The 288,358-nt window shown below is 31.4% G+C and overlaps 6 protein-coding genes across 18 annotated transcripts; 3 read left to right on the top strand and 3 right to left on the bottom strand.

The window, feature by feature from the left end:
- Positions 1–6,274: 6,274 nt before the first annotated feature.
- LOC139517342 (interactor protein for cytohesin exchange factors 1-like) lies at positions 6,275–15,373 on the top strand. The gene is made up of 4 exons (XM_071308279.1): positions 6,275–6,517; positions 9,708–11,015; positions 11,139–11,764; positions 12,249–15,373. Exons 1-2 carry the CDS (start codon positions 6,329–6,331, stop codon positions 9,924–9,926), a joined length of 408 nt encoding a protein of 135 aa, XP_071164380.1. The 5' UTR covers positions 6,275–6,328; the 3' UTR covers positions 9,927–11,015; positions 11,139–11,764; positions 12,249–15,373.
- Positions 15,374–22,609: 7,236 nt separating this feature from the next.
- LOC139517341 (sodium/potassium/calcium exchanger 4-like) lies at positions 22,610–98,817 on the bottom strand. 3 transcript variants are annotated; one of them, XM_071308278.1, is made up of 18 exons: positions 98,545–98,817; positions 63,687–63,889; positions 60,459–60,610; positions 57,361–57,445; positions 55,508–55,611; positions 45,977–46,051; positions 43,268–43,347; positions 36,453–36,559; positions 31,079–31,184; positions 30,607–30,703; positions 29,733–29,836; positions 28,790–28,848; positions 27,636–27,726; positions 26,644–26,722; positions 25,843–25,957; positions 25,324–25,436; positions 23,750–23,815; positions 22,610–22,846 (listed from the first exon to the last, which is right to left on the bottom strand). In XM_071308278.1, the coding sequence occupies exons 2-18, from the start codon at positions 63,877–63,879 to the stop codon at positions 22,700–22,702; spliced, it is 1,773 nt and encodes a 590-aa protein (XP_071164379.1). In that variant the 5' UTR covers positions 63,880–63,889; positions 98,545–98,817; the 3' UTR covers positions 22,610–22,699. The 3 variants fall into 3 exon arrangements, with proteins under 3 accessions (XP_071164379.1, XP_071164378.1, XP_071164377.1); XM_071308277.1 differs by lacking the exon at positions 98,545–98,817 and adding an exon at positions 69,683–69,770; XM_071308276.1 differs by lacking the exon at positions 98,545–98,817 and having other exon boundaries at positions 63,687–63,981.
- Positions 98,818–111,534: 12,717 nt separating this feature from the next.
- LOC139517359 (zinc transporter ZIP9-like) lies at positions 111,535–133,985 on the bottom strand. The gene is made up of 7 exons (XM_071308316.1): positions 133,762–133,985; positions 127,965–128,070; positions 127,501–127,695; positions 125,922–126,002; positions 120,372–120,457; positions 118,612–118,746; positions 111,535–116,923 (listed from the first exon to the last, which is right to left on the bottom strand). Exons 1-7 carry the CDS (start codon positions 133,855–133,857, stop codon positions 116,678–116,680), a joined length of 945 nt encoding a protein of 314 aa, XP_071164417.1. The 5' UTR covers positions 133,858–133,985; the 3' UTR covers positions 111,535–116,677.
- LOC139517360 (enhancer of rudimentary homolog) lies at positions 133,979–143,244 on the top strand. 2 transcript variants are annotated; one of them, XM_071308318.1, is made up of 5 exons: positions 133,979–134,086; positions 138,682–138,769; positions 139,383–139,503; positions 141,571–141,660; positions 141,862–143,244. In XM_071308318.1, the coding sequence occupies exons 1-4, from the start codon at positions 134,084–134,086 to the stop codon at positions 141,656–141,658; spliced, it is 300 nt and encodes a 99-aa protein (XP_071164419.1). In that variant the 5' UTR covers positions 133,979–134,083; the 3' UTR covers positions 141,659–141,660; positions 141,862–143,244. The 2 variants fall into 2 exon arrangements, with proteins under 2 accessions (XP_071164419.1, XP_071164418.1); XM_071308317.1 differs by lacking the exon at positions 141,571–141,660.
- A 3,844-nt stretch (positions 143,245–147,088) lies between these two features.
- LOC139517358 (neurofilament heavy polypeptide-like) lies at positions 147,089–158,767 on the bottom strand. The gene is made up of 6 exons (XM_071308315.1): positions 158,628–158,767; positions 153,997–154,073; positions 153,001–153,042; positions 151,887–152,655; positions 150,603–150,682; positions 147,089–150,145 (listed from the first exon to the last, which is right to left on the bottom strand). The coding sequence occupies exons 1-6, from the start codon at positions 158,683–158,685 to the stop codon at positions 150,050–150,052; spliced, it is 1,122 nt and encodes a 373-aa protein (XP_071164416.1). The 5' UTR covers positions 158,686–158,767; the 3' UTR covers positions 147,089–150,049.
- Positions 158,768–161,972: 3,205 nt separating this feature from the next.
- LOC139517356 (cytoplasmic dynein 1 heavy chain 1-like) lies at positions 161,973–237,106 on the top strand. Of its 10 annotated transcripts, none has more exons than XM_071308305.1 (93): positions 161,973–162,328; positions 164,683–164,785; positions 165,749–165,922; positions 166,366–166,621; positions 167,190–167,376; positions 167,636–167,856; positions 168,436–168,656; positions 168,941–169,103; positions 169,410–169,501; positions 169,647–169,863; positions 170,169–170,255; positions 170,786–170,941; positions 173,032–173,166; positions 173,539–173,673; positions 173,901–173,972; positions 174,357–174,440; positions 174,882–175,061; positions 175,285–175,443; positions 175,949–176,095; positions 176,338–176,475; positions 177,507–177,610; positions 177,944–178,016; positions 178,209–178,319; positions 178,766–178,885; positions 179,203–179,442; positions 179,667–179,790; positions 180,461–180,606; positions 182,464–182,574; positions 182,991–183,200; positions 183,566–183,712; positions 183,855–184,021; positions 184,555–184,728; positions 185,447–185,612; positions 186,641–186,826; positions 187,209–187,412; positions 188,392–188,674; positions 190,183–190,283; positions 190,648–190,810; positions 191,137–191,371; positions 192,220–192,403; positions 192,793–193,005; positions 193,361–193,513; positions 193,691–193,776; positions 194,172–194,328; positions 194,791–195,009; positions 195,426–195,629; positions 196,067–196,234; positions 196,660–196,893; positions 197,140–197,314; positions 197,562–197,715; positions 197,895–198,060; positions 198,244–198,407; positions 198,988–199,174; positions 199,657–199,920; positions 200,460–200,672; positions 200,988–201,079; positions 201,887–201,980; positions 202,382–202,573; positions 202,840–203,019; positions 206,847–207,000; positions 209,845–210,040; positions 211,778–211,895; positions 213,053–213,268; positions 215,040–215,178; positions 215,463–215,563; positions 216,017–216,271; positions 216,596–216,742; positions 216,981–217,070; positions 217,759–217,819; positions 218,354–218,607; positions 219,219–219,353; positions 219,656–219,750; positions 221,148–221,250; positions 222,127–222,198; positions 222,376–222,451; positions 223,078–223,238; positions 223,628–223,739; positions 223,974–224,158; positions 224,904–224,924; positions 227,541–227,654; positions 228,205–228,375; positions 228,728–228,829; positions 229,228–229,346; positions 229,752–229,858; positions 230,270–230,436; positions 230,863–230,883; positions 232,638–232,652; positions 233,814–234,006; positions 234,364–234,506; positions 234,940–235,050; positions 235,465–235,519; positions 235,689–235,785; positions 236,929–237,106. In XM_071308305.1, exons 1-93 carry the CDS (start codon positions 162,085–162,087, stop codon positions 237,098–237,100), a joined length of 14,013 nt encoding a protein of 4,670 aa, XP_071164406.1. In that variant the 5' UTR covers positions 161,973–162,084; the 3' UTR covers positions 237,101–237,106. The 10 variants fall into 10 exon arrangements, with proteins under 10 accessions (XP_071164406.1, XP_071164405.1, XP_071164410.1 ...); XM_071308304.1 differs by lacking the exon at positions 209,845–210,040 and adding an exon at positions 208,712–208,907; XM_071308309.1 differs by lacking the exon at positions 224,904–224,924.
- Positions 237,107–288,358: the final 51,252 nt, after the last annotated feature.

The following is a 288,358-nucleotide window of genomic DNA, read 5'->3' as shown; positions in this document are numbered from 1 at the left end:
ATATACCAGGGTACCCCCCCCCCCCCCTTATCCTTTTCTGACTAACTCGTACGGGTCTAGGGCATAAGTGCTATGGACCATTTTAGAGGCAATACCAACCTCTACCTCTGGTATAATGGTCGATGTGGAGAATCTCTTAGTTTGGCCAGCCGGCAATAGTTCAGTTCGAATTCGTTGTATCTTGGATTCCATATCCCCCCTTTGAACCCTCTACTGACAAACTCGTACGGGTCTAGGGTATAAGTGCTATGTGCCATTTTAAAGGCAATAAGTACCTCTTCCTCTGGTATCATTGACCACGTGGAGAATCTCTTCGTTTGGCCAGCCGGCAATAGTTCATTTTCGAATTTGTGATATACCAGGGTACCCCCCTTATCCTTTTCTGACTAACTCGTACGGGTCTAGGGCATAAGTGCTATGGGCCATTTTAGAGGCAATACCAACCTCTACCTCTGGTATAATGGTCGGTGTGGAGAATCTCTTAGTTTGGCCAGCCGGCACTAGTTCAGTTCGAATTCGTTGTATCTTGGATTCCATATCCCCCCTTTGAACCCTCTACTGACAAACTCGTACGGGTCTAGGGTATAAGTGCTATGGGCCATTTTAAAGGCAATAAGTACCTCTTCCTCTGGTATCATTGCCCACGTGGAGAATCTCTTCGTTTGGCCAGCCGGCAATAGTTCATATTCGAATTTGTGATATACCAGGGTACCCCCCCCCCCACCCCCTTATCCTTTTCTGAATAACTCGTACGGGTCTAGGGCATAAGTGCTATGGGCCATTTTAGAGGCAATACCAACCTCTACCTCTGTTATAATGGTCGGTGTGGAGAATCTCTTAGTTTGGCCAGCCGGCACTAGTTCAGTTCGAATTCGTTGTATCTTGGATTCCATATCCCCCCTTTGAACCCTCTACTGACAAACTCTTACGGGTCTAGGGTATAAGTGCTATGGGCCATTTTAAAGGCAATAAGTGCCTCTTCCTCTGGTATCATTGCCCACGTGGAGAATCTCTTCGTTTGGCCAGCCGGCAATAGTTCATATTCGAATTTGTGATATACCAGGGTACCCACCCCCCCCCCCTTATCCTTTTCTGACTAAATCGTACGGGTCTAGGGCATAAGTGTTATGGGCCATTTTAGAGGCAATACCAACCTCTACCTCTGGTATAATGGTCGATGTGGAGAATCTCTTAGTTTGGCCAGCCGGCAATAGTTCAGTTCGAATTCGTTGTATCTTGGATTCCATATCCCCCCTTTGAACCCTCTACTGACAAACTCGTACGGGTCTAGGGTATAAGTGCTATGGGCCATTTTAAAGGCAATAAGTGCCTCTTCCTCTGGTATCATTGCCCACGTGGAGAATCTCTTCGTTTGGCCAGCCGGCAATAGTTCATATTCGAATTTGTGATATACCAGGGTACCCCCCCCCCCCTTATCCTTTTCTGACTAACTCGTACGGGTCTAGGGCATAAGTGTTATGGGCCATTTTAGAGGCAATACCAACCTCTACCTCTGGTATAATGGTCGATGTGGAGAATCTCTTAGTTTGGCCAGCCGGCAATAGTTCAGTTCGAATTCGTTGTATCTTGGATTCCATATCCCCCCTTTGAACCCTCTACTGACAAACTCGTACGGGTCTAGGGTATAAGTGCTATGGGCCATTTTAAAGGCAATAAGTACCTCTTCCTCTGGTATCATTACCCACGTGGAGAATCTCTTCGTTTGGCCAGCCGGCAATAGTTCATTTTCGAATTTGTGATATAACAGGGTACCCCCCTTATCCTTTTCTGACTAACTCGTACGGGTCTAGGGCATAAGTGCTATGGGCCATTTTAGAGGCAATACCAACCTCTACCTCTGGTATAATGGTCGGTGTGGAGAATCTCTTAGTTTGGCCAGCCGGCAATAGTTCAGTTCGAATTCGTTGTATCTTGGATTCCATATCCCCCCTTTGAACCCTCTACTGACAAACTCGTACGGGTCTAGGGTATAAGTGCTATGGGCCATTTTAAAGGCAATAAGTACCTCTTTCTCTGGTATCATTGACCACGTGGAGAATCTCTTTGTTTGGCCAGCCGGCAATAGTTCATTTTCGAATTTGTGATATACCAGGGTACCCCCCTTATCCTTTTCTGACTAACTCGTACGGGTCTAGGGCATAAGTGATATGGGCCATTTTAGAGGCAATATCAACCTCTACCTCTGGTATAATGGTCGGTGTGAAGAATCTCTTAGTTTGGCCAGCCGGCACTAGTTCAGTTCGAATTCGTTGTATCTTGGATTCCATTTCCCCCCTTTGAACACTCTACTGACAAACTCGTACGGGTCTAGGGTATAAGTGTTATGTACCATTTTAAAGGCAATAAGTACCTCTTCCTCTGGTATCATTGACCACGTGGAGAATCTCTTCGTTTGGCCAGCCGGCAATAGTTCATTTTCGAATTTGTGATATACCAGGGTATCCCCCTTATCCTTTTCTGACTAACTCGTACGGGTCTAGGGCATAAGTGCTATGGGCCATTTTAGAGGCAATACCAACCTCTACCTCTGGTATAATGGTCGGTGTGGAGAATCTCTTAGTTTGGCCAGCCGGCACTAGTTCAGTTCGAATTCGTTGTATCTTGGATTCCATATCCCCCCTTTGAACCCTCTACTGACAAACTCGTACGGGTCTAGGGTATAAGTGCTATGGGCCATTTTAAAGGCAATAAGTACCTCTTCCTCTGGTATCATTGCCCACGTGGAGAATCTCTTCGTTTGGCCAGCCGGCAATAGTTCATATTCGAATTTGTGATATACCAGGGTACCCCCCCCCCACCCCCTTATCCTTTTCTGACTAACTCGTACGGGTCTAGGGCATAAGTGCTATGGGCCATTTTAGAGGCAATACCAACCTCTACCTCTGGTATAATGGTCGGTGTGGAGAATCTCTTTGTTTGGCCAGCCGGCACTAGTTCAGTTCGAATTCGTTGTATCTTGGATTCCATATCCCCCCTTTGAACCCTCTACTGACAAACTCTTACGGGTCTAGGGTATAAGTGCTATGGGCCATTTTAAAGGCAATAAGTGCCTCTTCCTCTGGTATCATTGCCCACGTGGAGAATCTCTTCGTTTGGCCAGCCGGCAATAGTTCATATTCGAATTTGTGATATACCAGGGTACCCCCCCCCCCTTATCCTTTTCTGACTAACTCGTACGGGTCTAGGGCATAAGTGTTATGGGCCATTTTAGAGGCAATACCAACCTCTACCTCTGGTATAATGGTCGATGTGGAGAATCTCTTAGTTTGGCCAGCCGGCAATAGTTCAGTTCGAATTCGTTGTATCTTGGATTCCATATCCCCCCTTTGAACCCTCTACTGACAAACTCGTACGGGTCTAGGGTATAAGTGCTATGGGCCATTTTAAAGGCAATAAGTACCTCTTCCTCTGGTATCATTACCCACGTGGAGAATCTCTTCGTTTGGCCAGCCGGCAATAGTTCATTTTCGAATTTGTGATATAACAGGGTACCCCCCCTTATCCTTTTCTGACTAACTCGTACGGGTCTAGGGCATAAGTGCTATGGGCCATTTTAGAGGCAATACCAACCTCTACCTCTGGTATAATGGTCGGTGTGGAGAATTTCTTAGTTTGGCCAGCCGGCACTAGTTCAGTTCGAATTCGTTGTATCTTGGATTCCATATCCCCCCTTTGAACCCTCTACTGACAAACTCGTACGGGTCTAGGGTATAAGTGCTATGGGCCATTTTAAAGGCAATAAGTACCTCTTCCTCTGGTATCATTGCCCACGTGGAGAATCTCTTCGTTTGGCCAGCCGGCAATAGTTCATTTTCGAATTTGTGATATACCAGGGTACCCCCCTTATCCTTTTCTGACTAACTCGTACGGGTCTAGGGCATAAGTGCTATGGGCCATTTTAGAGGCAATACCAACCTCTACCTCTGGTATAATGGTCGGTGTGGAGAATCTCTTAGTTTGGCCAGCCGGCACTAGTTCAGTTCGAATTCGTTGTATCTTGGATTCCATATCCGCCCTTTGAACCCTCTACTGACAAACTCGTACGGGTCTAGGGTATAAGTGCTATGGGCCATTTTAAAGGCAATAAGTACCTCTTCCCGTGGTATCATTGCCCAGATGGAGAATCTCTTCGTTTGGCCAGCCGGCAATAGTTCATTTTGGAATTTGTGATATACCAGGGTACCCCCCCCCCTTATCCTTTTCTGACTAACTCGTACGGGTCTAGGGCATAAGTGATATGGGCCATTTTAGAGGCTATAATATGGACTGAATTAAAGATTAAAGACTCTTATTGATCTCCGTAATTTTGAAGAATTATGTCATTGAAATAGTAATTGACAGTTTCTAATTTTCTGTTTATTATATGTCTTCAATTAACTATGTTTCTTGTTTTTCTGATCTTTTTAATTGTGTGATACTATCATATGTATTGTATATTTTAGTTTTAGTATTGGACTATATTTGTAGACAACGAACAGATTATGGAATGCCCATATGACAATTAATTCCATTTAATTACCCTCTATTTAATCATCTTGTTTTAATTACTAAAGTTTACATTGATTCAATAATAACAACATTTTAATGATCATAATTGTTTTGTGTTGTGTGAGGTAATGCATTTAAACTTTTCATTTACTTTCATTTTAAATGACGCGGACCTTACAGAAGACACCTATTGGCTTAATATTTCTTAATTACTTTATATTGCTATAAATAGCATAACCATAATGGATATTGACAGCAAAATTTATTTTATTGTCACAATCTAATAACTACCCAAAACATTTCATCGAACGCGGTTTTGATCTCATGAATATTATTGACGGCTAGCCTCATGAATATTAACGCCGGCTAGATCCACACTAGTAAATATTTTGACTAGTTTGTGATTTTGAAAACCTTGGTGTAATTTTTTTTCAGTAATACACAGATTTCTTTCTTCCGTTGAAATCAAATACGTTTTACACACACAATCGAACACGCTGAGAGATAAATAAACACCATATATATAAGATGGTGATAAGGGAACGTCACCATCTAAAAATGGATATTAAATTAACAATAGGAAATGAAAAATCATCTCTTGTGTTCATGTTATTATTAGCTTTGTTTTAAGCCAGTTCAGTAGAATAAATCTTGAATTATTAAGAGCCAATATATCATGTAAATATCTAAATGTGTTATTAAATTTTTGAATCAGATGTTGTTTCCTGGAATTTGATGCGACTGTCATACAAGTGAGAGGTTAATCGCTATAGCACCAGATTCAATCCACCAGTTTCTCCTAATATGCCTGTACCAAGTCAAGAAAATGACAGTTGTTATAAATTCAATGATGTGCTTGAGTATTTGATTTTGTCATTTGATTAGGGACTTTCCGTTTTGGATTTTCCTCAGAGTTCAGTATTTATGTGATTTTACTTTTTCCATGGGTCTTTGCTGATATTATATAGTCATAACTTGTAACTCATAACAATACAGACACAGGTCCGCAATAAGTGGTGTACAGTTAGTCCCAATTGGAATTCCGATAACATGATGATATACGGACTCTACATAGCGAACAGCTTTGGTTAATTCTCGTCAATTGTATTATATGTATCTGAAAAATAAACGAAAAACAAATATGTTACACATAAAACAAACGACAACAACTGAATAACAGGCTTCTGACTGAGTTTAGTTTAGCTCCTGGTTTAGGACAGGTACATGTATAAGCCTTTCTCACGTTAACTCGAATTGAAGGAAAATGTACTGGATACGCAGTCATGGAAGTTGTTTTAAAAATAGTTAAAGTTTAAGATGTCCCCTTTAATGGGCCTTTAAATACAGGCATTTTGGTTTGTTTTGTTTGTTTGTTGTTTTTTTTTTTTGGTTTTTTTTTTGGGGGGGGGGGGGGTAAACCTTAATAGTATCATCAGGGACATGTTTTTCATTCTTTTGATGGGTTTGAGCTTTTGATTTTGCTATTTGTTTAAGGACCTTCCAGTTTGAATTTTGCTTAAAGTTAAATATTTTTGTTATTTTACTTTTTATCGATAGTCATGTTTATGATGAGTGGAGTTTTTTTTTTTAATTTTATTTTTAAGATATTTTCTGATAATTTTTTCATACCATGTCTACATAAACCGATCGAGCAAGCGGGCACACACAAAAAAGAAGAAAAAAAGCTTCTTTTTTTAAGCTTTTTTTCTATTACATAGTGTTTCAAATTTCGGATTTTCTCATCCGAACCGTGTAAGAATGGTTATTATATTTTAAAAATAAACAAAAAGTCAAACACACCCAGTAACTCCAAACAAATATGGCTTCATCGGAATCATCTGACAGCCGAACAAATAGTTTAAATACAACCAGTAGCCATAATGATGAGGCATTGACCCACAATGAATTGAAAGGATGGTTACTTAAACGATCAAAAATATCCAGAAAGTGGAAGAAACAATGGTTTCTTCTGAAAAACACTGATTTGTTATATGGTGACACACCCGAGGTAAAATTATGACATTTTGCAATATCCAAATTTGAAACGTACTATTCTTACATTCAGATTATTGTCTCAACTAATTACTCGAAAATAATAATTATGGCACTCAATACTTACCATTCCATATTGCATCTAAAATAATCAAAATTGTATCATTGACAAGAAATTACATCTCATTTTTTACACAATTTGTGTTGATTTTCAAAACAATATATATAACGTAACGGTACCCAAATTGCACCGAGTACCCAAATTGCACCTATTTAGCAAAACTAGCAGCGAAAATCTTACAAGATTTTCTAGAGACTAAACAATTTGTTTTTTTTATGATTTGATACTAAGCACATCTTTCAAAATAGGTAAAACTATTTAGATATGCACAAAACGTTCACAGTATCTATCAACAGATGAAGTATTTACTGAAAAAGCAAAATGTACTGAAACGTCGCCATGCGACGTCATCAAAACGTCATCTTTTTAAAATGAGCAAATACAATATGTTACAAGTATCCATTTAAAAAATAATGAAGAGTAAGCATGGACTAATATCCAATTGTTCAAAATATTTAAAGAAATTAAACAAAAGCTCTGTTATTAGACTTTTGACTATGTGAATTTAAGCATGGAAGCAATTTGGGTACTCCTCATTTCAGAATCATTGATGGTTTGGAGGTCAGTTTAGACCAATTTTTCTACGATTCCATATGGAATAAAAATCAAATTGGTGTACCTTTATAATAAAGAAGGATAGGGCTACAAAATAAACACAGAATGGACATTTTTGTTTTCATCATAAAAAAACGTAGATGAAAAAACTGTCAAAATAGGTGCAATTTGGGTACCGTCACGTTACATTGTAGGTACAACAATTTCCCTGAGAACTCCCCTAATCTTAATATGAATGAGCGAACTGATAGGTATTGCCTCACAGCTGAAAGATTACTGCTTTTACAGACAATAAATTCTATATTTTTGAGATAAATTATTCTACTCAATAAACAGATAAAAATACACTTTAATTTCATGCATTTTGTTTGTGGGTTTTATCCTGTAAATACTCTCGATTACCCAGTAAGGGGTGTTCCTAAGATAGGAAGCCTATACACAAGAAAGAAAGAATGCAAGTTCCGTGATATTATAAGTTATCTACTTTCATATCCGTAGATATGGATATTTTAACACCCTGAAGTACCCCAGTAAACCATGAGACGTAGTGGAAAAGATATGGATATTTTCTCACCCTGAAGTACCCCAGTACACCATGTAGTGTAGCCGAAGGGTGTACAGGGTACTGAAGGGTGTTAAAATATCCATATCTACGGATATGAACGTAGATAATGAATTTATCCCCGGTCTTAGTCCAAATCGGGCGAGTTTAATGGAAATTCGGGTACAAAGTGTAATGTGAAAACAATGTTTTTTTCATTATCTAAAAAAGTTTTATTGAAATTTGGAAATTTTACATGTTTTTTACGGAGTGTAGGGTATTACATGTACCTTTGGTAGAACCCTACAGGTAGTCAAATATAAGACGTTTTTAATACGGATACAGAAAACTGGATTGAGTCAAATTTGGCGCTCAATGTTGTGAGAGTTACATCATAGATGGTGTGACGTTAACGTGGGTCATTTGCATGGCTAAGTCAGTAGTCCCATTCCTTGAAAATTTGACAGTCAAGTGATGTATTTAATGAAATGAGTATAAATGATCGGCATAATAGGACTCAATTGTTAATGAATTAAATATTTAATTACAAACATCATGGATAATCTACAGAATTCAATCTTCCACAAGGAGCAATGAACTAAGGAAAACTTGCGTGAAGTTCCCCAGGATAATGGTTAACAACGTCCGGGGATATGAGTTAGCAACACCCAGGGGCTATGGGTTTTGTAACGACGTGTTAACCAATCAAAATCCTAGATATATACTAAGCCGGGGATAAAGCATATAATATGGCAGACTTTATCATTCAAACTTTATTTTGGACTGTGTGAGGAATGCAAGATGCTTAACTTGTGCATGGTTGGTTCCTTGTACATGTAGTTTCAAATTTTCCCAATTAAAACTTTAATCATATGTAGTTTAAAATATATCATCTCAAATTTATAGTCTCAATTATATTAAGATACAGTATGTATGAAACAAAACCATAAAAAATGAGTTTCAGGCCTAGGGTAATGTTTATTTGTTCAATATGATAATTGGAAATATAAATGTGATAAACATTGTCTAGCATACATGGCATAAGTTTTATCATATGATAATACATGTGTAAAATAAATTTAGGATGAATACTTTATAGATTATCATTGATCACTCTGGCTATGGAGAAAATGAAAAAAACAATGCAGTTGTCTGTTGAGAAGACCAATGATAATCTGCTTGTCGCTACTTTGCCTATGACGACGTTGAAATTTACATTGACAACAGCTCATGCTCCCTTAGTTTGAAGTGATAATTGTCATATCACTTTCCTGTGCTGTGTGAGGAACTTATCAGTCAGTTAGATCATAGGAAAACTTCGTGAAATAACAATAAAATGATTATAATATATACAATAAAAATGTACGAATACCAGAAGCTCCAATGAGTAATATGACACTTAAAAATCAAACAATATTTTACAATACTTCAAACATGGCAGTAAAAAAAGATACATGTACATATGCACTCTGGAAGCATGATTTCGCTTGGACACTCCATATCATCAATACCGGTACATGCATCTACACCACAGTTTTTCATCAGATCATAAAATTATTTAGAAACCTCTGACCAAATTAAGAATCTCCCACACATAAATGTACATGCATCCATGCTTAAGTATGTATACTGAAGTAAAAAAAATTTGATTAGCTACATTATATAGAATTAATCAACCACATTACAAGTCATGTAAGTATATAAATTTTCCTACTGGAATGACTTTTAATGGATCATCAATTCAAGATCAGAAATCCTTTATTTGGTTTCAATAGTAATGATAGACTTCCAGAATTTGTCTAGTATTGAGAAAAAATCTGCATCATTCGGTGATGTCAAACTGAAACCTTTAATTACATGTACATTTTACTCATTGTGACATGGATGGAGAGTTATTTCATTGCCACTAATACAACATCATTATCATCTTATTTCTATGTTTAAGTACAATTTTCTTTATTGTAAATTTTAAGTTTTTTTTATTTGTAGAATGCATCAAAAAGAATAGCACTGAATGATGCTGAAATATCTGAATCAAATATAGATAAGAAGGATCATACATTCAGGATAAAATCCAAAGACAGTAACAGGTCATTTTATATGCAAGCTGATAGTGAAAATACCCAGCATGAATGGATGCAGGCCATTTGCTTTGCTAAGGCTGCTGGCAGGGATGGAGACAATTCTCAAGCCTGTGTTATTCAATAGAAGACTTGTTAGTCTATAGATTTACAGTCATATTCTATAATGATATTATTACCAAAATGTTCTTACATTGTATATAAGCAGACACAAAAGAAAAACTCACAGAAGAAGAAAACAGAAAGGGATTTGGAATGCATTTTCATTTGTTTGCATATAAATACATATGCATTTTAGTACTTGTGTACTACTCATTTTTCATTTGTATATAAATGAATACTAGGTTTCTGCTTTAAATTACATTTTTGAATTTATACTGAACTGTATTATTGTTATCTTACAAAACATTTTGCTTTTCCCCCTTTAAATTTTGTTGAGAATTGCTATATTTTTTATTGCTCAAAGTTTTCTTAAAACATAGACATCTTTGACTTTGTTAAATGAATGTAGTTTAACGAATTGAAAACCTGGTGATTTATTTATGTATTCCTATGTATACAATATATATATAATTTATAAGTTTAATTTCTTTAACATTCCATTTAGGTGATCATGCCTGTTCTGACCAGTTCCTTTTGTTATAATGACGATGCAATGCTTTAATATGCATGTGAATTGTACTTTTACACATTAAAGTCCTCTTTAGTACTAGAGACAAACAGTCAAATAGACAATATATGCGGCTTTTTTTTAATGTACATTGTACCAGTAAAGTATTGTTATACCTCATTATTATTTCCCTTCTTATATTGTCTACAATATAATATCAAAGTCAGGATTTCTTAACTTTCATTTGTTTCTGGTAAATCATTGATGGATGTAAAATATTAATTATATAGTAAACATGGGTAATTTTTTTGGATATAGCTGGGAATTGATTTTTTTCAATATCGGAAAAGCTTTTGTGTTAGGAAAATGTTTCAAGCTGTTTATGTCAAGAGAGATTTAAGTCATGTGTAACAATCTGCATCACAATTGTAGCACACAATGAATAGTTTCAAATTATATGAAATTTGCTGTTACCATGTCTTTGTTGGAGTGTATTTAGAATTTCACTGTTATAAGGCAAGTAATTGCTAGATAGAAAAGGACAAACGGTTCTCAATTTTTAAAAATTATTCCCTGTTGTACACTTTTTCATAAACAATAATAATTGTACTTGCGCTGCAATCAATGAACAGAAATGTATGCACTTCTTTATGTTTTAATCCATGAGCATACCTGGAAATCGACAAATTTGCTAACACAAAATACATAATATGCATAAAACTTTGATAGCTTTGTAGTTTCATTGTAGGTTTTTATAGTACATGTATACAGTTGAGTTTTCTGATTAAATGTGACTTTTAAACTTAATATATATTTCAGATACAAACAGTACATATTGCATTTTCCATATGTTAACATTTTAAAATTTATATTTGCAATTGTATGTTTGTTACAAACAATTCCTTTTGAAGGCCTGTTTCGGTTTCTTGTTATTTAAAGTGCCTTCAGACCTACATGTGCCATATGCACAAAAATGTAAATATACATGGATATCTGCAAATGCTGTTAGCTAATAAAATTCTGTATTAAAATTAATTCCGTAATTGCATGTACTTTTGCTGTCCCATATTTATTATCATGATATAAATTTCTTGAAAATGTTTAAATAAGAGTATTTGAAAACAGTACTTTTAAAGTTCAGGTGAAATATGACCAGACAGAAAGTTAATTATTGATGCAATCCGGCATTAAGTGTATTTTCTATATCCCTCTCATAAAATAAACAGTGTACATTAAATTTGTGAAACTATATTCTGGAAGTTAAATTTTTTTTTTAAATGACACCATGTTAATGTAATCAGAAGCAACAGCCACCAACTTAAATGATTTGTTTACAAGTGTTTTCTTCATGATTTGTTTACAAGTGTTTTTATCTTTCTTTTTTTTATCAAATTTGGGTACCACACAACATCCAAATAGTTTAAAAGAAATTCCTTTATGCACAATATTTGATTTATATCTTATATCAGTTTGAGAGATAATTCATGCATCTGCAATAAGTACATGACATTTTTTTCAAAGAAAATTAATCCAAATTTTCACTTGATAGATACCTAATTATTTCGAATAAAATGTATAACATAGATGCATTCTTCAGCTATGACAAAATGATGTGTTCTATTTGTTTACAGAACACTCTCCTAATTGATTGTTATAAATGTTTTATTAATTATTAATTGATTATTAAGTTTCAATAGATTAAGTACTTGTTGATTATGTAAATTTGAGTGCTAAATTATGTTTATTTGTACTTGTGTTTTGTAACTAATTATCTTATTCAACTTCTTGTACATTACTTTATTCCTTTATGCACAATATTTGATTTATATCTTATATCAGTTTGAGAGATAATTCATGCATCTGCAATAAGTACATGACATTTTTTTCAAAGAAAATTAATCCAAATTTTCACTTGATAGATACCTAATTATTTCGAATAAAATGTATAACATAGATGCATTCTTCAGCTATGACAAAATGATGTGTTCTATTTGTTTACAGAACACTCTCCTAATTGATTGTTATAAATGTTTTATTAATTATTAATTGATTATTAAGTTTCAATAGATTAAGTACTTGTTGATTATGTAAATTTGAGTGCTAAATTATGTTTATTTGTACTTGTGTTTTGTAACTAATTATCTTATTCAACTTCTTGTACATTACATACTTGCCACCGAAATAGAAAAAAAATTGAGAGAAAACTATGCTAATGATCGCTTTTTTTTTTATTATATTGACTACTGGAAGGAAAAGAATATATTCAAAGGTTGTATAAAGACATATTTTTCAAATTAAGTACCTTTTTAATAAGATTTTTGTGACACACTGTTATCTTATATTTAAAACTAGTGTGATTGAGTTCCTTCAATTCTGATTGTCAGAATTTGAATCTGTCTTCTGGTATTAATATTGTTGCTATGTAAACTTTTGTATAACTTATGTGTCAGGATAATTTAAGTTTATGTTCAAGTAATTGAAGGACTCTGAAAATATCCATTTAAAGGATGCAAGGCCATTTCACTTGGTCTTTTTGAAATTGGAACCATTTACTACTGTTTATATTACATTACACAAGTTATTCCAGAAAGTAAAAATGAAATGATAATTTGAGTGAACCCTTGAGTTCAGTATAAATTGATAAAATCTAAATGTTGACAGAATGAAAATGATTTGTTGTGATGCTGAAAGATGAAGCACATCTCTCTGTTTCAACAAATAACAGTAAATGTGTTCAATTCTACTACATAATAACATTGAATACGGTTGATTGATTCATTTATTTTTGAAAATATTTGGAGGGTACCAATTTTGTGACATGAGGAATAATTGCATTTTTGTAAATATTTGAATTCATGGTTTTTGCTAGTGTCTGCATATTAAACATATTAAAAATGTGTACTTCTTTAAAGATTTAAGTTTGTGTTACACCTTTATCCTCAAAATCCAAGAAAACTGGTACCCCACAAATAATATTGAATCCATAATATCACACATCAAGGGGTTCTTTTAAGATGGACTAAATGTTGTATCAAGCTTATTGTACTTGCTGTATTTGCCAGCTTTTACACAAACATTTTTTAGTTTTGAAAATCTATTTCGTAAATGTGTATAAATCAATCTTCATTAAGATAAATTGAAACTGTCATTATGCTGGTACCTTTTTTGTGTACACATACCAATAAATGAATATGTAAGATGAAGTTAAAACGTATTATTGGTATACATTTTTTCACACTCAACAACATACTAGAGGGAACTATTTTTTTTTCATCACATATTAATTCAATTCAATGTACTTTTTGATAAAAAAAATATTTTTGATCTGTTTTGAAAATACACATTTAATGTATAGTTATAGAAATATATATCTGTTTATTAAATATTGTTTATCAAAGATTCTCTAGATGTAGTTTATTTGTATATGTACAGTGTACAAAGGAAGCAAAAAGTCATCAGTTAGGCAGCTTTATTGTACCAGTGGGGAAAATGTTTTAATGTTATTCTTGAAAAAGCCACAACAGAACTGTTTCTTTTGTAATCCCTCTCTCTTAAGAGCACACTTATGGTCGAAAATTTATTTAAAAAAGATTGTGGTATATGTAACATTAAATATATATATACTGTATGATATTTTAAAATGATCAAATGATTTGAAGGTAATAAAAAGCCTTTTTGTGAACACTAATACAAGGTTTTTCTCCCTTATTTTATATAACACAGCTTTTAATAAGGTCATCCTTTTTCCATCAGTTAGTTTTAAAAAAAAGTTAAAAAATAATTTTACACATTATAAATATATTTTTAAAAATTCTGAAGACAAAATAAGATTTCAGAAGCTATTGAATTGGTCAAGAGCTGGAAGTTGTCATTGAACATTTAAACATTAAAAATGACTCAGTTTATATTAAAAGAAAAATATGCATTGTTTCCAACTTTTCACTTTGTGACAATAGGTTTTGAGTTGGATAATGAATGACATAAGTGCTAGGTGTGGGAATTTCGGCTGAGGGATTGATACCAACTTTTGGTTAATCCAGGAATGGAAATATTAAAAAAGTATTTCCTGAGAAATAAACAACATAAATTCAATGAAACATTTAAAAAGACAGTATAGCCATGTTTTGAAACTGAATTTGTTGAATAAGTTAAGGAATATCAATTGCCATTTTATTTAAAGGCATTAAAGGACAATAGATTTATGTTAACTGTAAATCATAACCCTGGTTGTTTAACTCTTTCTTGATATTTTAATGACTTGTGGTACCAAATGACTTAATGCTTTCAGTTGATCTTATTATTATCATTTATAGAATTATAAAGTAGATTATGTTATATTAACATATAGGATTACAGTAATATCCAAGTGCTGTAATGCTTTTTCATTGTAAAATACTTTTGTTATGTTTTTCCCGATCTTTTTATCTCTCTTTTGGTAATATGTTTATAACAAGAATGACAATGATGTTAGTTATGTCATCAAAAGGATAAATAATTAATTTCTGAGTATTTTCATATGTATATGAGAAAACAAGGAAGTCATTTATTCTGACTTTTTGTGTCTTTTTTTGTTTTGCAGATTCCAATTTTGCTGATTGAGGTAAAATTATACTTTAGTGGATGATATTTGTTTTAGGGATTTCTGTTCTTAACCATGTCATTTGTTAAGGTTGACTTCAAAATAAGGGCATATTTTTATATATCAATCACAAAGGTATAATTCTTATCTTCAAATGTCACAGGGATAGAACATGAACATTATCAGGATTGATACAATGGTATGTGAAGTTCTTGTGACATAACATTATATTTTAACTGTTAATAGATTCTGTGATAGTTGTTTCTTGTTAATATTGTGGTTATTTAGACTATTTTTCATTGTCAATATCATTTTATTGTTTATATTGTGACATTGTATTTTAAATGTTATGCAAACTAATAAATCTCTGATTTTTATTTTACAATCTGGTGTCAGAACTTATTTCTCTTATAATTGGTCAGTTTATGACCAGTCCATCTACCCATCAGTCAGTCCATCATTTATGTTTGTTGCCTCTTCTTTACATTGGATTGTAACCATAAAAAAGGAATACCCCTATTGATTTTGAGTTCACTACTTCAAAGGTCAGAGTCAAAGTAACTAATAATAACTTAAATTTTTGCATAAGAAGAGTTGTTTCGTAAAGCAGTAATATATTGCAATTATGACTGAAACATTTCTTGGATATATGATCAAATATGAGAGGAATATTCGTATTGATGTTTAGATCACAAAGTCAGAGGGTCTGAATAGGGTTAACAGAATAATAGGCATAAAATGCAAAATAAAAAACCCAAAAATAATGAAAAGAGTAAAGAAAAAAGTAGGAAAAATTAATTTAGAATAGAAAAACATGTTTAAAAAGTTAAAGAATGAAGAATGAACAAAGGTCATGGTCATTCTTACTAATGGTAGACTAAAATTTGCAGAAAACAGTGGCCAAGATGCGAAGTTAAATACTTTAAATAGTATTGCATTACTTTGGTTTATTGTCTCATCACAGACAGAAAGATCCCTATCGGTTTTAAGGTTAATGCTTCAAAGATCGAGGTCAAATTTAATAAAACAGACTGTGAATAAAAGTCTCTTGAAGTTAAAACATATGGCTGTATTGTTTTCTGTCTTAGAAGAACCAACACGAGGTAACTATTGTTGTTTTTCATAATTCTTGACTAAATTATGGCGATCTAAAGAGAAAGCAGGAGATAACAACTAATATTCGTGAAGAAAACTGACAATAATCGTTAATCAAGATAGGATTTAAACACACACATCCATTAGCATGGTTCGACTTCACCATCCCAGACTTGACAGTCTACTGACCACTTGATGAATAATTAGGACTATTCGACCACTATTCGGCACACTGAGGATAGTGTATAAATCTGCAAGACCGATCCACATTAAATGAGGAATGCAATATTTCCAAACAAATCGACTTGTAAAGAATGATCCAAACCAACATTTGTTAATTTATATTCCTTATGTGCGAAATTTCCACCCGAAACGTATGCTTAAAAGAGGCCATCGTAACATTACCAAGTTGGGTTGGGGGTTATTAAATGAAAATGAACCTTAATTATACAACAAACCAAGAGCATAAACTAAAACAAAAACAAAAGAGTGCAGGTTTTGAATTTCCTTTCGAGTTCAGTAATTTTGTTATTTGATATTTATCAATGATAGACAGTGGTGTAGAATTGATTGTATATGACTGGTCAATACCGCTGCTGGTGGACTGGTTGTTATCGATGGTTACCATACACCCAGTAATCAGTGTCTGAGTTTGTCATAACTTGTCGTTCCTACATTCTTCGTTGTTGAATTAAGAATATATGCTACGATCAATCCCAACCAAGAGTACATCAGTTTTGGACTGGAACAGTCATTTAGATCTAAACAGCTGTTAAAAAGACTGAACAATAAATGTGTTAGTCATATTGAATCTTTTTTAAGATTGTACAGATACAAAGGCCGTACAAGACAAGGAATCATTTACTAGTGACTCTTATCAGGTAAAAGTGCCCTAAGTGGGTTTTACTATTCTAGTTATGCCCTTCCTTCTGGTCACAAAGCTCCCTCAAGAAGTATAGAAAATATATATACTTGGATTTAAATTTTCGTGTTTGAGCGTCCCTGATGAAGGTAAATCTAAAAAAGTCGGCGCACGCCCCAAATCTGTTAAGTGTTATTTGAATTTTTCTAAAACTGAATCAATAACGCTGCTAGCAAACTGTTTGACTGGGTATTATCAGTTCAGTAATTAGGGCTCGGCACTGACATTACTTCACTACAAAACGAATTGATTGAAGTTCAATTGAAATCAATGTGTAACAATCTTATTTTCTATAACATTCTTGAAACTACAGATGAAAACTGTCCCGAAACAATCAACGCGTTTTACCATGGATACTAAACTAAAAAATCGAAAATTCTGTTAGATTGCATATTACAGATGCATACCGTTTGGGCAAAAAAGGTGAACAGATTAGACATATTTTTGTAAAATTTGCTTCATTTGACAGTCGAGATCTAGTGAAAAAAGTGCTAAAAATTTGAAAGATTCAAATTACGGAATTTCGGAGCAGTTGCCAGTAGATATCCAAAAAAACGCAGGAAAGCAAAACTACCAACACTGAGTTTTCAAGTTGTTCCAAATTGCGGTTCAAAATTAAACTTTGTTTGATTTAAAAAAAAAATTGCATATATGGGGTTCTTTGATATATGCTTAATCTAACCATGTATTTAGATTTTTTATGTTTGGGCCTGGTTATCAGATTGGTCCACATTGAGGTCTAAAGGGTCAAAAATTGAACTTTATTTGATTTCATCAAAAATTGAATTCTTGGGGTCCTTTGATATGCTGAATCTAACCATATTTTTAGATTTGGGATATTGGACAATAATAGGGAATGTCCAATTTAAAATGTAAAGTTTTTAAGTTTTAGTACTTAGACCACATTCATTATGTGTCAGAAACCTGTGTTGTGTCAACTATTTAATCACAATCCAAATTCAGAGCTGTATCAATCTTGAATGTTGTGTCCATTGCCCAAATGTTCAGGGTTCGAAGTCTGTGGTTGTATAAAGCTGCGCGCTGCGGAGCATCTAGTTTGAATTTAGTAAATAGCTATGATTTTCTTTTTATTTGTAAAAATTGATAATAACATAGACGAAATAGATGGTTTTGTAAATGTATCTTGCATTAATCGTAGCAATAATATAGGTACAAGAAATGAAGGTGGAATTGCTATTTATTGAAAACATTTTTTTATGTAGTGGTATCTCGGTAGAAAGAAAATTACACTGTGGTATTGTCCTTATCAAATTGAATAAGCAATTTGTAATCATTGCTAATGATATATATATATATATATATATGCTTTTCCTACATTCCACATGAAAAATCAAAGTATTATCAGATCTGTGACAACGATTTTCATGAAATTATTGAAAACATTGTTCTTGAATATAAAGAGATGGGATCAGTATTTGTATGTACGGATTTGAATAAGCGAGTGGGTGAACTTAATGAAGTTTTGTGTGATGATAATTTAGAGAAATATGTCGAGAGCGTTCAGGAAGTAGAACACCCCTTAACATTCAAAGTAGACGTTCATTGGACAAATGTGTGAACTCTTTTGCATTGACCTATAATGGTTTACTTTTAAAATTGTTATTTGGATGGAGAGTTGTCTCATTGGCACTCACAACACATCTTCCTATATCTATCTTTTGGTCGTAAGCTTATTCAACTTTGCTATACTACAGGACTTATTGTCGCCACTGGTAGACTTAGTGACGATTCAGATGGAAAGTTTACTTTTTGTACAAGTAGAGGACGAGGCATGAACGATTACTTACTGGTATCGCCAATCGACTATAAACTTATATAAGTTACTTTAATGTGCTGCAATTTAATGAATTCTCAGATCATTCGCCATAAGTTTTTCAACTTAATTTTTCAAACAATCGTCCATAGAACAAATATCACAAGGTACACAAGTATATCAAATTGGATTCAAATAAGAATAGTGATTACATGGAAGTCTTACAAACAGAGCATAGTGCGTGGTTCTCATTGGTAGACAACATCTCTTTTAAAAAGATTTGAATACAGCTGTAGGGGAAATCACTCGTATATTATATGACAGTGCTTTTAAAATATTTGGTCGATCAGTCCTAGTTGAAAAGGACAATAATAATATAGAAAAAAAATAATTGGTTTGACGAAAAGTGTAAACCAGAGCGTCATATTTTTCTCCAAGTCCGAAAAAAGAAGGACAATCGTATATAGATGCTAGAAATCGATTTAACAGGATAAAACGGCAAGCCCAAGTAAACTATGAACGGCGAATGGGTATTGAACTTTTTGATATTGCAAAAACTGATCCACTAAAATTTTGGTCCACTATTAGGCCTACGAAAAGAACACGTTGCACAGTTGAAAATGATGTTATGTTAAAACATTTCGAAAGAAATCTCGGCGAAAATCCACCCGATCATTGTGATGAAGTATTGAACTTAATAAATAATGAACATTTTGAAAATATAGGCATAGATATCCTAGACTCTGAAATTACTGAAGATGAAATAGTGAATTCGATCAAAAAACTAAAATTGAACTAAATCGCGGGAGATAACCAAATTATCAACGAAATGTTTGCTGCAAGTCCAATATATTTTGCTCCAATTCTAAGTAAATTTTCAACTATACTTTTGAAAGTGGAACTTTTCCTGATACTTGGGCAGATGGTATTGTTATTACTGTTCCTAAGAGTGGACATTTGATCGATCCAAATAACTATCAACCCATTGTTTTAGTGAGCATCTTATCAAAACTGTTCACGTCTATCCTAACTACTCGACTACTAGAATGGTCCGAAGACGAAGCTTAACTAATCGACAATCTATTTTGCTTTCGTCCTGGACATTCAATTATTGATGCTATTTTTGTTTTACATGGTATAGTTGTACATATTCTTCAACAAAAAACGAAACTATACTGCGCTTTCGTTGACTTTCGAAAAGCGTTCGACAAATTAAGCAGCAGAATTTTGATTTATAAATTACTTCGGAATGGAGTCAACAGTAAATTTGTGGCCATAATTAAATCAATTTATACGTCTGTGCGTCTCCGAGTAAGATCTGATGGACTTCTTTCTGATGCCTTTAACAGTTTGATAGGAGTAAAACAAGGGGAACCTCTTTTATTATTCCTCTATTTTATTAATGATATTATTGAAGATATAACTGTCACAGATAATGAAGATGTAGTGAAACTGAACGGTCTTTTAATTTATTTGATACTTTTTGCAGACGACTCTGTTCAACAAAACTACGAAGTGGTACATTGAAACTTAATGTGGAAGTTGGTCGCTTCTCTGATATACCAAGAGAAATGCGTCCTTGTGTATGTTGAATGAATTCCATTTTGTATTGATATGATAAGCATATAGGGCACTTAGAATAGTGTTTATGCCACGCTATTATTGTTCATGGCCTACTATTTTTAAACTATCTTCTTTGTTGAAAACTAATCTAGATCTCTAACAATTAAATTCTGTAACTATTTGAAGGGTGCATGGAAAGCTAGATCTGATATCATTGGTTAGTTACAACATGTATGTTATTATTGTATTGTTCTCTGTTACCAGTCTTTTGTCACATTATGTATATATCATGTATTGCCATAGCATGTTCTATATGCTTTTTGCAAATAAAATATTCATTATTAACTTAAAAGATAAATTTGACCGCTGATTGATTTGGTTTGTTTCGATTTCGGGTTTGAGCAAGCAATTTCAGCCGCCTCGGACACAACGATTCAATAAAGTGTTATTTTCTTTTTCTTAGTTTTTGTCACTACCAGTGATGGTGGACTATTAGCTAAAAACTAAGGTCCTAACTCGCTCAGCGTAAATAGGAGATGGCTATTATCATTATATGTACTAACTTTGTCATATTCGACCCCCATGTAATGGATATTTATACATTTGTTTTTAATTTAATAACTTAAACACTCGTTTTCTAAATAAAAAAAAACTGACAAAGATTGGACCACAGTTCAGAAGAACTGATTTGCAAACGTCTTATATTGGCGTTTCTACTTACTCAGGCAAAGTAGGCCTTATATTGATTTGGCTATTTTTTTTAGGTATTTTTCTTCATATAGCTCTTCAAAAGAGGGTCGAAAGATACCAGAGAGACAATCAAACTCGGTTCTTATAAATCCACCGCTTTCAAATATTTGGCTTTGAGCTTTCCTATGGAAGATCCATCAAGGAATCTGCTTCGGGTATTATAGGGCTTATAGCAAAAATAAGAAAGTATCAGGACAATGAACATTATAAAGCAAAGAAAAATGGTACCAAACCTTTTTTAAAATCAATTATGCGCCCCAGTAGATTACATTTTTACTGATTAGAAACAATTACTTTTGATTCAAATTAATAACATACAAAATGAAACTTACAAGAAAGAAAGCCTAGGACGCATGACATTTATATCACGCGTTATTTTTCATTTTTTTTAAATTGATGTGTTGAACAGCAGTATACTACTGTTGTTTTTATTTTAGTTTTTTACCCGGATTTAGTTCTGCAAAATCGAATTATGACTATTGAGCAGCGGTATACTACTGTTATCTTTATACAAGGTCAACTTGTGAAAAAATTCAGTACAATTTTATTTAGGTTTGGGAATTATGTATTCAGGATAAACTACTAGTATCCTTAGTCAATATTTACGATTGGCATAAAAAAAGAGATTTGTACTTGCGTATAGAAAATAAATTTCTAATGCAAAGCCCAACCTGCACGAATTAAACTAATAAAACAAGTGCGGCATACGAAGACGACTTATATCAAACTGATAAAAAAATGTTTGAACCAAATCATCCGATAAAACTCCGATGTCGGTAAATGTTTAAATCATTCGATTATGAAAATTCGATTTTATTCCAGAAATAAGCCTCTGAATGAGCTATCAGAAGTCTGACTGATTTTTTTTACATAGTTTACTCATTATTAAATTCCTCTGTACGAATAATACACGATGGTCTACAGTATAAATTCGGAGTACTGACGTTGTTTATCCCCTTATCAATGTGTAATAGTATTCCTGTATTTGTCTTTGTAAATATTGCTCTTACTATTTAATATATAATTGACGTGGCTAGGTACTCATACATCCCGTTATTGTGTTATTGCTCTATGGTAAATATTTGTATTCTTGTCTTTCATTTTTGCAAATATGTAAGTCTACTTGCCTTTTTGAATTTCTTTGTACATATTTGTTTGTTTGTATAGTGATAAAGATTATAACACAATTTTGACTGCTGTTTCCCTATTTTTGACATCTTTTCCTATTATAATCTATGTTCTCTGTTTGTTTTTCTCATGTGACTGTCATACAAGTGAGCTGTATAGCTACCTATAAAACCGGATTTAATCCAACACTTTCTACATAAGAAAATAAGAAAATGCCTGTACCAAATCAGGAATAGGACAGTTGTTATCTATTCGTTTGATTTGATTGAGCTTTTTTATTTTGCCATTTGATTAGGGACTTTCTGTTTTGAATTATCCTCGAGTTCGTTTTTGTTATTTTACTGTTTTGTACTAGAACCATATATTTGAAATTGAAAATAAAAACCAGATTGTCAAATGTGGTATTTGTAATTCTATTGCTGCTGATTAATGACGAAATGGAATGATTTTGACATAACAACTGTGATATATGTGTTCTATTATTCACCGCACATAGGTGGATTGACAAAACCAAATACATTACACTCTGTCATTACAGAAAAGAGTACGTAAATAGCATAAGATACTAAAAACATAATGCCCATACGGCGTGTTAGGCGCCAGCCTGAATAACTAATTGATCCTATCTGAAAAAGAGAAAAAATGATTTTACAACAAAAGTAAGCATGCATATTCACAATGATTTTACAATAACTAAATATCGATGAAGCATAAAGGCACTACGCTCAGGTCCAGATATAAACACAAGCATTTAAATACATAAACTTCTCTCAATAACCATTTCGTGGATGCAAATTATTATAATGTTAAGAAGAAACTGACATTTATCTAAATAGGATACAGGGGGCCTTGTTAGTTATGTACATTTACTAAAACCATGGTTGCAACCCGGCAAAGTTGATCTTACATTGTATATATTGGATTAATTTGTTTATGTGGTTTTGATGCCTTTAAACGATTTATTCTTTGGCTTCTAGACGCATCGGACATGCCCAAACCACACGTTTTTGATTCAATGTGTGAGCAATAAATTGAGATTAAAGTTTTATTGTTCTTTTCAGAATATTTTTCCAGTAATTTGTTTTTCGATTACATTGCTTACTGAAAGTAAAAATAAAAAAATAACTTTGCATTTTTGTAATGAAAATTAAGATACAGTTTTATCATTATTATTTTTCATTTCTGATTTCGTTGACCATTATGAAATATCTGTGTCACATATGATAAGTAATACTCGTCGTTACAACAATCCAATAATCGTTTTCCTCGATGGTAGTGCCACTTAATTATAACAACGTCAAGCCATAAGCAAGACGACTGCGTCCGATGCTGAAGCGCCCGAGTTAACCATAGGTTCAATGCGGTTTGTTTTGCTCAATATTTTATTTTATGCGGAGTGTTATTATATCTTTGTCTGTTTTTCTCTTTTTTGGCTGAAGTACTAGTATTGAGTTTTTTTGTTTTTTGACTAATGGTTATTGATTATCACTTGGTATATTCTCCCTCTTTTTTTACAAGTTAATACTCACTGTGATAATAACTGTGATAAAAAGTAAAATGATTGAATACAGCATACCATTACTGTTGATTTTAACCTAAAATCACATTATGACACTAAATCAAAGCAACTTTTAATTGATAGATTATAATGCAAATTTAATCGTAAAAGAACTATAGATGACTGTTCTTTAATTAATCAAATCAGCTAAATAATGATAGTTTAAGGATAAGTGGCAGGATTGCAAATGAGACAACTATCCAATACAGTTGAAATGAAATGTATTTAAGTCACCATACGACCATCAGCAATGATTAAAACACATACTGTATATAATCAGTTACAAGTTATAAATAGCCTCGTTATGAGATAATGTGTAACAAAGCAGAATAAAACAAAACCGAATGACTTAATTCATGACAAAACAATAACCAAAAACGAAACATTTATTAGAAGTCAATAACATCCAATTTTTGTATTATGGACCACTGTATCAATCAGTACACATATTTCGTATATTGACTGTTGACGTCTTCAAGAAGCATGTGTTTAAATTGTTGAAATAACTTGAGTCTTAAAATGGTTTGTAAGACTTATTCATTCATACCATCAGGACAAAAACAAGCTTAACCATTTTTTAAGGCAAATTTTAAAGTTTTATTTGAACTTTTGAAATTGTTTACATAAAAGCACTTCATTGATATTTCGATTTTTATGTTGTGTTTTGTGTTCTATTATTTGTCTTTTGGTCTATTCTTTCTGAGCCATGGCGTTATTAGTTTGTTTTTGACTTTCGATTTTTGAGTTTCCGTGTAAGGTAACACTTTCATGTATTCACATATTAAAGATTTGAGTTCACCCATATATAACTGTATCAATCTTGCAACTCAGCAAGATCCAATTGATGAGTTTGATAGTAAATGAAAGACAATGTCAGTTCGATGCTAATTACACTTAATTGCTTAAATTCAAACATGTGACTCGTTACACACAAACATTTGAATTATATGGTTCTTGGTATTAACAAATTACAATTAGTTGATCCTCTTTGCAAACATCAATATTACTGTTCTTTAATTTTCATTCATTCGACGTTCATTTTTAGGAGACACACAACAACTATTTTTCATTCGACTGTACAATTAAAAAGAACATATCAAATGCTTCAAACGATACGTCAAAATTATAACAAAATATATATTCATTATACTAAAGGGTTATTGCATGAATATTGGAGAATTTTGTCCCGAGCAGAATTTTATATTGCACGAGCTTTCGAGTGCAATATATGTTCTACGAGGAACAATATTCCCTAATATTCATGCAATAACCCTTTTATTGTATAGCAATATAATATTTGAAAGTAAAAATTGGTTTAAACTAAGATTTTGTAGTTAATGACGTCATTAGTTTTGCAGATCTATTGCACTGGTGGTGCAATATTGGAATTTATTGCACGCTAACTTTTGGTTACTTTTTGTGGGAAATATTATATTGCAATGCAATAATATAGATTACATTCGAGCAATTTGGTCGCCGTTAGATATAACAATATAATGAAAAAATAAAAGAAGACGAAAAAAACAGTTGCCATTTAATACTTACTGTAGTTCCAGAATATGCTATTCCAGTTTTTAAAAACCAAGGTAAAGATAAACCTAAAAGGATGTCGAAAATGTTGCTTCCTAAACAGTTGGAAATCGCCATATCTCCCATACCTATAAACAGAAACAATTTTGCTCTTGGTCAAGTTATGACTATTATGTAAAAGTTGGCTTTGTTTTAAGAAGGAGAAGTCTTTCTGTGCTTTTTAAACAAACCTTCCGATTACCTTAGTATATAAATGAAATGAAGTTGCGTTTACATATGTGTTTAATATTAAAAAAATATCCATTGAAAATATTTTGTTTCGAGTCGTAATTTAAAAATGCAATGAATATGTATTATGAGTCGACTCATTCATTTTGATATCTTCCATATGCCTACTACATTACACAATTTCATGAACTGCTCCCAATGTTTAGAAAGAAGTATTACTGATTGATATTTCTCTTCCGAAATATTCTGGGTATAAAGGTGAGTTTTTCATTTTCTGTGCTTACTAGAATTACGGAATATACTTGCCTTGCTTAACTACAAAGACACTAGCCATTGCATCAGGTATACTAGTTCCGGCAGCTAGAAATGTAATACCCATAACACTATCAGGTATATCAAGTGTGAATCCGACAACTGTTACCTAAAAAGTTGATCGTATTGATAAACTGTTGTATTAGTAGGAATAACACATATTTACTACTGCCTTGTTAAAACTAAGTGACTCCAGTAAAAGCGCGTATTGATATATCACTGCAGTAGAAGCTATAACATGCATATATTTATAAAAAAAACATCGAAACTGAATTGCGACCCCTAGATTGCATCAGTAGGCATAATGTAGTATAAACTATCATGTAATAACTTTATGTTCCATGATTTTTGCATTTGTTTGCGAATATTTTGACATCCTCTTTCGAACATTTAACACACTGAGAGTAAAGTTTAAAGCGTGCAAAATATTTCCGGTTTGCACAATTTTGGTCGATTATTAGTTGTTTTAATGTTAATGTATAGTTGCAAAAATATCTAATAAAATGTCGTCGTATAATGTATTACAATATATATATACTGTGCCAGAATCATATATACTATATTTAATACAACAAAAAAAGCTGTATATACTATATTAATTAGTTACAGTTACAGATTCGTCGTTTAAACATGCTGGACTTATTTAAATTCAGCTGAAAGTTAGATAAATTTAACATCACCTGTTGTACATGCGTTTCATTGTTTGAAAATAGATGAATTATCTCCCTTCTTATAACTTCAACCTCCTACTTGATATGGTATTAGTATGTGTAAGTAAAAATAAAAAACACTTACCATCCACACCATAATATATGAAAACAAAGCTATCCAAACTATTGACATCACAAACGTCAACAAAAACCAGTTCTCCCATCTGAAACGTTTAAAGAATTAATTGTTGTTTCAATTCTTACATGAGCTCTTACAACTTGTTAAAAATATTATTAAAAAGATGAGTAAAGCAACATTGGTCTTTTTATTCAGCTTTTGAATTATAAGTTCAGTCCAAATTTTGCATTTAAAAAACGTTTGTCTGTACCAAAACGTACAGGAATATGACAGTTGTAATCCATTCGTTTGATGCATTTGAGCTATTGGTTGTTCCCCTTGCTCAGAGACTTTGCGTTTGGAATTTTTCTCGGAGTTCGGTATTATTTGTTATTATACTTTTAATCATCGATTTATTAACTGAACAACAGTGGAAAAAAGAGAAATTGTCAGCTTTCTCAAATATAAAAAAAATATATGAAATAATTTGCCGTTGAAAACATCTGTATGATTAAATAAAACACATTTCTATATCTTTTAAGTGTCACATTTGACCTATCTGTGACGAGTTTATTTGCATTAAACCGAACCTCAAGTAAGTAATCCCGACAGCTGTGCCCGATTGAGTATTGCCATTCATTAAGGTTTGATACGATGTGTGCGATTGAAAAAACCATATCATGTACACTTAATTGTATATTTGAATTAAGGCAACGGTATTTTAAATTTGACCAAGTCTCACCTAAGAGAGACGAAAAGTACCAAAGGAACATAAAAACTCATAGTCGAAAAAAAACCTGACAAAGCCTTGGAAAAAAACAAAAAGACAAAAATCAATTAAAACGACAAATCAAGGTAGCAAATACAAAATGAGAAATCGCATCAACTTTAAAAAGAAGTGATATCGGTTGCAATCCTAAAGAAAGGTCCTCCTGCAATGCATACAGTCAAAATTGCACAATCAATAGATGAGACGATTTTCTGGGATCTAAAGTTCTAAGATCTTTAATTTCAATTACCGTTCTTTTCTGCAATCTGGCACTGTATAATACAAAACTGTCTTCAAAGGGTAAGATAGTGCCCATTTAGTCATAACAATATAACCATCGTCTGAAAAATAAACAGGTTTATCTATTATATTTGGTTTTGCATGGTCCAAACATCTACTTATGATAATATGATAACATTCAATTGTATTTTTACGGTTTGTTGCGTTGTTTGGATGCTCTTTCTTTGACATTTAATCTTGATAAAAATTGCATGCGTTACATCATGCTTTGAAATCCTTTTACTCATATATTTCCGCTAATAATAATTTCCAAAATAATTTTCCTATGCTGGACATCATTAACCAAATAAATGGATTCAATTATAAAAAAAATCTTTCTCCCTTATTTTCACAAAAAAACAATTTTGCGTCATATAATGCTTTAAAATCTTTATACTCATACATTTCCGCTAATAATATTTCCAAAATAATTTTCCTATGCTGAACATCATTAACAAAATAGACGTATTCAATTATTTCCCCCTTATTTCGCAAACATCAGTTTTGCGTCATATCATGCTTTGGAATCTTTTCACTCATATATTTCCACTAAAAATGATTTCCAAAATAGTTTTCCTTTGATGGAAATCATTAACAAAATAAACGAATTTAATTTCTAACAATCTTTTTTTTTGTAGTCAATCTTTCTCCCTCATTTCCACAAAATCAATTCGTAATAGCATATCAAGCCTATAAATCAGATGTTGTTGAATTCATAGCACAAACAATGACTATAACAATTTGTGATTGGTAATTTGTTTTACATATTTGTTTGAATTTTTGAAGTACGTCATAGAAGTTTTGGCGAAAATACAGACATACATCAATTTCCATCCTTATGTTGAAACTTTTTATGAATTTAACGAACAATGTTATAAGAATAGAATCAAATAACTTGCCTTTGACATTTCAACACTTCCGGTGTTTATCAATTCTGTCACGGCAAAATACCTACATATGGTACTGCATTAACTTATTATTGATGATTTCAGTTTACAAAATTGGTTATTACTAAAATGAATATTATTGGTTTGATTAGATAATCGTTTTGTTGTCTCATTGACGCACATCACATATCCTTTTTTATCAACAACCGCAATATTATCTGAATATTGTATACTATACCTAAACTAGGAACTTTTCTCCAATAGTCCCAATCTTCTCCTTCCATCGTTATGTTAAACCTTCAATGATTTTTTAAAACAATGCAATAATTCGAAAACTATAAATTCTTTGTAATTCTTATGAATTATGAAATATGAACTTGCAAACTTATTACATAAATAATCTGTTTCTAATATATTCCACATTCAAAGTATCAAGTGAGGTATCGGTAATCATACACTGTAGTTATTACTGTTCATTATCAAAATGAATTGAGGTTTTGAAGTTTTTGATTGATAATGAGTATATAGTATATGGTTAATCGTCACCTGGTGTTGTTTTTGATTTTGATTGAAATACTTATAGCTTTAAGTTTAAGGGGTTTGGGTCTGACAATTCTTTAGTTTGTTCACTATTTGATATTTTTAAACATCTAACTTTTTCTTTTTTACATTGTGCTTTGTTCGATTATCTTATTCCAAATATGTTATTGTACCATGTTAACCAACCTAATTATCTGCTTATACGACTTAAATTTTTTAACAAGTTTTAACGAAGAATGACAAAACATATTATAACATAATATAAAACCTAACAATGAGCAAAAAAATAACAACACGAATAGCAGTTAAGGAAGAAAACGAATTTCCTGATCCCTTAGTTGCACCCGTTGTTTAAAATTGCTGATGATATGTGAAAACATATATTGTCTCGAAAAATGTAATCGTTGGGGTCAGCAGCATTATTTCAGATTTGACATGAAGTACTTTACGTTCTCCTATCATTAATTCCTGAAATTTTCCTTTGTATGTGGTTTTGAGAGTTTGTAATCATAGAAAACCCCGAGATATAGTCCGGTCAAATCATTCTTTTTAAAACATTGTCGAATTCCTTTTTAGACATAAAGCATTTTCGTAAAGATGTCTTTCTTCAGTGTTTTTACTAGTATTAAAATTTTACATACCATCCTCGAATCGATCTTGTATAAGACATAACACTTGATTTGTGAGCCATTTTTCTAAACTGTTGTCTTTTCAGGTAAGCCTCATCTTTGAGCATTCGTTTTCTCTAAAAAGAATGACAGAAAAAATCTACTTTTGAAACTTACTCTAGGAAGTATTCGAAAATTAAAGAATAATACACGTTTTTTTCTTCAAAACTTAAATATGAAGATGTGATATGAGTGCTAATAGGACAACTCCATCCAAGTCAAAATGATTAAAAAGTTAACAAGAATAGGTCTAAATACGACAGTCAACACGATGACTTGACCATATTCGTTTAATACAAGTTCAACTTCAATTATCTTAAAATAACTTTTAAAAGAAATTGAGATAACAGTAACATGATTTCTTTTTAATACAACTGTTTTTGTTGCCTGTAGCTGTAGTAGAATAGCTTGTTTTATTGACTTGCAATTACCAAAAAAACAACCTAGCAGGTAACACATACAACGCAAAAGAGCAAACTGTACTCAAGATATTTTTGCTTTGAACGTATGAGAAAGTTTTGAATGGCAATATATACAATCACACTTTGTATAGAAAGTTGTTTACAATATATTCTATGTTGTGTCGTGTGTGCTGTTGTTTGTTTGTCTTTTTCATATTTAGCCATGGCGTTGTCAGTTTGTTTTGGATTTGCGAGTTTGACTGTCCCTTTGGTATCTTTCGTCCCTCTTTTAGTTACTGAATTACAATGTTAACTTATGGAAGAATATTGATACTCTATTTGAATACATAGTTTATTGTATTTAGTATAAACATCAATTTCAAAATGTGTAAACATTATCGAGATTTATTTTACAAGTTATATGTTCTTATATCAAATTTACTTACATACGATATAATGAGACAGGCCGCAGACCGGAATCTTGTCAGAGATTTAAACTTCTTCATCATCATCATACGAAAGACAAAATCACAGAAATGCGGTCTGTAAGTAAAGAGATTTAAATGAAATAAAGTAAACTAATTTATGATATTTTTTTTGGAATGTTCACTTTACCATTATAAAAACGTAACTGTTAGATAATACTCTTACAGACCACAACTCTAAAATACACGAAAAGCAAGTATTAAAATAATATAAATTTATAATATCCAAGGAGTTATATTTTGATTAATGACAACTATCAAGAAGATATTTGATCAAAGAAAATTTGAGAACTTATCAAAATTTTGATGGATATACAATCGTGTACCAAGGATTCCGTAAATACACAAAATAATTTCGTCCCTTATTTTAGAATATATCAACCATCATAACTGGTATACCAACTAAACATTGTGTTAACAATTTCATTTATACTTGATTTGTGTTGATTTTGCATATTCATCTGGAGGAAGTTCTCTATCACGCCATTTCTTTGTTTCTATAGCAGTGAAGACCTCGTCATCCTCATCTGTGAAAACCTCTACAAAATAAAGCAAAAGTCAGTTCTTCAATTGTTCTTTTGATACTCCGAGTTTAGATTCATTTAAGTGTAAGATTTTATGATAAGATATTCAATATGACCAGCTATGAAATGTTAGGACATCAAAACATGACTACGAGCTAATTATGCATGCATCAACTTTTTTTGCGATAACTTATGTTTAGTAGTAGGTAACATAAAATTTGGAATGGACATGGGGAATTTGTTAAAGAGACAACAACACGACCAAATAGCAGATAACAGCCAAAGGACACCAATGGGTCTTTAACATCATAGTAACATACCTGATCATGACTCACCATAAGAGCTCAACAGAACTAGTAATAAACAAAACTAAAAGAATAATGACATGAATGCAAACTGTTCAATTATGTAACTTGTATAATCAGATATACGACATCATATGGCGGCCAGTATATTCGTGATGGTTGTATAAAACGTAAATTATATATCGATACAATTGGTTATCTTCCTAATATTGTTGAGGAAGTTGATAAGTTTAATTTACTATAGCTTGAGAATCATTTGTGGTAAGTTAACGCCAAAGGTCGAGATAAAGGGTTTTCATGGAAATTTTTGTTCGGTGGACAAAGTAGAGATCGAAGTTGAGATTCGACCACAGGAAAACATTCGCAGTCAATAACGATATTCATCAATAGTCATCCTAGTCATAATAGTGCTCGTAAATAGTTATCAAAAGTACCAGGATTATAATTTTATACGCCAGACGCGCGTTTCGTCTACATAAGACTCATCAGTGACGCTCAGATCAAAATAGTTAAAAAGCCAAATAAATACAAAGTTGAAGAGCATTGAGGATCAAAAATTCCTAAAAGTTGTGCCAAATATGGCTAAGGTAATCTACTCCTGGGGTAAGAAAATCCTTAGTTTTTCGAAAAATTCAAAGTTTTGTAAACAGAAAATTTATAAAATGACAATATAATTGATATTCATGTCAACACCGAAGTGCTGACTACTGGGCTGGTGAAAACTGTCAAAGAGCTTTAAATTGGTCATGTCATCAACGATCAGAAATCGTTTGATTATATGAAAAGGCATAAGGAAGTTGGCTATTATATTATGAATTTGAACAAATTAATGTAGAGAAATAATCTAAGATGTCTCTGAGGAATTATATCTTTTAAAGGAGATATTAATTGAATACTAATTTAAGGACAAGTTTTGTAACAATTCTTCGGCATTTTGTTTCCTAAATATTATTTGATTTTGGATTTGGTAAAACTGAAAGGCAAAGGCAAACAAATATATTATCAACAAATAGTTCTACTTGTTTTGCCTTGGATACATGATATTTAATTAGTTTTTATTGGCTTGGGACTTGATGTCAGTTACTGCAAGTATTCCCAAATCGGTACTCTGTGTTGTTAATTGGTTAGTTTGTTGTTTATTTTGCTTTGTATCGATCTAATCAGTTTAACCCTATTGAACTGATTTTTTATATTCTGTTCGTTGTGCTGTTAAACCAGTGTGCAAGAATCTGAGCCCGCAGTTATGCTAAACCTCGCCATATTCTGACTGTGTCTGTCGCAGGCCAGGAACCCGTTATTCAAAGATGTGGTATGTTGTTGTGTATCATATTGTTTTTTCGTTCATTGTTTTTCAGTTTCTTCTAGTATTGTGTTGTCTAAGGTTGAGCGCCCCCTTAAACAGTTTACCCCACTACGTTCTGCATATGCAGAAAAATAATAATATTTGTATTTAGATTCGCTTAAGGTGGTATGGGAGTCTAAATTCAAAATGATAGAATTTAATTTTGTTCATACTTTGCCAAAACGTAGTATTTATTGATATATGTTCAAAAATATCATAAAATTGAAAGGTCAGCGTGCATTTTCTCAAGTTACAGGTCGTAAGAAAATGACACATTTTGTATAGATCATACAGGAAAAATCAGCATTATGTGATCAGAAGCCCAATTAAATGATAGAACTGTAAAAAAAAAAAATACGCGAAGATAGCTTTTCTAAAATGCTTTGCGTTTTTTTCGGCTAAAATACGAAATATCAAAATTTCATTTAGATTCCTTCAGAAAATGCACAATTTCAGAGTTATCTGCCCTTAAAATGCCAATTTAAAAATATTAAAATTCAAGCAGAACTAATCACCACTTGCACAAATATTAATATTTATAAGTTGTAATCTTATAAATTTGTTCTTTAAATGCAAATTCACATTAGTTATCTGCATTCCTGCATCTAATTTTGCTAACTTGATTGAAAATCTGGACCTTAGATTCTCTGTTTTTTACAATCCAAGATGGCGAAAGACACCCACGACACCTTAAGTTGTAATTCTAAATAGTGGTCTGTAAGAAATCAGTTAAATAAGAAGAAAAAAGTGGTTTTTTTCAGGTTTACTGTAGTAAATTCAGGGAAGATGTCCGTTGCTATTCTGTGCTTAACATGTTGTCACATACTATTATATTATGTATTATTTATGTATGTAGTGCTCTCTGTCCATATTGTTCTTGTGTTTATTTGTACTGTATTTCTGTCCCGTAATGATGACAATGTGTTTTACCATTTCCGTATAAGCGGGAGGTTTGGCTAGCCATAAAACCAGGTTCAATCCACCATGTTTTTTCTTAAAAGGTAGGAATACGGCAGTTGGTATATAATAGTACGTTTCTATGTATGTTGGCATTTGTTTTTGTAGCAGTTCAGTGTTTCTGTTGTTCCGTTGTTTTCCTCTTAAAGTTGATGGGTTTTTGGTTTGTTTTCGCTTAATCGACTTTTGAACGGCGTAATACTACTGTTGTCTTTATTGGTTCAATAATCGATTGTTTTTTGCCTGAATTCTAGTGGAAATATGTTATGCTTATTCAGGACGAAATCAAATTAAAATTGAGGCAAGAAGTGAGTTCTACAAAGGTGGTCAAACGGAAGAAAAGTCTATAATTTTGACTGATATTAGAAAAATCATGGGTATATTGGATGACGTATTACAAGTATGTTGAAGGGTAGACGTTTGCTTTGCAAAACCGCTTCAGAAATGTTGACAGACTATTGATAGTGTTGACAGACTATTGATAGTGTTGACAGGCTATTGATAGTGTTGACAGACTATTGATAGTGTTGACAGACTATTGATACAGCATATTTCAAACTACTTAAACGAGTTTTCCACCGATACATAATAACAAGTACTAATTCTTGATCTCAGGCATGCATAAAACACCACAATATTAAATCGTTCGATTTGAAATTTCCAAATCGGATATTTTTCAAAACAGGGGAAATTTCTGAGGGTTTAGAAGATGTTTTAAAAAGAGCCCTAGATGAACGCAATGAAAGCAGATTGATACGATCTCCACATTATGCATCCTGCTGATTGCATATTGCGTGTCAATTTGATAAAAAAAAAAGACAATTAATCAATCTTTCTTGTATTACATAACGCAAGATATGAACTTTTGAGCGTGCACCTCACTGACTGTCATTTCAGCAGGAGAAAAAAAATCATGGACAAAGTTTTGAAAACTAATTTTCAACAAAGGTGCAAAGAATAAACAGAAATTGAGATAGCAAGTTTTAAATTCGTGTCTGTTACACTTCAATGTTGTAAAATTCAACAACTAGATAATGCAACAAATGATGTTGAAAATCTTATGAGTAGTATACAGAGGGGACATTTATTTATTATCTTTTGGATAATTATATTCCTATCTTGTTTATAGGAAAACAGCCAATTTTCACATGAAAGACTACATGATGTGAAGCCTGGTACCTTTGATAACCTTGTAATACAACATCTTAAAGCTAAATTAGCTCAATAACATATCAAAGCCAAAACTTTAATGGATATTATTGTGAACCTTTCAAACACTAAAACCAAGATGTTTGAAATCCTTGAGCAATTGTTTTAGGCGATTATGTGAAAGATTTTAAACAGCTCTCTAGGTCACTTATTCTTTATGTAACTCAAATGTGCGTATTTGTGTATACATTTAAGCATGACAAATGTATTTGGACTATCAGAATGAGGTAGCAATACGCAGTTAGAAATTTGGTTTCGCATTTTGGCCCCGGTGAATTTTTCAAATATAAAAGTTATTGTGTAATAAAATTCATTTTTAGACAGCTGAGTACTAATTTAGCCTTCAAAGATGGTTTATAAGAACATCAAGATTATATTTTTCATGTTTTATGGGCTATTCTGTTTGGCTCTCCGTATTTTCATAGCTAGACCGGCCATCGGTCATGAAAAAAATGTCTTGTTTACAAACACTTTTTTTTCTACACGAAGTTTTTGACGCAATTTTACAGAAAAATGAGATGAAAAAACATATGATTTTCATTGGATTCATTGAAAGATATATGTGCACAGTTTCAGAAAAGGTATTACTTCAAGGGATTTAAATTCTACTTTTAGCCAAATTTTGGGGAAATATGTGACATCTTTTCCACCCTTTTTGCAATATTTTATGACAAGTAAATGCAGATTGTTGCCATGGATACGCCCAAAATAAATTATATTTTACCATTTTATATTCTGGATATAAAATCTATGAAAGATTCTGATTCTATACATGACACAAACAGTAGGCTTAATATTGTCAGAAAGCACTGAAAAGGGGATGGTAAAATGTATTAGGGCAAGTTTTAATATTTTTTCCTAACTGTTTATTGCTACCATACTTATTGAACAATAGCTTGGAATCGAACAAGAATGATAGACAGCAATAAGTTATAGCGTAAGTAGATATCATTTCCTTGTTTTTGTACAGAAGGAAATACATCTATTTTTGACAACTATGTACACTGTGATTTAAATAACGGAAGTTTATTTTGTATCTTGAAATAGGAATAAATATGCAACTATTCAATACTTTAGCTTGAGGAATTTTATTTTGTAAGGTAATAAACTGAAGTCGTTTGTAATATTCTATGTCTTGAAAAACAGTATGTGATTCCTTCGAGACATAGCATCAGGGTATTGCACTTAGAATATTGCCATTAGATTAATTTTGGTAAGGCCGTATGTCAAAATGAACAATGCAAGCAGATAAATATGTATGTAATGTTTCTAATTACGTAACAGAAAATCGTTGAGTTGAATTAATTTATTGTCTGTAGTAATGAAGGACGACTAAAGGAATACGATGTTTTTGTCTGAAAACCAGTTATATGTGGTTCCTTATCTGTACTTCTGATCTTGCATAGTGAGTGGTTTGTTTACATTATCTTGAGAGGAGTCTAAACCTATGACTAACATGCTAAAACATACCATAATCTCCAGGAAAAGCTCTTTTAGCACCATTTATTGGTAAAATATTGGAAGACATTATTTGGTCTATCTTGTTAGCAAACCAAGATTGCAGAAATGTATTATATCTAAAAGAGAACAAGATCAATACGATTAGATAACAAAATGAACATAAAATAAAACTCAGCAACAATTCCTGTTTTTCTATTTTTTTATGCGCACTTTGGGGTCCTGTAGAACTAATCAACAATAAATCGGTTTTCCATGATAATTTTCTGAGATCTTTTAATACCCATAATGTATTGGGTTATTATGTAATTAATCATGCTATAGATGCAGACAAGTTGAGTTAAAAAGTCCAGATTATGAAGAAAGTATCATAGTCAAATCTACCGTATGAAACTAAATTAATAAAATATTCGTGTACTGTAATTACGAATATTCCCTAGATGTTAATCAAGAAACAAGCTCTTAGTTTGTTTTAAATAACATAAAAAAGTATGAGTCAGATAAAATAAACCGATCAACATGTCTATCGCTTTGGCATTACACTAATGATATACGCACTACTGGAAGCATAACTAGTATTCGAAACTGCATCAACATTTTTAGAATTCCATTTTATCATCAAATATACTTTGCTTTGATGCAAACATTGGTCAGATAATAATATATCAAAATATAACGTGTTCTTTTCTAAAAGTTCATTCGTGTTAATATTTAATTTCTTAGTTACGGGGAAATTATTTGCAAAGGAAAACAAAGGTGATGAACAAATATTTAAGTAAAAAAATACAACTCCAAGGAAAAACCAAAACGGAAAGTCCCTAATCAAATGACAAAATCTGGAACTCACCTAGTTCAAACGAATGGAAAACAACTGTCATTTTCCTGACTTGGTACTGGCATTTTATTATGTAGGAAAATAGTGAATTAAACCTAGTTTGGTATTAAAGCTAGCTAAACGTCTCACTTGTGTGACAGTCGCATGCAATTTCTTATATTAATAACAATGTGTGAACAAAACAAACCGATACAGTAGGTAATAATGTCAAATTAGGAGAACAGCAGATAACATTGTGTTGTAATCCTAAATGCTATAAAAATAAACATATGTGAAATCCGTATGAACAAATCACATATTGCAAAAATGAAAACAAGGATACAAAAAATTACCATAACACATAATGGTTTTACCATAATAATAAAAAAAAACAGAACAGTAAAGGTAATTAACAATGACAAATAAAAGCCCACTATGACACGTAATAAATATGATTAACAACGTCAGAACAAAGAATCAATACTGAAACCGTCATTATTGTGTAGATCGACGTGTGATATATCTGTCAAAGTTATGTTACATTTATTGGATTCACTATTCCGTCATCTATTCCTCGATTGCGACCTCAAAGAATAAGACATATTACTGAATGTGTTCTAACAATGAACAAACCGTAACTTTCCACATTTGTTGCAAGAGCTGATAACCCTTGTGAAACACCTAATATAAAAACTGAATTTAAAAAAAAATTGTTTTATAGTTTTCTGCGTTTGTCTTTCCTTCGTTTTTCAATTTTACATGGTTTGTTCGGTTTGTTTTTTCTTTTGGAATTTTCCTTGTCCCTATTTTTAAACTCACCATCATCCCATAAGAAAATTATCCTGCAATTAACCAACTATTGTAAAAATAACAGCTATATAAATAATTTTTTGCTTTATTTGCACTTGTACAAATAAAGTCTCATGTTACCCTACTTCCACGTTGAGCAAGCGATAATATGAATATTTCTGATTCCTATCCAGTTATTTTGGGGTCCTCTTCGCGGTCCGCGTTTCAGCGATGTCGATTTCTTTGAGAAATTAGAGATAATTATTTTGTTTTCATAACTAAAGTTTCAAGTGTTGGGAGTAATTTCAGGAAAAAAAACAATATGTACATTGTCGGAAAACATAAAATTTATTTGTATGAACTTTAGAAACGGGACGAAAAGCGAGGCTCTGCCGAGCTTTTCTCCTGTTTCGTAGCGAGTACAATATACATATATTGTATATGAATAATGAATATGCATTTCATTCATCATTATTTTGACGTTATTTGAATATAATTATATTAGATGTATGTTATTATAATACGTTATTTTGATTGGCTACACTGTAATCTCGCGTTATTCCTTAAGCAACTTCATTACACAATAAAATTTATCATTCATGATGACACGAGGTCCCACAACAAAGTGCACAGGTAAATCAAATAAAAACTTGATAAAAATCGTGTTTTCATTATCAAAGCTTAAAAATGTAATTATAAGTATTGAATGCTTCTTTTTGTTACTTCATAGGGTTGTAAAAGCGTTGACCGTGCGCACATTTTTAGAATGAAGCGCTCCCGCGTTTCATACAAAATGTACTTCGGTCAATGCTTTTACACCCCAATAAAGTTAAAAAAAAAAAAAAAAAAAAGAAGCATTCTATTCTTAAGTAATTTATTAATGTATTTATACATTGTGACCAATATGGATGTAAACCAAAAAAAGTCATATACTTTCGTCTTCAAGCAATGTATTCTCTTCAAAAAGTTCAGCTATAGCTCTCACAATTGAAAATGTATTTCAGCCGGGTCTTATTCTATTAGTTAGTTGTTGTTCATTGTGGAGGATCGATTTATTTGATTCAGTTATAGTTCAATAGCTATATTTCATATACATCATCGTAATTAAACGTTGTTTTTGTTGATACAAAAATATGAATTGATTTTAACTTAAGATTCATATATTCTGCCTGACAGTCTCAGCTTAATAATAAAGACCATACATCAAACCAAGTGTTACAGAATGATCGACACATACAATTAAGTGCGATGCTTCATTCTGGTTTCTATGTTATGGTAATGAAATACTTGTCAAGAAAGCCTTTAATTGAAAAGCAATATAACTGACTTTAGTTTGGAATAAGGCGTCTGTCATAAGATATCTATGGAACTAGAAATATGTTTATGATTGCACAGCAAAAAGTAAAATGATAAAAATACAAGTTTCCGAGGAAAATTCAAAACGGAAAGTCCCCATGTGAAATTATAAAATTGTTTTGTGTATTAAAACATTGAACGACACAATTCTTCCTATGTGACGTATACATTTTCTGACGTCAGACACGTGAAGCAATGAATGTGTTTTTGATTTGATAGATGCTTGTGTGCTTTTTTGTTAAATTGTTTGTTTTAAAAGAGGGACGAAAGATACCAAAGGGACAGTCAAACTCATAAATCTAAAACAAACTGACAACGCCATGGCTAAAAATAAAAAAGACAAACAGAAAAACAATAGTACACATGACACAACATAGAAAACTAAAGAATAAACAACACGAACCCCACCAAAAACTAGGGGTAATTTCAGGTGCTCCGGAAGGGTAAGCAGATCCTGCTCCACATGTGGCACCCGTCGTGTTGCTTATGTGATTACAAATCCGGTAAATAGTCTAATTCTGTAGGTCACATTCATGAAAGGGAAGGGGATTGTAGTTACGACGTAAGGAACATATCCGATATCATTTGTGAAACGGTTATTCCATAAAGGTCAACCAACTCGTGATGGCGTCCGTAAAATTTACGAAAGGATGATTTCAACTTCACCATTTGGAACTCTTGGTTTAATAGCTTCCTTGTGAGCAGTAACCCTCTATCAAGAAAATCATGATAGGAAATGCAAACACGGGAATATCGTATCAATTGGGAGATATACAACCCGTATGCAGGTGCTGCTGGAATGTTGCTACTTAGAAATGGAAAGTTCACAATTGGAAAGCTGAAATCATCTCTTTTGTCGTAAAGTTTTGTTTTCAACCGACCCTCATTGTCAATTTCTAGATGAAAGTCAAGATATGAAGCCGACTTAACTGTATCTGTAGTATCCTTTATCTCCAATTCGATGGGATAGATGCGTTCCACATAGTCACCAAATTTTGAATTGTTTAGTGAAAGAACGTCATCTATATAGCGGAAAGTAGAGTTAAAGGATATTGCTAACTTCTTATCTTTCTTCCTAAGAAGTTCCTGCATGAAGTCAGCCTCATAATAATAAAGAAACAAGTCGGCAAGTAGAGGGGCACAGTTTGTTCCCATTGGGATGCCGACAGTCTGTTGAAAAACACGTCCTCCGAACGTTACAAATATGTTGTCAATCAAGAAATCAAGCATCTTGATAATATCGGTTTCAGAGAATTTTTTGTTTGAATCAGAGTGATTCTTTACAAAGTATGATTTATCCCTCCCTAAGACAAGATACTTGTATCTACGTTGGCCATTCTTTTTTATGAAGCAAAGTAATACCAACTCTTTCAATTTGTCTTTTAGTTTGGAATGTGGAATACTTGTGTAAAGAGTAGAAAAGTCAAATGTTTTAATACTGTTACAAGATGAAAAAGAGTTAGATAGATTAAGATTGTAACACAGTGATGACTGCTGTACCCACATTTTGACTGTTTTATATATTATGTCTGTTTTGTTCACACATCGTTGTAAATATAACGGAATTTGATGAGACTGTCGTAAAGGTGAGAGGTTTAGTGCTATAATACAAGGTTCAATCCACCATTTTGTACATTTGAAAATGCCTGTACCAAGTCAGGAATATGACAGTTGTTGTCCATTCGTTTGATGTGTTTTGTCATTTGATTTTGCCATGTGATTAGGGATTTTCCGATTGAATTTTCCTATAAGTTCCGTATTTTTGTGATTTTACTTTTTCCCTAATCAAATGGCAAAATCAAAAGCTCACACACATCAAACGAATGGATAACAACTTTCATATTCCTGACTTGGTACAGGCATTTTCTTATGTTGAAAAATGGTGAATTGAACCTGGTTTTATAGCTAGCTAAACCTTTTACTTGTATGACAGTCGCATCAAATTCCAAAAACATGAAATGGTTGGAAATGTTCGTTATCACAGAAGCAATATGACGGGTGCCACATGTGGAGCAGGATCTGCTTACCCTTCCGGAGCACCTGAGATCACCCCTAGTTTTTGGTGGGGTTCGTGTTGTTTATTCTTTAGTTTTTTATGTTGTGTCATGTGTACTATTGTTTGTCTGTGTGTCTCTTTCATTTTTAGCCATGGCGTGGTCAGTTTATTTTCGATTTATGAGTTTGACTGTCCCTTCGGTATATTTCGTCCCTCTTCGGTAAACCTAGCATTAATAAATTTGGAAAATGTTATCATCACATGATCAAAATGTCTAAAGTGATTACCAGATGATTGATTAAATAAAAGATCAATGATGCATTTGATAGTGAGATGCATTTATCAATCATTAAGTTATTTACAAGCATGTGCCACTAATGTAATGTTATTAAGAACCATTTAAGTCTCAAAATTGAGACCATTTATGAAAATTCTTTAAGGAAGTTTCCGAATAATACTCAATTTCAATACTGAGGGTATGGTAGTGTTTGAATACACGTGAAGCTGTAAAACCAAATGATATGTAATAAAAATATCTACATCACGGGAGTCAAATCAATCGACAGTAAAATTTGGAAACGTTAGTTCAATAGAATTTAAATTACATTTGCACCCATTCGACTCTCCTGATATAATTGCGTACCCGTCCAACCCTGAAATGATTTACAATCAAAATCCACAAGCTAAATATTGGAGTTCATTTTGAATCTATATTAACTCATTACCAGAAGGAAATAATACTAGATATCAACAGGGCCTGAACTGGAAACGGTCTAGAAATATATTATTTTCATAGAACTGTCAATTCTGTCTACGGCTATTAATCGGTGAACATATGTCAATTGGTACAAAACTAATGTGGAAAAATACAAATGTTTTTCATTCGTTTGAGAAAAATCTGTTTGTTTATCGTGTAATGGTAATTATTTCAATATCTTTTAGAACGATTACACATCAACATATACTTCCAATAGACTGGCTCTGCAAAGCTGAACAACCGGGATAAAGGGTTAACATTCGGAGTGCCAATGAAAAAAGGAATATGTAAGATATGGACAGATATTCCTCGTAACAAAATTTGACTTATGAACCCCTGAAAAAATACTTTGCAACGGTTCTTTGACACGCAGAGAGCGCACCACTCATCTTACACGAGGCATCGGATTTAACATTAAGATTCTGACCGCAAATGCATGCGTTTTTATATATCTAGGACAAACAGACATTTATAATGGGTTTTATCGGATTGAAGAAGTTAAAGATACAAAGCCTCTATTACCGCAGTATATCAGTATAAAATCTTGAGAATGTCTAACAATAAAGGAGAACATTTTCTTGTCATCATAATTTAAAAAGCCAAAGGTCCCAAATTGTTCAAAGTTTAGTAACACTGCCAAAATGCCCGAATTGATTATTTTACAATCCTTAAAGGATAACTCAAGTTATCATCCAAAATCAACATCTCTCAACGAGGAATATATGCTTTTCTTTTATTATGGTTTAAAAAATAAAGTCGGGTATCAAGAAATCTAAACTGATATCTTAGTATTATCCATAGCCCTAATATACACCAAAAACTTTGCAACATTACTATTTAAAAAATTAGTTAAGCTAACCCTAGCTAACCTAGTATTGCTTTGTTTTAAATAACATTTCAAGAAATTTCATTTCATAAAAAAAAAAAATCCTTTAGTTCATGTTAAAAAAAACCATTGCGTATCTTGTGATAAATGAAATTGTTCAATATTATTTGCAAATTATTTTGATTTGTGTTAAAGAAATAATTCGTAAGCAAAACATACCAAGGTAAACTGCGGTGCAAAATAAAAAAATATGAAAAGCAACACGAGTTTCTATAGGAATATTGCTCACCTCATAACTACAATATATCCTGCATATAAAATAAGCATGATGAGAGATTCATACCACGTTACAATGCCATCTGAAACAACCTAAAATATAATAAACAAAACTAGTGTAACATATTGTGTGATATATTTTGCCGATATCTTGTGTCTTTTATATGCTCTTTGTACGGGGCGCCGAATGGGACTCTTGTGGTTTTGTACAAAATTCAATTCTGTTAGAACAAAATAATTTTTGTCTTACAAAACTATGTGATACAGACTTGTTTTATGAGAACTTCAATTTTGTGATGACAAGATTCATTTTTGTCATGACAAAATTAAATTTTGTCAAATAGGTATGTAAATATAAACTTATTTGCATACAAAATTGACTTTTGTGACACAAAATTAACTTTTGTGACAAAAATTAATTTTGTAATACAAAATTGATTTTTGTGTTAAAATTTCACTTCTGTTTAACAAAACTCAATTTTGTCTACACAATAATAACCACAAAATTCAGACAAAATATCACTTTTGTATGCAAATTAGTTCACAGAATCCAAACTAAACTAATTTGCTTACAAAATTGACTTTTGTCGCCCAATTTTCATATTAGGTAACAAAAGTTAAGTCTGTGTTACAAAAATGAATTTTGTCATGACAAAAGTAACTTTTGTCCACTGAAAGATTTTAACTTGTAGTATGCTACAAATTTTGTTAAACTGAACTCATTTTTGTTGAACAAAACTCACTTTTGCCCGTACAAAATTTAATTTCGAGTACAAAACCACAAGAGTCCTATTCGGCGCCCGTACTTTGTGTGTCATAGCATTTCATGTTTACATAAATTTTCGGTTGTTGTCACAGAAACTGAATAAGTCTCGTCGAAAAATTCTTTTCTTTCTCACTGCTTTTCGTCGACGTAACGAACATCAAAAGCCTGAAGCACATTCAAAATCAAGCAAGTTTCGCTAAAACGAATTTCAAACTTCAAGTCGATATTTAATGACTTAACATTTTGAAAATAAAAAACAACATGTTTCTTTACAAGATATAAAAAAAAATGTGATTTTGTAAGCATGTTTTATATCCTACAGACATACAGGCTGTTAATGTCCGCATCGAAATATGTCAAATAATAAATCTGACACTCATTATGAATATTCTATATTTTACAAAAGTTTTATTTAAAAAAAAAATACATTATATCAGTTCGTTTAAACTTGATAAAATTCATTCTTCGGAAGATAATGTAAAAGCTATATTGGTTAACCAATTGTCCATATTTGATTCTGTGTGGGATGTTTAAAACAAACCTTTTGATTTTGTGTGGGATGTCTGAAACATTCCTTTTTATTTTGTGTAGGATGTAGGAAACAAACCATTATTTTTACAGACTTAAAAGCCAATAAAATACACCGCGTCAAATTCAGTTGTTATGTTACAACGGTAGTCTGTTTAACTATTCAATATATTTTGGAAATTTATATTATCCGTTTTATGCATTACTTTGCTTATTCATTCTGTAGGTTTTGAGGTATCACAATAGCAATGGCTGAAATAGTTTAATAAATTGCAGTTTGGATCCTTCTCCCACAAACTGATTATCTGGTAATATATTTAAACAAATTGCTTCAGTGAAAGATTGTTAATATAAAGTGAGTGCAGCGAAATAAAAAAGAGATACTTATCATCTATCCTCAGTTCGATGATATGTTTGTCAAGAAATTCAAACACAATTAAAAAATATCCGAAAAGTTTTACTAAAGTAATATAATATAGAATTTTTCAAGTCAAAGTTAGCCCATTTTACACCAGTGACTTATATTACAGAAAGTTATTATTTTGTTTGAAACTCATGACAGACAATCACTAGTTGGAGTTGGATGGTAAGTATTGCTTTTTATTTCTCTGCAATCACTTCAAACTAGCAACCTTTCACTGAAGCAATTTGTTAAAATATTTTGCCAGTTAATCAGTTTGTGGGAGACGAAATCAAACTGCAATTTGTTAAACTGTTTGAGCAATTACTCAGTAACACATATCACATTCCCGACTTTGTACAAAATTAAAGCTTAACCTAAGGCAGATACATTCAACAAATATTACAAATTTTAGGTTTTTTGTTCTGTCTTAAAATTGTATAATTTTTTTTTTAGTTGTTTCATTCTCGGAGCCTGATATGTCATTATTGTTATTCGCTTATTTGTAGATTTCAGTTTTGAGTTTTAGCAATTCTACAACTTTATCTTAACATTAACCCCATTTCTAAATGTGGAAAGCCATTGTTGTGCAGTGATATCAAAACAACAACTTTAACAGAATGAATGAATCAGCAACATTTATAACGCAAAGTAACCAAGGGAAAACAAATCAATCTATTCATTTTACTAAATATCATAAGATAAACTTATCAAAGATATAAATGATAACATTTCGTGATCTGCATGACAGTAAAACATTAGGATAATTCATTTATATAGCATTAAAATGCTAGCATCAAATTAATCGTAGTGGTCTATGAAGCAGCAACAGAAAGTTAATAAGTAATTAAAAAAAACAACTGACAAACAAATAAATAAAAAGGGTTTCAAATAAAATCATATGTTTTGATGTTGTTATATGATACGTCTGAAACTCGACCATTTATTTTCTTCCCAGTCTTGTAAAACAAATAAATAGATATGAAATGTGATTTGTACATTACCATACTAACCTTTAATTGACTTACCAATATAAGAACAACGACAGACAATGAATAATAGAAAGAATCTCTACACATCATCCACCAAGACAGAGTAACTACCTATAGCAAAAATATTAAACATATATTGATAAAACAAGACAACATTTCTATTTATAGAGAAACAAATAACTTAAATTCATACATTGTCAACAGAATTCTGCAGTAACTACAGGTTCTACGATCAGAAAAAAGTCATTAAACTGTTTTTAATTTATGCTGCCTATGGTATTTTTGTTCTAATATAACTGGATATATTTACTTTTGTCTTCATAATCTTAACACTTGTATACCAGTTTTAATGTTTTCATATGACGGAGACCATTTCATTCTAAAACCATTAAAAGAAATAAATCAATTCATACTTAAATACTAAGTTGTAGCATTCCGTTTTATATTCGGTGTACACAAGTTATCATCATGAAAAGACACCAATATTTTGCTTCCTCTCCATTTCTACTGAATTGTTCATCAACGGCGTATTTGGTAGGAAACACATACAATTATCATAGATGTGTAACACTAGTTTGAGCTCAAGTTGTTATGTGAGTAAAACCTGCTTTTACAGACTACTTTTAGTAAATGATAATACTGAAACAATTGGTAGTCCTTCAACTTATAAGACATTCGAGATCTTGAATTCCTATGATAATTTGCTTGAATGAGGATTGCTGGTTACAATTTTCCAAAAAGTAAAGTAGACATAACTCCGAAAGTTTAACGGACGCCATTACGAGTTGGTGGAACGTTACAGAATATCTGTATCGAATATGACCACGAATATTTTCTGGTTGTCGAAACCACAAATCCGTCCCCTATTCCTTGATTATGACATCAAAGACAGAGACTTGTCGTCAGATTTTTACTCACACGAATACCAAGACAGATGCCATATGTGGAACAGAAACTGTTAGCATAATAGATCACCTGAGATCACCTCAGTTTTTTTTTGTGGGGGGGGGGGGTATCGATTGTGTAACGATATCGCCTCGTCTTAATTATAAGTTTTTGGTTGGGACTAGCTCAAGCAATAAAACACGTCTTACGTTCACGACATTTAATGAAACATGAAACATGAAAACTTAATTAAACGCCTATTTCTACATATACAATATGTATTCAATGGCGTTGTACATAAATGACATATAAAATACAAAAATACTATACAAAAATACAATATGTATGTACTATACCAAAAATTGAAAATATACACTGTGATACACAAGAAAAAAGTCAGAAAAGTTCAAAATAATTTTCGAAATACAATGTTTTCAACCGACATTTAAAAGTATCCAAAGATTCAGAGTTTCTTACATTTGTACCTAGTTCATTCCACAATTTTGGCCCAATAGTACTAAAGCTTCTATCTGAAAAAGTTTTCTTTTTGTTATATGGGACTGCATAACAACCAATAGATGACTCTGACGACCTTAATGAACGTTTCGACATTTGAGGATTTAACAAATTGATCAAATATTACGGTGCATTACCTACATGACAGTTGTACATATATGTTAAGATTTTGAATGTAATTCTGGCTTTGATCGGAAGCCAGTGTAAGTCAAACAATGCCTTCTTGGCACTATCATACTTAGAACGGTTTAACACAAGTTTGGCACACATATTCTGTATACGTTGCAATTTATATAAATCAGTTTGTGAAATTCCAAAAAGTATAACATTGCAATAATCTAAATGTGATATAACCAAAGATAAGACCAAAGTTTCAGTTGCTTCTTTCGATAGATAGGATCTTATGCACTTCAAAAAAAACAATTGGACATAGTTATATACATGTTTAAAAATGAAAAAAAATATATGTTTAATATGCGTCTGACTGGTGTAAACAGAAGTATGCTTCAAATGCTTTCGTTTTGCATTTAAAGGGCCTATTTATGAATATATAATACAGGTTCATTCTGAAATAATATTAAATTTACAAATAAATAATTAAAAATGTTTTTGTATATAAGGTATTCTGCCGAAATACCCGCATTGTTAGATGCCATTAAGGTGGTACCCAACACTTTCCCTAAAATTAATTTGGCTCGTTTAATTTTCATAAAATTTTGAAAAAAGTATTTACTTTGACCCTTTAACAAAAATATCAAAAAATCAAAACATTTGAACCAAGCGTTTTATCAGGAAAATTACACTGGTTACATAGCAGTTTGACAAACACTAACTTTGATCATTGAGACGCCTTACAATGCCTTCACAATGCAACGTAATTAAAACGTTTAGCTGATATTACAGAGTTATCTCCCTGTAGTGTTGGGTACCACCTCAAACTCTATTTAGTAGTAGTAAAGGATCTGTTATTAAAACTGTTACAATTGATGTCTTTGGTATATTCTTTCTTGTGAAGTTTGTGTCACAGTGAAAAGAGCATTACTAAACCAATTCTAAACTAAAATAATTTAGAGTCAAATGGTAGTGATCCAAACAGTAACTATTTTTTCTATAATGTATAGAAACAAGCTGACCACTGAGTTGTCTTGAAAGTCTCGTGGATGCAAACAACATTTATCACGGTCCAATTGATCACTCCACACCAATATTTAAAGAAAGACTTGTTTGTTGTTAAGGTAGTCAACAAGTTTGTGTTTTATTCAGTCCAAAGTGAAATGAAATCAATAATCTTTGAGTTATTAAAAAACCTAACTTTAAGCCCACTTGATTACGCAACATCAAAGGGTCATATCCATTTCATGTATTCCTTTTTTTCATATCGTCGCAAAATTTTTTCAATTGTCTTCATTTAAAAACTAGTCTCAAATTAAGACATTTGTACTACATTTTTCTTGAAATCTATTAAACTCGGTTTACTATTGGAAAGGGCATTGGATGTATCTGTTATATGTATTACAAGAAGACTTGTTAACATCATAATGCATATTGCTTAACATTAGCTATCTAAATTCGTGACGATTATTCTAGTGAGTTAAGGTTGACATTTTAAGATTAATTTTGTCAATCTGAAACCCCATACAAATTTCCAGGCTATAGTTTGGAACGACAGACGCGCGTTCAATATACATCAGACTCGACTTATCAGTGACGCTCTAATAAAACCAGTTGGAAGTTTAATCAAAAGTTGACGAGTTAAATAGCATTGAAAGTTGACATAAATGTGCGCAACACTTAATTAAGAGTCGATTCAGAACAAAATCTATATATTTCAAGGATGTTTTCAAATCTTTTTTTTTTGTATTTGAGATCTTGAATAACAAAATGTTTACAAAACTTGACTCTTGAAACTTGAAGCAAAATGGCATAAATAAACTCATCATAGATACCAGGACTAAATTTTGTATATACGCCAGACGCGCGTTTCGTCTACAAAAGACTCATCAGTGACGCTCGAATCCAAAAAAGTTAAAAAGGCCAAATAAATAAAGTACGAAGTTGAAAAGCATTGAGAACCCAAATTCCTAAAAGTTTTGTCAAATCCAGCTAAGGTAATCTATGCCTGAGGAAGAAAAGCCTTAGTATTTCAAAAATTCTAAATTTTGTAAACAGTTAATTTATAAATATAACCATATCAATGATAATTCATGTCAGCACAAAAAGTGTTGACTACTGGGCTGGTGATACCCTCGGGGAAATAAATCTCCACCAGCAGTGGCATAGACCCAGTGGTTGGAAATAAACTCATCATAGATACCAGGACAAAATTTTGTATATACGCCAGACGCGCGTTTCGTCTACAAAAGACTCATCAGTGACGCTCGAATCCAAAAAATTTAGAAAGGCCAAATAAATAAAGTACGAAGTTGAAAAGCATTGAGGACCAAAATTTCTAAAAGTTTTGCCAAATCCAGCTAAGGTAATCTATGCCTGAGGTAGAAAAGCCTTAGTATTTCAAAAATTCTAAATTTTGTAAACAGTTAATTTATAAATATAACCATATCAATGATAATTCATGTCAGCACAAAAAGTACTGACTACTGAGCTGGTGATTGCCAACTCATTATTATATAGGTCTGTAAGATATTGTCTCACTGGAAACTTTCCATATAATCAATGATAAAGTTTCTTAGCCGAAATATCGTTAATCCTGGACAATCAATTGGAAAATAACTTTATAATATCAATGCGTACATTCCCTTAAGCAGGCGATGCGGAAGCGATTCAAATTAATTATGATAGTCCATTAATGAAAATCTTCCACATCATGCACATATTCAAAAAAGATTAATGAGTTCAATTGATTAAAATATTTTAAATGACTTGGCGTTTATTGCTGCTGTTACTACAACACAGATTGAGCTACGCAAACACCATCAAACTTTGTGTCACCTCATGTGCTCTATAATGGTGAGTTGTTTTTTCATAATATGTGACACCGTTAAAATCTGGTAATAATATGTATTCGGTAATGTTACAATCGAGTGGAAGAGGACGGATACGTGGTTATGGAAAATTGGAATATATCGTCTGCGACCTAAGTATAATACAAGGGTCAACCAAATCATGATTGCATTCATAAAAACTTTCTCAGGATTTACTTCAACTTTGTCACCTTGAAACCCTTGTTGCAATAGTTTTTTTTTTCATGGAAATTATGATAGGAAATGTTACCCTGGAATATCGCATCAACCTGGAGATATGTAGCCTATATACAGGCCTGCTGGGATGTGAAAAAAGGGAAACACATTTACTCAAATGAATATTCAAAAAGGGGAACACATTTACTCAAATGAATATTCAAAAAGTGGAACACATTTACTCAAATGAATATTCAAAAAAGGGAACACATTTACTCAAATGAATATTCAAAAAGGGGAGTTTCATAAAACTAACAAAATCTGACGCTATCGATCAATAATGTTCACAATGGGGAAATTGAAATCATAATTAGAAACCTAGCATTTACAAAAGTTCTTGGCATTTCATTTGAAACGGTACACCAGAGTAATTACAGATTTGATGTTTATCCTTTTAAACCATGAACAAAAGAGTTACATTTTTATAACAGATTTTTTGTCATACTATTTTGCAAATCCATGGTTTGAGGAACGTGAATTATAAACACAAGTAATGTACTAATATAAGTGCCGTACAAAATGCTTTTCAACTGACTGCAATCGCACGAACAAAGCACAAACAGCGTACAGCCATGTATTTTGACCGAAAGCAACTTGACAAAATGGTTAATGTCTAGATTGGCATTATGCGAGATCTATGATATAGAGTTATGTCACTGGTACTGAGAAACAATTCACCTGACTTAAGTAGTAATTGAATAGGGAATACAAAGTTTAGCAAAGTGTCATAATGAGAACAAATTATCGGCTTTCATAACGACTTAAAAATAGCTTTAGGTGGGTATGTTACAAAAATAACTTCTTAACAATTGACAAACGGGTATTTGATATTACAGAGCCAATAACACTTAACGAATGTCAATAAAAAGTATATTCCAAAAGTTCATATAGTAGGCGTTTACATAGTTTTAATATAGAAACTTAATAAATTGATATATTATTTGACTATCAATTTTTTTTTAAATATTTTCGTTACCGTTATTATTAAAATACACTTTATTTTTAAAATGATAGTAAAAAATGCACTATTTACATGTGAACAGAGTTAAACAGCGTAATAAAGGAAGATTTCAATATTTAAATTAAACAGTATCGAAAAAACTCCGAAGATTCCTTTAGAAAGATTTACAAATGTCTGAATAAAATCAGATATATGATTAATGCCAATAATGCATTAACGAACTTCTTACAAGTTTCCGTAATAATTTATACTAATATTATTGGTATCCTTCTTACACTGGAGATTTCCTATTTACAGTGGCAGTGACAACTAAGTTCTACTTCATCTATGTCATTAAGGAAAATATTACCTTGTTGTTATGACTATTTATTAAGAAGATTAGAGGAAATGGAATGAGATCGAAGTTGACGGATGGCGATAGAATAGAACATAACCACTTTCCAATGATATATATTTCTGAAGGAGCCGTCAATGCAACCGCAACCCAGCAAAACATCTAAACAGCAGAGGAGAATAGAAGTCAAGTTACGGCATTAGACAATTGAGAAGCGTCCATATTGTTTGTCAAACTCTTGAGTAATTATGAATAAATTAAGACAGAACTAAATATTTGACACTCGTGTTTCTGTACATACAACAAATTAATAAACATTTGGCCAGGTTAACATTTGTGTGTGCTTAACTTTCTAGTTTCATGCAATCAGTTGACTTAGAATGAAACTTAAACAAAACAACAACCTATTATGCTATCATATCAGTATAACGGAAGAAACATTTCACAACAAAATTAAACACAAATACCATATCTCACACAATGCTCTTAGTTATTGAAAACAAGCTTTAAGCATTTTTATGTTGATTATGAAAATAAAAATAATCCAGTTTTAAAGGTCAGTTTGTACGTTCTGTATTTTTGTCTGTTTTATAATGACACAAAATCTAAGCCGATTGTTTACAATTTCTAAAACTTTCTGAAACCATGCTTAAACAGCTTAATAGTCTTCATTGTAATGTCAATTAGCTAAAAAGTCTCCCTTGCATTAAATCTGAACTCAAGACTTTCAATCTTATTCAGTATTTTTTGTCATTTGTTATAGATAGATATAGGAAGATGTGGTATGAGTGCCAATGACACAACTCTCCAGCCAAGTAACAATTTATAAAAGTAAACCATTATAGGTCAAAGTACGGCCTCCAACACGGACCATTGGGTCACACCGAACAGCACACTATAAAGGGCCCTACAAATTACTAGTGTAAAACCATTTAAACGAAAAAAAACAGCAGTCTAATCTATATAAAAACGAGAAACGAAAAACACTTTTGAACAACATAAAAAGACGACAACCACCGAGCAACAGATTCCTGCTTAGCTGTGTTGATCAACAACCGTTCCATATTGAAAATAAGAAAGGAAAAAGATGACGGAGTAAACAATCGAATACTTCAGGCGAAGAAATATTTCAACAAGTGTTTCAATAAAATTAACGGTACCAAATTTCTTGCACCAGATGCGCATTTCAACAATACATGTCTCTTCAGTGATGCTCGTGGCCAAAAATATTTGAAATCCAAAGCTTATATAAAAGATGAAGAGCTATAATCCAAAAGGTCCAAAAGGTATAGCCAAATCAGTGAAAGGAATCAGAGCTTTGCATGAGGGAAATACATTCCTTAATTTATAATAATTTCTATCATTTTGTAACAGTAAATTTTAATAACACAAAAAAATCTGTATTTTCATGCCAGTACCGAAGTACTGGCTACTGGGGTGGTGATACCCTCGGGGACTAATAGTCCACCAGCAGAGGCATCGATCCAGTGGTAGTAATAAAATTAACGGTACCAATTTTCTTGCACCAGATGCGATTCATAGTAACCAGACAAATACATATCATCAAAATACCAAATCAAATTAAGGAATGAGAAGCAAGAACCCAAAAAATTCCAAATTAACGCCGGTACTTCGGAAAAATTATCCTTTTTAGGGGGCAAGAAGAGATATTTTTGTATTAATCCTGTTCAAATCCATTGTTTGATCATAATAAGGGACTGAGTAAACTATGTAGGATTTAATGATAAAACTGTTGTAAAGGAAACTAATGTGCGATGTACTTTTTGACAGAAATTACTCTTTGGTTAATGATTTTTATTTGATTCATGAGAACTGTTAGAATGTGATTCGATTTTCCTCTGAACCATTAGCCATATATTGCTTTAAACAAGACGTCGATTTTTAATATCAATTACATAGAAAGGTTGCAATATTGCAGGATAGATTATATAACGATATCAGCTTTGGTAATTTGGCACAAAATCAGTCACGTGCGAGTTTCAATATGGCATCCCCTAATGACATATACTAGAATCGTATTACATTTTTCATTAATATTTTTACTCTTACTCTCTAATACTCGTCAGAGTGGTCGTTTACACTTAGACAATGGAATTCTAAATCGGGTTTTGACATTTACTCAGGGCCTTTTTATAATGAGAATCTCCGCCTTCGTTATGTAACATCTATTTGATTTGACCTTATTGTTTCGCATCACGGTGAGAAGCAATCAGTTTCATACGATCCTGAAATGATTACGTTACAAATATAATTTATCATTGGTTGCCTTATGATGTGGGAACGATTCTATTAGATAGAATGATATATCGAATTGGGAACATGTCTCAGACAGCAGAAAAGAGAGGCAAAAGATACCAAAGGAACATTCAAATACATAAGTCAAAAATAAACTGACAACGTAATGTCAAAAATAGAGAAAAAGACCAACAGACAACCAACAGTTCACAAAACCTACCATAACACACTATAGAGTGAGCAACTCCATCAAACACCGAGGCAGATCATAGGTGCTTCAGAAGAGAAAGCAGATACTATATGTTTATCATGTAAGTACAAACCAGGTGATAAGTCTAATTCGGTAGTTACATTCGTGGAAAAGAGGACGGGATTATATATATAGTTACGATAATTGAAACATATCCGTCAATATCTGTGAAACAGATATTCCATAACGATCAAATCATTATGGGGTCTGTTAAATAACAAAGAGATCATTTCAACTTTACCACTTCGAACTTTTGGTCTAATAGCTTCCTTCTGAGCAGCAATCCTATATCAAGGAAATCATGATAGAAACTATAAGCCCTGCCATTTTGTATCAACTTGGAGATAAATACTCCGTATGCAAGCGCTGCTGGAATGTTGCAACATAAAAATGAAGGTTCACAATTGGGTAGCTGAATCATCTCTTTTGTCGTGAAGTTTTGTTTTGACCGACTTTCACTAGACTTGGATTATTTAGTGAGAGAACATCATCTATATAGCAGAAAGTAAAGTTAACAAATACTGCTAACTTCATTTCTTTCGTCCTAAGAAGTTCCTGTATGGAGTCAGTTTTATAGGAATAAAGGAACCAGCCTTCAAGAGGAGAAAGCAATCAAGCATCTTGGTAATGCGAGTTTCAAACAATTTTTTGTTTGAATAAGAGATCTTTTTACAAAAAAAGATTTGTTCCTCTCTACGAACAGATACTTTTGTTTATAACGTTGGTCATTCTTTTTCTATAAAAGTTCCTTTGTGACATTCAAGTTCATAAAACATAAATAAACTGGCTACAAAAGTGTCTTTTACACAAGGCAGTATTTGGTACAACTTTCAGGAATGATTATACTTAAACCTCTTTAACATCGTATTTGATTTGACCTTAAAACTATTTTTGATTGGGATGCCACTGAGCATCCCGCAGACACGCGTCTGGCGTATCAAATTATAACCCTGGTATCTTTGGTGAGTATTTTCATTGATCGAAATTTTATGACGTTCTTTTGTGCTTTTTTGTTTATTGCTACGTAACCGAAAAGCGATCATGTCTGCTGTTGTTAAAAATTACCACAAGTTTTTTATCATTTAGAATTAAACATAAAGTATGTTTAATTTACCGTCTAAATACAATTGAGCAACTTTCAATATACCATAGCTATAGCTATATTTACCTGTCCAGCAAGTATTCCGCAAATTCCAATGACAAACAAAATATTGAACACAGCTGATCCTACAATTGTCCCTACGCCAACATCCCCTTTAGTTATAAAAACACCTGGAAAAAATTAAAACATTCAGCTTTAAACATTCTCTTTTATCAACCTCTTTTAATTGAATATATTTTCATTACATATTGTTCAAAATAAGACAGCTCGGACTGAAAGATTCGATAACAAAGTTAGCATGTTCGGTTGAATACTATTGTAAACATTCTTAAATTGTCTCTTTCTCATATATATTTTGACTTTGAAAAATATTAAAAAAACAATTTTCATATTATTCAAAGATATAGCTATATGATTTTTTTTCAACATACAAGTCTTTATGAAAGGAAAAGAAACAACAGTGGTGTGTTTTTTCAACGTCACTACAAACAAAACGTGCAAACACCTAGCATCTATGCTATTTGAAACTATTAGGGAATGTGTGTATAATTTTTGTTTTGAATGAATTAGTTTTGACTGATTCAAAAGCTAGTTGTCAATAATGTTTGTAGTTTTAAACAATTTGTCGTTAAACTATGATTCAAAAATCAAACTTCACATTGGTATTTTAAGTATATATTATCAATATGTATAAGACTGTATCCGTCAAATATAATCGACAGGTTGTACGATGCCATAAAGAAATGAGTTTAAGTTAATTGCAATATTGATATAATTGAATTGAGTAATTGTGGGCTTCTAATTTTACCTTTTTGATAATATTTTGGGTGAATTTATCTGTTAAAGTATTTTTAACCTAGTTGTCCACTTGAACAATTCATTTTCGGCCAAGTATAAATACCCTGTATAGCTTTGCAGATTTTAATTAATTTTCTTACACCATCATTTTTGCTTCATAAGATATTTGGAAAATGTTTGATGTTTAAAATAATAACTCAATTTACTGACTACCAATAAGACAAAACTGTAACTAGTACCAAATTATATGAACGAATAACATTAACGGTACCGATTTTCCTGCACCATAATACATGTCTCTTCAGTGATGCTCGTGGCCAAAATATTTGAAATCCAAAGCTTATATAAAAGATGAAGAGCTTTAATCCAAAAGGTCCAAAAAGTATAGCCAAATCCGCGAAAGGAATCAGAGCTATGTATGAGGGAGATGCATTCCTTAATTTATAATAATTTCTAACATTTTGTAACAGCAAAGGAGAAGGTCCGGTAAGGGCCGATTTTGGCCTCAAATTTCAGGTTCATCTAACGAAAGTTTTTGGACACTTTTTAAACACTGAAGTGTCTATTTCAATTGATTCGATTAGTTTATGTGAAAGATTTTAATTGATTTAGTCATTCAAACGCTCTGATTCAAGCTTAAATATGAAAAATCTATCAAATATGCCAAAAAACGTCACTTTTCAGATGGTTTTTGTCAAAAATGAAAGTGGCCGCATCCGTGTTCATCCTCATCCTTTATATATGTTTTGTATTATCATCAAATACAACTTACATTTCAATATTATGAATGAACACGAATGCAGCCACTTTCATTTTAGACGGAAACCGTCTAAAAAATAACCAAAATGCTAAAATTTTGAAGATTTCAGTAATTTAGCATGACTTAATGATGCTAGAACGCGATATTTTTTAATTGTATTGTCAAAAACAGCTCATATTTATGAAGCAGAAGCATTTTACTTTCCAAAATATAGCTTAAAGATTACATTTTCACAATTTTCTAAAACGGCTATATTTTTGTGCCAAAAAGGGGTCTTACTGAACCTACTCCTTTTAATAACACAAAAAATCCGTATTTTCATGCCAGTACCGCAACTGTACAAATTTCTAAAATAACTTACCTATAATAGCGGTAAATAGTTCTGGTGCTGAACTACCAGCAGCCATAAAAGTTGCCCCAGCGACATCTTCACTAAAACCAAGTTTCTACAACGATACATAGGATCATTTTAAGTTAATGTGATAAAAAAAAGTGCTACAGGGTATACGCTTGTAGACATCAGCCCAACAACACAACAAATACAAAACACGTAACTTACTATCATAGAAAAGTACCTGCTATGCCTATAAACACATGGATGTGTTAAAATTTTGTTTTAATACTAAATCTTCCCCATTTTAATCTCTATCAATGGAACAACAAAAGATACATAAAAAAAACGTAACATTAAACATATCTTTAAGTTTTCAAAAACAATTCTATATCTCCCTTCTTTTTTCTACATTTTTGGGCTGAACTAAGAGACTGCTATTTTGTTGCATGAATTAAATGCCAATCGTATCAACAATTTCCTTTAAATCGTAAATAAGTATAACATAACTTTTATTATACCGATTTGGTATTCTGTAGAACATATGACATTAATTGATTTTGCTATTCCTTTTATGTCTTTTTCGATCATTTAGCTCATCTGGTTTGCAAGTTGTTATGAAATCGGCAGCAAAATATCCGCGCGAAAGAACCATTGCTAGGGAGAATATACATATGGACAATAAAAAGCATATGTTGAAGTAATAATGACGACGCCATGTACAAATAAAATAGATGATCCTACAAACAACAGTCTATTTACAAAACACAGAAAAGTAGGGAGGAGCAAAACGAACCACACTAAATACTGGCGACAAACTCAGGTGCTCCAGAAGAATCAATAGTTTATTTAATATAATCAGACTTTCGAGCAGATTTCTCGGGACGATACTGGTGTGATTTTAAAAAGACATAGAACCTACACGATGTATTTTGTAATGTGCCATATTTCAAGTATAAATAGGAATAAGTGTAAAGATGAATTTCTAAAACGCGTCATTGATAGTTTATAATGATGTTGCCACAGTAATAAGTAATTATTTATACTTAACGCGTCATTTTATTTCTATAGGTCTAGACTGTTTATCTAGAACTATAAAATCGTCTATAGCTAGCAATAAAGATCTATTTTCTGTTAAAAGAAAGGATTACATAAAATGCAAGAGGGTTGATAAACTACACTTCTTACATTTCTAATGAAAGGAAATCGTTAAATGGCTAAATCAAGATAAAATATAATATATTCATCTTAATAGCGGCTAGGGAAAGTAAGATTGGAACTAGCAACTTAACTGATTACAATTGTCAAACACGTCGAAGACTAAAACATAATTATAGTAGTAGAGTTTGATTTATTCAATCTGCGAAATCGTCTGTATTATATTTGAAGTCATTGTAATTTGTTTCACAGTGTTTGATTCACCTACAACATGTCTGTTTTTGTCGTACTTTCGATTTATGTATACCACTGTTGTCTTGAGTTTTCTTTGTTATTTAAAAATATCCTGTCACTGATTAATTCAATGGTGTGTCTGCCATTTATATAAGTCAATAGAGTATTTCATATTATGTATTATTTTTATTCTGGATCCTTTGAATAAATGAAAATTTTGGATGGATATTTATTCGTGCAGGGCTGACTGACAACTGATAATTTTGTGATCTAAAACATTGAAAAAAATACAAATTCATTGATTTTTAAACTTTATTACTTCATCGCCATTATGTTTTCACGTTAGCATAAGATCATCTAGAACAGTATGTACAATAAACAGAATATGAATTGAAATAATATTACGTAATAAAGTAATTTAAATTTTAGCACGCAACACACTAACATGACAATCATTGCAATGAACAGTGTGCGTTTGAGATATCTTTGTAAGACAACTTAAATGGACTTATAGATTAATGCAATTAATGTTTTTTGAAGTATCAAAGTAACATGCTATAAGCTTGCTCAAATATAAATATACAGATATATTGAAAACATAAAGTCAATCCAATGACAAGATGATAACACAAGGAATGCACCTTTTTCTTCAAGACGTCATTTCAGAATTAAGACCAGAATAGGTTAAAACTTGTATCACGGGCGTAGACAGTTTATGGGGATATCATACAATTTACAAAAATGCAGATGACCATTTATGATTGAAACAATGTGTGGTCCTGGTATTACAAAACATTTAATTGGCCCTTAACAGATCCTTGTAATTTTCTAGATTAGAGTTATTCATGGTTAGGTTGTGGTTTCATCCAGGCAATGGTTAAGTTTTAGGCTTAAAGTTATTGTAAGGGTCGATTTTGGGTTTGGGTTCCCAAAGATATTTAAAACGCAAAGTTTTCATTAAATGGTTGTCATGTAAATGTATTGCGCACACTTCAAAGTCCAAATGTCTTTGTAGTTTTGAAGTAATTGTAGTCATACTGCTGCAGATACAAGTTACACAAAGGTTTATTGATATAAAGTTATTTTTTTTTACAATTCAACTTTGTTAAGGCTTGGTTTTTATTCTGATTTTTTTTTATATTTTGGTTATCGAACATTCAGATAAAATATATCTGTTCTAAATTGATAACAGAGGAAGGTTTAGTCCTGGATTCCACTAATTGAGTTTTAAAAATATGATAAATGAATAGAATGTTTACAAGTATTACACCAATCATTGTCATACCTAAAATAAAAATAGAATATATGTATAGGGAGATGTGGTATGAGTGCCAATGAAACAAGAATCCATCTAAATATCAATTTATAAAAGTAAACCATTATAGGTCAAGGTACGGCCTTCAACACAGAGCCTTGGCTCACACCGAACAACAAGCTATAAAGGGCTCCAAAATTATAAGTCTAAAACCATTCAAACGGGAAAACCAACGGTCTAATCTATATAAAAAACGGGAAACGAGAAACATATATAAACTACATAAAAAACGACAACTACTGTGCATCAGATTCCTGACTTAGGACAGGTGCAAACATTTGCAGCCGGATTAAACGTTTTAATGGTACCAAACCTTCTCCCGTTTACTGAGACAATAGTATAACATATGTTCTTATTCTACAAGACAATTCTCGTTTGTTAGATCTGTGTTAATTCTTGAAAAAAAATCAAAGACACTTACTTGACATATCCTGTCCAATGAAGTTACAAAATAGTCATCGCAGACGACAGCTAAGGCAGCGAACATATAAATAACAACCATCACATGTACAATTAAGGCGCCATGTTCTCTCTGTGTGTTGGTAAAGGCATCTGGTGGAAACTCATGAAATGCTGTAATGGAGTTTCCACAATATATTGTGCAGTTACTTAGTATAAAATATATGCAGTAGACGATAAATGAACGACAGACCTACGGTTATTTTTTCTTACAATATCTGTTCCGAGTGTATCAGTATAGGTATTCTGTTGGGTTTTTTTTCCATTGATTTCAGTTGTTTTATTTGAAAATGATTTTAATTTTAGGAACAGGGATTTTATACTTTTTCATAAATAACAAACATTTGGTGGAACGGCAAATTGCTTTTCTGTCTCAAAAACGTTAATGCACTATTAAATATACGAAATATAAAAGCATATAATGCTATATTAATGACAATACTATAAGGTTGTAACTGTTATCGGATTTTTACATCACATGTCCCGTTTTAGCTTTAATAAAGCCACGTTGGGTACGAGGTGAGTGATTTGTATTATTACAGCATCAGCTGAATCAGCCGTTATGAATAAGCCATTTACAAATTAACTCTAGAGTAGGCAGCATTAATACGATAGGATTCAAAGCTAATCTACTTACAGTTCATGGAAGCATCGACTTAGATTAATAGTCATTGCTATAAACTGACACATTTATCAATGCAATATTATTTTTATTTTAATATTTTGCATCCAAACAATAAAGATAGAACATTAACACCATTTTAGGTCAACAACATTTTAATCGGTTTTAAAACATTGAATTCAGACAACATACCAATAATTTTCTTGTTCTATTTTTAGTTCTTTACAATGTGTACTTTTTGTGCTTACGTGTGCTCCGATGGAATGGTTGATATTGTTTTTCTAGCTATTCGACATGGGTACGATAATAAACTATTAGAAACAATATTACTCTTCATAAATGACTGGTTGTTTGAAATAATTACACAAATTTCCAGGGGAACAGTTCAACAAAAACAACAGAGACAATTCTCCAAGAGAACATTTAAGCCTACTTCATTGTTGATATCAAAGTGTTATTCAAAATGATTGTCTTGTCAAACCTGTTGATTTTTCAAAAACTTGGTTTCTACCATATCGAACTTGATTTTCTTTCATTTAATGGTTCGATAATTTCGACTATCTGCTATGATATTAAACCTTATCTTTTATTTATCGAATTTGCATGTGAGCAAAGAATGTAAATAGTATAGAAGGAATTATTAACCTTGATGGAGCACAGCAGTTCGTCATAGTTTTTGATGACGTTTGTACTTCTCTGTGTAGTGATATGTTGAAAAATGTTTATGTTTCGTTCTCTTATTTTTCTCTTATTGTCATGGCGTTCTTATTTTATTGTGAAATTAAGGTTTTCTCTTGAAATCTTCTTACTTTTTCCATCAAATATGGAAAGATAAATTATGTTAAGCGGGACATGACTCTAAAGAGTAAATAGTTATCAAAGGTATCAGGATTATAATTCAGTACGCCAGACGCGCGTTTCGTCTACATAAGACTCATAAAGGCAACAGTAGTATACCGCTGTTCAAACTCATAAATCCATGGACAAAAAACAAAATCGGGGTAACGAACTAAAACTGAGGGAAACGCATAAATATAAGAGGAGAACATTGACACAACACTACAAAGTAACTAACACACACAGAAACGGACCAAGCATCAGACAAAATCCCACGAGAATAACAAATATAACATAAAAACCAAATACATGAATTTGGGATAGACAAGTACCGTGACACGTCTTATCGCAATGTCAATTTACACTCAAAAATATCAGTGACGCTCATATCATAATATTTATAAAGCCAAAGAAGTACAAACTTGAAGAGCATTGAGGATTCAAAATTCCAAAAAGTTGTGCCAAATACGTAAACTATTTTAAAAACTCATGTACAAGGTATTAAACGAATTAAGAACATGTCGGCTAGATGAGTATTAAAGTCGATTCAAAATGAATGCTGCATTAATGTTCATAGAGCTGTCTTTTTTATAAATTATTCTTCACACGATCTAAATTATGATTTAAAAGTTATGTTTTCAGTTAATGAATTAACGTTCAATAAATTACATGATCCAATAACTTAACGATTTTGAAGAGAGGTAAATGGAGAAAGTTTTCTAACCACTGTAGTTAACAGCATGATAATATATATGAATGAAAAATTTACAAGGGTGTATTCAGGAAGTCAAGACATTGAAATGATGAGACTCGCAGCGGAATTGATTGGAACAGAATGGGATGAGTTTAGGTTTTGTTCTGATTATCGTTTTACAAATCATTAGGGGGGAATTGTCACTAGGTGTGCAACGGGAAAGTGACAATTCCCCCTTATTTCACTTTTGCACTTGCTGAAATGATTTCCTCATCGGTATTAGAACTTCAGATGATGCCAAACGGTCAATAATCAGTACACACATTTTATAGAAATGCGTAGAATCAATGGAACAGCAAATGAATTTTTGTAATAAGTACACAATATCTTTCACTTACAAAATATACAGCATGTCTTTTGTGATCATAAGAAAGCTCCCTTTACAAGATTTAACATTCAGTGTTTTTAATATACAGCATGTCTTTTGTGATCATAAGAAAGCTCCCTTTACAAGATTCAACATTCAGTGTTTTCAATATACAGCATGTCTTTTGTGATCATAATAAAGCTCCTTTTACAAGATTGAACATTCCGTGATTTCAATATACAGCATGTCTTTTGTGATCATAAGAAAGCTCCTTTTACAAGATTCAACATTCCGTGATTTCAATATACAGCATGTCTTTTGTGATCATAAGAAAGCTCCTTTTACAAGATTTAACATTCAGTGATTTCAATATACAGCATGTCTTTTGTGATCATAAGAAAGCTCCCTTTACACGATTAACATTCAGTGTTTTCAATATACAGCATGTCTTTTGTGATCATAAGAAAGCTCCCTTTACAAGATTTAACATACAGTGTTTGATGCTTCTGAGACTTTTGGGACCTCTTTTTTACTATTTGGTCGGTTGCATAAACATTCATTTAACGAGAGAAACTGAATAAGACTTTAAGCGTTTGTATTCTAAACTCATACAACGCATTATAATTTACATAACACTTTATATTTACAAATAAAAAGAAAATGTTCTTACCTGGCTCCGTACATATTGGTGTTGGCTTTAGAATAGTTATATTAGGCATTGTACTGTCGTTTGTTATATTGTTTAATACATAAATTATAGTACTTTCCAGTGGTCTTATTGTTGTTTCCATGGACATTATTGTAGATGTTCTAAGGTGTTTCGAATATTTCGTTTGATAGCTGTCTACAGTTGAATTTGCCATGGTTGCTTAACTGGAAAAAAACATGAAATGATTCACAGTCAATAACAAATATCTGCTTTATGTGTCAAGAACGATAGAGATGTGTATCCATTGATGAGGATTAGGTTTGCACAAAAATAAATATAATCCTTCTGATGTCAAGTTAATGCTTATTTTTCACGCACTATAAAATGATTTCGAAACAAAGCCTACGCTTTGTTAAGTCAGTTGTATTAAACATTTCCCTTGAAAAAGATATGGCTCTTCTATTTTCATCAAGGTTTCATTACTAATTATGGTTTGTAGAAAAGAAGCAGAAATCAATACTGGAAAAATTAACAGAATTATTCTCACTTGAGAGGCTTGTCCGGTTGTTGATAATTTATATATTATTCCAGCTCAGATGTGTCTGGGCAGAGAGCTGATCATGCTGAACGAGCAGCATATAATTTTCGTCAATCTTTAAAGAATGAAACTAAAAAGAGAACGTAAAATGAACTGCTGTTCTCTGTTTGACAAATATATGAAAATATAATCCATCTAAAGGAACTAATATCATTAAATAAAATGAAAAACTTGTTTTAAATCTTTATTTACTTAACCAAATTTTAAAATCTGTCCAATTACTGGGGGACATCAAAGTGATACTTGCGTCCTCAAATTCAATACAATACAATTCAAATATGTTTATTTTAGTGACATTGTGTGTAATAAAATATGAACAATATTGAAATATTTAAATTAAATTAAACCCGGCCCAATGGACCTATAAGTCACTTTAAATAAATACTATAGTATTAATTCAGATTGACATCAAGAATATTACATAAATTCTGATATTATAGATGAAAAATCAATACGCATTCTTCTTCGTCTTGTTTCAAAATTAAAAAAAAAATTATTGAAAACAATGGAAGTGCTTGCCCCTCAAGAAAAAAGGAAAGAATCAAGTTTTGACATTTCCTCGGAGTTTAGTATTTTGGGAGAGATCCGTTTGCGCCAAAAATTCGTCCTTTTGCGCCACAACTTTTTTTCTACAATGCTACGTTTGCGCCACCTGTTTTAAAATTAATAGGTATTATTTGCGCCAAAAATAAAACATACGATTGCGCCAATTAGAAGAAAAATGACTTCTCTCCACCTTTATTCGGACTTGGAACCGGCAGTTTACACGGCAAATGTTTCCGTTTCTGAAACATACTTTCTTCTTACTACTTCTGCATGGGTACTTCCTTATTTTTGCGATTTTACTTTTTAAAACAAATTAAACTAGGTCTATATAACACGATCATCTAATGAATACTTCTTACATATTTTTATTCTGGTATATCAATAAAAGACATGTTTGGTTAAATGAAATATTTCCAATACATTTTCATTAAAAAGTCCGTACAGCACCAAGTTCTATGCACATTTCATTTCCAAAACGGAAATATTTATTAATATTTTCAGGCTTTTGAACCGAATGAATGAGTTTTCATGAGACCACTAACAAAAAACTTTCTTATGTGTTTCAAATACAATTGGCTAAAAGTGATTATAAAAACCTGTTTGTTCTCATTTACCATTAAATCTAATTACTTCCAATTCACTGAGGACAATATTTTAATTTGTTTTGCTTTAAAATTAGCAACAGTCTTGATTTGCCTGCTTCCAGTTAATTCTACAGAATAATTACGTTTCAAATTTAAAAAGTTGTTACAAGCCCTTGCGTGATTAAAAGATTGTGTTTCCCGAAGACATAATAGAATTCAAATTGTTTTAACCATCTTTTTCTTGTGAATCTGTATTCATGCATAACTAAGCCTCAGTTGTTCAATAACTGATTTTTAAACTGTAATTGTTGCACTTTATCACGTATTAGTGTGTTTTCAAAACGCTTTTGAAAAGTGTCCCAAAATCAAACAACTGTATAATTTTATGTTTCGATCCAGGATTTGTAATCACTTGTTAAAGAAATTAATGCCATATTTTCTATTTTTAACATACATTTATAATGTCTCTATCTAAACAAGGGTGCATAAAAATGTTTTTAAAAAGACTTAATGATAAGGTGCAATACCACCAAATAATGGTACGTCACATCCGGTTGTATACGAAAATAGGTAGAAAAAAATATTCCCTTGAATTTGACAGTCGAAGGCAATTAATCCTACATTTTATTGCAGTAAAGCATTTCTGTGTCATAAACATATGTCTTGGGTAGTTCAAAGCACCATTATTTTTTTATTTGGGGTTTCTATAGAATATTTTGTAAACTTGAGGTTACATGGTTACTAAAACTTGTACACAGATAAGTGGAGAAATTTAATTGGTTAATTTCTTATATGTAATGAAATGTTATGGGAAATTTTTGCTATAGTACTGGACAGGATAAAACTTTACTCATACCAATTATTTCTTTATTTGAAACAAAGATAAATTCTGCACAATATTTTGAAAAGTACAATTTTAACAAAATTAATAGGGGGAAATCAATCGTGGTATTACACCATAACGCATTATGCAATATACCGACACAAAATGTAGTACTCTTTTCGTACATTTTCATTTTACTATCTAATACATACAGATGTTTTTTAAAAGTTCAAAGACAGACCTAATGAGACATTACTATTAATTGTGAATTATTATGGAAATTATTTGAAAATCGAATAAAATTTAACTAGAAATAGATTTGTTAAACATTTCTTAGACAGTGTATCACGTAATTGCACTAATTTTGACACACTGGCATAGGGTAATACGGTATGTGTCCCAAGCAGCGCAGTTTGTAGCTCTCGATATCACTTTCGGTTTAAAGGGGATTTGTATTGACGAAACCGAGTTTTACAAGTGTCGCTGTACGTATATAAGTTTTCTCGTTATTCTGTTTTTTCTTTACATATGTTTTGTTTAGGTTTTGGTTGATTCCGCATATATAACATAGTTAGATCGGTATCTTTTATGAGCTTTTTATAAATAAGATTGCGCCTAGATAAAGATTGACGAGCCAATTAACTGTAATTATATTATTTTTCTATAGCTTTACTGACAAGTCTTTTGTAGACGAAAACTGCGTTTGCCGTATAAGCTGGTACTTTTTCAAAGAGTTTCTTTTAATGATAGTTATCTGTATAATTAGAGTTACTAAATATAGAAGTCAGGCATAGGTGTTAAAGATAAAATACAATGAACATCGGCTGCCTAGTTTCATTTCCTAAATCTACAACAAAGGAGAACAAACCCATATTTTATTAAATTCCATGAAAACACTATCGTAAAGTCTTTCTTGTCATTTGCTTGATATTTTATGTAGACCATAGACAAAAATATTTTTTTAAATATTTTTGTGAATAATTGTTTGTTATATTTAGTAAACATTGCATTCTATATTCTAAAATAAAATTCAGTCATAACTGTTTTTTTTCTGGAAACGAACAAATAATAAAATCGATTAAATAAACTTTGTCATTTGGAAAAATTTACTCTGTTGTCTGATGAGCTAATCTAAAACAAGGTTATCCAATCAACATATAAAAATCCCGTCAACTAAGTATTTGTGTAAATCAAATTGTCCTCTAGACTGTCACATTTCGCTTTCAATTGTTTACTTTTTCTTCCAGATGATTATCAGTAAGTTCAACAAAGGGAAGATAATGTGCAGTCCCTGTTTACAATTCTCCTATATTACTTAATCAAAGTGATGGTAAATTTGCTTTTTTTTTACATTTATGAAAATTCTGCCCCTCAAATTCCTAATCGTCATAAAACAAATACATATTATGATACCTCAGATTTACTTGATTTATTTATTCAACTTTTCATAATAGTACAGATGATATCAATGTATAGTGGTTAATTGTTTGTGAACGTGCAGTGGCAACTATTTCTGAACGAAATTGAAAAATCTTCAATATTTGAAGTAAACAGTGGAACATAACTCTTAGTTATTTCCTTTCGAATGAGACCCTATAAATCATATTGTTTGGCAATCAAGCGTTGGTTTGATATTCTTAATATATCTGCTTTACCAAAGGCCGTCCGAAACTATTGCACAAGAACTATAAAATATCCTATCTTACCCTTTATAACCAAATTTTGATATTAATTCTTATTATCAGCATTTTCTACTTCAGCAATCAAATAAACGGTACCAATTTTCTTGCACCAGATGCGCATTTCGACAATACATGTCTCTTCAGCAGAATGGGTTTGTTGGTGGTTCTTATTTTGTCTTACATAATATTTTATTTGAAATAGCACCACCGAGTCTTGATTAAATAATATAACACAACTAAACTGTACAAACATAACGTGTTATGTTACTCATGGTTTAATCTGTCATGCTATTAACTTATCAATCAAAATATTGTCTAGACTACTGGATTTTCCTATAAATATATTGTCTTTCAAAGTTGAGAGGGGAAGCAGCATGTCGGTTTCGTAAGTCAAGATATCAACTAATATCATTTCGTTTTCAGAATTAAAACTTTTTATGATGATTTCGTTTGAAATAATCGTATCTATTTAGTTAGATTATATTTAAGTGAGTGCATTTGGTTAGATCACTTTTGACTTTATATTCATGTCCATGTTGAACCATGTGCATGTTTAACCACAGAATCGTTTCAATGCGACATCAAACTGGTTATTACTGATATCTTTATTTGAGTTTTGTTATTTTTATTTATATCTATTTACTATAAAAATAATAATAAGCTCAAATACAAGTGGAAATCTAGCTTTTTCTATGTCCGTCAAAAAGTGTCTACAGACACGCGAACCAACACAGAATATACCAATCAATCAAATTAGAAATAGTAAGTTTCATCATATATCTCCCCAACTTTCTTGAAGCGATCATGACAACCTCGGATAACCATATTTTACTGAACTTCCGCCAGTAACTGTCTCTTGATATCGTGAAATTACTTAATTAACTTGCCAATGTTTCCACCGAAATCACCAATGACCACATAAAATATTGCAATCGATATAATAAACACGGTCTAAAGTCCAATCAAGTGTAAGATTATAGCCATAAAACTCCTTGGAGTAAACAAAGTCACTTGTAATCAAATACAAGAAAAATTCATTTATATTTATTGTAGAAACCAATTTCTTATAATAAATTGTTAACTCAAGCATTCACATTTAATAGCTTTTTTTGCTTCCTAAGCTTACAGTAAAGAGCTTGGAAACACGTTTTCTATTTTAAAATCATTTGAAAACCAATTTTGAAGTGTGTCCTAGAAAGTTGACAAGCATTCAAGGAAAGTTATCTTCTGTTTTATATAGTAATTAACAATATTGGCTATAAGTTTTCTCAATCGCTGAGAGAAAACGAAATTGTATTTAGAGAAATCAGTAACAATTACTTCAAGTTATAAAACAACTTGTCTGATTTCAAATCAATAGGGTAGAGAGTACATAACACATTATTCAAAATGGGGAAAATCAATTTTTACACTTATGTTAACTATACGTCAGACAATCGTTTTATCAGCAATGGAATAGTACCTTTATTTCAAAATTCTGGCCTTGATGATGACTTTTGACTTTAGTATATTTAATTTGTAAAAAGTCTTTCTTGATTAAATATGACTCATAACGTATCTATTCGTCTTCGACATTTCAGATTACATCTCCGATAATTACTGACGAAGAATGTCAGTGTAAAACTGATTTTGAGGTAGTCTTTAAGCCTTTTACTATTAAACGTAACCCCCAGTTCACAACACTCAAGACAAACTATAAATTCTTTGATGAGTGTTTACAACTACTGGGTTGTGCCATTATTATTACGGATTTTAATGCTTCTAAACTTCATATCTTATTTTACCTTCTAACTGGTCGATCTGATAGCCACAGATAAGTCTTATATGGATTTAGGTTTTCTCTAAGTATTTTTATGGAGTGTTGTGTGTCTGAAAAAAAATCTTATTTAATTTTGGTGTTCGTTCTTACTAGGGTAACAGTAATGCAATGCCTTTTAACGGACATCATTTTGTATTTGTATTTGTAAAAATACCAACACTAAAAATGAATTTGACTTTTTTGTTGTTATTGTTTAATGTCATATTGCTCCTATCTTTGCTCCTATCTTGCTACTTTATTTATTCACCCATTGCTTTCACGTGGTAAAGAAAAGATACAAAACTCCAATGCAAATTAAAAAGAAAGAGCCCATTTGAACTGACAAAATCGAACGATATGTGGCAACGGAACAAGTGAAAACAACTGCTTAGTACTGGAATTTTCAGGAGAAATGATACATTGAACATGGTTTTATAGCTAGTTTTACCTCCAACCTGTATGACAGTTGTTCATTGTTTCTTTATACTAACAAAATTGGAGTAGTAAACCAAACAGACATGATAGGGTTATATAAAAACCACAGGTCTACGGCAAATCTGACTCGCAAATTCAAATACACATACAAATTAATCTAACAAAGATGTCAACTAAAAAGATGTAATAAATAATAAATTTGACGTTGACAATGCTGTCAAGATTAACAGTTGTTGTCTATAGTAGATATGATACCGAATAAAGTATATACTTTTTCGATAAAGTAAATATTACTAGTAAGTTAATATAAATACAATGGTAAACAAAAATAAAACATCACTTTTAAACATTTTGTGTAAGAATGCCCACCGGGACATACCTGCACCAGGAATTCCCAAAGTTCAACAGACATAATCTCGACGACATGATGCATTAATGTCGAGTCACGTCAAAAGTGATGCGAAAGAAGAAACATGATAATAGCATGAAGACAAATAACGTAGAAAATTAGGTAAAGTACAACTGCCTAGAATCGTATGAGGAATGTATACTCCATACGGTATCGTGTAACCTGTGTTATCCGACACACTGGAGGACCTAAAAAATGTTAGAATAACCAAGGTGTCGGAATACTCAGTTTTTTTCTGCAAGGATGTGCATATTTTGGGTCCAGAAAAATGTGTCGCTTAAAAAAGATGGACGAAAGATACCAGAGGGAGAGTCAAACTCATAAATCGAAAATAAACAGACAACGCCATGGCTAAATATAAACAAAAAGACAAACAGACAAACCATAGTACACATGACACAACATAGAAAACTAAACAATAAACAACACGAACCCCGCCAAAAACAAGGGGTGATCTCAGGTGCTCCGGAAGGGCAAGCAGATCCTGCTCCACATATGACACCCATCGTGTTGCTTATGGTAGCAATAAACAGTTAGGAAAAAATATTAAAATTTGCCCTCATAAATTTTACCATCCCCTTTTCATTGCTTTCTTGCAATGCTAAGCTTACTGTTTGTGTCATATATGTGCATCTGTATGTAATCAGAATCTTCCATAGATTTTATATCCAGTATATAAAATGGTAAAATATAATTTCTTTTGGGTGTATCCATGGCAACAATCTGCACTTATTTGCTATAAAATATTGCAAAAAGGGGGGAAAAGATGTCACATATTTCCCCAAAATTTGGCTAAAAGTAGAATTTCAATCGTTTGAAGTAATACCTTTTCTGAAACTGTGTACATATATCATTCAGTAGATCCAATGAAAATCATAGTATGAAATTCAAAACAGTGTAGCTGTGGCCATTGATTGACCCATCAAAATCATCCATTGACTGGGACAATTTACGTGAACGTTTGTCTGTAACAACCACTGTTCATGACGTACCTACGATAGACATTTAAACTGTGGGGTCAACAAAGGTTTCTTAACGCCTTTAATTATAAAATAATTCGAAAAATTAATCAGGAATAACCTTTGTGTTTTGATTTATATAATTGATATAATTCAAAATATCGTGTTATTTCTGATTAATTTTTCGAATTACTTTATTTAGGTGTTGAGAACCTTTGGTGACCCCATAGTTTAAGTGTCTTTAAAAAGTACATAGTGAGCATTGGTCGTTACATACAAACGTTCACCTAAATTGTCCCAGTCAATGAATGATTTTAATGTGTCAATCAATGGCCACAGCTACACTGTTTTGAATTTCATACTATGTCTTTCGTCTCATTTTTTTGTAAAATTGCGTCAAAAACTTCGTGTAGAAAAAAAGTGTTTGTAAACATTACATTAATTTCTGGACCGATGGCCGGTCAAGCTATGAAAATACGGATTGTCAAACAGAAAATAGCCCATAAAACATGTTAAAAACAATCTTGATGCTCTTATAAACCATCTTTGAAGGCTAAATTAGTACTCAGCTGTCTAAAAATGAATTTTATTACACACTAACTTTCCTATTTGAAAAATCCACAGGGGCCAAAATGCGAAACTAAACTCCTAACTGTGTATTGCTACCTATGTTATAACGAATCCGGTAAATAGTCTAATTCGGTAGATCACATTCATGAAAAGAAAGGGGATTGTAGTTACGACGTAAGGAACATATCCGATATCATTTGTGAAACGGTTATTCCATAACGGTCAACCAACTCGTGATGGCGCCCATAAAATTTACGAAGAGATGATTTCAACTTCACAATTTGGAACTCTTGATTTTATAGCTTCCTTGTGAGCAACAACCCTCTATCAAGAAAATCATGATAGGAAATGTAAGCACGGGAATATCGTATCAATTGGGAGATATATACACCGTTTGCAATTGCTGCTGGGATGTTGCTACTTAGAAATGGAAAGTTCACAATTAGAAAGCTGAAATCATCTCTTTTGTCGTAAAGTTTTGTTTTCAATCGACACTCATTGTCAATTTCTAGATGTAATCAAGATATGAGGCCGACTTAACTGAATCTGTTGTATCCTTTAACTCTAGTTCAATGGGATAGATGCATTCGACATAGTCACCAAATTTTGAATTATTTAGTGAAAGAACATCATCTATATAGCGGAAAATAGAGTTAAAGGATATTAAAGCAGGATGTTGGAATACTCAGGTGTCGGATTAGACAAGTTACACTGTATACACAGGAAGTGTGTTTTTAAATCACTATTTTAAGACCCACCATTTTTTCTATAATATGTCCTGTACCAAGTCAGGTAAAGGGGAATTGTCGTTTGTTTTTGTTTTGTTCACTTCAATGTTTCGTTTTTTTCGTTGTCGAAATGTACTGTATTGTATAGTTTATTTTGCGTAATTCTCTGTCCTGAATGTTCTTGCATTTAGTTGTACTGTTTTCCTGTCATGTAATGGTGTCATTTTAGTATTATATTTAACATTGCCATAAAAGTGCGAGTTTTGGCTAGCCACAAAACCATGTTCAACCCACCATTTTTCTTAAAGTGTCCTGTACCAAGTCAGGGAAATGGCTATTTTTATCTTATAGCTCGTTCCTCTGTGTGTTGCATTTAAGTGTTTCTGTTGTGTCGTTGTTCTTCTCTTATATTTGATGAGTTTCCCTTAGTTTTTGTTTGTAACCAGGATTTGTTTTTTCTCAATCGATTTATGAATTTTAAACAGTGGTATACTACTGTTGCCAAATATCATTTTTAAAGTTTTGTTTACTTTACAAGGATTTGGTACTGACACGAATGATAACATTTTTTTAAATTCCAAGTCGATTATTAAAAAAAAAAAGAATTCCGAGGTTTCAAATGTCATGGTTTGCTCGTTCGTAATGAAGATGAATCCAGAAAAGCTCTTCAGACATTAGAAAGTATTATTATACCTCAGTATGTTTTTTCTCTATAAAAAATAATGAAATAGTTGTGCTATTCCATTCCACAGACTATTTGCCAGTCAATAGTTTCAAAGATTATTACCCCGGTTAATAGTTTCATAATCATCTTTCCCGTACTTTTTCATGCTTATTTTTCATTAGACAATAATGATGTCATTGACTATTTTGCTTGGCAACGTCAAACTATAATATTTTAAAAGGTATAATCTGTTTGTGTCGATTGTAATTTCACTAACAAGAAGCAATTATAAAAGAGAGAAAAACTTCGCGCGCATTTTTTAAGGATCTAAAATATAGTACCTTATTCATAATATAGGTTCGGTCGTCGTATTCTAAAATTGAATTTGCGTTTGGTGAACTTTATCATAAATTTATCATATGCACGGAAAATTTAACACAAGTATTTCTAGTCTTGATTGCAATTAATGAAATATTTACAAATACAAGAAGAACTATTAAAAAAAACCGCATAGTGCATCTTGTGCAAGTCAAGTTATGTGACATTTTTTTTCTTTCTGTCAGATGATATATAGGTACACTTTTAGAAAATTGGTTAATTTGGTATAAAAACACTTAATGTCTGTGTTGTTCAGTATTATAAAACACCTAATGACTGGTTGTGCGGGTAATAGCAATTTTGTTGTCCCTTCACATACCAACTATTGCTCTCGGCTTTGCCTCGAGCAATAGTTGATATCTCAGGGACAACAGACAATAGAGCCGCGTCATCTTTAAAAAAAGAAACTACAGGCGTCACTGCAAACACGCGTATATCAGCTTTTAGATTAAGAAAAGAACCGGATCTTATGAACAGATTGACCACAAAGAAATCGAGATCTTAGTTCAATCTTACGTCGTCATTATACATAAAAGCAGCAAAAAGTCTTATTCGGTCATCTTTGGAGGAAAGAGGATGTGCTAGGGACTACGTCGATTGTAAATTTAACGTGGTTATCTTTTCATGCTTTTCATTCATAGTTTCATGCTCCGTAGCTTATTTTTCTTGAATTGCATTACGTTTAACCTCAATCGATTGTGAAAAAAACATGTGACGTGTACAATGAAATCGATACATTAAGTTAATAAGTTTAAAAGCTCGAATCTCTTTTTATTTTCATTTTTGACAATATAGTCAATGTGCAAAGCCTTTAAAGAAGAATTATGTGTTATCACAGATCACCAAGTGCGAAATGCCATTGAAGCTTTGGGAAGAAGTATTTTTTTTTCTCGATATACAATTTCATTAGGAACATTCAAAGCCGAAAATGTGAATACCAAGGATGTATAAGTACCGAAACCCTTATAAACCTTTGTGAAAAGGTATCTTGAAATTAAATCAAATTCATCTGTAGTCACGTTTGTCTAAGGAGTTGGAACCGAAGTTTCAATAATTTATAGATTTAAACATGAGGCAACAGTAGTATACCAGTGTTCAAAGGTAATAAATCGATTTAGAAAAAACAAATACGATACGAACTAAAATCGAAGGAAACACATCAACATAAGAGGACACCGAACGAACAGCAGGAGTACTGACATAAAAAGGCTCAATGTTGAAGGCCGTACGGTGACCTATAGTTGTTAACTTATGTGTTATTTGTGTGATTGTGGAGAGTTGTCTCATTGGCAATTATATCACATCTTCTTTTTTTTTATAAAGAAACGAACTATTTGATATCAATTGCTATATTCCTGACTGACTTGGTACAGGACATTTTTATAAAAAATGGTACGTTAAACCTGGTTTAATGTCTAGCAAAATCTCCCGCTTTATGACAATGATAAACAAAAATATATATCGCTAAAAAGAATTTGGTTGTTTATCATACTGTTCTTCATTCACATCATTTTTTATTCTCTCGTCTATCTTGCTAAATATAAATATAGAAAAAAAGAAGATATTAATACTAAAGTGGCAAACTCTTTACTACGCTTATACGAAAAATCTGTGGTCTACAAGTAGTTTAACGGTTCGTCAGACTCGACATTGCAACGTATTTTTTTTCATTTACAATCAAATTCTGTATTTATCTGTGAACGTAAACAAATTATAGTTAACGAAAATAGAACTGCTTTCATATTTAAGAGTCGTCAATTTGTTATGCCTGTGTAGTATTTTTGATAAAAATTTCCTAAACCATCTTGATTTAATATGGGAAATTCTACCAAATAAATCTTGATTTTCTTTTACTCACTAAGATCTTAAGCCGATGGATTTTGAATATACTTGTTCCGATTTAATTGTTATAACAGATTGGTTATGGGCTCCAAGTAGAGAACCAATTACTAATAACGATTGCAAACCAATTCATAACAGCGAAGATGAGAACTGTTTACAAATAGATAAGAAAAGTCATCCTCGATCGGAAGCAGAAGAATTTAATAATTCACATATGTTTTTATGTCAAACACCGTAATTATTTACACATTTTCCAAATGGATGTTTCGTCCCCGAGGGTATCACCAGCCCAGTAGTCAGCACTTCGGTGACATGAATATCAATTATATGGTAATATTTATAAATTTCTTGTTTACAAAACTTTGAATTTTTCGAAAAACTAATGATTTTCTTATCCCAGGCATAGATTACCTTAGCCGTATTTGGCATAATATATTGGAAATTTAGGTTCTCAATGCACTTCAACTTTATACTTTTTTGGCTTTGTAACTATTTTGATCTGAGCGTCACTGATAAGTCTTATGTAGACAAAACATGTAGTACTTTGGTTTTCATTTTTTATCTCATTATAATTATCATTTTATATTGTGGTATTCATTTTTTATTAGGTAAACAATTTAAGGCAAATCTCTAGTAAAATCTATAAACAAAATTGCAACTCAAATTTAAAATAGCCATATAGCTCTTAGAGTTAAAGGTCAATTTACTGTAGTAGTTTAATGTGGTATTGGTGTCTCCAACGATCTTGAAATGCAAAATAGCAACAGGTTTAGAATTGTAATCATGTAAGCAATGTTCAATGCAAGAGTGCAATATGTGATAAGAATAATTTACATATAAATGAATAAATTGAAGTAATTTAAATTGTAATAACTCATTTTGTTTTAGAAGTAGAATATGTTTGCTTATTTTTTATTTATAATTTTGCGTATTAAGTGGAGATAACTCAGGCATAGTATAATTTAAGAAGTACTTTTCAGAAATTTTTTCTATTTTATGTTATAGCAACAAAACCTTACGGTGACCCCATTTTTTCCTTTAATATTCTGAGAGCATTTTACAAGAGCTCTCTTCTCATTTTCTATTCAAAAATTCTATAAATAAGAATATGACAACACATTTTCTCTGTAAAACCTTTAAAACGTGTAATTTTTTCACCATTTGTAGCTTGAAAAAAAGCTCGGTGACCTAGCACTTTTGTTATAAATTTGAACGTATCACAATATAAAAGATAAAACCGCAAAATACTGAACTGATGCGAGGAAAATTCAAAACAGAAGGTCACCAATGAAAAGCTCAAACACACCAAACGAATGGCCAACAACTGTCAAAAACTAGTTTAACAAAAGTATGAAAAAATCTATCATTTTATGTTTATAATCCTATACCACATTAATCGGAGTTAAGCAATTTGGCTGCATGTTAATGCAAGGACATTAAGGTGTCATTTGTTGACCAGTGTGACAGTGTATTCTAACCAATTACTTGGCTGATAATTTTAATGGTTGCCTAGTTGTGAATATTCTGCTTTTATTATTGCTGATTAAATCCTGCACAGTAATAACTCACAATTAATGTCTTTTTTTTTTATCAAATGTCAGCGGGAACATTTTGTAGCCAATAATGTTTATATTCTTGAATACGGGAAAAGCTTAACAATACAGAATGTAGAAGAGAGGCGAAAGATACCAAGACATTCAAACTCATAGGTATGAAATAAACTGAAAACGTCATAGCAAAAAAGGACCAAAAGACTAACAATGATACACAAAACAAAACACATAAAACTAAAGACTTGGCAACATGAACCCAACCAAACACTGATGGTGATCGCTGGTGCTCCGGAAAACTTGGTAACATGAACCCAACCAAACACTGATAGTGATCGCTGGTGCTCCGGAAAACTTGGTAACATGAACCCAACCAAACACTGATGGTGATCGCTGGTGCTCCGGAAAACTTGGTAACATGAACCCAACCAAACACTGATGGTGATCGCTGGTGCTCCGGAAAACTTGGTAACATGAACCCAACCAAACACTGATGGTGATCGCTGGTGCTCCGGAAAACTTGGTAACATGAACCCAACCAAACACTGATGGTGATCGCTGGTGCTCCGGAAAACTTGGTAACATGAACCCAACCAAACACTGATGATGATCGCTGGTGCTCCGGAAGACTTGGCAACATGAACCCAACCAATCACTGATGGTGATCGCTGGTGCTCCGGAAAACTTGGTAACATGAACCCAACCAAACACTGATGGTGATCGCTGGTGCTCCGGAAAACTTGGTAACATGAACCCAACCAAACACTGATGGTGATCGCTGGTGCTCCGGAAAACTTGGTAACATGAACCCAACCAAACACTGATGGTGATCGCTGGTGCTCCGGAAGACTTGGTAACATGAACCCAACCAAACACTGATGGTGATCGTTGGTGCTCCGGAAAACTAGAAATATCCTTCTCTTCTAGTGGCACCTGTCGTGTTGTTCATGTAAGAACACAATCTGCAATAAGTCTTATTCGGTAGATCACAATCGAGAAAATAGAGGAATGGGGTAGTGGTTACGACAATTTGAACATATCCATCGACATCTGTGAAATAAATATTCCATAACGGCCACTTACTCGTGATGGCGTCCGTAAAATTATTTAAAATATGATTTCAACTTTACGACTTGGAACTCTTGGTTTTATATCTTTCTTGTGAGCATCAACCCTCAATTTAGAAATTCATAATAGGACATGCCAATAGCCCTAATATATTATTACAACTGGGGGATATATATTCCATATACAGGTGCTGCTGGAATGTTGTTACATAGAAAAAAGTTATATCACAAAAATACTGAACTCCGAAGAAAATTCAAACGGTAATTCCCTCATCAAATGGCAAAATCAAAAGCTCAAACACATCAAACGAATGGATAGCAACAGTCATATACCTTTATGATACGTATAGATTCGTAAACGGATAATTGTGCAAGGTTATTTCCACATGTATTGTTTATGGCATTACTGCATGTTATCTTGACTGAATAAACTCATCATAGATACCAGGACCAAACTTTGTATATACGCCAGACGCGCGTTCCGTCTACAAAAGACTCATCAGTGACGCTCGAATCCAAAAAAGTTAAAAAGCTAAATAAAGTACGAGTTTGAAGAGCATTGAGGACCAAAGTTCCTAAAAGTTTTGCCAACCTGCTAAGGTAATCTATGCCTGAGGTAGAAAAGCCTTAGTATTTCAAAAATTCTCAATTTTAAAAACAGTTAATTCATAAATATAACCATATCAATGATAATTCATGTCAGCACAAAAGTTGCAGAAGTAAAACCACCAATATTAGAGATAGAACATCAGTATAGTTCAAAGCAGTAGGTTGAGTATTTAGAGATTGTTTCCAATGTAAGGTACCGTTTGTTTATATTTGGTTAGGTAAAATAAAACCCTTATCATAGTTATTTATTTTCTATATACTTGATAAAAGAGGGACTAAAGATACCAAAGGGACAGTCAAATTCATAAATCGAAAATAAACTGACAAATGAATTACGCTGCACCTGATTTTTCTCTATTCATATAAGAGTTGCATCAAATACAAACGTTCTTCCTTTACTTTACTTTTTCGTGTTAATGTGGTATTCTATGTCATGAAATGAAACATCACATGCTTTCTTTTCATTTGTATTCAAACAAACTATTTCCCTGTTATAATTGATTATTTAGAAGTTAGCTGTATTTGAACAATAATTATCATAACTATGGTTGCTGTATCAATTACAGCGCAGTCGTGATGTAATTTTCGTGGTATATAAATATAAATATTGTGTTTTAGTTAATGAGGATAAAATGTTTTTGTTAAATTCCATAACATCCTGAATCCTGAATTTCAACAATTATGATTTTAATTGGGACAAAAGTACTGTGTATAAATCGAAAGTTGTTACATAGGAATACCGTTGAAAATAATATATTCCATATGCGAATTAGTTAGCTTCTTTATGTTACCACTTACGTACTTAGTATTTCCTCATATTGAAAATGTAAGAAACAATTACCTCGTATATACTAAATAAAGGCAACAGCAGTATACCGCTGTTCGAAACTCATAAATCGATAGAAATAAACAATTCCGGGTTACAAACTAAAACTGAGGGAAACGCATGAAATATAAGAGGAGAACAACGGCACAACATTAAAATGTAACACACACAGAAACGAACAAAGCATTAGACAAAATCGGTTCATTAAATTCGATATTAATGCGAGATAAAATTTTGTCTAAGCTTAAATGATTCCCATATGGATGACCACGTACTTACCGTATTTATATTATTAACCGGCAATTAAATTACATTGTATAGCAACGAATGGCAAACGGAACAAAACATGCTATAAAAATGCTGAACATGTATTATATACGTTTTTTTTCAAGTAATTACTCGTTCTGAATAAGATATGGTTTGTTGTCTCTTTGGCACATTCCCCATTTCCATTCTCAATTTTATTTCGGTAACAGATATTTTCGGGTTACGAGCTTTAAAACCTACATTTATATAAGTACGTGTCATGAGTTTACACATTGATTTATAAAGGTAGCATTATACATATATAGTTTAAGTGACTCATAATTTTCTGCTAACATACTATGTTATTTTTGTTTCTTTTATCGTTAGGCAGTCTGTAAAGGCTCTGATAATTCTTTTTTTAACTGTCTATCTATCAAAGACACATTCTATGTAGTTATCTGTAGTATTCTAACAAATCATTTGCCAGGAGATCTCTTTATTTAACTGTCAACCTTAGTTTAGCAAAAAAAGATCGATGGTTTTTCGTCACTTTTAGAAATATTATTATATCTATGTATATGTGAGTGTTCTTATGTACTGTCCTAGGAGAAAACTTATGACCTCAATAATTGCAGACATTTGTTTTGTACGTGGTCAAACCTAAAAGTATACAAATATTTCACAGGGATCAATTAGTTAAAACATTTCTATTGTTTGTTGTGTAAAACGTCACAACTTAATTGATTTTCTGACAAATCCTAGATTGTTACCCATCAGTGTATAATACAATAAGACATTTCAATAAATTTAATGAGAATACTATGCCTTCTGGAAAATAATTTTGAAAATTTATGATACAACGATAATAATCAATGTTAAATTGTATTCTGTAGAGATTTTCAACACGAGTTTGGACAGTAAACTTATATCTAAGAGTAGTATATTTAACAGAAAATAAGTAGTGATTCATAATTAGACGCAAAGAGTATTCATTTTTTTAAAAGCCATAGTACGTCAACTCAGAGAAATTCAAGGTAACATATAAGTAACAATCTTACGCAAGAGAACAATAAATTTATTCTTTTGTATTTAATCGTGACTAGCGTATGCAAAGGATATATGATCATAAGTGAATTTGACCAAGCATCGATAGTTTTGATAATAAACATGCCACATTTGATCGCATTATTTTCTTGATTTGCTAAGTATGAATGAAAGATGATATAAGTTAAGTCGATGAGACTATAGATCAATAAAACAAATCTACCAAACACTCCATGCAATGGCCTTCAACACAGTCTGGGACTTATAAATGTTGTGTTTGTTTCCCTTTATCGTACTTTGAGTAATCAAGCATAACAAGTTGTTAATCCGTTTATATCAACTAAATATTAATCAAAGATAAGTGAATACACAGACAGGAATTTAACGAAACCAAAATTTCAATATTTGAGTCTTCAACAATAAGTGTCTATATCATTTGTCAAATATTGGACAAGTTATGAAACAAACGTTTTACCACCACCAAGAAAATCTCAAGAATAGATCAAAATTATAAAAAAAAACTTCATCATTTCATTCGTCCGAAGCGCTTTGTGGATTTTCTGGATTTTCTTCAGGAACACCCATAGCAAGATTTTTACAGCAAGCATGTATTAGAATCGAAGCAGTTGAAGAGCTATATGAAAAAATAGATTTAATAAACAAACCTGAATGAGGTCAACTTTTTATGAAGGAGTTGAAAACTTAGTTTCTTAATTATTTCAAACTTTATGAACGAGTTCTTTTAAAAGGTAATCATACAAGTACAAGAAGCACTGAATACTGAGATAATGTCAACCTCGGGGATAGATAAAAAACGTGATTAACAAAATATTAACATAGAGATTTAACACGAATATGGCTTATGGTTACAGCAAATTTCCAATCCATTTCTGTTTATTGATTAATCACATGATTCAGCTTATATTATAGAGGTAACACGAAGAGTGTCACATGAAGAGCATGATCTGCTTGCCCTTCAGGAGCCCCTTTGTAGACTGTTTTTTTTAACAATGATAAAAGAAAACCAAAGTAAGAGACGACATCAAAAGTTCAATGTAGGAATTTTTTTTTAATTCATATATGGTTTTTTTCACTGACCCACCGCCTAACCCCTCTTAACTTAATTTGGGAAAAATGATTTACCAATAAGGATATATATATAATCGATGTCAATTAAATAAAACTTGCAGCAATTTTGACTCACGCCACCCACCCAAGAACTATTTGAATTAAGTATTTTATCCTTCATTGATTTTTTTATGTCGTTCCTTAGTCATATTGTACTCTAAATGTTCGCTGTTCGTTTCATCTATCACGACTTTTTAATCGGAGGTTATTAATTTGGCGCTGTACTTCTGTCTAACCGAATATGTTATATACATATACGTTGCCAAGAATAATACACGATCTTCACAATGTCAAAAGTAAATTAGAACCGTCAATCAATATATTCAACTCAGAACAACTGATTTTGATCGTGTATCAAACTCTCATCATATAAATCTACCCCATTCGAAACAACCAAGGCACAATGATTTAAAAACTGATCAAAAATTCTAACTCAGTTTTTTTTATAATATTTTTACCATTAGTATTCAAAGTTGGAGCAAACAATTTTGTAGGACCATGAATATTTTTGTCTGCTTTCTGGAAATATTGATAAAAAGAATGCAATGGAAAACAACTTTTTTTAAATTCCTAAAGTATGATTCATATTTACATAAAAATATCCTAACATGTAATAAATTTGATGGTTTTCGACAGTCTGTGATTTCTGTATTCTTCCTAAAAAAAAGTTTTGGCATTTAAATTATTACATTTGTACAATATTGACATGATCAACCAGCTCCACTTGAGAAATGTTCATTCCAGTTAATGTAGGCATTAAATAAAGGCAACAGTAGTATACCGCTGTTCAAAACTCATAAATCCATGGACAAAAAACAAAATCGGGGTAACAAACTAAAACTGAAGGAAATGCATTAAATATCAGAGGAGAACAACGACACAACATTAAAATGTAACACACACAGAAACGGACTAAGCATTAGATAAAATCCTATGAGAATAACAAATATAAAATCAAAACCAAATATATGAATTTGGGATAGATAAGAACCGTGACACGTTTTATAGTAATGTGAATTCACACTCAAAAATAAAAGAAAACAAACGACACAACGAAAACAGAACGTTAAAATGTAAACCACGAATGAAAGGAAAAATAACAAAAGTATACTAAAAGTCATGATTAGTATCATGAATTTTGTATGAACATTGCAATGTTCAAAAATTTGCTAAATTGTGATTTCTCTACATCTAAACGACACAACTAAAACGAATACAATCTGGACTTGAAAGGATTAAAACTTATCAAAGACCTTCGTAAATTTGTTAAAGCTTCTGAAATGGATTATACCAGTATTGAGTCCAAAATAAATATTTTGTTGAAATGATAATTACTGACAAACTTTATCGTATATATATTTTAATATTATATTTCATAATCCAAATCTTAATACAAAAGTTGTTGAAGAGCTGATCAACCAAAATGACATAAAGTATAGCACAAATCTGACGACAGGGAAAGAAATCTTGGCAAGAAGGAGAAAAAAATGATATGTAAAATTTTATAACTTTATCAAAGATAAAAACCCATACCGTATTACTAGCTATAAAAGACCCCGGCATGACAGAATGTGAAATAATCAAATATCTCAAACAAACGTCTGATCTATGTCACAACAATGAACATACAACTTCTTTGAATATGACAACATCCGGTAGTTTACATAATCCTTTTGGACTTGATCCCAATATATCTTGCAAGTATTTACACCTTAAAAGATTTATGATATTTAAGAACAGGCGCGAGCTACCAACCTGTAAACAATTCTTTAAACCATTCTTGTTTCTATTTCTTCGTTTAACCAATAACATGGCTGTAGATCTCTGAGATAGGAAAGGATCGAATTAATCAAGCAAGTTTATTCCATCTTGTTTATTTTTTTTTCCGATAAAAGAGGGACGAAAGATACCAAAGGGACAGTCAAACTCATAAATCTAAAACAAACTGACAACGCCATGGCTAAAAATGAAAAAGACAAACAGGAAAACAATAGTACACATGACACAACATAGAAAACTAAAAAATAAACAACACGAAACCCACCAAAAACTAGGGGTGATCTCAGGTGCTCCGGAAGGGTAAGCAGATCCTGCTCCACATGTGGCACCCGTCGTGTTGCTTATGTGATTACAAATCCGGTAAATAGTCTAATTCGGTAGGTCACATTCATGAAAGGGAAGGGGATTGTAGTTACGACGTAAGGAACATATCCGATATCATTTGTGAAACGGTTATTCCATAACGGTCAACCAACTCGCGATGGCGACCGTAAAATTTACGAAGGGATGATTTCAACTTCACCATTTGGAACTCTTGGTTTAATAGCTTCCTTGTGAGCAGTAACCCTCTATCAAGAAAATCATGATAGGAAATGCAAGCACGGGAATATCGTATCAATTGGGAGATATATACCCCGTATGCATGTGCTGCTGGAATGTTGCTAATTTGTAACATAAATTATTCAAGCTTATCTTTAACCTTATACGGATGTGGACAGTGACCAAAACGAATTACAATAAAAAAAATCACAAAAAACAAAATTAGATATATCCTTTGGGACTTTAAAGACCTTAACAACATTGTGTAGAATTCAAAACCCAATCAAATTCCTTCAAAAACAGAAATCGTGTTATTGAACATATCTGGTATTAATCTAGTGTTGTGATGGAATATGAAGGATGTAAAACTTATGCATTGGAAAGTTGATTAACATTCTAACCATTACTGGCCATTTTCTATTAAACAGAAACGGTAATATAAGTATAAACATTATCATATGTATAAGCCAATGAGACATGAAATATGCAACTATTCATTTGAAGCTATTGTCTGCCACCATTCAGATCAAAGATGACAGAACAGGCATTTTCCATTTGTAAAGTAATAACTTTACGAATTATCTGAAGGAATATATTCCGCTGAGAGTTAAAGGCTTACTATTCGCCTTTGCTAATAGACAAATTTCTCGAATCCTAGTGAAAAAAAATCATGTTCTTAAATATGTTTGCTAAATAGCAATAGAATTCATCCTAGAAACCAAGAAACCAAGATTAAAATTTGTACTCCATACGCGCGTGGCGTCTACAAAATACTCATCAGTGACGCTTGAATCAAAAATTTAATTAGCAAATCTAATTTAAGTTTAATAGCATTAAAGGCTAATATTTCAAAAACGTTTTGCCAAAGGTAATTTATTCCTGTGGTTAAACATATTAGTTCGACGAAAAATTGTTAAAAATTAACAACTTATCGGCAAAGATTCAACTCTGTTTCAATTATTGCATTTTAAAACTGTCGTATTCCTGACTAGGTACATACAGTTTCTTGTGTAGAAAATGGTTGATTAAACCTGGTTTTATAGCTAGCTGAACGTCTCACTTGTATGACAGTTGCATCAAATTCCATTATATTGACAACGATGTGTGAACAAAACAAATAGACACAATAGGTTAAAAATGTCAAAAAGGGGTACAGCAGTTAACACTGTGTTATTATCTTAATCACTATAAAACAAACAAATATGTAACAAAGAAGCTCAATATATATAAACCATTGTGTTAGTATTTAAAAACAACATTGAAATATGAAAAAGAATTTGTAGGTACATGTCAATGAGACAACAATAAAACTAAACAATTTACAAAAAGGTATTTAGATGTTAACATTCAATCTTCTAACTCTTTTCATTCGAGGTGTAATACCACCAAATCATGGTACGTCACATCCGGTTGCATACGAAAGTAGGCCTAAAAAAATATTCCCTTGAATTTGACAGTTGTAGAAAATTAACCCTGCATTTCAATGCACTTAAATTTTTCTGAGTCGTAAATATGTATGTTGGGTGTCTGAAAGCATCATTCTTTTTTTATTTGATGGTCTTATAAAATATTTTGGAACGTTAAGGTTCCAGTAAATAACAGTGTAAAAATTGGGTTGTCTACCCTCGGCGGTGGTTACTTTCTTATATGCAATGAAATGTAGTGTGAAATTTTCACTGTATCACTGGAAAGGATTGAACTTTACACATGCAAAGTATTTCTTTGGTTGAAATAAAGGTAAATACTGTACGATTTTTTTAAAAGTGCCAATTTAACAAAGACTAGTAGGGAAAAATCAATGGTGGTATTACACCTCGAACAACAAATTAACCGAAAAATCATACATTTGTTTAGCTATAACATAAATACTTATCTTAACTCCATACATATACGACTCTTTAGGAAAGCCCACATCAAACACGAGGGCTGAATCAAACGCAAAGTTGAGAAGCATTGAAACCCCCCAAAATCCGAAAAGTTGTTCCAAAAAAGTCTTCTATGGAGGTAAAATAAACCTAGTATTTCAAATAATTTGAAATATAAATATAGATAATTTTCAAACATGACCGTATCATCAATATTTCATGTCAACACAGAGGGTGTACTGCTGGGCTGGTAATATCCTCGAAGACGAAACGTCTACTGTCAGTGTTATAGACTTGTTTCACCTGACTCGCGTTTTATAAAAAAAATCATCAGTGGCACTCGAATGAAAGCCATATGAAGACAATATCAAATACATAGTTGCATAAAGACCATATCAAATACATAGTTGCAAATTGTAAAACAAATAATTCCGAAAAGTTGTATCAAATATGGTTACGACCATCTATGCCTGATGGTAGGAAAACTTCAGTATTTTAAATAACAAACAACAGAATTTTACAAATATGGTCGTAATCATTGATGTTGCATGTCAACACAGAAAAGTTGTATGCTTTGTTGGTAAAATACTCGGGGACCAAATTTCCACAAGCATCGACCTAGTAGTTGAAAAACTTATTCAAAAGTACCAGGTTTATTATATGTTGTCCAGACGCTTATTTCAATTTCATCAAACTTATCTGTTGCTCTCCAAAAGTGGATGGTCAAGTCAAATACAAAGTTTAATAGCAATGAGAACTAAAACATTCTAAAGTTGTGACAAACACGGTTACGGCCATAATTGTCTGGGATGAAAAGACCGTTGTAAGTCAATTGTTGACGAGAAATCTGTATTTCAATAGGAACATGGTTCTAATGGTGGCTGTTTTTCTACATTTCAATCTTTTTTCATTAAGTAATGAATACAGTGATTGCAAAACGCATTGCTTACACGTGATTGACGAACATGTTTCAATATTTGACATATTTGAAATAATGAGAAGTTGAAGTAGTTCAACGACATACACAGTAATTAAGAGAATGGCTAATATGAGGGTTGAATTAATCATTTCAAAATTGCAACCCTTATTTGCAAATCTGTATTCCATATTTATTCTTGGTTGTCCAACCAACACATGTCATTTTAACAACAATCTTTAGTTCAGAAGGTAAAAAAATTATTAATTTCTTATAAAATACCAATACAATTAAACACAGTTTAGTTTAACTGCAAAACGTTTGTTATTAGATTAAAGTGTGTCGTGTACCGAAGGGTTTATTTATGAGATAAAGTACTATTGTAGGCATCTTGGTCTACGTGTAAGACAAAACACTTACGGAAGATATAATGTGTGTACTTAGGAAATGTCCAGTCTCTGGTGAAAAACATATTCCAGAGAAGAAAAAGACTTGTCAAACTTAAGCTTTAACATTAACGGTCAAACCATTTGGTAAAAATGTTGGATAATGAATATATACAAAAATGCTTCTCTTGTATAATTATGTAATAAGGATAACAGTGATTTCAATTTAAAAAAAATAGTTTCGTATATGGATAATATACATCATATATAAAACGTCTAGATAATTTCAAGGACCTTTCTTTTGGAATGTGCTGGATCGTTGATATAATTATATATACATGTATATCTTATTCCAACTTAAATGAAGTAAGCTTTCTGGAAATTACTGACAATATAACTGTCTTCAAACAATAAATACGAAATGCCTTTTTGTTGTCGTTACCCACAGTTTACTAAACGTGTTTGGTTTTATAATGCATTGTATTTAACCATACATCTTACATACATTTTTGCTTAACTATTGTCACTGTAATCATTTCTGATCCAAAGTATTGTTCCTATGAATTATAACCATACAGAAAGGTTATTTGATACGATTGGTTTACCAAGACTATAAATCATATTTGTCAGAGTATGATTGATTTATTTATTCTCAGTCTGTCCTTCAAACTGGTAATAATTTCCGTTCTTTGTTTACGTGAGCGTTAACAGGTCTTTTACACACGACTTCGATCAATTCTTCTGACTGTTAATTCACCTTATCAACTGTATCAAGTGACAATGCATAAAAACCATTTTCCAAGTTGGCAATTTTATATCATGCACAATCAGTCATTAAATCATTATAAATGTACACTCCAATTATACACATCTATTGCAATTAATGTGTGTTTGTAAGATGTAAACCAAATAACAAATAGCATTATCAGTTGTCCAAATATAATGACATTCATACAATGTAATGTTCAGTTTCGAATTAGATGACAATGTAGTTTCTTTTTAAATCTAAAAGTTTAGTTTCAAATTAGTACCACCAAAAAAATAACAAGACAAGTAGAACAACTCAGGTTAAAAGTATGAATAATATACCTTATTGGTTGATGTGTCTTACTAAATATCCAATGTATCACTCATACTATGGCAGCACAACCTCAAAACAATGCGGATTTACTTCAAGGCTTTAACTCAGGTTAAAAGTATAAATAATATACCTTATTGGTTGATGTATCTTACTAAATATTCAATGTATCACTCATACTATGGCAGAACAACCTCAAAACAATGCAGATTTACTTCAAGGCTTTAACTCAAGTTAAACGTATAAATAATATACCTTATTGGTTGATGTGTCTTACTAAATATCCAATTTATCACTCATACTATAGAAGCACAACCTCAAAACAATGCAGATTTACTTCAAGGCTTTAACTCAGGTTAAAAGTATAAATAATATACCTTATTGGTTGATGTATCTTACTAAATATTCAATGTATCACTCATACTATGGCAGAACAACCTCAAAACAATGCAGATTTACTTCAAGGCTTTAACTCAAGTTAAACGTATAAATAATATACCTTATTGGTTGATGTGTCTTACTAAATATCCAATGTATCACTCATACTATGGCAGCACAACCTCAAAACAATGCGGATTTACTTCAAGGCTTTAACTCAGGTTAAAAGTATAAATAATATACCTTATTGGTTGATGTATCTTACTAAATATTCAATGTATCACTCATACTATGACAGAACAACCTCAAAACAATGCAGATTTACTTCAAGGCTTTAACTCAAGTTAAACGTATAAATAATATACCTTATTGGTTGATGTGTCTTACTAAATATCCAATTTATCACTCATACTATAGAAGCACAACCTCAAAACAATGCAGATTTACTTCAAGGCTTTAACTCAGGTTAAAAGTGTAAATATTATACCTTATTGGTTGATGTGTCTTACTAAATATCCAATGTATCACTCATACTATGGCAGCAAAATCTCAAAACAATGCAGATTAACTTCAAGGCTTTAACTCAGGTTAAAAGTATAAATAATATACCGTATTGGTTGATATATCTTACTAAATATTCAATGCATCTCTCATACTATGGCAGCACAATCTCAAAACAATGCAGATTAATACCAAGGTTTTATACAGTATATATATTTATGGTGAAATCATTTCCACTATAATTAATGAGTATGTATATATCTGCGTTTAATTCGTTTAATTCAAAAGTATCGATTAAAACTGTTAAGTTATAGTTATTGAATATTTTAATATTTATGTTATTATATATGTAGAAACTTGTCAATACGTCGTATGCATTTTAAAAAAGTTTATAAACACTGATCTTGCACTATAAATGAGCCGAAAATGAACTTTAGATATTTTTGTCATATCAGTTATAACTAAATGAGATGTAAATTCGCTAAACAATATTGTCTGACACCTTTCCAATCTAGAAGACGAGAACAGGCATTTCCAATTTATAAAGTAATAACTGTAATAAGTATTGTCTTGGGAGTATATTCTCATGGAATATGTTTGTTGGATCTGTTTCTGATACATGCTGATATATACAATACTCTCTTTATAGTAAAGAAAAATATATCCATATATATATATCGTGCTAAAATGCAGGATTTTCCGCATTGGATTGGATTTAGGACATATCTGGGAATGTAGTTTCATTCCTAATGAAACTTGAGGTTTCGTGTTAAATTTCAACGTTAATTTTAAATCCGATATCAACCTTATTTCAATCTGTTTGTAATTCTGAGTTCGTCTTCCCTATATTTTGCAATTGAAAATGTTCGGTTTTTTTTATAGCAAATTTTTTTTCTAATAGGAAAGAAATATACACACTTTTGTGAACAAAACAAAAGCAGTAGCTTAAAAACAATTCTGTTTTTTTCACGTGTGGTATAAGTTAATAGAATTAAATTACCTCAAAATCATTCATTTCAATCACTTTAAAATTTTAACGGATTGAATTCTGCATTTGTTTATTTGATAAGTTGAGACTAATTTAAAAGCGTTTTAACACGTATTTGAAAATAATGTTTTTGACGATGACCAACTAGATTCAAATTGATTTTAAAAAGGGAAAATGCATTTCCGCCAGAACGTATTGATGCTACTCTTCATTACATTCCAAATTTAAAACATTCATAAACCTGGTATATCTGTTATCAGTTTTTTTCATCCTTATCATTGTTCTGTTATGTGTATATTCGGACAGTTTGCCATACAATTTTCTGTCCAACCGTATATATTCTTCTTGATTACAATACATATATATCTCAATATGCTGAAATAGAAGCAGAAGCAATGTATTTTTCAAACATAAAAAAGGTAACAGTAGAATACCAGTGTTCATGGGTCATAAATCGAATGAGAGAGAACAAATCCGGGTTAAATCTAAAACGAAAGGGAACACTTCAACTATAAGAGGAAAACAACCGAACAACTGGTACACTGATGTGAACAAAAGAAAACGCTAAAATACATAGAAACGAACTAGTGAATAACGACTGTCATATTCCTGACTATGTACAGGACATCCTGTGATGTCCTAGTGTTAGCAATCCCCGTTAAATAAATTAAACATACATCAAAAGAAATATTTACTTGATAATTGGTTTAATTACGGTCAGAATATATAATCCAAATAATTGCATCCTGAATTGTAACCATTCCCAGATTTGACTTTCCTCATGATTGTTACATCTAAAACAAAATCAGAGGTGTTTTTTTGTTTTTTTTTAGATTTGATTGGTTTATATAAACTTAATTGTGTTTTAAACTGGAATAAAATTTCCGTTCTTTTAGTTTTTTTATGCAATGTTTTGATCGATTATTACGATAGGTATTTCACCATATCAAGTGGAAAGAGTGACCATGCATATTTACTTTTCTTTGCATTTTTCTATGACAAAATTATAATGTATCAACTATAGTCGACAGGTCTATACAATTATTTATCAGACTTTAAAAAATCCATACAAATTATTGATTTCAATTAGTTAATGTGACATATCAGTATCAATAATTACAGCCAACAACGTTTACATTCAGAGAAAATATTTGTTGACTCTTTATTACGATATATGTTTAAAAGCAAATATTGTCCAATACTATAAAAAGCAATATGAATTAAAGTAGGAATGATTTACGTCATTGAAACAGTAAACCCTTAATAAGATCACATTTTTCATAGCTTCTCATAATTATTTTAGTCCTATTAGACAGATAGGACGAATTTGAACAAACTATCAGACTTAACACAATAGTTATCAAAGGTACTAGGATTACAATTTACTACGCCAGACGGGCGTTTCGTGTACATAAGACTCATCAGTGACGATTATATCAAAATATTCATAAAGCCAAACAAGTGCAAAGTTGAAGAGCATTGAGGATCCAAAATTCCAAAAAGTTGTGCCAAATACGGCTAAGGTAATCTATGCCTGGGATAAGAACATCCTTAGTTTTTCAAAAAAATCAAAGTTCTGTAAACAGGAATCTTCTCGAATAGAGTAAATAATTGATACTAAATGTGGTCATCATCATGAATTGGTTGATCGATACTTTATTTCAGTGCCCCAAGGCATTACCGACATGTCTGCACAGACTTATTCCTTCAAATACCAGAACAGTCGTCTTATTAATAATTTAACTAACTTTGTCGATTATGACTCTTTAGCTGAATGTGGAATCGTAAGGTGGATGATGAATGCATAGCAGGAATCACTATTTCTATATCGACCCACTGGGTTTCGCTTCTGTTCGATTTCCATCAGTAAGAGTCTGTACCTTGATTTGTTTTTTTTTCATCGATTTATGAGGTTTAAACATTGATAAACTACCGTTGCCTTAATCAACACTTTATCAAGATATCCAAATAACGAAACCTTAAAATGACAAAAATGGCATACTGTATAAAATTTGTATGCATTGCACTGCGACGAAATGATAAAATTCAGTATAAAATGATGCAAATTATACTTGACAATAATCCGCAAAAATCGTTCTAGAAACAATCGAATCCCCGCATACTTTCAGATATTAAATTAACTGATATAAGACTATTGAAACTTAAAACGGATGCACGATATATTAAAATATTTCATATAAACCTTGTAATACAAAAACACTTACACACGATTATCATATTTTCCGGTTTTAATGGGTTTTTTTTTACAATGCATTTATCTATCACAGGTATAACATCACCAAATCATAGTACGTCACATCCAGTTGTATACGAAAATAGGTCAACAATATTCTCTTGAATTTGACAATTGTAGGTAATTAATCCTACATTTCATTGCAGTAAACGTTTCTGGGTCATAAACATATATGTTATGCATTTCAAAACACCATTATTTTTTTATTTGGGGTGTCTATAGAATATTTTTGAAACTTGAGGTTATATGGTTTCTAAAGCTTGCACACAGGTTAAATAGAAGTGAAAATTTGATTTGTTAACTTCCAGTGATGGTTATTTTCTTATATGCAATGAAATGTTTTTTGAATTTTTTTCTACAATACTGGACGGGATAAACCGTTTCTAATTCCATGTATTTCTTTATTTGAAACAAAGATAAATTCTGCACAATTTCCTCAAAAGTGCAAATTTAACAAAGATTAATTTGGGAAATCAATGGTGGTATTACACCATACATATGGTCCTTACATCCTAAAAAACATTAAAATATATACCTTAACATGAAAACTTGCATCCCCAATTGTTTTTTTAGATGTCAGAATAGAAAAGGTAATTACAGAAGATGTTTTTATGAAAATAATATGACATTCATCATAAATTACTATCTTGTATACCCATTAAAACTACAAATGAAATCATATGAATACCAAAGAAGCGAGACCTAGTGCGTCTATTGATTGAACGCATTCGCACAGCCCTTAATGCGAAACCAAACTTTCACGATAGAGAAAATAAATTGAAAACAACACGTTTAATAATTTCAATGCGTCCGAAGCGCTTTTCAAGATTTACCTTCATCAGGGACGCTCAAAGCCAAACATTTGAAATCAGAGGATATATAAGTACCGAAACCGTTGAAGAGCTATATGACAAAAGTACCTAAAATTGATAGCCAAATTCATCTAAAGTCAACTTTGCCTGAGGGAGTTGAAACCTTAGTTTCTTAATAATTTCAAAATTCAAAAAACGGACAGAGTAAAGGACACAACTGGTAAACTAACAGATGACCCATTCAGTCTGTGTATAATATTTAATCTAGTTTCGGTATGTGAAATGTAAAGAACAAACAAGAATATATATTATTGTTCATCTTCATATTAGCAATCAATAACCATTCACTTATGTTAACTTCTAGATGTCTTTGGGTTTTGTGTTCGGTCAATGTCTTTTATTATAAATGCCACTGCTAAAAAGATTGACTAGCAAGTGTCACTTTTCGCTGTTACATTCTACATAGTGAGAGATAATAAAGTATGAAATGTAATTATAACATATTATTCATAGATAATTAACTGATATGCCGACATACTGGAATTGATATAAAATATGAAAGTAGTAACAGTGTGCCTGAATAGAGTCTCAATAATAGCTTTTAATTGACTACTTTATACCATTAAGAATTGGTAGTCAAACACACAAACCTGATGGAGTTAAAGAAAAGGTAGACCTCAGGGGCGGATACAGGATTTGACGTTAGGGGGGCGCAGAAAAAAAATCGCCTAGGGGAGCGAGGCGAAAAAAATTTTGAGGTTAAAATTATCAAAGTTATTGAAATATTCTTCTAGAGTGGGTGCAATGTAGATAGATATCTTGCCAAGCGAAGTGTGGCGAGAAACATTTGTGGTAAAATGAGCGAGAAATTAAAGATTAATTCAAAAACCGCATAATTTAAATGACTACATTAACCATATTAACAAAAAATCTATTAGTTTCTGTTTATTGACTACCTCTATATGTTTACCAGAAAATGGGACTGAACAAAAGTAGAATAGAAACAATTCTGAGTACACAAACTGATTCTCCATATAAAAAAGTGAGACGAAGCAAATGACGATAGCTCATCTGACCAATATAAGATATTGAAAACGAAAATTATTACTGGTACAATTTAATTGTCAATTCATAATACGTGTTTTTATTTTTGTTCTATTTTCGGAGGTCGTGCTGGACTTTTTACATACTGTAAAACAAACAAAAAATTGGCCGCTAACCACTAAAATCAAAATGAGATCCTTAAAATATTCATTGTGCTTATTTGCTTGGGATCCCATGTAATACGGTAGTACCTACGGGTTTGGGCCTTGACCGTTAATGCATGCTTCGGCAAAATTTACATGTTGCAAGTGAGAATCATATATTGTCACAGAGATATTAAATAATGAGTCCATTTTAAACTAACCTCTCGCTTGAACCATAATCTTTATCATTCCTTAAGAAAGAGTCTAACTGAGACTGCTTTCTTGGTCGTGCCATGATGAAATAACCAACCGGTTACCCAAATAGCGGGTAGGGCACTTTCACCTTCTTCGTGGGAAAGTGATGTAGGGATGTTTTTGAACTTCGATTATCAAAGAAATTGTTTATTAAAACTACAACTACAATGTCACAATTGTTTTATTCTAACTGCTAAAAGTCTATGATATTTGAAATCAAACGAAGTACCGCGTTTGACACCTTCCTTTGAAGTGTAACATGTTTATAGAACTTAAATAAACAAAAGGTCAGTTGATAAGTAATCACGTTAAATGATTCTGTTAAATTACTGTTTTATATAGTAATACTTGTTTGAATGTTAAAACAGATTGAATGCGACGACATTTGCTTTCGTCGGATACTTTATTACGTCCGGACAACCCATGCTTTGCAAATTTTAGGAGGGCGCACGCCCGCCACGCCCCCGCCTAAATCCGCCCCTGGACCTTTACCCTGGGGAGGGGGTTGAAAATGTAATAAACACTCATGAAAGATATCATGCTTAATATTAAGTACATCAAAAAACATTTGGCCTAGTAAACAAGTCTCCTCAGTCAAACTTTAATAATAAAAAAAAATGTTAGAACTCAACTAAGATGTTGAAGAGCAAGCAAAATAAAAACTGCTAAAAAGCTAGAAAACAAATCTAGTTTCAGCTATTAATGAATGAGGTAGAAAAACCTTTTAATAGTTTGAATGAATTTAAAGTTTAATTACCAGAAACTTTACAAAAATTTCGTATCATCGATTTGTGTAAGTAAAGAAGTGTTTTCTACTAGGATGGGTAGGGACTTCGTGTTTTGAGTAGTTTACCATCTTTTAGAATCGACCCAGTGGTTGTAAAAACTAAAATATACAAGTCTCAAAATCATGTACGCCATACGCTCTTTCTTATAAACAGTTTCCTCTAATGTGCTTTGATAAAAAAAAATCCATATCATTGAGGATTGACAAAATAAAATATTCTTAAAAAAATATATCAAATTCGTCTAAGGTTAAAGGAAGAAAATCTTAAATTTTTGGAATGATATGAAGTTTCATGAATAGAAAATGAGACAAACACCCATGAAAAAAATTTAAACAAACAAATGTGGAGTAGTAGTATCACCAAATGTGGAGTAGTAGTATCACCAAATGTGGAGTAGTAGTATCACCAAATGTGGAGTAGTAGTATTACCAAATATGGAGTAGTAGTATCCCCACTTACGGTAATATTTTTCCCAGTTTCATGAGTTCCACTGACAAATCTCGATAGCATAGAGAAGGTAAACTCTGGAACATAGAGCATTGAGTTTAGAAAACTATAAAAACAAGAAAAATCAAAACGTGTTTTCAAACATTTGAATAACTTGTTAAAGGATGTTTTTCCCCCGAGATTATTATTATGAGGACATTACTTTGACTTATTGTACTCATGCTTCCATAAAAGTTAATCGACATATGTGAGCTATTCTAAAATACCCATATATAGTTTGATGCATATGCTTTGCATTTATGTGATTATATAGATGAATAAAAAATAAGGATTTTATCAGAAACATTATTGTTCAAGACAAGAAATATATCGATATTGCAGAAGTAGCAGGGGTGTTTATTGGAAACCTGCATGCTATATTTATCGAACCCATCTGTATGTTTAGATTCAAGATTGATACCATGGTCTATTCAGTGACTGATTTATGGTTCGACATGTATAATGCACAAATAGACACGAACAGATTCAGATGGATTCTTTTAACATTAACTATTGACTAGGCAGTCTAATTAAGAAAACCATTTGATAATTATTTCAAAAATGGATTTGTCAGGAATTTATGGACAATTGCTTACAAATATCACATACAACTTGTTCTGAATAAACATATTCTCCATCATTTGTGAATGTCAACTCACGAATATCTTGATTTTGGTTTGGCTGAAGATTCTGAAGTAATATTTTTCCCATTGATGAAACAATAATTTGATCCTATTCATTCGTATTTATCGACTCTCTAATCACAAAGTTCAGAAAATGAAATCCCATACATATCTCAGTTTTTAATATAATAACATAGAACATGAATCAATAATGTTCCGTTGATAGCATTAGGAATTTAATATCAGCACAAACGTGACTAGAGTTGATTTTGTTTTGGTTTTTGTTTTGTGTTGTGAAATTATAGCATATTAAATCAACGTTTTCATATTTAACTATACGTCAAGCATATGATGTATAAATTAAGGCAACATTGTTTTACCGATGTCCCAATCTCATAAATTGTTAAAGAAGACAAATCTAAGTAACAAACAAATACTGATGGAATCGAACAAACTCATAAGGAGCAATTTAGTGAGTCAAAAAATAATCGTCTACAAAGCATTGCTCTCAATGCGAATCGAAACTCAGTCAAAATATAAGAAATACCCATCCAAGTAAGATATAAAAACCAAAAGACTGAAAAATATACTAATACTAATACTAAATATTTTCAAATATATCAATCAAAAAAGAGAAAATGTGAAAGTAGACGGTCAGATCTGTATGATCATGCGTAATTGTGTTACCTCTATTATTGAAAATATGTCACGATCGCCTAACAGCTATACAAGTGATGTTGATGCAAATTCATGAAATGCGACATAAATATCACAAAAACATGGCATTGCATATTATCTTATACGATTGTGTCATAAACCATACGTATATGGGATGTCGAAACCATCGAAGTATTCATAAATGCCCATCAACAATGACATAAACCATTAAACGAAGTATTACATGGAATTATATAACACAGGTTTTTATCGACATTTCGTTCTACCTTTCTCATCAACTGTACATATCATCAAGTATATAAATGCATGTTGTTTTTTCAGTGCAACTGGGTGTTTTTTTAAATTGTAAACTGTAAATTCATGATAAACAAACACAAAATATAAGAAGATATGTCCAGATTTATTAAATAAAGTAATAAAATTGTTCCTTTTTACATTCATAAATACTAAATTGTAAAACAACAAAAATACATCTTTCCAATTAAATTGTGACTAACCCCAATTATCAACAAGTTTTTGCATTTGCGTTCTTTTAAAGTGCCTGATAATTTGAATAAAAACACTGAAAATGTTTTTCTCTGACACCTTTATCATTTCCTAATATGTAAATCAGAGCTGAAAAGATTCAGACGACGACGGTGGGTATTGTATTTCTTGCAGAATGGCTATTTTTTTTCATATTATGGATACAATTTTTATCATCTTTCTTAATAATAAAATATAAAATATCAGATACGTTTTACACAAGTGATATATTTTAAAAGTATGATATCATTTTTTTCCAATTTTCAGTTGCTGTAGATTAATGCGATGTATTATAACACCCAGCGCAAAAATAGTCTATACAAACATGTTATAGAATTAAAAATGTCAACTCACCTGTTGGATATCCAAGAAAAATCAGCAGAGAGCTTCGACCACGCAGTGAGACTGTGAATCAATAAAGCAGCATCATTAATACTGATGACTAAAGTCCTGTAGGTGAAGATGTAACTTATACTGAATGTTCCAATTTATTGATTTAATATTAATTGAATGTATTTAAAAAAAATATTTGGATTCCATATTGTATAATAGTGATTTATAAAACAAACTAAGAATTGTTAACTATAAATTTGAAATGTATAACTATGATTAATTGTATAAATTATCAGAGAAGCAATCGCTACAGGAAATCAAGGATATCGTATGAATCCTTGTTTGTATTCAATTCAGTATGACTTGATTTAAAAAAATCACTCACAGTTGATAAATCATACAACCGAGATTGCTTGGTTTATGTACGAAATTCTCTACAGCTTTCGTTCTTTTGGTTATTGTTTTTTTTAATTACTCTCTAAATGTATCATCTTGAAAGGAAATTCTACCTATAATTCTGGATCTCCAAGGTAGACTTCAATCTAGAAGTTAATTTTGTGTAGGATGTTCCGTAAAATACTTAAATATCTACATATATGAAAGGAAAGTAATGCTGTTTATATTGCATTTACTTGAAGATCTTTTATATTATTTTCGGCAGTATATTTATAGAGTTTTTCATTATAGATTATAGACCACTGGGTCGACGCCACTGCTGGTGGAGATTTATTTCCCCGAGGGTATCACTAGCCCAGTAGTCAGCACTTTTTGTGCTTACATGAATTGTCATTGATATGGTTATATTTATAAATTTACTGTATACAAAATTTTGGAATTTTTTTAAATACTAAAGGCTTTTCTACATCAGGCAAAGATACATTAGCTGTATTTGGCAAGACTTTTAGGAATTTTGGTTCTCAATGCTCTTCGACTTCGTACTTTATTTGTCATTTTTAACTTTTTTTGGATTCGAGCGTCACTGGTGAGTCTTTTGTGGACGAAACGCGCCTCTGGCGTATATACTAAATTTAGTCCTGGTATCTATGATGAGTTTATTTACTGATTTTGACTATAAACTATGATTCATAACAACAGAGGAACAAATCTGTTATTATAGGGAAGCTATTGTTGGAATAATTACAACCTGCTGTTAATATTGTATTTCTCTGTTTTAAACAATGGTGTTTGCAAATGCAAATACTTGAATGGCTACAAGGGAATGAAATTTGTTTTTTCATAGACCTCTTTTCAACAAACATTTGCTATGCATATGATAACCAAACACAGAACGATTGTTTTCGAAAAATAAACCCTTTATTTCTTTGAAAGGGCAACTTCTAGGGAAGATTGAAAAGAGACCAACATTATCTTTTTGCTTTCCCAAATCGCTGTTAAATAAATGCAACACTAGTATTCCGCTGTTCGAAATTCATAAATCGATTGAGAGAAAACAAATCCAGATTACAAACTAAAACCTAGGGAAACACATCAACTATAAGAGAAAAACAACCAAACAACAGAAACACTGAAGTGCAACAAACAAACAAAAAAGACAATGCCACACACACATAAACGAACTATACGACGATAACTGCCATTTTCCTAACTGGGTGAAGAACATTTTTAGAAAAAATGGTGGGATTGAACCTAATTATGCCTTTAGACGAAATCGGAAGCAATGATACTAAATGCATAGTCATTCTTATTTATAACAAAGTGTCCGTTTTCCAAATTCTAGATCCGTTTCCGCATATAATTCAAATGTTTGAGACCGTGTTAACCATACATATTCTATCTGAGTTTTTAAACAACCATAAGGATAAAATTAAATTGTAACAAAGTTTCAAGAAATCGATAGCAAAGAAAAAGTCTAGGACATATGAGATGACTTTAATTGTAATTAAACAATTGTGAACAATTAATTTTATTAGTAAAATTTTGGCAGCAGATGTAAATGAAATGTACAACATGCTAATTAAATCTTCCTTTAGAGATAGTTGTGGTTTAGAAAGAACTGGCGGATTCGAGTGTTTTAATGATATTTTGTTTTATCATCAGATCATTTAAAGCCATATTAATAGTGTTCGGGTGCGAATATGCTTTTTTATGGTGTAATGTATTGCGTATCATTTTGATTACTTCGTTTAGGAATGATGTTCATAGTTCTTTGAATTGTGATTCGTAATTTCACCGTGGTACTTAGCCAACTCCACTATAATCTTATTTATTTGTTGCCTGTATCTAACTTCTTTCTAATTTAGATTTGCAAAGTAAATGTAGTTGATATATCACAGCTACTTTTGCATAGGTACTATTTCTGTACTAAAAAAATGCAGTACTGGAAATTTACTTTTAATATTTAGTACTATTTCTTTACTTTAAAACTATTGTAATATTTAGGTACTTGTATTTTACAGTACTTGATTTGAACTAAATATTTTGGTACAGAAATAATACAATATTCCATGTTTGAAAATCATAACTTTGAGAGATTTAAAATAGAAAAACTTTCAAAATGCTGAAAAAGTAACGGTAGTAACCAAAAATCTGTAGTACCTAAATTTCAAGTACAAATAAAGTACTGTAAAATACAGGTACCTAAATATTACAATAATTTTAGAGTAACAAAATAGTTCTGAATATTAAAAGTAGATTTCCAGTACTACAAATTTTTAGTACAGAAATAGTACCTATGCAAAAGTAGCTGTTAATTTAAACCGATTTTTTGTTTTTGTTTCTTTTCAAAACAACTGTTGATTTAACGCAAATTATCTTTAAAGAGAGACAGAATTCTACACTCAATTAGGTTAAATTGCGGTAGGAGACAGATGATTTATCAACGCTGTTCATCATCAACATCGAGGTTGATTAATGTAATTTTTATTCCGTTTGAACTCGAAATGAACAAACCTAGTGGTGTTTTCTTATTCCAAAATTGATTCAACGTTGACAGGGTTTAATGAGTTAAAATTCTGTGTGTTTGATTTCTAGTGACTGTGATTGATCTAAACGGTACCTTTGGTTTAAGTTTGTTGGTAGTTTTTTGTGCTTTTTACAGATCTGTTGAGTCGAGCCATTTTCAACTTTTTTTACAGTTTGTTATTTTACTGCACTCTATCTCGCCATATATCAAGTATTTTGAAGGGTAAGGCGCTAAAAATATGTTGAACTCCACCACATTCTTTTTTTTGTCAAAAGAGTATGTAAACCATTTGTTTAAATCAGACCATTAATTGGTTTCCACTTTCGATTTTTTTAACTATTTTTTGCTCCCTGATTTGTATAAAGTACTAGATACATTATGGATTTTAATATTTTTGAAGACCATGTTGCTTACATCCGTGTCGTTTGGTTTTATAATGGATATATAGTAGTTCCATTGATAATCATACAGCTGTACCGTGGTTAGCTCCTTGTAGAAGCGATCACATTTTAAACCTGCTTTCTAAAGAATTCTAAAGAATTTACTGTCTTTTATTCCTTTGTTCGAATCAAAGAGCTGAAAGCTCTGAAGAAAAATGACGCCACTGTCTCTAATATTGGGATAGTTTTTATGCAAGTCTTGATTTTCACATAACGTAATTAGTTTAACAATGCAACATGTATCGTAAGCATATAATTGATATTCGTATATGTGTGTGTGTGTGAAGTGAAGGTGACAACTGGCTGGTTTTTTAAGACAAATGAATAGGTCAAGACTAGCTGAATTGTACAAATAAATACCGTAGAAAGGCTTGTATATTTCTCACTGGTACATAGTCTGAATCTGAGTCCGTTCGCTTCCATTCACGTTTGCGCCCACTCATTTTCACCCCTTTCACTTTCACACCCTACATGTTCGCACCCAATCTTAATTGGTTTTGTGTTTAACAACTATGTAAGCAAGTGTTTTCTTATAAGTATAATTGTTGTCATTGTCTCAAAATAAAGTGAGACAGCAATTTTTTTTTTGTGTTGAATAAATCTTAATTATGTTTTGGATAAGGTATTGCTAAAAATAATAATAATCCTTTCTAAATAAAGTGGTATTTTGTCAACGTTTTATTTTGTGTTGAATAACTCTTAATCATGTTTTGGTTAGTGTATTGCTATAACTTGTTTCATTGACTTGTTTCAAAATGAAGTGAGACTCTGACTATCATGACTATGTTTGTTTCTGCGTGTTGAATAAATTTTATCATGTTTTGGTTATATTAGTGGATTGCTATATTTTGGTTTCTATGTTTTATTGTTTCGTTGTTTCAGATCAATGGGACCAAGCTGTTAAAAACAATTATCTTTTGTGTTTTTTCCTTTAAAATCTTCAATGTTTTACTCATACCAAGCTATAAATACATTCAGTATTTACACCCAAGCAATTTAAAACAACAACCATAATTTTCCAATTATTCAACTTGAATTTGAATTAAAATTGGGCGTGAATGAGTAGAGTGTGAATGTGCGAACGTGTAGGGTGCAAAAATGTATTGGGCACAAACAGACCTGATGCCACACAGTCTGAACCCCCTTCTCCCACAAAATATTAAGTAAATAATCTTTTTGTTACTGCTATCAAAGGTCTAATGAAACTCAGATAGTTTCAAACATTTATCAAAGAATTCTAGTCAAACTGGCACCTAGTTAAATTGGCACCTGAACGTCCTAGGAAGGCGTCTCAGAAAAATAATAAAATAGCCTTGCCAGACGTCATAATTATTTGGACTAATACATGAGATATTGTGTATTTTTCTGCATTATTTTAACCAGTTGAGCATTTTACAGGATTGTTGGTTTAATGCTGTTTAAACTTTACTGAAAAACAAACACCTTAAATTAAATTTGCTAATTATTTGGCATGAAAGTTTGATTTATTGAAAGGGACTCATAGTTTTCCATTTTATTTTAATAATTGACTTGTTTTTACAATTACACAAATTGTCTAATTGTTAAAACAACAGCTTTGGTAAGGGCTTCGTTGTTTACCTTTATACACTACATATTCACTTTCGTTTCGTGGTTTACCAAAATACACAACAACATATTCACTATGTACTTGGTAACAGTAATTAATTAATTGAATAGAAAATATTATATCAAATATTATTGGATGCCGAATTGACGTCGAATAGGTGCCGATTTGACTAGATGCCAATTTAACCAGGTGCCGACTTGACTTGTACGTTTCAATTCCTCTGCGATCGTTTGCGGTATTTTCTTGAGAAAACCTATTTTCCATCATCAAAGAGAAGAAGAAACTGCTTTAAAATGATCCTGGAACGCTTCATGATTGTTAAAATAAGTATAATTCACTCAAAAACAATTTTAAAACTTGCGATTAAACAGGAAGTTTCCAAAGCACGTGTAAAAGAAGAAATTAACCGGTGAGAGTGGAAATCCGTATATGACAGATATCCCTATAGTACGACTTTGAAAGTAAAACAGTTCAATCCTTTTGTAAAACAATCTTTAATATACCTATCACATTAATGTTTGAATGGTCTTAAGCTTATTCAAACCATATAAGTCGGTATGAAACACCAAAACGGAATGAACAATAACCGATTACGTTTTGTAGTTTACAAATTCTAAAACTGGTTCCCGTCAAACTACAACACTTTGTTCGAGTGTAGTGGAATACAAGCAAAAACCAGTGTAACCTGGGTCCTGGCTGGTTTAATACTACACAATGATGCATAATGATAACACAAGCAGATACCAGTTTGTTTGGAAAATAGAAAATACGAAACCAAGCGCGGTAGGCAGAGCAATGTAATGAAGTTCAGGTCGGCAGTTATGGAACAATGACTGCGTCATTTTCCAAAAATTGTAGAAATTAGTGTTCACAGTTTTGGAAACACTTTTCAATAAAATGTCTATTCGACGGTCTTGGGGTCTAAGCGCACATTTGTTGTGTAAAGATAAACGTACTGTAAATGTCGGCTATAAAAAGTATTAGAAAAACTCGGCTTATGGTAGGAACTTAAAGAAAGTGTAGCTGCGATTGCTGTAAACTTATACAACATATGAAACCTATGAACCAATGTGTTATCAGTGTTCATTTAGGTTAGATAAATCTAATTTGCGTTGAGCTATTTATCTTTGGTGAATATCTTTATCTCTCGAATCATTGTATCAAAATTGTTGACTGCCAATCTGTACAATCTTTTTACAATTCAAAATCCTTACACGAAGACATAATTTCTATAGATATTTGATAGCACTACAGCTAGGATTGTCAGAATCAATGAATTTTTTTATTATGTAATTCTGGCTTTTAAATCTTCAGACATGCTTGATTTCTGTCTGTCTAAAAAGATCGGTAGATTCTATATATATCTTCTGTTACAGTTTTATTTTAGTAAGCATTGTCTTGAAGGAGTGGAATCTAGGTTGAGCTCACATGAGTACTTTTATACCAGTACAATATTTCAGCATGTACCAAGCTAAGAAAAACACTGTTTTGTTTATATGTTTTATGTGAGACATGCTGTAAACTAATAATCTAAATCCCTGAATGTACTTGTTATTACTAGACTTTTAATGCTGTTATTCATTTAAACTATACGGTTAGGTCTTTAATCCTAGCACAAGTTCTTGACTCTAGCACAGGTTTTGTACAACTAGGTTCTTAATGCTAACGGTATTGAAGAGTTTACCACTTTGATAAGCCACTATTGTAAATACCCGGTAGATAAATTCGTTTCATAGAGTGATAGTGACCTAATACGATATATATATGGGGTCAGTAAATTCCATATGGGGATTCGAGCTTAACTCTTATTGACCCCATATAAATCGTATTAGGTCATTAGCACACCTTTGCTCGAATCCCCATATGAAATTTACTGATCCCATATATATCGTATTAGGTCACTATCACTCTATGAAACGAATTTATCTACCGGGTATTTACAATAGTGGCTTATCAAAGTGATAAACTCTTCAATACCGTTCTAGCACACTAGCACACTATGTAACTATAGTCGCCGTCAGCTGAAATTCGTAGCGGTTATCGGTAAAAATATTCTTAACTATCAATCGCGTTTACTCGAGATATAGTTTTTCACATTCCATTTATAAATCGCAAAAAGAAAAACCACTACTGACCTACCTTTTAAGTGATCGCACTGTAATAATCCTGACCTTCACATTTTCCAGAATATTTTTCATTGTAATTCCGCCATCTTCGTTTCTATGAGGATCATTTGTTTACATATGACATTCGTCACTGTACGCAGTTTCCTGAAATGTTCCTTTCATTGATGTGATAAGGTTTCCCGCGCTTTATGCAAATTTTATGAAATTGAACTCCACGGATACACTTCCGGTAAAAACAATGGCTGATTCCACCATTCAAAATCGTCTATGAAAAAGTGAAGGTCAGGATTATTACAGTGCGATCACGTAAAAGGTAGGTCAGTAGTGGTTTTTCTTTTTGCGATTTATGAATGGAATGTGAAAAACTATATCTCGAGTGAACGCGATTGATAGTTAAGATCATTTTTACTGATAACCGCTACGAATTTCAGCTGACGGCGACTATAATAGTATCTAGTCAGGATGTGAAAGATTTTTTTCCATTCGTTTGAATGTTTGATGTGTTTGGGTTTTGATTTTGTCATTTTATAAGGGACTTGCAAGTGAATTATTCGACCTCATTGAATCCGTATTCATGTTACTTCAATTTAACCACTTAGATAGAGATGGATTACGCATACATTTTGCGTGTTTGGTGTTTAAAAGGAAAATAATGTCAACATTGAAAGTAATTCATTTGATTGACTGATTCGATCCACAAAAACTCATTCGTATACAAGAAAAAACGATGATAAGCATATATTTAATAAAAAAAATAAAATTAACGGTACCAATTTCGTTGCACCAGATGCGCATTTCGACAATTCATGTCTCTTCAGTGATGCTCGTGGCCAAAATATTTGAAATCCAAAGCTTATATAAAAGATCCTATAATATGAAATTAGACAAAGGCAACATTAGTATGTCGGTGTTCAAAGTCTTAAATCGATTGGGAAAAAGAAATCCGGGTAGCAAACTAATACCGAGGGAAACTATCAACTATAAGATGAAAACAAAAGAACAACAGGAACATGCATTGAAGTGCAACAATAACAAACGCCAACATACATAGAAACGAACTATTTCATAACAACTGCCATATTCTTGACTTGATACAGGATAAAAGAAACAAGAGGCTCTCAAGAGCCTGAATCGCTCACCTGAATTTTTTTGGTTTAATCTCTCATCAATGATTATTTTGGCTTTTCAATTTATTTAAATGTTCTTTGAATCGTCCTATTTTCTTCAAAAGCAAACAAAAATCATTTTCTCCTATGTTCTATTTTAGCCATAGGAGCTATGTTTCTTGACATACAAGGAAATGAAATATAAAATTTATACTAGATACTCTGAAACTCTGAAACTCATTTAGCCTAAGTTTGGCTGAAATTGATACAGCAGTTTCATAAGAGAAGATTTTTTAAAGTAAGTCAACATGATGAACAAACTGTGAAAAAAGTCTTTAAAGGGCAATAACTCCTAAAGAGGTCAATTGACAATTTTGGTCAAATTGACTTATTTGTAGATCTTACTTTGCTGATCATATTTGCTGTTTACAGTTTATCTTTATCTATAATAATATTCAAGATAATGAGCAAAAACTGCAAAATTTCCTTAAAATTACCAATTAAGTGGCAGCAACCCAACAATTGGATGTTTGATTCATCTGAAAATTTCAGGGCTGATAGATATTGACCTAATGAACATTTTTACTCCATGTCAGATTTGCTCTTAATGCTTGTGTTTTTGAGATATAAGCCAAAAACTGCATTTGACCCCTATGTTCTATTTTAAGTAACGGCGGCCATGTTTTTTGACGGATCAAAAATCAAAGCACACACTTTGTGCAGGATAATCTAAGGAACAACCATGCTAAGTTTTAACCAAATCCATTCAGTAGTTTCAGAGGAGAAGATTTTTTAAAGTTAGCAAATATGATGAACAAATTGTGAAAAATTGTCATTAAAGGACAATAACCCCTTAAGGGGTCAATTGACAATTTTGGTCATATTAACTTATTTGTAGATCTTACTTTGCTGATCTTTTTTGCTGTTTACAGTTTATCTTTATCTATAATAATATTCAAGATAATGACCAAAAACTGCAAAATTTCCTTAAAATTACCAATTAAGTGGCAGCAACCCAACAATTGGATGTTTGATTCATCTGAAAATTTCAGGGCTGATAGATATTGACCTAATGAACATTTTTACTCCATGTCAGATTTGCTCTTAATGCTTTCGTTTTTGAGATATAAGCCAAAAACTGCATTTGACCCCTATGTTATATTTTAAGTAACGGCGGCCATGTTTTTTGACGGATCAAAAATCAAAGCACACACTTTGTGCAGGATAATCTAAGGAACAACCATGCTAAGTTTTAACCAAATCCATTCAGTAGTTTCAGAGGAGAAGATTTTTTAAAGTTAGCAAATATGATGAACAAATTGTGAAAAATTGTCATTAAAGGACAATAACCCCTTAAGGGGTCAATTGACAATTTTGGTCATATTAACTTATTTGTAGATCTTACTTTGCTGATCTTTTTTGCTGTTTACAGTTTATCTTTATCTATAATAATATTCAAGATAATGACCAAAAACTGCAAAATTTCCTTAAAATTACCAATTAAGTGGCAGCAACCCAACAATTGGATGTTTGATTCATCTGAAAATTTCAGGGCTGATAGATATTGACCTAATGAACATTTTTACTCCATGTCAGATTTGCTCTTAATGCTTTCGTTTTTGAGATATAAGCCAAAAACTGCATTTGACCCCTATGTTCTATTTTAAGTAACGGCGGCCATGTTTTTTGACGGATCAAAAATCAAAGCACACACTTTGTGCAGGATAATCTAAGGAACAACCATGCTAAGTTTTAACCAAATCCATTCAGTAGTTTCAGAGAAGATTTTTTAAAGTTAGCAAATATGATGAACAAATTGTGAAAAATTGTCATTAAAGGACAATAACCCCTTAAGGGGTCAATTGACAATTTTGGTCATATTAACTTATTTGTAGATCTTACTTTGCTGATCTTTTTTGCTGTTTACAGTTTATCTTTATCTATAATAATATTCAAGATAATGACCAAAAACTGCAAAATTTCCTTAAAATTACCAATTAAGTGGCAGCAACCCAACAATGGTTTGTTTGATTCATCTGAAAATTTCAGGGCTGATAGATCTTGACCTAATGAACATTTTTACCCCCTGTCAGATTTGCTCTAAATGCTTTCGTTTTTGAGATATAAGCCAAAAACTGCATTTGACCCCTATGTTCTATTTTAAGTAACGGCGGCCATGTTTTTTGACGGATCAAAAATCGAAGCGCACATTTTGTGCAGGATATACTAAGGAACAATCATGTTAAGTTTCATTCAAATCCATTCAGTAGTTTCAGAGGAGAAGATGTTTGAAAAATTGTTAACGATGACAGACGACGACGACGACGTCGACGACGACGGACGCCAAGTGATGAGAAAAGCTCACATGGCCTTTTAGGCCAGGTGAGCTAAAAAAGTGGGTTGGACCTGTTTTAATGGCTACCCAAAGTAAGATATCGTTAAAACGACAACACTACGTGCCAGAAATACAACAAAAACACATGGCTTTGCAAGAACACTCCATCACAGAGAAACGCACAAACAAAACAATGAATAGTCGACACAACATGCACATCGCAGAACAACAACGAACATGTTCCATCAACACTGTTACCCACAGGATATCACAAACAGTGATGCTCTTACGTAACGAACATGCAATCTCGAACTTTATACAATCATTTTCACAATACCAGTCTAAACAAATTTCATGACAATGATGGTATTGAAAGGCAATTTCATAACTATTTGGACTATAAACGATAAGACATAATACATTATCCAACCGAAATACGTGAATGTTTGATGTACAAAATATCGAGACACGTCGTATAGCATTAGCAATGCATATTCACGCTCGGTATAACGTACAGTTTTTTTCAAGAATAAGTCACGTTCGGTACTTAGCAGACAGACGACATAGATGTTAAACCACATGTATCCACGATTTCATTGGTTAGTTTAGACACAGATCTGGAAAATTATTTGCATGAGTTCACTACCATTTTATATATTTATTTATGTTTATATCGCTTATATATGACCGTCGACAGTCTACGGAGGTCAACTCGATAGTTAATTAGATTACGTTTGGATGAAATACACACGAAACAATGTAACATATTATCGAGCTAGTACCCTGTAAATTGTTTATTTTAGACGTTTTTTAATTTGGATATACGTTTCAGAATGTTATAAATAAAATATGAGAACAACAAATTACTTCCAATGTCAACTTAGGTTGAAGAATTGTAACCAGGATTTGTATTGTAAGATCGTATTACTAGTACATGTATAAAAATCCTTTTTGCAACATAAGTAAACACACTTATACAAAATGATATGTGCAAAGGAAGTGTTTCTGATTTTTACGGATGCCTTATAAGATTTGTTTGATCGTTACACTTCCGGTGAAACTGTCACACGTTTTTTTGTTGCTCAATCTTTTTTTTCTGTTAGTTTGATTGATTGTTGTTTGCTTTACGCCGCATTAGCACAAAAAGGCTACATCGCGGCGATCTTATAGTTTGAATTTGTGTTTTATGTTTGTTTGAAGTTGAAATACTTTTGCCTTTTTAAAAATGGTTATTGTACTAGATATCCTACCTTTTTTTTGTTGTTGTTAAAAAACACTCAAATTGTTTGTTTGCAATAATTATGTTATGTAATTTAAAATACAACATAGACAGTAATGATACTGATGTTCGAAATAATTAATGAAGGCATCTAATTAAGAAAGGAAACTAAAATCTCTCAGGAGACATAAATTAAAGATTATCTTCCATGAAGAATGCTGCAGGAAATTGATAAAATTACACCCTCTGCAAGAAAAATTCCCAAATGTGAAAACCAAGTGAGAGGCATATCTTGAAATTAACTTTCACTGCCTTTAATGTTTGCAAAATATACCTATATGCTAAGAAGGTTGAAATCATTAATTTCAGAGGGTTCTGTACATAAAACTGTAGGAGTCGTTAACAATGTATGGATACCTTCCATCAAGAATGTTGCTAAATATTTCCAAAGTCCAACAGTCAGGAAAAAATGCAAACATAATCTCCAAATATTGTAACAAAGTGAGATACACATCTTTAATGAATCTGCAATCATTATAGAAAGTTTGGAAGCTCCTCGATTAAAACTGTAATAGGATTCAATAGGATTCAATTGTAAAAGGATTCAACTTGACAGAACAAGTAGCGTTTTCCTATTCTATCAGCCTGACATTCACTATACTAGTCGAGACATATTAGCACTTTGTGCAACTGGCCAAATAGTTCAATTATCTAATATTTTTTTTACAACTTGAGCCATTTAAAGCAAACACATTTATCCAGTGTTTTTTCTTATATATTTTAGTATATTTATCATGCTGATAGATTGATGTAAAAATTTGAGTCAACATCCTACGGATAATTGGAATTAAGCTATGATTCAGTTGGTTGTTATGTCATGCCTGTTCGATTCAACAGCATCTTACAGCAGTCAATATAAGATGAAAATGAAATAAAAATTACTTAGTGGAATGGGACATATAAAAAGAAGAAAAAACTTGTTAGACAGTATATCGAGAATTAGGTTGAGAGGGTGCAAAATTAGGCCTTTTGTAGTGTTTTTTTTTTATTATTATTATTCACATTAATTCACAAATGGTGTTCCCCGCCTTAATACAACATCTTATTTCTATTGTATCATCATTATATAGAAGATTATTATATATTACAACTTGAATGTTTTAACTTAAAGAAACAAAAAGATGACTCCATAGGACACAATTCCTACCTTACTCTATCAGATTTTCATTTTCAATGAAACATAGCCACATAAACATGATAAAAAGAATAATTCATTTTTTTTGGAAGACAAAACATTTTATTTAATCTACCATTAAATTAATAATTACATCTTGTACATTTAACAATATAAATAACCACAGACAATGGAAATTCCATCACAGCTATCACACCATTCTTCATAATAAATGATAAGGAAACTTTGATAAAGTTTTAAAATATTTGAATCATACTGTCACAATGATAACAAATAGTTAATGTAACATCTGTTATGCTGACAGTCATTTTAGCAAAGCATTTGCATGATCAAACTAACTCATTAGAAAAATACCACAAGCACAGCTGTATTAACACATTAATATAAATCAACAAAAAAGGCAACAATTGTCAATATGAAAGTAGGCAAAAATCATCCACAATGTTCTACTACACTCACTCCACAATGTTCTACTACACTCACCCCTTCATTTATACTTATAGTTCATAAAGTCAGTTCACTCAAATAGATTCTTTTATACCCCAGAACTTTGTTGTGAGGGTAAGAAAAGGGAAAAACCAAAAATATTCAACTTACACATAAATTGAAATGGGTAATAATATGTAATAGAATTGTAATAGTATGTAATAAATGTAATAGAATTGTAATATATGTAATAGAATTGTTATAGATGTAATAGAATTGTATTAGTATGTGATAGAATTTGCCACAGAGACACAGAAGCCAATAACAAAAAAAGACATAATTATTGAGAAGAGATCAGGGGTGCACATATCAATGAGACAGCAATCAGATAATACAATAAAATCAAAAGATATTTTTAGGTCAATATCAAGTGTCCAACCACATACAAGTGTCTGTTATAAATGAAGTCAAGTTCTCAGTAGCACAAACAGGACCAGCTGTGAACAGATTTGAATATTATTATTTTTGACTCAAGTATTAATAAAAGCAGAATTTTTAAATAAAATTTCTTTATAAGCACAAAAACAATGCTGATGTTTCTTTGACCTGCAAATCAATAATTTAACCTCTATTCATGTAACCTTCAATGTAACCCCTTAGCTAGAGATGGGTTATGCATGCACTAGGCTTGTTTATTTATCAAAAGGAAAGAATGTCGAAATTGAAAGTGAAACAAGGGTGAACCAATAGGCTGATTACCTCCATTCATATAAAAACATTCTTATACAGGTAAAAACTATGGGTAACATACTTTTTTTTTTACCTATAACATGTAATCCAGCAGACCTAAGAAAATCAATTACATGTCCTCACTTTCTATTTATACCTATATTTATGTTTAAATTCAGGTTATATGACCACTGGCAGTTTTCAGAGGTCATCCAAACAGTTAATAAGATAATGTCTAGACTAGAATATATGTAATGCTGATACATATTATTAAGTCCATGAATTGTAAATTGTTTATTTTTGCTGCTTTGTTATTTGAATATAAGTTTTAGTATGTTATAAATCAAATATGAGAAATCGAGTTGAATCAGTGAACATGAATTTGACAGCTAATGCCCTTTAAAGGATCATTCTAAAATAAACATTAAAACTTCTGACCCTATCTTCTGTACTGTAAACAAACTTACACTAGAGATCGCATAGCAAAACATTAGTGATTACATTTCCATACTTTAAACTTCCTTTCAATCACAAATTTTTTTATACATACAATATAAACAAAAAAATCAACAAAAACAAAATATAGTAAAATCAAATGATAGTTTTTAATAAGTCATACATATGATTGAATATACTTACAGTTGATAATACTTACACAATTTACTCTATCATTTTAATATCATTCATAATATACAAATATCACATGATATTTAAAATACCCTAAATAAAATGGACACTTGGGGGAAAACACCGTTCTTTTCTAAGTTCCAAAACTTATAATGAGCAGTTAATTCAGGTCAAGATTGTACAAGTTGACTATCAGCTAGATGAAACACCAATGATTCTTTGAAAGTGACAAACAAAATGGTGAGCATGGAATAATTTCATACTAGAATTAAAAAATCATATCAAAAAATTTAAAATGTTAGGAAAATGTACTATCTTAGGTTTCCATTATTTTACAGCATCCACATTGATTTAGAATTACTATTTCCTGTCAACTACACATACAAAAATGTATTGTTGTCCTGTCTTCCAAGTAATTGTTAATTATTGAATAATTGTAGATGCATAATTTAAATGCATTAATTTGATAAGAAACAAAAATATTGTAAGAAAATCAAAATTTTACAAACATTCACACACAATGAAATTAACTGCTGAAAAAATATATCTATTTAATAATACATGTTTTTAAAGGAATTATAATGTGACAATAAGAGTTGTTAAGAATCATCCCAACAGATAGCAGAAATTAACTCTTTTCTATGTATTTTTTCTTGAAATACATGAACAAGAAAAAAATGCTATCATAAAAAAACAAAACTGTTAATAACCTTTTAGTTTCAAACATAAGGAATGTTTAAAGAGTGTATTGATAGATAGATAGATAGCTGGATAGATAGATATATATATATATAGTGAAAGCCACTTTTGTGATGTATTTATCATTTGAATACAAATTTAAAGCATTTTCAACTTACCATTCTTCATATACATTTTCAAAGCTAATGAACATATAACAAAAAAAATCTAAAGCAGGTTTATTAAATACCCACAGATCATCAAAATCAAGTGAGTACCACAGCAGGAATGTGAATAAGATGCACATAACAATAAAACTGCACACAAAAAATAAACTAATTAATGATCAAATTTTAGAAATTTGTTTAGGCAACATTATTTTTTCTATCAAATCTTTTTATTAAAAAGCATACAAGTTTTCTACCAAAACTTATCTCTCATCAATCAGCTTACACTAAAATTTGAGATTAAGGCAGTGAACAAGACATGTCACAACAAAAATGATCTAATATACACATAAAATCATACTCCAGCTTTTGATGTTTTAAGACCTCAAGACCTTAATAATAATGTGTAGAAGATATACAGAGACTACATTGCTCTGTGACTAATAAAAAACATTTATATCTGGAGTTAAAGAGATTTATACTGGAAAAAGCTGCAGTGGACAAATGTGAAATCAATTTGTAAATTTGCCATTAATTTAGTAGTCATCCTAATTTGATTGCCAATGAGACAACTCTTCACAAGTGGACAAATGAGTCAAATAATACAGAAATTAACAACTGTAGGTCACCCATGTTGGAGAATACTATAATAAGTGAGCTACACCAAAAACAACACAAAATAAAATAATACATTTAAAGATCTACAAAGATAGACTAGTGTCTGTTTTGTATGAAAGAATATGGGATTCTTCTCTTCACCAATGATCATTGTTAATTGTTACATCTTTATCATTAAAACATAAAATTACAAGATAATTAGATTTCATATAGATGTGTGTAAATATAAATTAACCCTCATCAAAACAATAACAGTATGCTAGTTATGTAGATTACAAAAAAATACAATTGTCATTCTTTTTAAACTAGGTAAAAATAAGAACCTTTTATAAATGTTTTTTTTTTAATTTAAAGAGTCTGTTCCTTTTGCTGCCAAGATGGGGGCAAATCAGCACAAATTCCTTCATAGCTCAAACCTTATTCAAGTTCTAAACCTGACAACTAGAATGTAGAAAAATATGATATGTTATCTATTTTTTATCCAGTATAAATCATATCTGATTTAATGTTGACATTATAAAACAAACTTTATGTCAGAGTAAAATATAATAATTTGCAGAACCCTTTAATACATGGTAGAATATATAAGATATATTGACATGTTTTCTTCTTGACAATATGACTTCAATGGGACAAGAAGTAGTTGTATAGTTCTAGGATTTTAATTTTGTCTATTTATCAAGGTTTTACCTGCAGTGGTTGGTAGATAGATTCTATATTGTTACATTTGATATTAATGAATACAAGTACTCCATTTATTCTAATTTATACACAATGTAAACATCTGATATATATTTCAGTAGGTAACCAGGTCACAAGCACTCTCTGAAGGATTAAATCACACAATCATGATACAGCAATTTCTATTTTTTATCAACTTACTACAAGGACCTAATTCTTTCATTGAGAATTCATGAAATATTAATTAATAAAATTGGTAAAACTTAATTAAATGAAAACACTAAAATGTTCCTACTACCCTCTATATCTTTATTGATAGACACCTACTTATCTATATTGCAATAACCTTGTAAAGATAATTCAACTCATCGTTCAGTTCTACTGCACTTTCCTTTTGAATATAACCTCATTCATTAAATAAAGTGATAAGAAGACAAATAACTTTATTCATATCGAACATATTTACTTTCCTTTTCCAAAGACGATACAAATTTTATAACTATATGATGTGTGTGACAATGTTCTATGACCCATGTAATAAAGGCTTTTGTTAAAAAAATCAAAAGATAAAACCACAAACAACAATCAAATTTATACATTATGACTTAAAAAAAACGTTAAACAAAACAAATTGAACTTGTTTTTAATGGCAAGATAAAATATTCTTATCAATAATGCCTTAAAATAAAAGTGTTCCACCAATGAAAATATTTAGCTGTTGAAATTGAAGGAATAAACTTTTTTTTAATTTGAAATGCTTTTTCACATTCAGTTAAACATGTTACAAAAACTATTGTTTGGTAGAAAATATTGTAAATCATAAATATGTGACTGAGAAACTTAGTAACATAGGTGTAGATACAATTGATCTTTTTAAACAGAAGACTGAAACTTGGAATATAAATAGTAATGTGTGAAGATTGTCTTAAACAAGGTGAATAAAATCCCTATTTCGTATTTTTCTTATGTCCTGTTTTAATCAGAAGTAAAAATTGTATACCAAATTGTATACCAATATGGACTTGTCAGTAGGCTTGATTTAATCAATTTCAGTAAAAACAAATTTAAATGTTACTAATCAATAAATAGTTTTATTTCAGTCTGGCAGCCAGTTAAAACATCGCAGAAACAAACAAAAAAAAACACTTAAAAATGTAAGAGCTGAAGAGATTTAATTCTTTTACACATCTTTGAGATATGATATATCAATCGTTGTATCATACAGCCTCTATCTGACAGTCTCTTGTCAATATCTTGTGAGATACGTCTAATAACAATACCATTATAAATAACTCTTCAGTGCTTGTGGCCTAGAGATAAAATTACCGGAAGAATAGCCCCTACAACAATAGCTACAAGTTCTACATTTTTAAATCCTTTATGTTCATGGATGACTATGGTCCCATCAGGGTTGGTATGTTTGATTTGTCCAGATGATACTTCTGGTAAAACGTGGACTGTAGCTACATATAAAAAGGTCCCAGCACTAAATAACATAGCTATGCCTGTTGTTTTAATATCTGTGAAAGACTCTGCACTTTTCTGTAATGGAAAAAATATTGACATAAATTATAAGGTTCAAGTCAAGATAATGGTAACAATAGTCAGCTGTGGGCCTTAAGTCATTGTAATACCTGTTGTAAGAATATTCTTTGATAATTATTTTTTTTTATTTTGGCTTTGTTTAAAATAAATTATCTAAAGGAAAAGTGACTACTGCTTGATAGTCAATAACACTGCTGTTAATGGTCAAAAACAAGTAAATTGTACATGTTATAGTGAGTAAATCTCCAATGGCATATAGTACGTGCATATGAAATAAAATATTTATTGCTATTTAAATGTATGCGGAAAGAAGCCCCACAGTACCTATTTCAAAAGTTTCAACTTATATCTGTTACTAATCCTTACGCCTTAAGGGGTGTTACTCAAGGTAATTTGATAGTTCCAAAGCCGAAAACTGAACTTTTTAAAAAATCTTTTGCTTATTCTGGATCAGTTTTATGGAACGAACTACCATATGAAATGTGTAAAGTGCAAAACACTTATTCTTTTAAACAAATTATAAAACTATACTTGAGACAGTTCCAATATTCAGTCTGAAATTATTGCAACTATTACTCTTAGAATGTATGATTTTACTGATTTGTATGTTATATCTATTTACTACATGCAATCTGTAACTGTTTTATATCTTTTAATCATGGTGTATGTACATTGAATACAATTGTGTTTATATGTTGTATGTCTGCTTTTTTCTCTTATTATTATTATTTCAATTTTTTTTACTTGTATGGTATACATGTATATGAGGGCCTCAGGGAAGATTAGTAATTGTAACTAATTGTGTTTACCCTCTTTAAATAAAGAATTTATTATTATTATTATTATTATTATTATTATTATTATTATCATTATATGAAAACGACATCATGTTAATATGAGATAAATATGAACCCTGTTTGTAAAAGACAGACATTCCTATCTAACTTTTAAAGGGGGCAGTTCACAAGGTATCTCTCCATATAAACATGTCACCGTACTCATGCATATTATTTGACTCTGGATCCTTACTTTTGCTCCAGAATGTTGTGTGCTTGGCAGAGAGGTACACAAATGTAACAACTACCAATTTTCAAGTCTTTGGTTTTTGAGCCAGAGATCCTATCCACAACCTCTCTCAATCAAAGTAAGATTATTCTTATACTGGTTTGGTTATAATAAGCATACTATAAACTATTTATTTAGGTAAATACTTCAGTTGTGTTTAGCCCTTGTAACTTTATTTCGCCACAATTTATTTTGCATGATTCATAACCTTATCTAGATAGTGTTGAATAGTTGTCTCATCGGCAATCATACCACATCACCTTGTTTTACTTATTAAAAACATCCAAGTCTGACGTGTCCCCAAAATTGGTCTGTTAACAATATTAATTCTACACCTATTTGTCTATTTTCTTTCATGCATGTTAAGGATTAGACTAGCTAGTTAGCCATTAATTTCAAGTATAGGGGTATTAATTAACAACAAATAATTTTGATTTCTTTGAAATTCAGTTTTCATTTTCTTTTCTTATACAAATGATACACACTTCTTTCAGCTTGGATCTTTCAATGGGTTTGAAACAGATTGTATCCTGTTATTTTTCAAATGATTTCATATTGTACCACTTATTTGTTACAAATCTTTGTCATATTATCTTTTAAATGATGTATATTATACTGACCTGACTTAAACATATAAATGTGATAATTGCCATTAATGGAGCAGCAATAGAAAACACAAACAAATGTTTCTTAATTCTAGGTCTGTCAAAGCCTTCGTGCAACAGGAAAGATACTAAACCAAATGCTGCAGGTGCCTGTAATAAGAAATCTCAAGATTTACCAGTATTTTACAATGACTGAGAAGTCTGATTACCTACTACTGTAAAATAATTGATAAAGAATTTGAATTACAAAAAATGTATTATGCATTTAACAAGAGATATATAGAGGCTGGTAAGTCTAAAAATTATTGCCTATATAGATTGATAAAATTGCTATATTCAAATAATAAGGAAGCCAACCAGTAACACCTCTAACACATGTACAGTAAACACTGAAAATAACTCAAACTCAAGTTGTCTCATATAGAAAATATATTTTTAGATATATTTTTTTTTTTGTCTCGGGCAGCTGGTTCCATCATAAATAGATACACAAACAAAGTACATCTGATCTTAAATCTGTATGTGTGGGGAAAAAACCAAAGCTTTTAAAATAAAAGATGTGTTGTACGTTTTGCTTGGACAGTAGTCATACAGTATTATACATATTTTTAACTTCTTTTACACTTCGTCAGCATAAATAAACAGCTGCGCCATGAGCGCATGATACGCCCGACGTCTTGTGTGGAAGTTTTATGCAATAATCATAAATAGTTTCTGAGGAAGTTTTAAGCAATAACCATTTATTGTTTTTGAGACACGGCGGGACATGTGAAACCCCTCCCCCCCCTCCCCCCCACCGTGTGTTTTTTTTTACAAATATCACTAAAATAAAATTTTGAATCAAACCAAAAAGTATACAGATCTTTAAATTAGTATAACAAAGAAGTGTGTACAGTTTCAAGCAATAATCATAAATTGTTTTTGAGATACGGTGCGACATGTAAAAAAGAAACCTCCCCTTTTTTACAAAATACTCAATAACTCAAAAATAAAATTTTGAGTCATCACCAAAAAGTATACAGATCTTTACATTAATATAACAAAGAAGTGTGTAAAGTTCTAAGCAATAATCATAAATCGTTTTTGAGATACAGCACGACATGTAAAAAACCCCTCCCCCTTTTTTACAAAATACTCAATAACTCAAAAATGAAATTTTGAATAATCACCAAAAAGTATACAGATCTTTAGATTTTAGATTAATATAACAAAGAAGTGTGTAAAGTTTTAAGCAATAATCATAAATCGTTTTTGAGATACGGCGCGACATGTAAAAAAACCCTCCCCCTTTTTTATAAAATACTCAAAAACTCAAAAATGAAATTTTGAATCATCACCAAAAAGTATACAGATATTAAGATTAATATAACTAAGAAGTGTGTAAAGTTTTAAGCAATAATCAAGAAACGTTTGTGAGATACGGTGCGACATGTGAAAAAAAACACACCCCTGTTTTAGTTACAAAGTGCCGTAACTCAAAAAGTTTAAATCTTATTTTCACCAAAAAGTATACAGATCATTTGACCATCATAAGAAACAACTATTTTAAGTTTCATGAGATTTGGATAAGTCGTTCTCAAGTTACGGTGCGACATGTTTACGCCGGACAGACGGACAGACGGACGGACACCGAACATTTGTATACCATAATACATCCCGTCAAAATTTTGACGGGCGTATAAAAAGTATTGTGAAGTAGGTGGGATAGAAGTCATACACCCTATTTATGTTTGAACTACATTAAGTGTTTGTCAAAAACAAAATAATTGACTTACCTTATGCAACATAATAGCTACAAATACTATAAGCGTAAGTGATGAATGATTTAACATGACAGCTGCACCTAATGCTACTCCATCAGCTAAAAATAGAAAATCATCAGTCAAGTAAGAGATATTGCTTACTAATGCTACCCCAAGCTATAATTATTTAGTATAAAGGAAGTTAACATTGTTAAAAGTGTGTAATAAACTGTTATCACAGAGATATGTCTCACTTTTTTGTAATTTCGATAATGCAAATGTTGAAATTAAAATAGCAACACTTTAACACGTAAGTTTTGCAAATATTCAAAGTCAATCAACCATGACTGAAGGTACATGGCTAAACAATCTCCATGGAAATGAGATGTGCCAATGCTAATACAACTTCATACCAAATACCATTGACTTAACTATCATTAGTAGTTCCCTTAAAATAAACCTAAACCCTAACTATTACATGTAAACTAAGCAAAAAAAATTCAAAATCAATAAACCATGACTGAGGGGACGGGTCAAATAATCTACATGGAAATGAGATGTGCCAATGCTAATACAACTGCATACCAAATATCATTGACCTACCATTAGTGGTTCTCCATAAACAGACCTAATCACAAACTAATACATGAAAACTAAGTACAAGTTTCAAAGTCAATAGACCATAACTGAGGGGGCGGGGCCAAATAATCTCCATTGTAATGAGATGTGACAGTACTAGTACAGCTGTATACCAAATATCTTTGACTTACCACTAGTGGTTCACCATAAACTAGACCTAATCACAAACTAATACATGAAAACTAAGCAAACGTTTTAAAGTAAATAGACCATAACTGAGGGGGCGGGGCCAAATAATCTCCATGGTAATGAGATGTGCCAGTACTTGTTCAGCTGTATCATCACGATTCACGAATTGATTTTTTTCACAATCACGATTCACAGAAAATAAATTTCCATGATTACGGATCATGAAAATATAAAAAAAAAAATTTGTAGAAAAACAGATCACCATAGCGAAAATGCGCTGATCACAAAAAACAAAAATAACCCATCAGGCCCCTCAAACATGACAATCTAACATCTTTTAGAAAAGTTGATTTGTGGTTCCTGAGGAAAAGAACCCAAAATTTAATGCATAACCATTATGTGTAAGAAACTATAAGCATTTGGTTAACAAGATGTTAAGGATGAATTATAGCATATAGTAATGAAGTGTTTAATAATAGCAAATCTATTAATGTAATTCCTGAGAAAAATGAAACTAGAGGCTCTAAAGAGCCTGTGTCGCTCACCTTGGTCTATGTGACTATTAAACAAAGGAAGCAGATGGATTCATGACAAAATTGTATTTTGGTGATGGTGATGTGTTTGTACATCTTACTTTACTGAACATCCTTGCTGCTTACAATTATCTCTATCTATAATGAACTTGGCCCAGTAGTTTCAGTGGAAAATGTTAGTAAAAATTTACAAATTTTATAAAAGTTGTTGAAAATTGACTATAAAGGACAATAACTCCTTAGGGGGTCAATTGACCATTTCGGTCATGTTTGACTTATTTGTAAATCTTACTTTGCTGAACATTATTGCTGTTAACAGTTTATCTCTATCTATAATAATATTCAAGATAATAACCAAAATCTGCAAAATTTCCTTAAAATTACTAATTTGGGGGCAACAACCCAACAACAGGTTGTCTGATTTGTCTGAAAATTTCAGGGCAGATAGATCTTGACCTGATAAACAATTTTACCTAGTCAGATTTGCTCAAAATGCTTTGGTGTCAGAGATATAAGCCAAAATCTACATTTCCCCTCTATGTTCTATTTTTAGCCATGGCAGCCATCTTGGTTGGTTGGACGGGTCACGCCACACAATTTTTTAACTAAATACCCCAATAATGATTGTGGCCAAGTTTGGTTAAATTTGGCCCAGGAGTTTCAGAGGAAAAGATTTTTGTAAAAGATTACAAAAATTTACGAAAAATTGGTCAAAATGGACTATAAAGGGCAATACCTCCTTAAGGGGTCAACTGATAATTTTGGTCATGTTGACTTATTTGTAGATCTTACTTTGCTGAACATTATTGCTGTTTACAGTTTATCTCTTTCTATAATAATATTCAAGATAATAACCAAAATCTGCAAAATTTCCTTCAAATTACTTTTTTCGGGGCAGCAACCCAATAACCGGTTGTCCTATTCATTTGAAAGTTTCAAGGCTGATAGATTTTCATTTGATGAACAATTTGACCCCATGTCAGATTTGCTCTAAATGCTTTGGTTTCAGAGTTATAGGCCAAAATCTACATTTCACCCCTATGTTCTATTTTTAGCCATGGCGGCCATCTTGGTTGGTTGGCCGGGTCACACCACACATTTTTAAACAAGATACCCCAAAGATGATTGTGGCCAAGTTTGGATTAATTTGGCCATGTAATATCATAGGAGAAGATTTTTGTAATAGATTACTAAGAATTACGAAAAATGGTTAAAAATTGACTATAAAGGGCAATAACTCCTAAAGGGGTCAACTGACCATTTCGATCATGTTGACTTATTTGTAAATCTTACTTTGCTGAACATTATTGCTGTTTACAGTTTATCTTTATCTATAATAATATTCAAGATAATAACCAACCAGATGCTCCGCAGGGCGTAGCTTTATACGACCGCAGAGGTTGAACCCTGAACGGTTGGGGCAAGTATGGACACAACATTCAAGCTGGATTCAGCTCTAAATTTGGATTGTGATTAAATAGTTGACACAGCATAGGTTTCTGACACAGAATGAATGTGTTCTAATGAACTTAAAATTTTTGTTTTCTCTTAGAGCAATTCATTATGCTGTTGAATATTAATCCTCTCAAAAAAATGTTTGAAGAAATTTTCTTTTTTATTTATGAAATTTCAAATGAGAACCAGATGCTCCGCAGGGCGTAGCTTTATACGACCGCAGAGGTTGAACCCTGAACGGTTGGGGCAAGTATGGACACAACATTCAAGCTGGATTCAGCTCTAAATTTGGATTGTGATTAAATAGTTGACACAGCATAGGTTTCTGACACAGAATGAATGTGTTCTAATGAACTTAAAATTTTTGTTTTCTCTTAGAGCAATTCACTATGCTGTTGAATATTAATCCTCTCAAAAATATGTTTGAAGAAATTTTCTTTTTTATTTATGAAATTTCAAATGAGAAAAATTGAACCCAATTTTTTTAATCACATCCCCCTTTCCCTTATTCCAAAACTAATCTCAATTAAAATTTCTAATGGAGTTTGCAACAATAACTACTCATTTAAATACATCATAAAATATTAAGATGTAAAAAAAACTGCTTGTTATCACTGAATGGTAAAGATTATTTTAATTTATCAGTTGGTAGTAAAAAGTGAATATACATTGTATATTGTATATAACAAAGATTTAAGTTGATTCTGGACAAAGAAAGATAACTCCAATTAAAAAAAAATCTTGCTATTGCACAATATTTTGCAATTAGATATTTCTTGCTTACTATTCTGGACAAAGAAAGATAACTCTAATTAAAAAAAAATTTGCTATTTCACAATATTGTGCAATTAGATATTTCTTGCCATTGAGCAATACTGTGCAATTGAAAAGACTTGCTATTGCACAATACTTAATATAATAATTTTAGATCCTGATTTGGACCAACTTGAAAACTGGGCCCATAATAAAAAATCTAAGTACATTTTTGGATTCAGCATATCAAAGAACCCCAAGATTTCAATTTTTGTTAAAATCAGACTAAGTTTAATTTTGGACCCTTTGGACTTTAGTGTAGACCAATTTGAAAACAGGACCAAAAATGAAGAATCTACATACACAGTTAGATTTGGTATATCAAAGAACCCCATTTATTCAATTTTTGATGAAATCAAACAAAGTTTAATTTTGGACCCCGATTTGGACCAACTTGAAAACTGGGCCAATAATCAAGAATCTAAGTAAATTTTTAGATTCAGCATATCAAAGAACCTAACTGATTCATTTTTTGCCAAAATCAAACTAAGTTTAATTTTGGACCCTTTGGACCTTAATGTAGACCAATTTGAAAAAGGGACCAAAAGTTAAGAATCTACATACACAGTTAGATTCGGCATATCAAAGAACCCCAATTATTCAATTTTGATGAAATCAAACAAAGTTTAATTTTGGACCCTTTTTGGCCCCTAATTCCTAAACTGTTGGGACCAAAACTCCCAAAATCAATACCAACCTTCCTTTTATGGTCATAAACCTTGTGTTTAAATATCATTGATTTCTATTTACTTATACTAACGTTATGGTGAGAAAAGCAAGAATAATGCTTATTTGGGCCCTTTTTTGGCCCCTAATTCTTAAACTGTTGAAACCAAAACTCCCAAAATCAATCCTAACCGTTCTTTTGTGGTCATAAACCTTGTGTCAAAATTTCATAGATTTCTATTAACTTAAACTAAAGTTATAGTGCGAAAACCAAGAAAATGCTTATTTGGGCCCTTTTTGGCCCCTAATTCCTAAAATGTTGGGACCAAAACTCCCAAAATCAATACCAACCTTCCTTTTGTGGTCATAAACCTTGTGTTAAAATTTCATAGATTTCCATTCACTTTTACTAAAGTTAGAGTGCGAAAACTAAAAGTATTCGGACGACGACGCAGACGAAGACGCCAACGTGATAGCAATATACGATGAAAAATTTTTCAAATTTTGCGGTCGTATAAAAACAGCAAAATTTCCTTAAAATTACATATTCAGGGGCAGCAACCCAACAACGGGTTGTCTGATTCATCTGAAAATTTCAGGGCAGATAGATGTTGACCTGATAAACAATTTTACCCCATGTTAGATTTGCTCTAAATGCTTTGGTTTTTGAGTTATAAGCCAAAACCTGCATTTTACCCCTATGTTCTATTTTTTAAACTAGATACCCCAATGATGATTGAGGCCAAGTTTGGTTTAATTCGGCCCAGCAGTTTCAGAGGAGAAGATTTTTGTAAAAGTTAACGACGACGGACGACGACGACGACAAACGCTGGACGCAAAGTGATGGGAAAAGCTCACTTGGCCCTTCGGGCCAGGTGAGCTAAAAAGGACAGACACATACAAAGAGATTATGAAAAAGGTCAAATTGTAATAAGATTTTAATCAAAATTAGTACCATATGTTACACTTGTTTTCTAAAAGATTAATCTGTTTATTTTTGTACTTTTGTAATCACCTAGTTCCTGTCCTCTGAAGCATGAAAATTGTGTGTTTGAACACTTTTATCTTATAATCTCTAATGTTAGTAGGATGTTTACTTGTTATAAATTATGATTTCTTTACTTAAATAAAATATTGATTTACTATATTTATATAAACTGTACTTTACATAAAAAATCTTTTTATCTTTATAATTTTGAGATAATACATTGTGTAAGCTATTGACAGAAAAACATCTGCTATCACTGCCTATATACATTAATCAATTTTTTTTTAAAGTAAAGAAATTATCTAAAATATAATTTCAAACATATTGATTTTGAGATAAAATTTATACAATGAAAAATACCTGCAGCATGGACAACTAGTCCTAGTGTAGCTGTTATTTTATTTCTGTTCTGTTGTACTATTGTATCTGGTGACTCTGGATCTGGAAAAAAATTTAAAATCAAAGAGCAGAATGCTCTGAGGGATACGATTGTCATATAGTTTTCATTGACACATGTATAGCAGTTCTGCCAACTTTTCATTAAGCAAATTCGTGAGATTTGGCCAAAATAGAAAAGATCAAAGAGGAAAAAATTGATCCAAGGATACTGCTGAAAGAAAGCATGAACATGCGTGAGTCTCACGCATTTTTGGCAGCCCTGGCCTTGATAGTCCAAATAATTATGACGTCTTGAAAGGCTATTATATTTTTTTTTCTTTGACACCTTACTTCGACGTCGAAGTAAGGCTTCAAAGAAAAAAATTATAATAGCCTTCCAAGACTATGGCCTTGAAGGCTTAAAACTTTGCTCAGTGCTAGGAGGAACCTCATTTCTAAATCTTTAATTATTAATTTCCTTTGGGTCTGTGGGCATGAATCCTTCCGTACACACTCCTCTGTTTAAATTGAGATCGTTCTTAATATAATACGACGTTTATCGACATCTAACGAGTAAATTTTTTCTTGACGATTTTGACGGGAAATACTTCTGAAAGGGAGACAACTCGAAACGATAATATGGAAGACTCCATTTCGGCTAAAGGGGTGTTATAGGTAAAACTTCATTGATTTTAATTTAAATGATGCATATGATTTTAAACCCTCAATAGCAGGCAGACATAGAAAGAATCCAATGAGTTTCAAATTAATTAATAAGCAGGGAATCCAGAACAACCACGCATTTGATACCCCTTGAAATCAAGAAAACTATACGCATGCGCATTAATACATAAACAAACCCGCGACTTGCGATTTGGAACAAGAACGTTTAATTTATGATATGATGAATGAGTCTCAATTTCTTTATGGGAGTACAGTATCAGTTTCATAACGGTAAAATATAGAAAACTCCACTTCAGTTCTTATATGACAGAAATAGAATTATCGAATTCAAAGAACTCTCGCATTTATCAAAACTGGGGAATTCCCTCTGACGTGTTTCTAAATTTATAAAAACACTAAATATAAATACTGCTTAATTCTGATTTTCCATGTTGTTAAAAACACGCATATAAGTCAAGGGAAAAATCAAACATGAAGATTATGAGAAGAACATTACAGGAAAGTTGTTTATGTTCAATACTTTTGCTTGTTTTTACCTTTTAAAGCAAGACAATCATAAGAATCTGAGATGTTGCTGAATGTTTAGAATAAAACGGTTGACGTGAGGGAATGAGCCCTGAGTCAACGGTAAAAGTCTACAGATTGCTTAAAAGCAATCGTATCCCAAAAACAATTTTCTACAAAAGAATATGAATCTTACTCTTAAAATTTACTTAAATCCTTAAGATTAACTGTTAGGGGATTGTTTACTTATTTCTGATTTGTGTTCAAAGAAATAGTTTTATTATCAATTTGCAGGAGACTGGATTTAACTGTACTTTTTTCACTGGTAGATTAAAGTTTAAAAGATTATGCATGTGCATAAATTATAGCATACCTGATGAACCATGCATATGTGATCCTCCTATTTGGTCAACCAACAACATAAATATAAATCCTATTACCAAGGTAACACCAATTATTGAATGATTATCTTCCATTCCATGGCTGTGATGGTCATGTGATGAGCCAGCCTCATGTTTATGTTCTGTTGCCTCTTTTTCAGTCGAAGAATGCTCATGATCGTGATGACCTACAAATAATCATGAATAATCAAATGATTTCCCTGATATATGTTTGTTATATTTGCATTAAAAAGTTACAGACATGGAAGAGCTGGACATTGTAGAATCTATCTTCATAAGATGTTTCCAAATATGTTATTTATATTTTTCTGGCCATAGGGTTTCACTGTAAAAAAAATCTTTCTTTTCCAAACGCACTATTTAACCTTGTTGATGAATACATTTAGATTAAAAAAAAAAAAAATAAGCACAATAATCACATTTTTTATCTACTAACCTGGACCAGCACTATACATAGCATGTATTCCTTCTGGTATAATTACAGCTAAAGCTGTTCCTACCAGTAGACCTGCACCAAACACTGTCACTAGTTTTAACTTCTCCTACAAAAGAACATGAAGAATATATTTGTCAACATGGTTGATGTCAAAATGTTAATAAATATGTCAAATTTAAAATTGATCTCTGGAACAGAAAATAATGAGATGAACACATTGAATGGTCAGACTTGATACATTACACTTTTAATATGATCTCAAAATTATTAATATTTCTATTTTCTAATATTTATATTTCCTGCATTTGCGCAGAAATCTCTTTTTCTTTCTTCATGTCTCATTTGTCAAATGACTTTGAGTAAAATATAATATATCTATCAGCCTACATTTTTTGTAGATAATATAAGAAAGAGCACAGTAACAATTTTATTAAAGTTAATCATTGATATGAAAAACATTTTTTTTTGTTACCTGATGATGAATGATAGTGTTTACAATGAAAATGATGTCATTACTAAAATCCCTGACAACAGGACCAACATAGGAAACACTTCAGTATTTCCGTTTCTTTTTCAACTGATTCTTACCTCTAAGTTAAAAGTAGTCCAAATCATTATGACATCTTAAATTTTTTTGATTTTCTTTTTGGCTTTGACGTCAAAGTAAAAAAATAAATAACCTTTCAAGACGTCACAATTATTTGGACTAAGTAAAAAATTTACTTAAATTCAAAAAATAATTCAAGTGGGGACAAAGTACAGCTTCAATATACCGTATTCAAAGCGTATATTGATCCCCGAATGTGAAAAACCATGAGGTAAATTTTTTAAGCTCAAAACTATTTTGATAAATGTTTATTTCAGATTTTTATTATTACAATGCATTAGTTAAGTGTCTCAAATTTCCAAATATAAAAAATGTGCCAAAAAACTAAAAAGCTATGATCATTTTTATCCTATCCAGTTTATCGTCATGTCATTGGTGTACAACTGGAATCAAAGAAATAATATGATTCTGAATCATTAGATTTGCATTTTATAAAATTAGTAATTTTAATGTTCTGTGGTATATTTCAGTAATTTTATTGTGATTTTTGTAGTTCTGTTGTGATTTTTGTAGTTCTGTTGTGGTATATTTTGAGTGTTCAACTTCTGTGGTATTCTGTGGTAAAAAGACGCTCTGTAAGAAAAGGTTTCTACAGGTAGGTTCAAGCCCAATACACTGTCGCATCCTACATGTACCTTGTTCAACCCTACACGCTCTCACCCAATTCTTATTCAAATTCCAGTTGAATTATTCGACATCTTTTTATATGTACATGTTTTTATGAAATAAATTATATTTTCCTGAATAAAACTTGAGGAATTATTACATGTATATGTTTTCTTTTTCATTAATTTGATGAATACTTATTTAATGTTAAAGGGAAACTTCGCAAAAAAATCAAAAATTGATATTATGTTCATTCTGTATAAAAATGTTCAAATTCATAGATATTAAAGTTTTATTCCGCTAGATAAGCGATCACCATCGATTTTAAATTTAGAGTATCCGCCATCTTGTCTTGTTTCCCGATGAATAAAAACGATATGTCTATAAACCACAAAGAAACAAAACTACAGTAACCGATGTAGTCGTAATTGCGTGTCGATATCTTGTCAATCGTACGGTTGTTTAATACGACTAACTAACTTGATACGGAAAATATTCTTACTTTTTTTAAATTACCATGGTCTGTTGTTTTTAAACTGTTGATATTGGAATTAGGTGAAAAGTCAAAGTTGAAATCATAAATAAGTGTTCATAATTCTTTAAAGTAATAAACTTTTTTCAAATATATTTTGATCTTCCCTTATCTGATCACCAGCATGGCTAAAGGTATTACTTCCAAAGGTATTGTGAGGGGTGTGAGGTGACACGTCCAGGTATTCAAGCGATTTCCTGTCGGGCTTGCAAGTTCATGCATCGTTTCACTTCTGCAGGTATTGATCAGTGTACACGGCTGATAACTTATAACTTTCCATTTTGAACTATCAGATGTATAATATACAACTCTGTCTTACTTGTCATTACTAAACTCATACGCTTGTTTATAAATAACATTTCTGGTGTAAAGAATATAATTCATAATATATAAATAATACCCAAAAAATAAGATTTGATGAAATTAAAATCTATTTAAATATTTTTTCCAAGGGTGAATTTGGGAAAATGTAATATATAGTCATTGTCAATAGTGAAGGACAGATTGGAACAGACCAGAAATATTGATTTAAAAAAATGTACGCACTTGCCGACGATTCGTTTATACGACTGGATATAAAGTTACGGAACTATAGCGCAATTTAAAATATATACGTGTATACATTGAACATAAGAAAAAAACATATATTTTGAATAAATAGGGGTAAAAGTGTTGTAAATAGACTAGCCAACGTATGCCAACAGTATGTAATCATCGAATGTCGATAGACTACAGTTGTATACCAAAAGAAGAAGAGAACCAATTTGATTTAAATACAGGTCGATGTATAACTTTTGCTTTGGTTCATTGAAGCTGTGGACCTAGGAAAATCACAGATTTATATTTCAATAAGATTGTTCTCAAACAAAGGAAGGAATTCGTCATCACAATTGTTATATATGCCACTGGACGAACACTAATTATCCCCAGGGGATGTGAATATTTTGCTGGGAAACTTTTGAGTATCAAAGTTTCAAATTAATTTCGGGATTTATTTTCTTTCTTGGTATTCAATAACCGAAAAAAGAATAAATTACTTGTTCGCTAAATAGGGATATTCTTGTCAGATAAAAGAATTTTAGTTATATTTAAAAAATAGGGAAATATGACATTAAATTGGTTCTGTCTTTTTTTAAACATCGTTAAAACGATGTGTGTCTAAGGTGAACGCCACAAGAACCCTGTAATACTAGTACGAGAGTATAGCATGTAAACATTCCTTCTCAATAATATGGTTGTATTGGAAAACTTTTCATACAGATTGACAACTCATTGTCCGATATGCATGTAATATTTGCCACATGACGCCCATAGTTCTTTCTACCATCATCACCTTATTCCTTGATATTGCTGTAAACATCGATGGTTCACACCCAAACAAAATGGGAGTAATGAACCTTCAGAGCTTCTCCGTGTTATACACTTGTGAAATATATAGACGAAATTTCTGTATTGAAATGAATCTACATCTCACAAACAGGATTTTCAAATAACGATTTTGAGTAATCACCTTACAAACCAATATAAACGTATGGCAAGATATAACCATGAAGGAATTTAGTTTTTGTCAGAACTCATCACTATATCATAAACGTATACGTATATATATGCATACAGTTTCAAATATCAAGAACAAGCGTTCGATGTCGATAGTCTGTTCTCTAACTGTTCAGAGTTAGACATGTCACTTGTTCATTCTTGGAAGCCTTCATATTCCCCGTCTAACGATGGGAACTCTTTCTGATTGTGTTGACTATAAATGCTTGTATGGTAATTCTGTCGTTTATCTGTACAAGCGGTTGCATTTCCTCTCCTTTCCCAACAAACAAACGAACGAAACGCAACTAGTCTGATTTCTCTGGAGCTCATCCTCAATGGCTCTTATACGTCAGGAAACTTACATGTATACTAATAATGATTGTTTCATGAACAACGATGTATGAACGAACTATTATAAATTCGTCAATATCTGTAATGCATGACTAAAGTATAACTTTTATTACAACTACTGTATTACTTATTTGGATTAATGACGGCTATCATGTTCAACATTGCACAACTATTATCATAGAATTTTAAAAAAAATCCTCAAAAATCCTCAAAAGATATAATGCCTTAGCTTAGATAATTAGTATTCTTTTCACAAAAAGTTCGTGTAAATGATTGTTAATTATGTAAGAATAAAATGTTAAAAAGAAACTAAAAAAAAATTATGCATGTTGTATGTTGTATTTTTTTGTCAATTAAAAACTTTAAAATTGCAATAGTTTTATTAGCATTTAAACACAGCCAGATTTGAATACAAGTTAAGAAATTCCGGTAAAGTCAATGATATCAAACAGATGTACAATGGTATATCAAATTGGGTAATATTGCATTTAGTTTTTATTAAAGATTAAAACTACTATTTTTTGCTTCATATTTGAATCTTTACGCCAATTGCCGCTAAGAAAGTAATCAAAAATTGTTTCCTTTTATTTTTATACACTTTCGGAATTACGAATCTGAATTTTATTTTCAATTAATTTACACAATTTAATTATTGTATCTTTATTCTCATCGTGTATTTAATCTTAGTGTATTAACATCATGACAGCATATACTCTAATCCTTTCTATTTATCCTTTCCAAATAACAACATTTATACCTGTGTACGCTTGAACTCACACCTGCGGCTAAATAGCTACAAGGTAAACGAATTGACCTCAAGCCGAGAAATATACAGTGACCTTTACAAAATAATATACACACTCTGCTCACACATTAGTTGCATTGAAATGATTATCAAAACAATAACGGTAAATAGAACTGAAATATTTTCAGTTCAATATCAGTAAAAATGTTCAATAAATATTTTATGAAAAAAATCTCAACAATAATTAATTAAATTTATTCAAAAACATTTACTAGAGATAATTTTATAGGAGTTTAATTCAATCAATACAAAACGGTATATATATGCATATTCACTTTCGTTCATTCTTATATTGTGGTTTATAACTTCGACCATTCGTCAGCTGTGCGCTTTTAATTACGTATATTGTCGATAAGCTATAAGAGTTAAACAGATTTTATTTTTTCCCAGAATTCAATAAATCGGGCTAATACGTCACGACCCACTCGAGAATTCAACCAAAAAAGTTACAAATACTTGATTTTCTCCGTTATTAGAAGGAATATAAATTTAAAACTTTGCAAATGTGTTTTTTATGTTAAGATGAACATAATTAGATGATAAGTAAAAAATCGCGGAATTTCCCTTTAATTATTAATGATTACTGCTAATTGGTATTTATACACAGCTAAATTGGGTTTTATTATTTTGTGTTTGAAAATCATGATTGTTGATTTTAATAACTTACTTTGATGTAATGTACTTAGCTTGGTATGCAATAACCAAAGTGTGATTAAAATTTCTTCAACCCAAAAACATAATGTTGAATGTCAATTTATCTTGAAACAATGAAAAAAAATATTTATACTATAGCAATACACTAACCAAAACATGATTAAGAATAAACAATGATTTATTTAACAAAAAATAAAAAGTCAGAATCTTACTTCATTTAATTAAGGCAATATATTTACATTTGTTCACTAACTAAAACATGATTAAAATTTATTTTAAACTCCATTACAAATCATTAAACACAAAAAGTCTTATGTACAATGTACTATACAAATCCTTGACAAAACCAAATAAAAAGGGTGCGATCGTTTTTTGGGTGCGAAAGTGAAAAGGGTTGAAAGAGAAAGGGCTCGAACATGCTTTTGGGCCAACGGACCTGTATTCGTATGAAGAAGGTTTTTTTTTACTAAATAGCCTTAATAGGATGTGATTGATGGCTTTTACTGTCCCAACCAGTCACCACGCAGTTGTTATGACACACTTCATTTTTGTAGTGATTTATTTAAAGTGGGATATCATAAAATCCTGTTGCTTAGAAAAACGTCTTTTTTTCATAAAATTTCACTTGGCTCCTAAGATTATCTGTCAGCTGTTCCCTGAAAAAAAAACTAGTATAAAAAAAAGTCAATATGTGGAAAGTAACCTCTGAAAATGTGATTGCAAGTGGTATCAGTCCTGACATGTAACAACCAATTAACATAGCAAGACAAAGTAAAAGCAGTGTCCATATTTCATCCATTTCTTGACGTTTTCTTTGGTTAGATCATAACAACAAATCGGAAAGTCGTGTCAGATATTGAAATCGAACTCGAGTTATACTGCTGAAGAATGAACGTTTATTCCGTTTCAATAAACGTTCCAGTGACTTCAGATTTTGTTATGAAAAGTCAAAAGAGATTCCGATTTATTAACCGCGCCATCTTGGATGCTGAAAGAAGCGTGTGGAAGTCCAATAATCATTCAAAATGGTAATTTTGCATTAAAGAAAAAATGCTAAAACAATTTCCCGACGTTGCTGAAGTCCAACATCGATATAATATTACAAATTTAACTTACTTTGTGATAACGAAAGTGTTTGGCACCAGAGTACAACTCTGTTGACTTGTGAAGTCTTGAATTTTGTTTTGGTACAGACACTTGGGTATAAAAGTGGTAGGGTGGCCCATTTTTACAGTGCTCCAAACATCTTATTTTATAAAAGAGATTAATTTTTCATTGATAGTTGACAGACACGATATAATATACAAAAGAAGATGTAGCCCGACTTTAAATAAAATTTACTTACTTTTACTCACTTACGTGGTATGATTGCCAATGATACAACTCTCAACAAGAGACCAAATGACAGAAATTAACATCAATAGGTCACTGGCCTTCAATAATGAGCAAAGCCCAAACTGCATAGTCAGCTATGAAAGGCCCCAAAGTAACAAATGTATAACAATTATTAATAAAACGAGAAAACGAACGGCCTTATTTACATGTATGTACTAAAACTGAAAGAAAAACAAATATGTAACAAATCTTTCTTTCATTGCTTCGTAAATTCCTCGGCCAGTGTCACAATGTAATAAAATATAAACCTTATATTTATATTAAACATTAATATAAAAGAAAAGGTGGTAAAGGGATATATTTACAGCAGGCAATTATTTATCTTATTAGTATACTTAAAAACACCTTCGCTATGTTAACATATCAACCAACGACAACCACTGAATTACAGGCTCCTGACTTGAGACAAGCACAACATACAGAAAGTCAGACATGGGGTCAATTACATTTGAAAGTAATTAATTACATTCAATTACAATTACAAAATCTTCAATTAAATTACACATTACATTTGACTTTTTTTACCAATGTAATTAATTACATTCCAATTACTTGGCAGATGTAATTAATTACTTCAATTACATTTGATTCCCAAAAATCCTCTCATTTGTCTACTAGACCAGAGATCAATGGTTAAGCACACACTTTCAGCTCTTTTAAGAGTATTTACAAGGTTATTTTTTATTTCAACCGATTTTTCATGTAGAAGTTTCGAAGATAAATGCTTTCTGCTAGGCACTTGATACTTAGTGTCAGCTTTTTCCATCAAGTTTTTAAATTCTTCACTTTCGACAATAGAGAGTGGTAAAAGATCCCCAGCTATGAACATGATAAGAGCATTTGTCATTTCTAACTGTTTTGGATCAGACGGTGAATATTTTACACTTTTTTTTATGCATTGTGTCAATGTTGGTTGAATTTCTTTATTCTCAGAATGCAGAATGTACAAATCTCTGTGTTTTCTCTGAAAATTACAAAAGGCCTTATTTAATATCTTGAAAATATTAAATTGTTTTAATTTACCTATTGAAATTTTACATTTATTAGTATAAAATATAATTGCATAAAGTTAACGTTTTCTGAAGACTATTTTATTTTTAGGTCATCAGGTTCCAGAGGCTTCCTCACAATTTTGTATAAAAATGATACCATAACATGTGTTTACTTTTGCACATGTGAAAAAAAATATTTCTGACAAAAGCCAGATTTCTCTTTGTCAAAGTGGATTTATATTTATACTGCACTAAATTATTCAGAAGGAGTTACATTCAGTTAAGATTATATTTCTGATTATTATATTATAGTTTTATCAAACTCTCCCAAACAGCAACGTACTGATCTTGTCAACTGAGACTTGTAAATTTGAACTATTTGAATAAAAAGACATCTAATTCACATGATAAAGGAAGATTATAATTAAAGACAACAATTTATCAAGAAATAATTCCGTTTTATTCAGAAAAAACAAAATCTTCTTGCAAGATTGTAAATTCGCAACTTCCGGATCCATTTCCTGTCAGGATAACATTGAAAATATTCGATTACCCCGGTTTTGAACAAATCTATCTGAATATTCTTATCAGATATTCGAGTACACGACGAAATTAACATTGAACATATAGGTAAGGGTTTGGTAGTACAGACAACTACAGCGTAAAAAATGTGCCACTTCACATGTTTCACTTCTTTACGTTTGTTACATATAAGTCAGAAGATAAAACTGAGAACATCGAATATCGATTAACTGCATCTCTTATGCGCTTTCTTTTAATCGTATTCACAATTACTTTCAAACGCAAAAACGACAAACTTTAAGTTTTATACGATGACGGAGCGAACATGAAAAAAATCCGCAAAAAAAAAAATTCTTCTAAAAAACGTCAAAAAAAGAATTTGAGTCGGCGGGTTTATTTTGGGTCGGTCGCGTTTGGGCAAACATACAATCTTTTTATTTTGGCCCTATAGGCCCTAGGGGTATATTTATCTCTCTCTAATTAGCCTTATATCTGTTTAACATAACTGTTATAAAAACAGTCATTATATAGTTTGTAATAAAACAAATAGCCAGAGGTTATATTTATTGGTTATTTAAGTCCTTGAATAAAGTTAATTATGTTAAATCAATGTCTTAAAATATCTATCTAAATCTACTAATTAAGGTCAAGACAGTGACTTCCTAGTGGTTTCTTTTAAAATTATGGCATGTGTCTACATTTTTTTTATCATTCAATACAAAATGAAGAATCTACCATGGTTGTGTTAATACAGAAAGTATACTGTGAAGGCTTTTCTTTGTCAGCTTACAACATTTGTTAAGATTATTGCTTTTAATAATTTTTTGAGAAAACACAAGATTTAATCTTTTGATCCAAAATTTCAAATGTAATTGACTTGTAATTGAAAAGTAATTGTCAATTACAGGCAATTTTGGCTATGTAATTAATTACATTCAATTACATGTAATTGAAAAAATGCTCAATTACACATTACATTCAATTACATGATAAATTGTAATTAATTACAGTCAATTACAATTACATATTTCAATTACCCCATGTCTGCAGAAAGTGGGTGGTTAAATATGTTAGCGGGATCCCAACCCTCCCCTAACTTGGGACAGTGGTGTAACAGTACAACACAAGAAAGAACTGTAAAAATCAGTTGAAAAAGGCTTAACTCATCAAGTTTCAAGTTTTTATTAAATCAGGAAAATCAATACAAGTATAATGATGTCTTCCCCCACATTAACATGATATTACATCACAAATAAATATATATAATGTATGACAAAATATCAAATCAAGGTTAAATGAATAAAATTACAAAGATTCAAAGCATAATTGTATGTAATGGCATATATTTTTTGTATCATCAATATTTTGTTGGCTAAGTAAACTAATAATGGTTTTCATAACTTTTTCAGGGCACAGATCTTGTGAATTAAAATTTAGTTTATTAAATAAATAGTTGTTTTCTATAATTTTCAAATTTTTTGCAATAAATATAAAGGAAATGTTTTTCATCCTCTATTTGATTGCAGTTCAAGCATATTCTGTTTTCTCTCTTAATTTTTGGTCTGAAATATCTACCCTTTTCAATCAAAAGAGGGTGGGAACTAATTCTTAATTTTTTAAGTTTTCTTGTTATATTAGGAGAACATTTAGATAGATACAAATAGAAATATATATAACAAAGACACAAAGTGGATGTGGCCAGGTACTTTTTTATCCCAACATTAAAAAGACAATGAATACTGAACTGAGAATACTCAGTTAAAAACAGCTAGTTCAAAGCCAATAACAACTAATAAAAAAATCATGCATCTGAGACTAAATTATCAATCAGTACGCATCCAACATCCAATGGATTTAATGTAAAACAGTCATTAACAGTCGGAGAAAAGCATGACCTTGTGCAAAGCTAAGATACAGGTATCGACAGATTGTTGATCCATGAATGTGTATATGAATATAACAATATTATTTAGTTTTCTTTTAATTTGTTGTTAACGAAATCAATATTAATACCAATAAAAACAATATTCAATGATCTTATTACGGTGTTGAATTGTTAACCTTTAAGAATTATTTAAAGGAGTGATAAGTTTACCAGGATTGTTTCTAAACTTCTGGGCACAGTATACAACATTTCCATTAAAACAAGGATGTGCTGTCCCGTTTGAAATAAGTTTTCTACTTTTAAACTTCAAAACCAAATCTTTATATCTATCACTTCATAATAGACACAGGCATAATGTTAGGTTTTAATGCTTTGCCTAACAGTTATCTAGGAAAGTGCCCTGTCGCAAGGATTTCTAACAAGCATCACACCTTAAGCCCTGCAAACAACTTATACCTTGCACAGACATTAACTAGAAGATGTTGATGTGGAAAATACCTTATAGTTGCTATTTGTCAAGACCTAACCTAGTCTCAATGGAATAAGCTTAAACAACATCAGAACCATCAGTTTTCTCCACAGGAACCTTGGCCGATGCAAGCCATCAGTCTTATTGAACACTGATCATACCATTGATAGAGTACCCAGTCAAATTGTGAGACCTTGAACAGGTAGAACACAAAATGACTTTATGTATTTGACCAATTTCGGTGGGATACTCTACATCAAAATGAAGGGGTTTCAAGTTTAGTGACATTAGTACCATGTATGTTTACGATGGAACTGTCCTTATTATATAATTTACTTGAAATAATTTTTATATTTCCAGTCACACACTATCTTATTGGTACAACCAAACAGTCGTCCAGACACAAGAACATACTCAGATTATGAATCATTGAATGAATGTCTAGAAGGTAGGGAGTTTTTTCTAATAGATTACATGTATGTACAAATCAATATTACATAAATGAGAGCAAGCTTAAGATACATCTCAGAAATAAAATTTTGTTATACATGTTAAAAATGTATATTAAAAAATGTTAATTGCCTACTAAAAATCAGACAATATGTGAAGAGGATTAGGAAAAAAGTCTGTATAACTGTTTGTTGCAAAATGTTGATAAAAAAGGGAAACACTATGTGGCCCACATCTCAAGCTAAATGGCCATAAAAATACAACTTCCATATGCAGGGATGTCTTTTAAAGGTAGCAGCTACATGTTATTAACCACTAACCAGAAGATTCAGGAAAACAAAATACTGTCAATGAGTTCAATAAATTTTCCCTTAATTTCTGACAGAAGCAAGAGCTAAAGAGGAGAATAATCATGTAATTTTGATGCAAAAGAAACAAAGAATAGTATCTCATTCTATTTCAAATCTAGTGTAACTGTTCATTTAGATTTATGGGTCGATATTGAAAAAAGTTTTGAAAAAAATGAATATCTTAGAACCCTACACAAATCAGATTTATTATACTTGATGTCAAGTCTGAAAACATTGTCTAAATTTTTTTTATTTTATCAGGAATCTGTAAAATTTATGAAGAGCATCTAAAGAGACAGAATCCAGATTGCCCATCCATTACATATGATATCAGTCAGCTGTTTGATTTCATTGACCAACTTACAGATCTTAGCTGTTTAGTGTAAGTGTTCAAATCTTACATATGCATACAGAGGTCATAGGTTAGAATAAAACTGAAAGCTGACAAGTAAGAGCGTAATTGTGTGTTGCTGTAAATTGGACTAAATTATTGTCAAGTTGGATGATTTTGTAAATGTTTTATTTTTACCTTATTTCTGATCAAGATAGAATGGCAAAATATACTCTAATGATGGTAAACATGGTAAATAGGATTAGAATTGGGTGCACAAAAAATTTGAAAAAATATCCTCCAAAGAACTGTCATGTTAGTGCCAAAAGTAAGCGATGCTTCAAACAATCAGTTCACTTAAAAAGAGAGGGATCTAACCTAGTATGTGTTTTGCACTCTTTTTCACATATTAAAAAATATAGTAGCAGTTTGCAGTAGTAGAATGCATATAAATTAAATGATTTAAGAGCAAAAATGTATGCAAGAGGTTTGCAGCTTTGTATATGATGCTATATTGATTGGAACAGATGCTGTATTGATGGGATGTGACACTTTAAATTTTCTAAAATTATATGCTTATTAAATGTGTTTTGGACAAAATGCTTAAATTTCTAGAAACAAGATGTTTTTTTCAAAATTACCTGTTAACCAGATGCTATATGAATTTTGTGAAAACAGTGTTATCACTATTTTCTCAAATTTCTTTTTCTCTTTCTGTATGATAGTTTTCTGTTTCAAGCTCCAGTAATATGAATTTTTGTCAGTTGGTAAAGAGATTATAAAATGAACGTCAAACTCGGAAAAATGTTCTCAGCCACATCTGATTTTAGGGCTAACGACTGGTTCATAAAATGGTAGCAAAGAAACTCCCTCTCTCTGAAAAACTCTTTTAAACATTAATCGATTGACTGATAAGTGAATTTCCGTTTACCTTTTGTATTTAACCATCTTATTTTTTCATGATTAATGCTTTTCCTGTAGTTTATATAACATCAGTGATCTGGTTCTCAAATGTTGCCAGTTTGATATTAGCTGGAAACATTTGCCCCATGGTTAGTCTTAAAGTAAAAGGTATATACTTGTACATTATCAAATTAATTTCCAATGGATTATTTATTATGATACATAGAAGATGATCAATTGTGTATTGCTTTTGTATGAAGTTAAATGTGTATCACTATGTTTACTGTAAACTAATTTATCGCTATTTTGTGTATTTTTCTTTTGATCTTTTTTTTGTGATAATTTTCATATCATGATTCTCGCTCGAGATGGAAAAATTATCGCTAGAAACTAAGGAGGCCATGTGGCGTTGCTAACGAAATTGACATGAAATTGACAACGTCGTCATAGGTAAAATAGCGATAAACAGATTATCATTGGTCATCTCAACTCGATTGCTTTTCTCACTTTCGCTGTACCAGCTCAAGCGAGAAAATTAATCTCGTTGAGATGATGAACGATAATCTATAAATATGGGAGTAGAAAAATAATAGGAATATAAATCAGCTGAGAAAAAAAATTAAAACTTGGATCTTCCTTTATATAAATACAGCACAGAAAGAAAAAAAATCTGGAAAAAAAATTGCTGCAAAGTTGTATAGAATGCATTTGGAAAGGGATCAAATTGATTAAAGTATCAGTTAAAAAAAAGTTGATTTACAATATTTCTACTAGAAAATTTGCTTTTACATCATGTACATGTTTAATGTTAATACATAGTAAAATCTTCTTTCATTTAGAAAATTTAAGTATCTGAGAAACAAATAGATTTACATGGTCCTGACACACCACTATGGAGAGTTACCTGCCACTTGCCACCACCGAGAGAAAACAGTCACTATCTTTCATGGCATATAATCAATAAAAAAATGTTACTGGTACTTTAAAGTTTCTGCTTAGACCACACTCTACTATGGAGAGTTACTTTTAACCACACAGAGAAAACAGTGAAAATATACATATAATCAATAAAAAATAATACCGGTACTTTAAGCTAAGATCAAATAGATGGCATAGTGCTTATACAGTGATTGTTAAACCTGAACTAATAAGTTCATGTACCCTCTAGAAAAATGTTTGACGTGAATGTTTTGTTTACAATATTTATATTTACAGTTTTCAGAAGAATACAGGAAGTTACTCCCCTCACAACAAAGAATGGCTAAAAGAGAAAGTCTACATCTTGTTAAGGAAACAAGCATAAAAGTATGCATTCTCAGTTATTTAGATATAAATTACGTTAAAACTTATTATTTATTCTGTGAAAATTTATTGGTAACCCAAAGCTGTTCATTGAAAATGATTCAAAATTTGCATACATAGATGTCATTGGATATGGAAACCTTTGGGTTACTATCCTGTATTACTGCTTGACAGTGCGAACTAAATCTATATTCTATATTTCAGGTTCCAGAAGAACTATGGCAGCTATGTTCCACACAATAAAGATTGGTTAAAAGAGAAAATTTATATAATGTTAAGGAAACAAGCAGGGAAGTGAAGAAGATGATTATCATCATATGTTTCATTGTGTGACTGGGAGGAGAGACTGACTTTGTTATGTTTTTATACATTTTGTTTATGAGAGATTGCATAAAGTGTGTTTTTTTTTATTTTGTTGATATGCACATTGAAAGAAACTTTTCTTACTGAAATGTATTGGAAATGAAGCTTGTATATTAAATGAAATATAGGTATTTTTAATTAAGCTATAAACCCTTTTACTGCCTGGTTTTACAGAATTGGGGGGGGGTAGGCAATAAGGACAGGTACAACATTAATTGGCTGGCTTGTACGCCTATATTTTCAACAGATATGTCATGATCATGTGTCTTCAATTAAATATCATTTTAGTTTTCTAATTACGTGAATAATATTGGGAACCAGTAGGTATTTATGTATACTTCAAAACTTTGTTAGTAGAAATTAATAGGTAATACTCATTGATTTTATCTGATTTAAAAAAAAATGACTGTTCCATCTGAAAGGTATTATCTAGTAACGGTTTATTTTATGAAGTATTGTGGGATTCTTTTTGATGTGCATGTAGTTCTTTGTTTTATCTAAAAATATCTTCTTACACAGTGGAAGAAGCATATATATACTAGTAAAGATAACTTTGGGACAATTATATCTAGGTTAAGGTTTGGTGGTTATTGTCAAATCTTCATTGTTCAAATCTTTTGTAGAAAACTATGACTGGTTGTGGCTTATTAATTCTATAATTATACAGAAACTGTACATCCTTAATGAAGTATGTTGTGAAATATAAGATGTTACAAAGAAAAGTTATGATGATATGGTACATTTATCTTGCTTTATAGTCACTGTTTTACATCGCCTTTAAAAAAAATAGTTCCAATTTGGATCTGTAATACACTATAGCAGATGCAAAGCAGTTGTAATTTCTGTTCTGATCATTATTTTACTGTTATAGTATTTTTAGCTACTTCAAGACTTTATATTTAAAGAGAATCAATTTTTTTTTCTCCAGTATATATTTCTACAAATTTAAAATAGTTTGATCATATTGCTGAAAACTAAGTATTGATATACATTATTCCAATTAATGTACAGCATAATTCTAAAGCTGCAAGGAATTACTAGTATATCCAATGTTGATTGTTTTTGTTACATAAGATAACTTGAAAATTTGATCATGTGTAAAAGACAAATTTAATCAAAATTTGAGTAATAAATGCTAAAACTAATGCCATTGATGATGTATGCTTGTTTTTCATTCATATCATAGTCATTTCATTTTGTGAATAAAGTAGCGACATAAATTTATTAATTTGAGTTTTGTTTTAATTAAGATAACACACTGATAACTATTATCCACATATTATACTTTGGAGTAATGACATGCTGATATTGGTTACTGACCATTTATACTCATATAATTAATCAAGAAACTCATTTGTCCCAAGAAAATGAGAGCTTTCTACTTGCTATCAGAGAACCAAAATGAGATTTTTTTTGTGTTTGACAGAGAGCAATTATATATATATATTCACAAAAAGGTCTTTATCTACCTAAGGCTACAATCCATCTTGTGATCCCAATAGTGTTGGTTTATGTTCCCCGCGTAACACGTTGAGGGAGACATTGAAATCGAAACCGAATCTAACTATGTATGTAGATTCTTAATTTTTGGTCCCGTTTTCAAATTGGTCTACATTAAGGTCCAAAGGGTCCAAAATTAAACTTAGTTTGATTTTAACAAGAATTGAATCCTTGGGGTTCTTTGATATGCTGAATTTAAAAATGTACTTAGATTTTTAATTATTGGCCTAGTTTTCAAGTTGGTCCAAATGGGGGTCCAAAATTAAACTTTGGTCCTAACAGTTTAGGAATAAGGGGCCCAAAGGGTCCAAAATTGAACTTTGTGTGATTTCATCAAAAATTGAATAATTGGGGTTCTTTGATATGCCGAATCTAACTATGTATGTAGATTCTTAATTTTTGGTCCAGTTTTCAAATTGGTCTACATTAAGGTCCAAAGGGTCCAAAATTAAACTAAGTTTGATTTTAACAAAAATTAAATTCTTGGGCTTATTTGATATGCTTTATCTAAATATGTACTTTGATTTTTGATTATGGGCCCAGTTTTCAAGTTGGTCCAAATCAGGATTCCATATCAAGTATTGTGCAATAGCAAGAAATTTTCAATTGCACAGTATTGCACAATAGCAAGAAATATCTATAAAAAATTGCAATATTGTGCAATAGCAATTAATTTGCAATTGGAGTTATCTTTCTTTGTATAGAATAGTAGTTGATAATATATGTTGGAAATTTGCCGCCCAGACATGACTATGATGTCATTTTCTAATTTTATTTGCCAATAACTTTATGTAAATAACTTCATTGGAAATTTGCCAATACAAAATGTTGCTGATGAAGCTTTTTTTCCTTATCTTATCTAAATGTTTTTAGATAATGTATGTTGGACATTTGCCAGACATGACTATGATGTCATTTTCTATTTTTATTTGCCAATAACTTTATGTAAATAACTTCATTGGAAATTTGCCAATATAAAATGTGGCTGATGAAGTTTTTTTTTATTGTTTTATACAATAAACAATGTATATTCACTTTTACTACCAACCAATCTTTACCATTCAGTGATAACAAGCACTTTATTTTACATTTTAATATTTTATGATGTATTTAAAAGAGTAGTTATTGTTGCAAACTCCATTAGAAATTTGAATTGATATCAGTTTTGGAAAAAGGGAAACAGGGATGTGAAAAAAGGGGGGGGGGGTTTAAATTTTTTTCATTTCAGATTTCATAAATAAAAAGAAAATTTCTTCAAACATTTTTTTGAGAGGATTAATATTCAACAGCATAGTGAATTGCTCAAAGGCAAAAAAACACTTTTAAGTTCATTAGACCACATTTGTTCTGTGTCAGAAACCTATGCTGTGTCATGATCAACTATTTAATTTTAGATTTAAAAAGTTTGAAGAAGAAATCTTTAATTGATTTGTAAAATCTTGACATTTGTTTTGTGTAAAAAAAAACCATGTGATGTCAAAAATTTGATCACAATCCAAATTCAGAGCTGTATCACGCTTGAATGTTTTGTCCATACTTGCCCCAACTGTTCAGGGTTCGACCTCTGCGGTCGTATTAAGCTGCGCCCTGCGGAGCACCTAGTTTATAGAATTTGAGAAACAGATTAAATTGCATAACCTTGATCACTGATCCATGAAATAAGGTTGAAGTCGGATGAACCCTGTCTGACGGACATGTAGACATTCTCCCTGCATTGAAGACCTGTTGGTGACCTTATGCTGTTGTCTGTTCTATGGTTGGGTTGTCTCTTTGATACATTCCCCTTTTCCATTCTCAATTTTATTATCACTGAACTAGTATACATATTTGTTTAGGGGACAGCTGAAGGAAAACTCCAGGTGCAGAAGTTTCTCGCTGCATTGAAGACCCATTGGTGGCTTGGCTGTTGTCTGCCCTATGGTCGGGGTGTTGTCTCTTTGACACATTCCCCATTTCCATTCTCAATTTTATATACCAAATATGGTTGTCCTATTACTCATAGTTAGTGAAAAATTATTTTTTAAGCCCTTGAGCCATGACAAATGAGGTACTTTGGATATATGACAGATGGAAACTTTGTAACATATTAAAACTATCTACATACAAAATATGAAGCATCCAGGTCTTTTACCTTCTGAAATATAAAGACAAAAAAAAACTAACAATGTACCAGCATTTGAATTTTGAAATTTTATATAAACGAGCTCAACATATTGATGCTGAAATCAATCCATCTCCAGATTAGATGTCAAATACATGAGGAAATTTCATTTAGAATGTGTTCTTGGAACAGATAAAAAATGATTACTTGCAAACCAAAACTTATATTGCCTTGTACTTTTTCACTGTCATATATTGGTATCAAGTCCTTGTCGTCGTCTGTGTCATGCGAAGACACTTAGTTTCCAGACAATAACTTAAACTGAGTGAATGGATCTCTATGAAATTGTACCACAAGGTTCCATACAAAATAAGGAAGGTAAGGATTGATTTTTAGGGTTATGGCCCTAACTGTTTAGAAATTAAAGGCCAAAACAATTCCTTTTTTAAATACTTTGTTTAAATTGCTTATTTCATGACCAAATTCAATGGGGTTTTATTCTTGAATTCTTGTGGTTCTTTAATATGCTGTATCTAACCATGTATTAAGTTTTTGGATTTTGGGCCCCGTTTTTTAATTGGTCCAAAGCGTCCAAAATTGAACTATGTTTTATTTCATCACAAATTGAATTATTGGGGTTCTTTCATATGCCAAACCAGGTATTTAGATTTTTAATTTTTGGTCCCATTTTCAAATGGTCTTACAGTATAGTCCAAAATTTAACTCAGTTTCTCTTTTTAGGGTTATACTCAGTTTAATTTTAACAAAAATGAATTCTTGGGGTTCTTGGTATGCTTAATCTAAACATGTATCAAGGTTTTTGATTTTGGGCCCAGTTGTTAAGTTGGTCCAAATCAGGGTCCTAAATTAAATTTTGTTTGATTTCAACAAAAATTGAATATATTAGGTTCTTTGATATGCTGAATCTAACTGTGTATTAAGATTTGATTTTGGGCCCTGTTTTTTAAATTGGTTTACGTTGAGGTTCAAAGGGGCCAAAATAAAACTTAGTTTGAATTCATCAAAAATTTAGATATTGGGGTTCTTTGATTTCCGAATCTAACCGTGTATTTAGATTAAAAAATTTTTGGTCCTGTTTTCAAATTGGTCTACATCAAGGTCCAAAGTGTCCAATTTAAACTTAGTTTGATTTAAACAAAAAATTAATTCTAGAGGTTCTTTGACATGCTGGATCTAAACATGTATTTAGATTTTTGAGTATGGGCCCAGTTTTCAAGTTGTTCCAAATCTGGGTCCAAAATTAAAATTTGTTTGATTTCAACAAAAATTGAATCTAAATCATTTGGTCTTTGGTTGATAGTTGTCTCTTGAAAATCATACATCTCCTTATTTTCATTTAAGGAGACAATACAATAGATCTTTGGTCAAGATGAAATTGATATCATTTAGAAAACATCCTTTGTTTTCTATTTTCAGGAAACTAGTCTGAAGCAATATAGAACTCAATTATTATATATTATCAATTTATTTTAATAATTCCATACCATAGTACTTCTACCAGCAGTATCTCTGCCTCAAAAAAGTATACAATAATTTACAACCATTTGTTACTTTGTATTAAAAGTTACACATGACAGAAGAAAGATAGATATTTACAAAATTATATACAAACCTATAAATACATACATAAGCTATCTTATGACCACAATGGAATAAACAAATTAAAAGGCTGGTGCCTTGAAAAAAAATATAATTGAAGAATCAGTTGTGGAAATTTTCTAAAACCTGATCAATTATCTTTAAATTAATTTTTGTTTATGTTGTACATGATCTTAATATGACATTCTTCTTTTACTTTTGAATCAAAGCTATGTTCTAATACCAATAAAACATGGGCTACACATGATTGACGTCAAAAATGCAATTGAAATTGGAACTTTATCTGTGAATTTAACAATGCCAAGAATCCAAAGATTGTTATCTTTGCATATCATGATTGATTTAAAATACTAATAACTGTAATGAAATTCAAATCATTGTTCAAATAGAATAAGAAAAATTACATTCACATGGCCCTCCTAATAAATATATTCCTGCCAAATTACACAAACTAAATGGTCTTATTACATTGGTTGAATCGCATTACATAGATTTCCTAGTGAAATAAAAACCAATAATTTCACATGTGAAATAAATGTTGTTATTTCACTTCTCGGACATTATACAACAATAGGTGTTGTCAAGACATGGATAAAATTTGATAAAAACAAATTGAGGATGCATAGAAAAAAGATATTGTTTCTTTAAATACATTTTCCTTAAATTTCTTACAATATTTATTTTACAAATGTAATAAAAAGAATAACTGAATCAGAGAATTCAAATATCGAAAAATTTCAACTGGTGACCCAACAACACTGAAAATTAACTTATGCACTACTTGCAATTTGAATTAATGTGTTGTTCAGTCACTCTTTGAATATTTTTGATATTTGAATTCTTCAATTAGCTAGTCTATAAATATTGAAACATTCAGAAGAATAAACTGTTGACACAGAGATGTGTCTCTTCTGTTGGCATAAAATTAAAAAAAAAGACAATCTGATAGACAGCAACATTGCTTAAAATTAGTTTATTGTCACTTGAACATGAACTAGTGTGCATGGCTCAATATTGTAGACAACTGAGATGGCAAGACAACAATGATCTTTAAAGAAAATATATCTGTCTATTGTCAGTAGTTTCTTAAGCAGAAAACTTAACAATTGTTGATGCTGTTGTCCTTACTGTGGCCAGAAAACCAAATCATATGTCTCACTTTCAGAGAAAAAAAGATGAAGGCTCTACAAAATTTGTTTAATAATTTGGATTTATTTGTAGTCAAAAATCATTTCTTATTGTTGAAAGAAGCCGGATTTAATTATGTAAGAAGAATTTGCAATTAGAAGTCATTAAAAAACATTTTCAACTGTTCCATGCCACAATTCTTTTTTAATGCTTTTACAAAATTAAAAAGAAGTACACAATTTTATATAGTTTAGATTGTATAACTGCTGACACAGGTTTGTTTAATACAAAAATCCTTGTAGGAATAGAAACTACCTGACTTTGAAATCTTTATGAAAATGATAGAAATGGAATGAACAAAATCCTTAGCATTCTAGAATATTATATTTGATTATTTATGAAACTGAAATATTTTCCAGAAAGTGCCAAATATTTTTTAAACAAATCAAAAATTCAATTCAAAAAAATAATTGAAAGCTTTCCCCAAAAGTGACACTTTTCAAAAAAAAAATATAACATATCAATATGAAAGTGTGTATGCAGTTTTGTTAAGACACAAGACCAGGTTCATACCACTTAGAAAATAATTGCCCCAACAATTCATTCATACACTCTATAGACATGATAGAAGTATTACATTTTGTTTACATGTTGATTAATGTTACCATAATGATTATGAAAAATTCATAATATAAAGTTATATAAAATACAAAAAATAAAACACAACATATTTTTTTTTAATAATTCATGTAGTTAACACATAAATGTTAACTATTGTACAGTGTGTGCAAAAAATGGTGTAAAATATCAAAAATACATGTTAATAATTCACTTGATTTAAGTCATTTATTGTTCCAAAAAGTTTGAACATTGTACATGTTCTTATATTTGTATTGAAACCTACACAAATATTCATTACAACTGGCTTCTTATGCCATTCTCAAATAACATGAAATTAAAAACAAACAATAATATGTTGCTGTATATATCATTTTTTAACACGAAGGTCAAGGTGACAATATGTTTCAGTTCCCATTTTTAAGTAATGTCTGAAAATTAACTCTCTGATTAATATTGTTTTATTCTAAAATAGCTTAAAATTGAAAGACAAATTAATTTGATTTGCAGAATGTTTAATATTGTTAAAGAGAAGACAAAATTTCAGTCCAAATAATAGACAAAAAGAAAATTGAGATAACTTATCAAAACAAATTGTAGTGATCACATTATTTTGTTTTAATCAGCCTCATTAATAGATGTAGAGAAAATTTATATAATATTTGAGTTGATGAAAATAAAATATTTAAAAAATATTTACTTCTGTAAGACATTCAATTTTAAATTATAACATTGAAATGTCATTGTTTTCCATTTCAGGTTCATCATTTCTATGAACTATATAACCCTTCCTTTAAACCAAATCATGGGTGTAAAAGCTAACCGATCTAGTCAATGTAGCCTCACACAAAGGAGACTATATAATAACTTCTACTAATACAATGATAAGACTAAATCAAATGTACAACTTCTATACATTTTCAAACAAAGATGTATAATTTGAAAGAAATGCTGCCTTTCTGTAAATTGAAACATAAAATACACCACAAAATTAATACCAAAAAGAAGGTATATCAAACCATAAAATTCAACTTAGAATGCTATAAATCTTGGAATCTGGAATCAGTCTTGCTCAATACTTAATTCAAAACTTTCTATTTCTTTGAACTCCACACTCATCTTTTCTATTTTGTTAGCCCATTCACTGGATTTCACTACCTGTTCAAAGTAAATAGACATGGATTAAGTATCATTTTATTAACCACCTAATTTTCAAAAAAACATTTGTTATTCTTTAAGTACTGTTTTATATGGACTTTAACATTTTAAAATTATTGTATTAAACAATTAGTGCCTTTTTAACCAAACTCTGTTAAAAAAAAATATACACTAATTATTTCTTTGAATTGTTTGTTATATCCTGAGGATGATTTGGATCATTTTTTCAACTAAAGACATTTGTCTTATTGTAGAAGACCATATTTTGTTCTCTAGAAATGTGCTTTGGTTTTTGAGTTGTAAGATTGCTGTCTCATCCCATATCTCGTATTATTCATTGATATTAAATGCACAAAGATCATGTCTCATCTTTTCATGAAAAAAAAAAATAACACAATTTCTTTTCAATAGAACTAAAATACCAACATCACATTTATAGGTTTGACAATTCTCTTACCTGTTGTTTTTTGGTAGGCAGTTTTTTCTTTGGTTTATAAGTCTTACTCATGCTTTTGTTCACCTGCAGATCACAAAAGTCTGTAAACAAAAGTATATCAGTTATAATTTAATAGACTAAGATAGGTTCAAATTTTATACATGTCTGACATATGCATTTGAAATTCTGTTACACCAAGTTGGCAATGTATTGAGACTTTCAATACTTTTTTAAATATAAATATTGTACAATATAAAACAGATTGACAGCAAACAGCATTTTCCAGCAAATCTGGACCCCAAACAGGCTTCAAATGGAAAGGTCAAAAGCAATCGGAGTATCACTTTTCACTACTTACAGGTCTATAACCCAATAAAAATAAAAGTCAAAATCATGAGAATTGAACTTGATCTTCTTCATTCAGTCAGAGAAAACAACATATCTAAATTTTAAATGATTTTGTCAAAGCATTATCAAGTGATTGCAAGGACACAGCTGTTTACTGAATGTTAAATGAACCATAATAAAAAGTCAAGAAACAAGTGAAACTCGAACTACTGCTCACTGATGATACCCCCGCCACAAGTGGATAATTTTAATAGTGTAAACATGAAGTTGTTGAGTGATGAATCTGAAAACGCATCACACTGTATAGCTGACTTGTATAAATCCTGAAACCAAATTTCAGAAATCCTTGTATTGTAGTTTCTGAGAAAAATGTGACGGAAATTTTCAACTTGGTTATCATGTGTAAAATAGTACAAGTGTTCGGTAAACAGGAAGTTGTTGAGTGATGAATCTGAAAACGCATCACACAGTATAGCATACTTATATAAACCTTGAAACAAAATTTCAGAAATCCTTGTATTGTAGTTCCGGAGAAAAATGTGACGAAAATTTTCAACTTGGTTATCATGTGTTAAATAGTACAAGTGTTCGGTAAACAAGAAGTTGTCGAGTGATGAATCTGAAAAGGCATCAAACGGTGTAGCAGACTTATATAAACCCTGAAACCAAATTTCAGAAATCCTTATATTGTAGTTCCTGAGAAAAATGCGACGAAAAATATTCATGGGACGGATGGACTGATGGACTGACGGAAGAACAGACAGAGGTAAAACAGTATACCCCCCTTTTTTTTCAAAGCGGGGGTATAATAAATCATTTTTACTTTCATTTTACTTAACATTACATTTCAGGTTCCAAACAAGTTGTAATATTTCATATCCAAGCAATTGAAAATCTATTCTGCTATTAAACAATAAAACAACAGAAGCTATTTGTAGCATGTTTAAATTATAATACCTTCTTCTTCCATAGAAAACAACATAGGTGATGAGGGTTTTAAATTTTGTACACTATCCTCCATTGTTACGTCCATAGAAGCATAGTCTGACAGAGGGGTAATGGGCACTCTTTTTACCGGAGATTCAAGTAATGATTTTCTCTTGACATCTTCAAACCCAAAACATGAATCATTTCCCCTCTTCCTTAATGTCCGAACACTTTCATTTGGTGTAGAAGTATCCTGGACCATTGCAGGTATAATTTTACTAGGTAGATGAATAGAAGTACTCATTTTTGGTCCTTTCAATTTTGGTTCCGGTTTGATTTTATCTACAGATTCTTTTTTTGTCACTTTAATTTGAGTGAAAACAGTTTGTGGTGTATCCACTTTACGTTTCCTTAACTGTCTTTGAGATTCCTCCACCATCTGAATATCAAGTTTTTCTAAGGCTACAATTGGTGACTTTGGTAATGGTGTTGTAGGAAACTTTATTTTCTCTTTCATTGGAGATTTTGGGGTTTCATCAAATCTTACACTTTTATTTTGTGCTTTAGGAGTTTTTGTTGGAGGTTTCGGTGAGATTTTCTTTTGCACTGTTGGTGTTTTTTTCTGTTTAATTTGTTTATCAGATTTCTTGTCTTGTTTCTTCTTTTTTTTGTCTTTCTTATTCAGGGAAGATTCCTCAGACATTGGTTCCTCTTCAAAGTCGTAAGGACTGCCAACAGACGAAGAAGCACTAGATCCTGTAGTGTTCTCTTCATCTCCCTCATAACCTATTTCTTGTTCCTGAAATTAAATTAAATACACTTACAATCAAAGGATTCATTGAAGCATTACAGATCCAAATTTTATGTTTAATTTTTTAGGCTGATTGTTAATAGAAAAAAATACCTCCTTTCAAGTTCATCAAAATTTTGCAAATGGGCTAATGAAATTTTTTAATATCTACATGTATTGGAAGAATAAGGGTGAAAATGTTCATGACTCTTTGGCACAGTTCAATAAAATAACAATGTGTTCTGCCAAATCTTATTTTATTTAATCATTTGACAAAACTCGTTAAATTTATGACACAATTCCATGATTAAGAGACTGCTGATATTTACATTTATACATGGTGAACACACTTACATTTTTGTTCCCTTTTTTTGATGTACTAGATGATCCTGTGTTCTAGAAAAATATAAACAATTCACAACTATGTTACAAAAATACAATAATTATGCAAAATTCAGTTATTTTTTAACACATGTAGATGTCAAGAATATCACAACAGAAGCACATGCATATTTTTCAGATGAGCATTTCATTTATCTATTTATTAAAAAAAAATCAATTTGAATTACAAAAATGAATGTTTAATCAAACAATACTGTAACATTTACTTTTCAGGAAGAACAAAGGGTTTCAAACCAATGTTCTTTTGTGTTTATAACGCAATTTAATACTTGACATCATTCAAACTACGCTTTAAAATCTTTGAAATAAATGACTGATCCCCAATGTGCAAAGAAACATTTTGTATTTATTGAATATCTATTCCAAATAATTCAACTAAAAGAAAATAAAATTCCCCATTCCAGGTTATGAATGATACCCTTAAAGTGATTAATTCCCCATCCCAGGTAATGACTGATACACTTAAAGTAAATATAAGGGTAATATGATTATGGTTATTCCAAGAATTCCCATCAATGGCATCCAGTGATATTGTTGGCTTTTTTCAAAACTACCTCTACCCTTTTTTTATTGGGAAAATATGCGTAATTTTCATCAAATTGGGAATTTTAGAATAAACCATGAATTTGACTGAAACTTCAATTTACAGACCCCATTTCAAGAGTCAAACCCTGCTTTGAAATAAGACCCCTTTTTGTCAGTGATGAAACATAAATAGACCCTGAAATCTGCACATATAGTAATTTTTGGCATGAAAAAAGTACAATAGAATGTTTTTCAGTTTGAATTCATGCACAATTACTACTGAAACTGCACTGTTTGGAAAAAAAGTTGTCATTTTGGGAATAATTTTAAGCCATTTTTTTTTTTCAAATTGGGAAAAGGCCTTTATTCTCCATTAATTTAAGGAAAACAATATCACTGGCATCATATCATTGGAATACTTACAAGATATTTCTGTGACAGTCTTGTTATTATTTCAAGTGTCTTTCTATACTCAGGTTCCTCAGATGACGAAGGAGTTTCTGAATAAGAAAACATATTTATGTTACCTAAATGGTTAGCTTACATACATGTACTAAACATATTAAAGGTTTTCACTTCTGTATGAATTTTACACAAGTTTTGATGGTTACTGGTGGTACTAGTTCTTGAATTATTTGTGATAATTTTGTTCATGTTATTGGTGTATCTGGTAAGTTTAATTAAGATATTAGTACACTGATGTTGCACACCTTGAATGGTGCACTGTCAATTCAACTAACATGACTAAAGAACATTGAGTTTAAATATTAAAAAATCTAGTCAAATACCCTTTTTGTGTCATTCTTAATTTATATTATGCCCAACTGATTACTATGGTTTCCTTTTGATACTAAGTCTAAAGGGACTAAAATCGGAATTAGACAATAAAAATGTCCGGCTGTCTCAAATATTTTTTTGAAGCCCTGAAGTGGTAATTAGCAATCATAAGCCACTGTATGACCTTCAACAATGAGAAAATGCCTATCTTTCTGAAAAACAAAATGCATTTACTTTTATTTGTTTCAATACCAGGCCTTAAAACTTTCAAACTGAACAGGTTAGTCTGTAATCGAGTAGTTTTTGACGTGTAAACACAGGCATTTTCCATTTGTTATGATGAACCTTAATTTAAGATTTCAAAGTCAAGTGATATGAACAGCCCAGATACTACAGGTTGGGAACAATCCCTCAATGTAAGGACTATACCTTTTATGAGGGGTACATTTCAAATGATGAAAAAAAAACACGTTTTAGTACAAATGAGCACATATTTATGTTAGGCTGTGGCCATTTCATATATATTCAAACTGGCAAAATAGCTGATTTCTATATAAATGACTATTTTACCAGCACTAGCAATATAGTGAAATTGTACAAAAGAGAAAATATTAATTTTATTTGAATAAACTTTTCCCAAAGAACTATACCTTTATCTGGTATTATACATGTTATATGGTCAAAACATGTCCAAGAATTTTGTAATATTCCTGGACTTGTATCTTCTTTATGATTAAAAATAAGTGGACTCCTTGATTAGAATATCTGTTCCAAATATTATTATTTTTTCCCTTTTAAACATTAAGTTATTTTTTTTTTTTAAATCTGTTACAGGTAATCTTTTTTAAAACAGTAAAATGACCCCTTGTCTCAGGTACAGTTCCTCCTTAAAGGGATATCCCTCATGTTAGGGGTTGTTCCCTACCTGTATCCTCATGTAATGTGGTTTCGTACTACTAATTTTTTCAAATTTGAACAACTTTTAAAGCGACTTATGTTTTAAATTTGTTAAGTTGCAGTGGTGTTGTTCTAAATATAGAAACCGAAAATCAAGTTGGAAATGTTTTAATGCCTGGCATCCACTTGATTTATAAAAGTTAAATGCATTTTATGTTTCAGAAAGATAAAATCTATTTTGGATTTTGATGGGCATTTTTTTTTCCTTCATGCATAAGGTGTGAAAATTTACCAAGTTGTGGTAAAACTTTGAGATGCTCCCTGGAGGTAAAAACTGGTTTGGATCCTATTGATTGTTCTTTAGGATTATGTACCCTCGTGTTGATTCAATGCTAAATGTATGGAAATTTTTAAGAAAATCCACAGCCTTTATCCTTGTACTCTCATATTTGGCAATTTGATGACTGATAGATATAGGATTATTGCATGTAGGCTGTAGCTCCAGATAAGAATTCACAAATTGGGGTTTTTACTCACCATTTTTTATGTAATTGGGTGATAAAGTTTTTTAATTGCATAATCAATTCCAATTCACCCCTCAAGCAAATATCAAATTGGGTTTTCACCACCAAGCTCCTTAATGTATTGGGTTTTTTCATCAACACAATATTGAATATTTAGGCATGTTATAATCATGATAATCACATTATATCAACCCCAGATGTGTTTCCATCTTAAATGTGTTTTTTTCTTTGTAGAATATGTGCTTGATGTTTAATTTGGTTTATTCACTGACGAGCAATTGTACGTTTAATTTGCGTCCCGTTTTAAACGTTCTATCAGTTTTTTTTCTCTCTCAAAAGTTATGTAAACTGCAGCTGGTGTCACTAGTTGGACAGGAACTAATTGCCTTTCTAGATCCCATATGATCACCCTATAGTTTTATTATAGTTGGGGTAGGTGTGACTAAGTGTTTCCGACAAATGCTTTCCAACTACATATCACATGTGTCATAATTGATTTGGCCTTTCAATTTTTTCCAGCTGATTTCATTTTTGACGAAACCCTGTGTTTATTGCTCTAGCAATGTTCTCGTTAATGTATGCAAACAGGCCAGTGCGTTCAATGGACACTTCCTAAAATCACTAGCTGAGTTTCGTTATCATCAAAACTTTCCTTCAGCTATCAAAAAGAAGCCAAAAACATGCTTCTATTTAATATTTTTACCAGACATTTACTTTCATTTAATTCATTGTATGGTATGATAAATCCCTAGCAATTCGAAAAAATATGACAGCATGTCACACGCTAATTGGATAAACGCTGAGAATATCGAAATGTTTTCATAAACATATGTACCTTTTGAGCAACGGAAAATTCCAACAGGGACCCATTACAGCTACTTGATGCAGGGCTCTATTTTTAGAACGAAAGGACATATCCAATTAAATAAATATTATAAAAATAGATTTACGCGACGACTGTCATTAGATAAGGGTAAATAACGCAAACGATAGCGAATAAAAGCGTTAAGAACTCATAGTTTTTGGCATATATATATATACCGGTAATTGGGTTTTCCTTTGAATTAACTGCGTTATTGAACCCTGCAATGGGCAATTGAATTGGGTTTTAAATTATTTTTATTGCGTAATCACGCAAATACGCAACTTATCTGGAGCTCTGATGTAGTGCTAGCATTTATTTCCTTTAAACAAGTTTATTAATGTAGTTATTGGTTAAAACAAATAAAAATATGGACCAAATCAAGTACACCTTTTAGGGCGCCCTTGACTTTAGTGACCCAGCACGAGGTATTTTGGAATTTACAGATTTGTTCGAACTTTTTGTAAAAAACAAACACTAGCACATCATAGAAAAGCAAGTGAGTAATCTATGTTTCAAATTTTATAACACAAATCTATGTTCATAGTATCAATATCAGTTTATAATGTTATGGGTATACATAGAATTGGCTTATGACTTGTTGTTACATGCATCTTTATTTCATTTATATGTTGTTTTAATATTATAATTGTCTGTATTTGGATTACACCTCTATTGTGCTCTTTTTAATAAAACATTGAAATGAATTGATATAAAAATCTTGGTTTATTCGCCACAAAGTACTCTTTTTCTATTAAATGCAAAAAATAGCATTTGCAATGTTTATTGTAAATAATAATGCTTTGCATCAAGTTTCCCCTTGGTATATATGTACAATATGACCTATCTCTATTATACATTATATCTGTTTTTTTGATACAATTGAAGAATGAAAAGTTTGTACAAAAATGGCCACAGAAGGGGTCATAAACAGGTTGGGAACAAACCCTCTATATGGTGATTATACCTGTATAGAGGGATAATCCTTCTATAGAGGGGTAAATTTATCCCTCTATAGAGGGGTATTTTTGTTTAGACTGGATTTAAATCAAAATAGGGCAGAATGGCATTCTCTACTTATTATGGCAGTAACCTGGAACAGTTGATGCACCAATTGATGTACTTAATTTAATATGCACATGCCCAGTTTGATGCTTATCTGACTAAATATAAAATCTATTGTTCACCATGATTGAAAGCTGTGATGATCAAGTAAATTCTACTCACTTATGCCTCACTGAACAGAATTTCTATTGTTAGATTTAACATGAAATTTAAAGGTCAACTATTCCTTTTGTTGTTGATCAGGTGTTCAGATAGGTATACAATAGATTGCAAGTTTTGTCACTTTAGCAGAAAACTGGTTATCCCAATTTTTAGTAAAGTGCATATATGTTGATGCATATAATGCTAGAGATTATAGCCAATATAACTAGAAAATGCCATTCTGCCCTAATTTGCTTTAAATCCAGTGCAAACGAAAATACCCCTCTATAGAGGGATAATTTTATCCCTCTAAAGAAGGATTATCCCTCTATACAGGTATAATCACCATCCAGGGGGTTTGTTCCCAACCTGACAAACCTTAATTGACATGGACAATGGATATCTTCACAACTATAGGTGTCCCGTGAGTTAAAGAGTTTTTATGAGCATGCTGAGTGGACAGTATCAAAGTAATTCAGATGTTTGTTTATTTTTACATATATTTGTCCATTTGTTATGATGAACCTTAAAAGACTATTATATGTGTTTGCTTTGATGTCACCTAAGGGTGTCAAAGCAAAAAATATAATAGCCTTTCATCTTAAGACATCATAATTATTTTGACTAGCAAGATACACTCAAATAGATAGGCCCAACAATTTATGAACGATATTTATTTGTTTATAAACAGATGAAATATATATATTTTTATTTCCGAGTGAAATTTGACATTAAAGAATTTTCTCTTTTCTTTTTATGTAACATATATTTAAACTTTCGTATGGTACCTGATTCGGTAAGCGTTTCTTTGTTTCTAGCTGACTTTCTTCTAGTTTTTGGAGGCATGTTTTGGTTTACAGTGAAGGGGGTAAGTGCTTGTTTTTAAAAATGGCGCTTCCGTCTTGCACATGCGTAAGTTACAAAGTACAAAAGGTAGAGTACAGATCCGATAGCAGCCGTGATTTTTTATATGTTTTTGCTGAACGACCTGTTTGTTTTTATGTCTATGTGTATTTATTTATTTCATGCTTTTGCCCATTAAAGATGATATTTTCATTCAGCGTAGTCGGTCATCAGAGCATTCTGAAGGCCATGTTAATGCGAATGTAGGACAGAAAGTCACAGGACAAAAAGTCACAGACAAAAAGTCACGGATAAAAAGTCACAGGACAAAAAGTCACAATTAAGTTTTTAGAATATTTTTCATTAAACAAGAAAAAATAATTCTAAAATAAAATATTTGTTTTTTTCTTGAACTGTGATATATTAAGCAACTTTGTAATTAAAATTTATTCAATAAATATCAATACTGATCAAATGATTGTTATGAAAACATAATGTCAAAGTGACTTTGTACTTAAATGGCTTCATGGTGCCAAGAAATATCTCCTTTGCATGATAACAATTTAATAAATTTACATTTAACAAAGCTTGTGAACAATGTATTACACTTAGAAATGAATAGATGTAATAAAAAGAAATATTTCAAGATCTTTCTCTTATATATTTGAACAATTGTCAAAAAATTAATTGTGACTTTTTGTCCTGTGACTTTTTGTCCTATCAAATTTGTGACTTTATGTCCTGTGACTTTTTGTCCTGTGACTTTCTGTCCGTTTACCGTTAATGCAAGGTTAGACTGAGTCGTTTCGGCCAAACTTTGCAAAGTCGTTTCGGCCACAGTCAATTCGGCCATACTTAGTAAAGTCGTTTCGGCCCAAATTAGTAGTCGTTTCGGCCATGTTTTCTTTCTGTTATAGACAGAGGATTAATTCGAAACACTTACAGAATTTTAAACGGAACTGGAATAATGCGTTAATAGTTTATATATTCATTATTAAATATATGTACCTCAAGTTGAGCTGTTTTCAGAATATTTGTAAACTGTTGAATACTAATAAAAAAAAATTAATATAATCAGATATATAATACCAGGAGTCCATTACTAGTACTAACTGGACTTCAGTTTCTACGTTTGATATTATATTACAAGGTATAAGAAAAGCCAAGTTGTCAAAAATTGAAGGACCCTAGCTAATTGTTATCATTCTTTAGAAAATTACCACTTATTTGTGAAAAATCAAGTTGACGTTATTTTCTTTTGTGCAGGTTTTGATATTTCACAAAATTTGAGAAAAGAAAAAATGGAATATGAGGCACACTATTAATTTTTGTATTATCATTTCAAATTTCTGTGTCCAGATGATTAATTTTTTCCCATCATTTGATATTTTCTGGTTGTTATTTTTTATTTTTTTTATTTTGATTTTTCGAAATTTGGAACGTATTTTTTGCAGATGCTACTTTAACATAATTAATCATTACTTTATAAGGTTTGACTACCTACATTATCATCATGTTATGAATATACCACTATACATTTTCTTTCTTTGTATTTTTGTTTTGTTGAAAATGATATAGAAAGTCTACATATTATTTCAAATCTGTACTTGGAATCATTACAAATGGATGCTAAATTGACGTTTATTATATTGTACGAAGATGATACTGCGCTACTGTATGAAAGTGCAGATATCATCGGAGGATTACAAAAAAAAAACCAAACTTGTATGTTTTTGAAGAATACAGAAAAATGAAAATTAGATATCAGTACAAACAAAACAAAAACTAGTGATTTTTAATAAGCAGAAAGTAAATAATGTCAGAATTGTATGATATATGAAAAAAGCATTAAAACAGTAAGATTATTACTGCTACATTGGTATACTTCTCAATTACAACAGTAGATTTTTTAACTGGCCTGTGCTTAATCAAGGAGTTTTTTTCCGTGCAGGCCTGTGCTTAATCAAGGAGTTTTTTTTCCGTGCAGACTGCACGGAAAAAAACTCCTTGATTAAGCACAGAAGTCTATCTGTGTATGCTCTGTACCGAAAAATCAGAAATAAATGTTTCCCGCGTCGACTTGCAGCTAAAACTTTTTTGACTCATTAGTTAGTCCTGTATTACCATATGCATCAGAGGTATATATGGGGATTTGAAAGTAAAGATTGCATTGAAAAATACACCTTCAATTTTGTAAATACATTTTGAAATTTGGAAGCAGTATACCATTTTGTATACCAAACTATATGGTATATGGGGAACTCGGAAGATTCCCTTTGGAATCTATTGAGAAAAGTTGTGGTTGTTTTGGAATAGTTTACTATTGGGAACAATAATTTGTCCTCAGTTATGTATACAATAATGATAAAATTACATTTTCTATATCCACCATATATAATTTAATGCACTCGTTACGCACGTTAAATTTATATTTGACGAAAGTAGATTTTGTTTCATTTGGTAAGATCAACCTCCATTGAATAAATTGTGGTTAAATAACATAAAATTTCATGACAACTTTAAAAAATGATCAGGTTATCCAAATTAGTTTTCCCAAATGAATAACTCTTCAAGAGCTGCCTTTTATTCAGGATACAAACAGGACATTCGTTTTCCTATTCGATAAAGCTGAAGCTGTGTGACAGGATTTGTATGGTAAAACTCAGATGCTCAAATTTAAAATTTCCCATGGAAACTGCATGGAAACGTGAAGATGGTCTGGGATACAAATTAAAAAAAAGATAAAATGTGTCATATCTGTGGAAATGTGGTAGGTGCACAGACACTTGTCTCAGAATCCCCCTCCCCCATTATATATATCTAGCCTAGTAGGGAAAGACTGAATTCTGGACATTTTTTTTTTAATTTAAAAATAAATGGGAGATAGTTTCTATTATAAATCTATTTTGTGCACATATTTTTGTAAACATTTATGTTACATGTATGTATGTTTTTATTTATAAATGAATATCGACATGCCAGAATAAATTAATTAGATGCAAAACATTTATGTATGTATGTTTTTATTTATAAATGAATATCGACATGCCAGAATAAATAAATTAGATGCAAAACTAGATGTCGTCTTTATTCCAGCTTCATATGCATATTGGGATTCTTTCATTCCCTCCAAAAACATAAAAAAAAATTGTTAACCAATACACATTGCCTTACTTAAGTTACTAAACTTACTTTTGATCAATTAAATTAAAACTAAGGTGTGTATCAATATTAATATAAACAGATATAATATGCTCCATATATATTGCGTGACAAGCACGGTACTTCACAAGGTTTTAGGTTTAGGAAAATATGCCCGGATGACTCATTCGCCGACATCGGTTCGATGAGAAAGCTCCAGCACTGAGACAAATTATACGTCTTATTGGTGAATATTAAGCTATGGCAGACTCTTCAGAACAGGAGGGTAATCCTCCTTCTGAAGTGGCGGTCCAGTCTGTAGCTGATCATACCTTATTTTTAGAGTATTTATGCAGAGTTGTACCCGCCCTCTTGGAGGACCGTGATTCAGCGACTGCATCTTTAAAAACAAGCTTGGTAGAGAAAGCGCACACGGAATGCATAAAGAAGTTTATAAGTGACCCACAAACGCCAGCTTTACTCATACAAAGATCGTCCACAAAAGGTAATAAAAAGTCGGATGACAAAATTATTGTTTTGTGAACTTTGAACTTAGAAAATGTCTGGCCACATAGATTATCATAATCAATATTATGCACTTGAATTAATCATACAGATTCAATGTACAAATACTGTGCAAGCTGTTTCCAGTATTGAAAGTCGTGTTTTGATATATTATAGGTAGATGTACATAAAAAAATATAAAAAGTCAAAAGAATTGAAATAGGCCACTTCACGGTTTAGTCCGTTAGTTCAACCATATTGTGAGTTCGTGGTCTAGTGGTTAAGACCGATGGCTACAGTGCTGAAGGTCCCGAGTTCGATTCTCACTCGGGGTGCTAAAAATCTCAGTACATTAGAAGGGTAATTTTCACCCTCTCACACACATCTCTGGTACCCAGACCGGAGTTTAAACTAGAATGGGTACGTTGGGGGCCTCGGTTGGTCAAAGTGTCCCTACTTTGACCTGGAGATCAATCTTCTGATATCTCTCTGGTTTGTCTGTTTCCACCGAGTGGCCCGGTGGTTCTCTCCGAGTACTTCGGCTTCCTCCACCACAATAACAGACTTCCCGGTGTCCTAGCACTCCCTTTGTGTTGAATTGGGTGGGGATTGGTTGTCCTTGTAAAAATAATTGTCGTATAAATATACGTTAGTGACACATCTCCATTAATCCCGTTAGGGAGTGTACATGGATGCCACTGTACCCTCGCAGCTTTCGAGGGGTTCTTCATATATCGGAGGCATTTACCAGTACATACATACATACATACATTGAATAGGTAGAAGCAGATTTTTTTTAGAAAGAGACGGAAATGATATGCTCTGTTTTAATGATGAATTCCTGAATTTTTCAGACCATTTTTACTTCAACTACAATGTATGAAAATATGCCCCTATTCAATAGATATTACTGAACTAACCACGAAGGGAACTATTTGGCTTCGCCTTCAGTCATCTTTTTTTGACTGGTAGAAAGTTGCATGTGATATCTGTGGTCATCGATGACATTCATGTGCGTATTTCTTAACTTTAAAAATGGTGTCAGACTGTCCATTATAGGCATAAAGATTTGGAATCATTAAGAATAGGGCTCTTCACAGTTAGTATGAAGGGGGATAGGAGGGGTCCTGATCCCGAAATCCCGGGCTTAAAAACATGAAATCCCAAAATCCCTGGCGTAAAAACATAAAAACCCGAGGTCCCGAAATTCGAAAAAAAAAGAATTACGAATCCCGAAATCCCGAGCTTAAAAACACCTCCTCCCGGAGTCCTGATTAAAGTCTTATCCCCCCTCTAGTATGGCTATATTGGATAGGGGCCAGATTTTTTTGAAAGAGGTGGAAATAGTATGAAAGTATGGGAAATCCTATGCATGTTTCAAAGCAACTGCTCTGTTTTAATTATGTTTTCCCGTATTTTTCACACCACTTTTTCCTCCATCATGAAAATCTGCCACCTATCCAATATGGGGGCTCCATGGGGGAAATACCCCGCAAATAGTGACATTTGGCAGGTATACATTTGTACTATTTGGTATTTCAACATCCACTACTGGTTTATATTAGTTTCTTGTCAAACCAATATCTAATCATAAATCTTCTGGGCAAAACAGTGTGTTTGGGACTCAGGAGATACAACCAGGACACGTCCCAGGAACTCAGGGTTTCAAAAATGATGAGTCCAGCTTGATTTGCATTCCCATGAGTCCAGGACTTACGAGTACCCTACAAACCATAGAGTACCACACAGCATTTAGGGGAAAGAGCAAGAATGGTTAGCTCGGGGGTCAAAATAATTTTTCTGACATGTCTTCCTGCAGATTGTTTCCTTGTGAACTAGCTATATATATAATATCATTTATATAGCATGTTAAAGATCTGAATAAGATTGTCTGTCTAGTGAAAGTAGTCCTACATTCTTGAATGAGATTATCAGTTCTCACCTGCATTTAAATTGTCACAGCACATTAAACAGACATCCATCTGTACATCCTATCTATGAACAGTTTATGAAATCTGTCATCAGATATTCAAGTAACAAGTTACAAAATGATTTGTACAATGACTATGTATAACCATACTTGTTACTGCAGTCCAAAAAGTCAGTAAGTTGACTTTTTGGACTGTTGCTTGGTGATTTTTTGGCAGTCATTTAAAATTATTCCCTTTATAACTTATTATTTTGACCCTGTTTAATCCAGACATTTTTACTGCAAATCTTCCTACTCAATTCCCTTTTTATTTTGTAATGAATTTAAACCAAAATATGATATCCAGCTAAGAGTGTAGCTGCAGTTTGACATAGAACCATACAAAAGGTTAGTAAATGGAAATACAATACTTGCCAATATTTCAGATGACTCTGAAGAAGTTGGAGAAGGGGGAGAAGGAGATGGGGAAGGAGTTGTATCCTACCATATATCATCAGAAGTATTATATTCAAGTTCAAAGGTTACCAGGTATTTATGATTTAACATAAATCTAACGAAAAGTTACTTTAATCTTTATACTTTAATGAATGAGATGAACTACTCACATCTGCAGTTTTATAAAAGATTGTTTGTTAAGGGAGTAGACCTTAATTCAGGAGATAGCTCATTAAATCAGTTAGGCGTTTGTAAAAGGCAATTTTCATAAATTTATCTTTAGCATTTACCTGAAACAGATTAAAAATAATCTATGTAACATAGAATATTATAATATATTTATAAAAATGGTTGCCACCAACATACTGATGATTTTTAGTTATTTCCCTTAACCTAGGTCTAAGCCTTAACATTAAGTGGGAAGTATTTTATTTTTCTTTAAACTTGTATATTTGAAAACTTTGGTAAGTTTCGTCATATATTGTTTTGTTTCAGCTACCTTTTACTTTAATCTATAGAAAAGATTGATATTTTTATTCTAATAAATGTACTAAACATCAATAAAAGGAAATGACTAAACACTGTCGTAAATCTCGTAATTGAACAGTAATTGAATACGGTAATAATTGAACACAGTAATAATTGAACACATAAATAATTGCACACAGTAATAATTGAACATGATAATAATTGAACACGGAAATAATTGAATACAGTAATAATTGAATACAGTAATAATTGAACACAGTAATAATTGAACACGGAAATAATTGAATACAGTAATAATTGAATACAGTAATAATTGAACACAGTAATAATTGAACACGGTAATAATTGAACACAGTAATAATGGAACACAGTAATAATTGAACACAGTAATAATTGAACAAGATAGTAATTGAACACGATAATAATTGAACACCGAAATAATTGAACACAGTAATAATTGAACACGGTGGAAGTCAATATATATATATATATAAATATTTGCCCTTATACTGAATTAACATATTTTATTAGTTTGACACAAGTTTTTTACTAGTACATATTTTGCAGTATGATTTTGATCAAGAGAGGACAAATAATTGAAGCAGACAAAGGATTTCCTCAGCAGCTTCGTGTGATGAACTTGAGTGAAGGATCTCCATATGAAACTCTCCATGCATATGTCAGCAATGCTGTTGCTCCATACTTTAAATCTTACATCAAGGAAACTGGCAAGGCAGAGAGGTAGGAACAACTTGATACAGTCATACACTTTATAAATGATATATTACTCTACTTGCTGTATGCTTAAATGGGACAGTCATCAGGTCATACAGAAAAGAAAATGGAGCCTTGATATAAGTATATTATTCAAATAGATATTTGAATAATTGCCTAAAAGGAGAGTGAAAGTGAAAAAAAGGAAATATTTACACTCATTTATATCAACCCTTTACTGTATTGTTTAGGAAACTACGAACTGAAAGATTTTTTCTCAATTGAATTCATTACTGCAGTCAAATCTATCTAAAGTGAAACTTTTTGTTTGGGCTAAACCTTTGTTGGTTTAAACTTGTGTTATGTTTAAAGAATATTCATTGGATGTTCTTGTAAAATAATTTTGTTAGACAAGTTGGTACTGTTAAGAAAAGTTTCACTGTATTATTAAAGTATTGATAATTTTTCAGGGATGGAGATAAGATGGCTCCAACTGTAGAAAAGAAGATATCTGAATTAGAGATGGGATTGTTACATCTACAACAGAACATTGATATCCCAGAGATAACTCTTCCTATACATCCCATGGTCATGTCCATCATCAAGAAATGTCAGGAGGAAGGGAGAAAGACCAAAGTAGAAGATTTTGGAGATAAAGTAGAAGATCCCCAGTTCTTGAATGCTTTACAGAGTGGTGTCAACAGATGGATCAGGGAAATACAGAAGGTAACAATATATTACATGTATATCTTGCAGATTTTTTATTTTAAATAAGAACGTTGTCCATTCCAACATGAGGCAGTTTTTCCTTGAAAAGTTTGAATGCCTGAAAGCAAATATGTAGAACAAAAAAAGAGAGAGAGAATTCAATTTCTAGACTGGTGTGTTATGAAAATTGGAAGGATTTCTTTTTAAAAATTCAAATTGGCAATAGTGACCCATTTATCATTGTGACTTGTATCCTATTAATTATTCAGTTGTATAAAAATATGTTCATGCAATATTGTGTTTATAAGTTAACTTGCATTTTATAAATGACTTATGTTAACACTCGATCCTTTTCACAGTTCAGTTTTATAGTTTCTTTTGACATAAACATGATAAAATTGGGAATGGAAAGGGGGAATGTTAACAAAAAGACAACAACCCAACCAAAGAACCGAAAAAACAACCAAAAGGTGTGCTTCACCTGGCCCCTAAACATGTTTACATATATGCAATATCATTAAATATTCAGATTGTACTAATTCAATAGCTTGTACTTTTGTTATAATAATTGATATTTCTTCTGCAGGTTACAAAACTGGACAGAGATCCATCTTCAGGAACAGCTTTACAGGAAATAATGTTCTGGTTGAACTTAGAGAGGGCGTTGTTACGTATACAGGAGAAAAGGGAGAGCACTGAGATAGTACTGACATTAGATATTCTCAAGCATGGCAAAAGATTCCATGCTACTGTCAGTTTTGACACAGATACAGGTGATTAGAAATATTTCTTGTTTACAATTAAACTTTTATACCATTTAACAAAAGCACCCATACAATTTGGAAAAGTTGACCTCAATTTCAAAATATAAATAAGGTTAACATTTTCATCAATTTGCCAAAAAATATGATAATATGTATTGATATTAGAACAATATATTAAAGAAACTAGAAAAACACATTTAGGTTGATATATCTGTTCCTTTTTGAACATGAAAATATGAGTTTAAAATTGAATATATTAATCTAATAGGACTGAAGACTGCCATGGCCACAGTAAATGACTACAATCAACTAATGAAGGATTTCCCTCTGAATGACCTATTGGCTGCCTCAGAGTTGGATAAGATCAGAGTAGCACTACAGGCCATATTCCTTCATTTGAGAAAGATTAGACCAACTAAATATCCAATTCAGAGAGCACTCAGATTAGTGGAGGCTATATCAAGAGATCTTAGCAGTCAACTTCTGAAGGTAATGTTTTATCTGAAATAATTATATTAACATCATTTACATTTACCAAAAATTAAAAAGTATATGTGAAGGAGGACGGACATTCAAATATGTTTTTAACTGTGAATTAGGATAGACCAAAAGTTTGAAGAATAATCATTGCCCTAATCCTTACTTAAGCAGAGAAATATGTTTTTTTTTTTTAACTTTTTTGTAATAACAAATACATTCACCTTGAAAATGTTGTGTCTATCATTTAAAAATCAAAACAACAAAATTTAAGATTATCTTTTTATGCCCCACCTACGATAGTAGAGGGGCATTATGTTTTCTGGTCTGTGCGTCTGTCCGTCCGTCTGTCCCGCTTCAGGTTAAAGTTTTTGGGCAAGGTAGTTTTTGATGAAGTTGAAGTCCAATCGACTTCAAACTTGGTACACATGTTCCCTATGATATGATCTTTCTAATTTTAATGCCAAATTAGAGATATAACTCCAATTTCACGGTCCAATGAACATAGAAAATGAGAGTACAAGTGGGGCATTCGTGTACTGAGGACACATTCTTGTTTATTTCTATAATTTAATTTGATACTTGTTATAGGTACTTGGGACTAGAAGATTGATGCACATTGCCTATGATGAGTTTGAGAAGGTGATGAATGCCTGTTTTGATGTGTTTGGTACCTGGGATGATGAGTATGATAGATTGCAAGGTCTACTACGAGATCTGGTGAAGAAAAAGAGAGAAGAACATTTAAGGATGGTATGGAGAGTCAATCCTGCCCACAAACGTCTACAAGCCAGACTTGATCATATGAGAAAGTGAGATTTATCAGATTTAGAATGAATCTCAATTTTTATGTGGATAGATTTGTGTCTGAAAAATTTCATATACAGGTTGTCTTTATATTGAACTTGTTCAGTCTAAGTGAAGAGCACTCTATTCCTCATTTCTGTTTTCAATTTTATTCAATTCTAAACAGTGTAATTATCAGTACTGTTTTTGGATTTCGACTGAAATCAAAAGAAAAGCTGTTTCTTCCAAAATTTCTTGTGCATTTCATTCAAGAAAAATGCATAAAATGCTAATCAATATAAATTTGTAGATTCCGTCGCCAGCATGAACAATTGAGACAGGTGATTGTGAGAGTGCTACGTCCTACTACCACAAAGTCAGCAATCAGAGCTACAACACCAGCATCAGAAGAACCAGAACAAAAAATGGGTGAACCTATGGTTGATGAGGCTGCTGATGCAAATGCTATTGAGGTAATTGTGTTAAGAATGACAGATTTGATGTAAATGCCTTACATAACCTCTTTTATTTGATAAAATAATATAAAATAATGAAAAATATAATTTTACAATAGTTGACATGTCAGAAGTTGCATGTAGAATTTCTGTTTTAAAAAGCTCAAGAAAGAAACTTTAAAAGTGCTGGTACAGGAAAAAATGTTTTATAAAGAAAAATATTTATATATTTGTTTTAGAATATACAAATATGCTAAATTTGAATTTGTGACTGATATTTTTATAATAATATTGACTTCTGTCTATTTGTTTTCTCTTTTTTAGGAAGTGAATTTAGCTTATGAGAATGTTAAAGAAGTTGATGGACTGGATGTGTCTAAAGAAGGCTCAGAATTCTGGGAGGCAGCCATCAAAAGGTAATTAATCAATGTGAAACATCAATTATGAATGTCTGAAATGGTATATTCAATTATCAAATCATGAGCTTGAGTAAAATTGTACACACAAGATTGGCAGACCATATTAGAATACACTTCAAATGAACTTTGTTTTATATTTAAGGTATGATGAGAGAATAGACCGTGTTGAGACCAGAATCACAGCCAGACTGAGGGACCAACTTGGTACCGCAAAGAATGCCAATGAAATGTTCAGGATTTTCTCTAGATTCAATGCTCTGTTTGTACGACCACATATCAGAGGTGCCATCAGAGAATATCAAACTCAGCTCATACAGAGAGTCAAAGTTGACATTGAATCTCTTCATGAAAAGTTCAAGGTAACATTACCCAGCATTTTAATATTCTTAACTGAAAAAGATAATCATTCATTAGCTTAGAATAATGTTGAAATAACCAATAAAAATTATGGCCATCTTCTTCATCTTGCCATAAGAGTAACAATTGTATTCCAGATTCATTATAAGTGCTGTATTCATTATAGAAGTGAATAAAATCATAAATACTATTGAATTCTAGTTGTTTTCCATTTAGATAAAATATGTTAATAATTTTATTTATGATTATGTAAATACCAAAGATGCAATGGATTTGGCCTAATCAATGAAAAATTATATTATTACAGGTCCAGTATGCCCAGAGTAAATCTTACAAGATGAGTAAAGTAAGAGATCTACCACAAGTGTCAGGAAGAATTGTATGGTCAAGACAGGTAATGTTTATGAAGAAATTCATTTTATATACATGTATGTAAATGTAATACTGTAACAAAGATAAATTCTGTAAATTCAGAAATTATGGGTGTATTTATTATTGCAATTTTGTCAATTTGGATTCAAATGCGATTTTAAATCTTGCGATATTGAGAAAAATACTGTTTAATTCATATAAAAAATTACAAAATGCTAGTTTTAAATATTGCAATTATAACCCTGTCGCATTTTTTGCAATAATAAAAAAAAATTGCAATAATTTCTGAATTTACAGTAATAAGATATTGTTATCTCAATAATATGGGCCCAGGCAAGATTTCTTTATGTTTGTAAGAAAGTAATGAAAATAAAAGTACTGGTTGAGAAAGTTTTAATTGAGTTACTGCTAGATATTGTTCCCTAAAATTACATGAATCTGACTGCTTTTTCTGAGTGTGTTTCTTCATTGAACAAGCTAGCCTAAAGATATTTGTGTTATATGTCATTACAAATTTTGAATTGTGTAACATTTATGGTAAACATTTTACAGATTGAGTACCAGCTGAATGCTTATCTAAGACGTGTAGAAGATGTTCTAGGTAAAGGTTGGGAAAACCATGTGGAAGGACAAAAGTTAAAGGCTGATGGGGATAGCTTTAGGATGAAATTGAATACACAAGAACTATTTGAAGATTGGTCTAGAAAGGTACAATGTTTAATAAATGATATGTTGTACTATAGGATTAAACACATTTTTTCTAGAGGTTATTGGTGTGTAAACCGGGGCGATTAACTCACAAACTGAATAAAAGTCCAAAAGACTTTTATGTTAAGTTTGTGAGTAAGAGACCCGGTTTACACATCAATAACCTCTAAAAAAAAATGTGTTTAATCCTTATAATTCTTCAGCCAAACATACCCCATTATTAATTTACATTATTTGTTTGACGGCTACTATATTTACCATCAAAAGCACAATGGCATGTCGTAACTTAGGAGTTAGCCGCCATCTTGACTTTCTAAAAACCATAAATGTCTGATAAAAACAGAATCTAAAATGAAATAGCACCTACCTCAAAAACTGCATTTTAATTAGATATTATCCGAATTTGAAGCGTACATGTAACGAAATAATCTTTCCCTTGAAAATATTCATTCGTGTGACGTCTTGTTTTGCCATGACTTAAATTTGCCAAATCCTTCATGAAATTTTGCTGAATTTTATTAAAATTTTATTTTTATACATTTTCGAAGCTTTAGGATGTTTTTTTTTATTTCTTTTTTTGTTATATATGTATTAGAATAGAAACAACTGTTATGTAATTGTTTTATAATCTCAATTTGCTGAAAATCCCAGTATCCTTGCAAGAATGTGTATAGTGCATGAATAGATTACGAAAGTAGTTTCGGAAACATGGTTTATCGAGGTGTAAACCAAGAGAAAAGTTCTAATTGACCAATCCAATTCAAGTATTTATAGATATGCAAATGATATAAGAATTATAAAATATTGAATGATTTAACCCTTTCAACGCTATACACGGCATATGCCGCGATGACATATGCCGTCCGCCACTGCTATTCGCGGCATATGCCGCGATGACAACGGATTTTTCATAAGGACTCTTAAACCATTCGGTTTTCATTCGGGTCCTCTCTAATTTTTCCTTGTATGAATCGAGGATATGCAAGGTCTCATTTGCGCTTGAAATCCCGGCAATTTTTATTGTAAAATCATGCAGTAGAAGGAAAATTGAAGGAAAATAAAAACAAATATTTTGACAAATGCAAATGGCGGAAATCGGAAACGAAGCTGTAAATATGGAAATATTTCAGCATTTCTATGGCGAAACTGACGACGAGGATTAGTTAAAAGGTTTCTTGTTATCTCAATGTGTTTATTACAATCAATTCGTGTGGGAAATATGATTTGATCGATCATTACGAGACGTAGAAAAAGGGGGGAAACGGAGGTTGACTGAAAATTTTGAGGACGGAGCCACTGATTTGTGCCATGATTACATAATACGTTGTGTATGGTGCAATACGCTACAGAATCGAGCAATTGGTGTCTTCTTTATTATATGGCAGATAAAAAACAAAATAGATGAAGACTAAAAGTAGTTTTTATTCAAAATTCAACACAAATGTAATAAATTACACCTTTTACCTGTTAATTACCTGAAAATGCAGGTAACCTGATAAAAATTTTACTGAAATAACTGCCTAACATTACAGTTCATACTCTCCTGAGCATTTTTCATGCAATAACCTTTTCTGTATCTCTTATAATAAAAAAGATACAGCAGTCTGAAAAGAAATATACTGTTCTAATGAATGAACACAAAAAAAATGCAGCAGCAGCAGCCATTTTTCTATTTTTTTGTGTAGCGTTGAAAGGGTTAAATTTGGTGAAAATTGTAATGAACACAAAGTGCTAACCACAATGGAATGTTCTATTCTAAAACATATGATGAATATTGAAAATATAATAAGTTTTCAACATTGCCATCATTGCATATTATTAAGTTGTGAAATAATACATACATGTCATTTAAAATTTAAAAGTTTAAAAGAACAAATACTACTCTGACACCACGAAAGAGAATACTAAAAATATATTTAGTTGTGAGGATACTGTTCATTTTAAGTTGTGTGTAAATACATGTGTCAATTAAAAGTTAGATAGTAAAAGAGAACAGTTACTATGCAACTTGAAAGAAACATATGGTATGCATTTTGATCTTCAATGTAAAGTTTTTCTTGACATTTTATAATTTGAATGTATCTATTCAGGTACAAGGAAGGCAGTTGGTCGTCACAGGAAGAATTTTCAGTATTCAGAGTGTGAAACATAAATCAATGAAGAAAGGAAATGTTCTGAGGTTGTTTGTCAACTTCCAACCAGAGGTTATCACCTTATCAAAGGAGGTACTGTATAGTTTCATATTTCAATTTACATGCAATGTAATTTTATTTTTTTACGAAAATGTGTAAATCTGAAGGTTGAAAAAATTTGCATTATAGCTTATGGTTAAATATCTGACAGAGTATTATGTACATTATAATTTTACATTATTTATGCTCAGTGTTCTCCCCAGAATATTCAAATAGCACCATGGCTCCTATACATTCTATTATAAAATCTTCCAACAGGATCATGGTAGAAAATGTAGCACTAGGGTACCACAGTGTTTCAAGGCTCTGGGGGGGGGGGGGGGGGGGAGTGAAGCAATTGTGTCATTTATTGAGAAATAAAACTGGTATGTTTAATTTTGTAACACATGTATATTTTTTTTACAGGTGAGGAACTTGAGATGGTTGGGATTCAGGGTACCATTGGCTATTGTAAACAAAGCACATCAAGCCAATCAGCTGTATCCATTTGCAATCTCCTTGATTGAAAGTGTTAAAACCTATGAAAGAACTCTAGAAAAGGTATGTAGATAAAATAGTATACACATTTTATATGCAAAAGTCTTTTGAAAATGACAGAATAGTTACAAAGATATATACATTCATCAAAAACAGAAATTTAGTTCAGTTTGTGGGAAAAAAAGATTTTAAAATAATTATAGTTAAAATGTAATCTATGAAGAAAAGGAAAATCATTATTAAAAGACTTGGTTTCAATAATTATATACTCGTGTATTTTCTTTTTTCAGATTGAAGACAGACCAACAATTGTTTTATTAGTAGCTGGACTTAGGAAAGAAGTACAGACTCTGATCGGAGAGGTACATGCTTTTATGAATTGAAAATTATAGAAAAGAAAAATTGTTGAATCGTTTGTACAAAGTAAATTCACTGTTTGTAAAATCTTCTATTGAAAAAATATATACAATTTCATTTCATTTACTGCAGAAATATTTTCTTGTATGCCAATTTTTGTTGCTTGAGGAAAACTTGCATTTTTTGGCTAATTCAAAGTTTGCATACAAACTTATAGAAACATGTTATTGGTTGAACATTAGATTAATGGTTCGTCTGAGCATGCAAAAGCAACAAAAATTTGTATCCAGCAAATAATAATGAAGACAGTTTTACCTCATCATGCTCATAGAGGTAATTGTTCAAATGCAATGATTCATTAAAAATAGTGATTACATTTTTACTTTCAGGGTTGTGCACTTGTTTGGGAATCCTACAAACTAGATCCTTATGTACAGAGACTTGCTGATACAAACTTTAATGTGCAAGAAAAGGTTTGTTGAAAATATATGATTTTACATAATAAAATCTTCAAACTGGTCAAATTGGGGATGGCTATCACAAGAAACTTAAAGTTTAAAATTAGCTATTTAAATTTGCTGAAGTATATCACAAATTATTGCATGCATTTATCATTACAGTTTTTGAAAAAATGAACATGTAAGTCAGATTGATTATTACAAATTTAGAAAAAGCTGCACACAGATATATGCATCAGATATCAGAATGGGAGTTCTTGTTAATAAAATACTCACCCAGTCACCTTATTCGCTATAATTTCTGAATTTACAGAATACAAATGGTCATCATAATTATGTGAAATTTTGTAATAGTTTACCACCTCTCATGAAACATTCGTTTATTTCCAATTTCTAATATTTGTGTCAGATGATTAAAGACTTTGCCAGCTTAGTTCAACCATTTTCTTTTAACAGGTTGATGATTTGGCAGAGATGGAGTCTGAGATTGAGCTTGAGGTGAAAGCTTTAACAACATGTTCCTACAGTAACATCACATTCACAGAAATCCTGAATCGTATACAGAAAGCTGTTGACAACCTCAGTCTTCATGCATACTCAAACCTACAACAATGGGTTGCCAAACTTGATGAGAGAGTAAGTATTAGTACAAAAAATCAGACTTGAAAATATATTTTGAGATGCATTGTTTTGTATATTGGCACTTCATGAGAAAACACATTGTTTATCATAATAAAGACTTAACTTTTGACTGCAAAGGATTAGATGTATGAACTTTTATATGTTAAACGGAAACATCAGGCAATATATCATATTTTATATATAAACTGCTTGATGTTAAAACTTCCTGTAATTTTAGGTTGAGGAAGCTTTGGCTTTCAGATTAGAAGCTGGTTTGAAGGCATGGACAGAAGTTTTGAAAAAGAAAGCTGAAGATAAAGACGACACAGTTGACCAGTCAATGGACACTGATGCACCACAACAGGCTCATAAACCAGGTGGAGATCCACAAATCAAGGTACCATTGGAGTCTGTAATTGATAAGTATCAATGATTTGTTATCACATCAAAGATTCTGCAGCAATTGTACTTTTCAAACTACCAAGTAGTTTATTTATATACACATTAAGATAAGAAGATGTGGTATGATTGACAATGAGACAACTCCTCACAAGAGACCAAATGACATAGAAATTTACAATTATAGGTCATTGTAGTGCCTTCAACAATGAGCAATACCCATATTGTATAGTCAGATATAAAAGGACTTTTATCAATTCATTACATTTTATTTTAACTTTTGCTAATTAAGAATATCTCTTTATTCCCATTTCCTCTTCGAAAGCAAAATTGGCTTTGTAAAAGATAATCAGTGTCTTGCCAAAAAATATAACCTTTAATGGCTTTAAATTTTGACCTTGGAAAGCATCAAATTTTCATATATGCAAATAAATGAATAGGTAAATATATTTGAAGACCATTATCAACTGTCAAAATTCATGATTATGTTTTTTAATTTTCAGCCTCTGATTCATGAACTGAGGATTACAAACCAAGTGATTTATGTTAATCCTCCAATAGAAGAAGCTAGAGTGAACATCATGCAGGAACTGTTTGCCTGGGAAGCTGTCATCACCAGTTTACCAAGAATTAGACACTCCAGATACACAGTTAGTGTATTGTTTTAATGTCAATACTATATTGCTAGACTTGTAATTATGTCATTTATAAAAGATTGAAAATTAACCTTGTAGTTAAATAATTGACTAACAAGAAATATGAGATGGAATTATGTTTATAGTTTGGTAATATTGGTTAATGAAATTGACAGTCTGAGGATATGAGAAATCGAAAAATGTGAGTGAAAATTAAAAAAAAATTGTAATAATCCTATTTTCTTACATTTATACAGGTTGGTTTGGAAGCTGAATCAGAATCAGAAACAACCTACAAGAAAGTATTGACAAAATTACCAACAGGACAGAGAATATTAGAGGATGCATATTCTGCCATGGAGGGAGTCATGAAGGAATTCTCTAAATATGTCAATGTAAGTATTCTTTCACTACAATAACAATTATTTCATTGGAGTCACACTTAAATATATTTTTGTTTGCCCAAACCCTATCTAAAGATTGGACAGTGGGTTGGTAGGTAGGCATTTTCTTTTTTCTTCAGAAAAGATTGATTCAAGTGTCATACATTTTTATGGCCCCGCAACAAAGTTGTTGGTGCCATACAGTTTTACCCTTGTCCGAAATTCCGTAATTCCGTAATTCTGTAATTCCGTCATTCCGCAACAAACCATTATACAGAGTTTTTTTCTAAACGCCTTCAGATATTCGGCTGATTTTTGGTATGTAAGTTAACCATGATGAGTTACAGATCAAGTTTAAGTTTTGTAACGCTCAGCTAAGTTTTGCCGAAATTACGGGCTTTGGACTTTGATAAATTGTTGAAAATCACAGTTATACAGACTTCTTTTCTAAATGCCTTCAGATATTGGGCTGATTTTTGATATGTGAGTTAACCCTGATGAGTTACATATCAAGTTAAAGTTTTGTTTCGCACCGCTAATTTTTGCTGAAATTTTGGGCTTTGGACTTTGATAAATTCTTGAAAATCACAGTTATACAGACTTTTTTCTATACGCCTCCAGATTTTGAGCTGATTTTTGATATGTGAGACTACCATCATGTTTGTGTCCACATTTGTTATTTAAATTGCAGATTTCCCAACTTTTTGGGACGGGGCCATTCGTGTTGCTTTGACACATCTAGTTTTAAAAGTCTTCATGTCTATCTGACCAAAAAAAAACTAATTTATTTCGCATCAGGACAATAGATGATTGACATAGAACTGTGTGAAGAAGTAATTTGCAATTTTACATTTGTATGTGCATTTCAGACCATTTGGTTCACGGAACTTTCACAGCATGTTCCTTGTATGATTATTTTTGACAGTAGATGAAGAGTATTGCTTTGTAAATCATGTGATAAAAAAAATATGAAAATATAAGATTTAGAACTTGAACATCATTACTATCTAGAGAATCTATTATGTGGTTACTCTCCATTTCAGGTTTGGTTAAGATATCAGGCCTTGTGGGATTTGAACCCAGATGTACTTTACAGCAGATTGGGGACCAAACTTAAGACTTGGATGTCAACGCTGGAAGAAATCAAGTAAGATCAAGTAGACCAGACTTGTCTTTTATTAATAGACATAAGTAAACAGAGATGTGTATAGAAGTTGGCATATTTCCCCTAAAATGAAACATATTGTGATAAAAAAAAAATGATTTGATATATTTAAATTGTGACAGATTCTATGAAAGATATATGAATTGCTAAATACAGATAAAAACATTATAGAACATTCACTCTACTAGGAATTGAATAGAACTTTTATGTTAGAATGTGTCTCTTATCCTAAATTCTGGATCCTGAACTTTTTTTAACTTTAAAAGATTTACATAACTAAGAATTGACGTCTTTATTGTACATTATTGATTTCAGGGCTTCGAGGAAGACCTTTGATACATCTGATACACAGAAACAACTTGGACCAATCATTGTACAGTATGGAAAGGTATTTATTGCTTTTATTATCTAGTATGATTTCCATAGATTTAAAGATGAAAATTTAAAATTGAATGTTAATGAACTTGAAAATATTTAGGTTTGGATACTTTATTTTAGATAAACAATATTAAAAGAAATTGAGTTTTAATGAATTTATTTAATGTATCACAAAATATTATTTAAAGCTATTTATTTAAAGGTACAATCTAAAGTGAGTTTGAAGTATGATTCATGGCACAAAGAAGTTCTGACTAAATTTGGTAGTTTCCTTGGAAATGAAATGACAGAATTCCATGCAACTATTTCAAAGGTATGTTAATTAAAAAAATCACTTTTTTATTAAATCAAATCCTTCATTAAGTGATGGAAGATGTATTTGGTGATCAGTATTTATCTATTCTTTCTTTTGTTTATACATACTCTTGTATCAGATATCATAGAAATTCTTAAAGAAAAAGCTTCATTACTGTCAATAAATCCTGAAAAAAGTTTGAGCTTCAAAATGTTCCATTGTTCATTTCTGTACATGCATTGTTAAAAACTGTTTTATAAATACAGCAAATCATGGTTGGTTTGACAAACTCGAAATACTTATAATATTTTACACTGCTTTCAAGAAAATGTAGGTCAGATGGTTGAAGCTGTTTCCTTAACCAATAAAATCTACTGACTTTTAGATTTATCTAAAAACCCAGTGCCATTTCTTTTGTGGCTATTAAAATGGTTTGCATATATATTTAAATTTTCTGTTTTTAGGCCAGATCTGAGTTGGAACAACAGTCTATAGATACAGCCAATACATCAGAAGCTGTTGGTCTGATTACACAAGTGCAGGCTCTCAAACGTAAAATGATCAACTGGGAGAAGAGTGTTGAGGTAGGCAAACATATCAAATAACCTCAGAAAAGTGATGCTGTTATATTAAATATAGTTTTTTTCAAATACTCACAGAAAAAATTGAATGCCCCAAAAAAATCATGGATTATGTATTATTATTTTTATTTACTTCTTTTGAAAAACAGGTGGCCTGAGAATAAATAAAGGTTGTCACTGGTAAATCGTTTAACATGGGGACAGAGGAAACAGCTTTGTAATTCAAGAGTTAGGTTACTAGTTATAGTAAACTCAGTTGTAATATATTTTATTTTAAAACCATGCCATCATCTTATTTACATTTCGGATTTTGTCTACAGAATTTTAATGAAAGCCAAAGAATTTTAGAGCGACAGAGGTTCCAGTTCCCAGCTAACTGGTTATACAGTGACAACATCGAGGGAGAATGGGGAGCTTTCTCTGATATTATGAAACGTAAAGACTCCTCCATCCAGACACAGGTCGCTAGTCTACAGATGAAAATAGTGTCTGAGGATAAGATTGTAGAGAGTAAGACTCATGATATGTTGTCAGAATGGGAGAAAGAAAAACCAATTGAGGTAAAACTGTTATATATATAAACTTTACATATTTCTAGTACATTATGAAATTAAAGTTTAACTTGATGAATATCTGCAATGTTTTAATTGCTTCAAAAATAAACAACCTTATGAAAAACAACAAAGTTAAAACAAGTGCACATGGTTATTGCAATTTATTTTATCCCGTGAAAAAAAATGGAAAATGTGGTAAATTACAATACTTATTTAAAATTATTTTAAAGGGAGAACTGATGCCTGATTCTGCAATGAAAGCACTGACAATATTTGAAGGAAAGTTTGGAAGACTGAAAGAGGAGAGAGATAATGTATCTAAAGCTAAAGAAGCTCTAGAGTTGTCTGAACCTGGTAAATATATTTAAACTCTATTATGGCATGGCAAGACTTATGTGGCAGAGATTATAGAGTTTGATATGTTCACTTGTTTGCTTTCCCCTTGCCCAATAAGATCGAAGAGGATGCATCTGTATATCTTTCTTTTTGCCATTTACTTGTTTATTAATCAGTCATAAGCTTTGGTTAAGTTTTTTTTAAAGTTCTAGATCTAAGAATCTACAAGCATAGAGAAACTACTTTTATGAGTCAAGGAGTTGTCAATTTTCTCTTGATGAATAATATTAATAGAAGAAAGAACTCCCTTAAATCAGCTTTAATACCTTGATTTTCTTTGATATGTAAGTAAAAAATGTTACATTACTAAACAAATGACTATAGAGAAATAAGATTTGAATTAAGTCTAAGTAGAAAATGTCCATGATAGGTTACTGTGGATTCATTCATTTTCGTGGGTATCAATTTTCATGGAATGAGGAAAATTTACATATTTCGTGGATATTAAATTTCATGTTTTTGCCAATCACTACATACAAAGCGTATAGAAAATTTGTAATTTCGTTAAATATTAGAATTTATGGTTCGCCTGTTCCGAGGAAACTCACGAAAATTGGTATCCAACGAATAATAATGAATCCACTGAATGGTATAAATAACTAAATTGTACATTGACTATCAATCATAGGCCAGTTGAGTCCAAGTGAAGAAAAGATGCAGGTGGCTCTAGAGGAATTACAGGACCTTAAGGGTGTCTGGATGGAACTACAAAAGATATGGGAACAGATTGAAGAACTTAAAGACAAACCTTGGTTATCTGTTCAACCTAGAAAGGTACAAAATAATTTAATCAATTATTAGCTCACCTGGCCTAAAAGGCCATGTGAGCTTTTCTCATCACTTGGCGTCCGTCGTCGTCGTCGTTAACAATTTTTCAAACATCTTCTCCTCTGAAACTACTGAATGGATTTGAATGAAACTTAGCATGATTGTTCCTTAGAGTATCCTGCACAAAGTGTGTGCTTCGATTTTTGATCCGTCAAAAAACATGGCCGCCGTTACTTAAAATAGAACATAGGGGTCAAATGCAGTTTTTGGCTTATATCTCAAAAACGAAAGCATTTAGAGCAAATCTGACATGGGGTAAAAATGTTCATTAGGTCAAGATCTATCAGCCCTGAAATTTTCAGATGAATCAAACAAACCATTGTTGGGTTGCTGCCACTTAATTGGTAATTTTAAGGAAATTTTGCAGTTTTTGGTCATTATCTTGAATATTATTATAGATAAAGATAAACTGTAAACAGCAAAAATGATCAGCAGAGTAAGATCTACAAATAAGTTAATATGACCAAAATTGTCAATTGACCCCTTAAGGGGTTATTGTCCTTTAATGACAATTTTTCACAATTTGTTCATCATATTTGCTAACTTTAAAAAATCTTCTCCTCTGAAACTGCTGAATGGATTTGGATGAAACTTAGCATCATTGTTCCATAGATTATCCTGCACAAAGTGTGTGCTTCGATTTTTGATCTGTCAAAAAACATGGCCACCGTTACTGAAAATAGAACATAGGGGTCAAATGCAGTTTTTGGCTTATATCTCAAAAACGAAAGCATTTAGAGCAAATCTGACATGGGGTAAAAATGTTCATTAGGTCAAGATGTATCAGCCCTGAAATTTTCAGATGAATCAAACAAACCATTGCTGGGTTGCTGCCACTTAATTGGTAATTTTAAGGAAATTTTGCAGTTTTTGGTCATTATCTTGAATATTATTATAGATACAGATAAACTGTTAATAGCAAAAATGTTAAGCAAAGTAAGATCTACAAATAAGTCAATTTGACCAAAATTGTCAATTGACCTCTTAAGGAGTTATTGCCCTTTAAAGACTTTTTTCACAATTTGTTCATCATGTTGACTTACTTTAAAAAATCTTCTCCTTTGAAACTGCTGTATCAATTTCAGCCAAACTTAGGCTAAATGAGTTTTAGAGTTTCAGAGTATCGATCTAGTATAAATTTTATATTTCATTTCCTTGTATGTCAAGAAACATAGCTCCTATGGCTAAAATAGAACATAGCAGAAAATGATTTTTTTTTTGCTTTTGAAGAAAATAGGACGATTCAAAGAACATTTAAATAAATTGAAAAGCCAAAATAATCATTGATGAGAGATTAAACCAAAAAAATTCAGGTGAGCGATTCAGGCTCTTGAGAGCCTCTTGTTTTTTTTTTTTGCTCCTTTTTGTCAGAAAATCAGAAAATTTTATATTATAATAATTTTGATCTTACATATGCAAATTTGAAATATATAAATTGACCTCTTATTTTATATGCAGAATGAGTATATTCTGTATGTAAACAAGACAAGACAAGACAATATTTTATTTGAGTCTCACCTCTTATAAAACATTTATATTATATTACAATTTCCAATATGAAACAAGAGCCACTCTAAAAAGAGTTATGAGAGACTATATATATTAAACATATTGAGTAATTTTAGTATAATCTTTAGATACTGAAGGAATGAGGCAATATAAGATTTCACTACATAGAGAATATTCTTGACAAGTCAGCAGGTAAAGTTAATGTCAGTTTGTTATTTTATTTATTTCGGAAAACAACATGAATAAGGATTGGATATAAACAATAAATAAAAATTCTTTGATTTTATTTTACAGATTCGTCAGTCTCTTGATGGCCTTGTTAACCAGTTGAAGGAATTACCAGCCAGATTAAGAACTTATGATTCCTATGACTATGTCAAGAGGAAAGTACAGGGATATGCTAAGGTATGTCATACATGTAATTATAGTGGAATAAAGTTCACATAGATTTTGTTTTTGTTTGAAATTAGACCAGAAATTGATCATTGTGAACTTCCTATTTGTTTAACAAAATGAATTTTTCTCAGTTCAAGAGAAGTCAACAATCTTGCTTATTTGTTAAATTTTATTTTAATGACATAGAATCATAGTTATAAAAGTACTTTTTATTTCAAATAATTTAAAGAATGATCAAATTTTACACAATCTTTTAAGTATATAAACAGATAACAATACACATAGAAATTCCACAGTATTAGTCTGCATTTATGATGAGTATTTAAAAGATATATGTTTTAATTTTAAATATCATACAGTTCCTATACAACAAAAAGATATTTTATGAGCATGGCAGCATTTAGAATTGATCTTTGATTTTTTAGGTTAACATGATGGTTGTGGAATTGAAATCCGAGGCTCTGAAGGAGAGACATTGGAAACAGTTGACAAGAAAACTAGGTGTTAGATGGGTGTTATCTGATCTTACCCTGGGACATGTATGGGATGCTGACCTCCTTAAAAATGAGATGCTTGTCAAAGATGTCATTCTCATAGCACAGGGAGAAATGGCTTTGGAAGAATTCTTGAAACAGGTATGTTTTTGAAAATTTATGTTTTCAAGAAGTAATTGATTTGAGTTATTTTAAATTTATTAGTCTGGAATATTGAATTTTCTTACATTTTCCAATACATTGAAATGAAATTGCTTGAAAGGTGTATATTATGAATTTCTTATTCTGGTTAAATAAAGAAAAAAATAACATCATGTATAGATATAAGAAGATGTGATATGAGTGTCAATGAGACAACTCTCTATCCAATTTACCATTTGTAAAAGTAAACCTTTATAGGTCAATGAACAGTCTTCTTTTTATAAATCTTTTTCACAGTAGTCTATTGGTGTCATTTTATACTTGTATACAGATTAAAACATGTATTACTGTATTGCCTTTGATAGGTTGCTGAAGTGTGGAGAAGCTATGAGTTAGAATTGATTAACTACCAGAACAAATGTAAGCTGATCCGGGGATGGGATGATCTGTTCACCAAAGTCAAAGAACACATAAACAGTGTGACTGCCATGAAACTGTCTCCATATTACAAGGTAGGAACTTATTATAGTTTTAATCTATATGCAGAAAAATAAAAATAAATAGTTATTTATAAATGCATGAAAATTTCATTGTTAATATCAACAGGAATAAAAAAATCAATATAATATTGAATTGTAATCTAAATTATTTCAGCAATTTGAGGATGATGCAGTAGCTTGGGAAGATAAATTGAACCGTATCAATGCCTTGTTTGATGTGTGGATAGATGTACAAAGAAGATGGGTGTACCTAGAAGGCATATTTACAGGCAGTGCTGATATCAAACATCTACTACCAGTGGAAACTTCAAGATTTCAGGGGTAGGGTATTCATTACTGAAAATATCCCTTGTTTAATGATTGAGCATCATATTTTAAATAAAGAAAATGATTTTGAAACTGTACACCTGGCTTAAATAACTGAGCTTAAGTGAAAGAGTGAAGTTGTAAAAGAAGACACTCTTTAACCTGGAAAAATAAGAGAAATGATATATTGTGATCAAATGAATATATTATTAAATCAGCTAATTTACCAATCATTAAAATTGTACAAATGAAACTATATTTATATACTATACTGTTTTTAATTTGAACATTTTCTCTTATTGTAAGCAATATACATGTATGAAGTACAATGTCAGGAAATACAGAAGTAATGCTTTTATGATAATTAACAAAAGAAAAGATTGGGAACAGTTTGGCTTTTTTTTTTATTTCTTCAGGTTGACCATTTTTTTTCAGTATTATATTTATATTGGATAAATTTATTTCTGCTTTGTTTCTGTCTAGAAAAAAATTCGATATTTTTCTCATTCAGTAGAACATTATTTCATTGTGATTTTCTTTAATTATAGTGTGAGTACCGAGTTTTTAGCATTAATGAAGAAGGTGACCAAGTCCCCATTAGTTATGGATGTAGTTAACATCAACAATGTACAGAAACAATTGGAGAGATTAGCTGATCTACTGGGCAAGATACAGAAAGCTTTAGGAGAATATCTAGAGAGAGAAAGATCATCATTCCCAAGGTTGGTTAATGTACAAAAGTTATAAACTGCTTCAAATTACAGTTAAAATAATAAAGCATGCAAACCAAGAGTTTAAATACCTTGCTTGCCAACTTTGTTTGGTTATTCGCTCAGACATTGTAATTAAGATTGACACTTAAATTAAATAGGTAGGTGGAGTATAACAGTCTGTTTACTATACACAAAGGTTTGATTGGTCAATGAATATTAAAATTGTTTCCAATATAATATCCATTGTCCAATCAACTCTTTTTTATGTAGTAAACAAACTGTTACTCCACCTCTCCATTAAATTTAGGAGTCAATCTGAATTACAATGCCTGAGCAAACAACCAAACAAAGTTTGCAAGCAAGGCATTTAAACTCTTGGTTTGCATGCTTTATTATTTTAACTGTAATGTATTGAAGACCCATTGGTGGCCTTTGGCTGTTTTCTGCTCATTGGGCAGGTTGTCTCCCTTTGACACATTCCTTATTTTAATTCTCATTTTTCAATGTCAAAACACTGAAAGTTTATATAATAGGTAGTTTACTTAAATATTGTCTCATGAAAACCTTTTTAAGGCAGGCTTAACAACTTTATTTAGACTCCTTTGGTATGTGAAATTTATAATTGTATGTGTCTTTTTGTTTCCTTCTTTAGCAATACAATCTATGGTAAATATGAATATTGTACATGCTTAGATAATTAATTATATTTATCTGTTTATTTTTTCAGATTTTACTTTGTTGGTGATGAAGATTTGTTAGAGATTATTGGTAACAGTAAGAATGTAGGCAGACTACAGAAACATTTCAAAAAGATGTTTGCTGGAGTATCTTCCATAGCTCTAAATGATGATGAATCACAGGTCACTGGTCTGGTGTCCAAGGAGGGAGAAGAGGTAGGTGAAACCCATATTACAGTGAAACCTGTCCAAACCGAACACCCGCAGGACTTTGCATTTTGTTTGGTTTTCACAGGTGTTTGGATTGTAGAGGTAAAAGGAAGTAAATACCAAAATAATGTTGGCATTAACTGACAAGGAACAATAGGTGACACAACAGACGCCAATTTATTTTCATGTTGATTTAGATGTTAATGTAAAAATATAACTAGATGAAGATAGACATGACACTTTTTTATAACTCAAAAATTTAACGCCACTCCGTCAATGACGCTCCTTGTTCTAAAAATGTATAAATTATTCAGTGATTTCCGACGTGGAGTGATTGTACTGTTTGTAATTATTTTTTCATCTGTTAATTCACGCTTTAGTGAAATTTTCAGACCAATCAGGCCACCAATTGAATTTGTAATTTTAGGAAAATTTTGATGTTTGTTATTATCTTCAATATTATTATAGATAGAGATAAACTGTAAACAGCAATAATGTACAGCAAAGTAAGACCTACAAATAAGTCAACATGACCAAAATGGTCAATTGACCCATTAAGCAGTTATTGCTCTTTATAGTCAATTTTTAACAATTTTCATAAATTTTGTAATTTTTGTAAATTTTTACAAAATATTTTCCTCTGAAACTACTGAGCCAAGTTCATAATATATAGAGATAATTGTAAGCAGCAAAAATTTTCAGTAAAGTAAGATCTACAAACACATCATCATCACCAAAACACAATTTTGTCATGTATCCATCTGTGTCATTTGCTTAATATGCACATATACCAAGGTGAGTGACACAGGCTCTAGTTAATCTAGTTAGATTAAAATTCTTCTACATGTTTATGATGCCATAATGACATCACAGCTGAAGTGTCCAGATTATATCACCCCATTCATTTATCAGTAGAACTACATTATTTTGGTAGGACTGAGGAATGCTAATTTTTTTCAAATTTTAAAATGACCCACCTCCTTTGTGATAACAGTGCAATAGCTGTTTATTTAAATTTCTACCTTATTTTCCAGGTCCATTTTGTGACAACTGTTTCTATAGCACAACATCCAAAGATCAATGATTGGCTGACCTTAGTAGAGAAAGAAATGAGAGTAACATTAGCTAAATTATTAGCCAAGTCTGTACAGGAGGTGACAGCCTTTAAGTCTGGCAAGATTGATCCTGAGCAGTACATGCAATGGATTGATGGATATCAGGTAGGAATCGTTAATAGAATTATGAATGACACATAATAAAATGACATTGTTCTTAGACACTGATGAAAAAACATTGTGTTCACTTAGGATCATATTTAAACAAAGAGGACAACACTATTCATATCTGTTCTGTCACATGCATGCACAACATATTTGTTTATTGTTATATATGTTTATTTTCTCATTAACACTTTGTTAATAGAGGAAGCTTATTAAGCTGGCTGGATTGTAATACAGTTGCAAGAAAACTTCATTTTAGACTCTCACATTAAAATGAAATGAAACATAAAATAAAACAACATCAAACTATTAACTTAAGATACCTGAATATTAACTGTACATCATTTTGCTATAGTTATCTAACTAAATGTTTATCTTATAGGCCCAGTTAGTAGTATTAGCCTCCCAGATTTGCTGGTCAGAGAATGTAGAAACAACACTACAGGCAATCTCTACATCTAACAAACCTGATGATCTAACACCACTCCAGGGTGTCCTGACAACAGTAGACTCCACACTCAATGTCCTGGCTGATTCTGTATTACATGAACAACCACCTGTTAGGAGAAAGAAACTTGAACATTTGGTATGAACTGATATGTCAATAGAAAATGTGATAAAATTCAATATTAAAACTGTTTAAAGTAGTTGAAAGATGTGATATGTATAGTCAGTTATGGTAGAGCAGAAATATATAGAGATTAATACATGGTCTTTTCCATATTAACCCGGGTATCATCCCGAGACCCCCATATCAGCCTGAGACGTAGTGGAGGTGCTGCTATTGGTCGAGGGATGATACCCGGGCCGATATGGAAAAGGCCATGTATTAATCACTTTATTATATACTTCTGACAATTGTTTTATGTATGGCAAATTAACAAATAAAACAGTCAAAAACTTTATAAAAAAGTTAAATTATGAATCCAACAAATACACTATAATTGCCCAACAATAACATCACTACCTCCATATTTATTTATGTTACTATTTCCTATAGAGGCATTTTGAAACATTGAAAATTTGGAAGAGTTTTGTGATCATTATTACTCCATGTTTGTTGTACTATAAAATGACTCATAATTGTCAATGGTATTTATTAGCAAGTACTAAACTATCCCCAAAAAGTTCCCGTAAATTTTGACGTTGTCATAAAAAATATCTGACGTCACAAGGGAAAAGTAAACAACTGATACCGGAAGTAACTTGCACGAGAGGCACTATTATGGGTTTTGTGCACAAGATGCCCCTGATATGGGTTATCTGCCCAGGTTAGAAATTATGGCTGGTGTTCTTCCACTCATTACACATATGTAAAAGCTATCATATCAACATGATAAATATATATATACTTATGATTTGAATACATTACACAGTTAAATATTCATTTGACTGATCAAAATGATAATGAATTCCAGTACAAGGAGAATTAGTACTTTGAATATTTTTTGTCCATTTTGTTTCATGTTTAAATTTCATTCCATTAAAGGACTTCTTATTATTGTAAAGCATATAATAAATGCTGACAATTTATTTTTATTAATCTTAATTTTTCATACTTTTAGATCACAGAGTTGGTCCATCAGAGAGATGTGACAAGGATGTTAGTTTCACACAATGTCAATAGTCCTAAGAACTTTGATTGGTTATGTCAAATGAGATTTTACTTTGATCCTAAGAACACTGATGTTTTACAACAACTCTCTATACATATGGCTAACACCAAGTTCAACTATGGATTTGAATACCTTGGAGTACAAGAGAAACTTGTCCAAACACCATTAACTGACAGATGTTATCTCACTATGACCCAGGCATTAGAGGCTAGACTTGGAGGATCACCATTTGGTTAATATCGTGATTTATGTCAATTTTAGTACATTTATTAACACTTAAGAACTAGAAGTTTTTGGTTTTCAGTATGTAAGTGTAATATAAATGTGTGGTTGAAAAAAAAGAGATGGGAATCAATTTTCGCTGGTTTGGCAATATAGTTGTAAGAGATGGGAATCAATTCTCCCTGGTTTGGCAATATAGTTGTAAGAGATGGGAATCAATTCTCCCTGGTTTGGCAATATAGTTGTAAGAGATTGGAATCAATTCTCCCTGGTTTGGCAATATAGTTGTAAGAGATGGGAATCAATTCTCCCTGGTTTGGCAATATAGTTGTAAGAGATGGGAATCAATTCTCCCTGGTTTGGCAATATAGTTGTAAGAGATTGGAATCAATTCTCCCTGGTTTGGCAATATAGTTGTAAGAGATGGGAATCAATTCTCCCTGGTTTGGCAATATAGTTGTAAGAGATGGGAATCAATTCTCCCTGGTTTGGCAATATAGTTGTAAGAGATTGGAATCAATTCTCCCTGGTTTGGCAATATAGTTGTAAGAGATTGGAATCAATTCTCCCTGGTTTGGCAATATAGTTGTAAGAGATGGGAATCAATTCTCCCTGGTTTGGCAATATAGTTGTAAGAGATTGGAATCAATTCTCCCTGGTTTGGCAATATAGTTGTAAGAGATGGGAATCAATTCTCCCTGGTTTGGCAATATAGTTGTAAGAGATGGGAATCAATTCTCCCTGGTTTGGCAATATAGTTGTAAGAGATTGGAATCAATTCTCCCTGGTTTGGCAATATAGTTGTAAGAGATGGGAATCAATTCTCCCTGGTTTGGCAATATAGTTGTAAGAGATGGGAATCAATTCTCCCTGGTTTGGCAATATAGTTGTAAGAGATTGGAATCAATTCTCCCTGGTTTGGCAATATAGTTGTAAGAGATGGGAATCAATTCTCCCTGGTTTGGCAATATAGTTGTAAGAGATTGGAATCAATTCTCCCTGGTTTGGCAATATAGTTGTAAGAGATGGGAATCAATTCTCCCTGGTTTGGCAATATAGTTGTAAGAGATTGGAATCAATTCTCCCTGGTTTGGCAATATAGTTGTAAGAGATGGGAATCAATTCTCCCTGGTTTGGCAATATAGTTGTAAGAGATGGGAATCAATTCTCCCTGGTTTGGCAATATAGTTGTAAGAGATGGGAATCAATTCTCCCTGGTTTGGCAATATAGTTGTAAGAGATTGGAATCAATTCTCCCTGGTTTGGCAATATAGTTGTAAGAGATGGGAATCAATTCTCCCTGGTTTGGCAATATAGTCGTAAAATTCAGCCACTGTAAATTCAGAAATTTATAAATTTCGACACAAATTAATTAGCCTAAGAGGATATTAAAAATCACAGACTGCCAGTTTTTATCATGATTATGTATGGTATGTTTTTAATTTCATTTGTATATCTATGTATAGTTATTTGGAAAATTTAAGTGATTTGAATAATATTTTATATTATATTTCACAGGTCCTGCTGGAACTGGTAAAACTGAATCTGTCAAAGCTTTGGGTAACCAGCTTGGTAGATTTGTATTGGTCTTTAATTGTGATGAAACATTTGATTTCCAGGTTGGTAAACATAGAAAATTTACATTTAAACTTGTATTGCTTATTTATAGATTCAGTTAAATTATACAAGTCAGAGAAGGTAGTTCATCTCATTTATCCACTGATAATATCTATCAGTATTGTATCTTCTGAATCCAAATAAAAATTTTCAACTGATTTATATGGTTATTCTATTGATTTTTCCATGCTTAAAACTATGTATACTTAGTAGAAAATAGCCATGAGCTGTACTGGAAGAAAAGTAAAGTGGAGACATTTTATTTTTCTTCAAAAAGTTTTCCAATTACAAAGTCAAACATATGATGAACTTTTTATAAAAAGTGTACACAAAGAATTTATCAATAACATTCTTTACACATTGTAGGCTATGGGTCGCATTTTTGTTGGATTGTGTCAAGTTGGAGCGTGGGGATGCTTTGATGAGTTTAATAGATTGGAGGAGAGAATGTTGTCAGCTGTATCACAGGAAATTCAAACCATCCAAGAAGGCCTCAAGGAACTTGTAGGAGTTATAGACAAAAAGAAAGGTAAGATAAAAAGGTTATAGTGAGAAATTGACAACTCATGAAATTTTCAGTACAGCTCTCAATCAACTATAGTCATAAGATTTTTTTTTGAAATGAGCATGGTGTATAAAAATGTTAGACAACTTTTGATGTTTGCATTATCAGAAAAATTTTAAATAAATTAAATTGTTAGAATGGACGAATTTTATATATATTTTAGTTTTATATTGTAAAGATATGAATCTTTATCAGTGAATTGTACTTAAAAAATAAAAATGTACTCAAATTGTTGATAAAAAGATATATTTATATTGGATTATGACAGATTTGTACTCTCTCTTTTGCAGGAGTAGCTGTAGAAATTATTGGTAAAACCGTGAAGTTGAATCCTGACATGGCTATTTTCATCACCATGAATCCAGGATACGCTGGTAGATCTAATCTCCCTGATAACTTGAAGAAATTGTTCAGAAGTTTGGCTATGACCAAACCTAATAGACTTTTGATTGCTGAGGTCATGTTGTATTCACAAGGATTTAGAACAGCTGAAAAACTAGCCAGCAAGATTGTACCATTCTTCCAGTAAGTAGTTTGTACTGATCTTACTCTATCACTCTTTTAAATTTTTAATACATAATGGAACGCTAAGGAAAGGTCCATAACTTCTAATCTAATAGATTATTTGTACAAGAAATTAATTTGTTGGCTTATATCTTTCTTATTCATATTGAAGGATGTTAATATTAACATTCAAAAAGGCATCATTTTCATAGAACTGTATATTTAAAAAAAATAAAATAAAAATATGTTTTAAGCATATTGCATGTTAAAGCCAAAAGGGTTATGACATATAATTGAAAACTGAAGAACATTACATCATAAACAAAATAAGCATATCTTTAAGGTGTAATACCACCATTGATTTTCCCCTATTAGTCTTTGTTAAATTGGCACTTTAAAAAAAATGTACAGTATTTACCTTTATTTCAACCAAAGAAATACTTTGCATGTATAAAGTTTAATCCTTTCCAGTGCTACAGTGAAAATTTCACACGACATTTCATTGCATATAAGAAAGTAACCATCACCCGAAGTAAACAATCCAATTTTTACACTGCTATTTACTGGTTACCTGCTTTGGTAACGGTGTAACCTTAACGTTCCAAAATATTTTGTAAGACCATCAAATAAAAAAAGAATGATGCTTTCAGACACCCAACATACATGTTTATGACTCAGAAAAATTTAAGTGCATTGAAATGCAGGGTTAGTTTTCTACATCTGTCAAATTCAAGGGAATATTTTTTTAGGCCTACTTTCGTATACAACCAGATGTGACGTACCATGATTTGGTGGTATTACACCTTGATATGGATAATAATGCTTCTTTTTGTCCAGTGTATTTTCATGGTTTATTGTATCTTACACAGATTGTGTGATGAACAGCTATCACCACAGTCTCATTATGACTTTGGATTAAGAGCTTTGAAGAGTGTACTTATCAGTGCTGGTAATGTCAAACGTGACAGGATACAGAGAATTAAAGATGGCTTGTTAGAAAGAGGAGAAGAAGTTGATGAAGGGAAAATTGCTGAAAATCTACCAGAACAAGAGGTACAGAAATATATTTTACATTTATATGAGATTGAAAAAAGAAATGACTTGTGTATTCTTCTTTCAAAAAAGGTTTGTTTAGAAGCAAATGTTATTTGTGTTTAAAAGTAGAGTACAGTCAAACCTGTTTCAGAGACCACTTAAGGGAGAGCAAAAAAAATGGTCTCTTAAGACAGGTGGTCTTTTGATACAGGTTCAATTTATATGAAATTTACTACAGAGGGATCTAAAATTGATATTCTTTTAACACATGTTTTTGCTAAACACAGGTGGTCTCTTTAAGCAGGTTTGTATAGCCCACATGGTGATTTATTGACATTTCTTTTCAACTGTGTAAATAAATTGCCATTAACCTGTTATGTTTAACATCTCCATTGTTGTGTTTGTAGATTTTGATACAGAGTGTGATGGAGACACTGGTACCTAAGCTTGTGGCTGAAGATATCCCACTGCTCAACAGTCTATTACATGATGTGTTCCCAGGGGTAGAATATCATGCTGGTGGTATGGAAGCCCTCAGAGCTGAGATTAAGAAAGTCTGTAAAGAGATGTATCTTGTATATGCTGAAGGTGAAGACTCAGGAGCTCAATGGGTTGACAAGGTAAAAGAATATAGGTCATTTAAAAACTGCTAGAATAGTTTATATAAAACAAATTATTGAAGAATGACTCATACTTTATTATGTAAACACATGCTTTGCCAGATAGATTCTTAAATTTGTTTATTACTTACTGGACTTTAAATTTCTGTTCCTAGAAAAAAACCTTTTTCAAGTGGTTTTTTTTCTTTATATAAAATTTACCCCTTTTTGAAAACTTGACTTTTACAAATCAGAAGATGATACACTGATTGGTAATCATATGTGTCTTGAAGTTGTGCTTTTCAGTTTCTAAACTTGCCTTGAATTGAAATATTTACTTTTTGGCAATAAAGAAATTCCTGTTTTTATGTTTTAGGTGCTACAACTGTACCAGATTACTAATCTCCACCATGGTTTGATGATGGTAGGACCTAGTGGTAGTGGTAAATCTAAAGCCTGGAGAGTTCTATTGAAGGCTCTAGAGAGACTTGAAGGAACAGATGGTGTAGCTCATGTTATTGATCCAAAAGTAAGATATTATTCCTAGTGATACACTAAAAAAGTAACATTTATATTTCTGCTGGGTATGTTTTCATATAGTACATACTTTTCCTTTGTATTTGGTGAGAAAAGGGATCAATCAATAAAAAAATGTTTGAAATTTTCCATTCTACAAGTTCTGAATATTTTTTATCACTATTTTTAGTCCATATCGAAGGCATTGTTATATGGTAATTTGGATCCTAACACCAGAGAATGGACAGATGGATTGTTCACACATATCCTCAGAAAGTAAGTTATTTCATCTTACAAGATATAAAAGTCAACCAAAAAAGAAAGAAATTGAAACGGTTAAATGAAACCTTTACAACTTATTTGATATCAAGTACATTTAATTATGACCAATTTTAATAGGAAAGCAATGATTACCACTTGACTTGAGGTTCCTTGTTTACAAGTGAAATAATAAGATTATGGCATGTTTGTGAGGGCTCTCCTCTACTCTGACTTGGAATGATAATGAAACAAAAGACAGGACAACAAACTGAAAAATGTATTGAAAATCTTGAGACCTTCTGACATAAAATGAGCAAACTGGTCAGTTTTCTGCTAAACCTTTGATATTAGCATAATCACAGACAATATGAAAAGAGATTTACTAATGAGAATATTTTGACTTTTTTCAGAATCATAGACAATGTTCGAGGAGAATTACATAAGAGACAATGGATTATATTTGATGGTGATGTAGATCCAGAATGGGTAGAAAATCTGAACTCTGTACTGGATGACAGTAAAATGTTGACATTACCTAATGGTGAACGTCTGGCTATTCCACCTAATGTAAGCATATCTCTCTGTGCCTTATTCTAATGAATGTTGACATAACCTAATGGTGAATTTCTGATATTCCATCTATTACCTAATGGTGAATTTCTGATATTCCATCTAATGTAAGAACATCTCTCTTTGTCTAATTCTAATGCTTGTAATACTGTTTGATCGATATTTTGCTATTCAAAGATTGCAAAAAAATGAAGAATTCAGCAAGCTACAAATTTTAATATCATTCATATACATTTATATATGCAGTAAAAAGAAATTTAGATCTATAAGAAATTGTTTTATTTGTATAAGTAATTGAAGCAGGATACGATAATTTTAGAAAACATTAACATTTTATCTACTTGAAAATTGCAGAGGTCTACCAGTGATTTCTTTAGCATTAATAGTATATAGTAGAGATATGTTTATATTCTCTGAAAGCTCTGCAAATGAAATTAACGATACTTGTTGAAATTTTAGGTGAGAATTATGTTTGAAGTACAAGATCTCAAGTATGCCACCTTAGCCACAGTCAGTAGATGTGGTATGGTATGGTTCAGTGAAGATGTCTTGTCTACAGACATGGTCTTTGATAACTACCTACAACTACTCAGACATGTACCTGTAGAGGAAAGTGAAGAGGAGGCTATTAAACCTGGTGGCAAGAAGGAGGAAGAAGTCCTGTCACCTTCAATGCAGGTAAAATAACTTGGAACTGATTGAATGATTACATTTGTGGAATACTATGGTGTTGTTTATATCTTCTATAATGTTGTGAGATATTAAAAATAATTAAAAAACCGAAAATTAGTTCACATGATACATTATTTTGGAATAGAGAAAAACAGAAAATTAATACAAATACAAATCTCATTATATAACTGAAAGTGTAGCTGTGTAATATCATATACATTTGTGTATACATTTAGTTTAAAAAACATATTGTTAGAAAGCATTGCATGCCACTGATGCCAGAAATAAACAACTGCACCAGAAGCACATGCATTTTCTGTCTATTCATACTGAAATTGTTGCAAGATTAAATGAACAATTGTAGAAGGTATTAGATCAGAAATCAATTAAAAATTAAAAAATTTTACTGCCTTTTATTTCAGACCCAGAATGACTGTGCCGCTATACTACAGCCATACTTTGCATCTGATGGGATTGTTAACAAGTGTTTAGAATATGCTGCTGATTTAGATCATGTGATGGACTTTACTAGACTAAGAGCCCTAAGTGCTCTGTTTTCTATGTTGAATCAAAGTGTTAGGAATGTTATAGCATACAATAACTCACATGCTGACTTTGCTATGCAGGTAAGATAACTATAAAAATAAAACTAGAAACTAACACCAAGTATTTATATCTTTAAAATAATTAGAATTAAAGTCCTTTAAATAAAATATTGTTTTTGATTTTATAAAGAATAGCCCAGTAAAATTGTTTTGACACTGAAATTTATTGAAAGATTAGTTCTATTGATTAATTCTATTTTATTTATGATTCTTCTTTATTGTGAAATATTAATTCCCAGGAAGAAAAACTTATTGCTTTTTAGATATACCCTTGGAAGGATTCCCAAAGAACTAAATTTCAAAATTAAAATATACTGTCCGGTCACTAAGACAAGTCAAACATTCCATTTCTTATTAAGAAGCAATATAAGATTCCTGGAAAGAAGCAAAGGAATAAAAAGTTTTCTATACCGCTATAAAAATAGACAACAGTTAAACAATACATTTGTATTTTACAGCAAGACCAGTTGGAGAAGTATATAACTAAATATTTGATATACAGTGTGTTATGGTCTATGTCAGGAGATGGTAGACTAAAGATCCGACAGGAACTAGGAAACTTTATCAGAGGTGTTACAACTATACCTCTACCTCCTGCTGCTAATAATGCTATTATTGATTTTGAGGTATAAAAAAACATGCATATGATATAGTTTATGTAGAAATGTGTGCCTTGGTAAGCGTTTTTTAGCTGTTTTATAGCAAGAATTACATTTTATAGTTGTTGACAATGTACACATATATTTTGATTATATTTCAACTTATAAATAAACAATATCAAATTGAAACAAAAAAATAATGGATAAAGTGTATTTAAAAGTAAAATCACAAAAATACTGAACTCAGAGGAAAAAATCGAAATGGAAAGTCCCTAATCAAATGACAAAGTCAAAAGCTCAAACACATCAAACGAATGGACTTATCTACTGCAGTCTGTATATAGATTTTAAAATTGATATATAGCTCTTTACTGCATATATAAACTTCAGGTAGTTAAATAAAAGAAATTATATTAACTACATGTATGATTAAATTGACACTGTTTTTTAAGGTAAATATATCGGGAGAATGGATCCCCTGGCAGTCTAAGGTACCACAGATAGAAGTAGAGACACATAAGGTAGCAGCTGCTGATGTTGTTATACCTACTATAGATACAGTCAGACACGAAGTCCTACTGTATACCTGGCTAGCAGAACATAAACCATTGGTACTGTGTGGACCTCCAGGATCAGGAAAAACCATGACATTGTTCAGTGCTCTGAGATCATTACCAGACATGGAGGCAAGAACATTTACATGATTATTCTGTGATATATATTCATCAGATAATTTCATAGTGGGCAATTTCAGAAGTTTAATTAACTTGAAAAAGTTGGTCGTGTTTTTTACAAGCAGAATTTAAATCCAACTATTTGATAAAATACCACACCATCTTGAATATACTAACAGTGATCTAAAGTAATTGTTCACCAAATTAACCAGCTGTATATTGAACTATGATATAATTGTTTAATCCTCTTGATTTCAGGTTGTAGGTTTGAATTTCTCCAGTGCTACATCACCAGAGTTGTTGTTGAAGACATTTGACCATTACTGTGAATATAGACGTACACCAAATGGAGTTATCCTAGCACCAATACAGCTCAACAAATGGCTCGTACTCTTCTGTGATGAAATCAATCTGCCTAACATGGATAAATATGGTAGGTAGCTAATTATAGTCTGCAAATCTGTGACAACCAAATAGACTTATTAATGTGATTTCTGTAAATTTTTTAGTAGGCTATTGCTATATGAATTTAGAATACTAGGATTTTCTTCAGTTTTGATTTTTAGTATGGATTTAAAACAATCAAATTTCTGAATCTGTAGAGAACTTATAGTATTCAAATGCATTTTGTTGATATTTATAGAACAACTTATTTGAATTTATTAAATATATTTTCTCAGGAACACAGAGGGTTATATCTTTCCTGAGACAGATGTTAGAATATGATGGGTTCTACAGACCTTCAGATCAAGCTTGGGTTAAGTTTGAAAGAATACAGTTTGTTGGAGCCTGTAATCCCCCCACTGATCCTGGCAGGAAACCTCTCTCACACAGGTAACTCAATTATTTTTCATAACCCAGTGATATCAAAGTTATCCCATGTCAAAATGGTAGAACATTTTAGAATAATGAAATAATTAAAAGAAAGGGAAAAGCTAAAATTGATTCTTGTTAATTTCTTTATTCTTTATAATGTAAAGGAAATAAAGACTGAAATTTATGATTTCTCCCAGATTCTTGAGACATGTACCAGTGGTGTATGTGGACTATCCAGGACAGCTATCACTGACACAGATCTATGGAACATTTAACAGAGCTATGTTACGACTGGTTCCAAGTCTAAAACCATATGCTGATCCTCTAACCAATGCTATGGTGGAATTTTATCTCATGTCACAGGTAACGAACTAAATATTTAGAAAAAAATGTTTTCTTAATAATTTACTTCTGATTCTGTTTTTTTTTAAAGTATTTTGAGCTTGTAAAAAAGATAAAACAGTAGTAAAGGAAAAATGAAAAGGTTTGATAGTTGATCAGTTAAAGTCGTAAAAGTGATTGTACAAATGAATTTTATTCTTGCAGGAGAGATTTACACAAGACATGCAGCCCCATTATGTGTACAGTCCTAGGGAAATGACACGTTGGGTGAGAGGTATCTGTGAAGCTCTGAAACCTCTAGATAACTTATCTGTAGAAGGACTTGTCAGGATCTGGGCACATGAGGCTCTTAGATTGTTCCAAGACAGGTATCTTGTTCTTCACTTATTTTATTACACATATACACCTTTCAGAATTCTAGTTCTAAAGTTGTTTGTTAATATTATTATTATTACAATTTAACCAGATTTTAACATGTAGGCAGGTGTATTTTTTTTTTGTATTGGCAGAAACAAAAAATTCAAAATGTTATGGAAGTTGTCTATACCGTTCAATATTGTGATTGAGTAAAATTCAGAACGTGATATAATCTGAAAATAAGACTAATTTCTGATTCTTATTTTAATGATGTGTGGAAATTACCTTGATCCATAGGTTTGAAGTCTGTTGGGTCTGTTCCATAAATACATGCATGTGACCAATGGGAAGGTAATTTTGAAATCTCAACTATGGGTGGGCATCAAGTACAGTGATAATGTACGTGAAATTTTTGTTTGCCTTTGTAGGTGGCTACTCCATTTTAAAAGTGACTTGCCTAGATACCATGTTTGTGTTAATGAAACAGCCCTTATGTGATTTCAAACTGCACACATGACAGCTGATTATGAAAACTTGCCACTATTAATTAAATCAACAAAAAAGTAAGAATACATATTTATTTTATAACAGGCTGATTGACGATGAAGAGAGGAGATGGACAGATGATAACGTAGATAAAGTAGCACTAAAACATTTCCCAGGTATAAACAAAGAGGAGGCTCTCACTAGACCAATCCTGTTCAGTAACTGGCTCTGTAAGGACTATGTACCAGTAGACAGAGAAGACCTAAGAGAATATACAAAAGCTAGGCTGAAGGTAAATCTACTGACTACTGTAGAGTTGTAATTTTTGATATATTGTTTGACACACCATATGAAAAGTCATTCCTAATATTCATAGATTCCACTCAGGAAATATATTAATAAAGAGAATCCTTATATTTAACTATTTATTTTAAGTTAAAGTTATGAATTATTTGAAAAAATCTGTAATTGATAGAGATTTAAGATCTTTTTATATGTATACAGGAGACCAACTAATAGGATATTGACTAAATCAATATTTCAGCTTTTGTAATATTAATGGTCACCCTTTCCTATTATTTTAATGTAAAATTTATCAAGTATGAGAGTATGCATGAAAATTCTGTCAAAGCTACAGGTATTATTTTGAAGGAGGAAGTCAATCAATTACAATTTTGAAGACATCTTTTGTTTAAAAAAATGATAATATTTCAGAATAAACTGTTGTCTTTTATATGGATTTGCTGGAGTCTAATGTATATGTCTATGAATTAGGTGTTCTATGAAGAGGAGCTTGATGTTCCACTTGTACTGTTTGATGAAGTTTTGGACCATGTTCTAAGAATTGACAGAATATTCAGACAGCCCTCTGGTCATGTCTTATTGATTGGTGTCAGTGGAGCAGGAAAGACAACTCTGTCCAGATTTGTTGCATGGATGAACGGTCTGTCTACGTACCAGATAAAGGTCCATAATAAGTATACTGCAGATGACTTTGATGAAGATCTCAGAGTTGTTCTGAGGAGATCTGGTTGTAAGGTAAGTAACTTATATGTATAATAGATAAAATACAGTAGGAAAACTGGAAATGACATTAAACCTTGATGTTTAGATTATAATTCTGAAGATATACCCTGAACAAAAACCTGCTAAATTACATTTGACTTCTATGAAATCAAATATAAAAAGCTAATATCCTGTGCAGAATATTTGCTTTTGGAGTTCAGGGGACGAAGTCATAAAACTTTTCTCAGTGCTCGGAGCCCAAAAAAAATCATGCTCGAAACATGAAATTCAGTATTTTGATTGGTTGAATCTTGAGTCTGAGTACAAAAAACTTGCTCAAAAGTTTTATGACCACAAGGCCAGGTCTTTTCTAAGTCGATAAATTTTTCTTCATGTCAATAAATAAGATGACCATAGGGGATATTTTAAAATTTTAAAATACCACATTTTACATAGAAATTTGAAAATAAAAGTTTTGAGACCCCAAAAAAATCATTGTATTTTTGAGAAAAATGTATCCATTGGTTTCAGAAGACTATATTTTTATATTTTTTCTTAATTTTCATATAAAGAGTGAAAAGATTGCATTTATAATGGATGAATCCAATGTGATGGACTCTAGTTTCTTAGAAAGAATGAACACTTTGTTAGCTAATGGAGAAGTTCCAGGATTGTTTGAAGGAGATGAAAACACCACATTAATGACTCAGTGTAAGGAAGGAGCTCAGAGAGAAGGACTCATGTTAGATTCTAGTGAAGAGTTATACAAATGGTTCACCCAGCAGGTACAATAACAATTGTTTTGGCTCATTAGAAGATAGAATACTAAATGAACTGGACAATGACATGAAAAAGTTAAAAAAACCCAGAATGTTGTCAGTATGAAATGGAAATCTGGATAGACAAATACTAAACAATTTGGCACTGGCTTTTGAACTTGTTAACATTTAATTTTGGAAAAAAAAACTGTTTCCATTACTTTCTTAAAAGACAATTTGACAAAATCAGGAACTTTTAATAGTGTTTATTTTCTATCAATTTCTAACACTACACACAAGTAGAATGAATTCGATTCTGACATTAGAATATTTATGTTTTAGGTTATGAAGAATCTTCATGTAGTGTTCACAATGAATCCATCAAGTGAGGGATTAAAGGATAGAGCTTCTACTTCACCAGCTTTGTTTAACAGGTAATGTATAGTACTGCCTATCAAATAAGAGAGCTGTGGTGTAGTGGTTAGTGCATCGGACTACTAACACAAAGGTTCCTGGTTCGATTCCCGTTCGGGATGAAATTTTCAGGGACTATATTTCGGCTCGACACCATTTGTGAGTATGGTCTCTAGGAAACAATGATAGTCCGTCGGAAAGGGACGATAAATGGCTGACCCGTGTTAAGAGAGAGCCATATCTCTTGCAACTTAAAGACAGCCTTGTAGATTTCGAAAAAGAGCAGGCTAATGCCGCTACAAGGCAGCACTCGCACCCGCAAAGTGGAAAGGGATTAATATAAGTTGCAAAACTTGTTTCCCAATTCACTATAAATAAATATGTTTAAACTAAATGAGTGAAATGGAATAGTAGAGTAGAAATAATTTCAGCAATTTTTTCTTTGAATGAAAGCCTGGGCTTTTATGATTAAATTTGTTTGAATCAACATGCTGTGTGATGTGTTAACATTGTTTTGAACATCTCCATTAAAATACATAAAAAAACAGACAATTTTTCTTCATAAAATCGTACCTCATTCAAACGATTTTATGAAGTGATGTCAGAATGTTCACTTATAGGAGGACATGAGATGATGGGTCTTTCAGCTGGGAGAATAAAATTATGGTATAATAATTAAACTCGATTCATGAGGTAAAATTACCTCATGAATTCAGTTGCCAGTAAATTCTACCCTCAATTTCATTCAAATAAATGCCATTTATTTCTATCATTATATATTCAAATACATGTCAATAATATATATGTAATAAATGATTTTATTTCAGATGTGTGTTGAATTGGTTTGGTGACTGGTCCAATGGAGCTCTCTATCAAGTAGGAAAAGAATTCACAAACAAAGTTGATCTAGAAAAACCAAAGGTAAACTGATATTTTAAATAAGAAAGAAAAAATGCATTTAAATGTAGCTGAAGTTAAACCTTTGGAATTATGCAGGAGAAGATTTAAAATTTATGAAATTTCTCTCAAGCAACTATATAAAATCATGTTATTCCTTTTAAGACATAGGTTGTGGTTATACCAGTGAATATCACAGAATATAACTGAAGTCAGTGCTAGGATCAATTTGATCTTGCTACAATATTAAGCTTTAAGTTAATCCCTGAAGATCTTTCAGCAAATGTCAAGATGAAAAACAGCAATGCAAGTGCTTTGTCTATGATAGTAATAGTTATTATTTTAAAGCATTAAGTGGTATTTTTGACTTGTGCATATCTAACCTGAAAATATGAAAAATAAATTGTGATATGATCTCATTTTAGTACCGTGCTCCAGACGAACTGGCACCACTGTATGAAGGCATGCCAATGCCCCCTGCACACAGAGATGTAGTGATCAATGCCTTTGTATTTGTACATCTATCTCTACACCAGGCTAACAATAGAGTATCTAAGAGAGGAGGACGTACAATGGCTATCACACCTAGACATTATCTTGACTTTATCCATCACTTTGTAAGTTTGTACTTACTTTTTACGTATCTAGCAAAACAATGGTATGTTCTGGTTAACTTAACTAAAGTTATACAGTGTAGATTTTCATTATAGTTATTATAAAAATATAAAGCAAGAAATTTTATTCAGATTCTCATTTCATAATTTAGTGAATGTTTAATAAACTATAGACACTCATTAATACTTTAGATCAACTAGTAACTAGTTATTATTTAAAGCCATTCAATATATAAAGTTAACCCTGAATCCCTACTTTTGTTCATTAGGTCAAACTGTACAATGAGAAGAGATCAGATTTGGAAGAACAACAGCTTCACTTGAATATAGGTCTACAGAAGATCCGTGAGACAGTGGATCAAGTGGAGGATTTACAGAAATCATTGTCTATTAAACGTATAGAACTGGAGGAGAAGAATAATGCAGCTAATGCTAAACTCAAACAGATGGTAAGCTTAACTCCAAAAAATAACTACACACAAAAAGATTTTAAGCTAAGCACAGCTAATGATAAACTCAAACAGATGGTAAGCTTAACTCGAAAAAATAACTACACACAAAAAGATTTTAAGCTAAGCACAGCTAATGATAAACTCAAACAGATGGTAAGCTTAACTCGAAAAAATAACTACACACAAAAAGATTTTCAGCTAAGCACAGCTAATGATAAACTCAAACAGATGGTAAGCTTAACTCGAATAAATAACTACACACAAAAAGATTTTCAGCTAAGCACAGCTAATGATAAACTCAAACAGATGGTAAGCTTAACTCGAATAAATAACTACACACAAAAAGATTTTAAGCTAAGCACAGCTAATGCTAAACTCAAACAGATGGTAAGCTTAACTCGAAAAAATAACTACACACAAAAAGATTTTCAGCTAAGCACAGCTAATGATAAACTCAAACAGATGGTAAGCTTAACTCGAAAAAATAACTACACACAAAAAGATTTTCAGCTAAGCACAGCAAATGATAAACTCAAACAGATGGTAAGCTTAACTCGAATAAATAACTACACACAAAAAGATTTTAAGCTAAGCACAGCTAATGGTAAACTCAAACAGATGGTAAGCTTAACTCGAAAAAATAACTACACACAAAAAGATTTTCAGCTAAGCACAGCTAATGATAAACTCAAACAGATGGTAAGCTTAACTGGAATAAATAACTACACACAAAAAGATTTTCAGCTAAGCACAGCTAATGATAAACTCAAACAGATGGTAAGCTTAACTCGAAAAAATAACTACACACAAAAAGATTTTCAGCTAAGCACAGCTAATGATAAACTCAAACAGATGGTAAGCTTAACTCGAAAAAATAACTACACTCAAAAAGATTTTAAGCTAAGCACAGCTAATGATAAACTCAAACAGATGGTAAGCTTAACTCGAAAAAATAACTACACACAAAAAGATTTTCAGCTAAGCACAGCTAATGATAAACTCAAACAGATGGTAAGCTTAACTCGAATAAATAACTACACACAAAAAGATTTTAAGCTAAGCACAGCTAATGATAAACTCAAACAGATGGTAAGCTTAACTCGAAAAAATAACTACACACAAAAAGATTTTCAGCTAAGCACAGCTAATGATAAACTCAAACAGATGGTAAGCTTAACTCGAAAAAATAACTACACACAAAAAGATTTTCAGCTAAGCACAGCTAATGATAAACTCAAACAGATGGTAAGCTTAACTCGAAAAAATAACTACACACAAAAAGATTTTCAGCTAAGCACAGCTAATGATAAACTCAAACAGATGGTAAGCTTAACTCGAATAAATAACTACACACAAAAAGATTTTAAGCTAAGCACAGCTAATGATAAACTCAAACAGATGGTAAGCTTAACTCGAAAAAATAACTACACACAAAAAGATTTTCAGCTAAGCACAGCTAATGATAAACTCAAACAGATGGTAAGCTTAACTCGAAAAAAAAATTACACTCAAAAACATTTTAAACTAAGCACAGCTAATGCTAAACTCAAACAGATGGTAAGCTTAACTCGAATAAATAACTACGCACAAAAAGATTTTAGGCTAAGCACAGCTAATGCTAACCTCAAACAGATGGTAAGCTTAACTCGAAAAAATAACTACGCACAAAAAGATTTTAGGCTAAGCACAGCTAATGCTAAACTCAAACAGATGGTAAGCTTAACTCGAAAAAATAACTACACACAAAAAGATTTTAAGCTAAGCACAGCTAATGCTAAACTCAAACAGATGGTAAGCTTAACTCGAAAAAATAACTATACACAAACAGATTTTAAGCTAAGCACAGCTTATGATAAACTCAAACAGATGGTAAGCTTAACTCGAAAAAATAACTACACTCAAAAACATTTTAAACTAAGCACAGCTAATGCTAAACTCAAACAGATGGTAAGCTTAACTCGAATAAATAACTACGCACAAAAAGATTTTAGGCTAAGCACAGCTAATGCTAAACTCAAACAGATGGTAAGCTTAACTCGAAAAAATAACTACACACAAAAAGATTTTAAGCTAAGCACAGCTAATGCTAAACTCAAACAGATGGTAAGCTTAACTCGAAAAAATAACTATACACAAACAGATTTTAAGCTAAGCACAGCTTATGATAAACTCAAACAGATGGTAAGCTTAACTCCAAAAAATAACTACACACAAAAAGATTTTAAGCTAAGCACAGCTAATGCTAAACTCAAACAGATGGTAAGCTTAACTCGAAAAAATAACTACACTCAAAAACATTTTAAACTAAGCACAGCTAATGCTAAACTCAAACAGATGGTTAGCTTAACTCCAAAAAATAACTACACACAAAAAGATTTTCAGCTAAGCACAGCTAATGCTAAACTCAAACAGATGGTAAGCTTAACTGGAATAAATAACTACACACAAAAAGATTTTAGGCTAAGCACAGCTAATGCTAAACTCAAACAGATCGTAAGCTTAACTCGAAAAAATAACTACACACAAAAAGATTTTAAGCTAAGCACAGCTAATGCTAAACTCAAACAGATGGTAAGCTTAACTCGAAAAAATAACTATACACAACTATACACAAACAGATTTTAAGCTAAGCACAGCTTATGATAAACTCAAACAGATGGTAAGCTTAACTCCAAAAAATAACTACACACAAAAAGATTTTAAGCTAAGCACAGCTAATGCTAAACTCAAACAGATGGTAAGCTTAACTCTAAAAAATAACTACACTCAAAAACATTTTAAACTAAGCACAGCTAATGCTAAACTCAAACAGATGGTAAGCTTAACTCGAAAAAATAACTATACACAAACAGATTTTAAGCTAAGCACAGCTAATGATAAACTCAAACAGATGGTAAGCTTAACTCCAAAAAATAACTACACACAAAAAGATTTTAAGCTAAGCACAGCTAATGATAAACTCAAACAGATGGTAAGCTTAACTCGAAAAAATAACTACACTCAAAAAGATTTTAAGCTAGGCACAGCTAATGATAAACTCAAACAGATGGTAAGCTTAACTCCAAAAAATAACTACACACAAAAAGATTTTAGGCTAAGCACAGCTAATGCTAAACTCAAACAGATGGTAAGCTTAACTCGAAAAAATAACTACACACAAAAAGATTTTAGGCTAAGCACAGCTAATGCTAAACTCAAACAGATGGTAAGCTTAACTCGAAAAAATAACTACACACAAAAAGATTTTAAGCTAAGCACAGCTAATGCTAAACTCAAACAGATGGTAAGCTTAACTCGAAAAAATAACTACACACAAAAAGATTTTCAACTAAGCACAGCTAATGCTAAACTCAAACAGATGGTAAGCTTAACTCGAAAAAATAACTACACACAAAAAGATTTTGAACTAAGCACAGCTAATGCTAAACTCAAACAGATGGTAAGCTAAACTCAAACAGATGGTAAGCTTAACTCCAAAACATAACTACACACAAAAAGAAGGAAAGTCAAACTTATAGATGGTAAGATTTGCTTGAACAAATAATAAAACAAAAAGAAAATATCTGCTTTGACATTGCATGTTTTATATTTCACTATTTTTATAACATTTAAAGGTTTGGGTTTAATAGGATGTATGCATGGAAGAATCTGAAACACAGTATTTTTTGTCTTTATTCATTCATTATATTAGATGAAGATTTAAAAGCATATTAGCACATTCCATTTACTGTTTTTTTTAACTACGTATTACATTGAATTATACAAACACAATAATAAGAATTTGAATTTGATATTAAATTTCTCATTTCCAAAAAACTTGACAGGTGAAAGATCAACAAGAAGCAGAACGTAAGAAAGTGACGTCTCAGGAAATACAAGTGGCCCTGATTGAACAAACTAAAGTCATCAATGAAAAACAAACTGATGTAATGGAAGATCTGTCCAAAGTGGAACCTGCTGTTATTGAGGCTCAACAAGGTAAGGAGAACATCAAAATTTCTTCTCATCAGTATTGTGAACATGGTGAAATACTCAACAAAATCTTTTCTCATCAGTATTGTTTTAAAGTAAATTACAAATGCTTAAAGAGAAATTCAGAGATATCAAAATGAAAAACATGGAAAGAAGTAACAATTTTGAGTAGGGAAAGTAACTTTAAACAAATTGTAATACAAAAATACATAGAAAAAATAACAATTACAAGCTGACAAGGGTGGAAGTTGGTCCTGTTATAATCATATATCGTATAGTGTCAAGTGTTATCCCCAGATATTTCATTTAGCATTTTGTTAAACAGGGAAAATTGAAATACCATCTTGTTTCTTGAAAATATAGCATCACATCTATAACATACTCTATAAGAAAACCACTTGAGATAGCTTCACATTTTAGATTATAGCATCACATTACCATGATGCTAAAAGGCCCTGGGGAGAACACTGAGTGTCTTGTGAAACTATGATGATTTGTAAGGTTTTTACAAAGCATTGGTCATTTTATCAAAATATAGATTATATAACTAAACTGCCTCGTCACTGCTAAATATTCTACAGCTAAATATTGATAATGTCCCTAAGATTCTGGTGTGCATAAAAGTGTAGTCATAATTTATATTATTTCATACTCTGAGAGTCAAGATCCAATTATATTAGATGTAGACACATATAGAGAAAAGACACTATAGATATCCTTGTGTGATTGTGTTATTGGGTTGCTTTCTCACTTGTGGTTATCACATATTTTTTAATTCATGTTTAAAATTATACTAAATTATGTATATGTACTTACACTGAACATAGGGAGCAATTTTTATTTCCTAAGTGTTTTGGGGGCTTTGATTAAAAGGCCTGCAGTTAAATATTACACACTGGGGTACCCATTGTGTATGTTTACACACTGGGGTACACATTGTGTATGTTTACACACTGGGGTACACATTATGTATGTTTGAATATTTATTAGCTACTGTGGATTCATTATTATTCGTTGGATACCAATTTTCGTGGGTACAGATGAACCCCGAAATTCAAATGTTCAACAAATTACAAATTTTCTATAGGCTTTGCATGCAAAGATGGGAAAAACCATGAAATCAAATATCCACAAATATGCAAGTTTTTCTCAATCCACAAAAATTGATATCCACGAAGTAAATGAATCCACAGTATTATGAAACTACTAGAGAAATTCAAATGCTCATAGATAAATAAAAAACATTTTGCAGACATTTTCAAATCAGCATTATTCTGTCAGGAATGCTTACTTTATTTTCTATCTGCTTGATCCAACACTGATATGGCTTTTTTCAATATATTTCCTGATTTAGTATGAAACTATAATTTAGGTTTTAAAATATTTGAAAGATAAATTATGTAAATACTGCATAATGTTAATAAATTGGATTAAACTGTCTATCATAGTAACTATATATCTGATAAACTAACATATGTAGATGGGGAAAAAAATCAAATGAAAAAAATTAGTACATATAAATAAAAAAAAGTACTCTTTTGTGGTACATATTCCCCGGGTTTTGCATGAGTATTTTTGATTTTAATATTAGTTGAATATTAAATGCATTACTTCTATAAACTGGTGTATGTTTTACTTATTATTTTGGTGATTGTAATTTTTTCACTTTAGCTTTGCATGCTATCTATCTTTTATGTTGCACATTATCTGTCTTTAGCTGTCAAAGGCATAAAGCGCCAGCACCTCGTAGAAGTCAGAGCACTACCCAACCCTCCTGCTCTTGTCAAGCTTGCTGTAGAGTCAATCTGTCTCATGTTAGGAGAACAGGATCTCGACTGGAAGTCACTTAGAAGTATTTTAATGAAGGAAAATTTTATATCACTTATCATCAATTACAAGACAGAAGATATATCGTAAGTCGTGTGTGTCTACACACAGCGAGATGTGTTATTGCATGTGACTGTTGTTGTGGGAGATTATACTGTTATTAACTTGTATACTGTTAGATTGAGTACCATTTCCATGAGAAGTTCGACAGTCACATAACTGATATAGTGCTGTTGGGTGCCAATATTTCTACTTTATAGATAAGATATACAACTTAAAAGTAAAGTGGAATTTTTTTTCTGGAAACCTAAGCTTTAAAAACAACATGAAATGATTTTTAACTGGAATTTGCCAATAGTAGATTGAACTGTTTCCAAATTGTGAACTCTGGTATCTGACATAGAGATTTTTTTTTAACTTGCACATCAAACAAAATAACTCAAGTTTGAAAGGATTTGTGTTATGTTTAAAAAAAGATGATTCAATGGTACAACTATAATTTGAGGAGATATGTTTATTGAGCACTTCAGGAACAAAATAGACAAAAAAGGGGGATACTGTTCTTATTTTTTTTGCAGCATTACAAAATGAGTAATGGAGAAGGTACCATTTGGAGCCTAATTCTAAAGTTTTAGTTTTAAGAATTCATTTTGAATAGGTTGAACAGACACACAAGCTATCTTAAATTCATGATTTAAATGTACCACACAGCCTTTGAAATAAGCATTCAATTATGATCAAATATGCTCTCAGATCTGTCTTTATTTGACAAATAATATTTTTAAGGTGTCTTTTTTGACTCATAATATTTTCATATTGAAAATTTAATCAGTTTGTCTACAAACCCTCATGGAATAGGTACTCATATAATAACAATGTTAAACATTTTGGAATGAAGAATTCACAAATGACTAATATCCTAACAGTATAAAAACCCACTAATTCAATGTTCAAATGCAATACACAACTCAAAACTGTGTATGAATTGTATAATAATACATGTAATTACTTTCAAATTTGTAGCTGTGAAGGGTATCAAGAAGAAGGACTTAGTGGAAGTGAAATCCATGAACAATCCACCACTTTTAGTCAAATTGACATTAGAATCTATCTGTCTCCTGTTAGGAGAACAAACAACTGATTGGAAAGCTCTCCGTGCCATCATTGTTAAAGACAACTTTATAACAAATATTGTTAACATGAACACTATGGATATTAGGTTAGTTGTCAAAAGATTGGATTCCTCTGTAGGATAGACATGTTTACAGAAACATTTAGTTCTAATGTTTTAAGTTCAAAATACTTTTCATGTATATTGAAACAGAAATAATTCCTTTGTGTCATGCTCTATGATAATTGTAATATTAGTATGCATTAGAATGTCAATGTTTTTATACCAAGCATTGAAAAATGTAATGCCTACCAAAGTTATAAAGGGCATAGAGCATGACATTTAAGAATTATTTCGATACCTATTAAAAAATTCAGAACTTTGGTACCATGGCAGCCATTTTGATTTGATGAAGCAAAAATGTTTTGGAAATCTTTTTCAAAAACATTATTATTTCCAATCACAAGTCACATTAAGTAAATATACAATCCCCCCTGAATAATTTCAACATCCAGTTATTCAATAAATGAGATTCCCATACTTAAGAAATATATATTCTTATTTTTCACAACAAGCTGTTGTTTGTAATGTACCCCATTTCTCCAAAGGATAATTTCCTCCTACAGTTATAAAATAATGAGACGTGGTATGATTGTCAATGAGAAAACTATCCTCTGATCAAAATGATGTAGATGTTTGCAACTTTTTGTCACTGAATGGCTGTCAATAACAAACAAAACTCATATTACGTAGCAAGATATAAAAGTCTCTGAAATAACAATTTGAAAACAAGATTGAGTCACGACTCAGTCATTACAACTGACAGGACGTGCTGGATCAGCTCCTCTTTACCCGCTATCCACAATGGTGGTTTACTGATAGATGAAACAACGACTTACTACTTTCAATGACGGAAACCAACCCAAGCTGAACAGTCTACATTGTTGTCTATGTAAACACCCGCATCAGCATACACTCCAAAACCCATAATGGATGGGGAAGTGTTATGCCAACTGATGTCCCAACTCATCAGTACTTCATCGTTGTGGTTAGCAGGCTGCCCAGCTGACCAACCTTGCCCTGAAAGCATCTGTTGTAAAGGAAGTAGACTGCAAAATTTGAACAACAATTGTTAATAACCATATGAATTCAGCAACACCAAAATGGTTGCCTTGTTCCAACTTAACAACTACAAAAACACTTAAATGCTCCCCAAATGTCTTCGGCCACCGATATGACCGTGCGAGGGCTGCATAGCCAGTCAAGATCTTTAGAAAAACCCTCCATCATCATCATTGAAAACAACAATGCTGACTATAACATATAACAATTTGATGAATCAATATATTTGAAATTTAGACCTCCGTTTTAAGGATGATTGTTTTTAAGTTTTCATCTATAGTTTGATAATGTTCATAAAATTTTCCTTGGCAGGGATTTACAAAAATTTTCCCATTGGATCCTCGTACTTCTCAAAATACCCCTAAATCATATTTTATTTCTTCAAATTTCATGACGAAATGACTTGAATTCAATGTATCACTCTCCGTATGGATCTCAACTTGAAAAGTATGTACTGTGAACATGAAATATGGAATTACTTTAAATTCAGAAATTATTGCATGCATTTATTACTGTGATTTTTAAAGATTGAACAAAAATTTGAGATTAATTGATGCGATTTCAGGAAAATCTAAACACATTAGAATATTAAAATACTATTATTGCGATACTCACCCAGTGTGACTCTTCATGTTAACAAAAGCCATGAAATAATTTCTGAATTTACAGTATTCTGAGAGATTTTTTTCGTAGGTAATCTACAATATCTATCTTTTATTTTAGTGATGAAATAAGGAACAAGATGAAGAAGAACTATATGTCAAACCCAGATTATTGTTATGAGAAAGTAAACAGAGCTAGTTTGGCCTGTGGTCCTATGTGCAAATGGGCTATTGCTCAGGTAATTATTATTATGCATTACTTATGCATAATTGATTTGGAAAAGTATTAACAGCAAAGAATAAAATTTTTAAACCAGAAAGGGAGAAACAATTTATTTATTAGAATTTGCTTTAAGTTTAACAAATATTGAACATCATATTCTTATATCAATGTATACTAGAACCCACCCGCGAAATCGCAGGGAAATAGAGCGTATGTAAACTGTAAAAAAAATATACTGACTGGAGAATTTCAGGAGAGGTATCAACATTCAAAGGTACTTAGGGACCTGGCACATTTTTTTTTGCCCTCCTCCTATTTTCCAAATACCGATTTTTATACCTTCTGTTTTTCTGCACTCTATGAACATGCATATATACTTTAATTACTCAATACAGAGAATTTCAGGAGAGGTATCAAAAGTCAAAGGTGTACTTATATATCAGTGAACGCCATGAATAGTAAAGGGTCCCCCCAAGATAACCATTGGAATTTATAGTAAATTATAACAAATACAGTAATTCATAGTAAATGTCTGTAAGTATATAGAAATATATCCGCAGTGACCTCCGTTAATAGTAAACCATAGGCGGATCCCAAGGGGGGGTGGGGGGCTGCCCCCCATTTCGTTGAAAAAAATTTGTTGATTATATGGGGAAGCATGAGAGTAACGCCCCCTTTTTAGGTCAGTCAACGCCCCCCTCCCTTATGAAAAGTTCTGGATCCGCCACTGTAAACTAATTGATAGTAAATAGCAAATATTATTCATTTTCGTTTTCCTCCCAAAATAAACCAAACTGAAACACGTTGAGCAAGGATGATACATGCTAGAACTCAAAATGATAGCATAAAGCAAATTCATATACTTTATTTCATAGTCTTTGTATGTTCGAAGTACAGAAAAACACAAACCGGAAGTCTAATCTGACTTAAAGCTTTGTCCAATGACGGGAAAATATCCGGACGCATTCTTTTTCGTTTTTATCCTAAAATAACCCAAACTTAATGATCATAAGAATGGATGACAAATGCGACTATACATGTTACCTATAGGACACAGAGGCAAGATGATTAATTTATTGTGAAAGGAGGAGAAGCGACACCAAAAATGAGGTCTTCTCGTTTAATAGTATAGATATACTTGTTATTTATGCAAACCCTTATTTTACTTTTTAGATCCAATATGCTGACATGTTAAAGAGAGTAGAACCCCTTAGAAATGAATTACAAGAATTAGAAGATCACTCAAGTGAAAACAAGATGAAGGCTGCAGAAGTGAACAAGCTTATTAATGAGTTGGAGAAGAGTATAGGCAAATACAAAGAGGAATATGCTGTACTGATTAGTCAGGCTCAGGCAATCAAACAGGATCTTGCTGCTGTTGAATCAAAGGTTAGTACTCACAGTTCATTATTGAAGGCTGTTCAGTGATCTATAGGTTCTAAATTCTACATTATTTAGTCTCTGGTGAAGAATTGTCTCATTGGCAATCATACCACATCTTCTTATTATACCCCCGCTTTGAAAACAAAGGGGGTATACTGTTTTACCTCTGTCGGTCCTTCTGTCAGTCCATCAGTCCGTCAGTCTGTCAGTCCCATGAATATTTTTCGTCACATTTTTCTCAGGAACTACACTACCAGGATTTCTGAAATTTAGTTTCAGGCTTGATATAAGTCAGCTATACTGTGTGATGCATTTTCAGATTCATCACTCGACAACTTCCTGTTTACCGAACACTTGTATTATTTTACACATGATAATCAAGTTGAAAATTTTTGTCACATTTTTCTCAGGAACTACAATACAAGGATTTCTGAAATTTGGTTTCAGGGTTTATATAAGTCTGCAATACTGTGTGATGCGTTTTCAGATTCATCACTCGACAACTTCCTGTTTACCAAACACTTGTATGATTTTACATATGATAGCCAAGTTGAAAATTTTCGTCACATTTTTCTCAGGAATTACTATACAAGGATTTCTGAAATTTGGTTTCAGGATTTATACAAGTCAGCTATACAGTGTAATGCGTTTTCAGATTCATCACTTAACAACTTCCTGTTTACCGAACACTTGCATATTTTTATGCCCCACCTACGATAGTAGAGGGGCATTATGTTTTCTGGTCTGTGCGTCCGTTCGTCTGTACGTTCGTCCGTCCGTCTGTCCCGCCTCAGGTTAAAGTTTTTGGTCAAGGTAGTTTTTGATGAAGTTGAAGTCCAATCAACTTGAAACTTAGTATACATGTGCCCTATGATATAATCTTTTTAATTTAAATGCTAAATTAGAGTTTTTACCCCAATTTTACGGTTCACTGCACATAGAAAATGTAAGTGCAAATTTCAGTTTAAAGTTTTTGGTCAAGGTAGTTTTTGATAAAGTAGAAGTCCAATCAACTTGAAACTTAGTATACATGTTCCCTTTGATAAGATCATTCTAATTTTAATGCCAAATTAGAGAATTTATTCCAATTTCACGGTCCACTAAACATAGAAAATGATAGTGCAATAGGGGCATCCGTGTACTGTGGACACATTCTTGTTACACTATTAAAATTATCCACTTGCGGCGGGGGTATCATCAGTGAGCAGAAGCTCGCAGTTTCACTTGTTTTTTATATTTGAACAAATCAAACAGTTTTTTAACTACAGTTGTATCAACGGCTAACACAAATCTGGATCCTAATGATGTCAAATTGATGATTAGCACTGATTTATTAGGACCAGACCATAAAATAGCAGCTGGTTGCTACTATTTCAATGGCTTTTGTTTATCAGGTCCAAAGTTTTAAACATATAAGTGATTGTTTACTTGATGATAAAATTAAAGTTATGTGGATGCATGTAAAAAACATTCTTTTGTAAACATTTTCTTGGATCAATTGAGGAAAAGTAGTGTTTACATAGATATTTGATCTTTTTATATTGCTGAAGATTGTATACCAGCCAATAAACAAATTATACTCAAGTGGACATTTAAAAATGGGTTCACATATACTCTTGAAATCCACGAATATCCCTGAAATAAAAATAATCCACTTTATGCCATAACACTTGTTTTAGTTTTGTTGGGATGCTGTCCCACTGATGTATACTCAACATCTCCTCTCACTCTTTTATGTATATTTTGGATAACCAAAAATATCACACATATTTTATAGGTTGGAAGAAGTGTAAATTTGTTGAAGAGTTTGGATGGTGAGAAACAGAGATGGGAATCTGGCAGTGAGACATTCAAAAGTCAGATGTCAACTATTATTGGTGATGTCCTGCTATCATCAGCTTTCATGGCATATGCTGGTAAGTTTATATGGAGAACAAATATATGAAAATTAATATAGAAAGTTTTAACAAAAATGTTAGTTTTACAATTTCTGACCACTATTATAGCATTATGGGAACAGTTTTATACTTAAACATTTCTTGAAGCAGTTAAACACAAGCTTTTCTTATTTATTTATTTATATAGGCCAAATTTACAAAATTACAATATCTAGAATTAGCTTTTGAGAAGAAGATGAAGAATATATGTTTTATTAGAACAGCTGGTAAGAGATACATCATTAATGGAAATTAATTTTCAGGATACTTTGACCAGCAGATGAGAAGAAACTTGTTCACAGCTTGGTCAGCACATCTACAACAGGCACATGTTCAATTCAGAAATGACTTAGCCAGAACTGAGGTATGAAGGCATACTTGATATTTCATTATTTTATAATGGGAATTAAGAAGACAGTAGAATTATTCCTTCATTAGGTCTTAGAAATTGCAAGATTCTATAATCCTTGCAAAATTATAATTTTATTGATGAGTAAAATCCTTTATTGCAGTCACAAAAGGCTTGCTTAAGATCTGCCTTAGCCTTATAGTATTCACAAAATGTATTGGCCTCAGATTAACAAGAGAAACCTACAAACAATAAAATACACAATGAATTTATACATTTTGACATTCCCACACTGCTTTGAAAACTGGAAGAACGTTGGAATTTTAATTCAAGTCATTTCAGGCCAGGTCTTTAAAATAGGCAAAAATGCCAAAATTTCTGAATTTTTTTTTATTTCAAACTTTTGGTAGGAATATTTTAGAATTCAAGATATGCATTCAATTCAGAATTGATACTATATAATTTCAGTATCTATCTAATGCTGATGACAGACTGAGATGGCAAGCTAATACACTACCTGCTGATGATCTGTGTACAGAGAATGCCATCATGCTGAAGAGATATAACAGATACCCATTGATCATTGACCCCTCTGGTCAGGCTACAGAGTTCATCATGAATGAATACAGAGATAAGAAAATCACAAAGACGAGCTTCTTAGATGATGCTTTCAGGAAGAATTTGGAAAGTGCACTCAGATTTGGAAATCCTTTACTTGTTCAGGTAGGATGAATTTAAAGTTACAGAAATCTTAATTTCCAAGATACTATATTGATAGCTAGTTTTGGTCTTTTCAAAAAGTATAAAAAAAAGATTTGGTTAAGTTTTTACTGTTGATGAACACACTATTTTAGCTGGCTTATTTGGATTAAATCTAGTTATAATGAGCTCTAATAATATGCCAAAAAAAAACATATTTTTAAGTAAATAAAATTCATTACACACCATCTAATGTATATTCATATAAAAAAACATAAATGTTCTTATACCCAGAGTTTAAAGAGATGATTTCTTTTGTTTTTCCATTCTTTATAATTGTACTTGTAGGATGTAGAAAGTTATGATCCTATCCTGAATCCTGTGTTAAACAGAGAGTTAAGGAGGACAGGTGGGCGTGTGTTGATTACTCTAGGTGACCAGGATATTGATCTGTCTCCAACATTTACTATCTTCTTGTCCACAAGAGATCCATTGGTAAGTTTGAATCTGTATAATTGTTTTTCAAAGTTTATAAAGATGATTCTTGGTTCAGTATTATTCAACTATTGCAAGAAACATAAATACTAAAATTATTAATATAAAGGCAGAAAAACTGGATTTTATTGTCCAATTTATATTGAGGATATAAGTTTGCAGTTGAGGTTTAAATAAATGTATCTGTTTGTTAATTGAAGCTTAGTTGATTAAATATATTTATATATTTTCCCCACAGGTCGAGTTCCCTCCAGACATATGTTCCAGAGTGACATTTGTAAACTTTACAGTAACAAGGAGTAGTTTACAAGACCAGTGTTTGAACCAGGTATGTAAGTTTGGTGCCAAAGAATTGTCTAAATAAGAATGGTAATGAATACCTTTCTTGAACCCATACCTAACCAAAAACACACTTGAATTATTTGAATTATTTGAATTATCTTGTTATACTAAATTTTGTACAAATATTTTGTATCTAAATGAATATTTGCTAACTTTGTAATTGTACAAATGGTTTCTCAGTTATCCTGCTTCTATGGTAAAAGTAAAATTACTGTTTACATCACTGCACATATTAAGCCATGTCAATTTCTTTAAAAGTCAAACACAACTTATGTTATTAAAAAAAAACAAAAAAACTTAGTTTAAAGGTTAAATTGCAGGATCATAACACTATTTATAAAAATGAGAAGGTGTTTTATGATTGACAAGGAGACAATTCTCCACCAGAAACCTATGCAGATGTTAACAACTATAAGTCACTCATGTATTCAACAATGAGCATTATCCATAACGCTTAGTTAGCTATACAAATAAATGGGGGAAAATTAAATATTTAGGTGCATTAGCTAGATATTAATAGCTCTTTCAGTGAAACGTATCTATAAAGATTCTTTATGTCAAACATAGTAAACATTCAAAAAATTTGATTTACAGGTTGATATAATGAAACAGGAATTATAGCCTTAATTTAGATAATGGATATATTTACTACAATAGAAATTTTTATTTTTCAGGTACTGAAATCAGAAAGACCTGATGTTGATGCTAAGAGATCTGATTTGTTGAAATTGCAAGGTTAGTTCTGAGTTTCAAATATTGATATATCATACAAAGTCAAGGAGTGAACAGATTGACAAGTGTAAATATAAAAAAGATGTGGTATGATTGCCAATGAGACAACTATCCACAAAAGACCAAAATGACACAGACATTAACAACTATAGGTCACTGTACGGCCTTCAACAATGAGCAAAGCCCATGCCGCATAGTCAGCTATAATAGGCCCCGATAAGACAATGTAAAACAATTCAAACGAGAAAACTAACGGCCTTATTTATGTAAAAAAATGAATGAAAAACAAATATGTAAAGTTTATTATCATGTTTTGACAGAGGTGTGGTATTTTTCTGATTTGATGAACACATAAGTATTGGGATATGAAATATGATGGGGAAAATTTCACACACAACCAAGGGAAGTAATAAGACACAAAAATATTGAGTAGAAATAACCTGTCTTTTCTAGTGCTATTGTATTTTAATATGTTATTTTAACGATGAAAGAATAATATATCATTTTAGTGACGAATGAATGTTCTTTTCATTTTAGGTGAATTCCAGCTGAAACTGAGACACCTTGAGAAGTCCTTATTACAAGCTCTGAATGAGTCTAAGGGTAAAATCCTTGATGATAACAGTATCATAACCCATCTGGAGACTTTAAAGAAAGAGGCTGCAGAGGTGGCTAAGAAGGTTGAGGAGACAGACGTTATCATGGCAGAAGTCGAGACTGTTTCTCAGCAATATGTTCCTCTGGCTATGTCATGTAGTAGTATATACTTTACACTTGAGGCTCTCAAACAGGTACATATATATTTATGGACTCTAAGGAAATGATGTCCCACACAAAGCACTGAAACTTTTTATCTATTAGGCTCAAATTCACATTTGCAACAATAATGTCATACAAATATTTTGTTAATGTAGTTTACGATTTGCTTTTCTGAAGAAAAACATTGTATCATGTTAAGTTGAATGTAAAGTTTATAAGTTGCCTGATGTCACAAGGACAGTAATCTTTTCAATATTATCTTGGTTATGTGCTACACTCAAGTGCAAGGGATTGTGGGTACAATCTTTGGTAGGGTCAAACAAAAACTGGTATTTGCTGGTTCTCCCCTAGCCATACAGCATTTATGAATAAGAGCAAAGATTACTCTGTTTGAAGTCATTATAATGTGCTAAAGTTGGGTGACATGTCATCCTGCAAACTGTTACATTGTGAAATCAAATATCAAAAATCTAGCTAAGGATGTTGGTTTAGTATAAAGTAGTTTCACATTCATATCACATTAAAATGTTCCGTTTTGTCTTTTGTCTTTCCTATTTACTATCAGTTTAAAAAGAAGATTGTATAATTTCCATAGATAGATTGCCATAGATAGTATTATATATATATTGTTTTATATCTGCAGGTACACTTCCTCTACCAGTACTCACTACAATTTTTCCTGGAGATTTTCCACACTGTATTTACTAGCAGTGACAAACTGAAAGGACAAAAGGATTATGCTGCTAGATTGTCCATTATTACTAATGAACTATTTGTGGTAAGTTTTATTTGACAAACACCTTGGAAGACAAGTGATTCCTGTAAAATGTATTTATTGAACAATTTGTTGATTAATATAGATATAAAGAAGAAAAATTGAAAAAGATATATAAAAGGAAAAGTCATGTATAAGATGTTAGAAAATAATTAAATAATGCATCATATATTTGAGAAAAGACATTAAGATCATGCATAAATTATTGTAAATTTTTAAAATACTTTTACCGTAATATGAACAATAACTAATATGATATCTAGTTTGAAGTAGTTTGATAATATAATGAATTATTTTTTTTACAGGAAACCTACAGCAGAGTAGGGCGAGGAATGTTCCATCATGATAGGGTTACTATTGCCATGCAGTTGTGTAGAATTTATCTACAAGGAAAACAGAGGTAGGTCTATTGGTTTTACTATAGAATTGAATGTTGTATTCTTATAGTTGGTTTTCACTGCTTCATTAACTTCCTGTTGTCTACCCAAATTCTTGAATATTGGATGAATTAAGTATAAATATAAACAAATATTTTTAACACAGAAACTGCCCAGTCTCCTGGTCAATGAAGTAATATTTATAAATCCTAGAGGTGAAATATAAAAAGCATGCAGAATTAACCTTACAGGTGTTTATGTGTCCGGTCTTGTGAGGAATACTTTCAGAAGTATTAATAAAATGAAATTTACATTGATAATGGTTATAAACAGAAGACAACTTTAATTGATAGTGTGATTCAATTTCTTAACCTCATTTTTGCTTTGTAAGATATTTATTTGTTGCTTATTTGAAGCATGAAGAAATGTTTGCACCTGACCAAAAAAAAACTGAAATGATTTTTCAGATTATCCCATTTTTGTAATGGTATTGTTAATAAAAATATGTGGCATGAAGAAAATGATTGGTAATGAAAATAATGCAGCTTTGAATTTTCCTTTCTTAACTTGAGTTCAGACTTGAATAAATTTTGCTATGGCTTGAATGCTGAGAATTCTGTAGGACAGTAGTGTCTCTAAGAGTAAGAAAACAGTTGAAAAAATGTTAATTTTCAGCTTTAATATTTTTACGATTCAAGCTCTCATTTGCCTGCCAATTCCCCAAGAAAGACAGTATCATATACTCTTTAGAATTGTTTTATGCATGTGTGATATCTTTAAATGAATGTGTCTTTGCACCTGTTGTTTAGAAACAGGAATAAGATTTTAAGGTAATATTTTCAGTCTTTGATGTGTTTTATGATAGCTTAGTTAGAGTAATTTATTTTAAGTCATTGTGTGTTTAGGTTAAGGTTATTTTTGAATAAATGTGTGGTTTAACTAACAATAGCAAGCAGAAATAACGTAATCATTTGTTTTATCAATTAATATGGTGTAGATTTGTCGACTGCAATTTTTAGAAGTGGTTTGTTTGTGTGAACTGTACAAACGTATGTATTAGAAGATGGAGAAACACTTGGACTCTTCATCATATTTACTGATTCCAAGATTACAAAGTGAAAATTTACATAGAAATATGACAACTGCATTAATGATCTCAACATATCTATTGATTTTTTATTATAGAATTTAATGTTGTGTGCTGAAATTTATATGAAATGAAACCAAATGACCTTCACATTTTGCATGAAGCACGAAAGCTCTTCTTGCTAAAAATTTGAATGAATTTTCCGGACAAGAAAGATTCAATATTCTTTTTAAAAATTTCTTTCTTCTAAGCATTGCTTTTATCATTTCTATAATGAAACAAGTGATATTAGATGAATTATTATAAATGTACTATTATAAAATTATTTTATAGTGAACCAAGTTATGAAGAGGAGTTTAATCAGTTTATGAGAAGTCAGGAAGCCCTGATCACTGAGAGATCATCTATTTCTATCCCAGGACTGTCACAACATCAGGTAAGATAATTATCATTTTTGGAATTGCTCAGGTTGGAAATAGAATTAATTGGTTGTGATACTTTTTCAAATACTTTTTATGCCCCATTTATGGGCATTACATTTTCTGGTCTGTACGTTCGTCCGTTTGTCCGTTCGTCTGTTCATCCATTCATCCGTTCGTCCGTCTGTCCCGATTCAGGTTAAAGTTTTTGGTCGAGGCAGTTTTGAAGTGTAATCAACTTGAAACTTTGTACACATGTTCCTTATGATATGATATGATGTTTCTAATTTTAATGCCAAATTAGAGATTTTCCCCTATTTTCAGGGTCCACTGAACACAGAAAATGATAGTGTGGATGCGGTATCTATGTATTGGGGACACATTCTTGTTTTTAATGTTTTTATAATGCAGGCTCTTAAATAATACATCTTTTTTCAATGTATTGAGATCACTTTTCCAAATTAGAGAGACTTGCTTGGAATTGCATTACCATTCACTGATCAATATCTTTCTGTCCATCAGATTCTGTTAGTGTGGTCATATTTCTTTGTGGAACTACAAATCCGAGTTTCATGAGTATTAAGCTTCATGTAATTATGCCATACATTGAGATACATCTTTAGATTCATGGCTCATTAACTTTTTGTTTACTAAATACTGATAGACTTTATTACATGATAGCCATGTGAGAAGCATTTATTACATTTATCTCAGGAACTAATCAAAGTGTTCTGAAATTTAGAACCAACCTTCATATGAACATGCTTTACTGTGATGCATTTTCACATCCATTACAAGTCAATTGTCTGTTTACCAAAAAAAAAAAAGCGTGGGGATCATTAACATGATTAATGAGCACTATCTAACATATCTCTTGTTTTGTTTCTTTGCAGTTAGCATCTGTTGCAAGGCTGAGCAAGCTGAGGACATTCAAAAACATTGTTAAAGAAATCAAAGCCAGTGATGTAAGTTTATATTTATATATAAAAAAAAGAAGAAATCAGAAATCCCAAACTAATTGACACAACTTTTGTATTTATGAATATTCAAATGATTATTGTCAATACTTAAACAAAAGTTTTACATCTATTTTACATTTAATTAATGTATAAAAAACTATGACATTTTTTGTGTTATTTTAGACTTTCCAAACCTGGTTAGAAAGTGCAGCACCAGAACAGGATGTCATACAGTTATGGGAAGAAGATAAACCAATGAGTATGTAATAAGATATTTGTTGTCATCCTAGATGACATCTTCCTCCTCTCATTATATATAATAAGAATATGTGGTATGATTGCCAATTGGACCATTGTCCAATAGAGTCCAATAGAGTCGAAATGAGGTGGATTAAAATATCAATGTACTTTCTTCAACAATGAGCAAAATCCATACTATATAGTCGGCTATTAAAGGTCCCTACAAGATAACATAGGGAAACAATTTCAAAAGAAAAACACATAATGGCATGATATATTGCTATTGTTCTAGTATTAAAATGATTTGGAAGAAATTGAAATCATATTATTTGTGTTAAACTATATACAGCTTGAAAAAAAACTTAATTTCAAATTTCAAGTTTTTGATAAATGTCATCAACAAGGTTTTTTTTAACATTTATGGTGATTTACCCTATTCTTAATCTATTTGAAGCAAGCTCAACTTGTTTTAAATCATTAAAAGAATTTAAATGAACCTCTGCACAAAGGTAAAACATTAGATGAAGATTTCAATAATCATGATGACTTACATTTGACAAAGTGAAGAGTTTATTGTATCAATTGTATCAAGTTTGCTATAAAGTTACATGCAGATTGTTGACATCTGTTATCTTTTGTCTATAGATCCTACCGGCAAGGCAGTAAATGGATTATTGATAATCCAAGCCTTGAGACCAGACAGATTGACTGCCATGGCAAAAGTGTTTGTAGAGAAGTCATTAGGACCTGCATTCTTACACAGTGGAGAAAAAGAACTCAACTTATCTGATATTGTAGAAAATGAGGTAACGAATGTTCTGCCAAATAACAACTGATAAAAAATTATTTATATCATAAAAGAATGAATTCAAATTATTGGTCCAATTTCATTAGGGGAAAAATTGCATATTATGTACTGAAAACAGAATGCCAAAAACAAACAAGGCAAACAATAACAAATTACAACCACTGAAACGCTTTTCTATGGATAAATGTGAGAACTGGGAGCATCTGTTGGTAGTTTCAACTTTGTATTTTTTGTTTAAAGTTAATTCTTAGTTGGATTTTGGTACATGAATTCTGAGTGTTTGAGCTTCCTTTGTTAATGCATAAACTGCTGATTAGTTATTTAGCCAATCCAAGGTCATACTAATGCATAAAAAACATATAATTCATGGCAACGTTTATTTTTCAGATAAAAGCAAATACTCCAGTGTTGATGTGCTCAGTTCCTGGATATGATGCCAGTGGGTGGGTTGATGATTTAGCAACAGAACTTGGAAAACAATTAACACCAATTGCTATTGGTAGGTGGTTTTTATCAGGAGTTAATTTTATGTAGTAACCTTGATGAGAATACTAAAGAAAATCCTAAAATACTTTGAAAATGAAAAGATGACAGAAATGAGATATTTTAAGGAAAGAAAGAAAATGTGAAGACTTTTCAAGATTTTTTGCAAGCATCCTGACTTAATACAGAATTGTTTAATTTTATCTTTTTTTTACGTATGTATTATAAATTTGCTTTATCCTTATTTTAGGTTCAGCAGAAGGTTTTACACAAGCAGAGAAGGTTATTAATGCCTCCAGTAAGTCTGGAAGATGGGTGATGTTAAAGAATGTTCACTTGGCTCCACAATGGCTGGTACAGTTAGAGAAGAAACTACACAATCTGACACCACATCCTAGCTTTAGGTTGTTCTTAACCATGGAGATTAATCCCAAGGTGATACACACATATCTTCTTTTATTGCATGATATACATATATGTGAAGGGCTTTATCCCCATTCAAAATTCATTGATATCATATAGATATGTGTGAAGGTATTTATACCCTCTCATAAGTCATCAATATCATAGATATATGCGAAAGTCTTTACCCCCCATTCAAAATTTATCAAGATCATATTTTTATGCAAAGGTCCTTACCACCATTCAAAATTCATCCAGATCATATAGATATATGTGAAGGTATTAACCCCATTTCAAAATTCATGGAGGAAATACAAAATAATCATTTTTATATCATAGTACACAAGTTTAATTATTTTTTGCTTATTTGAAGCATGAAGAACTGTTTGCACCTGATCAGAGTACACCATCACTTTAGTGTTCTGCAAATGCTTGTTCTCCTGGTCCAAGTTGTGTTATAGCTTTGTTAAATATATGTTGCATGAAGGAAAATAATGGGTAAAGCTATAACTGTTGCAGCTTTAAATTTCATTTACTTTAAATGAGTTCAGACTTTAGTGAATCTTTCTAAAGCTTAAATGCTGGCAATCATGTTTAAAAGAAAACAGAGGGGGGAAATGTTTCTTTGCAGCTTTCATACTTTTATGATGCAAGCTTTCAATATTTTTTGCCAGGCAAATACTCCCAAGAAAGCGACCATTATATATTTTCTTATGAATTGTTTGTTTTATGCATGTGTGAAGTATATAAATAATTGTGACTTTGTACCTGTTGTTAGATACATGAACAAGGGTTCAAGGTAATAAAGTTTGTCATGTGTTTATATAATAGCTTAGTTAGAGTAGCTTTATTTTGTGCCGTTGTTTGTTTTTTGTTTGTTTTATTTTTACATAAATGTGTGGATTAACTAAAGCTAAATAACAATAGCAAGCAGTTATAAATTAAGACATTTATTATATCAAATAACACAGTGTAGCTTTTATCAGCTGCATTTTTCAGCAGTGTCAGTAATATATAAAAAGGGTTCTTTGCACTGCGTGAAATAGTAAACTAAATATAATAAAAGATACATTGCATAAATTGGTTGTATAGGAAGCACTTTTTCCATTTTATGAATTCTATGTAGAAAATACACTTTGACATGCAGTTTAATTACTGATTACATGACTAGATAGTAATCATTTACTAAGAAATGATGCAACATATTTCTCAAGTTATCACAAAGTTCGAAGTGACACAATATGTCATAGTTCTGTCATTGCACAGTAAAGATCTGCTGCATTTAACACTTGGTACTGCAAATGTGAATTGAGAATAAAACAAAATGTTTAAATCTCAACAAGATTTTTCTTTTTTTATAAATAACTTTGATGTGTTTTCATGCATTTGATCATCTAAGAAGCTGAACCACACCTACACATTTGTTCAGTTGTGTAAACTTAAGAAATATACTTATATATATTACACAGATTAAAGCAGAAATGATGGCATCTTTATGCTTAGTATAATATAAACTGCTTTCTCATACATAGAATAATGTATACAATCTGATTGGCTTTCACATTAATACAGCATATATTTTACATATTTCTAGATTTACATTTATAATATAAATGCTAGATTTCTCAAAGGAGATTTAAAAAAATGTAGTACAGAACTAGTAATTAGAAAATTTTGAACAACTATAAGTGTTGTAGATCTTTGCTAACTGTCAGTCTTATATTTTCTTATTAAAGAATTTGTTAACTAAACTACTGCAACATGCTGTTGAAAAATTGGGTCTAGTTAAAAGATCAAATCTGTTGAAATTTGATTTAAATTTCAGTTATGGCTTTGACAAGATTCAACAATACCAAATATTGATATATTACTATTTTGATTGATTATGTTTTGCTCTACTGATTCCTTCCAAACTTTGAAAAAATATCCTATTTATATAAAATGGAAGTGCCATGAATCATCTAAGGAAATGATGCATGTAATTATAATCATATTGTAAATTAATTATAAAAATGACACAGAATAATTCAGCTATTTGTCACTGTACAGCCTTTGACAATGAGTAAACCCAATACCACATTGGCTATGATTAATCATTTTGTTTATCATGCTCTGATGTATACTAAGAATGGTTATGTGTGTGTGAATGCATGGTTTTTAAGTCAGAGAACTAGAAATGTATATGAATGTTTGACTATGGATAAACTGGCATCATGGAAATATTTCTTGTGCATGGAGATATTAGTATATCAGAGTTTTTCATACTGTGCATTTGTGTCTCTGTGAGTACTAAAATATCACTAATTTTAAATTAATGGTTAATACCAGAACTTGTCCAGATCCTATTTAACATGTATAAGTATTAGCCTAGACTGGACAGCTCAGAATCAAAACATTTTTAATTTGGTTGTCTTCTGCTGGCAAATTACCTGATGAGTTTGTGCTTAAAAACTGTCACAGTATGTTTAGCCAAGATCATGTCTATATCACAATAATTTTATTTGTCCTGATAGAAAGACAATCCTGTAAATATTTAACATTCATCCATTATGTTTTAATGACACCTAGATTGATTGTTCTTGGACTTCATGTTTCAGGAACATTGTGGAATCCTTTCTGGGTTTTTATTTGATTGAAATGTAGTATTTGCCCATGTTGTCCATAAACAGTCAGTAATTGTCATATAAGAGAATTCAAATATTGTAATTTGGATTTTTGTTCTTTTTTTTGTCTCTTGAGAAGTCAAAAATGTCAAAAATTATTTATTCAACATCAGACATGATTTATTTTATGTTATGCACATGTCCATTTAAGAATTATCTTTATATTCAGCAAAACATTTTACCTTTGTAAAATAAACCCAACTAATTTAGGTGTTAAACATTGAACTCAAAGAAGAATTTTATTACAGTAAATGTAAAAATCATGTGACAATGTTGTTACAGATATGTTTTAAAAATAATTAGAAACCAATTTCAGTTATATCATATTAAGTTTAAAATAAGATATTTGATTATTTATTTTCAATGCGATGTTATCATGAATAGAAATAACCTGTGCAGGGAAATTTACAGCGGACACGCATCATAAATGAACCGTGAAAGACATTAAAGATAATTAAAAAAAATAACAATCAATTGCGTTAGCATAAACAGTTGCACACACATACACATATGCAATATAGATATATGTTTTCTATGTATATCAAATTTCTCCAGCACTTTGTCTCAGATATCAGTCTTTATCTTTAGTTCATCTCAGAATTCATGAGCTTTTGAAGTTTTGAACAAAGTTTATTTATAGGTTGACACTTTTGAATATACCTGTTCTCAATGAATGCTGATTTTTTTATAGCCAAACTACATAGTTGTGCTTTGTCTTATTTTTATTCTAAACAATTTTTACAATTTTGTAGATTCCAACAAACTTGCTTAGGGCTGGAAGAGCATTTGTTTTTGAACCACCACCAGGTGTCTCTGCTAACTTGTTGAGAACTTTCAGTACAGTTCCAGCATCCAGAATGTGCAAGGTAATATCACACAAACTAATACATGCCAGAAATATTCAGGCCAGAAATAATGCATTTCATTTGCACATTTAATCAAGGGTAATGTTATTCTGTTCTTAAATTAAAAAAGAAAAGTTATGCAATTTTAAAAAGGTATATTGATCTTTGGACACTTAGCAAAACAAAAAAACAGCATTTTCTACATATAATTTTGCCTTGCATTGCATGAAGGACCTTGATTTAATTGTTGATTAAATTATGCAAATAAAAATAAATCTTCCTCTAACTACAAAATGTTTAAGTAAAAATGTATTTGACATATCTCTCTGTTTAAAAGTGACTTTGCTTATTAGTTATAGCCAATGGTTGATTAGCCCTAATAAAATACATCAGAATAAGGAGTTAGGACTAAAACAGTTCAAGTTTTATAGTGGATGTTTTAATTAGCTTAAACATTTAACCATAAAAAGATTTGAAAAATCTCTCACTTTTATATGAAAAAGACTTCAATCATTCATTTTTAGGGATTTATATAAGTGTGTGTGTAAAACTATGCTGTTTTTTATTTTAGGCACCAAATGAGAGATCTCGTTTATACTTCCTGCTAGCCTGGTTACATGCCATTGTACAGGAGAGAATGAGATATACACCATTAGGATGGGCCAAGAAGTATGAGTTTACAGAGTCCGATCTGAAGGTGGCATGTGATATGTTAGATACATGGATAGATTCTGTTGCTATGGTAGGTGTCATTATGTGATATAAATCATATATTGTAGCCCCTCTTTTTAAAATAGAAAAAAATGGTTTATCTATTGGAATGACAATCAAAAAGATGAAAAATGAGTTGATCTATTGCAAAAGTAATTTTCTAAATAAAAAATCGGCTAAATCAAAAGATAAGGTGAGCAATATATTTACAGTTTATTTAGCATACGATTATTTTCTATACTTTTAGCTCTTCAACTGTTTCAGTTCATATACATCCTTGGCTTTCAAATATTTGACGTTGAGCCTTCCTGATGAAGGTAAATGCAGAAAAGGTTTTGGCCCCATGAAACTAACAAGTATAATTCTCTATTCTTTTTTCACAGGGAAGAACCAATGTTCCACCAAACAAAGTACCATGGGATGCTATCAGGACTTTGTTGTCACAGTGTATTTATGGTGGAAAGATTGATAACGAATTTGATCAGGTAAGAATTTTATAAAGGATACATTAGAAAAAGAAATCATGACTTTATTTTGGACAAAAGACATCGTCAATTAAAGGGAACAGATTAATGATAGTCAAATTAATAACCTTTTTATCCCAGTGCTAAGCTTTTAGAATTAAAAAAAAAATAAAGTAATTTACCTACTTGAAATGCAGTATTTTAATTTGAGCAGCAGTGGAAAATTTGTCTTGTTATCAACAGTTACTGACGGCCTTTGGCTCCTTGTTTATAGAGTTCTATGTATGTCAAGAAAATACCAGTTTATAGATCTAAAGCCATTAAGTGGGAGAAGTAGATTAGAAGGATGAGGTGTCTTATAAAAAAAGAACATACTTGCATTAATGAAACAAGTTTAAATTTCTAATTTTAATTTTCAGAGATTATTGACAACATTTATACATAAGCTGTTCTCACCAAAGAGTTTTGAAGGAGACTTTACATTAGTGATGAATGTTGATGGCAAAGGAAAGAAAATACTGATGCCAGATGGTGTACAGTGAGTTGTTAAATGTTTAAATTTTGTCCATGTTGGGGTAGTTTCCTAACATCTGGTGTAAAAATGTTCTGTTTTTATATATTCTGTAATCATCTAAGTAGCAATTCATACTTGGGATTCATTCAAATTCATTGGATATTAATTTTCTTAGGTTTTGAGGGTATAGGTAAAACACCAATTTAAACGATCAACAAAGTACAAAAGCTCTATAGGTTTGTATGCAGTCTTTTGCAAAACCTCCAAATCAAATATCCATGAAATTATGGAAAACTTGGTATCCGTGAAAATAAATGAATCTACATTATATACACATTAGGGATATGCTGTGTACAGTAAATACATCCTTAAAGTCATTTTCCTGTTGTTTTATGAAATCTTCAACCTATTTATCATTATAATTTTCAGGAGAGAACAGTTTGTTCAGTTTGCAGAACGTTTGGAATCAGATAGACAAACTCCAGCATGGTTAGGACTACCAAACAATGCAGAGAAAGTCCTTCTTACAAATCTGGGTAATCTTTTAATTGGAATATTGAATTTGTAATTTCCTCTACAGTGAATATCCAATTGTGTTGACCATTGGGATTATACCCCTGGTTTAATAAAGTGGAAGTATACTGTTTTACCTCTGTCTGTCTGGCCATCCAATGAATGTTTTAAGTCACATCTTTCTAAGGAGCTACATCATAAGGATTTCAGAGTTTATATAGTACAGCTATACTGTGTGATGCCTTTGCAGATTCATCACTCAACAACTTCCTGGGCTGACTGGGGGTACCATCATTGAACATTAGCTTGCAATTTTACTTGTTAATGCTGATTTAAGCAGTATTTAAATCCAATAATTGTCAAGTTCAAGTAATCTTACTATTTTTAAAGTTCTTTAACAGTTATCTACAGTACTATCATATTTGTTATTGTAGGAGCTGAGGTAATAGCTAATTTGATGAAGATGCAGATATTGGAAGAAGATGATGATTTAGCCTATGGTGGTACACCTGATGAAGAACAGAAGATTGTAGATGGACGTCCAACATGGATGAAGACATTACATACATCTGTATCTACATGGATGACTCTTGTACCAAAGGTAATGTATGGAGAGGGATTTAATTTGTAATCAGTCATAAAACTTGACTCAGTACTGGGAGTATAAAATTTGTGCTCCAAACACCAATTCCAGTTTTTTGATAGGTAGATAACTATGGATTGGTGATAATTTTGCTCGAAAATTTTATTACTACAAGGCCTGAATTCTTTATCTGACTAGATTTATAGTATAATTTTAAGAAAAAAGCTGTCTAAAGTTGTTTTTTTCTGCCATATGAATAAAAGGAGAAAAAGTAAGAGACTTTCAATCATGTTTTGACTGATAAGTTAAGATTATTTAATTATTTTGTTAGTATTTGAATTACCATGAATTTTGGGGTTGATATGAATACGGGTAATTCCTGGTTTATGAGAAACAAATATTACTAACCTTTTAACACACTAACCAATTAAATGACTAACATAGGGTTTTGGAGAGCATGAACATGTAAGTATAAAACCTGAACCAATGCTTCCTGTTCTGAAATAAGCAAATTATTCATATTTATAGGGCTTTTCAAATTAGAATTTTACTCTCAGAAGTCACACAGTCTCAAGTTGGCATGTCCCATCAACATAATACATGAACAAGATGGACAAGTAAATATTAACATTGAACTCTTATATAACTTTTAAAGAGTTAATCATTGACTACATGGGTTCAAAGGAAATTAATCATAGTTAATTGAAAAAACTGATGAAATATTTTTTTTGAATTTTTATTAAAATGAAGGAAACAAAGGAGTAGGTTCAGTAAGACAGACCCCTTTTTGGCCCCAAAATATAGCAGTTTTACAAAATTGTTAAAATGTAAACCTTTAGTTATTTATTGGACAGTAGAATGCTTCTGCTATATAAATATGGGCTGTTTTTGACAATACAATGCACATATATCCGGTACTAGCACCATTAAGTCATGCTAAATTACTGAAATTCTCATAATTCTAGCATTTTAGTTAAATTTTAGACGGTTTTCGTGTAAAACGAAAGTGGCCGCATTCGTGTTCATCCTTAATATTGAAATGTAAGTTGTATTTTATGATAATACATAACATATATAAAGGTTGAGGATGAACACGGATGCGGCCACTTTCATTTTTACCAAAAACCATCTGAAAAGTGACATTTTTCGGCATATTAGGTAGATTTTTCATATTTGAGCTTGAATCGGATCGTTTTTAATGACTAAATCTGTTAAAATCTTTCACATAAACTAATTAATTCAAATAAAATAGACACTTAAGTGTTTAAAAAGTGGTCAAAATCTTTCATCAGATGAACCTGAAATTTGAGGCCAAAATCGGTCCTTACCGGACCTACTCCTTTTGAAAGATTGATAGAGGAGCTCCTGTTGTATGAAAGATCTCAGAATTTAATATTACCTCCAAAGGACTTGCCAGCTTCAAAGCACATGACCGTGTTTTCATCTGAGTTTTTAATTTTGCACATCTAATACTCATATAGAATAGTGTCATGAATCTGACTTCTTTGTACATGAAGAGTAAAAAGTTCTATTTTGAGAAGTCTTATTGATATTATCACAGCAAACTGTGGATTTAGATATATTATATACACATTCCATTATAATGACCATTGCTCTTCATTACATTGCAGGACACAAACTATTCAAACATATATAATCTAAACTTTCCATCACAATGTTTAAGGCTGTTGAATTATATGTAATAATCTCGAGTTAGACAGCATGGTTTCAAATCTTTCAAAAAACATTTTAATATAGGAACTGTGTTTACCAAACACAACTACTATTTATTTACAGAACATTCTTGCACTTGTTGTATATCTAGAGATAAAATAGTTCCTGTCTCATCATTTCTTATACTAAGTATTGATTTAACTCAACTTCTAGAACTCTTTTAAAGATTCAGCTATGAATGCATGATACAGTAATTTTGATTATAGATTGTCAGCAACCACCGATCAGTCAGTTAAATGAAAGAAAATGGAATACAAAAAAAATTGTGGAAGAGAAATTGTTCTTTTATCTATTGTTTTAACTACATGCATGCATTAAAAACTTATAGCTTTTAACAAATATGTACTTTACCTTAAAATGTTCATCAAATGCTTAGAATTAAATTATTAAAACTATAAGATTTCATATACTTATAAAGGTGCATACATTGTAGTTGTGAATAAGTTACTAATTTACTAATTGAAGACTTAAATCTACTAACTTAGGGTTATGAAGAAGTGGTAAGTAAACCCCCAAAGCTTCCTCCAACCTCCAGGGGAAATACCAAATATTTTATGTCAATCAAATGGTTTTTCAGAGAGATGCACAACTTCTAATAAAATTTTGGGAACAATGCCAATTTTTGTAGTGCATTGCACTAAAAAAAGTTTTTTAAAGATCTAGCATTCTGAAAAAACATTTAAAGTGATGAACCCTTTAGCACATTATTTTGACAGATAAAACCATCCATATTTTTATGAATATTTTTAAATAGAGGTATTGGTTTATTTTTGTTTTGTAGATGGTAAAGGAATTTTTACTTATATAACTATTTTGTTTAACCAACTACTAATTTTGATAAGCCTTTTTGTTAAAAATGAGGGTTATTTTTATTTTTCTAATGATTTTCTTATGACAATATTCTGGTCAAAAGACCAATTACACTGAAAACTAGTTTCACAACCTTTCTTACAATGGTGGGAAAGTGGAACCTTACTAATCCTTGTTCAGTAATTGTACCATAGCCTACCTACTTTAAAATTAGTTCATGTAACCTATACAACTTTTCTTCGTTTGAATAATTTCACTGGTTGTTATGAAAAACATTGCTATTAATAAAATTCCAATGCACAGAAGAGATACCTCCTATTTAATTCTCATGCTCAAAAGGGACCACATTCAATTCCCATGTTCAAAAGTTACCTCACATTCAAATCCCATGCTAAAAAATGTCCACACATTCAATCTCCATGCTCAAAAGTGACCACACATTCAATTCCCATGCTCAAAAGTGACCACAGATTCTATTCCCTTGCTCTAAATGACCACACTTTCAATTTCCAAGCTAAGAAATGACCACACATCCAATTCCCATACTCAAAAGAGACCTCTCACATATTTAAATCCATATGCAAAAGCAACCACTCAAATGTTAAAATCCAATACTCAAAAGAAACTACATATGTACTAACTTATTCATTCACGTTTCTAGAAGAGAGCACTTAGATTTTCAGTTCCTGTGTATAATATATCATGTATATTCTCACATATTAAAAAAAAAAACATGTTTAAAAGATACCACTCATGTAATCATATCACTGCTCTATGACATTACTGGCCAATATTCTGTAGCCATAAAACAAAGTATCTGTGATATTAACCTAGAGGTTATATAATTTCAGTCTGTTGGTGCCATGAAGAGAACAGTGGAAAACATTAAGGATCCATTGTTTAGATTTTTTGAGAGAGAGGTGAACTCTGGAGCTCAGTTGTTACATGATGTACGACAAGATTTACATGACGTTATGATGGTATGTTCTGGGGAGAAAAAACCTACAAATCACCACAGAACTATGATGGCTGATCTTGCCAAAGGTATATTATATGTAACTTTCTTACACTTTAATACTTTCTTCTAGTCTGCTACAAATTTGTTTCTCTCAAAAACTCAGAAACAAAACCTGTTCAGAAAATGTTATCCAGAGAAGTAAGTTGTCTTGAAAGTTAATTGGTCTAATTATGTTACCAGTAATTCTACTGAAATCTATTCATTAATGATGGAAAAAGCTGCTCAACTTGCAGATTAATATTATTTTGTATATATATTTTTTTTAAAATAAAGATCTTTGTTTTCTCAGTGTTTGAATTATATTTTGTCAAATTGTTAAAAAAAAAATATTTAGACAATTTTGTTATACTGATTTGATAATAATGTATGATTCCTTCCTATAGGTATAATACCCCAAACCTGGAGAAGATACACAGTACCACAGGGTATAACAGTCATTCAATGGATTACAGATTTCTCTACTCGTGTTAAACAGCTACAGAAAATAGTACAAACCACATCACAAGGAGGAGCTAAAGGATTAAAGGTATTTACTGCAGAATCACATTTCTTGAATGAAATAATGGTATAGTTTTATGACATTGTCGTTACATGTAAAAATTTTAATTTTATCAAAGTTTACATTTTGAGGTTAGAGGTCACTTATGTTAAGTCAATGATATTTGATATGCAGTTGTATTAGTATTGACATTTATCATTTCCATGAAGATTATTTGACCCGGCACCGTCAGTCTCAATTTTTTAATGTTTTGCATATTTTACATGTCAAAGTATTTCCATTTAAATTTCAATATTGGCATTTTACTTTAGCTATGATAATTACATACAGGCGAGACATATCTCTTTGTCAACATTTTTTAATTCCAAATAAAACCTTATTTTCTCTTAAAACTTTCTATTGAATGGTTCTGTAGTCGAGTAACAATTGGAATAACAAATGTTTTATGCATTATTTTCAGAATTTGACAGTATGGTTAGGAGGCTTGTTCATACCTGAAGCTTACATTACAGCAACAAGACAATATGTAGCTCAGGCCAATAGCTGGTCACTAGAAGAACTTTATTTGGATGTAAGTAGATTTATCTTTCATATAGATATTGCTGATCATTATTTAAATGTGTGGTAATATTAGAGAATCATTTTTGTGTTACATATTACTATGATGTGATATACAGACATCTTTTCCTATCAATCATAAAGTAGATAGTACGACATGACACATGACTTAGACCCTGAAACTAAAAAGACTATGAAATTCCTTGATATTCACAAGATGAAATAGTGTTATCCCCTTAGTGAATTAATATCTTTTGTGATGTAACTGAGATGCCAATAAACAGGTCAAACATTAATATAAAAGCATTCCCCGACAATCAAGTGTCATTATGTTGTAAAACTCCTATTTAATATATATATGATTAACCTGTATATAATGTTGGATAATCAGAGAACCAGTGTCTATCATACTTCATTCATTTTACAGGTGAAGGTTACTGATGGTAAAGACAACATCGATGCTTGTAGTTTTGGTGCATCAGGTATGTCTGATATTATTAATTTTTAGATTGTTACATATTTGTCTAATTACAATGATCCATTGGATAATGATATTGAGTTTAGCTTGGTTAACAATGAGATATATATTGACATATGTTTTACCCTAAAAGCTTCACACAAGTCTGTATACATGTTATTTGTACATTGTAGGTTTGATTTTACAAGGTGCTGTATGTAAGAATAACAAGTTACAACTGTCTACCACTATCTCTACAGACCTACCATTGACTCTACTCAGATGGGTCAGGTAAGTACACAGTATACTATCAACTCATTCTTCACTTGTTCATTAAGACATTTGTTATGTTGACAACATTAAAAGGAAAGCAATGAACAAATTCAATTGGCATGGTGCATTGAATCCTCTAGTAGTCTAACATCCAATAGCCTGTTTTGCCATATTAGGATGTAGGATGTCAGAGCAGTCTTTGATGAAATACATTAAGCTTTTTGAAATAATTTAATTTAGTTGTCTCTGGAAACATTGTTGAAAAATTCTGCATGCCATTTAACCTTTGTGTATACTGATATATCTAGTCAGTTCGAACAAATGGGTTTTACACAGCCAAGTCAAGTATATTTGTTTTACATGTACTCATATTAAATGAAGCCAGGTCATTGGCTATAAGGTTAGCACTAGGTGAATAATATTTTTAAGTTAACTGGCATTTATTGGGTCATATGTCTAAATAATTTTAAATGCGCCAACAAGAGAAATTAAAAGCTACCATTTTGAATTTGTGCAGTCCAAGAGTCCATGTAAGTGACTTGGACCAATCAATATACAAATCTTTATCTCAATCAACTCAAATTTTTTATTGATCCCTCATTTATTGTTAAAATGAAGTAAACTTGGTTTATTTAGAACATTCTTTTGTAAATTTATAAACATTTATAGATTATCGTTGGTCATCTCAAGGAGATTGATCTCGGTTGAGCTGGTACGGTAAAAGTAAGAAAACTTGAGATGACCAGTGATAATAAGTTTATTGCCATTTTACCTATGAAGACGTTGTTAATTTATTACATTCACAATGCATGTGCGTGCTCCCCTAGTTTCTAGTGATAATATTTCATATCACTTGACTTCACTGAGAAAGGAAATAATCAGTCAGTAAGAAGGAAGGAAAATTTTGAAAAATAGCGATAAAGATTATTATTACTCTTCAAAATAGCTGAGTGATGTGGCCGTTTCATAAATAGCCTTTTAATTATTTTTTAGATTGAATTATATGCATAATTTAGTATACTTATGGCGGAATATAAATGAACTGTATCTTAGGAACTTATATCAGTTGAAAAGATTGATTTTATTTTAAGTTCTATATTTTTGAATGAAGTGTTTGGTCACAAGTAATAAATAAGATCTGATTTGGTGTTTTTTTTTCAGACTTGATTTGGAGAAAGAAAGAGAAGGAAAGGTAACTCTTCCAGTCTACCTGAATGCCACCAGAGCACAGCTGTTATTTACTTTGGACTTTGAGACAGAAGGGGAAGGATCTGGTAAAGGGCATAGTTTCTACGAACGTGGAGTGGCTATGATTTCTTCTGACCTTGGATAGACTTTGGGGGAAAAAAAGATTTATATTCTATAGTGTAACTTTTCATTTTGTTGACTTTTTGAAAATATATTATATAATTCAATGCTATGGGTCATGGTATAATACATAATTTACACTTAGTAGCAGTGATATATATGGGTGAATATTGATAAACTAATCATGCTTCAAACGATTGTTTATGAAGTAACAATAATACTGCAATATGTAAAATTTGATTTAAAACTTTTACTGGTCAAGGACCACCCACCATCAGTGACCAGTTACCATTATTTTGCCTTTTATGCTAAAACTAATTCTTATTATGACATTCTGCTTTAATTATCAAACCAATATCTTTACTTCATTTGTAAAAACATTTATTCTGTTTAAACCAATAAGGACAGGGAAATGCTGAGGCTTATTTTTTTAACACATCTACAAAGATGTGTGAGGGGTACATGACTTCTAGCTTTATGACGTCTTCGAATTTGAGATGCTAACCGTTTTCAAATGCATCAGCTTTAAATCTTGATTAAGAATACAAATTTTTATCAATTTTTTTTTGTTATAAAATTCTAAATTAAGATCTGTGTTCCTATTCTATACTGTGTAACTTGTTAATTTCAATTGTCCTAGAGAAGGAAGAAGAGCTTCTTATTATCGAATCGATGGAATGAGGACAAATCACCTCCTCTTGCTACACAATATTCAAATTTGACCTAAATCATACCCAGGAGGTAACTGGTACTAGACAACTATTGAAATGTTAGTGTAATACATGTAACCACTATAATTTGGATGAAAACAGTTTGCTAACAAATTACATATATGATTGTTGTACACCTTGTTATTCAGATATACAGTATTTCCTTTGCCTATAGTACTTGCTTCCTATTAATAAATCTGAGAAAAAAATCTGTGTTGAAACATTTTGTGTCTTTTACTTAGCCTTAAATATCCTGTTATGACTCATCACTAAGTGGTATTATTTACACATGTACAATGGTATTATGGGTACGTCAGTTTCTAAAGTGACATGACTTGCTGTTTTATTAGAGTAAATTTCTCCTACTGTAAGCAGCCAACAATCAATCAATCTATCGTACTGTAAAAATAAGAAGATGTGGTATGATTGCCAATGAGACAACTCTCCACAAGAGACCAAATGACACAGAAATTATATATAGGCTTTATTAAGAGTCGGCAAGGTATACAAACAGAGACAACATAAGCTCTTATGATCTTTTAACCGACATAGTTAACAACTATAGGTCACCATAAGACCTTCAACAATGAGCAAAGCCCATATCACATAGTCAGCTATATAAGAGTCCCTAAACTGACAAATCTAAACAAATTCAAACAAGAAAACTAAAAGCATAATTTATGTTCAAAATAATGATCGAAAAACAAATATGTTACATGCAAAACCACACTCAGTAAAAATGTTACAATAAGGATTAGGACACTAAAGGTTTACAAAGTATGCTGGTATCTAAAACCATCAAAACATATTTCTTTTGTGTTGAGAGACATGAGAAATCATGTAAAAAAAATGATGGCCACTTTGAATCATCTTATTGACCCGTCGATCGGCTATATTGTGGTTTTTATTGATTCAGGAAACCAGTGATGTAACATAAGATGGCAAAGTTCACTGTTATCTTTATTCACTAAAAGCCTTTCTGTTAGATTATTGATATTTAGAATGGCATTGCGGCAGCTGAATTTTCAGAATGTGAAATTATTAAGTATTTTATTTGTGAAAGTAAAAGGTTAGTGAGGACTCAGGTTCACCTACCCCCTGTTCTATTGTTATACTTCATGTTGGGGAGTTGATTTGTCTATCATCATCTTTTATATGAATATAAAGAGATATGGAGTAAACTTTAATGTGATTGCAACATTACAATGATATACAAGTGTCAATAGCATTTTTCATGCTCACAGTTCAAAACATATAGTCCATGATTTTAACAGATAAAATCAAAAGCTTGCTATTAAATACAAAATTATCCAGTTGTGAACAAAAAGCAACATCCACTAGCAAGGTTTCTGATTTAAATGAGCACATCACTATTGTAAGTAGCAATCAAATATCAAATTATTCTATGTACAAAGACATTTTACTAGGGATAGGCAAATTTGAAAACCAGAACTTTTTTTTTTATTTTAACCAAACTTGTCTTGAGGTAGAAAACCACTAAGCCAGGCCTGGTCGGAAGGAATATTCTAGAAAGTAAATATTTTAAACTAAACAATTTCTACACATGGCTGTATCTTTGCCAATATGTGAAATATTTGGATAGTTTTTGGTATCAATTGAAAGCTTGTAGACTTTGGATCACTGTAGAATCCTTGTTGAAAGCTTCTATTGGTTAATAAAAAAAAATCTATATTTTTTATAATAGAAGAGCACATTTGCCCTGTTGTTCAGCTCAGAAGTACCCTGTGTTTATACAATGTGGCACTTCCAGAAACTGAAATGCACTGATATGCAATTAAAAGTATATTGAATTTTTCAGCACAAGTAAGGATAAGGTATAATATTAACATGAAATTACTCCCACCTTATTTGAACTTAAGAAGTAGCCATAAATGCTTGAAATTGCACAATTTAAGTAGAAAGCAATATGTCTATGAATTAGAGGTTTAATACCTTAATGGTACACCATATATGTTTAAAGTGTTTTCTTATTTTAACTGAATGAAAACATTGTACACCAAAGGTAAAACTTTATTAATTGGTGAATATTTAAATCAAATTGAAGAAGTAAGACTAGATGGAATGATTGATGACCAGGAAACAATATCCAAAGATTCTTCTGTTATATGGGTGAAATATAAAGGGTCAATTTATTCAAGGTTGTCACATGAAAGGTTAGTGAATTGAAAAACAGGGAAAGGGGAATACAAAGATCATGATGTCAAAGCTATTGACAAAAACAACACGGGCAAAAAATTAGGCAGTAGGTGCAGCATTATCCTCTAGAAACTTGAGATGAATTCCTGATGAGCTGCCTTTGCATACCGCACACGTTTTACAGTGGTAAGATTTAAGTAATTAATCTAGAAAAGAATGTTACCCTACAATGATGTCTGGGTTTGAATTTGCTTTACATTAATGATGTCATTTGATAGTTTTTGTCTCACCTGAGATAAAATTCTCAGAATGACAAGCTAAATGGAAGCTTATTCAAGTGCAGCAGTGGAAATTTTATGAAGCTCAGAACCCATTGGTGGCATTTGTCTGTTTGACTGGTCTATGGTTGGCTTGCTGTCTCTTACAAATTCCTTTTCCATCCATATTTTGTTTATATTTCAGAATCTAGAAGGTTGTTTACAGATGCCTAGTTTCAATCTTGCATATAGCTGGGGACTTTAAAAGCTTGAATTTATTTCAGTCACGGGTATAAGGTCAACTTTATTCATATTTTATCTAACAGGGTTCATCTAACATTGATATCTTTTTCATGGTTCGTTAGTAAAAAATACGTTTGGTGATATTGTGACATGTTATCGTTATTTTTCAACATTAGAAGGAGATTTATGTATCAACAACACATAGTTTAACAAGAAAAATCTATTATAAGAAATTAGAGAATTGATGATTTAATGACAAACTTTTTTCACCTCTTAAACTGTGGAACTATCTAATCTCAAGATTGACTCCTGTTACAAAGTTTATAACAGAAAGAACAATAACCAACCAGGAAACCTGCTCAAATTTACTATCAACCTTTTCCACACAACAAACAAAATGACAGTTAATGGAAATAGAGTTGATATCTTTATCAATGAGATCTTTGACAGTCTTTGCTCTGAAATCCAAAGTAAATTTAAAGAACTAAACATCTGTAACAACACTATCCAGTCACAACTCACAAATTTAAAGGATTGTTCTTCAACAGTCATACTTCAGGATGGAAAAAACAACCCGCAATCAATGTCATTGCAACCTACAACAGTAAAAAGTAATTTGGAGAGTAGAGGAAAAACCACCTCAATACCTTCCATCTTGGATGCCACTGACATATGTAGTACCCAGACAGAGGATAAAAACAGCCAAGTTATATGTCCTAAATGCGAGAATCCAGTAGAAAACGAAGGCATAGCCTGTGATTCCTGTGACAATTGGTATCATTACGTGTGCTCAAACATCAAAGAAGACGATTTGAAACATTATGAGGGTTCTGACTTTGACTGCCAGCAGTGCAATGACGACTTATTGTATTCAGAACAAACCAATATCCTAGATGAAAGAAATGATAACCCCAGTGAAGGAATAACATCAGCTGACCTTGATCTCCCTCGTTCTTACATAGATCAACAAATTGAGGAGGAGAATAAAGATAATACAACTCCAAAGCAAATTTTCGATGATTTAGAAAACCAACAAGCTCAAAATGGAATCACCATCATAAATTCCTCAATAGATATAGGAAGATGTGGTGTGAGTGCCAATGAGACAACTCTCCATACAAATAACAATTTAAAAAGTAAACCATTATAGGTTAAAGTACGGCCTTCAACACGGAGCCTTAGCTCACACCGAACAACAAGCTATAAAGGGCCCCAAAATCACTAGTGTAAAACCATTCAAACGGGAAAACCAACGGTCTAATCTATATAAACAAAACGAGAAACGAGAAACACGTATATATCAAGCATACCAAAAGTTATTGAGCAAGCAAAACATTTACAAGCTACAGCTGTGCTCGATACTACTCCTTTGGCAGATGCACCTAAACAAAGAACCCTTGATCCAACCAATCGAACGAAAGGGAAACAAGACCACAAGAGGCAACCAAAAGCTAAACCATATGACTCTGAACAACATATTAATACCATCCAGAAAACAAGAATTATAAATTTGGAAAATGAGGTAAAACAACTCCGAAATGTACTGCAAACTTTCAAGGACTATGGCAGAACAGAAGTTAATACACAGAATAGAGACGGAGATCTTAATATACCACCTAGATCACAACTCCGAGAACAACAACCTCAACAAGAAACATGCTGTCCAAAAAGAACTGTCCATTGCAGTCACAGGGAAGACCTATTAGAAACAAGACTTAAGCTCCTGGAAAGTCAAATGGTACAAAACATGATTATCAACTCTTCACTTATCAATCAGCTCTCTTTACAGGTGAGACCTCTACAACAGAATCCACCTTCTTATCCATCGCCACCATATTATACTCAAAATCCATTTATACCATTCCATGGACAAAACCAAGTGCATCAACATTTTGTACCTCATCCGGTCAATATTCAGCACAACCAACCTTATTCATCATATCTGGTCCATAACCAGCATCACCATACCTCTGTACCATATCATTACAATCACTTCAATCAAGCATATATACCTCATCATGGACAACCACCTCAATTGTTTACAGGTGTACATACTCAGGCTCGAACAATCCCAGATATTACTCAAGGGTACAGAAGTCATCCTAACGCCTCTCATAGCCAAACTTTCCAGAATAGGACAACCAATATGGGCAACCCTGTATTAAGGAGCAACCATCCTCCACAAGCATACCACCAACAGCAATGAACTCCTCATCCTAACATCGTGTCTACAGCTACTCCATCTGCTCAACAACATCCAAAAGTTGTTCCAAGTAAGATCCATAATGTACTCAATTATGACCAATTGAACCAACAACTCGCAGGACAATGCTCCCAACTACCTGGAGACATATCGTCAGACCAAGACAGTGTTACACCACAGATTATACACTCCTCTCACCCAATCGTGCACGATCAGACTCGTCATGTTATGTCTTCCTCTACTTCAGAGAAGCCAGTTCACCGCACAAACTGTACAACGGCTCGGAACAACAAAAGGTCTATTCACAGGACTGAGGTATCTGACAAACGCCAACAAATGGGACACTTATCTTTCCCGCCCAAAGATGATAACATCACAGCAGAGGAAAAGAACCACCTTTTTCAGGAGATGAGCCTCAACGAACAGCCCCCAGATCAGCTTCTTCAGGAGGAACTACTCCTAACAGAGAGAATATCAGAATAACAACCTGTAATATAGAGGGAGTGAGATCAAATACATCTTTTCTCCAGCTCCTATCTCAAGATTCACACATTGTATGTCTGCAAGAACATTTTCTCTGGGATTGCCAAGCAAATATACTTCACTCAATTCTCCCTGACCACGATAATCATACTAGATGCCATGACACAAACGAACCGTTATCAGGCTTCAAACTTCCTAGAGGTCGTGCAGGAGTATCTATCTTATGGCCAAAACAATGGAACAGTCAAATTCAAAAGCTTCCTGATGGAAATGAGAGGGTGATAGCTATTCTGATTTCATCAGACGTTGACGTTTGTCTGATAAACGTCTATATGCCAACTATGGACAAAGACTCGTCCTACGAATATGGAGAATGTCTCGACCTCATTCACAACATAGCAACAAAATATCTGAATACTCACGCTATTATACTTTGCGGGGATCTGAACGGGACAATTCTACAAACCAGAAATAATAAGCATGATCAATTATTAAAGGAATTCATTTTAGAACTTAACCTTACTGCTGATAAAGATAAATCTGACAGACAAACGTTCTTTCACCATTCAGGACAATCAAGTTCCCAAATAGATTATATCTTCTCATCTAAAGAAAACCTGTTTAAAAAGTATACAATATGGAATAATTCACCCTCAAATGTTTCTGCTCATGTGCCAGTATCAGTAGTAACTAACATGACCATACCAACTGGTGTAACCAAAGCCAATAAAGAAATCCAAACAGTTCATAAACTTCAATGGGACCAGACCGATCTCCCTCAATATATAGTATCTGTTGAGACTGAAGTCTCAAAGCTGCAACTGACGCAAAATCAATCCAGCAGTATCCAAAATTTCACAAAAGCCTTACTTACAGCCTCAAATAAAGCAGTACCAACCAAACCCATCAAACTGAAAGGTCCAAAATGGAAGGCCTCACCTAGAGTAAAAAAACATCTAAAAAATTGCAAGCAACTATACTCAAAATGGAAATCCGAAGGCAAACAAGCAAACCATCCATTCAGGAAACAACTAAAAGCAGAAAAGAAAAATCTCCGCAGTCAACAAAGAAAGGAACATGCTGAAGATAGATTGAAGTTATATCAGCAAATTATGGATAATCCATCCACAGACTTATTCTACAAATTAATAAACAGGAATAGATCTAAACCTAGAACAAATTCAACTGGTATAGATATAGAGGGTGAACTAGAATTTAATCCTGCTATACAGAGAAAGGCATTCGCAAAGTACTATGAAGATCTTAGTATCCCAAAAGAATCAAAATTTGATAACTCATATCTGGAACTATGCCAAATAAGGCAGCATCTCGTGGAAAAAGTTCTATACAACCAACAAACAACAATAGAACCATACAAAGAAGATGACGTCTCCAAAGCTATAGACAATCTAAACAGTGGCAAATCACCTGATGAGTACGGACTATGTGCAGAACATCTAAAACTTGCTAAAGAAACAGTCACACCGACGCTTACAAAGATATTTAACAACATACTCATTAACAGAACTGTCCCAATCGAATTCAAGTCCGGAATTCTAACTCCAGTACTTAAAAAGGAAAAAAATCAATGCCTAGTCTCCAGCTATAGAGGAATCACTGTAACCCCGGTAATATCTAAACTCCATGAACTCTGTATCCTTGGCAAACTCAGTATTACTCCTAACACTGATCTACAATTTGGATTTACAGAAGGGCTATGTCCTCTAATAGCTAGTCTCATTATATCAGAATGCAAATGTGAACGGAAAAACAACACTCTCTATCTGGCTACTGTTGATGTCCAATCTGCCTTTGATGTAGTCCAGCATCTGATACTCCATGACAAAACGCTAGATAGGAAGATACACCCAGATCTATGGTTTGTCATCAAAGATCTTTACTCTGGCCTTACTTCCAAAGTCAAATGGCAAGGAGAACTTAGTGACAGTTTTAATATACTCCAAGGAGTCAGGCAGGGTGGAATATTGTCAACTCATCTGTATAAAATATTTGTAGAGGATCTCCTTGTAGAATTAGAGAAAAACGCAACAGGATTCAGTCTGGGAGATATATACTGTGGAACGCCTACCTGTGCTGACGACATCGCTCTGATAAGCTCTGATCCAGCAGAACTACAAATAATGCTAAACACCATTGGAAGATATGCAAATCAACATCATTACAATATCCACCCAACAAAATCTAAAGTCATCTGCTACGGATCTGTAAAGAACCTCAGAACAAACACCTGGAACTTATCAGATAATGTAATTGAACTCTCCAATGAAACTACTCATTTAGGCCTAAAAAGATCAAGCAAAAAAGAAAATGAAGTAAATATAGAAGACCGTGTAAAATCTGCTCGAAGAACAAAATATGCCCTTATGAATTCAGGACTGCATGGTACAAATGGATTAAGCCCTAAAATCTCCTACACAATATATAGGACATATGTGCTACCAAGACTTCTATATGGTCTTGAAATCCTTTCTTTAACAAAAACTCAGATTCAGATCCTGGAGAGGTTCCATATTGGGACACTGCGTGCAATACAAGCTCTTGCCACAAGAACAGCAAAACCTGCGGTTTACTTACTTCTCGGAGTTCTCCCTGTAGAAGCAGAAATTCACAAGAGAAAATTGACATTTTTACATTCCCTTACAACCTGCTCCAACAATAAAATAAAAGAAATCATCAACAGACAAATTGCAGTGAACTTTGACAACAACAATAGCTTCTTCTTCCAATCTGCCTTATTACTAGCAAAATATAATCTACCGGATATCTTTGACAAAAACATTCCAATTCCATCAAAACTATCCTGGAAGAAATTAGTAAAAACAGAAATCTCATCCTTCTGGACCCTCAGACTCAAAGAGGAAGCTCACCAAATGTCTTCTTTAAAGTTCTTAAACCTCAACTTTGGCAATGCAAACTCAACTCATCCTGTATGGGACTCAGTAGAGCAGAATCTGATAGAGATTCGAAAAGCCTCGACTAAAGTAAGGATGCTGACAGGGACTTACATGGTGCAAGCCGACAAACACAAGTTCAGCCAATACACGATTGACCCCACATGCCTGCTATGCCACAGGGAAATAGAGGATATCTTGCATGTTCTTACACAGTGTCCTTTTCTATGCAATGAGAGAAAAGAATACTTCACACCCATTAAACAACTTGTGACTGAAAACTCTCCTCCTGGAACATGGGAACTGCTATTTAACAATAAACTAGCAGTTACGCAACTTGTATTGGACTGTACAAAATATATGAAACAACTTGGATTCAAAGAAGAGTTAATTCTTAAGCTAGAAACGTTTACCAGACACTTTTGTTTCAAGCTTCATTACAGAAGAATATCTCTACTGAAAAAGTTAGACGGCTGACAGTTATCATTAAGATATGGATGCTGAAACATAGACAATGAAAAAGTGAAACAGTAGTTAAACTTTTGTAAATTATCATTAATGTTACTATACATATAGATCACTATGTTTTGTAGCAAATGTTTATTGTTATAAAGCTCTTAAGAAAGCTATTTTCTGGTAATATGATTGACTAATTATCTGAGTTATATGACTTCTGTAGATCGGTTTATCATTTTCATGTACATAATTTTATATTTTTATATGCTATGATTCGGTTTTTTCTTTTTCTACAATTCACTGTCTATGTATAGCGCACCACCACTGGATTTTACCTTGATGTAATATATTTTATCCCTGTTTCTTCCCCCTTTTTTTAATATTTTAATATTACCCGTTAAGGGGTGTTCCTTATAATAGGAAGCTTATACGAAGAAAAGAAGAAAGAAAGAACTGCTTTCTTTACAAATTTTCATCTACTTTGAAAGAAGCCAAGTCAATCAATTATATTTCAGATAATAAGGGACAAATGCATCATTTTTTTTTCGATTTTCAGTTATATTTTAACGAGCCAAAGTTGTATGCAAATTTTAGCAAAATCTGCGACATATGCCGTTTACATTAACTTGACCATAAGTAACGATTTTGACAATGATTTTCAAATTTGTGTCTAAATGTCTCAAGGACAATTATGAAACTTAAAGCATCAATGTCTTGGACGAGCTCGACAGTTGGTGTCGATCAATTGCATGGCACTGGCTACGGTTACATGGAAATGTAACAATAATAAAAATATTATTGTTACATTGGAGACTAATTGCCGGAATGCAAAGTTGGGTGAGGAACCGATTAATTACAAATGTAACAATAATTACTGAGGCTACGGTTACATTACGTTGTTGTTACATGAAAAACAGCAATTTACGCTAGATTGATTAAACTTAAATCTTCTATAGTTGTATTGCTTCATTCATTTCATATGTACTAAACAATACTTGTAATTTAATACTGATTAATAATAAAATATTATTATTCAACAAATGGTGTACAACTTGAATAGTTTTACTACGTATTAATGGTTTTGATGTTCTTAAAGATACTACTCAAGATTAGGAGTGTGACTTTCAAAGTCGAAAAATATAGTTCAATGGTTTCACATTTTTGGTGGAAGAAGACGTCAAGTCTTCTGAAGACCTATGGGACCGACTTTAAAGAGACAAAAAAGTTGATTAGAAATCTTTTATTTTGCTTTATTCTTAATCCTTAGTCAATTTGTAGTTTAAAACAGCCTATCTGAGCATTATGCGACTTATAATAAAAATTTCACAGCTCAATTTAAACTGACTGTAATGTATGACTTTGATAGAAAATACTTGAAAATTTCATTTTGGGCTACAGGAACATAAACTTTCAATATCAAGATCATTGTTTGCTGATTTTTTCTTGTTTGTTCTACTTCTTTAAAGACTTCCAACAATTTTTGCAATGAATTTAGTAAAAAAATCCAAGGTATTGAAGTGTCAAGGAATATTGACCCCCCTTTTTTTCATCTGGTGTCAGTAAAGTACTACAAATTGATCAAAAGTGCAGTCATGGTCATTTAACTGTGTTTATTTACATCAGTTAATAAAATTTAAGATATAAAAATTTCATTTGGAATAATAAATGGTGCTTTTGTGAGTTTCTGCAGTGCTTACATTAGGCTATGCTATCTGCCAAGTACATAGTATGACGCAATGCTATAAGGGGTAAAAATCAAATAATTTCATTAAATCTGCATGACAAAATTTTTTTGGGGGTAGTAAACAACTTATGTTTCAATGTTTAACACCACAGAATAACTTTCTGTGCATTTATAACATTATTCAGGACATTTTTTATATAAAAGCATATTGTCAGGATGGGAAAAGCTAAAAATAGGACAAACTCAAGATTTAGGCTCTAAATTTGCAATATGTGACATTTTACCCCCAAAAAGATTGAAATGTGGCTACTATTATCTCAAATGATCAGTTAAGACAAAAAAAAACAATTGTTTTCTGATTTTGATGTTTCACCGCATTTTGCTTAAAGAGACAAAAAAGTTGATTAGAAATCTTTTATTTTGCTTTATTCTTAATCCTTAGTCAATTTGTAGTTTAAAACAGCCTATCTGAGCATTATGCGACTTATAATAAAAATTTCACAGCTCAATTTAAACTGACTGTAATGTATGACTTTGATAGAAAATACTTGAAAATTTCATTTTGGGCTACAGGAACATAAACTTTCAATATCAAGATCATTGTTTGCTGATTTTTTCTTGTTTGTTCTACTTCTTTAAAGACTTCCAACAATTTTTGCAATGAATTTAGTAAAAAAATCCAAGGTATTGAAGTGTCAAGGAATATTGACCCCCCTTTTTTTCATCTGGTGTCAGTAAAGTACTACAAATTGATCAAAAGTGCAGTCATGGTCATTTAACTGTGTTTATTTACATCAGTTAATAAAATTTAAGATATAAAAATTTCATTTGGAATAATAAATGGTGCTTTTGTGAGTTTCTGCAGTGCTTACATTAGGCTATGCTATCTGCCAAGTACATAGTATGACGCAATGCTATAAGGGGTAAAAATCAAATAATTTCATTAAATCTGCATGACAAAATTTTTTTGGGGGTAGTAAACAACTTATGTTTCAATGTTTAACACCACAGAATAACTTTCTGTGCATTTATAACATTATTCAGGACATTTTTTATATAAAAGCATATTGTCAGGATGGGAAAAGCTAAAAATAGGACAAACTCAAGATTTAGGCTCTAAATTTGCAATATGTGACATTTTACCCCCAAAAAGATTGAAATGTGGCTACTATTATCTCAAATGATCAGTTAAGACAAAAAAAAACAATTGTTTTCTGATTTTGATGTTTCACCGCATTTTGCTTAAAGGTGTCATACCACCAATTAAAAGTCCCTATCTGTTCAACCAAATTTTGCAATTTTCACAGCTTTCTAAATATTTTACCTTAAGTTTAACTTCATAGAAACTAGGTATATCCTGAATTGTACAGGTGTCACCTTTCTGCATGCCAATTTTCAACATACATTCAAAATCATATAAGAAAGCAGAGAGCTTCCGAAAGGAGGTACCACTAAAAATAACCCCTGGTTTTCTGGAAATCTTAAATTAGTATACTATGGAGCGCATTAATCCTCAATTTTTAATGCAAACTCATAGACAGGTAAATTTTGGCTCAAAATGGTCTTAATATATTTCTCTTTCAACAAAACTTTCATTTCTGCAAATTTGTTAGTTAGTTTAGGTGAACAATGATATCAAATGCACTTTTTTTTGTCCGAGTAGGCCTACTTTCACATACGTTCTAAATTTGAGGGAGTAATTGGTGGTATGACACCTAAAGAGACAAAAAAGTTGATTAGAAATCTTTTATTTTGCTTTATTCTTAATCCTTAGTCAATTTGTAGTTTAAAACAGCCTATCTGAGCATTATGCGACTTATAATAAAAATTTCACAGCTCAATTTAAACTGACTGTAATGTATGACTTTGATAGAAAATACTTGAAAATTTCATTTTGGGCTACAGGAACATAAACTTTCAATATCAAGATCATTGTTTGCTGATTTTTTCTTGTTTGTTCTACTTCTTTAAAGACTTCCAACAATTTTTGCAATGAATTTAGTAAAAAAATCCAAGGTATTGAAGTGTCAAGGAATATTGACCCCCCTTTTTTTCATCTGGTGTCAGTAAAGTACTACAAATTGATCAAAAGTGCAGTCATGGTCATTTAACTGTGTTTATTTACATCAGTTAATAAAATTTAAGATATAAAAATTTCATTTGGAATAATAAATGGTGCTTTTGTGAGTTTCTGCAGTGCTTACATTAGGCTATGCTATCTGCCAAGTACATAGTATGACGCAATGCTATAAGGGGTAAAAATCAAATAATTTCATTAAATCTGCATGACAAAATTTTTTTGGGGGTAGTAAACAACTTATGTTTCAATGTTTAACACCACAGAATAACTTTCTGTGCATTTATAACATTATTCAGGACATTTTTTATATAAAAGCATATTGTCAGGATGGGAAAAGCTAAAAATAGGACAAACTCAAGATTTAGGCTCTAAATTTGCAATATGTGACATTTTACCCCCAAAAAGATTGAAATGTGGCTACTATTATCTCAAATGATCAGTTAAGACAAAAAAAAACAATTGTTTTCTGATTTTGATGTTTCACCGCATTTTGCTTAAAGAGACAAAAAAGTTGATTAGAAATCTTTTATTTTGCTTTATTCTTAATCCTTAGTCAATTTGTAGTTTAAAACAGCCTATCTGAGCATTATGCGACTTATAATAAAAATTTCACAGCTCAATTTAAACTGACTGTAATGTATGACTTTGATAGAAAATACTTGAAAATTTCATTTTGGGCTACAGGAACATAAACTTTCAATATCAAGATCATTGTTTGCTGATTTTTTCTTGTTTGTTCTACTTCTTTAAAGACTTCCAACAATTTTTGCAATGAATTTAGTAAAAAAATCCAAGGTATTGAAGTGTCAAGGAATATTGACCCCCCTTTTTTTCATCTGGTGTCAGTAAAGTACTACAAATTGATCAAAAGTGCAGTCATGGTCATTTAACTGTGTTTATTTACATCAGTTAATAAAATTTAAGATATAAAAATTTCATTTGGAATAATAAATGGTGCTTTTGTGAGTTTCTGCAGTGCTTACATTAGGCTATGCTATCTGCCAAGTACATAGTATGACGCAATGCTATAAGGGGTAAAAATCAAATAATTTCATTAAATCTGCATGACAAAATTTTTTTGGGGGTAGTAAACAACTTATGTTTCAATGTTTAACACCACAGAATAACTTTCTGTGCATTTATAACATTATTCAGGACATTTTTTATATAAAAGCATATTGTCAGGATGGGAAAAGCTAAAAATAGGACAAACTCAAGATTTAGGCTCTAAATTTGCAATATGTGACATTTTACCCCCAAAAAGATTGAAATGTGGCTACTATTATCTCAAATGATCAGTTAAGACAAAAAAAAACAATTGTTTTCTGATTTTGATGTTTCACCGCATTTTGCTTAAAGAGACAAAAAAGTTGATTAGAAATCTTTTATTTTGCTTTATTCTTAATCCTTAGTCAATTTGTAGTTTAAAACAGCCTATCTGAGCATTATGCGACTTATAATAAAAATTTCACAGCTCAATTTAAACTGACTGTAATGTATGACTTTGATAGAAAATACTTGAAAATTTCATTTTGGGCTACAGGAACATAAACTTTCAATATCAAGATCATTGTTTGCTGATTTTTTCTTGTTTGTTCTACTTCTTTAAAGACTTCCAACAATTTTTGCAATGAATTTAGTAAAAAAATCCAAGGTATTGAAGTGTCAAGGAATATTGACCCCCCTTTTTTTCATCTGGTGTCAGTAAAGTACTACAAATTGATCAAAAGTGCAGTCATGGTCATTTAACTGTGTTTATTTACATCAGTTAATAAAATTTAAGATATAAAAATTTCATTTGGAATAATAAATGGTGCTTTTGTGAGTTTCTGCAGTGCTTACATTAGGCTATGCTATCTGCCAAGTACATAGTATGACGCAATGCTATAAGGGGTAAAAATCAAATAATTTCATTAAATCTGCATGACAAAATTTTTTTGGGGGTAGTAAACAACTTATGTTTCAATGTTTAACACCACAGAATAACTTTCTGTGCATTTATAACATTATTCAGGACATTTTTTATATAAAAGCATATTGTCAGGATGGGAAAAGCTAAAAATAGGACAAACTCAAGATTTAGGCTCTAAATTTGCAATATGTGACATTTTACCCCCAAAAAGATTGAAATGTGGCTACTATTATCTCAAATGATCAGTTAAGACAAAAAAAAACAATTGTTTTCTGATTTTGATGTTTCACCGCATTTTGCTTAAAGAGACAAAAAAGTTGATTAGAAATCTTTTATTTTGCTTTATTCTTAATCCTTAGTCAATTTGTAGTTTAAAACAGCCTATCTGAGCATTATGCGACTTATAATAAAAATTTCACAGCTCAATTTAAACTGACTGTAATGTATGACTTTGATAGAAAATACTTGAAAATTTCATTTTGGGCTACAGGAACATAAACTTTCAATATCAAGATCATTGTTTGCTGATTTTTTCTTGTTTGTTCTACTTCTTTAAAGACTTCCAACAATTTTTGCAATGAATTTAGTAAAAAAATCCAAGGTATTGAAGTGTCAAGGAATATTGACCCCCCTTTTTTTCATCTGGTGTCAGTAAAGTACTACAAATTGATCAAAAGTGCAGTCATGGTCATTTAACTGTGTTTATTTACATCAGTTAATAAAATTTAAGATATAAAAATTTCATTTGGAATAATAAATGGTGCTTTTGTGAGTTTCTGCAGTGCTTACATTAGGCTATGCTATCTGCCAAGTACATAGTATGACGCAATGCTATAAGGGGTAAAAATCAAATAATTTCATTAAATCTGCATGACAAAATTTTTTTGGGGGTAGTAAACAACTTATGTTTCAATGTTTAACACCACAGAATAACTTTCTGTGCATTTATAACATTATTCAGGACATTTTTTATATAAAAGCATATTGTCAGGATGGGAAAAGCTAAAAATAGGACAAACTCAAGATTTAGGCTCTAAATTTGCAATATGTGACATTTTACCCCCAAAAAGATTGAAATGTGGCTACTATTATCTCAAATGATCAGTTAAGACAAAAAAAAACAATTGTTTTCTGATTTTGATGTTTCACCGCATTTTGCTTAAAGAGACAAAAAAGTTGATTAGAAATCTTTTATTTTGCTTTATTCTTAATCCTTAGTCAATTTGTAGTTTAAAACAGCCTATCTGAGCATTATGCGACTTATAATAAAAATTTCACAGCTCAATTTAAACTGACTGTAATGTATGACTTTGATAGAAAATACTTGAAAATTTCATTTTGGGCTACAGGAACATAAACTTTCAATATCAAGATCATTGTTTGCTGATTTTTTCTTGTTTGTTCTACTTCTTTAAAGACTTCCAACAATTTTTGCAATGAATTTAGTAAAAAAATCCAAGGTATTGAAGTGTCAAGGAATATTGACCCCCCTTTTTTTCATCTGGTGTCAGTAAAGTACTACAAATTGATCAAAAGTGCAGTCATGGTCATTTAACTGTGTTTATTTACATCAGTTAATAAAATTTAAGATATAAAAATTTCATTTGGAATAATAAATGGTGCTTTTGTGAGTTTCTGCAGTGCTTACATTAGGCTATGCTATCTGCCAAGTACATAGTATGACGCAATGCTATAAGGGGTAAAAATCAAATAATTTCATTAAATCTGCATGACAAAATTTTTTTGGGGGTAGTAAACAACTTATGTTTCAATGTTTAACACCACAGAATAACTTTCTGTGCATTTATAACATTATTCAGGACATTTTTTATATAAAAGCATATTGTCAGGATGGGAAAAGCTAAAAATAGGACAAACTCAAGATTTAGGCTCTAAATTTGCAATATGTGACATTTTACCCCCAAAAAGATTGAAATGTGGCTACTATTATCTCAAATGATCAGTTAAGACAAAAAAAAACAATTGTTTTCTGATTTTGATGTTTCACCGCATTTTGAGACAAAAAAGTTGATTAGAAATCTTTTATTTTGCTTTATTCTTAATCCTTAGTCAATTTGTAGTTTAAAACAGCCTATCTGAGCATTATGCGACTTATAATAAAAATTTCACAGCTCAATTTAAACTGACTGTAATGTATGACTTTGATAGAAAATACTTGAAAATTTCATTTTGGGCTACAGGAACATAAACTTTCAATATCAAGATCATTGTTTGCTGATTTTTTCTTGTTTGTTCTACTTCTTTAAAGACTTCCAACAATTTTTGCAATGAATTTAGTAAAAAAATCCAAGGTATTGAAGTGTCAAGGAATATTGACCCCCCTTTTTTTCATCTGGTGTCAGTAAAGTACTACAAATTGATCAAAAGTGCAGTCATGGTCATTTAACTGTGTTTATTTACATCAGTTAATAAAATTTAAGATATAAAAATTTCATTTGGAATAATAAATGGTGCTTTTGTGAGTTTCTGCAGTGCTTACATTAGGCTATGCTATCTGCCAAGTACATAGTATGACGCAATGCTATAAGGGGTAAAAATCAAATAATTTCATTAAATCTGCATGACAAAATTTTTTTGGGGGTAGTAAACAACTTATGTTTCAATGTTTAACACCACAGAATAACTTTCTGTGCATTTATAACATTATTCAGGACATTTTTTATATAAAAGCATATTGTCAGGATGGGAAAAGCTAAAAATAGGACAAACTCAAGATTTAGGCTCTAAATTTGCAATATGTGACATTTTACCCCCAAAAAGATTGAAATGTGGCTACTATTATCTCAAATGATCAGTTAAGACAAAAAAAAACAATTGTTTTCTGATTTTGATGTTTCACCGCATTTTGCTTAAAGGTGTCATACCACCAATTAAAAGTCCCTATCTGTTCAACCAAATTTTGCAATTTTCACAGCTTTCTAAATATTTTACCTTAAGTTTAACTTCATAGAAACTAGGTATATCCTGAATTGTACAGGTGTCACCTTTCTGCATGCCAATTTTCAACATACATTCAAAATCATATAAGAAAGCAGAGAGCTTCCGAAAGGAGGTACCACTAAAAATAACCCCTGGTTTTCTGGAAATCTTAAATTAGTATACTATGGAGCGCATTAATCCTCAATTTTTAATGCAAACTCATAGACAGGTAAATTTTGGCTCAAAATGGTCTTAATATATTTCTCTTTCAACAAAACTTTCATTTCTGCAAATTTGTTAGTTAGTTTAGGTGAACAATGATATCAAATGCACTTTTTTTTGTCCGAGTAGGCCTACTTTCACATACGTTCTAAATTTGAGGGAGTAATTGGTGGTATGACACCTAAAGAGACAAAAAAGTTGATTAGAAATCTTTTATTTTGCTTTATTCTTAATCCTTAGTCAATTTGTAGTTTAAAACAGCCTATCTGAGCATTATGCGACTTATAATAAAAATTTCACAGCTCAATTTAAACTGACTGTAATGTATGACTTTGATAGAAAATACTTGAAAATTTCATTTTGGGCTACAGGAACATAAACTTTCAATATCAAGATCATTGTTTGCTGATTTTTTCTTGTTTGTTCTACTTCTTTAAAGACTTCCAACAATTTTTGCAATGAATTTAGTAAAAAAATCCAAGGTATTGAAGTGTCAAGGAATATTGACCCCCCTTTTTTTCATCTGGTGTCAGTAAAGTACTACAAATTGATCAAAAGTGCAGTCATGGTCATTTAACTGTGTTTATTTACATCAGTTAATAAAATTTAAGATATAAAAATTTCATTTGGAATAATAAATGGTGCTTTTGTGAGTTTCTGCAGTGCTTACATTAGGCTATGCTATCTGCCAAGTACATAGTATGACGCAATGCTATAAGGGGTAAAAATCAAATAATTTCATTAAATCTGCATGACAAAATTTTTTTGGGGGTAGTAAACAACTTATGTTTCAATGTTTAACACCACAGAATAACTTTCTGTGCATTTATAACATTATTCAGGACATTTTTTATATAAAAGCATATTGTCAGGATGGGAAAAGCTAAAAATAGGACAAACTCAAGATTTAGGCTCTAAATTTGCAATATGTGACATTTTACCCCCAAAAAGATTGAAATGTGGCTACTATTATCTCAAATGATCAGTTAAGACAAAAAAAAACAATTGTTTTCTGATTTTGATGTTTCACCGCATTTTGCTTAAAGAGACAAAAAAGTTGATTAGAAATCTTTTATTTTGCTTTATTCTTAATCCTTAGTCAATTTGTAGTTTAAAACAGCCTATCTGAGCATTATGCGACTTATAATAAAAATTTCACAGCTCAATTTAAACTGACTGTAATGTATGACTTTGATAGAAAATACTTGAAAATTTCATTTTGGGCTACAGGAACATAAACTTTCAATATCAAGATCATTGTTTGCTGATTTTTTCTTGTTTGTTCTACTTCTTTAAAGACTTCCAACAATTTTTGCAATGAATTTAGTAAAAAAATCCAAGGTATTGAAGTGTCAAGGAATATTGACCCCCCTTTTTTTCATCTGGTGTCAGTAAAGTACTACAAATTGATCAAAAGTGCAGTCATGGTCATTTAACTGTGTTTATTTACATCAGTTAATAAAATTTAAGATATAAAAATTTCATTTGGAATAATAAATGGTGCTTTTGTGAGTTTCTGCAGTGCTTACATTAGGCTATGCTATCTGCCAAGTACATAGTATGACGCAATGCTATAAGGGGTAAAAATCAAATAATTTCATTAAATCTGCATGACAAAATTTTTTTGGGGGTAGTAAACAACTTATGTTTCAATGTTTAACACCACAGAATAACTTTCTGTGCATTTATAACATTATTCAGGACATTTTTTATATAAAAGCATATTGTCAGGATGGGAAAAGCTAAAAATAGGACAAACTCAAGATTTAGGCTCTAAATTTGCAATATGTGACATTTTACCCCCAAAAAGATTGAAATGTGGCTACTATTATCTCAAATGATCAGTTAAGACAAAAAAAAACAATTGTTTTCTGATTTTGATGTTTCACCGCATTTTGCTTAAAGGTGTCATACCACCAATTAAAAGTCCCTATCTGTTCAACCAAATTTTGCAATTTTCACAGCTTTCTAAATATTTTACCTTAAGTTTAACTTCATAGAAACTAGGTATATCCTGAATTGTACAGGTGTCACCTTTCTGCATGCCAATTTTCAACATACATTCAAAATCATATAAGAAAGCAGAGAGCTTCCGAAAGGAGGTACCACTAAAAATAACCCCTGGTTTTCTGGAAATCTTAAATTAGTATACTATGGAGCGCATTAATCCTCAATTTTTAATGCAAACTCATAGACAGGTAAATTTTGGCTCAAAATGGTCTTAATATATTTCTCTTTCAACAAAACTTTCATTTCTGCAAATTTGTTAGTTAGTTTAGGTGAACAATGATATCAAATGCACTTTTTTTTGTCCGAGTAGGCCTACTTTCACATACGTTCTAAATTTGAGGGAGTAATTGGTGGTATGACACCTAAAGAGACAAAAAAGTTGATTAGAAATCTTTTATTTTGCTTTATTCTTAATCCTTAGTCAATTTGTAGTTTAAAACAGCCTATCTGAGCATTATGCGACTTATAATAAAAATTTCACAGCTCAATTTAAACTGACTGTAATGTATGACTTTGATAGAAAATACTTGAAAATTTCATTTTGGGCTACAGGAACATAAACTTTCAATATCAAGATCATTGTTTGCTGATTTTTTCTTGTTTGTTCTACTTCTTTAAAGACTTCCAACAATTTTTGCAATGAATTTAGTAAAAAAATCCAAGGTATTGAAGTGTCAAGGAATATTGACCCCCCTTTTTTTCATCTGGTGTCAGTAAAGTACTACAAATTGATCAAAAGTGCAGTCATGGTCATTTAACTGTGTTTATTTACATCAGTTAATAAAATTTAAGATATAAAAATTTCATTTGGAATAATAAATGGTGCTTTTGTGAGTTTCTGCAGTGCTTACATTAGGCTATGCTATCTGCCAAGTACATAGTATGACGCAATGCTATAAGGGGTAAAAATCAAATAATTTCATTAAATCTGCATGACAAAATTTTTTTGGGGGTAGTAAACAACTTATGTTTCAATGTTTAACACCACAGAATAACTTTCTGTGCATTTATAACATTATTCAGGACATTTTTTATATAAAAGCATATTGTCAGGATGGGAAAAGCTAAAAATAGGACAAACTCAAGATTTAGGCTCTAAATTTGCAATATGTGACATTTTACCCCCAAAAAGATTGAAATGTGGCTACTATTATCTCAAATGATCAGTTAAGACAAAAAAAAACAATTGTTTTCTGATTTTGATGTTTCACCGCATTTTGCTTAAAGAGACAAAAAAGTTGATTAGAAATCTTTTATTTTGCTTTATTCTTAATCCTTAGTCAATTTGTAGTTTAAAACAGCCTATCTGAGCATTATGCGACTTATAATAAAAATTTCACAGCTCAATTTAAACTGACTGTAATGTATGACTTTGATAGAAAATACTTGAAAATTTCATTTTGGGCTACAGGAACATAAACTTTCAATATCAAGATCATTGTTTGCTGATTTTTTCTTGTTTGTTCTACTTCTTTAAAGACTTCCAACAATTTTTGCAATGAATTTAGTAAAAAAATCCAAGGTATTGAAGTGTCAAGGAATATTGACCCCCCTTTTTTTCATCTGGTGTCAGTAAAGTACTACAAATTGATCAAAAGTGCAGTCATGGTCATTTAACTGTGTTTATTTACATCAGTTAATAAAATTTAAGATATAAAAATTTCATTTGGAATAATAAATGGTGCTTTTGTGAGTTTCTGCAGTGCTTACATTAGGCTATGCTATCTGCCAAGTACATAGTATGACGCAATGCTATAAGGGGTAAAAATCAAATAATTTCATTAAATCTGCATGACAAAATTTTTTTGGGGGTAGTAAACAACTTATGTTTCAATGTTTAACACCACAGAATAACTTTCTGTGCATTTATAACATTATTCAGGACATTTTTTATATAAAAGCATATTGTCAGGATGGGAAAAGCTAAAAATAGGACAAACTCAAGATTTAGGCTCTAAATTTGCAATATGTGACATTTTACCCCCAAAAAGATTGAAATGTGGCTACTATTATCTCAAATGATCAGTTAAGACAAAAAAAAACAATTGTTTTCTGATTTTGATGTTTCACCGCATTTTGCAGACAAAAAAGTTGATTAGAAATCTTTTATTTTGCTTTATTCTTAATCCTTAGTCAATTTGTAGTTTAAAACAGCCTATCTGAGCATTATGCGACTTATAATAAAAATTTCACAGCTCAATTTAAACTGACTGTAATGTATGACTTTGATAGAAAATACTTGAAAATTTCATTTTGGGCTACAGGAACATAAACTTTCAATATCAAGATCATTGTTTGCTGATTTTTTCTTGTTTGTTCTACTTCTTTAAAGACTTCCAACAATTTTTGCAATGAATTTAGTAAAAAAATCCAAGGTATTGAAGTGTCAAGGAATATTGACCCCCCTTTTTTTCATCTGGTGTCAGTAAAGTACTACAAATTGATCAAAAGTGCAGTCATGGTCATTTAACTGTGTTTATTTACATCAGTTAATAAAATTTAAGATATAAAAATTTCATTTGGAATAATAAATGGTGCTTTTGTGAGTTTCTGCAGTGCTTACATTAGGCTATGCTATCTGCCAAGTACATAGTATGACGCAATGCTATAAGGGGTAAAAATCAAATAATTTCATTAAATCTGCATGACAAAATTTTTTTGGGGGTAGTAAACAACTTATGTTTCAATGTTTAACACCACAGAATAACTTTCTGTGCATTTATAACATTATTCAGGACATTTTTTATATAAAAGCATATTGTCAGGATGGGAAAAGCTAAAAATAGGACAAACTCAAGATTTAGGCTCTAAATTTGCAATATGTGACATTTTACCCCCAAAAAGATTGAAATGTGGCTACTATTATCTCAAATGATCAGTTAAGACAAAAAAAAACAATTGTTTTCTGATTTTGATGTTTCACCGCATTTTGCTTAAAGAGACAAAAAAGTTGATTAGAAATCTTTTATTTTGCTTTATTCTTAATCCTTAGTCAATTTGTAGTTTAAAACAGCCTATCTGAGCATTATGCGACTTATAATAAAAATTTCACAGCTCAATTTAAACTGACTGTAATGTATGACTTTGATAGAAAATACTTGAAAATTTCATTTTGGGCTACAGGAACATAAACTTTCAATATCAAGATCATTGTTTGCTGATTTTTTCTTGTTTGTTCTACTTCTTTAAAGACTTCCAACAATTTTTGCAATGAATTTAGTAAAAAAATCCAAGGTATTGAAGTGTCAAGGAATATTGACCCCCCTTTTTTTCATCTGGTGTCAGTAAAGTACTACAAATTGATCAAAAGTGCAGTCATGGTCATTTAACTGTGTTTATTTACATCAGTTAATAAAATTTAAGATATAAAAATTTCATTTGGAATAATAAATGGTGCTTTTGTGAGTTTCTGCAGTGCTTACATTAGGCTATGCTATCTGCCAAGTACATAGTATGACGCAATGCTATAAGGGGTAAAAATCAAATAATTTCATTAAATCTGCATGACAAAATTTTTTTGGGGGTAGTAAACAACTTATGTTTCAATGTTTAACACCACAGAATAACTTTCTGTGCATTTATAACATTATTCAGGACATTTTTTATATAAAAGCATATTGTCAGGATGGGAAAAGCTAAAAATAGGACAAACTCAAGATTTAGGCTCTAAATTTGCAATATGTGACATTTTACCCCCAAAAAGATTGAAATGTGGCTACTATTATCTCAAATGATCAGTTAAGACAAAAAAAAACAATTGTTTTCTGATTTTGATGTTTCACCGCATTTTGCTTAAAGGTGTCATACCACCAATTAAAAGTCCCTATCTGTTCAACCAAATTTTGCAATTTTCACAGCTTTCTAAATATTTTACCTTAAGTTTAACTTCATAGAAACTAGGTATATCCTGAATTGTACAGGTGTCACCTTTCTGCATGCCAATTTTCAACATACATTCAAAATCATATAAGAAAGCAGAGAGCTTCCGAAAGGAGGTACCACTAAAAATAACCCCTGGTTTTCTGGAAATCTTAAATTAGTATACTATGGAGCGCATTAATCCTCAATTTTTAATGCAAACTCATAGACAGGTAAATTTTGGCTCAAAATGGTCTTAATATATTTCTCTTTCAACAAAACTTTCATTTCTGCAAATTTGTTAGTTAGTTTAGGTGAACAATGATATCAAATGCACTTTTTTTTGTCCGAGTAGGCCTACTTTCACATACGTTCTAAATTTGAGGGAGTAATTGGTGGTATGACACCTAAAGAGACAAAAAAGTTGATTAGAAATCTTTTATTTTGCTTTATTCTTAATCCTTAGTCAATTTGTAGTTTAAAACAGCCTATCTGAGCATTATGCGACTTATAATAAAAATTTCACAGCTCAATTTAAACTGACTGTAATGTATGACTTTGATAGAAAATACTTGAAAATTTCATTTTGGGCTACAGGAACATAAACTTTCAATATCAAGATCATTGTTTGCTGATTTTTTCTTGTTTGTTCTACTTCTTTAAAGACTTCCAACAATTTTTGCAATGAATTTAGTAAAAAAATCCAAGGTATTGAAGTGTCAAGGAATATTGACCCCCCTTTTTTTCATCTGGTGTCAGTAAAGTACTACAAATTGATCAAAAGTGCAGTCATGGTCATTTAACTGTGTTTATTTACATCAGTTAATAAAATTTAAGATATAAAAATTTCATTTGGAATAATAAATGGTGCTTTTGTGAGTTTCTGCAGTGCTTACATTAGGCTATGCTATCTGCCAAGTACATAGTATGACGCAATGCTATAAGGGGTAAAAATCAAATAATTTCATTAAATCTGCATGACAAAATTTTTTTGGGGGTAGTAAACAACTTATGTTTCAATGTTTAACACCACAGAATAACTTTCTGTGCATTTATAACATTATTCAGGACATTTTTTATATAAAAGCATATTGTCAGGATGGGAAAAGCTAAAAATAGGACAAACTCAAGATTTAGGCTCTAAATTTGCAATATGTGACATTTTACCCCCAAAAAGATTGAAATGTGGCTACTATTATCTCAAATGATCAGTTAAGACAAAAAAAAACAATTGTTTTCTGATTTTGATGTTTCACCGCATTTTGCTTAAAGAGACAAAAAAGTTGATTAGAAATCTTTTATTTTGCTTTATTCTTAATCCTTAGTCAATTTGTAGTTTAAAACAGCCTATCTGAGCATTATGCGACTTATAATAAAAATTTCACAGCTCAATTTAAACTGACTGTAATGTATGACTTTGATAGAAAATACTTGAAAATTTCATTTTGGGCTACAGGAACATAAACTTTCAATATCAAGATCATTGTTTGCTGATTTTTTCTTGTTTGTTCTACTTCTTTAAAGACTTCCAACAATTTTTGCAATGAATTTAGTAAAAAAATCCAAGGTATTGAAGTGTCAAGGAATATTGACCCCCCTTTTTTTCATCTGGTGTCAGTAAAGTACTACAAATTGATCAAAAGTGCAGTCATGGTCATTTAACTGTGTTTATTTACATCAGTTAATAAAATTTAAGATATAAAAATTTCATTTGGAATAATAAATGGTGCTTTTGTGAGTTTCTGCAGTGCTTACATTAGGCTATGCTATCTGCCAAGTACATAGTATGACGCAATGCTATAAGGGGTAAAAATCAAATAATTTCATTAAATCTGCATGACAAAATTTTTTTGGGGGTAGTAAACAACTTATGTTTCAATGTTTAACACCACAGAATAACTTTCTGTGCATTTATAACATTATTCAGGACATTTTTTATATAAAAGCATATTGTCAGGATGGGAAAAGCTAAAAATAGGACAAACTCAAGATTTAGGCTCTAAATTTGCAATATGTGACATTTTACCCCCAAAAAGATTGAAATGTGGCTACTATTATCTCAAATGATCAGTTAAGACAAAAAAAAACAATTGTTTTCTGATTTTGATGTTTCACCGCATTTTGCTTAAAGAGACAAAAAAGTTGATTAGAAATCTTTTATTTTGCTTTATTCTTAATCCTTAGTCAATTTGTAGTTTAAAACAGCCTATCTGAGCATTATGCGACTTATAATAAAAATTTCACAGCTCAATTTAAACTGACTGTAATGTATGACTTTGATAGAAAATACTTGAAAATTTCATTTTGGGCTACAGGAACATAAACTTTCAATATCAAGATCATTGTTTGCTGATTTTTTCTTGTTTGTTCTACTTCTTTAAAGACTTCCAACAATTTTTGCAATGAATTTAGTAAAAAAATCCAAGGTATTGAAGTGTCAAGGAATATTGACCCCCCTTTTTTTCATCTGGTGTCAGTAAAGTACTACAAATTGATCAAAAGTGCAGTCATGGTCATTTAACTGTGTTTATTTACATCAGTTAATAAAATTTAAGATATAAAAATTTCATTTGGAATAATAAATGGTGCTTTTGTGAGTTTCTGCAGTGCTTACATTAGGCTATGCTATCTGCCAAGTACATAGTATGACGCAATGCTATAAGGGGTAAAAATCAAATAATTTCATTAAATCTGCATGACAAAATTTTTTTGGGGGTAGTAAACAACTTATGTTTCAATGTTTAACACCACAGAATAACTTTCTGTGCATTTATAACATTATTCAGGACATTTTTTATATAAAAGCATATTGTCAGGATGGGAAAAGCTAAAAATAGGACAAACTCAAGATTTAGGCTCTAAATTTGCAATATGTGACATTTTACCCCCAAAAAGATTGAAATGTGGCTACTATTATCTCAAATGATCAGTTAAGACAAAAAAAAACAATTGTTTTCTGATTTTGATGTTTCACCGCATTTTGCTTAAAGAGACAAAAAAGTTGATTAGAAATCTTTTATTTTGCTTTATTCTTAATCCTTAGTCAATTTGTAGTTTAAAACAGCCTATCTGAGCATTATGCGACTTATAATAAAAATTTCACAGCTCAATTTAAACTGACTGTAATGTATGACTTTGATAGAAAATACTTGAAAATTTCATTTTGGGCTACAGGAACATAAACTTTCAATATCAAGATCATTGTTTGCTGATTTTTTCTTGTTTGTTCTACTTCTTTAAAGACTTCCAACAATTTTTGCAATGAATTTAGTAAAAAAATCCAAGGTATTGAAGTGTCAAGGAATATTGACCCCCCTTTTTTTCATCTGGTGTCAGTAAAGTACTACAAATTGATCAAAAGTGCAGTCATGGTCATTTAACTGTGTTTATTTACATCAGTTAATAAAATTTAAGATATAAAAATTTCATTTGGAATAATAAATGGTGCTTTTGTGAGTTTCTGCAGTGCTTACATTAGGCTATGCTATCTGCCAAGTACATAGTATGACGCAATGCTATAAGGGGTAAAAATCAAATAATTTCATTAAATCTGCATGACAAATTTTTTTTGGGGGTAGTAAACAACTTATGTTTCAATGTTTAACACCACAGAATAACTTTCTGTGCATTTATAACATTATTCAGGACATTTTTTATATAAAAGCATATTGTCAGGATGGGAAAAGCTAAAAATAGGACAAACTCAAGATTTAGGCTCTAAATTTGCAATATGTGACATTTTACCCCCAAAAAGATTGAAATGTGGCTACTATTATCTCAAATGATCAGTTAAGACAAAAAAAAACAATTGTTTTCTGATTTTGATGTTTCACCGCATTTTGCTTAAAGAGACAAAAAAGTTGATTAGAAATCTTTTATTTTGCTTTATTCTTAATCCTTAGTCAATTTGTAGTTTAAAACAGCCTATCTGAGCATTATGCGACTTATAATAAAAATTTCACAGCTCAATTTAAACTGACTGTAATGTATGACTTTGATAGAAAATACTTGAAAATTTCATTTTGGGCTACAGGAACATAAACTTTCAATATCAAGATCATTGTTTGCTGATTTTTTCTTGTTTGTTCTACTTCTTTAAAGACTTCCAACAATTTTTGCAATGAATTTAGTAAAAAAATCCAAGGTATTGAAGTGTCAAGGAATATTGACCCCCCTTTTTTTCATCTGGTGTCAGTAAAGTACTACAAATTGATCAAAAGTGCAGTCATGGTCATTTAACTGTGTTTATTTACATCAGTTAATAAAATTTAAGATATAAAAATTTCATTTGGAATAATAAATGGTGCTTTTGTGAGTTTCTGCAGTGCTTACATTAGGCTATGCTATCTGCCAAGTACATAGTATGACGCAATGCTATAAGGGGTAAAAATCAAATAATTTCATTAAATCTGCATGACAAAATTTTTTTGGGGGTAGTAAACAACTTATGTTTCAATGTTTAACACCACAGAATAACTTTCTGTGCATTTATAACATTATTCAGGACATTTTTTATATAAAAGCATATTGTCAGGATGGGAAAAGCTAAAAATAGGACAAACTCAAGATTTAGGCTCTAAATTTGCAATATGTGACATTTTACCCCCAAAAAGATTGAAATGTGGCTACTATTATCTCAAATGATCAGTTAAGACAAAAAAAAACAATTGTTTTCTGATTTTGATGTTTCACCGCATTTTGCTTAAAGGTGTCATACCACCAATTAAAAGTCCCTATCTGTTCAACCAAATTTTGCAATTTTCACAGCTTTCTAAATATTTTACCTTAAGTTTAACTTCATAGAAACTAGGTATATCCTGAATTGTACAGGTGTCACCTTTCTGCATGCCAATTTTCAACATACATTCAAAATCATATAAGAAAGCAGAGAGCTTCCGAAAGGAGGTACCACTAAAAATAACCCCTGGTTTTCTGGAAATCTTAAATTAGTATACTATGGAGCGCATTAATCCTCAATTTTTAATGCAAACTCATAGACAGGTAAATTTTGGCTCAAAATGGTCTTAATATATTTCTCTTTCAACAAAACTTTCATTTCTGCAAATTTGTTAGTTAGTTTAGGTGAACAATGATATCAAATGCACTTTTTTTTGTCCGAGTAGGCCTACTTTCACATACGTTCTAAATTTGAGGGAGTAATTGGTGGTATGACACCTAAAGAGACAAAAAAGTTGATTAGAAATCTTTTATTTTGCTTTATTCTTAATCCTTAGTCAATTTGTAGTTTAAAACAGCCTATCTGAGCATTATGCGACTTATAATAAAAATTTCACAGCTCAATTTAAACTGACTGTAATGTATGACTTTGATAGAAAATACTTGAAAATTTCATTTTGGGCTACAGGAACATAAACTTTCAATATCAAGATCATTGTTTGCTGATTTTTTCTTGTTTGTTCTACTTCTTTAAAGACTTCCAACAATTTTTGCAATGAATTTAGTAAAAAAATCCAAGGTATTGAAGTGTCAAGGAATATTGACCCCCCTTTTTTTCATCTGGTGTCAGTAAAGTACTACAAATTGATCAAAAGTGCAGTCATGGTCATTTAACTGTGTTTATTTACATCAGTTAATAAAATTTAAGATATAAAAATTTCATTTGGAATAATAAATGGTGCTTTTGTGAGTTTCTGCAGTGCTTACATTAGGCTATGCTATCTGCCAAGTACATAGTATGACGCAATGCTATAAGGGGTAAAAATCAAATAATTTCATTAAATCTGCATGACAAAATTTTTTTGGGGGTAGTAAACAACTTATGTTTCAATGTTTAACACCACAGAATAACTTTCTGTGCATTTATAACATTATTCAGGACATTTTTTATATAAAAGCATATTGTCAGGATGGGAAAAGCTAAAAATAGGACAAACTCAAGATTTAGGCTCTAAATTTGCAATATGTGACATTTTACCCCCAAAAAGATTGAAATGTGGCTACTATTATCTCAAATGATCAGTTAAGACAAAAAAAAACAATTGTTTTCTGATTTTGATGTTTCACCGCATTTTGCTTAAAGAGACAAAAAAGTTGATTAGAAATCTTTTATTTTGCTTTATTCTTAATCCTTAGTCAATTTGTAGTTTAAAACAGCCTATCTGAGCATTATGCGACTTATAATAAAAATTTCACAGCTCAATTTAAACTGACTGTAATGTATGACTTTGATAGAAAATACTTGAAAATTTCATTTTGGGCTACAGGAACATAAACTTTCAATATCAAGATCATTGTTTGCTGATTTTTTCTTGTTTGTTCTACTTCTTTAAAGACTTCCAACAATTTTTGCAATGAATTTAGTAAAAAAATCCAAGGTATTGAAGTGTCAAGGAATATTGACCCCCCTTTTTTTCATCTGGTGTCAGTAAAGTACTACAAATTGATCAAAAGTGCAGTCATGGTCATTTAACTGTGTTTATTTACATCAGTTAATAAAATTTAAGATATAAAAATTTCATTTGGAATAATAAATGGTGCTTTTGTGAGTTTCTGCAGTGCTTACATTAGGCTATGCTATCTGCCAAGTACATAGTATGACGCAATGCTATAAGGGGTAAAAATCAAATAATTTCATTAAATCTGCATGACAAAATTTTTTTGGGGGTAGTAAACAACTTATGTTTCAATGTTTAACACCACAGAATAACTTTCTGTGCATTTATAACATTATTCAGGACATTTTTTATATAAAAGCATATTGTCAGGATGGGAAAAGCTAAAAATAGGACAAACTCAAGATTTAGGCTCTAAATTTGCAATATGTGACATTTTACCCCCAAAAAGATTGAAATGTGGCTACTATTATCTCAAATGATCAGTTAAGACAAAAAAAACCAATTGTTTTCTGATTTTGATGTTTCACCGCATTTTGCTTAAAGGTGTCATACCACCAATTAAAAGTCCCTATCTGTTCAACCAAATTTTGCAATTTTCACAGCTTTCTAAATATTTTACCTTAAGTTTAACTTCATAGAAACTAGGTATATCCTGAATTGTACAGGTGTCACCTTTCTGCATGCCAATTTTCAACATACATTCAAAATCATATAAGAAAGCAGAGAGCTTCCGAAAGGAGGTACCACTAAAAATAACCCCTGGTTTTCTGGAAATCTTAAATTAGTATACTATGGAGCGCATTAATCCTCAATTTTTAATGCAAACTCATAGACAGGTAAATTTTGGCTCAAAATGGTCTTAATATATTTCTCTTTCAACAAAACTTTCATTTCTGCAAATTTGTTAGTTAGTTTAGGTGAACAATGATATCAAATGCACTTTTTTTTGTCCGAGTAGGCCTACTTTCACATACGTTCTAAATTTGAGGGAGTAATTGGTGGTATGACACCTAAAGAGACAAAAAAGTTGATTAGAAATCTTTTATTTTGCTTTATTCTTAATCCTTAGTCAATGTGTAGTTTAAAACAGCCTATCTGAGCATTATGCGACTTATAATAAAAATTTCACAGCTCAATTTAAACTGACTGTAATGTATGACTTTGATAGAAAATACTTGAAAATTTCATTTTGGGCTACAGGAACATAAACTTTCAATATCAAGATCATTGTTTGCTGATTTTTTCTTGTTTGTTCTACTTCTTTAAAGACTTCCAACAATTTTTGCAATGAATTTAGTAAAAAAATCCAAGGTATTGAAGTGTCAAGGAATATTGACCCCCCTTTTTTTCATCTGGTGTCAGTAAAGTACTACAAATTGATCAAAAGTGCAGTCATGGTCATTTAACTGTGTTTATTTACATCAGTTAATAAAATTTAAGATATAAAAATTTCATTTGGAATAATAAATGGTGCTTTTGTGAGTTTCTGCAGTGCTTACATTAGGCTATGCTATCTGCCAAGTACATAGTATGACGCAATGCTATAAGGGGTAAAAATCAAATAATTTCATTAAATCTGCATGACAAAATTTTTTTGGGGGTAGTAAACAACTTATGTTTCAATGTTTAACACCACAGAATAACTTTCTGTGCATTTATAACATTATTCAGGACATTTTTTATATAAAAGCATATTGTCAGGATGGGAAAAGCTAAAAATAGGACAAACTCAAGATTTAGGCTCTAAATTTGCAATATGTGACATTTTACCCCCAAAAAGATTGAAATGTGGCTACTATTATCTCAAATGATCAGTTAAGACAAAAAAAAACAATTGTTTTCTGATTTTGATGTTTCACCGCATTTTGCTTAAAGAGACAAAAAAGTTGATTAGAAATCTTTTATTTTGCTTTATTCTTAATCCTTAGTCAATTTGTAGTTTAAAACAGCCTATCTGAGCATTATGCGACTTATAATAAAAATTTCACAGCTCAATTTAAACTGACTGTAATGTATGACTTTGATAGAAAATACTTGAAAATTTCATTTTGGGCTACAGGAACATAAACTTTCAATATCAAGATCATTGTTTGCTGATTTTTTCTTGTTTGTTCTACTTCTTTAAAGACTTCCAACAATTTTTGCAATGAATTTAGTAAAAAAATCCAAGGTATTGAAGTGTCAAGGAATATTGACCCCCCTTTTTTTCATCTGGTGTCAGTAAAGTACTACAAATTGATCAAAAGTGCAGTCATGGTCATTTAACTGTGTTTATTTACATCAGTTAATAAAATTTAAGATATAAAAATTTCATTTGGAATAATAAATGGTGCTTTTGTGAGTTTCTGCAGTGCTTACATTAGGCTATGCTATCTGCCAAGTACATAGTATGACGCAATGCTATAAGGGGTAAAAATCAAATAATTTCATTAAATCTGCATGACAAAATTTTTTTGGGGGTAGTAAACAACTTATGTTTCAATGTTTAACACCACAGAATAACTTTCTGTGCATTTATAACATTATTCAGGACATTTTTTATATAAAAGCATATTGTCAGGATGGGAAAAGCTAAAAATAGGACAAACTCAAGATTTAGGCTCTAAATTTGCAATATGTGACATTTTACCCCCAAAAAGATTGAAATGTGGCTACTATTATCTCAAATGATCAGTTAAGACAAAAAAAAACAATTGTTTTCTGATTTTGATGTTTCACCGCATTTTGCTTAAAGAGACAAAAAAGTTGATTAGAAATCTTTTATTTTGCTTTATTCTTAATCCTTAGTCAATTTGTAGTTTAAAACAGCCTATCTGAGCATTATGCGACTTATAATAAAAATTTCACAGCTCAATTTAAACTGACTGTAATGTATGACTTTGATAGAAAATACTTGAAAATTTCATTTTGGGCTACAGGAACATAAACTTTCAATATCAAGATCATTGTTTGCTGATTTTTTCTTGTTTGTTCTACTTCTTTAAAGACTTCCAACAATTTTTGCAATGAATTTAGTAAAAAAATCCAAGGTATTGAAGTGTCAAGGAATATTGACCCCCCTTTTTTTCATCTGGTGTCAGTAAAGTACTACAAATTGATCAAAAGTGCAGTCATGGTCATTTAACTGTGTTTATTTACATCAGTTAATAAAATTTAAGATATAAAAATTTCATTTGGAATAATAAATGGTGCTTTTGTGAGTTTCTGCAGTGCTTACATTAGGCTATGCTATCTGCCAAGTACATAGTATGACGCAATGCTATAAGGGGTAAAAATCAAATAATTTCATTAAATCTGCATGACAAAATTTTTTTGGGGGTAGTAAACAACTTATGTTTCAATGTTTAACACCACAGAATAACTTTCTGTGCATTTATAACATTATTCAGGACATTTTTTATATAAAAGCATATTGTCAGGATGGGAAAAGCTAAAAATAGGACAAACTCAAGATTTAGGCTCTAAATTTGCAATATGTGACATTTTACCCCCAAAAAGATTGAAATGTGGCTACTATTATCTCAAATGATCAGTTAAGACAAAAAAAAACAATTGTTTTCTGATTTTGATGTTTCACCGCATTTTGCTTAAAGGTGTCATACCACCAATTAAAAGTCCCTATCTGTTCAACCAAATTTTGCAATTTTCACAGCTTTCTAAATATTTTACCTTAAGTTTAACTTCATAGAAACTAGGTATATCCTGAATTGTACAGGTGTCACCTTTCTGCATGCCAATTTTCAACATACATTCAAAATCATATAAGAAAGCAGAGAGCTTCCGAAAGGAGGTACCACTAAAAATAACCCCTGGTTTTCTGGAAATCTTAAATTAGTATACTATGGAGCGCATTAATCCTCAATTTTTAATGCAAACTCATAGACAGGTAAATTTTGGCTCAAAATGGTCTTAATATATTTCTCTTTCAACAAAACTTTCATTTCTGCAAATTTGTTAGTTAGTTTAGGTGAACAATGATATCAAATGCACTTTTTTTTGTCCGAGTAGGCCTACTTTCACATACGTTCTAAATTTGAGGGAGTAATTGGTGGTATGACACCTAAAGAGACAAAAAAGTTGATTAGAAATCTTTTATTTTGCTTTATTCTTAATCCTTAGTCAATTTGTAGTTTAAAACAGCCTATCTGAGCATTATGCGACTTATAATAAAAATTTCACAGCTCAATTTAAACTGACTGTAATGTATGACTTTGATAGAAAATACTTGAAAATTTCATTTTGGGCTACAGGAACATAAACTTTCAATATCAAGATCATTGTTTGCTGATTTTTTCTTGTTTGTTCTACTTCTTTAAAGACTTCCAACAATTTTTGCAATGAATTTAGTAAAAAAATCCAAGGTATTGAAGTGTCAAGGAATATTGACCCCCCTTTTTTTCATCTGGTGTCAGTAAAGTACTACAAATTGATCAAAAGTGCAGTCATGGTCATTTAACTGTGTTTATTTACATCAGTTAATAAAATTTAAGATATAAAAATTTCATTTGGAATAATAAATGGTGCTTTTGTGAGTTTCTGCAGTGCTTACATTAGGCTATGCTATCTGCCAAGTACATAGTATGACGCAATGCTATAAGGGGTAAAAATCAAATAATTTCATTAAATCTGCATGACAAAATTTTTTTGGGGGTAGTAAACAACTTATGTTTCAATGTTTAACACCACAGAATAACTTTCTGTGCATTTATAACATTATTCAGGACATTTTTTATATAAAAGCATATTGTCAGGATGGGAAAAGCTAAAAATAGGACAAACTCAAGATTTAGGCTCTAAATTTGCAATATGTGACATTTTACCCCCAAAAAGATTGAAATGTGGCTACTATTATCTCAAATGATCAGTTAAGACAAAAAAAAACAATTGTTTTCTGATTTTGATGTTTCACCGCATTTTGCTTAAAGAGACAAAAAAGTTGATTAGAAATCTTTTATTTTGCTTTATTCTTAATCCTTAGTCAATTTGTAGTTTAAAACAGCCTATCTGAGCATTATGCGACTTATAATAAAAATTTCACAGCTCAATTTAAACTGACTGTAATGTATGACTTTGATAGAAAATACTTGAAAATTTCATTTTGGGCTACAGGAACATAAACTTTCAATATCAAGATCATTGTTTGCTGATTTTTTCTTGTTTGTTCTACTTCTTTAAAGACTTCCAACAATTTTTGCAATGAATTTAGTAAAAAAATCCAAGGTATTGAAGTGTCAAGGAATATTGACCCCCCTTTTTTTCATCTGGTGTCAGTAAAGTACTACAAATTGATCAAAAGTGCAGTCATGGTCATTTAACTGTGTTTATTTACATCAGTTAATAAAATTTAAGATATAAAAATTTCATTTGGAATAATAAATGGTGCTTTTGTGAGTTTCTGCAGTGCTTACATTAGGCTATGCTATCTGCCAAGTACATAGTATGACGCAATGCTATAAGGGGTAAAAATCAAATAATTTCATTAAATCTGCATGACAAAATTTTTTTGGGGGTAGTAAACAACTTATGTTTCAATGTTTAACACCACAGAATAACTTTCTGTGCATTTATAACATTATTCAGGACATTTTTTATATAAAAGCATATTGTCAGGATGGGAAAAGCTAAAAATAGGACAAACTCAAGATTTAGGCTCTAAATTTGCAATATGTGACATTTTACCCCCAAAAAGATTGAAATGTGGCTACTATTATCTCAAATGATCAGTTAAGACAAAAAAAAACAATTGTTTTCTGATTTTGATGTTTCACCGCATTTTGCTTAAAGAGACAAAAAAGTTGATTAGAAATCTTTTATTTTGCTTTATTCTTAATCCTTAGTCAATTTGTAGTTTAAAACAGCCTATCTGAGCATTATGCGACTTATAATAAAAATTTCACAGCTCAATTTAAACTGACTGTAATGTATGACTTTGATAGAAAATACTTGAAAATTTCATTTTGGGCTACAGGAACATAAACTTTCAATATCAAGATCATTGTTTGCTGATTTTTTCTTGTTTGTTCTACTTCTTTAAAGACTTCCAACAATTTTTGCAATGAATTTAGTAAAAAAATCCAAGGTATTGAAGTGTCAAGGAATATTGACCCCCCTTTTTTTCATCTGGTGTCAGTAAAGTACTACAAATTGATCAAAAGTGCAGTCATGGTCATTTAACTGTGTTTATTTACATCAGTTAATAAAATTTAAGATATAAAAATTTCATTTGGAATAATAAATGGTGCTTTTGTGAGTTTCTGCAGTGCTTACATTAGGCTATGCTATCTGCCAAGTACATAGTATGACGCAATGCTATAAGGGGTAAAAATCAAATAATTTCATTAAATCTGCATGACAAAATTTTTTTGGGGGTAGTAAACAACTTATGTTTCAATGTTTAACACCACAGAATAACTTTCTGTGCATTTATAACATTATTCAGGACATTTTTTATATAAAAGCATATTGTCAGGATGGGAAAAGCTAAAAATAGGACAAACTCAAGATTTAGGCTCTAAATTTGCAATATGTGACATTTTACCCCCAAAAAGATTGAAATGTGGCTACTATTATCTCAAATGATCAGTTAAGACAAAAAAAAACAATTGTTTTCTGATTTTGATGTTTCACCGCATTTTGCTTAAAGAGACAAAAAAGTTGATTAGAAATCTTTTATTTTGCTTTATTCTTAATCCTTAGTCAATTTGTAGTTTAAAACAGCCTATCTGAGCATTATGCGACTTATAATAAAAATTTCACAGCTCAATTTAAACTGACTGTAATGTATGACTTTGATAGAAAATACTTGAAAATTTCATTTTGGGCTACAGGAACATAAACTTTCAATATCAAGATCATTGTTTGCTGATTTTTTCTTGTTTGTTCTACTTCTTTAAAGACTTCCAACAATTTTTGCAATGAATTTAGTAAAAAAATCCAAGGTATTGAAGTGTCAAGGAATATTGACCCCCCTTTTTTTCATCTGGTGTCAGTAAAGTACTACAAATTGATCAAAAGTGCAGTCATGGTCATTTAACTGTGTTTATTTACATCAGTTAATAAAATTTAAGATATAAAAATTTCATTTGGAATAATAAATGGTGCTTTTGTGAGTTTCTGCAGTGCTTACATTAGGCTATGCTATCTGCCAAGTACATAGTATGACGCAATGCTATAAGGGGTAAAAATCAAATAATTTCATTAAATCTGCATGACAAAATTTTTTTGGGGGTAGTAAACAACTTATGTTTCAATGTTTAACACCACAGAATAACTTTCTGTGCATTTATAACATTATTCAGGACATTTTTTATATAAAAGCATATTGTCAGGATGGGAAAAGCTAAAAATAGGACAAACTCAAGATTTAGGCTCTAAATTTGCAATATGTGACATTTTACCCCCAAAAAGATTGAAATGTGGCTACTATTATCTCAAATGATCAGTTAAGACAAAAAAAAACAATTGTTTTCTGATTTTGATGTTTCACCGCATTTTGCTTAAAGAGACAAAAAAGTTGATTAGAAATCTTTTATTTTGCTTTATTCTTAATCCTTAGTCAATTTGTAGTTTAAAACAGCCTATCTGAGCATTATGCGACTTATAATAAAAATTTCACAGCTCAATTTAAACTGACTGTAATGTATGACTTTGATAGAAAATACTTGAAAATTTCATTTTGGGCTACAGGAACATAAACTTTCAATATCAAGATCATTGTTTGCTGATTTTTTCTTGTTTGTTCTACTTCTTTAAAGACTTCCAACAATTTTTGCAATGAATTTAGTAAAAAAATCCAAGGTATTGAAGTGTCAAGGAATATTGACCCCCCTTTTTTTCATCTGGTGTCAGTAAAGTACTACAAATTGATCAAAAGTGCAGTCATGGTCATTTAACTGTGTTTATTTACATCAGTTAATAAAATTTAAGATATAAAAATTTCATTTGGAATAATAAATGGTGCTTTTGTGAGTTTCTGCAGTGCTTACATTAGGCTATGCTATCTGCCAAGTACATAGTATGACGCAATGCTATAAGGGGTAAAAATCAAATAATTTCATTAAATCTGCATGACAAAATTTTTTTGGGGGTAGTAAACAACTTATGTTTCAATGTTTAACACCACAGAATAACTTTCTGTGCATTTATAACATTATTCAGGACATTTTTTATATAAAAGCATATTGTCAGGATGGGAAAAGCTAAAAATAGGACAAACTCAAGATTTAGGCTCTAAATTTGCAATATGTGACATTTTACCCCCAAAAAGATTGAAATGTGGCTACTATTATCTCAAATGATCAGTTAAGACAAAAAAAAACAATTGTTTTCTGATTTTGATGTTTCACCGCATTTTGCTTAAAGAGACAAAAAAGTTGATTAGAAATCTTTTATTTTGCTTTATTCTTAATCCTTAGTCAATTTGTAGTTTAAAACAGCCTATCTGAGCATTATGCGACTTATAATAAAAATTTCACAGCTCAATTTAAACTGACTGTAATGTATGACTTTGATAGAAAATACTTGAAAATTTCATTTTGGGCTACAGGAACATAAACTTTCAATATCAAGATCATTGTTTGCTGATTTTTTCTTGTTTGTTCTACTTCTTTAAAGACTTCCAACAATTTTTGCAATGAATTTAGTAAAAAAATCCAAGGTATTGAAGTGTCAAGGAATATTGACCCCCCTTTTTTTCATCTGGTGTCAGTAAAGTACTACAAATTGATCAAAAGTGCAGTCATGGTCATTTAACTGTGTTTATTTACATCAGTTAATAAAATTTAAGATATAAAAATTTCATTTGGAATAATAAATGGTGCTTTTGTGAGTTTCTGCAGTGCTTACATTAGGCTATGCTATCTGCCAAGTACATAGTATGACGCAATGCTATAAGGGGTAAAAATCAAATAATTTCATTAAATCTGCATGACAAAATTTTTTTGGGGGTAGTAAACAACTTATGTTTCAATGTTTAACACCACAGAATAACTTTCTGTGCATTTATAACATTATTCAGGACATTTTTTATATAAAAGCATATTGTCAGGATGGGAAAAGCTAAAAATAGGACAAACTCAAGATTTAGGCTCTAAATTTGCAATATGTGACATTTTACCCCCAAAAAGATTGAAATGTGGCTACTATTATCTCAAATGATCAGTTAAGACAAAAAAAAACAATTGTTTTCTGATTTTGATGTTTCACCGCATTTTGAGACAAAAAAGTTGATTAGAAATCTTTTATTTTGCTTTATTCTTAATCCTTAGTCAATTTGTAGTTTAAAACAGCCTATCTGAGCATTATGCGACTTATAATAAAAATTTCACAGCTCAATTTAAACTGACTGTAATGTATGACTTTGATAGAAAATACTTGAAAATTTCATTTTGGGCTACAGGAACATAAACTTTCAATATCAAGATCATTGTTTGCTGATTTTTTCTTGTTTGTTCTACTTCTTTAAAGACTTCCAACAATTTTTGCAATGAATTTAGTAAAAAAATCCAAGGTATTGAAGTGTCAAGGAATATTGACCCCCCTTTTTTTCATCTGGTGTCAGTAAAGTACTACAAATTGATCAAAAGTGCAGTCATGGTCATTTAACTGTGTTTATTTACATCAGTTAATAAAATTTAAGATATAAAAATTTCATTTGGAATAATAAATGGTGCTTTTGTGAGTTTCTGCAGTGCTTACATTAGGCTATGCTATCTGCCAAGTACATAGTATGACGCAATGCTATAAGGGGTAAAAATCAAATAATTTCATTAAATCTGCATGACAAAATTTTTTTGGGGGTAGTAAACAACTTATGTTTCAATGTTTAACACCACAGAATAACTTTCTGTGCATTTATAACATTATTCAGGACATTTTTTATATAAAAGCATATTGTCAGGATGGGAAAAGCTAAAAATAGGACAAACTCAAGATTTAGGCTCTAAATTTGCAATATGTGACATTTTACCCCCAAAAAGATTGAAATGTGGCTACTATTATCTCAAATGATCAGTTAAGACAAAAAAAAACAATTGTTTTCTGATTTTGATGTTTCACCGCATTTTGCTTAAAGGTGTCATACCACCAATTAAAAGTCCCTATCTGTTCAACCAAATTTTGCAATTTTCACAGCTTTCTAAATATTTTACCTTAAGTTTAACTTCATAGAAACTAGGTATATCCTGAATTGTACAGGTGTCACCTTTCTGCATGCCAATTTTCAACATACATTCAAAATCATATAAGAAAGCAGAGAGCTTCCGAAAGGAGGTACCACTAAAAATAACCCCTGGTTTTCTGGAAATCTTAAATTAGTATACTATGGAGCGCATTAATCCTCAATTTTTAATGCAAACTCATAGACAGGTAAATTTTGGCTCAAAATGGTCTTAATATATTTCTCTTTCAACAAAACTTTCATTTCTGCAAATTTGTTAGTTAGTTTAGGTGAACAATGATATCAAATGCACTTTTTTTTGTCCGAGTAGGCCTACTTTCACATACGTTCTAAATTTGAGGGAGTAATTGGTGGTATGACACCTAAAGAGACAAAAAAGTTGATTAGAAATCTTTTATTTTGCTTTATTCTTAATCCTTAGTCAATTTGTAGTTTAAAACAGCCTATCTGAGCATTATGCGACTTATAATAAAAATTTCACAGCTCAATTTAAACTGACTGTAATGTATGACTTTGATAGAAAATACTTGAAAATTTCATTTTGGGCTACAGGAACATAAACTTTCAATATCAAGATCATTGTTTGCTGATTTTTTCTTGTTTGTTCTACTTCTTTAAAGACTTCCAACAATTTTTGCAATGAATTTAGTAAAAAAATCCAAGGTATTGAAGTGTCAAGGAATATTGACCCCCCTTTTTTTCATCTGGTGTCAGTAAAGTACTACAAATTGATCAAAAGTGCAGTCATGGTCATTTAACTGTGTTTATTTACATCAGTTAATAAAATTTAAGATATAAAAATTTCATTTGGAATAATAAATGGTGCTTTTGTGAGTTTCTGCAGTGCTTACATTAGGCTATGCTATCTGCCAAGTACATAGTATGACGCAATGCTATAAGGGGTAAAAATCAAATAATTTCATTAAATCTGCATGACAAAATTTTTTTGGGGGTAGTAAACAACTTATGTTTCAATGTTTAACACCACAGAATAACTTTCTGTGCATTTATAACATTATTCAGGACATTTTTTATATAAAAGCATATTGTCAGGATGGGAAAAGCTAAAAATAGGACAAACTCAAGATTTAGGCTCTAAATTTGCAATATGTGACATTTTACCCCCAAAAAGATTGAAATGTGGCTACTATTATCTCAAATGATCAGTTAAGACAAAAAAAAACAATTGTTTTCTGATTTTGATGTTTCACCGCATTTTGCTTAAAGAGACAAAAAAGTTGATTAGAAATCTTTTATTTTGCTTTATTCTTAATCCTTAGTCAATTTGTAGTTTAAAACAGCCTATCTGAGCATTATGCGACTTATAATAAAAATTTCACAGCTCAATTTAAACTGACTGTAATGTATGACTTTGATAGAAAATACTTGAAAATTTCATTTTGGGCTACAGGAACATAAACTTTCAATATCAAGATCATTGTTTGCTGATTTTTTCTTGTTTGTTCTACTTCTTTAAAGACTTCCAACAATTTTTGCAATGAATTTAGTAAAAAAATCCAAGGTATTGAAGTGTCAAGGAATATTGACCCCCCTTTTTTTCATCTGGTGTCAGTAAAGTACTACAAATTGATCAAAAGTGCAGTCATGGTCATTTAACTGTGTTTATTTACATCAGTTAATAAAATTTAAGATATAAAAATTTCATTTGGAATAATAAATGGTGCTTTTGTGAGTTTCTGCAGTGCTTACATTAGGCTATGCTATCTGCCAAGTACATAGTATGACGCAATGCTATAAGGGGTAAAAATCAAATAATTTCATTAAATCTGCATGACAAAATTTTTTTGGGGGTAGTAAACAACTTATGTTTCAATGTTTAACACCACAGAATAACTTTCTGTGCATTTATAACATTATTCAGGACATTTTTTATATAAAAGCATATTGTCAGGATGGGAAAAGCTAAAAATAGGACAAACTCAAGATTTAGGCTCTAAATTTGCAATATGTGACATTTTACCCCCAAAAAGATTGAAATGTGGCTACTATTATCTCAAATGATCAGTTAAGACAAAAAAAAACAATTGTTTTCTGATTTTGATGTTTCACCGCATTTTGCTTAAAGGTGTCATACCACCAATTAAAAGTCCCTATCTGTTCAACCAAATTTTGCAATTTTCACAGCTTTCTAAATATTTTACCTTAAGTTTAACTTCATAGAAACTAGGTATATCCTGAATTGTACAGGTGTCACCTTTCTGCATGCCAATTTTCAACATACATTCAAAATCATATAAGAAAGCAGAGAGCTTCCGAAAGGAGGTACCACTAAAAATAACCCCTGGTTTTCTGGAAATCTTAAATTAGTATACTATGGAGCGCATTAATCCTCAATTTTTAATGCAAACTCATAGACAGGTAAATTTTGGCTCAAAATGGTCTTAATATATTTCTCTTTCAACAAAACTTTCATTTCTGCAAATTTGTTAGTTAGTTTAGGTGAACAATGATATCAAATGCACTTTTTTTTGTCCGAGTAGGCCTACTTTCACATACGTTCTAAATTTGAGGGAGTAATTGGTGGTATGACACCTAAAGAGACAAAAAAGTTGATTAGAAATCTTTTATTTTGCTTTATTCTTAATCCTTAGTCAATTTGTAGTTTAAAACAGCCTATCTGAGCATTATGCGACTTATAATAAAAATTTCACAGCTCAATTTAAACTGACTGTAATGTATGACTTTGATAGAAAATACTTGAAAATTTCATTTTGGGCTACAGGAACATAAACTTTCAATATCAAGATCATTGTTTGCTGATTTTTTCTTGTTTGTTCTACTTCTTTAAAGACTTCCAACAATTTTTGCAATGAATTTAGTAAAAAAATCCAAGGTATTGAAGTGTCAAGGAATATTGACCCCCCTTTTTTTCATCTGGTGTCAGTAAAGTACTACAAATTGATCAAAAGTGCAGTCATGGTCATTTAACTGTGTTTATTTACATCAGTTAATAAAATTTAAGATATAAAAATTTCATTTGGAATAATAAATGGTGCTTTTGTGAGTTTCTGCAGTGCTTACATTAGGCTATGCTATCTGCCAAGTACATAGTATGACGCAATGCTATAAGGGGTAAAAATCAAATAATTTCATTAAATCTGCATGACAAAATTTTTTTGGGGGTAGTAAACAACTTATGTTTCAATGTTTAACACCACAGAATAACTTTCTGTGCATTTATAACATTATTCAGGACATTTTTTATATAAAAGCATATTGTCAGGATGGGAAAAGCTAAAAATAGGACAAACTCAAGATTTAGGCTCTAAATTTGCAATATGTGACATTTTACCCCCAAAAAGATTGAAATGTGGCTACTATTATCTCAAATGATCAGTTAAGACAAAAAAAAACAATTGTTTTCTGATTTTGATGTTTCACCGCATTTTGCTTAAAGAGACAAAAAAGTTGATTAGAAATCTTTTATTTTGCTTTATTCTTAATCCTTAGTCAATTTGTAGTTTAAAACAGCCTATCTGAGCATTATGCGACTTATAATAAAAATTTCACAGCTCAATTTAAACTGACTGTAATGTATGACTTTGATAGAAAATACTTGAAAATTTCATTTTGGGCTACAGGAACATAAACTTTCAATATCAAGATCATTGTTTGCTGATTTTTTCTTGTTTGTTCTACTTCTTTAAAGACTTCCAACAATTTTTGCAATGAATTTAGTAAAAAAATCCAAGGTATTGAAGTGTCAAGGAATATTGACCCCCCTTTTTTTCATCTGGTGTCAGTAAAGTACTACAAATTGATCAAAAGTGCAGTCATGGTCATTTAACTGTGTTTATTTACATCAGTTAATAAAATTTAAGATATAAAAATTTCATTTGGAATAATAAATGGTGCTTTTGTGAGTTTCTGCAGTGCTTACATTAGGCTATGCTATCTGCCAAGTACATAGTATGACGCAATGCTATAAGGGGTAAAAATCAAATAATTTCATTAAATCTGCATGACAAAATTTTTTTGGGGGTAGTAAACAACTTATGTTTCAATGTTTAACACCACAGAATAACTTTCTGTGCATTTATAACATTATTCAGGACATTTTTTTATATAAAAGCATATTGTCAGGATGGGAAAAGCTAAAAATAGGACAAACTCAAGATTTAGGCTCTAAATTTGCAATATGTGACATTTTACCCCCAAAAAGATTGAAATGTGGCTACTATTATCTCAAATGATCAGTTAAGACAAAAAAAAACAATTGTTTTCTGATTTTGATGTTTCACCGCATTTTGCTTAAAGAGACAAAAAAGTTGATTAGAAATCTTTTATTTTGCTTTATTCTTAATCCTTAGTCAATTTGTAGTTTAAAACAGCCTATCTGAGCATTATGCGACTTATAATAAAAATTTCACAGCTCAATTTAAACTGACTGTAATGTATGACTTTGATAGAAAATACTTGAAAATTTCATTTTGGGCTACAGGAACATAAACTTTCAATATCAAGATCATTGTTTGCTGATTTTTTCTTGTTTGTTCTACTTCTTTAAAGACTTCCAACAATTTTTGCAATGAATTTAGTAAAAAAATCCAAGGTATTGAAGTGTCAAGGAATATTGACCCCCCTTTTTTTCATCTGGTGTCAGTAAAGTACTACAAATTGATCAAAAGTGCAGTCATGGTCATTTAACTGTGTTTATTTACATCAGTTAATAAAATTTAAGATATAAAAATTTCATTTGGAATAATAAATGGTGCTTTTGTGAGTTTCTGCAGTGCTTACATTAGGCTATGCTATCTGCCAAGTACATAGTATGACGCAATGCTATAAGGGGTAAAAATCAAATAATTTCATTAAATCTGCATGACAAAATTTTTTTGGGGGTAGTAAACAACTTATGTTTCAATGTTTAACACCACAGAATAACTTTCTGTGCATTTATAACATTATTCAGGACATTTTTTTATATAAAAGCATATTGTCAGGATGGGAAAAGCTAAAAATAGGACAAACTCAAGATTTAGGCTCTAAATTTGCAATATGTGACATTTTACCCCCAAAAAGATTGAAATGTGGCTACTATTATCTCAAATGATCAGTTAAGACAAAAAAAAACAATTGTTTTCTGATTTTGATGTTTCACCGCATTTTGCTTAAAGGTGTCATACCACCAATTAAAAGTCCCTATCTGTTCAACCAAATTTTGCAATTTTCACAGCTTTCTAAATATTTTACCTTAAGTTTAACTTCATAGAAACTAGGTATATCCTGAATTGTACAGGTGTCACCTTTCTGCATGCCAATTTTCAACATACATTCAAAATCATATAAGAAAGCAGAGAGCTTCCGAAAGGAGGTACCACTAAAAATAACCCCTGGTTTTCTGGAAATCTTAAATTAGTATACTATGGAGCGCATTAATCCTCAATTTTTAATGCAAACTCATAGACAGGTAAATTTTGGCTCAAAATGGTCTTAATATATTTCTCTTTCAACAAAACTTTCATTTCTGCAAATTTGTTAGTTAGTTTAGGTGAACAATGATATCAAATGCACTTTTTTTTGTCCGAGTAGGCCTACTTTCACATACGTTCTAAATTTGAGGGAGTAATTGGTGGTATGACACCTAAAGAGACAAAAAAGTTGATTAGAAATCTTTTATTTTGCTTTATTCTTAATCCTTAGTCAATTTGTAGTTTAAAACAGCCTATCTGAGCATTATGCGACTTATAATAAAAATTTCACAGCTCAATTTAAACTGACTGTAATGTATGACTTTGATAGAAAATACTTGAAAATTTCATTTTGGGCTACAGGAACATAAACTTTCAATATCAAGATCATTGTTTGCTGATTTTTTCTTGTTTGTTCTACTTCTTTAAAGACTTCCAACAATTTTTGCAATGAATTTAGTAAAAAAATCCAAGGTATTGAAGTGTCAAGGAATATTGACCCCCCTTTTTTTCATCTGGTGTCAGTAAAGTACTACAAATTGATCAAAAGTGCAGTCATGGTCATTTAACTGTGTTTATTTACATCAGTTAATAAAATTTAAGATATAAAAATTTCATTTGGAATAATAAATGGTGCTTTTGTGAGTTTCTGCAGTGCTTACATTAGGCTATGCTATCTGCCAAGTACATAGTATGACGCAATGCTATAAGGGGTAAAAATCAAATAATTTCATTAAATCTGCATGACAAAATTTTTTTGGGGGTAGTAAACAACTTATGTTTCAATGTTTAACACCACAGAATAACTTTCTGTGCATTTATAACATTATTCAGGACATTTTTTATATAAAAGCATATTGTCAGGATGGGAAAAGCTAAAAATAGGACAAACTCAAGATTTAGGCTCTAAATTTGCAATATGTGACATTTTACCCCCAAAAAGATTGAAATGTGGCTACTATTATCTCAAATGATCAGTTAAGACAAAAAAAAACAATTGTTTTCTGATTTTGATGTTTCACCGCATTTTGCTTAAAGAGACAAAAAAGTTGATTAGAAATCTTTTATTTTGCTTTATTCTTAATCCTTAGTCAATTTGTAGTTTAAAACAGCCTATCTGAGCATTATGCGACTTATAATAAAAATTTCACAGCTCAATTTAAACTGACTGTAATGTATGACTTTGATAGAAAATACTTGAAAATTTCATTTTGGGCTACAGGAACATAAACTTTCAATATCAAGATCATTGTTTGCTGATTTTTTCTTGTTTGTTCTACTTCTTTAAAGACTTCCAACAATTTTTGCAATGAATTTAGTAAAAAAATCCAAGGTATTGAAGTGTCAAGGAATATTGACCCCCCTTTTTTTCATCTGGTGTCAGTAAAGTACTACAAATTGATCAAAAGTGCAGTCATGGTCATTTAACTGTGTTTATTTACATCAGTTAATAAAATTTAAGATATAAAAATTTCATTTGGAATAATAAATGGTGCTTTTGTGAGTTTCTGCAGTGCTTACATTAGGCTATGCTATCTGCCAAGTACATAGTATGACGCAATGCTATAAGGGGTAAAAATCAAATAATTTCATTAAATCTGCATGACAAAATTTTTTTGGGGGTAGTAAACAACTTATGTTTCAATGTTTAACACCACAGAATAACTTTCTGTGCATTTATAACATTATTCAGGACATTTTTTATATAAAAGCATATTGTCAGGATGGGAAAAGCTAAAAATAGGACAAACTCAAGATTTAGGCTCTAAATTTGCAATATGTGACATTTTACCCCCAAAAAGATTGAAATGTGGCTACTATTATCTCAAATGATCAGTTAAGACAAAAAAAAACAATTGTTTTCTGATTTTGATGTTTCACCGCATTTTGCTTAAAGAGACAAAAAAGTTGATTAGAAATCTTTTATTTTGCTTTATTCTTAATCCTTAGTCAATTTGTAGTTTAAAACAGCCTATCTGAGCATTATGCGACTTATAATAAAAATTTCACAGCTCAATTTAAACTGACTGTAATGTATGACTTTGATAGAAAATACTTGAAAATTTCATTTTGGGCTACAGGAACATAAACTTTCAATATCAAGATCATTGTTTGCTGATTTTTTCTTGTTTGTTCTACTTCTTTAAAGACTTCCAACAATTTTTGCAATGAATTTAGTAAAAAAATCCAAGGTATTGAAGTGTCAAGGAATATTGACCCCCCTTTTTTTCATCTGGTGTCAGTAAAGTACTACAAATTGATCAAAAGTGCAGTCATGGTCATTTAACTGTGTTTATTTACATCAGTTAATAAAATTTAAGATATAAAAATTTCATTTGGAATAATAAATGGTGCTTTTGTGAGTTTCTGCAGTGCTTACATTAGGCTATGCTATCTGCCAAGTACATAGTATGACGCAATGCTATAAGGGGTAAAAATCAAATAATTTCATTAAATCTGCATGACAAAATTTTTTTGGGGGTAGTAAACAACTTATGTTTCAATGTTTAACACCACAGAATAACTTTCTGTGCATTTATAACATTATTCAGGACATTTTTTATATAAAAGCATATTGTCAGGATGGGAAAAGCTAAAAATAGGACAAACTCAAGATTTAGGCTCTAAATTTGCAATATGTGACATTTTACCCCCAAAAAGATTGAAATGTGGCTACTATTATCTCAAATGATCAGTTAAGACAAAAAAAAACAATTGTTTTCTGATTTTGATGTTTCACCGCATTTTGCTTAAAGGTGTCATACCACCAATTAAAAGTCCCTATCTGTTCAACCAAATTTTGCAATTTTCACAGCTTTCTAAATATTTTACCTTAAGTTTAACTTCATAGAAACTAGGTATATCCTGAATTGTACAGGTGTCACCTTTCTGCATGCCAATTTTCAACATACATTCAAAATCATATAAGAAAGCAGAGAGCTTCCGAAAGGAGGTACCACTAAAAATAACCCCTGGTTTTCTGGAAATCTTAAATTAGTATACTATGGAGCGCATTAATCCTCAATTTTTAATGCAAACTCATAGACAGGTAAATTTTGGCTCAAAATGGTCTTAATATATTTCTCTTTCAACAAAACTTTCATTTCTGCAAATTTGTTAGTTAGTTTAGGTGAACAATGATATCAAATGCACTTTTTTTTGTCCGAGTAGGCCTACTTTCACATACGTTCTAAATTTGAGGGAGTAATTGGTGGTATGACACCTAAAGAGACAAAAAAGTTGATTAGAAATCTTTTATTTTGCTTTATTCTTAATCCTTAGTCAATTTGTAGTTTAAAACAGCCTATCTGAGCATTATGCGACTTATAATAAAAATTTCACAGCTCAATTTAAACTGACTGTAATGTATGACTTTGATAGAAAATACTTGAAAATTTCATTTTGGGCTACAGGAACATAAACTTTCAATATCAAGATCATTGTTTGCTGATTTTTTCTTGTTTGTTCTACTTCTTTAAAGACTTCCAACAATTTTTGCAATGAATTTAGTAAAAAAATCCAAGGTATTGAAGTGTCAAGGAATATTGACCCCCCTTTTTTTCATCTGGTGTCAGTAAAGTACTACAAATTGATCAAAAGTGCAGTCATGGTCATTTAACTGTGTTTATTTACATCAGTTAATAAAATTTAAGATATAAAAATTTCATTTGGAATAATAAATGGTGCTTTTGTGAGTTTCTGCAGTGCTTACATTAGGCTATGCTATCTGCCAAGTACATAGTATGACGCAATGCTATAAGGGGTAAAAATCAAATAATTTCATTAAATCTGCATGACAAAATTTTTTTGGGGGTAGTAAACAACTTATGTTTCAATGTTTAACACCACAGAATAACTTTCTGTGCATTTATAACATTATTCAGGACATTTTTTATATAAAAGCATATTGTCAGGATGGGAAAAGCTAAAAATAGGACAAACTCAAGATTTAGGCTCTAAATTTGCAATATGTGACATTTTACCCCCAAAAAGATTGAAATGTGGCTACTATTATCTCAAATGATCAGTTAAGACAAAAAAAAACAATTGTTTTCTGATTTTGATGTTTCACCGCATTTTGCTTAAAGAGACAAAAAAGTTGATTAGAAATCTTTTATTTTGCTTTATTCTTAATCCTTAGTCAATTTGTAGTTTAAAACAGCCTATCTGAGCATTATGCGACTTATAATAAAAATTTCACAGCTCAATTTAAACTGACTGTAATGTATGACTTTGATAGAAAATACTTGAAAATTTCATTTTGGGCTACAGGAACATAAACTTTCAATATCAAGATCATTGTTTGCTGATTTTTTCTTGTTTGTTCTACTTCTTTAAAGACTTCCAACAATTTTTGCAATGAATTTAGTAAAAAAATCCAAGGTATTGAAGTGTCAAGGAATATTGACCCCCCTTTTTTTCATCTGGTGTCAGTAAAGTACTACAAATTGATCAAAAGTGCAGTCATGGTCATTTAACTGTGTTTATTTACATCAGTTAATAAAATTTAAGATATAAAAATTTCATTTGGAATAATAAATGGTGCTTTTGTGAGTTTCTGCAGTGCTTACATTAGGCTATGCTATCTGCCAAGTACATAGTATGACGCAATGCTATAAGGGGTAAAAATCAAATAATTTCATTAAATCTGCATGACAAAATTTTTTTGGGGGTAGTAAACAACTTATGTTTCAATGTTTAACACCACAGAATAACTTTCTGTGCATTTATAACATTATTCAGGACATTTTTTATATAAAAGCATATTGTCAGGATGGGAAAAGCTAAAAATAGGACAAACTCAAGATTTAGGCTCTAAATTTGCAATATGTGACATTTTACCCCCAAAAAGATTGAAATGTGGCTACTATTATCTCAAATGATCAGTTAAGACAAAAAAAAACAATTGTTTTCTGATTTTGATGTTTCACCGCATTTTGCTTAAAGAGACAAAAAAGTTGATTAGAAATCTTTTATTTTGCTTTATTCTTAATCCTTAGTCAATTTGTAGTTTAAAACAGCCTATCTGAGCATTATGCGACTTATAATAAAAATTTCACAGCTCAATTTAAACTGACTGTAATGTATGACTTTGATAGAAAATACTTGAAAATTTCATTTTGGGCTACAGGAACATAAACTTTCAATATCAAGATCATTGTTTGCTGATTTTTTCTTGTTTGTTCTACTT

This window comes from Mytilus edulis, chromosome 3 (genome assembly GCF_963676685.1).
Source record: "Mytilus edulis chromosome 3, xbMytEdul2.2, whole genome shotgun sequence".
Taxonomy (NCBI): Eukaryota; Metazoa; Mollusca; class Bivalvia; order Mytilida; family Mytilidae; genus Mytilus; species Mytilus edulis.
The sequence above is the reverse complement of the archived record's forward strand: the minus strand, read 5'-3'. Positions and strand labels throughout refer to the sequence as shown.

Coding starts and splice junctions, on each gene's coding strand:
- LOC139517342 (XM_071308279.1), top strand. CDS start 6,329: ATGGCTTCATCGGAATCATCTGACAGCCGAACAAATAGTTTAAATACA. Junction 6,518..9,707: donor TATATGGTGACACACCCGAG/GTAAAATTATGA, acceptor TTTTATTTGTAG/AATGCATCAAAAAGAATAGC.
- LOC139517356 (XM_071308305.1), top strand. CDS start 162,085: ATGGCAGACTCTTCAGAACAGGAGGGTAATCCTCCTTCTGAAGTGGCG. Junction 167,857..168,435: donor TTAGCAGTCAACTTCTGAAG/GTAATGTTTTAT, acceptor TACTTGTTATAG/GTACTTGGGACTAGAAGATT. Junction 222,452..223,077: donor GGAAGAAGATAAACCAATGA/GTATGTAATAAG, acceptor TTTTGTCTATAG/ATCCTACCGGCAAGGCAGTA.
- LOC139517360 (XM_071308317.1), top strand. Junction 138,770..139,382: donor ATTGAATGAATGTCTAGAAG/GTAGGGAGTTTT, acceptor TTATTTTATCAG/GAATCTGTAAAATTTATGAA. Junction 139,504..141,861: donor ACAGATCTTAGCTGTTTAGT/GTAAGTGTTCAA, acceptor TCTATATTTCAG/GTTCCAGAAGAACTATGGCA.
- LOC139517341 (XM_071308278.1), bottom strand. CDS start 63,879: ATGGCAAATTCAACTGTAGACAGCTATCAAACGAAATATTCGAAACAC. Junction 55,612..57,360: donor ACTATTTACCGCTATTATAG/GTAAGTTATTTT, acceptor AATTTTTTCCAG/GTGTTTTTATAACTAAAGGG. Junction 26,723..27,635: donor CCAGATTGCAGAAAAGAACG/GTAATTGAAATT, acceptor TAAACGTTTCAG/ATGGGAGAACTGGTTTTTGT.
- LOC139517358 (XM_071308315.1), bottom strand. CDS start 158,685: ATGCCTCCAAAAACTAGAAGAAAGTCAGCTAGAAACAAAGAAACGCTT. Junction 153,043..153,996: donor GACTGTCACAGAAATATCTT/GTAAGTATTCCA, acceptor ATATTTTTCTAG/AACACAGGATCATCTAGTAC. Junction 150,146..150,602: donor TGCCTACCAAAAAACAACAG/GTAAGAGAATTG, acceptor TACTTTGAACAG/GTAGTGAAATCCAGTGAATG.
- LOC139517359 (XM_071308316.1), bottom strand. CDS start 133,857: ATGGATGAAATATGGACACTGCTTTTACTTTGTCTTGCTATGTTAATT. Junction 120,458..125,921: donor ACTAGTTGTCCATGCTGCAG/GTATTTTTCATT, acceptor TTCTATTTTTAG/CTGATGGAGTAGCATTAGGT. Junction 118,747..120,371: donor TAGCTATTATGTTGCATAAG/GTAAGTCAATTA, acceptor TTCTTATTACAG/GCACCTGCAGCATTTGGTTT.